Below are 288,358 nucleotides of genomic sequence, written 5' to 3' on the forward strand. Positions count from 1 at the left end.
CCTTATCTGAAAATATATATCTCATTTTGTACCTATAGGCCACCACTTCTCTTTTGAGAGATAGGAGGCATGTTTAACTCTTAGTTTTCTGAAATAGTAATTTATCACTATGTTGATCAGATTTCTGAAGTCTTTTTTTTAAAAAGAATCTTATTTTTATTAATTTCTCTGGTTTTTACATAATTTTCATTTCTGAATATATCTCTCCCCTCCTTTCCTCAGCAAATTATCCCTTTTAACAAATATTTAGAAAGACAAAAAAAGTTCAGCAGAAATGATTAATACATTAATTTCATCTGATAGTATCTGTTATATTTCACCCATGCAGGCCCTTATTTTTGCAAAGAGGAGAAGGAGGTGCATTTCCTCATTTCTTCTGTGGGGCAAGCTTGATCATTGTAATCAACCAGTATTCAGTTTCTTTTTCTGTTCTTCTGACCTACAATTTGTAGTTATTGTATGTATTGTTTTATTGGCTGTGCTTACTTCACCCTGCATCAGTTCATACAAGTCTTGTGTGTTTCTTTGAATTTTTCACAGTGATTGTTTCTTCTCTTTTATTCCATAATTAATCCATTTACTCTTAGACTATATATAAACACATGCACATGGTCTCTATCATTTATGAATATAAAATTTCCAAAGCCACTGTTGGAAGGAGGTGTGCTTGACTGTGAAAAAACTAATCTTCACTCCTTGGTACCCTTTGTTACAATCAAAAGAGTCTGCCTCCTCAAAGTGCTCTCAAGCCTAGAACCCTCAAGGGCTTGTTTTCCTATATTTGGAATCTAGAAGCTATACCTGGTACCATTAATTAAGGAGGCTGGACTACTTTGACAAACATAATGATACTCGCTCATTCCAGTGGGCACTGGCTTTTTCAACATAGCCACCTTGGGGTGGGGGGTGGGCACACCTGGCCACTTTTTCCAATTTATTCTCCCATTGCTCAAAGTCTTTCTGAAACTTGTAAACCACAAAAGGGAATCAGTCTCCATTTTATGGCCAAATTTGCTTTTGGGGGAAAAAAACCTTACATTTTGTTTCTGTTAACATAGAGAGAGAGTGGTCATGTTGCTTACCTCACTTAGCTCAGAATGAGCAAACCCATCTTCAAGAAACAAAGACATCTATAAAGGAAAAAAGAGAGGGGCAAAGTCAGCCAGGGGTCTTGATACAAGACTCACAAGTTAAGTCCCCTCTCCATGCGGTAAGTACTGGCCTGCATCACCATTATGCCAGGCTAGAGAAAGGCCTCTTTTTAAAAATTTTTTTACCTCTGGCCGAAATCACATTTTGCTATAGAAGCCAAGAGGGCCACCAGCCAGAATCCTGATCTTCTTCTACTCTGTGTGGCACCCCACAACATCAACTCTCTTCCAACTTAGCAACCAATCTGGGGGACTTGACACCACAATGAGTCATCCATAACCAGAAAAAGGCAGAGATTATCTGTGCATGCTTCAAAGGAGAGTAGGGAGGAAGAACCTATTATAGAAGCATTGTTGGCACAAGTGTGCATCCTTTTAAGGTGACTCCATTAAAGGTAACAACCTTCATTCAGAAATATTAGTTCTTCTAAGTTTGTTCTTAAAAAAATCAGTCACATAACTTTATAAGCTCCTTTTATATTTGGCACCATTTTTCCACTTCCAAATTTCTAATGAGAGATAAAACATTCACTGTTTCAGAGAGTACAGGACTATACAGTGTGAGGCCATCTATACTCACCCTAAGGTTGCTTTTGTTAAAAAAAATTTTTTAAACAATATTTTTTGTTTATACATTACCTACGTCTCCTATCATATGCTTCTCCCCCACCAACATCCATCTCTTATACTTACAATGCTTAGGATTTTTTTTAAAGGTATTTTTCTGCCTGGTGGAAACTGTTTCATTATTACAGTCTCAGCATTTGTGACTATCTTTATTTTCCTTGTGTCTATTTATATATAGTCTTGCTGGGATTTTCCTTTTCCTCTCCCTACCCATCCCTAATACTAATTCAGGAGAATGCAGCCTGAGTGTAGTGGGAAAAGATGAGTAATAGGAAGAACCTGGTAATTGGTGGAGGCTGCTGGGAGGTATAGAGGAAAAGAAAAAAAGGTAAGGAAGGGGATTATGGAAATAGAGCTGAATGGAACCTGAGAGATCACTTAGCATATAACTCCTAAATTTGCAAATGAGGCCCAGAGAGGGAGTGGTTTGCCATACATTTCCCCCAACATGAAATATGGTTCTCTTGACACTATGATATTTTGCCCTTTGGATACCCTGTATCATTTAGACATTTTTAATTATAGAACCAATTCCCAAACTCTGAGATGAAATTTAAAGGACAACATATACACAGAAAATGGAACAGATTTGGAACAGATATAATTTAAGACAATGGATTCATCATATTTGGATACTTACATTTCAGACTCCAATTTTGCTATGAGAAAAGAAAAATACGTTTAAGAAGATGAAGTTAGGAATGACAACTGGACACCCATATTCTGTTTTTGTGTCCCCAGAGACTAGTGTAGTATTAAGCTTATAATAGGCATTTAATATATTTTTATTGAATGAATGAGTGGATGAGTGAAGCCCATGAGGGTGGTGATGGAATTTTGAGAGCATTGGAGGATTTATTTGAGAAACATCTCGAATCTCCCCACCCCCACCCAAAATACTGTAATGAAGGAATAGTCAATGATGGTCCATTCTCTGAAGCATGTGCTGATGTTCCTTGGCTGGTCTCAGTCCTAGAGACCACGTGGAAAGTTGGTAGGGAGCTAGGTTTTGGCCATGGTGACTGAAAGTTAGTGCCAGTGGTATGCTAGAATTAGTTTATGGGCTCCAGATAGCCAACTGTTAAATTTTCAGCGTGAACATGTATACCTAGGAAATTGGCAAATGCCTATGAATCAAGGCTTAATTTCTTGTTTTGTTGATTGCCTATACTAAAGAAAGTTATATATAAAATAAATGTTAAATTAAACTTAAAAGTGTGTTGTACATACTTTCCCCCCGAGACATTTAGCAGCGTACCTCTGGACTCAGTACTATGTGATAATGAAAAACCTTCTAATCAGCTTCAAAGTGTAAAAAAACTGATATCTCAGGAAAGACTAAGCTAGACTTGAGTGTGCATATAAAAAGTTTGAACAGTTCATCTTTTAATCTCCTTCCTCAAGGCTTTTGAATGAGGAGGATTGTTTGGATTTGCTGACTTGGGGAAGGAAGCAAGATTGAAAAAAGCCCTCTTCTCCATCTTCAAGGAGCAGAGTACTGGATGAGTACAGGACTTACTGGGGAAAGGGTCCAATTTAGGGATCTGGAAAGCTCTTCGGAACGAATGACTACTTATTCAGGGATCGTCTGTTTTGTTTTCCTCCTTCTTAAATAAAGAAAAATTCTTGTAATATTGTCAACCATGTGTTTATAAATGGAAAGTCAGTTTCACTAAATGGGGGATTACTATCAGTCCATCAAGCATTTATTAAGCATTTTACTCTGTTGCAGGAACTTTGCTGAGTACTGGATTACTATGCATTCCTAAGTGCATTCATAGGACTGAGAACTGGAAGGGGCCATGGACAAGTCATCTAGTCTGATCTCTTCACTTTATGAACGAGGAAACCTGAGGAAACACGATGACGAGGCCCAAGGAAATAATTGAACATGGTATGCATCTATTTCTCCAGATTTCCTGAATGGGGACTATACACCAAGGGAAGTGAGAAAATTCCTCAAAGTATATTTTATTCCATAAAAGTCTCTCATATGGGGGTTATATTTTAAGGGCCTGTCCAGAATCATCCATTGAAATGTCTCCCTTTGGCATTGGCAGTGGCTGAGCTCGGACAGTTCCTTTGGCAGACTGTTGCTTCATTGGTCATTGTATTGATTTGCACTGTTGTGTAAGAGTGCGTCGTAATGGTGGTAGTAGTAGTAGTGGTAGTGGTAGTAGTGGTAGTGGTAGTAGTGATAGTAATTGTAGTAGTGGTAATGTTAGTAGTAGTAGTGGTAGTAGTGTTAGTAGTAGTAGTAGTAGTGGTGGTGGTAGTGGTGGTAGTAGTAGTGATAGCTAATATCAATATAGCATTTTAAGCATCATAATGCACTTTACAAATACTCTCTTATTTTATCCTCACAATAACCCTGGGAGGTAGGTGCTACTACCGTCTCCATTTTGCAGATAAAGAACCTCTGGCAGATAGTGTTTAGTGATTTGCCCAGGGTCACAGAGATAGTATGTGAAGCAGAATTTGAACTCAGGTCTTTCTGACTCCAAGTCTAGGACTATACTAATTCACAGCTCCACCAAAAGTTTACTAGTGTGCCTATCTTTCCGCAACCCCTCAGACACTGATCATTCCCATCTTTTGTCATCATTTCCAGTTTTCAGTGTATGAAGTTAAGCCTCAGGGTTGTTTTGATTTGCATTATCATCATTATTATTATTAATGATTGTTTCTCTTATTTATTAGTAATTTGGAGCATACTTTCATATGATTGTTAATTTTTCGCAATTTCTCTTGAGAGCTGTTTGTTCGTATCCTCTGGCCACTTTTCAAGGAATGGCTGTTAATGATAGATAGACAGAGAGAGCTTTAGTTACACATATATATGTTAATTATTTGTATATCTTGGATATCAAACTCTTAGCAGAAAATTTTGATATAAATTTGTTTTCTCGTTTGACTGCCTCCCTTCTAGGTGAATTTATTTCATTTGCACAGAAAATTTTCAGTTTCATATAACCAAAGTAATCTATATCTTTTGTAATGGCCTCTGTCTCATGTTCATTTAAGAATACATCACCTACCCACAGCTGAGAAAGATATGTGAACTGTTTAAAGGAATAAGATTTTTTTTCTCCTTTAATTTTTGTGGTGTGTCTTTAATATTAAAGTCACATATCCATTCGGAATGTATTGTAGACTGTGGAATAAGGTGTTGATTAATGCTAATTTCTGTCAGACAGCTTTCCAATTTTCCCAATAGCTTTCATCAAATGGTGAGTTCTTTCCTAAGTAATTTGTGTTTTCCAGTTTATTAAATATTGGCTTATTGACTTCTCTGTTTTTCTATTCTTTTTTGTCGAGTATATTCCGTTGTTCTACTTCTCTATTTTTTAACCGTTGTAAGATGGTATTGATGACTGCTGCTTTATAAAATAGTTTGAAGTCGGGAAGGACTATTCTTCCTTCACCCCTACTTAATTATTTCCCATAATCTATTAGATATTTTATTTTTCCACATGAATTGGTTATATGATGTTATTGAGTTCTGTAAGCATTCTTTTGATTATTTGGTTAGCATAGCATTAAAAGTAAAAATCATCTTCAGCAGTGTCGTCATTTTTGTTCCATTGGCTAGACCTGTCACGAGCGCTGAACATTCCCTCAGACATTTACATTGTTCTTTATTTCCTTAAGAAGCACTTTATAGGTGAATTCACACAAAGATTTTGTTTGCTTTGATGATTGATTCCCAAATATTTCGTGCATTATATAGTTATTTGGAATAAAAATCCTCATCATATTATTGCCTTGTAGATTTTATTATTATTGTATAGAAATTCTACTGATTTTTGAGGTCTTGTAGCCTTCCACTTTGCTAGTTCTTAATTGTCTCAATTAATATTTTTGCTGATTCCTTAGAGTTTTTAAAAGTAAATCATCATGTCCTCAGCAAATAGGGATAGTGTAATCTTCTCTTTACTTGTATTTGTGTCTTTAATTTCTTTCTTTTGTCTTATTGCCATGGCTAGGTATTCTTGCTTTTCTCATGTATATATGGGGAAAATTTCCATTGTATATGAGGCTTGATTTTGGTTTTAGGTAGATACCTTTTATGGTATTTAAAAGGTCCTTTTGCTTATACTTTTTAGGGATTTTAGTATAAACGAGTGCTGTACTGTGTCAAAGGCTTTTTCTGTGTCTACTGAGATGATATTGTTTTGGCTTTTTTTAAAAGTATGATTGAGTATACTGATAGCTTTCCCATTCTTGGTATAAATCCAACATGGTCATAATGAACAATGTCTTGGATGAATTGCTGTAGTCTGACAGGATTTTATTTTTAAAATTTGAATAGATATTCATTGATGATATTGGTCTTTAGTTCTTCTGTACTTTCTTATTCCCTGTTTTAGGTATTAGGTGCTTTCTTTCTCAGTTTTTCGGTGTAATTTTTGTGGTATTGGCACTAATTATCATTTAAGTATTAATTAAACCTTTTAAAATTCTTCTGTGAATCCCTCAAGAACAGGAGTTTTTTTTTCCCTTTGATTGTTGCAATACTTTAGTTCAATTTTTCCCCCTGAGATAGGATTATTTAAGACTTCTCTTTGGTCTTCTGTTAGTCTGAGTATTTCATATTTTTAAAAATATTCCTCTATTTACTTCTCTTTGGTCTTCTCTTAGTTTGAGTATCTCACATTTTTAAAAAATATTCCTCTATTTCTTTTGTGTTCTCAGTTTTGGTAACATATAACTGTGCATAGTAAGTTCTGATCGTTCTTTTTACTTCCTCTGATTTGTTGTGATATCACCTGGTTCATTTGGTATTTTGTTGATTTGATTTTCTGCATATATAACTTTTCACTCAGCCATCTTGCTACAAAACTCCCTCATTCTAGCCTTTTCAATGAACTCTTCCCTTTACTTTCTCTCTTAATCACCTCTCTAGTACTACACGTTATTTCCTTAGGGCCCCATGACTCAACAAATGAATCTGAAACTAGTTTTTGCTAATGGGAAAAGCCTAAAGATACATTCATTTGCCCTGTATCCTTGGAGACAATGCTCTTGCCTTTCTTATATTAGTGACGCTATTGATGGAATTTTATTCTGCATAGGTACAGGAGATATTTTGGGAGCCATGGACCTTTTGGAGCCTATCAGTTAGGCCTGCACAGATAGCCACATATCTTATTCTGCTCTTAATTTAGGTGTTGGCTTTGGGTGGCAGAAATCTTGTTTCAGCATCCCAACCAAGTCTATGCCAGTGAGGAAAATATGTCTTCTTTTTCTTAGAAATCTCTTTATCTTAGGGAAGGAATTTTATACAAACATGGTCTCCTAGAGAGTTAGGTCATGATGCATAGTGTTAGAAAACTGGAACTGAATTTTTGTGAGGGGGAGTAAATCACATCCTCTCCCTCTCAGCTACGATGACACTGACAGACTGAGGGATGAGTGAGAAAGTCGTGGTTTGAATTGATTGTTATGGCATACCTGGACTGCTTGATGCTGATTGACAGTTGAGTCACCCACTTACAGGGGACACATGAATGCTGGCCATGTACTCCTATCCTCTGATGATTTAATGCAAGAAGAAAGTCCTGGTCAGTAGCCTGAGGATTCAAAATGTTTACTCTTATTCCAGAAACACTGGAGTAAGAGTAGGTCACACCAAATCCTCAGTGCTGTTCGACATCTCTCACACATCTTGTAACTAGAGGATGACTTTTCATTGGGACCCTGGGATCCCCAAATGGAGCAATATCGCCATTTATCTCCAATATCTCCAGTGTGGGTACAAGCCTTTTCAGACACTTTCGGGAGAACACAGGGGAATCTATCTAGCAAATGCCCCTAATGTTGGTTAGATGAAACAATTGCTTTGACTTAAACCTGGCCATCTCAAACTTACCACAAGGTGGCATATCCCTACTATCGTCGATTCTCATCTTCATTGCTCTGGGAGGTTTTTCTTTGCCCACAAACCCATATAGCAGTCACTATGTAACATGGTGAACCTTCTTTAGGGAATCTTTTAAATATATGCCAAGTAAAGAAATGTTACATACAACACATTTTACTTATTTCTGTTTGTTTACTTTCCTCCAAATGAAGTTAACAAGGAGAGAATTCAAACAAAATTCATTTAGTATTTATTATCCTTCATTTTAGAATCATTTAAAACCAAGCAAATGATACAAATAAGAAATGTAAATAAATAATAGTGGTAGTTTAACAGTAATCACCAGATTATGACTTAAATAGTAAAAGTACCCTTCAGGAGGCAATCAATAAAAACTATACTGAATCTCTGCTGACATTTCAGACAAAAATACTACCTTATAGAATAACTTTTAAAAATTCTTTTTTCAGGGCGATATTTTACTTGCAGAAAGGTTGTTTGCTCTGAGATTGTGTGTGCATATTTTCTATAACATGTTTTTTGGTTCCTAGGTGAGACTATAAACTGTAAAAAAAAAAAAGTGCTATTTGTAATTAAATAAATAAATTACCATACAAATATACAAAATGAAGTACATGATCCAAAATTCTTTAAAAGTCTCCCATGACATTGCAATTTTTAAAAAGTTTCCCCTCCCTTTGTACGTATTATCCTAATGGTAATTAGACCCAGACTGTAGCTTGGTTTTATGGGTTTTAGCAGTTCTTTCTTTAGTCGAGATGACAGTAATATTTTTAGCATAAATACACACTCTGAACTATCAACTGATCTTTAGAAATTTGAACCCGTGTTATTGAAAAACCTCATGAAATTACTCATTGGATCACTTCTATTTACCTAAACAAGAATGGATCGAGCATGTAAAAACTTGGATGGAATCGAATACCGTAGCACCTTTGGCAATATTAGGAGAAACAAACAGGCTTATAGAGCCAGATGGGTGGGGCTTGCTGGCAGACCTGGGTAAGCCTGGCATGCAGCTGCTGGATAGTTTTACCAGAGACTGACTCTGTCTAACTTCTCTAATGGGATAATCTGGAGAAGGAAAATGGTCATATTTCCATTACTTAAAATTAGATGACTAAAAGCATTCTTTCGTCTCCTAGTCTAATAGGAACCTCAGACAATTAGGTGGTGCAGCGGATAGAACTCTGGGCCTGGAGTCGAGAAGTCCTGAGTTGAAATCCAGCCTCACACACTTCCTAGCTATGTGACCTTGAGCAAGTCATTTAATCTCTGTCTGCTTCCATTTCCTCAACTGTGAAATAGGCATAATAGTAGCAGCTACTTCCCAGCGCTGTTGTATAAAATAATATTTGTAAAATATTTGGCATAGAGGAGGTGCTTAATATATGCTGGTTTCCTTTTTCCTCCCTAATAATACAGCAATTAAAACCACGACTTTTTTTCTTATTTTACAGATAAAATGCTCAGTGGCTTTAGCATTCTCATGATTTCTTTTCTCTTCCTCTGATTTCCCCATAGGCCAAAGGAAGGCCTAGGATCCCCATGAATGGAGAGCAGTTAGATTACTTCTTGTCCCTGGAAAGCTTTAAAACAACTACTTTTTGACTATGTTTAGCATTATCATTATCAGCAACAACTATGGTTGTTGAGTACTTACTATGCATCAGGCCACTGCACTAAGATTTATCTAAAAAAAAACCATTAAAATTAGTAATCAATGGGTAGAAGTTGCAAAGAGGTGGCAAATTGAGGCCTGATGTCAGGAAAAACTTCCTAACAGTAGAGTTGTCCCAAGGTGGAATGGGTGGACTCAGGAGTTGGCAGGGTCACTTCCTTGGAGGTCTTCAAGCAGAGGCCGAATGACCATGTGTCCTTTAGGTCACAGTGAGGACTCTTCTTTTGTGTATATGGGTTGAAAGACGTGGCTGTCAAGATTCCTGAGAACCCTCAAACTCTGTGATTCTGTAAAATCACTTAAGCCTCAGCTCATTTGCTTCACAAGCCTTGGCATCCCCTAGAAACCAACTGAAACCTATGAAAGAAATATTTTCATTGACTCCTTCTTTGGCAGTACTTCCCTCTGTGGAGCAGCACATTCCATCCTTTATTCTTAGTCCACACAACTGAATGGCATAATAAAAATATATATTATATGCTTGCTGACATTAGAAATTATAAATGAGGAGATAAAAGCAGAGAAAATTAGATGGAACTTAACTCCACAGAAATAAATGAGGCAGGAAAGGTTTTCAGAGCACCTTCTCAAGATGTTCAAAGTCCCCACCCCTTCCAAAGAAGGGATCCTAAGCTTGCTAATCTCCAATGCTGAGAAGTGCATATTCAAGAGACATTTACAGTAACAGCAGTAGTAATAATTAAGACCAACACAGTGCTTTGCAGTGTTCAGGGTACTTTTACACACATTAGATTATTTGACCCTCACAATAATCCCACCATACAGTAAATCAACATTGTGTTATTCCAGTTTTTACAAACAAAGAAAATGAGGTTCAAAGAAATTTAATGACTTGGCATTGATCCAGTGAATAATCAATGATGGAACCAGGATTCTACCTCCTGGTTCAATGTTCTTTGTCATTATAGTTTTTTCTTAAGGTCTTCCATCATTTTGAAGTTATTTCATTTAAAGAATTGATACAACTTCCAGAACTTAAAAATTAATTACATAGTTGGAAAAGGGGAGAACTCACAAATGGAATGAAATCTGAAACCCTTGCCCACAGCCTGAGAGCAGCTCATTTGCATGAACTTTATACAGCCAGATTTGCTCTGTAACTTTCCAAAGCTTAGTGCCATTTAAAAGATTATGGGATTTTTTTTTAATTGGCTGCTTCAGGAGCCTGACCTTTGCTGAATAGATCAGACCTGCCAAAATCCTTGCTGTGGATAGTAATGAGTGCTAATTATTCACGAATCAAGTCCTTACTAACTGCCCTTAAAAAAGTTTTAATTAGCAAAAGTTTGTCTCTGCAAGAATACGTACAATTTAAAACAAAAGAAAGAAGCCTGAACATGCCCCCAGACAGTCTTTGCTATACAAATGCAGCATATTTAGAAAAATACAACTTTATAACTTCATTATAACTCAGTGTCTTGGGAAAGAATAGGAAACATCACATCATGAAGTCTTGGCACAGTTCAACCCAATGAACACTGAGACTGGGAAAATCACTTATGCTCAGAGGGATCATTCTCACCCACGGAGGAATTCACCTCCCCTTGGAAAGTGTCAGTGACATTTGAACATCTAGCTCGGTCCCAAACACTTGGGTGTTTTTTAAGGAAACACCAGCAAGATAAGACTTTCCAGTTCCTATCTCTAGTATTAAGTGACATCTTTTGCTTGACAGGACACAGAAGGAAATCTAGGGCAGAAGAGATAAATTGAAAGAACCCAGGAATATACATACGGACATGTAATTCCCTTCAGCCCTGAAGCTTTTAGTGGGAGTCCTTCTTTGCACAAATCCAAGTCTGTGCTTGCCAAAAGCATTTGGTGCAAACTGATCCCGGACAGCCACCATAGCTAATTAAAGCTCTCTACCTTTCTTTCATGACATGTGTGTTTGGATTTGGGGGTGGGAAAGGGGAGTGGCTGAAGTTGGACAATTTGGAGAAGATAACATGTGCATTCTTATCATTGGTTTCTATTTTTCCTCAAAGCTTCTTGGTTGGCACATTGCTTTGCTCCAGCACTTTGTGACAGACAGATCTGGGCACCTGCCAGTGACCATATTCCCTGGGATACCTGGCAAGGCAACTGGCTGCTTCCATAGTCTAAAGGTGGAGTTACTGAGGTAGTTCTGGAAGGATCTGTGCCTGCAACTTGTTTTGCAAAGGAAAGGGGAAAATGCCCTTAAAAACATAAACTCAGTCTTTAACTCATTCAAAAGGCAAGGAAGCATCTTGTGGTGATAGCTCCCTACCGGTACAGATAAAAATAAGAGGTCACCCTGCTTTACAACAGCAGAGACGGAAATAAAAATTCAACATCTTAATAATGAACATGATAAAAAAAAAGAAAGGAAGGAAGGAAAGAAGGAAGGAAAGAAGGAAGAAAGGAAGGAAAGAAGGAGGAAAGGAAGGAAAAAACAAAGGAAGGAAGGAAAAAAGGAAGGAAGGAAGGAAAAAAGGAAGGAAGAAAGGAAGGAAGGAAGAAAATTCCACCTCTTCCTGGACTGTGAATATTCCCATGGCTGGAAGGAATAAAATATGACTTTTCAGGATATTTCCCTGCCTCTGGGGATCATAGTTCCTAAATGCAAAACAAACATTCATTAAGTCCCTATTAGGTGCCTAAAGCACTTTAAAACTCTCCAGAAAAGGGTTTTTTTTCCCAGCCTCCCTTGATAAAACATTCCAATGTAAAGAGCACTCTCGATCACTAAGTTCTTCCAAGCTTCAATGCTTTCAACATACATTTCATGTAAAACAGAATGGGAAAGAAATACTTCACTAAATCCAACAATCCCATATGTGGAAGTCAGGCTGAGATCTTGCAATAGTTTAGAGGTGGTAAGAAAAAATCTGATAAAACAGTAATGGTGAACTGATACCATGATACACAAAGTGTTCATTTATCTTATTTAGGGAGCTTAAATGTATCATTTGCTCTAACAATCATCGGTTTAAATGATAAATCAAAGGAGGCTTGGTCACTAAAACTTTGAGCTTTGTATTTAGCAAATGATGCCAATCTAGCTTGTTTCTTGGGTTCTTTCGATTTGTCTCTTCTGCCCCAGATTTCCTTCTCTTCCTCAGGATTGCTTTCATACCTCTCTGGGTCACTGGATGACGAGATTTGAGACTCCCCAGAATCAGGGCATGGTGTTTTGCCTTTGACAGGAATAGAGTCAGATTTCTCTAAAAGTTCAGGGGAAGGTACACTGACCTTTTTTGTGATTTGTTGGGTGCCTTTTGACTTTGAGATAGTGTTTTCTTTCTTCCTAACATCACTCGCTGATGGCCTTTGAGATTCCTCCCTGCCTTTGAAAGTTTCTTTTCTATCTGTAGTATGATTCTTTTGAATCATGGGAGTGTTTTCTTTCTTCCTAACGTCACCCAATGATGGCCTTTGACATTTCTCACTGCTGTTGAAAGTATCTTTTTTATCTGTAGTATCACTAACGGTTTTCTCCAAGTCATCTTTTGTTTTCTTGTTCTTGGGTTGTAATTTCGAGACAGTTTTCATTTGTCCTACAGAAGTGCTGCTTAAAGGCTTCTCAGCATTCTTTGGAGGTACTGTCTGGCTCTTCTCTGCTTGGGCACCACCTTTCTGAACCAGACTATTTTCATGCTTTGCCACCTCATTTGGCAAATGTAACTGGCCCTTCTCTAAGTTTCGGCAGACATCCTTCATTCCGCCAGAAAGGTTTTCAGGTCCTACCAAATCATTTGATGATGGCATCTGATGCTTTTCAGCAATGCTGGAGGTAGCCTTTTGGCTTGTGGATTTGACTTCCTTCAGCCCAGAATCATTTGGTGGTGGCACCTGGGATATCCTTGGGTTACTCAAACTATTATTCTTTTGAATTGTGGGATGTCCCTGCCTCCCCACATTTTCCAGGGTTAGTTGGTACTCTTCACAATTGAACTTGGAGTTATCTTTGTCTGGAATCCCAGGTTCATGCTTTGTAAATGTATTGGACAAAGGTAACTGGTGCTTGTCTAGTTTATTTTTCCTTTTTTCAGCACTAACATTTACTTGTTTCACTCCCGCTTTCGATAATGGGGCTTGATAAGCGGCATCAAAGCTCTTCTCTGTGTCAATAGAAAGTCTTGCTGATTCAGTGTTGCTTTTCCCCTTTGCCAATTCATTAGAAGTTAACTGCTCCTTATCTAAACTATGACAAGTATTCTCTCTCGCACTGTTTTCTTGAATCATGGAATAATGGGATTTTGGAATTTGGTTCTTTTCAGTATCACTCAATAAAGTCCTTTCTACTCTTGGCCTGTTTTCCTGGGCTACAGTATAATCTGTTGTCATTTGTTTCTTTTCAGAATCACCCAAGACACGTTCTTTCATCGTTGCACTGTTCTCCTGTATCTTGGAATAACCCAACATTGGCATATGTCTCTTTTCAACATCACCCGAGGTATTCCTTTCCACCGAGGCACTGGTTTTGCTCCTTGCCATTTCATTTGAAGTAGATAATTGGTGTGTGTCAAGCTTATGATGTGTATTATCTTCCATAGAACCACTTTCAGGTATCAAAAGAGACTTTGGTGCTGAAATTTGGCACTTCCCATTGTCACTCAGGAGACTCCTTTCTGTTGTTGTACTATTTTCATGCTTTGCTGGTTCATTTGATGCCAATAGTTGGTGCCTTCCAGGTTTACGAGAGCAATTCTCTTCTACAAGATAATTTCCATGTGCCACAAAATAATTTGTTGATGCTTCTTTTTCCTTGTAGTTACTTAAGCTATTCATCTCTCCTGTAATATTATTTTCTGTGTTTGGGGTGTCACCTAGTGACAGCGCTGCCTGTTTCTTATAGTTCCCTACGGCCTTCTCCGTGGTGGCATCGTTGCTAGGTTGGGGCATGTCAGTTGATGAATTCCATTTGTACTTGCCAACAGCATGATTAATATTTCCTTTAGTTATGTTGAGGGCCTGAGCAGAGTCCTTTAATGAAGGCCCTTCAAATTCTTTTTGGTTACACAAGCTTTCCCTGCCCTTCTGAGCATGGTTCTCAGACTTCATCAAGTCACTGGATGGCACTGGATGCATACTAGTGTCGCATGTACTATTTCTCTCAACTGAGGTGCTATTTCTAAGCTCGGGCTTCTTGTTTGATTCAGGTAATTTGTGTTTCTCAGAGTTAAAATAAGTATTGCTCTTACTTCCAGGACTCACGAAATCATTCTGCAGAGCCATAGGGGATCTTTTAAAGACAGACTCGTTCTCCTCTCTGGCGTCATTTTCTTGAAGTTTCTGGGTCAGAATGGTAGCTGGGGGCTTATGGTTGAAATTAAACGCATCACTCAATGCTGTACCCATCGACTCTGCTTGTAGTTCTTGGATGTTTGGGTCATTTTGCTTGGAGGAAATAGAGAGTTGAATTGGATTTTTAACTAGATTGCTGGATATAACTGTGTCTTGGTCATCATTTTTGTATTCAGTAGGGAATAATTGTTGCTTATCTCTGAGCTTGTCCTTTCCCTCAGGCACACGTGGACGATTGCCTTCAAAACTGGAAGCACTTTGTTGAGTGGTAGAAAGGGGTGGCATTTTGTAAACAACTGGCATTTGAATTGTTACTTGTGGGGGGTCAATTGTAGACTGGATACTACGAGAAGCCTTGACAGCAGAAGAGCAAAATGATGGAATATTTTCTGATGCTTTCTGTTCTGTGAAACATTTTTGGGTTGCAAATAGGTTCTCTCTTTCTGAGTCTGGGGATATTATTTCTGGTTCCTCCTCAGAAGTAGAGATACTCATGGTAATTTCAGGAATTTCTCGTACTCCTACATCCTGGAGGCTATTCTGTGATCTATCCTGTCTAGAGGCACTGGGATGAGCTAAATTGACCCGTGGGCTGGCTTCCCATAAGCTCTCTGCTGTATTCTCTCCCCTCGATGCTAAAATCTTATCAGGTCCAGCTAATCCAGCAACCCTTTGCATGCATGGACTGTGTGGAGATATAATGGGAGGGCAGGCTAGAAGGCCTTTGTTTTCACATAAAGCAGAAGAGGAGCCTGTTATCGGAAGAAAACCAGGTCCAGCACCGTAGCCAGCTATTTTCGACTCCACCAGGTTCCCTTGATTAGCCATGACCTTGGGCATTGAATGTTGCATGTTTTCTAGCTGCCCTTTGTTCTCTCTGTCTAGTGGCATGTTTTCCGATATTTTAGTTTCATCAGGTTTAATAAGCTGGAGGCTGGAAGACTTGCTTGTTTCTCTCCTGGGAGCAGTCTGAGAATAAGACCGACTAATTTTAGTGCTGTGTGACATCCAGCTAAAAGGGTTGCTGATTACAGTGGCGAGGCTGAAAGCAGGCATGGGCTCGGCTGTGCAGGCCAAATGTTGAGCCAGTGGGGTCTTTATATTGGTGCTAGCCAGTGTGGCCAGACGTAGCACCCGGATTTCTGGCTTGTGCATCTTTTTCCTTTGCAAAATCTTTTTCTTCCTGTCCTCTTTACGCAGAAGCAACACATTTGCCTCTGAGCAAAGCGTACCACTTTGTTCGAACTTCTCCTTGAGTTTGGAAAAGACTGGGTTCTTTTTGCCGACAATCTTTGGCAAAACCCCAGTGGGTGCTCTCTGCTTCCTGACTGGAGGGTTCTCTCTCGCTTCTTTCTCTTTTGCTTCCTTCTCCTCGGCTGCCAGGAACATCTTCAGAATATTTTTCACTGTGCTCTTCCCCGTGGGGTTAATCCACCTGGATTTCTCAGCTGGCAATGACTTTTTGTTCTCTCCTGTGTTCTCTTTGGTTTTTTCTAGGAGCTTGTTAATGGTAGTGTTCACAAAGCTCCTGTTGGCTCCTTGTCTGTCCTTAAATATCAGTCTCCCTACCTCCCTTGTCTTTTTGATGTAGGGCTCACGGTTTGGATTCATGAACCTGGATTGTAGAATCTGGAACTTGGTGGGTCGCCTATGGCTGTTGGGATCCTGGGACTCTGGGTTACTATCTCTCTTGTTCTCTTTGCTTTCAGCCAATTTGGCCTTCTTAGGGGGCACCTGGGGAGATTCATCACCACGGTCTGTGATATAGAGCAGTAAGCTGCTAAGGACGGCAAACACTCCGGGATCAGAGGTCATTCGGTTCATCTTCTTTTTCAGCGCCACTGGATCAATTGGCATCTTATCAATGCAAACCTTGATATTTTTATTGCTGAAAAAGAAAAAACAAAAAAAAATTTCTATATGAATCTGTTTCATCTGTACTTTTCTGACCTATATTTCAAAAGAAAATATTGTATTTTATAGACTAATCCCATTTGAAAATGAAATGTTTTAAGAGATAGAATGCCAGGGTTCCTGGTAAAAATGGTATAGATGGCAATTAGGCAGTGACTTAAGATGCTTTAAATATCTCTATCTCATTTGAACCAAAAAAAAGAAAAAAGGCTGTAGGTAGCTGCTTGTAGGTACCATTTCTTCATTTTACAGATGAGGAAGCAGATGGATAGAAGTTAAATGACTTGCCCATAGTCATAAAACTAGTAAATTGGAGTAGAATTTGAGCCCAAATCTTCCTGACTCCCAGCGTGACATAGCACCACTTGTCTATGAACATGGAATTTCCCCATCAGGAGACAGGTACACGGTGAGCTCTAGTGAGTCATGGGTTTTGGAGTCAGAAGACTGGTGCTGGAGTCCCAACTTTGCTACTAGCTCATGACTTTGGGAAAGTGATGTCATTTCTCTGGCCTCAGTTTCCCCATCTGTAAAATGAGAAAAAAATTTGTACTTTCTACCTCATAGGTTTGTTATGAGGAAAGTGTTTGGTAAACCTTAAAAGTGTATATATATGTGTGTGTGTGTGTGTACGTATATAAAAACACATGTATATACATAAAATATACATGTGTTATGTACACATATATGTAAACATACATGTGCACACATACAAATATACACACATAAAATAGCACCTCATATATGCACACATATATCTGTATATATACACATCTATATATGTAAAAATATATATGAATACATATATTTATATATAAACATAGATATATATGTATATGTTACCCATGCTATTATCTGTGTATATTTATAAATATAAGCTATTATTGTTACAGTTAAGACTTGTCACTATGATTTAATCTAACAAGCATTTATTAAGTGTGCACTATGTATATATATATATATGTATATATATATATATATATCATCAAGAAATAAATAAGAAATACATCTTTCCCTCCCTACTCTTGCACTTGCTTCTCCTCCCCTTTTCTTCTCTCCCCTCCTATAAGCAGGGGACATGAGGCACTCACAAATAACTATATTACAAAATGGGCCTTATAAATCCATAAGAGAAGTACAAACATAGGAATAAGGGAAATGGTGGTGATAGAGGAGGTGACATTTGAACTAGTCTCGAAGGATGAGTAGGATTTCACTGGGCAGCGATGGAGGCAGGAAAATGGGGCATACCTGGCACAGGGAATCACATGATTCTCTTGACCAGAGAGAGGCAGGAAAGTCTGCAATTTGTCCAACATCAACAGTCTAGAGCAGAATCGTATAGAGTTGGGAAAAGTTGGGGCACCATTTAGTGGAGAGCCTTCAATGCCTGTCTAAGGAATCAGGGCTTTATTCAGTAGGTAATAGGGAGGCTTTCAAGGATGTTGAGCAAAGGTGTGACATGATCAGCCCTGTGCCTAAGAAGATTAATCTGGTAGCAGAGCAAGGGAAAAACCGAAGAGGGAGGTGAACTAACTCTAAAAGGAGGTGAAAAGACTAATTAAGAGGCAAATGCAGTAATACAGGCCAGTGGAAATGGGGGCTTACTATCAGAGCAGTAGTATTAGGAACAGGAGAGGACTGATGTGATAATAGAAAAAAGGGAATAGAATATGATCAAAAAAAAGTGGTAGTAGGGGAGGGGATAAAGGGAGAGGTATTTTAGTAGTAATTGCCATCAAAACTTGGCAGGTAATTGGATATAGGAGGCAAGAGTTTGTGATTTTAAGCAAGCCTCACAGCCTTTGTGGGCCTTGATTTCTTCATCTATTAAATTGGGATAATAATACCTGTCCAAGCAAGATAAGGTCGTGAAAATTACACAGAAAATCAATGTGAAATTGCTTTATAAAATAAATCAAAAGTGCTATGAGATTATAAGAAAAATGGTAATTACCTGAAAGCTTTGCATTGAAACTCCTTAATTCTGGAGGTGTAAATAAAATTAAATGAAAAAGAATCCTACAATGCTATCCAAATACAACACGAAGGTCATTAAGGGCTTATTGAATGACCACTCCTATATGTTTTCATGGGGATTTCTTTTGTGTATGGGCTGGGCAAGATGGCAGCTGAGATTCCTTCCAACTCTTAAATTCCATGATTTTGTGATTCTGTGATTGTAATATTTCTGGTGCTGGAAAGTGATAATCGCTTTTGGGTGATTAAGTTGTCGGTCAAAACCTAACATATATAAGAAATTTTTTAAAAAAATTAATCAATATAATCCTATCCTAAACTAGGAGTCTCCAAGGTTTTTTGAGGAAGAGCTACCTTTTTTTGGTTTCGAAGTCGCAAGATTTCCCGATACAGGAGGAGAGAGGATGTGACAAGTAAGTACCTGAGAAATTTTTGTGATTATTTAGGGGGTAGAGGAACAGGAAAAGAGTGAGAGAGGTGCGTGTGTGTGTGTGTGCGCGCGTGCGCTCGGAGGAAGAGTAGGAGTGAGTGATAGTGAATCCTTTGAGTGGACAGGGAGTGCTTGCTGCCTGGGAATTTTCAGTAAGCCTTAGAGAATAAGATTAGATTTTTATTGTTGTTCAGTCCTGTCTGACTCTTCATGACCCCTTTTGGGGTTTTCTTGGCAAAGATACTGGAGTGATTTGCCATTTCCTTCTCCAGCTCATTTTACTGATGAGGAAACTGAGGCAAACAAAGTTCAGTGATTTGCCCAGGGTCACACAGCAAATGAGTGTCTTGAGGCCAGCTTTGAACCTGGGAAGATGAGTCTTCTTGACTCCAGACCTGGCATTCTATCCACTGAGTCACCTAGGATTAGACCCCAAATTGGAAATGATAGCTAATTTATAGGCCTACCAGGCCATGCTTCAATACATACCATTATGTCATAGAGCTTCCCCTTGGATCAGTAAATTTTATTTTGCCTTATCCTTTTGGACATCCAGCGTGAGTCAGGGAGTCCCAGAGAACAATCCCTCACCCCAGTGAAATGAATGAATTCTTAATCAGAGAATTGAACATTTATGAAGTGACTCATTTCTAGTGTATTAATGTTCTCTTGGCTCCTTGGGAAATACAATGCAACTCCCCTAGCAGTTAGTTTACTCCCAAAGAGAGGTTTACTCAACCCCCCAGAATCCAGCCCTTTAAAAATCTCCAACAGGTGCAGCTTTAGAGAACTCTTTTAACTGGTATGAATCAGTTACTAAATAAAATGGTGAACTCACTGCAAAAGCCATAAAAGAGGAATGGAATAGCGATGGAGTGAGTGTACTGGGGTCTAAAAGCCGAAGGAAGCAGGCCAACAGGGGTAGCAGTCCAAATCAAGAGAGATCACCTTTCTAGCACGCGGAATATTGGGAAAATTGCTTCATAGTACTCAATACTGATGAAATGAATGGACTCTGGGTCACATGCCTGAGGAGCCTTCATCTTACTCTTTGGTGACCTCAGAGCTGGTAAATTGAGCTTGGTGAAGTCATCTCTACATCAGACAATGTTGGTGTGATTCATCAGCTACAGAGAATTCAATACTTTGGCTACCATACCAGACAGGCAACATGGGCATAATGGCATGACTTAGGAGAGAAAGCAGATTTTTAATTCCCACAGGCAAGCAGAAGATAGGGCATATTAACTGTGGGCACCTAGCTTAGAAGGGGCAGGCAGCCAGCCAGGTGGTGTAGTGGATAGAGTGTTGGACTTAGAATTAGGAGAACTGAACTGAACGAAGCAGGAGGAAAACAAATGAACCAGGCTCTTGAAGGATTTGAAGACTGGGATCGTGTGCCCTTCCCCAGACTTCTCTAACCTAGATTCTTGTTGTTGGGTTGCTTTTCAGTCATGCCTGACTCTTTGTGATCCCATTTAGGGTTTCCTGGCAAAGATACTGGAGTGGTTTGCCATTGCCTTCTCCAGCTCATTTTACACATTCTATAAGTTTCTAGGATAATCTGCCTTTGGTGCAACATAGGTCCCTTTGTCATAAGCTGTATTTTACAAGACCGTGGCACCTGTGCCACCCAGATCACTGGTAAAGCAAGAATAGTATTACATTCTCCCTTTTAATAGGGGCCAAAAAGTAAATGCAATTCAAGTCTAATAGAGACTTATTTTATATTGGATGTCCTATCACAGAGTGAGGTAACATGTTAATCCTGGAATAGAGTACTGCAAGATCCTTTTGGACTAAATAAACCTCACTTTCAGGAGAACTGTGGGCAAAGATAGCTCCTTAATAAGGTAATAAGAAGGATCTGGAAGGGAAGGAGGGAGGAAAGGAAGGGAATAGAGCATCTATTAGAAGCAGTTTGGTAGTGCAGTGGATAGAGCGTTGGGCCTGGAATCAAGAAGATATGAGTTAAAATCCGGCCTCAGACACTTAATAAATGTGTGATCCTGGGCTAGTCACTTAACCCTGCTCGCCTCAGTTTCCTCATCTGTAAAATGAGCTGGAGAAAGAAATGACAAACCACTCCTATATCTTTGCCAAGAAAACCCCAAATAAAGTCAGAAAGAACTGGACACAACGGAACCATAGCACCTACTGTGTTCCAAGCACTGTGATCTTCACAAGCCTGAAAGATAGATGCTGCTATTATCCCTATTTTACAGTTGGGGAAACTGAGGCAAAGAGGTTAAATGACTTGACCAGAGTCACATGACTAGTAACTATTTTGAGGCCGGTATTTGAACTTGGGTCTTTCTGACTCCACACCCAGCACTTTATCACCCAACTGCTAACTGCTTCAAATCAAAAGGGCTGAATCACATTCTGCTTCCTCCTTTCTCTTAACCCCCCACAATTTTTGTATGGGAGACGTCAGGTTAGCATGGCCATCCAAAGCTGTCCTTGGGAAAGAAGTTAAAAAGCCTGAGACTGTGAAAGTCCCTGTGCAACTTCCTGCTTTGCCTTGGTGGTGAAGATGGGGAAAGGAGAGGAGGAGAGATGTACGGTCTGATCAAATGTGTATATAAATGAACCTCCTGTGTTTTTTTATTTTTTTAAACCATCGGCTGGTAGATCCATCTCCTTCTACCCTACTGGTTGAAAAGGGGAGAGGAGGGAAAAATTTGGGTCCCAGGGTGATCAATCACTTTGCTTCCCCCATTCTAGGGAAGATTTTGATTATAAGGACTAATTAACTACCCTGCCTACCCTTGGAACGGCTTACTAAGTGTTGAAATTACTATAAAATTTCATGAATGATATGACAGTAGATAGTTTCATGCAAGAGGTCGAGTTAATCAGGGCTATATAGCGACATTGTGATCACCATAAACTGCCTGACCTTCTTCTAAAAAAAATTTCCCTTGGAAAATCTAATTCCCTATAGAATATTTTTTTCTAGGTCATCCCATATTAACTGCAATCTAACTATGAGCATGCCCAAATGGTGAATAGGCCCAGCTGTTAAGATAGTTGAATTGGCTTCTGAATCAGCCACCATAAAATGAGTGTCAGGCTAATCATAGACCTTATATCATAGAAGTTTAGGGCTAGAAGTTAGTTCTAGTTCAAACCACTCATTTCCTAGGATGAGGAAACTGGAAACCGAGAGAGTTGCTCAAGATCACACAGTTGTCTATGCGTACGCTGTCTATGGGGATGTTTTCCAACTTCCAACCCAATGCACCTGATGGATAAATAAATATATTTGCAAAAAGGCCTAGGCAGGCATTCTGTTATTTTACAGATGGAAAAACTGAGAATAATCTTGCCCTGAGCTGCATATAATAAGGTGGAAAACCATGCTCAATATCCCCTTGGGAGCCTCCCAAGTTGTCACTTTGTCTACATAGTGCATATGCCTCTCTCCTTGTGAAGTGTGAGCCTGCATGCATATGCTGATCCAGTTATTTCAGTCACCTTAAGGAAGGACTTTTCAAGTTGAGTCTTTAAGATGACTGAAAAAACCAGCCTGACAATCTGCAAAACTGATGTATTTTGGTTGTCTTAACACATTGAAAATCAGTGCCCTTTCTTCTCCTCCTTTTGGAGCATTTGGAGTCATTGCTCCAGATGACCACATGGGAAGTTGTAGGACTCTGGGATGGCCATCAGGAATGGAGACTGAGCATACTCCGAAAGGGTTTTTCTTCATATAGTTTCAAGAGTTAAGATAGTGGATAGAGTGCCAGGCCTGGAGTCAGGAAGACCCATCATCCTGAATTCAAATCTGGCCTCAGACACTTACTAGCTGTGTGACCCTGGGTAAGTCACTTAACCCTGTTTGCCTCAGTTTCCTCATCTGTAAAATGAGCTAGAGAAGGAAATGGCAAACCAGTATCTCTGCCAAGAAAACTTCAAACAGGGTTGGACACAATTGAAAATGACTGAACAACAAAAATCTAAATGTATATAACATTGTATTATGTTATAATGGATTTCTATTACATTTAGACTTTTTAAAAGAAAGTTAGAATTGAATCAAGACAACGCTATCATAGAAACAATTTAGTGTTCATCACTCCAAGGGGGTGAAAATGAGTAAATAAATGACATTGTTCATTGGCTTTGAGCTCCATTTTGTTGGGTAAGTATATAATAAATAGTTTTGTTCAATTTAATTCAACAGTACATGGGTCTCATGGTTTTAAATGATTTTGGAATTATTTCAGAATTATATCACCCCAGCCCTTCCCCTCTAACAAAACATTTTTTGCCCACTGAGAAGGTCAGACGCTTTTTAATCAAGATTGACAGGACAGTAATAGGACATGAGGCCAGAGCTATGATGTTCACTCAGGGCAGTTGAAGTCTTGCCAAGGTGATCTCACCCACAAAGTAGCAGCATGATGTATTTGCAAAAAGGTAGGATAAAGTCCCTGGACCAATATGAGGAGTGGAATTCGTCATCTCTTCCAATAGACCATCTGTGTTTAGTGATTCTAACCCTCAGGAAGTTTTTCCTTTATTTTGACCTGGACAACAATCCTACCCAGTCCTCCAAACTTCTGCATCATAAGCTTATTTTTTTTCTTTTTTGCTCCGTCTTCTACTCTGCCTTGCCCTCTACCCTTCTGCTGTCCTTATTATACTATACTGTGCTCAGAACATCATAGATTCTCAATAAATGTTTGTTTACTTACCAGCTTAATGAGGCTGCAAAAAAGCTAGTCACACACATATATAACCTATGTCAAATTGCCTGCTTTCTCAATGGACAGTGGGAGGGGAGGGAGGGAGAGAATTTAGAACTCAAAATTTGAAGAAAGAATGTTAAAAGTGTTTTTTACATGCAATTAGGAAAAATAAAATATTAAGTTTATTTTTTAAAAAGCTTGTCATCGCCTTCTATGCCAAAAGGAATAAAGACTGGTCTTAAGATGCTTGGTCTTCTCCGTGTATCATTTTAGTTCCCTAAAGGATTGATTCTCAGGAGTCTAAAGAGTTCCTTACTTTTCTTTCTTGTTCAGCCCCTTTCTCCGTATTGTAAAAGCCATACTAAAATCACTAACTTGCTGGCTCAGGGCTCGGCAGAGATTTGAAATCTAACTTAAGCCTGTTCATGCTCTTTCTTAGGAACTCGGAAGAGTCGTTGCTCACCTGCATCAGACAATGCTCTCTCTGCTCTCCGGAGAACAGAAATGGAATCTATTTCTTTTAGGTGGCCGAGATAAACAATAGGTGTGCTAAACTTGCCACATTTAGTTGTCTCGGTGTGTTTGACTGGCAGGTAAGGTCAAGACATTGGAAAACATAAGGAGACCACAGAAATGTGCACCATAGACCTTTCTCTGGTCAAAATATAACAATGCCATGAAAAATCAGAGAATCACTAGCATTGATGTGGGATGCCACTTCACTATTTATTTAATCTTGCATATATTCTCTTTGACATCTGTCCTGAAGACCTGGTTTGGAGTTGCAGATCTGATTTGACCTCTCTGAGATTCAATTTTCTCATCAGTGTAATGGGAATAAAAACATGTGCTACCCACCTCGCAGGGTAGTTGTGAGAATGGATTCTTATAAAACTTAAAAGACGGCATAAATATGAGCAATTTTTATTATTCAATTAATTTCCAATAGGAGAGACTTAAACAGTTTGTGGAATATCAAGGTCTCAGCCTCGGTAGCTCCTTTATCCTTTTAACTATTTATAAGTATCTTTTCCAAAGAAGAAATAGTGACGGGATCATAGGCTTACAGCTGGAAGCAGGAGGGTGTGCTGGTAAATGTTTAACAACCAGCTCTGAGAAAAAAAAACGCATGAAGGACACAATTTTCAGTTTAATCTGCATTATTAACATTTTTTCCATCACTTTCTTAAGGTCTTTGGTGGAGGGAAATTATAAAGCAAGAAAAGAATATACTTTTTCTGTTATTGTTTATACTGAAGAGAGGCTATATTGGTTTCTACTGACTTATACACTTTCTGAAATAATTCATTAAAATGCCAGTGTCTACATTTTCTAGTATCTATAAGCTGATATGCAGCTTCCATGAATATCGTGATAAATGCCATGAATTGGTCAGTAATTGGAGACTGGACCTGACTGTCCCACCAAAGGCTGTCTCTGGTCAGCCTTGCCTATGCCAGAAATGTAGAGGCCACTCACCATACCACTATTGAAATGGGGATTGTTACAGAAGCTTTGACCTGCTCCATTTCTGACCTTCACCTGAGTTAATTCTTGCCTCCTTAGGCAACCTGGTGGCACCCCGGCTTCTGGGGACTTGCCATATTGGTGGTGGGCTTGCTGGATGGGTGCTGGACACTGGATGGGCTTTAGACCTACTGTAGCTCAGAATTCTAGAGTTCAAGAGTTCACCTTCACAGGTAACAGGGACTATAAGTATGTTCACTGCTGCCCCACAATTGATAAATAATTTGTATGTTCTGCTAGTTGTATTTCGCCTCTTCCCTTTCCACCTACCCCACAAAAACTAGAGTCTCTTTATCCACAAGAAATACTTAGAGTTCTCATTTTGCTCTGAATCACAAACTATAATAGACCTTAGGGGAGATTTCCTTTTCTTTTTTGTCTGTGGGCTATAATTTCACTTTAAATTTCTAAGTAAGACTTATAAAATTTGTTTTTTAAAAATAATCTTAAAAAGTAATTGAATCCAAAATATGTTAACTCCTATATAAACCACCACCAAAAGTTTAGATCCCCGAAGCCCTACAAGAAGGTGGTGAGGCAGATGGGACCACCACCCTCTCATAGAGCTATAGTCTCATCCCTTCCTAGCTTGGAATCCCTGCTTTTAGGGTCACTAATGAGTTGGAGAACTCACTTAGCATCACGAAAATCTAGATGTGACAGGAACAAATATTTTCTAGGAATTAGCTTATCAGATTGTCTTGAGGATACCAAAATACCATCTCAAGATGCAAGGAGATAGAACACAGACAGGTAAGTTCAAAGGAGGAAGGGAGCTGTATGTGTGGGAAACCCCAGTTGTGGAACTGACTCTAGCTAAATTAAAAGGAAAGGAAAGTCTCTGTCACTGCCCACTCCAACCTTTGCTCTCATCTGCTGCCCTAAAACTTGATGTGTTTTGTTTGCCAAAAGTATTTGTATTTTAATGGAGTAAGGAGGAGAGACCGTCAAAAAGTCTTTGAAGATTAAATAAATGATCAGCTAATGAGGTATTTACCCCACTGTGGCAGACAGAGGAGATAGAGGTTCTTGCCCTGGCCATTTCTTGGAGACAACCTTCTGCTCCATCTTTGTACAAGGCAGAATCTGTCTTATTGTCCCAATGGAACATTTGAGAGGCACTCAAGGCACACTTCTTGGACTTCAGCTAAGATACTGAACTCAATGATTTTTTCTCATTTTTTATTTTTTTGGTGGTGGGTTCATTTGATGATGGGCTAAAATACTCCACACTTAGTTCCAGGCTTAGATTAACTGGGGTGTTTACTCCTTGGAAAATTTCTACTGGCCTTCTAAAGAGTGAAACTTGATACCTTAAATGTTCTTTTAAACAATAACCAAAAAAACCAAAAACAAATCTACCTCAAAGTCCAGGTTTAAAAAACACCTTTTTTTTAGTGGAGGACCTCCAATCCACATCTCCTAAATTACTGTTATAAAAACTTTAGATTTAAATTTTCTGTTTGCTTATTCTTTTTATTCCCCCTGTAACCTTGTACCACACCTTTCCTGTGATGGTTTCAACACTCTATAAAAGTCTTGCCTCTGACACATACTTTCTCCATGACCCTTTCACCAGGAATTCCCTATACTAGTTAAAATCACAGACCTGGACCATAAAAATCTGATAATAGACTTTTCCTCCCTCTTATATATGAAGAAAATTAAGAAAGAAGAAGACAAAATAATTTCCTTAAAGCCAACAGAAGGCTAAGAGCCCCAGTTTCTGGTGTTAAACCATCTACTGTCACATCATCCACAAAATTTTAAAGTTGGAAGGACACCTAAAAATAATCTAGTTCAGTCTCATAATTTTACAGATAAGGAAATTAAGGAGTAGAGAAACATAAAATGAGTTGTGTGAGGTCAAACAGCTTGTGGATGGCAGGAGCAGAACTAGAATCCAGGCCAAGTCTCTTTTCATTCTAGGTAACTAGAATAACTAGGTAACTAGAAAACAGATTTTTTTCAAAACAAAAGAGGAACACTTTTTTTTTTTTGGCCTGAGGAAACCTGGCTAAGAATGTCTTTCCTCATCTTCTCAGTGATCAAAGATCATCATCTTTGTCTTATCTTTGTATCATTGTGCCTGTTACATAGGTGCCTAATTAACTGTATATGCTATGTATGCTAATAACTATGCATACTATTACTACTGTTGTGCACTGTTGTTAAGTATGAGGAGAGGGAGACAAGACAAGGTAGTTTTATGGTAGAAAAAAACAGGATGATTCTTTGACAAGCAGAAAATACTTGAACCTTTCTCTCTTTTTCTCCCCCCTACTCCCTTTCCCTTCTCCCTCTTTATCTCTCTCTCCCTCTCCCTCTCTCTCTCCCTCCTTCTCTCTCTTCCTTTCCCCCCCTCCCTCCCTCCCTCCCCCCCCTCTCTCCCTCTCTCTCTCTCTCTCTCCCTCTCCCTCTCTCTCTCTCTCTCAGAAATATTATAGGACCATGTCTAGAGCTGGAAAGAGATATCTAGTTCAACCACTTCGTTTTAGAAGTTAAGCGACTTGCCCAAGGTCATATGTATATTAAGCATCAGAAGCAAACTTTGAATTCATGTTCTTTTCCTCCAGTGCCTGTGTATGTTCCACTTTGCCACAATCACAAAAGGCAGATATTTAAGGTTGGATGAACCTCTCATGACTTCTCAAAGGAATAAAAAGGGAGGGTGGGAGGTCCATTGAGTGCACAGTCAAACTTTCATAGTTTTTTAAGATGCCTTCCAGCTGCCAGACTTCACAAATTCATTGTGTGACTGTAGCCAAGGATGCAACCAAATTTAAGGTCTCTTTCTGAGACTTTAAATCTGGGGCTGAGACTTTAAGTATTAGGATATTCACCCGAGTAAGAGGCTGTTACTGAATATATAAACTTCCCAGAAAATGGTGGCCTCTAAGAAGATTGCCCAGAGTCCATTAGTGAGCAGAGCACAGCTGTCAGGCAGTCTCACTGGCAGAGATTTTAAATGAGACTCAGGAGATGTGGACTGCTTGCCACACAGAGGTAGTCCTTATTAGTTATGTTTATGGACACTTTTGGGGAGGAGTGGTTATAGACTGTCTTTTCATTTAGAAGACGATAGTTCAAATCCAGCCTCAGATACTGGCTGCATGACCCTGGGCAAGTCACTTAATCCTGCTTGCCTCAGTTTCCTCAGCTGTAAAGTGAGCTGCAGAAGGCAATGGCAAACCACTCCAGTATCTTTGTCAAGAAAACCCCAAATGGGGTTGTGAAGAGTTGGAAATGACTGAAATGACTAAATAGCAACAAAAATTCTTTTAAAAAATACTTAGCACATTCAAAAATGAGAAAAATAAAGACTTGTGTGTTAAATAGGGATGGGGACTGGACCTGTGATTTCAATGATTATAGGGACTTCTTGAATGAGGAAACACCCTCTACCAATGCAGGCAGATGCCTCCTTTGTCATTTTTGGTCTTAGAGAGTGCCTGGTAAGAGGTTAAGGGATTTGCTCGGGGTCACATTGCCAGTATGTGTCTTAGGTCTTCCTTGATTCAATGCTGCTTCTCTGGATCTAAATACTGCTCAGAAGTGGAGAGGATGATCATTAATTAACTAGACCTAGGCTTAACCTGGGATTCATGAACTTTAAAAAAATAACTTTTGGGGATAACTTTTTCAAGATAATTGGTTTCATTTATAACCCTACATATTTTATTTTATGCATTTACAAACTTTCTTCTGAGAAGAAATCCAGAGGCTTTACCAGACTGCCAAACTAGTCCACGTCATCAGAAAGGTTAAGAACCCCAGCTATAAAGACTGTAGAGTGTATAGGGAAAAGAGTTGGAATGGCAGAAATCACTCTGGTAGGGAAATATGTACAGGGGTGGATATCCGTTCTCATCTAATGGACTTGTGTCACACTCAGTAATATCACCTAGATACTGTGAAAACTAATCAGTTAACCATGTTCTCCCAAAAACACTTTACCAGCACCAGTACAAATGACGTTCAGGGTAATTAAAAGGATGGCCTGTGGCTTCCAGATAGGACATACAGTTTAGTATGACACATGAACTGATAAAAGCCCCGTGTGTTTACTTTGAAAAGTGAGCCTCAGAAACCTGATGTTTTATAGCGAACATCGTGTGTTCAGAGGCTGCCTAAGCCCTTTTCCTGTATTAGTGGTGGAGACGTGATCCTTCCTTTATAGATAAGAGCAGAAGTCATCTCAAGAGTAGCTAGATTATTTCAGGAAGATGACTTTAAAAGCTGTAACACTACCTCATTCAGCACTTTTAGGATAATGAGAGAGTAACAGAAGACTTTGTTTTCACGGCTATGCCTGGAAATGGTGTTTTTCTAGCCTCCGTGAATCATTTCGCCACCTCTCTGAAAGAAATCCTTATAAGTGTCCACTTTGACCAACAGAGAAATTGAAGCATGAAAAAAAAATTTCCAGTCAGAGCCATTGACTAGCAATTTCTGCACTCGGGTCACAAAATGTATCATCAAGTTTACTTTTTAAAACAGTCAATTGAGCATTGAGGGGTGTGTGTGTGTGTATGTGTGTGTGTGTGTGTGTGTGTGTGTGTGTGTTGAGGGGTGGGACGAGAAGGAACATTAGAACATGACCTCAATGGGTGGACACAAGCAGAGCCAAGATCAACAGGGGTGGAATTCCTGCTGGGGAAGAAAGGCTGCTGTTTAGTAGGTTCTTATTTTAATTAATTATTCTTAATAACCAGTTACTGTCATGGACAGCCTGTATCAGATTGCTTACCATCTCAAGGGGGGGAGGAGGGGAAGGAGGGAGAGAATTCAGAACTCAAAATTTTAAAAAATATTAAAAATTGTTTTTACATGTAATTGGGGGAAAATAAAATATTATTTAAAAATAACATGGTGCTAAGATCAGGTGTTCCTAGGTTGCTGTAAGGGCTTTCAGTGTCCTCTAAATTTTACTACCTTGAGAAAAAGTGCTGGTTGCATCGCCCTAGTTATGGCACAGTTTCTGGTCGATAAACATCTCTCCACACAATAGCAGAAGTAAAATTAAGAGTTTCTATCTCCCAACTGGCAACTTTGTGTTCTAGCCATCTTTCTACAACCACAAAACAAAACAGTAACACAGTTTTGATAAGAAGGCAGAACAGAGGGATGATCTGGGCAGAAATCTCAAAGGTCCTACATCGTCATGAATAGTCAATACATGAGGCCACATTTGAACTCAGGTCTTCCCTGACTCCAGCCCAGTACTCTAACCACTGCACCACCTAACTGTCCCCAAGGGGCAACTAGCAGGGAGCATTTCTGTACTACAGTGAAAAGCAAATGATGGATCTAAATCCAAAGAGATTAGGGACAGACCCTCATTCAATAGACCTGAGTTCTAGTATTGGCTTTTTCTTTATATGAGCTTATGAAATGATCCCATTTTATAGATAGGATAATAGAGGCACAAGAAGTTATGGATTTATCCAAGACCATTCAGCTAGGATGCATCACAGTTGAGACTTAAATTCAAGTCCTCTGATTAGACAAATGGTGGTATTTCTACTTCACCATATTGCTTCAAACCCTCCTAGATCTCAGTTTTTTCATTTGTGAAGCAGGGGTGATATATACATATATATATATATACACATACATACATATATGCATTATATATGTGTATGTATATATGTATGTATTTCTTTTGGAGGGAGGGGTGGTCCAGATCTGTTAATTCTTGTGTGTAAGAAACTTCCATCATGGGAATTCTCTCCACAGATGCAGATGGGCAACTAATTAATTATTTGTAATCTTAGAGAGCCACCTGTGCCTCTATGAGGTCAAGTGGCTTGTCATTGGTCACCCAGCTAAAATGTATCTGAAGTAAGGGCTAAACTCTGATCTCTCTTACTCCAAGGCCATCAGCCCTCTATCCACTAAACCTAGCTGCTACATCTCAGGGATGAACTAGCCTTTAATACTAATAATTATGTTGTAAATATGAAAACCTGGACTTTCTCTTGTATTCTTTTCACCTGTTAGATTCTTACCCATCCTTTAAAGACTATTTCAAATACTACCCTTTCTAATAAAGACTTCTCTTATCTTTCATCAGGCAGTAATTGTCTTTTTTCCCTCTAGTCTCACATACCATGTTGTTTTGCATTCCTCTAATGCATTTATCATGTATTAGTATGTACTATAATTATTTGTACATACCTTATCAGTCTCCTAAACTGTAAATCTCTATGAGGGGCAGGAACCAATCCTTATCTAAACTGCATTTCTCCCAGCATCTAATGCAATGTTTTGTACACAGAAGGTGCCTAATAACTATTTGCTGGTTGGAACTAAATGGAAAGTATTTAAAAAAAAAGTTGTATCTAATTTAAATTTAAAATTTCCCAAGAGATAGGGAAATTTAAAAAATTTTCAATCCAATGTCCAAATTCTCCAAAGAATATCATAATACAAAAATGATACTATAAAAATACAGACACAGTGCAAATACTATAGAAGTAAATTCGAAATTTTGCCTCCGAGGTAACGTTTGCATGGCGAAATATGGGAGATGGCAAAGATAGCATGGAACCACTGGCCCAGGAGAATTGGAAGCAGCTTTTTTGCACGAGTGACACTGTGTTACTTCTAGAACCTTAATCCTCTCATGGTAGGACCGTGGTAGGGGGTAAAGATCCCCCTACCCTATATCCCCCTATATCCACCTTGCCAATTGTCACAGTTAGTTGTTTCTCAGTCTGCCCTAACATCCAGCTTCAGGATTCACACCCTCATTTCCTGTTCCAGTATGAAATTAAACCCTGAATGCAACATTTCTTGTCATTGAAAGTGGGAGGAGAGGCCAGGTACCTTAAGATGCACTTTCGTTTTTGCAGTGGCAAACCATATAGTCTTCAACCTGTCCCTGAATTTCTCTTATTTCTCAATTGTAAGAAACCACAGCAACATAAGGTGTTCAGGTGTGGTGAGTTCATTCATAAACTAACTTTAGCACTTTGACATTCTTGGTGGAGAGACTTATGTCATTCATTACTATATCATTGAGGGAATTGTCATGGTGGGGGTGGGGGGGGAATAGCTAGAGAAAATAGCACATTAAAGCAAAAACAAGAGTTTTGTGGGTTTTTTTCAAAAAAATGCTCTTGAGACAATTAGGTGGTACACTAGATAGAGCATTGGGCCTGGAGTCAGGAAGACCTGAGTTCAAATCTGGCTTCAGACATTTACTAGCTTGTGTGGCCTTAGGCAAGTCACTTAACCTCTGTCTGCCTCAGTTTCCACAACTGTAAAATGAAGATAATAATAGCACCTCCCTCACAGGGTTGTTGTGAGGATCAAACAAGATATATTTGTAAAGTGCTTCACAGTGACTGGCACATATTAGGCACTTAAAAATATTATATATTCATATTATTATGACGATGATACTCTGGATAACTACTAACACTTTAGAATGTTATAGTGAGGCTGGTCTTCCTTTTTCAAATGTCCTTTCACCCTTCATGCTGTTTGTTCTAATTCTGCATTTCATAGGATCAGGAAATGGAAGGGTCCTTAGAGGGTACCCCTCTAAGTGTACCCCTTTCAGATCGTCTGTGAAGTCAAAACTATTTTCATAATAATACTAAGCAGAATTAATTTCAAATATGATAAATATTGGTAGATATAACCCACATAAGAAAAAGCTCTTTTTTTCAGAGCATAAAGAGATCCTGAGACCAAAAAGTTTGAAAACTGCTGGCCTTACCCAACCCCATGATTTTATAGAGAACATGGAAGTCAAAGGGAGGGAAGTAGCTTGTCCAACCTCACAAAAGCAGCAAGTAGAAGAACTGGGATTTGAGCACCTTGGTCCTTCAACTCCAAATTCAGTGCTCCTCTCACTGCCCAACTCTGTCCGTATTATTATAGGATAATGAGATGGAAGAAACATTTTTCACATTCAGTTTATAATTAGGGAAATTATCTGGCCCACCTGAACTATTAAGTTCAAGATTCAAAGACTTTAGCAAGAGCTAAAGTGTCCAAAATTGAAAGCCAATTGCTAATGGCAATTTTAGTTCAGCTGATTTCCATTTGCTTAAGGCCTATCTTTGCATCACATAATTGCATAAAGAAAAAAATCTATTTAGCTAGCACCAGATGATCAAATATATCATTTTCAAATCCTGAGCAAAAATACATTTTATAAATCTAGAATATGTTTCTCCTTATTTTATTTTTTTTGTCCTGTACTTGTGATTTCATAGACTAAGGAACTCCCAGCAAAGAACTTCCTTTACCAGTGCAGATTGGCACCTTCTCCAAAATTTATAATCAGGATATATGTATGGAACTCCCAGGACAGAAGCTTCTCCCATGGATGCTGATAGGCAACATGCCTAGGTCTTTTAATCTTAGAGAGCTGCTTTGGACACTTACAGGTTAAGAGAACTGCCTAGGGTCACAGAGCCAACATGTGTCAGAACTGAGATCCTCTTGACTCCGAGGTCAGCTCTCTATTCATTATATTATGTTGCTTCTCGGACATTTCTATTTAACCTAACTTAATTACGCTTCTGGTAAAAGGTATTTTTGATGAAGTTTTTACTCAAAGTAAGTACAGTATATTAACCCTAGTTTCTCTTTTGTCATTATCGATAATACTAAAGCTTTTTTCTCCTGAATTCTCTTGACTGTAAAGCCATGCCAGTATTTGGGAACATTATTGCCAATTATTTGAAAGCATAAAATGCAAAACCCCTTTGGTTCAATGGTTTGAAGACTTCAGCAGACATTATCTTTTCCCTGAAAAAGGAAAAGTAGCACAACCCACAAATTCCTGTTCCCACTCCATATACCTCAAGCCATTTTTGGCTTCCCATTTGAAATTAACCTCATGGTTACTCATGCATAATGAAGTAAGAAACTTAGGAGATAAAAGAAAAAGCAGTGAGTTTGAATGATCTCAAGCAGTGACTCATAACCTGGGTCTGCAAAGTTGTTTTAAAAATACTTTTATAACTGTATTTCAAAGTGGTTTTCTTTGGCAGCCCCATATAATTTGTGCTTTTAAAAATATTCTGAAAAGGGGCCCATAGGTGTCACCAGGCTACCAAAAGGGTTCATAATGCAAAATTGCTTAAAAAGAACCCCTGATTTAAAATACAATTGATTGCTTGAACTCAAATGTCAGGACGCTCAGTTAGCTGCAGCTTTTGACTCCCACATTTCTACAGGTGATTTTGACCCCCTCCATGATACAAATGGTGTCTACTGATACAAAACAAAACCCAAAGGGAAAAAATATGAGTAAAGGGCACTTCTTCTCCCAAGAAAACAATCGTATACACAGAGATATTTAGCATCTATGTATGATTAACTTGTGGTGTTAGACTGGAAGCTGTTTGGAAGTAGGAATCATCCCAAGAGTACCTTGGGTGCTCAATGAATGGATTAACCAGCATGTTCTGCTCCTTCCATATGTTAGCGGGAGAGGTACTAGCCTGAGCTGTATACACACATCACAGCTCTAGGTTTCCATTCCATGGAATGTCCTGTGGACCATATTCTGTGGGGCAAGGCCTTTCAAATGCATACACAGAGTACATGAAAAGGAACAAGGAAGTATCTAGCCAAGCTGCAAAGGGAAAGGGGTGCCAAAGCATGTGTAGCGTTAAACACGAAACTGTCTTTTGCTTGTTTTATTCACACCAGATGCTACTTTTTTTTCCTTTTAAGTTGTCCAGAGCGCAGTTATTTTTAACGAGGGAGCAACTGCTTTCTTTTTTGGGTCTCTCAGAAAGAGAAATCTCAGTCACGGGGAAGAGATAACTTCCGGATCAGTGAGCCTGAACAGGGAAAGCTGCAGAAGGCCTAGACTGCAGATTGTCATGCTGACCTCATCACACGTGACAAGCCCAGACCAAGGAAGAAGAGAATGATGTTTGTGAGCAACACGAGAGCCGTTTATTTCTTAGTTTGCTTGGGAAGTTGCTTAAAAAAGAGTTTGTTCTAGAAGATCTAGTGTGATTAAAAACACAGGCTGGAAATGTTAAACACAGTGTCATTTGGCTGCATCCTGAGTGCACAAAATTACGAAATTTTTTCCCCCATCATAGAAACATCTCCAGCAATAACACAGAAGCATCATCACACCAAGAAGGAATTGATATTTTATCAATAAATCTTTGGAGAGCATTCAATTTGCTTGTGTGCAATTCATAAAAAGGCAAATCTAAATGGGCAAAGCCAATGGTGGTGATGGAAGAAATTTACAATCTACAGGAGACATTTCTGAGGATAGCCATTGACGTTAGCTTTGTCAAAATAACAGAGCAGAGAGCATTAGTTTTGCAGTACGAGTAAAATACACAGTTGTCCGGGAGATGATTGGTTTCTTTGGAGGCTGGAGTGGGGGCAAATTATGTATAATTGCCACAATAAAATGGGTTTGGATCAGCTAATTTAAAAGAAGAATATTCTCACAGGACAAAAATGTATTTCACACAGCAATTAGGATGTTGGAAAATCCTTGAAATTGGGCTGTGGGGTCGTGCTTGCCTGTGGCCAATTATGAGTGGACCTCTTTGCTAGTTGAAAACTGCACACATACACTATTATGTAAATAAAAAGCTCATTTAGCCTGCACTGTGAAAACTAAGGGGTTACCCATAGGACTTGGTAAGTCTCTACAGAAGGGGAAAGTGGCAGAAACTGCTTTACTTTTCTTCTGTGGATATGCGGTAAAGTGCTTCGCCCAAATTCTCAAGCTTCTCTCTGTGTTCCAGGTCCTGGTACAAGCCTTTGGGAATATTGTTCAGGCCGTAGAGCAGGCCGTATATACATCCGGCAATAGACCCAGTAGCTGCACTCTCACCTGAAACAGGAAACAAGAGAGTGTTTAGCCGTAGAGAATCCCAGGAAACAGATCTGGCAATCAATTACTCAACAAACATTTGTTAAGCACTTACTATGTGTCGGTTACTGTATTAGGTGGAGAGAATATATAGGCTAAAATGAGAGAGTCTCTGCCTCTTGAGGAAGACCAAATGTGCCCAGATAGGTATAAACAAAATAAATAAATATAAATTTTAAGGGAAGACATTACCCACTGCAGGGCAGCTAGGTAGCTCAGTGGATAGAGCATTAGGCCTCGAGTCAGGAAGGCCTGAGTTCAAATCTGACCTCGGACACTTGGTAGCTGTGTGGCCCTGGGCAAGTCACTTAAGCTCTGTTTGCCTTTATCCATTGAAGAGGGATATGGCAAACCACTCCCATATCTTTGCCAAGAAAACCCCATGGAGAGTATGGTCCTTGGGTTAAAGAAGAGCTGGATACAACAGAATGTCTGAACCACAAATTAGCCACTGGGGGTATCAGGAAAGACTAACTTGCAATGGAAAGGATCTCCCAACTTGAAGCCTTTGATATGGGTTCCTCTCGGCTTGGTAGATTACCAAATAGATTTACACCACAGGGCGGTCCTTTGCCAGGATTGAGAAATAGGCAATGTTTAGCCACCCTTTTTCTAGCCCTACCCTATTCACCTTCAGATGCCCAGTGCCCTCACCTCATCAATACATGCTCCCCATATCGGATCTGCTAACAAATTTTTTTAACCACAATTTTTTTTTTGTGGGGGAGAAAAAGGCAATAGGGTTAAGTGACTTGCCCAGGGTCACACAGCTAGTAAGTGTTGGAGGGCAGATTTGATCTCAGGTCCTTCGGACTTCAGGGTCTGCTAACAATCTTTGACAGTTTAGTGTATCTTGAAGGCGGTGCATTTCTTCTTCAAGGGAAATTTTCATTTATATTTTGATCTTAAACTGTGGAGTGTCTTGTTAAAGGAATCACTGTGAGTGGGTGGGTCCTGTTACAGCAGGTGTGTGATGGCGCACCAACACATTTGCCCTAAGAGTAATATTAGAGGTGTGGGAGCAGGCTGAGTTAAACCAGCGATTGTATTGTGTTTCCTTCTTGAAAATAAAGTCTTCTTTCAGGCTCTCCAAGCTCCTTTGGATGCCATCTGGCAATTTTTGCCATATTTGGGAATGTGCCAAATTTAGCCTCTCATTCCCGTATCTCTTTTCCCTTTCCATCTCCTCTGACTACTGTCAACACCTCCTTCTGATCATCCTCCACTTGAACCACTGCAGGCTCCTTCTGTTCTCCAGCTAAATTTCTCTGCTGGATAACTAGGGAGACATACCTACTGAGATTATCCACTTTTTCTATTCCTATAAAAATACCCTCCAATCTCAAAATCGTTCACCACCTCAGCTTCCTCTCTTTCAATTTTCTTACAAAATAATTCCTCTGTGACTAATTTTTCCTGATCACATTTTCCCCTTGCCCCAGTCTCCTTCCTACACTTCATCCATCTGTCCTCACTCTGCTCGCCATAGCTCCTTTCACCTGCTTATTGATATATGGCAAATGGTCATAGTGGGGAGAGTGTTAGAACTGTGATCAGGAAGACAAGGGGTTAACTCCTGCTCCTGACACTTACTAGTTGTGAGGTCCTGGACAAATAATTTAACCTCTCTGAACCTCATTTTCCTCATCTTTAAAACAGACTAATAATAGTATATAATTCACAGGGATGTTTGCAAATTGTAAAGTGATATATAAAGGTCAGCCCTTTTGATTTACTGACCCCTTCCAACACTTGGGTTGGCCATAACTCTTCATAGAACTCCTCCTTTCCCCTTTCTTCCTCCTTCTCCTTTCTCTTGTCCTCTTTTCTCCTCCCCTCTTTCAAAAAAGTCCTGACAACCCGCCTCTATCAAGCAGCTTAAAAACTCTTAATGATGAAGCATTTTGTAACTTCACCTTATAGCTAGGATTCTAATCCAGGTCTCAGACAGAGATTCTATGCCGTTGCTGTTTGGGTGGTTAGTCATGTCTACCTCATCAGGACCCCATCTGAGGTTTTCTTGGCAAAGATACTGGAGGGGTTTGCCATTTCCTTCTCCAGCTCATTTTATAGATGAGGATCTGAGGCAAACAGGGTTAAGTGACTTGCCCAGGGTCACACAGCTGGTAAGTGTCTGAGGCCAGATTTGCACTCAGGAAGGTGAGTCTTTCTGACTCCAAGCTCAGCATGCTATCCACTGTGGCACCTAGCTGCCCTAGAGATTTTCTGCACTACAATTTTATTCTATTTTTACCTATCATTTTGTGCTACACACTTCTTCATCTGATCCTTCCCTGTTATAGGGCAATAGACCAGATGTCTAAAGCATAATGTTAAAGGGGAGGCCTGCCATAATTTTCCTCTTCCCCTAAGGGAAGCATGATATAATATTGACTGCACCCTGTGTTGGTTAAAACATTAAGTAAAACAAATTTGTCTAACTTCAGAGAATCAGAGCATCTTTGAATTATAGAAGGAAATTCAAAGGTCATAATACAACCTCTTCCCTACATATGCACACCACATGTAGAGACTAAAGTCAAGTAATAGCACAATAGTTGACCCTGCAGAAGCTGAGATAAAGGCCTAGTCAACCCAGCTGAATAAATCCTGCCTTAGTTCTGGGCCAGCACTCATGAAGAATTCCCACCTGCTCCAACACAATACATTTGATTTTTTTCTCCCACTTGAACTGGGGAGAAGAGGTCAGTATGAGGCTGCATAAGAAAACTGGGGTCCACTGGTGTCTCTAAGTGTTTAAAACCAACAATAACAATAATAAAGAATAAGGAGTGGGATGTAATTATTTACTTTATTCCAAACTGTCTGCTTATTTTGGGAAATGTGCGACTTAACACTACAATTAGACACACAATTTGCTCTAGTTATAGTCAGCATGCCCATATTTTTGCATGTAGTGTAAGGTGGGTGTTAGTGTATGTAAGGTGGATTTTGTTATTCTTTTTTAGATAATAGTTCCCAGGATCGTAGATACTAGTTCCCAGGATCCATGGCCGTAGCAATCTCTGGTTCCCAGTCTCATGGCTTGTAAACATCTCCACCACGCTTGTGCATCATATTACAATCTTAAATTACAATCTTAAAATAATGTAAACATTTGAGTTCAGCTGGTAAATACCCACTGCGACTGTGCAGTGAGATATAGCAATGAGATAATGTAAACTTGGGAGGCTATTGCTGGCAAATTGCCTTCTTTGTTTGTTACCCTATATATCATGTGGGCACTGGTCAGTAAGTGGAGACTCTGTATGCTTGCCTCAACCATCCCCCATCGAGACTTAGGGGACCTGTAGGAGTTGTGCTCCCCTTATTAGCAACCCCTTTGAGAAGACTAGAATAAAGTAAGCGTATTTAACCCCTTATTATGACTCCGTTCCTGTCTTCCTGTCTGCCCAGATCAAGAATGAACCTGTTGGAAAAGCTCCTGCTCCCCCTCCTGTGCCCTCTGTCTAACACGCATGTTCTCAGTTTCCCACTTAGCATGATTTCATATCTACACATCTGTGTTTGGATAGCAACCATGCCCTCATTCTCTCAAAGAACTCCTTAGCATCCCGGCGTGTTAAAACACCATGGTTTACTTGGTCATTCCCTCATTTGGGGGGATTTCAGTCGTTCCAGTTGTATCCTTCTGTGAGCTGTGTTCTGTGAGGCTTTTCTAGACAATGGAGGGACCGTCTGTTCCTCTCTAAGCACAAGCACTATTAGTCTTGGATGCTCTCATGCTTGCACATAAGACCATTGGGCAGGCTAATAAAGTTATGAAGAGGACTGGGTTTTAATGGGAGGATATAATATATTCTGGGGGAGCCAAGTGGCGCAGTGGATAGAACACTGGGCCTGGAGTCAGATTCATCTCCTGAGTTCAGATCCAGCCTCAGACACTAGGTGTGACCCTGGGCAAGTCACTTTACCCTGTTTGCCTCAGTTTCCTCATCTGTAAAATGAGCTGGAGAATGAAATGGCAAACCCCTCCAGTATCTCTGCCAAGAACACCCCAGAACAGGATCATAGAGCATTGGAAACAACTGAAATGATTGATCAAAAACCCACATAATATATTCAGCTACTATAATAACATATTATCTTTGTGTAATTTATAACATAACATCAATATTATAAAAATGAACAATCTTGAGGACTTTCATAAGGTGATGAAGAATGAAATGGGCAGAACTAGGAGGGAGAGAGGCATTACAGGTACTTTGTACGCAGGCACTTTGCTGAGAACGTTTACAAATATTCTTACCTGATCCTCACAAAGGCCTTGGGAGGTAGGTGCTATTATGATGACTAGTAAGTGTTTGAGGCTCAATTTGAACTCAGGTTTTCTCAACTCCAGGCCTAGTTCTCTATTCACTATAGCGCCTATCTGCTAATTTATACACTAACAACGGTACAGAACAGCAACGACAGCGACCACAACTTTGAAAGCTGTGAGACCTGTGAGCCACCCAGCGACCATTCAGGGGTCTAGAGGACCAACAGCGAAATACACTGTCCTTTAAACAGAGGTGACGGATTAAGGGCGCCAGATAAGGCTCTCTCTCTTACACACACACACACACACACACACACACACACACACACACACACATTGTTGGTCCTTCATTCTCAAAGAGCACCAATGACATCACAAGGGTAATGTCTTGATGTGTGTGTATGTGTGTGTGTGTGTGTGTGTGTGTGTGTGTGTGTGTGGTGTGGTGTAATGTACAGCCATTCAGGAAACTTGTTTTGCTCAACTATGCATATTTGTTACAAGAAATTTGTTTTACTTTTCTTTTTTTTTTTTAACAAAGTGAGAGATGGGATGGAAATAAAATAGATACCTGTTATATTAAAAAAGAGGGGTATGGATATTACAGCTGTGACACGTCACATGAACTTTCAGATGAGTTCATTGTATTATTAGCTTTAATCAAACTGTTTTATTTTACGACCTCTTAGGAGATGATAGTAATCTGTACATGTCTGTAACATAAAAAAATTACATCAATAAAATTTTTTAAAACTTAAAAAAGAAATAGTTATATATGTATATGCATGTATATGTGTATGTTGAATATATACATGTGTATATGTATGTGTGTATATACGTGTACATGTGTGAATATATGTAGGAGGGTGCATGCATGTGTGTGTATTCCTGCTGGAGGGAGACTTTGGAAAGAGGCACTGGTCATTCTGAAATCACAGAATGTCACGAGACACTAAAACCCCCAAAAGTAAAGAAGGAGAAACTGACCTCCGTGAAACATGGCCCTGTTGCAGAGCTCTGTCCAGTTGTCCCCTGCTCCCAGAAGAGCATCATATGCAATCATTGGTGCATCATGGCCCCTTCTTCCACCTCGACCTTCTGAACTCCATTTTCTGTAAGTCTGATGAAATGACCAAGGTCAGTTATTTGAGATTTAGGAAATCGCTGAAAAGGTTTAACAGTTTTATTCTAGGTTGTTGCTGTTGTTTTAGCTCCAAATGTGAACTTGGGTACATAGAAAGTCTTAGCTAGGTCTATCCATAGTGTTTGGCTCACGATCAGCATTTGAAGAGTTGAGGACAGCTAGACCAGTAAAAAAAAGGTTGATGATGACATCACTTTTTAATAAATAACAAAACTGATTTGATTTCATTGTGGCCTTCATGAAATGCCGTCATAGCAGTGCTATCTTATCTCCTAAACCAAGCTGTGATTTTAATAGGGAAAAGAACTGGACCAGCATTTTCACTGATAATAAGGAATTCCTAGCAAGGAAATTCCCTCTGTCAACAAAATGGAACCTTCTCTGCAATTTAGGGAGCTGCTCAGAGCACTGAAAAGTTAAGTGACTTTCCCAAGGTCACAAAGCCAATAAGTGTCAGAGACAGAACTTAGACCCAGGGCATTCTGGCTTTGAGGCCAATCCTCTATCCTCTATACCACTGCGCCATACTGCCTTTCACATTAATAGCCACTCCTAATTTGATACCTATATTCCAAAGAATTCTTAATTCTCCCCAAATCGGGTATACCATCTTTTTATCCTCATAGTACTTCTTATGTGGTAGATAGAGGTAATATCGCCAACAAACAGATGGAAGCCTCAAGGCCATAGCTGTATTTGAGAATTTTTTCACCTCAGGTAAATACCAATAATTGTGTTTTGGGGAAAGTAGTAGGAAACAAGACCTCAGTCAAGAGATAGTACTGTTGATTAGGGCAGCGTAGGAAGGAGCTCTCCCCAGCCTGTCACCTCGTAGCTTCCTATTTTACCTAATTATCCTTACTAAGTAGGTGCTAAATTCTCTTGTCTCTGCACAGTTGAAGGACCGCAAATATTATCAGCACCGCTAAATTTAGTACCCTGGGGCAAAGCACTCATCCTCCAGGCTGGAGTTATGGCTCTCACCAAAGGGCAGAAAAGGTAAAAGAGGAGGGTGCTGGGAGAAGCCAGGACTAAAATTCAGGCATCTTGACTTAGCAGTGTGGTGCGATGTTCACACCCCGAAATTTATCGTTTTCCTGATGACTAATGGAGCAATCTAAACCTGTAGTCATTGTTCAGATTGAGAGAGAGAGAGAGAGAGAGAGAGAGAGAGAGAGAGAGAGAAGAAAGGAAGGAAGGAAGGAAGGAAGGAAGGAAGGAAGGAAGGAAGGCAGGAAGGAAGGCAGGAAGGAAGGAAGTAGCTAGGATCCCTGAGAATTCTGCCGTATATTCCAAGACCATGGATAGTACAACCACACTTAGAGTTTGTATATCTAGGAATATTCCAGTTTTGTTTTGGAAATAACTCATATTGAATAAAATTATGTGAAAACCATGAGCAGGAAAAAAAAAACACTTAGTCGACTGCAAGTGTGTATTTAAAAAATATGACTTCCTAAAGGGTTTTTTTTAAAAAAAGTACAAATAGCTAGTATTCTCATCCTTGAATCTTTTACCCAGGCTAACAATCTACTCCCTGAAAACTGTAAGGTGAGCCTTCAGGAAACCCCTGTGGAATGCTATGAAGACAGTTAATATTCTGAGGTTTTTCTGAAGGAAAATCATCAAGCTTACCTTGTCTCTCTCCTCTGCATCATAATGATCAGGAAAAGTGGCTTTACTATCTTGGTCTTCAGCAATTTTTCTCTCCTCCAAATAGAACTGCCACTTGGCTTCAAAGTAAAACCAGTGTTCCTGGTATTCTAAATACAAAGGAAATCAACAGTGACATTTAGCCTTGGCAGAGGAATCCTTGAAATACTCATTCTGCTTAAAGGGACCCTAAGAATAGCTTTGTGGTGGTATCTTTGGTTCCTATGTATTACATACCTCTCCCTACAATCATTTGCCAAATCTCATTGATTCATACTTTATAACACCTCTTGTCTCCATCCCTTCCCCTCCATACCCACCATGAACACTCTAGTGTTGACATTCATTACTGTCTAATTGCATTATTAAAATAGCTTCCTAACTGGTCTTCTAGCTTCAAGACTCTGGCTCAGCAATATTAAGAGGGTGAGAAGGAGAGTGAAAGCCCTTATTGATTATTTTTTTTAAAAAATTAATGCCTTTTGGTTTTAATATCATATTCATTTTCAAATACATCCTCTTCCCTCCCCTCCCTAGTGAGCTAAGACTTTGCTTCAAACAAATATTTTAAAAGAAAAAATAAAAGCAATTTAGTAAAACCAATAAATATATACACCAGGGCTGTCCAAAATGTGGCCCACTTGCGGCCTGTGGGCAGTGTGATTTATGCAGCCGGCCTACAAGCATAGAAATTTACACAAATGCTTTAGTAACCGAAGCTGAGCTACCGCAGAGCTCTCACTAAAATGGCAAATCAAAATACATTGTCTATTGTTTCAATAAAAACCTAAGGTTGGACAGCCCTGATATAGACCATATACCATGTGAAATATGAAATTTCACACCCAAAGTCTCCCACCTCTGCAAGATAAGATGTACATCTTCTCAACTATTCTCAATATCTAAGAAAGGTCATAATTATATGCTACCTTCTCACTTTCTCTCTTCATTCCCACCCCGCCCCCCCCCTCCACTGCCCCAGCCCTCAGGCTTCACCAAAAGTCCAGCCCTTCACCAACACTTAGCTGTCTCTGCCATCCCCCTTGCTCATCTTCCTCATTCCCTGCCCCCAAACTTTGTTTCAGTTTTAGTACTTAGTCTCAGTTCTTCAGTCTCTATCTCTCAACCCTTATCTAGCTCTCTGTCCCACTGTCAGCCTTCTTCTCCACCAAATCACTGACTCGGAGAGGGAAGGGGCAGCCCTAATGTGGCGTTTTACACTACTGCTGGATTAACCTTCAATTTTGCACCAGGATGAACTTCCTTACTCTATTCAAAACCTTTAGTAACTTCTTATTGCCTTCGGACTACTCTCCAAATTTCTTCATCTGGCATTCAAGGTCTACTCCCGTAGGTATTACCATTCCCTCTTAGCCTTTACTTATTTATTTATTAATCTTTTTTTGTTGAGGGGGGAAGGCAGGACAACTGGGGTTAAGTGACTTGCCCAAGGTCACACTGCTAGTAAGTGTGACTTGAACTCAGGTCCTCCTGACTCCAGGGCCGGTGCTTTACTAGTCCCTTTAAGCCATAAGTCACCGTTTTCCCTTCACTTACGCTCCAAGACACAGGGTCATCTGTAATACTCTTTGGCAGAAGTCAGCAAACCGCTGCCCAAGGGCCATGTCTAGCCTCCTCCCAATTTTGTACAGCCCCAGCTAAGAATGGCTTTTACCTTTTAAAATATGATAAAATTTTATTTAAAAATGTACAGTGTAAAATGTAAAAACCATTCTTAGCTGGGGCCATATAAAACAGGACTGTGGGAGGGCTATAGTGTGCCAACCTTTCTATACTTCTGTGTCTGCTCATTTTGTTCCCCATTCTTGGACGGCTTCCTTCATCCTCTCTGTTGCCCCCTTCTCTGCCCCATGAAATTCTATCCATCTTTCAAGATCCAGTTCAAAGGCAGCATCCTACAGTTCTTGCCAATTGAAAATGATCTTGTCCTCCTTAGTCCTCATATAACCCTGTTTATGCCTCTCACGCACTCATGTTCCATTTTGTATTAGAGTTACTTATGTATATGTTGTATTTACGAGATTGTAAGATCCATAAGACCAGTGTTGTCCACGGGAACAAACCCTGAAATCTGAAACAGTGTTAGAAAGAAATTTATTAGGTCATTTGGTAGAGGAGAGGGAGCTCCACCTCCTTTTCAGTTCATTCTCCTCTACCAAATGACCTAATAAATTTCGATCTGACCCCTTTCTGGCACCAAATGCATAATGCCCTGCACATAGTAGACACTTAATAGATGTTTGCTGAGAGCAATGTGGTCATAATTTTGCTTTTTTAATACAATTAGGGCAATTCCCAAGAGATATTATGGTGCGATGAGAAAGAAAAAAAACCCATCGGATTTGGAATCAAAATCTGGGTTTGAATCCTGGCTCTGCTACCTGTCCAGGGTATATGACCTTGGGCAAGATCTTTAACCTAAGATTCAGTTCCTCATCTGGATTGGGAAGGACACTGAGATTTGTATTGGCTACCTCATAGCATCTGTTATTGGAAGAACTAAATAAGATCACATATATAAAAGCTCTTTGTTGTATAAAATGCTCTGTATTATTACTATCATTACCACCACCATTAATAATAATGGTAACGACCTTACACTTCTGGTACAGTTGGAACTCTGACTCTGACAGGGTCTCCCAAGCTGGAAGGCACTGAGTGCAGACACAGCAATGATCCGCTGTCCATGGACCAGTCTAGCTGACGGCAGAGGGATTTATAACCATAAGACTGGCCCTGAGGTGATCAATATTTGATGAATCAATATGGCAGAATTGAGAAAATAGTGCTCATGGAATTCAAGGAGACCTGGATTACAATCCTGCCTCTAACATTTGCTGGTTGTATGACCACCACAGATGAGTCACTTCTGCAAACCTCACCTGTGAAATGGGTATAATAGAAGTTGTGGTAGCTCACAGGGCTATCGAGTATAAGTGTGATAATATATATACAGTGCTTGGCAAACATTAAAGGGCGGTGAAAATTTTAAATATTCATAAGAATTTTAATTTTAAATATTTTAAATTTTAAAAATTTTACATATTCATTTTAAAATTAAAAATTAAATTAAAAATTTAAAAATTTAAATATTAATAAGAATTTATTTTTCTTAATATTAATATCATCATTGAAATAACCTTCACTTGGTTTCACTGTTTCCAGTTTTAGTTGCTAGCTCCTCTAGCCCCTCTTTGAATTGTTATTGCTCTCTCTCCCTCTCCAAATTGCTTTTATTTATCAGTGCCCATGTGATAGCCTCTCAAAAGAATGTAAACTCCTCGAGGGCAGTGACTTTTCTTTCATGGCACCTGGCACGGTGCCTCATATGTGCTTAATATATATGTTGACTGAACTGAATGGAGTATTATTTTGACCACAGCAAGTCCTAAAGGCCACATTTTACTGAGGACATGAAGGGGTAGTGACTTACATCAATGGAGAATTACCTACACTGAAGAAATTACAAATCTTATAAATAAGTGATAATAATAATAATAGATGATGGTATGAATGATAATTAGGCTCTCAGGCTAGGCCACAGAAACCTAAATTGCTACACATTGGAAATATATTGCACTAATAGTACTATAGACTTTTTTCTGGGAAAATATATTCTGAGCCCCAAACAGCAGTGATAGTTAATAAACTGCCTACTATGTGCCCAGATACTGCACGAAGCACTGAGGATACAAAGAAAAGCAAGACAGTCCCTGCCCTTGAGGAGTTACCCCATCACCTCCACATTTCTCTATAGGTCAGTAGGAGCTATGATTTGACGGAGGAGAGAGCTAGTGATGGATAGGGATTCAGGAGTTGAGAATGAGGATCTAAGAGTAGGTTAAAAGCTGAAAAATAGCTTGGAGTCGGGGGGTGGGAGTAAGGAGCAGGGACTGAGGAGGGAGTGAGGTGGTCATGGGGCATAGAGCTGGATGGGGATGGATATCTGGGGTGGGGCGGGGTTGGGGAGGGAGGAGCTGCGATGAGGAGCCTGAAAGGGAGGGAGAAGGGATGAAGGCTGAGAAGCTTGTGACGAAGCACAGTAATAAAAGTCCTCCCTTCCTCCCTCCCCCATCCCCACCCCCACCCTGTTGTTACGAGGGAAGGTGGGATGGTAAAGGCATGGACTGCAGAGCACTGTCAATTCCAGATTGTGGTGAGACGGAGTAGACAGTGCCTTCTGACGCCTGGTATAGTGGGAAAGACTAGCTCTAGAGTCTGAGAACTCTGGAATCTGTGGAAAAGCATCGAATCACAGAATGGGAGGATTCAGGTTGAAATTCTGCCTCCATTCCATATTACTTTACCTGCTGAGCCTCAGTTTCTCATCTGTAAAATGGGGAGACTGGACATCCAGAAGTCTCTTCCAGATCTACAGCTATGATAGCTAGAGATCCTTGGGCTCTACTCGGCTGGGATTTAGAGCATTTTTTCATATGACTATAGATAGCTTTAATTTCTTACTCTGAAAACTGCCTGTTTGTATTCTTCGACCATTTATCAAGTGGGGAATGACTTGTATTCTTGTAAATTTGACTCAGTTCTCCATATAGTTTAGAAATAAGGCTTTTATCAAAGACACTAGTTGCAAAAATTCTTTCCCAGTTTTCTGCTTCCCTCCCAATCTTGGTTGCATTGGCTTTGTTTGTGCAAAAACTTTTCAATTTAATGTAATCAAAATTATCAATTTTGCATTTCATAATGTTCTCTGTCTCTTGTTTGGTCATAAGTTCCTCCATTCTCCATAAATCTGACAGATAAACTGTTCCTTGCTCCCCTAATTTGTTTATAGTATCAGCCTGTATACCTAGATCATGTACCCATTTGGACTTTATTCTGGCATATGGTGTCAGATGTTGGTCTATGCCCTGTTTCTGCTGTATCATTTTCCAGTTTTCCCAGCAGTTTTTGTCAAACAGTGAGTTCTTATCCCAGAAGCTGGGGTCTTTGGGTACTCTTTTCAACTGGGGCAGTAATTGTATGCCAGACCTATATAGAAATGCTGGGCTAATAAATTCAGAGCTGTGTGTATATTTCAATATGATTTTATTGTATTTGCAAAATGGGATTATTATCAATCACTATCTACTAAGAAAGAAAAGATGAATAAAGCAGGAAAGGAGGGAGAAAGCATTATTTCAGAACCGCTTGACTGAACTTTGAAAATAGAAGCATTAACATACCTCTGCTTAAGTTTTGCAACATGTTTTCATCAGTGTAATAAAGATATCAAATGTCAGATTAGTTGTGAATCCCACTAAGAGCATGCTTACAAATCAGGGAGATAGGAAGTCTGCTTAGCCTGCTTAACAGACTAAAACACATTCCCAGAAACACTTAAGTATCTATTCTGAGGTCACTCTACCAAGCAGGAGCAGAATTGGAATGTACCTAACCACTACCCGTAGGAGCACGTACTTAACCCCTACAGGTTAGTACATTCCACCTCCTTTGGAAAATAAAACTTGGAGTGTACGTGTGGAGGGGGAGAGAATCCTGCAGTCTGCTAACATCCTTAGCATTTCAAATTTGCAATAAGCTCTCTTAGTGCATCACCACCCTTATCCCTGATTCTGCTGGAAGACTGGATTGCCTCTCTGGCCCCATTTTGCAACTGAAAAGAAGGACAGAGATGTGAAGCCACTTGTCCAAGACCACCCCAAAAATTCATAGGAGACTCAGAATTCAAAGTCACAGCCTCCATTCCCTTATCTGCAAAATGTAGAAAATAATAGTACTGGTACCTATTGCCAAGGGTTGTTGTGAGGATCAAATGAGATGACATATATAAAGAAGCACCTTGTAAATCTTAAGGGATTATATAAATGCTACTTATTATTATTATTATTATCTAACGTCATATAAACAGTAGGGGCAGCTAGGTAGATCAGTGGATAGAGTTCTGGGCCAGGAATCAGGAAAACTCATCTTCTTGAGTTCAAATCTGGCCTTAGACACTTACTAGCTGTGTGACCCTGGGCAAGTTGCTTCACCCTGTTTGCCTCAGTTTCCTCATCTGTAAAATGAACTGGAGAAGGAAATGGAAAACCACTTCGATATCTTTGCCAAGAAAACTCGACTGACACGATTGAAAACAACCAAACAAGGTCATAGAAGTAGCGTTAGAGGCAAGATTTGAACATAAGGTTCATCTAACTCCAGAGCCCATACACTTTCCCGTATCAAATAGCTTCCTCCTAGGTCCCACTCAGTTAGTAGAGTAGCAAGAAAGACAAAGTGGCAGAAGGAGGTACTGGTGCCATAGGTCCTGAGCTGCCTCAATTGAATAGAACAACTTTTGGGCTGCTTATAAGCTCTTGGTGGGAAATAATAACAAAAGGAACTAAACCTAAGGCACCTAAACTGTGTCCTTAGAAGTCGTTGTTTTAACATATTTGATTTAATTGCTTTTGCATCTATGAGCTTGAGTAAAGAACTGAAACAATTAAATTTAGCTTGTGCAATCAACTCCTTCACATTATGCTAATTTGATTAAATGGAAATGTAACATCAAGGTAAAGGAGAAAAGTTTTCTCGGTGGATGGGGGCTGAGCCAAGAGACTAATCCAAAGTCTAATGAGAAAAAAACACTGCCACCCACAAAGGGGGTGCAGCCAAGAGGTAAAAGGAGTTAGTCTCTGAGAAGCAGAGCATCTGAGTGATGCAGCTAGGTGGGATCGTGGACAGAATCCCAACTTTAGAGAAGGGAAGACCTGATTTTGAATCCTGTCTCAAACACTTTGTAGCAAGATGACTATCGGCAAGACATTTAATCTCTCTCGATCTGATCTATAAAATAAGGATAATAATAGCATCTACATCACAGAGTAACGAGATAGCACATGTAAAGTACTTCATATCCCTTAAAGAGCTATATGAATACCTGCTGTAAACCACAGGGGAACTTGGTGTTCTCACTGAAAGCTCTCTGGTGTTGGGCAGAATGAATAACCACTTGAGTGAGGCGGAACTACCCGTCCCTGATCTTTATTAACTTAATAAGGTCAGGTATCTTGGCAGCTGTGCCTTCTGGTGGTTAAAGAGATAAACAGTGGTGAAAGGCATAAGCCACTCCTGGACCAGAGACAGGTTCTTTAGAGCTTCATGGTACATATCAAAAACTCAGGAATGAAAGACTGATTAGATGCTTTTTAAGTAGATGCCACTTAAGGAAGGAGTCCTAGTACAGTAAAATAAGGTTAAAACAGAATTGATTCAGAAGTGACAGAATTTATCATGCCAATGAACCCAGCTATCAGATCTGTCCTCTTTGCATTCAGCCAATAACGTATCTGAGAGCTTGGCAGAAAGTGTCATTTGGATCAGAGAATTACGGCAAGATAGCATTTAGAGCTAAAAAAAATACATTAGAGAGGAAGAGGAGGAACTAAATGAATATTTGTTGAGATACATTAAATTGATTGAAGGGGTACTTCCTTAGCATTAGAGATAAATATAATGTTTTGTTTTTAACTAGCTGTATGATAAGACACCAAAATACAGTGTTATTTAACAAAGGCCAAAATTCAAACAGAACCTCTGACTTACATAGCTTTGAGAATGAAAGTACAAAAATTTGTTAATTGTTCATCATTTTTACAGACATTGACATATGTAAACAGGTATTTACAGAACCTAGAATCCCAAGTTCTCTCTCTCCCTCTCTTCTCTCTCACTCTGTTTTCCTGTCTCTTTCCCTCCATCTCTTCTCCTCTCTCTTCTCCCTTCTCTCCTCTCTGTTTTTCTGTCTCTTTTCCTCCATCTTTTCTTCTCTCTCCTTTCCTCCCTCTCTTTTTCTCTCTGTTTTTCTCTCCATCTTTCCATCTCTCTCACTCTCTTCTCCATCACTCTTATTCCTTCCCTCTTTTTCTCCCTCCCCCCTTTCTCTTTTTCCTCTCTACTTCCCTCCTTCTCTCTCTCTCTCTGTCTCCCTGTCTCTGTATCTCTCTCTTCTCTCTCTCTCTGTGTGTGTATATATATATATATATATGTAAACACGATACACAAACAAATATTCTTTCTGGATATTTAGGCATGTCCCTATATTAATACTATTTAGGACTTCAATACTTAAAAGGTCTTTTGATTTCATCAGAGTGCATACTCACTCCATCAACACATACTGTGACCTTTATATACCTTATAAGCCAGTTTTCATGAGTTGCCATCACTGAAAAAATTATCATTTGGCTAAACTTATGGCAATATGCTTCTCAATACTTAGCTATGGTAGTCCTTGGACAACAGATACCCAATCCATCACTAGTTCTGTACTTGAAGCCGGTCCAGTTTGGGAGGACCAGATCTTGTGGTCTGTTGCCACAGCATTAGAGAACACAGAATCACCTCCATGACATGATGAGGTGTTGAAATTGAACGTTAATGCAGTTTACTCATGACTTTTGCGGGAGGGCAGAAATCACATGCTCACAGTACTGAGAAGGACCTCAGGAAATTATCTATGCCCCTATTTCATGGTAGTATAGAGCCTGAATCATATGAGAAGGACCATCAACAGGGAAAAAAAAAACACTCAGAAAAACAATTTAAAATAAGCATCAATCCTAATACTCCATCTTAAGTATGCTGAAATCAAGTCAATTTATGAAATAAGAGCCAACCCACACACAGCCTATGGCTATATTGTAGCTGTATGAAGATGTAGCAAACCCATTCGAATATGGTTCTTCTTTAAAAGGCACTGAAACCTTGAAAGTTGATTGGATCAGGGAAACTAATGACTCAGGCTATTAACATCACTTCCTGATTTCCCACTTACAAAACAGCCTCAAGGATCTGTCTGATGTTTGGCTGAAGATGGACAACTCAGAGGCAGGGGAGCTTTGCTCATCGGAATCAATTTGGGGTATTCTAAACCTATATTCTCATTGAATGTTCTTTTCCTGCTATTTGCTGAGCAAATCTGCTTTTATTAATAGCCGAATGGCTCATAGGTATCTCATTTCAATCCAATATGGAGCCTGAACCACTAGGAGACTGGTCCAAGTCTGGCCTGGCGTAGAACAATATGAATCAATCTCTCCAAAAACAATGCACCAGAAAAATAAACCTCCTCACCTGCCATATGTCGAATTGTCTTTTTACAGAATTCTTCAGCCATCGGCACCACCTTCATCATATCTCTTCCCCACTGCACAAGCGGCTTTCCTTGGATGGCGTAAGAAACAAAGAGAGCTGTGCATAGGGACCCCAGGAAACCTAGACATTGGAAAGAACAGCAGAACAGAAAGAACAAAATAAAGGGTGACAACTCTGCCATCTAATCAGGAAGTCATTACTAACCGGCACCTTCTTTTGGACATCTCTAAGCTTATGTAACCAAGTCAGCCAACAAACATTTATTAAAATATGTGATAGCAATAGCTAGATGGTGCAGTGGATAGTGTCAGCCCTGGAATCAGGGGGACCTGAGTTCAAATCCTGACTCGGATACTTAATAGCTGTGTGACCCCAGGCAAGTCACTTAACCTTGCTTGACTCAGTTTCCTCATCTGTAAAATGAGCTGGAAAGAAAATGGTGAATCACTTTAGTATCTTTGCAAGAAAATTCCAGAAAGGGTCACAAAGAGTCAGAAATAACTAATTGATTCTCTCTCTGTCTGTCTGTATGTATAGATACAGATATACATATAGATATGGATATAGATATAGACATAGACATCGACATCGACATAGACATAGACATAGACATAGATATAGATATAGATATATACATAGACATAGACAGATATAGACACCGACATAGATATGGATATAGATAGATATAGATACATACATACATGTAATGTACACATGACACATATAGGCACACACAAACATGCAACACATATGTATGCACACGTGTATATGCACACATGCATATACACATTACATACAATACAAAATATAATATATACATAAGTGTGTGTGTGTGATAGGTGGTAGAAATACAAAAGCAGCAGTGAAACAGTCCCTGGCCTCAGGGGGCTTGTATTCTCTTGGGGAAAACAGCACATACATACATAAGTACAAATAAAATATACACAAAGAAGAGACAAGATTGCTCTGGCAGGGAAGGCATCAATACAAGTGGAGGGACCATAAAAGGTTTCCTACAGAAGGCAGTGCTTGAGTTACGTCTTGAAGGAAACAAGAGATTCTAAGTGACAGGTGAGGACAGAGAATATTCTAGTTGTGGAGAATAGCACATAAATGGAGGCTGTCTAAAGAGCCAAGGGGATTTTTCATGTTGTGGAAAGATGTTCCACGTGTCAGCCCTCTTAGATAAATTCAGAACAGACTCCGCCATGGCATCCCTATCATTACGCCCCTCCACATGACTATTCTCCAGGCAGACTGGCCTACTTGCTCTCTTATGAATGTTTTGCCTCTAAGCTTCAGCTGCTCCTTATCCTTGAAATGTTCTAAATGTTGAGGGGATTCTTGGCCAGACACAGATTGGACTGGATGCCCTCTAACATCCCTCCAAAACTTGAGATTCTATGATACTTTGAAATCCTGCCCATCCCTCAGTGCCCATATCAAATGCCGCTGCTATAATGGAACCATCCTTGGTCCTTTTCCCACACCCCACCCATAATAATCCTTCTTCTCTTTGACTTTGTTGTTGCACTTGGTTTGCATCTCTCCCACGTCTCTACGTTTTAGTTATCTGTGCATCGCACATAACCCCTATCAAGCTATGAGCTCTGTAAGGGCAAACATCATGCCTTAGATGGCACAGCGGATAGATCAGTGGACCTGAGTTCAAATCTAGCCTCAGCCACTTACTAGCTGTGTGATCCTGGGCAAGTCACTGAACCTCTCTCCACCTCAGTTTCCTTATGTGTAAAATAGGAATAATACTAGTGCCTCTCTCCCAGGACTGCTGTGAGGGTCAAGTGAAATAATAATTAGTAAGTGCTTAGCACAGTGCCTGGCACATAGTAAGCTCTACATAAATGTTAGCTATTATTAGTATTTGACCTCTCCCCCAGTGCTTGTAAGTCTGCCTTACTGGTGAGACAAGAACCATTACTTTTCACATATGCTGCCTTCTGTGCACTGGTTTAATAAGACAGACCATAATATATAATACTTTTATTCAAATTCTAATAAATAAATATGATGCTGAAAAGCCAGTAACTATAAATACATAGAATGATTTGATTCGCCTACATCTGAATTAATGCGAACCACCATTTGGGTTGGTAAATTAGGCTTTAAGATGTGATGTTATTTTTTTTGTATATTTTGCCCTGTATGAACCCAGTTTGTACTAAGTTTATCATCTTTGATTTGTTCTGTTATATTTTTGGACTGGTTCCTGGCCATAAATCAGGAACTTTCCAAATGTTTCCTTATTAAAATGGGTTTTCTATCCTGGATTCAGTGTTCTTGTATTTTTTTCTTCTAACTTTCTTTGGCTAAATGCTGTGTCACAGTTGGTGGGGTCAATTTTTGTCTTGTATCTGTTGAGATTAAAACGCATGTAAATCTGAGAATGTGTGCTTAAGCGAAGCACATCACATTTATGAAGTATAAATAAGAAATGACAAAAATAAAATTCCCAGCATTCAAGTCATTTGGGCAGAGAAAAGTCTTATTATCCATCAGATCTATTCAAAGAGAACAGAAGAATGATTCTAAATAGCAAAAAGACCAGAATTCATGCAAATGCTCTTTAAAAAGTGTTATTCGTGATGTGCTGTTTTGATTTTCAGGAAAAAAAGGGAAGGTGAATTCTTCAGACTACACGTGGATGAACTTTACTTTGTCTCTTCCAAAATTCTATGGCACATTATTAAAGGGATAAGTTGTGAATGCTTTGAAAGAGAAGCGGTGATCTCTGTAAGGCAGTCTGGGTTTAGAAAGAAATGGCATGCCAGACTAATCTTTTTTCCTTTTTTATTGGGCTGCTTACTAGTTGGGTAGGTCAGGGGAATACCATCGGCACAGTTATCTGGATTTCAGAATGCCAGTTGAAAAAGTTTCTAATGGTATCTTTATGGACAAGATGGGGAGATATGGACTGGAATCTAGAACTAGTTGAATAATTTGATCCAAAAAGAACTGATTAATAAATAGTTCCTTCTCAGCCTTGAAGGAGATCTCTAGTGGAATATCCTATGGTTAACTTCAGTTCTGGATGCCACATTTTAGGAAGAACCTTGATAAGCTGTTCATCCTTTGTTTTCTTAGAGGACCAATGACATCATGCAGTGATGTCTTAACTTGTGTGCGAATTGGATTCGAGTGAGGCAAAGTTGCACAAAGTGGTTGGCCTCATTCTCTTTTCCAGAGTCATCGAAGTCCAGTGGCAAGACAAAAGCTAATGGCCCCAGGAATGGTGGATGACCCCGGCAACTTCTATGTCTGACCAGGCTCTAAGTGTTCCACAATGCCTTCTTTGGCCGCCTTCATGGCCATCGGGACAAACTGTTCTCAGCTGCCTATTCTGAGTGGGGAAGTCTTCACATCTTGGGGTGGACACCTCCCTAACTCACAAATGGGTTTGAGGCCCACAGGTTACCCTCAGCTTGGTTTAGCTGAGACATCTGCTGAGACAGTTTTACCAGGGTGTGGTTACTAGGCATGTTACAGCTTCCCTGGAGCCAGCCACAGGTGAGGGTTGGGTGACAGGTGGACACCAAAGGTGGGTGAACAGCCTTGAAAAGCCCTCATACCAGAGGTGCTAGTCCTCCTTGAATACCCCATACACTCCATCTTAATAAGCTGAAGAACTTCTAAAGGAGGGCGATCAGTTAAAAATCATATCATATGTTAAAAATCATATGTTAAAAAGATTCAGAATAATATCATATGAAAACCTGTTAAAGAAACTAGGAACATTTAGTCTGTTGTGGAGAATACTTTAGGGATGAATGGGTGGAAGGAATGGGCAGTTAGGTGGCACAGTGGATAGAACACTGGGCCTGGAGTCAGGAAGAGCCAAGTTCAAATCCAGCCCCAGACTCTGAGCAAGTCACTTAACCCCGTTTGCCTCAGTTCCCTCATCTGTAAATGAGTTGGAGAAGGGAATGGCAAATCATTCCTATATCTTTGCTAAGAAAACCCCATATGGGGTCATGAACAGCCGGACACAACTGAACAACGTCAAGAAGGCAGAAGGAATATTCACTTCATTTATTTGACAGGGCATCATGTAAAAAAGGCATTTCAGAAATCAGAGAGTAAAAGACCGAATCTTGTCAGAACAAATACAAATAAACTCTTTCTGGCATTGAAAGCCTTTTGTAATGTGGCCTCACCCTGCCTTCCCAGCCTTATTTTACACACACATATATACATATACATACATACATACATATACATACACACAGACACACAGACACGCAGACACACACACACACACACACACACACACACACACACATATATATATATATATATTTGGGCTTCTTACTGTTCCTCCTCCATGATACTTCATTCCTATGTGTTTACACTAGCTCTTTTCTACTTGTGTCTTAAAACTCCTAATTTCCTTCCCGGCTCTGCTTAGGCATCCCCAGTTTTTATTGCCTTCAACTTTTTTTTTTTTTGAGGGAGGAAGGCAGGGCAATTGGGGTTAAGTGACTTGCCCAAGGTCACACAGCTAGTAAGTGTGCCGAGTGTCTGAGACGGGATTTGAACTCAGGTCCTCCTAACTCCAGGCCTCATGCTCTATCCACTATGCCACCTAGCTGCCCTCACTATTGGCCTCATTATTTTAATAAATATGCAAAGCTTAATAGTCAGAAATAGCCTAAATATCCTTTAAATCAAAACCAATTTAAATTATTCATTCTCTGTTAATAACATATTAGGTAAATTCCTAATACTATCAGGGCATTTCCATAGGAAGCACAATTATAATCTAATCCAGTAAGCATTTATTAAGTGCTTTCTATTTGCTATGCACAGGGGATACAAAGACAAAACAAGCTTGCACTCTACTGGAATCTTTCAGAGAGGTTCTTCCCTAATTGGGAAAAGTCATTTAATTGGATGGATTTTTGCCCATCTGCTTGGAAAGATGAAACTTTTAAGTGACAATAACAAGATGGTTAAAAGCCCTAAATTAAGTCCCCAAGCACTTTGGGGAGCTACCCTATGGGTGACTTAGGGAAGAATATGAATGAATGCCACAAGATGAAAAATACAGGACTAGACTATGAGCTGCACTTTTGAAGGGATGAGGGCACAGATCTGTTGAAGTACTGATGTCTATTCATAGGGCCCGTGAAAGGCAAATTGCTAAACCAAGGGCTAGAAATATAGTTTATACCTCAGTTAGTCAATAAGCATTTATTGAGCACCTAGTATGTGCCGGACAGCCGGTGGTGCAATGGATAGAGCACGGGCCTGGAGTCACAAAGACTTGAGTTCAAATCCAGCCTTGGATACTTATTAGCTGTGTGATCCTGGACAAGTCACTTAACCCTGTTTGCCTCAGTTTCCTCATCTGTAAAATGAACTGGAGAAGGAAATGGCAAACCACTCCAGTATCTTTGCCAAGAAAACCCCAAATGGGGTCATGAAGAGTCAGACACAACAGAAACATCTGAACTAGGGCCAAGTACTACTGCTAAGCACTGGGGATACAAAAAAGGGCAAAAAATAGTCCCTGCTCTCAAGGAGCTTAACATCTAGTGAGGGAGATCACATGCAAAGAGCTACATACAGATAAACTAAATAGAAAATAAATAGGAAATAACCAAGAGGAAAAGCATTAGAATTATGACAGATTTGCAAAGGTTTCCTGTAGAAGGTGGTTTCATCTTCTTAAAGCCACTACACACTTGGCTAAGAGCCTTTCTCAAATGTTTTGCCTATCACAAAAGCATTAATTATGGATTTTTTCAAGAGACTGGAGCTGAGTTGATGAAACAAAAATATTCCAATTTGCTTTGTAAATCCACAGTGCCTAATTGTCCTTTTGAATACCATGATATCACTCCACTTACCCTCATGGAATGTTCTAGTCTTGTGAGAACACGTGTCACAACAAAAATAGTGACACTTGTTGCCGAAGTTCATGTTTAAAAATTTAAAGGGGAACGAAGTTTTTAAAAAAATGCATAACTGCTCCAATTTCAAGCCATAACATTTCTTTAGAATGTTGTCATAATACTGATATAAGATATGTAGCTACAGTTAAAGTATATTGAAATGTAAATCCTTTTGAAAAAGAAGATTTTGGAATATATTAGCAAAATGCTATAGGAACCCTACTAAATTATGTTGTCAGTTTCCTTCTTCTTAAAAATAATATTTCAGTTGAATGATATAATTTAAATATATGTATATAATTTAAATATATTATAATTATATGTATATATAATTTTATATATTATTATAATTATATATAATTTAAATATATCATATAATATATTTATATAACAATTTATATTTTATGTAAAATTAGCTATAAAATTTATGTAAAATAATATATAAAAGATTTTTTATGATAAAATAATTTATATAAAATACTAAATTGTATTTTGCATAAAATGAAATAATAATTTATATTTCTATAAAACACTATAATAATTTATATTTCATATAAAATAATATTTAAAACTTTTTTAGCAATTGAACCAACTAAAATATGCTTAACTCCAGAAAAGAAAGAAAAATTTGAATGCCCACCATTTTATTGAAATTAATGCTGCAAAAACTACAGCATACAAATTCAATAGAATATTATCATAAGATAAAAAATGATGAATATGAAAAATTCAGTAACATGTGGAAAGATTTGTGTGAAGTAATATATAGTGAAATGAGCTAAATCAAGAGAATAATATATGCAAAAAGTACAAAATATAAATGAAAAGATCATTTAAAAAAATCTGTACTTTGAGTAATGCAAAAACCAATGAAGGACCTGTGGGAAGATTTAATAAAATATTCCTTTTTTCTCATAGCTGAGAGATGAGGGCCTTTTAGGATAGGATGCTATGTATACTTTCAGACAAGTTTTCTGTATGGGATATTTTTGCTTAATTTTTGAGGGGTTTAATATGATGGCTAGACATGGCAAATGACTGTTATTAAGGCAAAGATCACCAATGATTTTTTTTAAATCAAAGATATAGTACCTGGAATAAAATGTTATTAAAAATGAAAAAAATTGCATTATATACTTTTATACTTTAATTTGGAGAATCTTAGAAACTAGTTCATCAACTTTATTGTTTAGGCTACCATGAATAGCAATGACACATCTAATATTCTGGAATCCATACTTATATGCTCACCAGGGCATTCACCCAATGAATAGAAGTCTGCTCTAGTTTTATTGAATGCCATTTCAAATCTTTCTATTTCAATCTGCTGAGCTGGCGCTTTTTATTCACAACCCTTGACACCATTATTTTATATAATGAAGTTAAAATTAACATCAAGGCAAGCTTGGTCCCAAAAAAGAGGTATAGGAAGACATCTCTCTCCACTGCTTTGCAGAAGTAGTGCAGTTGGGGGAGGGGGAGGAAGCCACAAGTATTGAATAGTGCATATATCATCAGAATTTTTTTAATATATTGATTGGCTTTGCTGATTTTCTCCCCCTTTTTCTTTTTTTTTTTTAAGAAATATTCTTTGTGATAAGGAATGGCTGGGTATAGGAGGAGGGAGATACAGGAGGAAATTTAGATTATGTAGTAATAAAATATATTAATTTTAAAAATTTAGTTAAAAAATGAACATCTTCAAAGGCAATCTTGGAGGGAAAAGAAGTCTGAAAAGAGTATCATGGGGCCTGAAAGGAAGCATGAAGTCCTACACACTTTGCTTTAGTGTAGATAAGCATTTCCCTGAGTGTGTCAGTGTGTGTTTATCATGAGATGGTTTAGCTCCTTCTTTCTCCCCTCCTCAAATGACTTCTTCCTTCCCCAGGCATTTCCTAGCAGCTAAAAGCTGCCCAAAGCACAGGGTGTGAGGAAGTGGTCCTAAATTGTCATATCCTTGGGATGACTGTGTTTCCAGTTATTGGAATCTTTTCTCTGATGATCATAAACTGCGTTAGTATAATGCCTATTCTGAGTGCCCACATATTCACATATATTTTATGCATATGTTTACTTATTTATACATGTATGCTTATACATATGTGTAAATAAAGAAAATATACATTTGTATGTATTTTTTGAAAACAGGAAACTGTACTTAAAATAATTAGATACTCCGATGGATCTGTGATCTCATCAACATGGATGTTCCCTCCATTAATGCAGATTGCTATCCAAACATGTCATTCTTGCTTATAATTAGATCAAACTAAGACACTTATCCTGGTTACTTCTTCTGGGTCTTTGGGATGAGGGAGGTTAAAGGGTCTCCTTACACTCTGTTGCAGGGAGTGTATTCAAATTATAAATTAAAAGGCACCAATATCAGAGACCAACGACAGGTGGGAGAGAAAATGGCAATATAGATAAACCATTCTGCCAGATGAAGTAGCAAGAAATGGATTATATAGATACCAGTTTATTCTTTTCTCTCTTTTACATAGACTCCAAATTAAGTAACGTGTAATGGCACAGGATTTCTGATTTCATTGTGGGGAAGATCTACAGTTTGAGTTCTTGGTTAACCTGGCATTAGAGGGTCTGATACCTTTAAGAATAGCTAGCAACATCATTCTAGTGGCCGGAGGTAGGGAACGGAGTTTGGATTCAGTCAAAGGGTCGCACTTGAGGACCTAGAAGGCCACAGGTTCCCCACCCCCGTTAGCCCACCAGATCATCAATTCATCATAACACAATCGTTACCTGTTGGATGATTGTGGGTCATTCGCCCACACTCGATGCTCACTTCTATGAGTGTCTCCAGCCTCTCAGGCTTCCAATATCTCATACCAATGGACATGGCTTTGGTGGCAGCTCCAAATCCTGAACCTACATAAAAATGTCATTAAAAGGCTTTAAGCATCCGCGTTGTCTTTTATCATCATGTTCTTTGCCTCTACAGCTTTGATGGTTCAAATCCCACCTTTGTTTCAAAGCAGAGGTGAAAGGCTATCTCAGCTCCTTCATGACCCTTCCCAAAAGAAGTATTGTCTCTGCTCTCTGAACTTTGACTTCCCTTCTCTCCGTGTCACTGTGCCCTCACAGTCTGTCTTGATCTATACATGTTTGTTGAATCAGATCTGTGTACATCTTGCTAAATTCTAAGCTCCATGAGGACAGGCACAATGTCATCTGTGTATTTTCCATTGTGCCTAGCAAATACCTTGCCCATTTGCAAGAACTCTGTCAGTAGTATGCTGAAGCAAACTTTAATTTTTGACGTCAGCATTTACACCTTAGAACAAATTAGGGCTTAATTTATTGTTACATTAATTGGTTAAACTTAAGAAAATGTTAATAATGCAGATTAAGCTTAAAAGTGTCTGAATAACATTTTTCCCCGGATCCCAGTTGTTGAGGGCAGCGAGGTGGCATAGTAGACAGAATACTAGGCCTATAGTCAGGAAGAACCATGATCCTGAGTTCAAATCTGGCCTCAAACACTTACTAGCTGTGTGACCCTGGGCAAGTCACTTAACCCTGTTTACCTCAGTTTCCTCATTTGTCAAATGAACTGGAGAAGAAAATGGCAAACCACTCCAGTATCTTTGCCAAGAAAACCCCAAATGGGGTCACAAAGAGTTGGACATGACTGAACAACAACAACCAGGTGTTAAACATTTACCAGCACACCCCTGTAGTGCCTCATAAATATGACTTGAGCTCAGCAGGAGCAAAGAGCAAGGCTCAGGGAATGAAGGCCTGGTGACTGTAGGATGATGATGATGATGATGGGCATTTATAGAGAGTTTTAAGGTCTACAAAATATCTTCACATCCATTCCCTCATTTGAGCCTCATGACGTCCCAGTGCTTAGAAAATACCTGTTAAAGTCAATGGAATGAGAATTCATTGATTTGTCCTCAACTCAGAAAACATAAGAATTTAGGCATCTCATTTCAAACAGCTCTGAAGCTGGGATTCCAATATACATTCCAGTCATATACACCGAAGGGGAGCTCCAGGCCGTTCATCGTGTGTCTGTGATTGTGCGTTTAGCACCACAGGGTCGAGTCACATCTCCCTGTTGTCCTGTTCAGTGTGGCATATTGTTTGCTTTCATGGATTTTCTGTTCCACTCAAATTGGTCTGGTTCCTGGGACCCATTTTCTGTCTCTAGAATGTGTTTCCTCCTTACCTCTAACAGAGAGAATTCCTAGATTCCCTCAATATACAATTCATGGCTTTTTTGCATACCTCCTACATGAAGCCTTTTCCCATGAAGAAAGGACCTGTTTCGCTTTTATCTTTGTATTCTTTGCACAGTGATTGGCATATAGAAAATGCTTAACAAATGCTTCTTTAAAATGAATAAATTTGCTTTAAAAACTATAAAACACTATGTTAGAAGTACTGTTGATTATATTATTAGTAACTAGTCAGTTGATAATGAAGCAGCTAGATGGCTCAGTGGATAGAGCACTGGGCCTGGAATCAGGAATACCTGAGTTTAAATCCAGCCTCAGACACTTAGTGGCTGTGTGACCTTGGGCAAGTCACTTAACCTCTGTTTGCCTTAATCCACCGGAGAAGGAAATGGCAAACCACTCCACCAGCATCTTGGCCAAGAAAACCTCATACAGAGTCACAAATCGGACACAATTAAACAACAGCAAAGTTGATCATAGAAACTGTAGGTGTCCAAAATGGTTTCTTTTCCCATATAATTATTATTAATAGGTTTAGTTAATACTTATTCTTTCTTGACTTCTAAGTAGTTTTTCTGACCTTGCAGTTGGAATCAAGCAGATATAACGGAAAAAAATTTAACCTAAGTGAATTGGATACAGAAATAACACCAGAGGAAACACTTCAATGGCATGTAGGTTACTTATTCTGCACAGTCTAATGGAAAGCACACTGAACTGGAGTAAGAGGAATCTAGACTGTAAGTTTAGCGACATCACCATGACTAATTGATCCAGAGAGACGCCCACTGAATGCTAGACTTGAAGTGTGGGAAGACACGGGGCAGCTAGGTGGTACAGTGGATAAAGGGCTGGCCCTGGAGTCAGGAGGACCTGAGTTCAAATTCGGCCTCAGACACTTACTAGCTATGTGACCCCAGGCAAGACACTTAACCCTGATTTCCACCCCCACCCCCCAAAAAAGGTATGGGAAGAACTGTCTTATCAACTGATTCCTTACCTACTGCCTTCAAACATGCTCAAGCTAAAAAAAATACCCTTCATTAGATCCTACCATGCCCTCAAGCTATCACCCTATATTACTTGTTCACTTCTCAGTCAAACTCCTTTAAAAAATTCATCTTCACTCACCTCCCATCCTCTCGTTCATTCTTTATCCCTTTTCAATATGGCGTCTGAGTTCATTACTCAAAGCTGCTCTCTTCCAAATTACTGGTGACCTTTCAGTTGCCAGATGGCATGGTCTTTTTTCAATCCTAATTGTTTTCATCCTCTGATGAATTTGACACACTTGACTACCTTCTCCTTATGGATATCCTCTCCTCTCTAGGTTTTTGTAACACTATTCTCTCCTGGTTTGTCTCCAACTTGTCTGATCACTCCTTTCCTAGCCCATTCATTATCCACATCCCACACCCCAGCTCCGAGTATAACTTAGTGTTCTTTCTCTCTTTTCCCTTTCTATCAGGAGTTCTTAAATTTTTGTATGTGTGTCATGGACTCTTTGGCAGTCTGGTAAAGCCTATGAACCCCTTCTCAGAATGTTTTTAAATGCATAAAATAAAATGTACATATTATAAATTTTATTAAAATATGATTATTAATTTTTTTAAGTTCATAGACCCCAGGGGTAGGTCAGGGAGTTTGAGTAGGAAAGTAGTGGGGTATAAAGCTAAAGGGTAGGTAAACAGTAAATTGTGGTAGGTCTTGAATATTTGGACAAGGAATTTGGATTTTATCCCATACATAAATAGGAAGCATTCATTTGGCTTTCTCTTTTCTTCATGGAACTGTTTAATTCCGTGTAATCCACAGGCTAACTCTTGGTCTCTTATTTATCCCATATATTTTCTCAAATCTTTGAAGTGACTCTCTTCTTCCTTGATTTAATTTATATTTTTAGTACTATAAGAGTGGGGTGTCTACTGTCACCCTCAATTAATGACTGAAAGCCCAGACATCTTGATCACATTAATGAATAAAAAGTATAAATTAGGTGGGAACAAATCATTAATCTGTTTGAGAAGAATAATTTGCTTGATCATTGAATAAAGAGAGATGGCCCACATGGCAGATAACTTGTGACTGGCTAAAAAAAAAAAAGTCAGACACACCTCTGGAACTATGTATAAAGTAGCAAGCCAATTTGGAATTCTGTCATCTAGCAGTAAGTCAGTAGAATGATATTCAATATAATGATGAAATACTCTTGAGAGTTGTGTTTGGCCGGGGAAGGGGGAGTTACAGAGAAGAGAGAGTTCCTCCCCACCCCCGCCCTGTCTTCTCTGTCCCTGTCTCTCTCTGTGTCTATCTGTCTGTCTCTGTCTCTGTGTCTTTGTCTCTCTCTGTCTCTGTGTCTCTGTCTGTCTGTCTCTCTGTCGCTCTTTGTGTCTGTCTGTCTGTCTCTGTCACACCTCATCAGCTCTCATGGGTTCAGCTGTCATTTCTATTTAGATAATTCCATGATCCACAAATCTAGCTCCAGTCTCTCCTCTGAACTTCAGTTCTACATCACTAATCTCCTACTGGGCATTTCAAACTGCATCTCTAAAAGGAGTCCCTTACCGGTCGGAGGAATTGTGGACATGGGGTTTGAAGATCCCTGTGTTATGCAGTATTGTGAAAACTATAATAAAGTTCCAACATGGGTTTTAGGGAATTTTTAGACTTCCTTCTACAGCTTGGGGTCATGTACTTAGAAGTTGGAATTTCCTTTTACCTGCAAACTTTACCTCCCTCGTGGATTGGAATGTGAAGTTTCTGTATTAATATGTTCATGGTAAACTGAGAATGTAGCTACTGCTAGCTCATCTTTTCACCTATAAGTCATAAAATAATATCCAAATACAATAATAGGGAGGGCCCAACTTGGCAAACTACGGCTTGTCAAGGACATCCACAGCTATAGCTCCATTTTCTGTGTGAAAATTCCCGTGGGACCTTCCAAGGAGCATTACTTCAAAAGCGTTATTTTTTGAACTGAGGGGCGACAAGTCCCAAAATAGAAATTGTCTTATCAATTGATATAGGTGTGGTGCGTAGAGCACTTGGCTTAGCGTAAGGAAGGGCTGAGTATAAATCCAGTTACACACTTACTAGCCGTGGGACCCTAGGCAAGTCACTGAATCTCAGTTTGACTCAGTTTTCTCAACTGTAAAATGCGGATAATAATAGCACCTGCCTCCTAGGGGTGTGATGTACGCCAAATGAGATGATTACTGCAGGTTAACGGGCACCTGAATGTTAGCTGCTATTACCGCTGCTGCTGTTATAACGTTCACGTAATATAGGATTTGACCAGCGTTAGTCTCCTCACTTTAGAAATTGGGAAACTGAGGTTGGTTAAGATATTAAGGATAATTAAGATAAGATTAAGATAATTAAGATATTAATATTAAGATAAGATTAAGATATTAAGGATATTATTTCCCCAAACCAGAGCTAATAACACCAATTTAACAGGCAGTAATAATTGTCTGCCTCATAGGCAATGTCCTCTGGTCCACAAAGAGAAGGGCAGACATAATCCGGGCTCTCAGAGAACAGGCCCTTCATCTGTACTTTGTTGTTGTCATTGTTCAGTCATGTCTGACTCTTCGTGACCCCATTTGGGGTTTTCTTAGCAAAGTTACTGGAGTGGTTTGCCATTTCCTTCTCCAGCTCATTTTACAGATGAGGAAACTGAGGCAAACAGGGTTAAGGGACTTGCCCAGGGTCACACAGCTACCCGAGGTTGGATTTGAACTTAGGTCTTCCTGACTCTAGGCCCAGAGCTTTTGCTCTATCTGCTGCCACCTAGCTGCCCCATTCATCCTGTATGGCACTTTATAATTTTAAAGAACTTTTTTTGGCGGGGGAGCACGGAGCCAAGATGGCACCTGGAAAGCAGGGACTTGCTTAAGCTCTCCTCCGAATCCCTCCAAATCCCTGTAATAAAAGTCTCTGAACAAATTCTAGAGCTGCGGAACCCATGAAATAGCAGAAGGAAGCAGGTGTCCAGCCCAGGACGGCTTGGATTGTCACTGGGAAGGGTCTATCGCACCATGCTGGGAGTGGAGCGCAGCCAGCATGGGCCGTGCTGGGACAGACCAGACCAGGAGTCAGCTCAGAGCAGGCCTTAGGGCCAGGAATCATTGAGCTGTGGCAGCTACCAGACTTCTCAACTCACAAATGCCAAAGACCACGGAGCGGGTTAGTGGGAAAATTGCTAGATTGGGTTAGAAAGTGGTCTGGCCCAGCCCTGGGAGCGGTGAAGATGGTGCGGTGGTGGAGCTCCAGTGTCAGCTGCTTCCGGAGTCCCTGGCTCACACGGTGGGAGGAATCAAGCAGCAGACCAGAGCGGGAGTGCAAGGCTTGCTTTGCCCTGCTTAGATCTGGGTTGTGGTCCTGGTTGGTGGTTCTTGGGGGATGAGCAGAGCTGCTATGGCAGAGCTTGCAGTGACAGTGGAGTAGAAGTAGCTCTGAAAACAGCAGCACAGCCCCTAAAGCTTGGGACAAGCAATTTCTACTTTGTAAGCAGTCATATCCCGACAAAAAGCTCAAAGGTCAAGTAGTCAGCTGAAAACATGGCCAGGCAGTGAAAAAAGATGCAGACCCAGACTCAGACTCTAGAATCTTTTTTTGGTGACAAAGAAGATCAAAACATACAGCTAGAAGAAGTCCCAGAAGAAGTCAACAAAATCAAAGAGCCTACCAAAAGCCTCCAAGAAAAGTATGAATTGGTCTCAGGCCATGGAAGAGCTCAAAAAGGATTTGGAAAAGCAAGTAAGATAAGTAGAAGAAAAATTGGGAAGAGAAATGAGAGAGATGCAAGAAAATCACGAAAAACAAGTCAATGACTTGCTAAAGGAGACCCCCAAAATACTGAAGAAAACAATACCTTAAAAAATAGACTAAGTCAAATGGCAAAAGAGCTCCAAAAAGCCAATGGGGAGAAGAATGCCTTGAAAGACAGAATTACCCAAATGGAAAAGGAGGTCCAAAAGAACACTGAAGAAAATACCACCTTAAAAATTAGATTGGAGGGGCAGCTAGGTGGCACAGTGAGTAGAGTACCGACCCTGGAGTCAGGAAGACCTGAGTTCAAATCTGGCCTCAGACACTTGACACACTTACTACCTCTGTGACCTTGGGCAAGTCACTTAACCCCAATTGCCCTGCCCCCCCAAAAAAAGCACAAATAAAAATTAGATTGGAGCAAGTGGAAGCTAGTGGCTTTATGAGAAATCAAGATATTATAAAACAGAACCAAAGGAATGAAAAAATGGAAGACAATGTGGAATATCTCATTGGAAAAACCACTGACCTGGAAAATGGATCCAGGAGAGACAATTTAAAAATTATTTGACTACCTGAAATCCATGATCAAAAAAAGAGCCTAGACATCATTTTTCAAGAAATTATCACAGAAAACTGCCCTGATATTCTAGAACCAGAGGGTAAAATAGAAATTGAAAGAATCCACCGATCACATCTTGAAAAAGATCCTCAAAAGAAAACTCCTAGGAATATTGTTGCCAAATTCCAGAGTTCCCAGATCAAGGAGAAAATACTGCAAGCAGCCAGAAAGAAACAATTAGAGTACTGTGGAAACACAATCAGGATAATACAAGATCTAGCAGCTTCTACATTAAGGGATCGAAGGGCTTGGAATATGATATTCCAGAGGTCAAAGGAGCTAGGATTAAAACCAAGGATCACCTACCCAGCAAAACTGAGTATCATGCTCCAAGGCAAAATACAGATTTTCAATAAAATAGAGGACTTTCAAGCTTTCTCAGAGAAAAGACCAAAGCTGAATAGAAAATTTGACTTTCAAATACAAGAATCAAGAGGAGCTTGAAAAGGTAAACAAGAAAGAGAAATCATAAGGGACTTACTAAAGTTGAACTGTTTTGTTTACAATCCTACAGGGAAAGATGATGTGTGTAATTCATGAGACCTTCCTCAGTTTTAGGGTAGTTGAAGGGAATATACATATATATAGACAGAGGGGACAGGGTGAGTTGAATATGAAGGGATGATATCTAAAAAAAAATAAAATCAAAGGATGAGAGGACTATATTGAGAGAGGGAGAAAGGGAGAAATAGGATGGGGTAAATTATGTCACATAAAAGTGGCAAGAAAAAGAAGTTCTTTTGGAAGGGAAGAGGGGGCAGGTGAGGAGGAATGAGTGAATCTTGTTCTCATTGGATTTGACTTGAGGAGGGAATAACATACACACTCAATTGGGCATCTTACCTACATGAAAGTAGGGGAAGGGGATAAAAAGGTGGGGGGGGTTGATAGAAGGGAAGGCAGATAGGGGTAGGAGGTAATCAAAAGCAAACAGTTTTGAAAAAGGACAGGGTCAAGGGAGAAAATTGAATAAAGGGGGACAGGATAGAATGGAGGGAAATATAGCTAGTCTTTTGCAACATGAGTATTGTGGAAATGTTTTACATAATGATACATGTGTGACCTATGTTGAATTGCTTGCCTTCTTAGGGAGGGTGGGTAGGGAGGGAAGGGAGAGAATTTGGAACTCAAAGTTTTAAAATCAGATGCTCAAATGAAAAAGTTGTTTTTGCATGCAACTGAGAAATAAGATACATAGGGAAGGGAGCATAGAAATCTATCCTGCCCTTCAAGAAAGTAAGCAGAAAGGGGATGGAGTAGGGGAGTGGGATGACAGAAGGGAAGGCTGACTGCGGGACGGGGCAATCAGAATATATGCCATCTTGGAGTGGAGGGAGGGTAGAAATGGGGAGAAAATTTGTAACTCAAAATCTTGTGGAAATCAATGTTGAAAACTAAAATATTAAATAAATAATAAAATTTTAAAAAAACCATAGAACTTTTTTGGACATATTATCTCATTAGAACTTCACAGTAACCCTCAGAGATAGACAGAGCATGCATACATTATTATATTCTTTTTATAGATAAGGAAACTAAGGTCAAAGAAATTAAATGATTTGCTCATGGTCTCAGAATTTATTAGTGACAAGTGGGACTAGAATCCATCTCCTGGCTTTAAATCCAGTGCTCCTTCTACTGTGCCATCTTGTTTCCTGAGGAGTTAGAATAGGTAGTATTGAGTTTGGTGTTCCTGTCCAGGCCTCCAGGCACAGCACCCATACACAAACTGTTCCTTTTAGAATGCCTAATTCAGTTTTTTTTATAATCTCCCATCTGGAAACCATGTTGGCTAATCTGTGCAAACACTAATCTGCGTCCCTCATATTCTGCTCTGAAGAGCTAGCTGGGGAGGCATAAATAATCTTCGTTAAGTCTATATAGGTTTTCTTTTTTTTTTCTCCTGGGAAAATCTAGTTCAAGTCCTCCAGACTGAGAATTTTTTGGGGAGGGTAGTGGAGAACGGAGGGAAAGAAGGGACAACTGCAGCTGGCTTTAAAAAAAAATCACAGGCATCATAAGAATTGCTGCTGCTATTTAACCTTCTATATAAAACACAGAGGGCAACAGGCCTGTGATCTTTGGAAAGAAGACATAAAGTCCTTAACCACCTGAGCAACAAATGGCATCTGCTTTCTGCCCCATGCTAGGATGAGCTTCCACGGCGGCAAATGCTAAGGGTCAGAGGGAGATTTATGAAGCAGCCGCCTTCTTGATGACACAGAGTGAACCTATAGGAACGTAAATGGAAAGGGGTGGAAAACATTCCTTAAAATAAACCGGAGACCCAATGATAAAAATCTTGTTGGAGACGCCTAGTGCCAAGCAAGAAGACTTTAAATAGATGCCAAAGCGGGTAGGGTTGACTTACAAAAGGACATACTGCCCTACAAAAGGAATTTTTGGCAGGGTCCTCACCACCTTCAGGCAAACCTGGATCTGTTTCATGGGGCAGGGACGAAAGAAGAGATGGGCTGGAGTTTATAGCCTCCTGAAAATAAGAGAAACTACTCTTTACCCATCAAGGCAATCCTGAAGGGAGAAGGGATTATTCCTGCTCACCTTTTTCATTAAAAGGGGTGTGCCAGGCGAGCAAGTAGTTATCTGGCTTCAGCTGTAAGCAACCTTCCACAGTAGCTGGATCTGGCCTCCGCCCAGGAAGTTTCTCTACAATTTCAACATAACGTTTTACCATCTCACGGTACAAGTCATCCAGGCACCAGTAGTCTGTGGAGAGGAAAAGGAAAGAAGAAAGACTGTCAGGAAAAGCATCAAAAAACAGCCAAAGATTCCCAAAAGGCAGCCAGGGATGGGTGTGAATGTGTGCATGTGTGTATGAGTGTGTGGCACAGGACATAGAGTATAAGGCCATTAAGATCATGGATTTAGAGCTGGAAAGACATAGAGGTCATTTAGTCCAACCCTTTCATGTTACACATGAAGAAACTGAATCCCAGGGAAGTTAAAGTGACTTGTCCAAGGCCACACACCAAGTTTTTTGACTCCAGAGTTGGTGCTCTCCCCTCTGTACCCCATCTGTCGGGACCTCATCAACTGAGCAGCACATGCTGCTGGTGCCTAATAAATGACTCACGTTGTTGAGTTGTTTCAGTTGTGTCCGACTCTTAGGACCCCTTTCAGGTTTTTCTCAGCAAAGGTATTGGAGAGGTTTGCTATTTACTTCTCTGACTCATTTTATAGATGAGAAAACTGAGCCAAACTGGGCTAAGCGACTTGCCCAGGGTCACACAGCTAGTAAATGTCCGAAGCCAAATTTGAACTCGGGGAGATGAGGGTCCCTGATTCTAAGCCCAGTGCTCCATCCACTGAGCCACCTGGCTGCCCCAATAAATAAGTTAACACTATACGACAATTAAGAGAGGAACAATAAGAATTGTGATTTAAGTATGAATTTAATTTATAAACAATTTTAAAAGTTTGATGGGCAAAAATTCTGTGAGTCATCCCCAAGCAAACTTAGTTAGTAAATATGTATATATATATATATATATATATATACATATATATATATAAATGAATACAAATAATAGCTAGCATTTTAAGGTTTGCAAAGGCTTTACACAATTATCATCTCCTTTGGTCTTCACAACAACCTTGTAAGATAAGCACTATTTTTATCCCCAGTTTTACATATGAGGAAACAAAAGCAGACAGAAGTGAAGTGACTTACCCAGGGTCACACAGCTAGAAACCGTCTGAGGCAGGATTCATACTGAGGTTTTCCTGACTCCAAGTTCAACACTATACCCACCTAACTGTTTACTGAATTATATTTTTAAAATTTCTGGCATTTCTCACACTGTTACTCTGTTTCAGGAAAATGTAAGCTTCCTGAAGGTAACAGACTGCTTCAGTTTTGTCTTTATCCTCCAGGGCTTAGCGCAGTGCCTGGCACATACAAGACGCTTAAGAAATACGTTCTGAATGGAATTGGGGGAAAAAATGAAAATTCGAAAAAAGTTAATTGCTTCTGTTTTCTATCAATAGTTCTCTTGACTTTGCAGTGTGCCAAAGAGCTTTGGAACATCTCCACTGTGAATCTGTATCTTGGACATGTTATAATGGAGTGTATAGAGTATATGCTGGAGTTCAAATCCAGCATCGTGTGCTTACCACCTATGTGACCTTGGGCAATTTACTTTAATCTGTTTGCCTCAGTTTCCTCATCTGTAACATAGATATTAGAACCTCCCAGGATTGTTGTATGAGTTCATATTTGTAAAATATTTAGCACAGTACCAGGCACGTAATAGTTGCTAGTAATTTTTTTCCTTCCAATGCCAGCTTAGGAGGAAATTGTATGGTGCCTCAGAACCCCGAAAACCTCCTTCTCTTTTCATCCTCAATAGCAACAACCAAATAAAAAGCTATCTTCCCTTTTCAGCGTAGTGCCAGATTTTCACAAGCTATTTTCTGGATACAAAGGGGACACTTCGGGAGCCAGTGGGGTCCTTCTTAAAACCCCAGAGTGACAGTAATTAGAAATTTTTCAGCTGGGAGATGTCTGATGCCAAAGAGTCTAACCCTTGTATCCACAGGAGTTGTGGAACAAGGTATCCCAGGAGGGAGGTGCCATGGTGACCAGGCCTGTGGGATATGGCCTGGTGCTGACTGTGCCACATGATGAACCAGAGGACAATCAAGAGGCAAAGTATAGCATTAAGCACCCAGTTCTGCTAGGTGACCATGCAATAAGTTATAATTTTAATATCTTGTTTGTTGTTGTTCAGTCATTTCAGTCATGTCTGACTCCTCGTGACCCCATTTGGGGTTTTCTTGGCAAAGATACTGGAGTGGCTCACCATTTCCTTCTGTAGCTCGTTTTACAGATGAGGAAACTGAGGCAGACAGGGTTAAGTGACTTGCCCAGGATCACTCTGTCTGAAGCTAGATTTGAACTCAAGAAGAGGAGTCTTCTTTATTCCAAGACCAGCACAATATCTACTGTGCCACCCAGTTGCTCTGACTAGTACTCTAATGGCTTGAATTCATGTAGCCTCTAAAGGTGTCTTACACAGTTTGAATGTCCCCCTGTCATGGATGTTACAGAGGGGAGTTCCCTCTGTATCAAAGAGTTCCATTAAATACCCTTGAAGGTCTTTTCCAGCTTCATGGGACAGGAGTAGGACAAAGAGTGCAACTGTACCAAGCACAGGCCAGTTTGCTAGAGCATCACCACTTCTGACAAGTACAACCTTCAGGCAAAGCCAAGAGAAGCTCTGCCCTGACCACAGGAGTAGCATCTCAGACCACTAGGCTGAGACCAGTGAACGGCTCTTGCCACTCTTCACTTGTGTTTAATGTAAAACTGGTCATCTTACCATCAAAGGGGGATGCAAAAATTTCCAGGTTTCCTGGAAGAGAAGTGGTGTAAAGGGAAAAATTTAAGACTTTGAGTCAGAAAAACCCAAGTTTGAATCCTGCCTCCAATGTGACCCTGGGCAAGTCACTGAGCCTCTTTCTCAGCCTCAGTTTCCTTTTCTGCAAAATGAGTTGTTGAGTTCAAATGTGGCCTCGGATACTTACTAGCTGTGTGACCCTGGGCAAGCCACTTAACTCTGCTTGTCCTCATTTATCCTCTGTAAAATGAACTGGAGAAGGAAATGATAAGCACTCTACTATCTTTGCCAAGAAAACCCCAAATAGAGTCACAACTGAAATGATTCAGCAACATCCACAAAATGAAGACAATAAGAGAATCTACCTGACAGGGTTGTTAAGATTAAACAAGATGGAATATAAACACTTTGCAAACCTTAGAGTGCTATGGATAACATAGTTTCCAGAGGGAACCCTGGCTGCTACTGGGAATACATACAGCACTTCAGGGAAAGGGAGAAGAGAACAAGCATTTCTACGTACCTACTATGCGCCAGGTACTGCGGCTTTTATAAATATTACCTCATTTGATTCTCACGACCACCCTTTGAGGTAGGTTAGTAATAACTTAATACACGTCTTTTCTTTTTTAAAAAACCAATATTTTATTCCCCCCAATTATATGTCAAAAATTTTTATCATACGTTGTTTTCTTTTATGTTTTGAGCTCCAAATTCTATCCCTCCCTTCCTCCCCTTTCTTCTCTTTGAGACAGTAAGCAATCTGATATAGCTTATACATATGCCATCAAATACATGTCCTTTCAATGAAAACCTTAGGGCTCTTTTCTGGGAATGAAAAGGAACCTGGGAAAGAAAGATCATCCCATTTCTAAAATGGAGGGAATGTTAGAAGTTAAAAGGAGACACCAGTTAATGTTTTTTAACTCCCAAATTGGAAAGTATTAGCCCTGTCAGCTGTTGATGTAGGTGGTGTTCTCTCTCTGCTTTTACTCAGTAGCAGCTGCTAGGGATGATTCATTTTCAGAGAAGCAAGCTAATTGGTAAGTAACTGGGATTTGTATCGTTGTATTTTCCCAGCATCCTCATCAGACATCTTTGCAGAGGGTCCTGGGAGGCTTTGGGAAAAGAGAGAGGGAGAGGGGAAGGAAAAGGAAAAGAAAAAGGGAGAGAGGGGGAGAGAGAGAAAGAGAGAGAGAGAGAGAGAGAGAGAGAGAGAGAGAGAGATTCTAGTCTATATGGAGCTTTATCCTGAATTAATTTTCAGTGAATCCACTTTGCATTTTGAGACATCTCTAATGCAGGAGAAAAGAGGCCACAATTAATTCAATGAGACTAATACACACAGGGCTGGAACACAGTTTGTATTGTTCACCCTCCAAGAATAAAATGTGTGTATAAAATTTCTCGTTGGAAGGCTTGGCCTGTTTGTAAACTGAAAATGTCTCTCTCTCACACATCTAAACAGATGTGACCAAAAAAAACACTCTTCTTACCACTCAAATCCCAGTTAAGAAGCTTGAACCTTCCTCGATGTGCCAAAGTGAACTAGAAACATAATGTAGAAAGGCAAGTACAACCTAATGGGCATCACTGAGACTTACTGAGATGTTGTTGCAGGGCCCTGAATAGAGAAAAGTATGCTCAATTTAGAGTCAGTGGGCCTGGTTTCAAATCCTACCTCTGCCATGTACTGGTTGTGTGACCTTGGCCAAGTCATTTAAATTGCTTGAGTCAGTTTCCCCTTCTTTAAAATGAGAAGGAAGGCCTTTAAAATTTCTTCTAACTCTAAATCTATAATCCAAAGTTATCACTTCCATGATTTATTTTATAGCATCTGGTGAGTGGTTTCTATGCCCTTTTTTATCATATGCATAAGAATATGTTTTCTTCTTAGGATTTTCTTACTACAAGTGCCATCCATCACCTGGGCAATGCAAATGAATTCATTTTACTTGCTAGGGAACATATACATGCATATCACCTTTTTATTCCGCTATCTTCATAACTGAAACTTTCCCTTCCGTGTTGTGATCTTGGTGTATAGAATGTTTATTTTCCTTTTCCTAGAGGAGCCAAGTTAGATTCATATGTAGAATCCCAAGGGGACAAAAATGCTATAAGCACTTCTATCAGAGGACCTTCAATCCCCACTTGAGAGAAAAACCCAAGGCCATCTCCCTGGCAGTGCCCTGGAATGCAGAGACAGAACTTCCTGGGAGGACTCATGCTTGTAGTAATCGGTTACTATCCTATACATGTATATATATTTAATTGCTTCTTTACTGTCTTTTGCTTTTGCCCCTAAAATGAGCTGTGAAGACCACCGCTGTCTTCCCTGTTAAATTTTTACGGCTAAGTGTTCAATGGGACAAAAGAGTCCCGTCAGCATTGGGAACAATGATGAAATCCTTCACACAGTCCCCACAAGCTGCCCTCAGGTAGATGGAAAGACATTCCCGTCCCATGCCTCTTACTCCTCTCACACAGTTACAGCTCTCAAAGCAGAGGTACGAGGCACCCTATTTCCCTTCTAATCATCACCTGCAGTTAATCAATCTTTAACAAGCATTTATTTAAAAAAAAACATCTATATGCCAGGCACAGTGCTAGGTGCTGGGGATAGAAGGGCAAAGAATGAAGCAATCCCATTCACAAGAGAGTGTCTCTAATACTCTAATACAATCAGAAATGGGACTTTTTGTATATAAAAGGGGAAAGTTAGGAAGCCATCTTTGTAGCTGCCACCCTCTCCAACCGCCATCTATGTGCAGCTTTAGAAGACTACCATCTTCATTCTGAGGCCTCAGTGGACTATTCAGACCGTCCTTTAGTCAATCTCATTTGAACATGTATGTCTTGTAGCTAGGTTTTCTCTTTTCCCCTTCTCTAGGGTGATTGCTGAATTATCACATAATCATTCATTTGCAACCAAATGTAGGAATTGAGTTGTTAATCATTGTGTCTGATCCTTCATGACCCCATGGACCAAAGCACACCAGTATTGTCCGTGGGGTTTTCCTGGAAAAGGTGCTGCAATGGTTTCCCATTGCCAAACAGAGGTTAAGTGACTTGCCCAGGGTCACACAGTTAAGTAAGTGTCCCAGGCCACATTTGAACTCAGTTCTTCCTGACTCTAGGATGCATGCTCTATCCACTGAGCCACCCAGCTGCTCCCTCTTAAACTTACTAGTCGAGTAAATGGGCCATAGACATAGTAGAAGGGAAGGGAATAAACATTTATATAGCACTTATTCTACGTCAGGCGCTGTGCAAAGTGCTTTACAAATATTATATATAGTACATCTGGATTTTAGCAAGATGTTAGGGAAAGCCTCGTATCAAGAGCCAATGTGGAGGAACAGAAAGAATTCAATAACTCAATTCGATTCAACCAGCAATTCTTAAGTACCTACTATGTGTCAGGTGCTGGATAATAATAATGACATAGGGCACTGAGGTTTGCAAAGTACTTTACAAATATTATCTCATTGATCCTCACAACAACCCTGGGAGGCAGGTGGTGTTACTATTTCCATCTTACAGTTGAGGAAATTGAGGCAGATAGCAGTTAAGTGAGGTTAAGATGCCCAGGGCCACGTACCTAGTAAGTTTTGGAAACAAAGCCAAAAATCAAAGAATGTTGAACTTGGAAGTCAGTAGACGTGGGTTCAAATCCCACACTAGCTACTACGAGCTGCGTGGCCACAGGCCAATTACTTTCTCATATTCTTAGTTTCCTCATCTATAAAATGGGCTTGATATACTCATACTTCCTACCTTTGTTGAAAGGAAAGCATTTCATACAATCAGAGAATTTCAGAGTTGTAAAGGATCTCATTGGCCATTGACTCCAGACCATACTTGAACAAAAATCTCCTCTATAACTTGCCTAAAAATAGGGCTTACAGCTTTAAATAGAAAAAACTGTAGTGAGAAGGAGCCCATTACCTTCTAAAGCAACTCATTTCTCTTTTGAGTATCCCTAATCACAAGACTCTAATTGGAAGGTATTTTCCCCTGCATTAAGGCTCAACTTTGCTACATTTTAACTTTCTACCCCACTACTTGCGTGCAAAATAAATGTCATCCCTCTTCCACAGAGTAACCCTCCAAATATTTGAAGGTAGCTCTAGGCCCCCAAATACTCAGTCCCAAGTCTTCTCTTTTTTCAGGTTAAACATCTCCATTTTTTTTTTGACATCAGGACCCACAGTCCTTCACCATTCCATTTGCCCTTCTCCAAACAGTGTGGTTTATAGATATCCTTCCTCATGTGGTGTCCAGAACCAAACACAATACTTAAGATATGCTCTCATTCGAACAGGGTACATGGTTACTATTACCTCATTAATTAAGATTTTGCAAGCCACAAAGTGACGTAAATAAGAATTATCCCCATTGTCATTATCTCCTTACAGATGAGATTGAGATGTGGACTAGATGATAGTGAGAAGGAGCAGACCCAAAGAAAACTAAAGTGTTGCAATAGTCTATCCTTGGCACTGTTTTAAAAATATTTTTATCCATGATTTTTGTCAGTATCCCTAGGAAAGTTAGTGTGTCGGGACAGAATAGTGCTTTTTCTTGTGGAGAAGAGATAGTGTGGAACATCTGCCCACTACCAGAGCTACCAAAGACAGATGACATGAGTGACGGCTGATGAGGGCAGTTAGATAGTGGAATGTGGACTGATGTACCTTGGAGTGAACCAATCTATGAAAGGAGGTGAGAAAGAAAATGGTATAAGAGAATTAAGCCGTGTTCATGAGAGAGAGAGTCAGAGGAGTACAATTTCACTGCCTGTGGTCTTTGGTCCTGGACATTTTTCTGCTGGTATTGACCTTGTGGTAGGGGGACTAGTATTCACAAACATCTTCATTGGTCTGTGATCATGACCTGGGTCATTTCAGAGCCCACAAGAATTTGAGTCAGTGGTGATGAAAGCCGTGTGGTCAGATCCTGCTCAGAGCTCCCGGTCTGAATTATACCAGATGAGCTTACTCTCAATTTCCTGTCCCTAGAGAAGGGTGTCCAGCAGCAGCCAGCAGACGTACAACAGACTTGGAAGAAGGAATAGATGGCAAGCTTATCTGATTTGCAGATGACACATAGATGAGAGGGGGCAGTTACCACATCAGATGACTTAGGAGCCAAGAAGATCTCAAAAGACTAAGATGAGGGGACAAACCAAAAAGATAAAATTTGAAACATACATGTGCCATGACACTTGAAATAACAAATGTGATCTTAGGCTACGCTACCAGAATTAGAGCATCCGGATGACCTGGTGAGACTACATCTACATGATTGTCTGCAGTTCTGCATACCACATTTTAGGAAGGACATTGACAAATTGGAGAATATACAAAGGAGGGCAACCAACATAGGACAGGAGATAGGGATCTGTGATTTCATTGCTATATGGGGGACTCCCTGGTGAGGACACTCCCTCCACCAATGCAAGAAGGCCCCTTTTCTGCAACTTACAGTCCCAGAGAATGGCCTAGAGGGTTGAGACATTAAGTGACTTGACCATGGTCACAGAGTCAGTACAAGTCAGAGGTGCAGCCTGACCCCAGGTTGCCCTGGCTCCAAGGCTACCTATCCATCCACCATAATGTGCTGGCATTAAGCAATAGAAGCATTCCAGGATGCTCAGTCTGGAAATGGAAAGCTGTACTGGGGGACATGGCCAGTGTCTTCAAGTATTTGAATTGCTGCTTTATGGAAGAAGATTCCAAGTTGCTCTGCTTGGCCCCAGAGGGCAAATCTAGGAGTAGTAAGCTGTGTGTAAGAGCAAAAAGTTTCCTAAGGATTAGAATCAAAAGTGGAATGGACTGCTGGGGAAGTTGTCAGGTCCTCCACACAGCATGTCTTCAAACAGAAGACAGAGGACCCACCTGCCGGACTGTAGTTAAGACAGTTCGTGCCTAGTTAGGAGTTGAACTAGATGACCTCTGGGATTCTACACTCTGTAATTCTATGATTCCATGATCTTCCCCAATCTCTAAACTCACAGGCTTAATTTCATTTTTGAACCTGATGACGAGAATAGGTTCTTTAACCCATTAAATCCTATTTTTATTCAGAAATAGATTATCTGAAGAAAAACTCAGCACTCAAGAGGAACCAGTTCTTTACTAAACCATGATCTAAAGAAGTAACTTTAGACATATTCTAAATGTCTAATGCTCCATCTCTAAGCTACAGGCTTCAGGAGCCAGTCATATCCCCATCCCTTTACTTATAGCGTATCTTTTTTCTTTTCCTTTTCTATATTCCATTTGCCAAGACACCTACAAGGCAGAGAAAAAAAAAAAACTTTGCCAAAGCAAACATCTGACTTTATGTGTCTCTCTACCAATCTCACAGATAGACAAAGTATCAGCCTGGCAATAAAAGTTTAAAAATCTTTCCAAAGTTTTCAGAGAGCAAACAATTCCCCTTTATCACTGACTAGTAGTATTAGTCCCCCAGACAAATAGACGGGGACAAATTACTTCCTATCTCAGCAGGGATCTTCTGCTCATAATTTAATAACCACCTCTAGATTCAGACAGGAAATTTTCTTTGCCTGCGGGCTGTGTTCCCTAGCCTATTTGCACACAGGCTGTTTGTTTTTTTTTAATGGGCTCTTCTCAAATTGGACTGTGCCGTAATTCAGAAAGACCGGTCCCATTCCTCTAGTGTGGTAGCAATCACAGTGGTTAACCTGTTTGGCTGTAGCAGTGAGATCCGCTGACCTAAAAACACCTATAAAGTAATTTAGAAGAGCTTTCAGTGAAGATGAGCTCAAGGGCATTCTACAATCTTTTATAGCAACACCATGCTGATCTCATCTTTGTATTTTCTTCATCGTACATGTTTGATCCTGAGTCTCTCATAGTTATATAACATGTACACCAGAAGAGACTTTAGAGAGCATTTAATCCATGGCATACCTGAATAATAATAATGGTCAACACTATTGCTTTAAGATCTTTGTGTTTATATGAACACATATATGTGTGTATGTATACATACATATGGATACACGTGCATATATACACATGTGTATAAATATATATTACGGATATAAATATATTTATAGATATAAATATATAATTGTATATAAATATGTGTGTATACACACACACATATCTATCTATATATATGTATACACACTCTCATTTGAAACCTTACGAGGCAGGAGCTATTACTGTTCTCATTTACATATAGAGAAACTGGGATTGAAAGAGTTTAAATGACTCGCCACAGCTAGAAAATATTTCTGGCAGCATTCAAACTAGCTCCTACACACTTCCAGTCTGACTGTATCCAGAGGTGTCAAGCACCCTGCAGGCTGACTACACTTCTGAGTTTGGCCTGAACCAGATTAAAATATAATTGGGAAATATTTAACAAAATAAATAAAAATACAATAAAACAGACATTGCTGTTCGGCCATGTCCCCGTAGACCACAGCACACCAATATTGTCCATGGAGTTTTCTTGGGAATGATGCTGGACTGGTTTGCCATTTCCTTCTTCAGCTTATTGTATAGATGAGGAAACGGAGGCAAACAGAAGTTGAGTGACTTGCCCAGGGTAACCCAGCTAGTTAGTGCCTGAGGCTAGATTTGAATTTGGGTCTTCCTGACTCCAGGCCCAGTGCTCTATCCAGTGGAGCCACTTAGCTGCCTCCAAAAACCAGAGATAACGTGACATTTTTCAACTAAGTCAATATGCAACCTGCAGGGATTCTTATGTATGGTTTAGTGGCCCCTCACTTCTACTTGAGTTTGGTACCACTATATTACTCCACTTGCCTCTAATAACAAACTCTGCTATAACTATGTCCCCAAAGTTACCAAACTGTGAATACTTTTTGACCCAGCAATATCACTACCGGGCCTATATCCTAAAGAGATCGAAGAAAGAGGGAAATGTTCCATATGCACACACACACACACAAATATAGTTAGATAGATAGATAGATAGATAGATAGATAGATAGATAGATAGATAGATAGACAAAATCTTTTTGTGGTGGCAAAGAAACTAAGGAGATGCCTGTCATTTGGGTAATGGTTGAACAAAATACAGTATATGAATGTAATAATAGAATACTATGGTGATGTAATGGGCAACTAGGTGATGCAGCAGATAGAGAGGAAATGGCAAACCACTCCAGTATCTTTGCCAAGAAAATCCTAAATGGATTAATGAAGAGTCGGACACAACTGAAATGACTGAACGACAAAATGTGGTGATATAAGAAATGAAGAGAGACAGTTTTAGAGAAAGCTGGGAAGATGTGTATGAAATGATGCAGAGCGTAGAGAGGAGAAGCAGAACAATTTGAGAATATTGACATTACATATTACATATATGTATTATTGACATTATAGAAATGAACTATTTTGAAAGATTTAAGAACTCTGATCAATGGAATAATTAACCATTATTTTAGAGTACTGATGATGAAGAATGCTACCAACTTCCTACAGAAAGATGATAGACTAAAAAGCAGAATGAAATGCGTATTTTTTGAACATGAGCAACATGAGAATTTGTTTTGGTTGGCCACGCTTATTTATTACGACAATTTTGTTTTTATTCTTTCTTTTTTCCCAGTGGGGGGTGGGGTGAGAGGGAGAAAAATAAATGCTTGATAATTGAAAATAAATTTAATGTAAACAAAAAAATCAGATGCAGGAAAAAGAAATTCCTTCTACAATATACCAAAGACTCAGCAAGTTGTTATTTGAAGACCCTCCCTGAAGAGAAAGTAATTCTGGATGAGCTCTATGGTCTTTTCTAGCTCAAAGTATGGGGTCCGATGTCTAAATGACTAATGATTAAAAAGAAATCTACCATCTTTCCATTCCACTTTCGGGCAGTTCCAATTATTGAGAAGTTTTCCCTTTACATCAAGCCTAGATTTGCCTCTTTGTGGTGTGAATTGTGGATAAAATACTGGACTCAAAGTCATTTTATGAATTAAAATCCTGCCTCAGATACTTGTCAGTTGTGTGACCTTAAGCAAAGTCAACTAATCTCTCCCAGCCTCAGTTTCCTCATCTGTAAAATACACATAATGGCACCTATTTCATAGGGTTGTTGTGAGGATCCAATGATATAACACAGCTCAAGGGCAAACCTTAAATTGCTGTATAAATATTACCACTACTACTATTACTTAACTACCACTGTTAGTACTACTACTTCTACCACTACTATCATTACTGTTACTACTTTATTACTACCACTTCTATTACTACCACCACCACCACCACCACCACCACCACCACCACCACCACCACCACTACCACTACTACCACTACCACTACTACTTCTATTACTTCCCATTCTGGTCTCTGGGCACACCCAGAATAAGTTCAGCGTCTCTCAATCTTCTCCAGGCTAAACATTCTCAGTTTTTTCTACTAATCCACCTCCGGCATGCCCTCAGGGCCTTGTACACACCGATTTTCTATATGTGTGTAATCTAATTGTATTGTAACCCTTTTAAGGACAGGGTCTTCTATTTTTGTATTCTCCACAGTGCTAGCCCTCTAAACATACATTTAATAAATGCTTTTTGAATGACTAAATGAGCCAGCGCCACAGACAAATTTCATCCAAGATACGGCGGTTCCCTTCCTATTATCTACTCCCTCTAAATGTCCTGGCAGGAGCTTGGGAGCAATCAGCCGCCACTCACTTAAACGACCCTTGGCAGCCCCAGTATATCTGGAGAGCTCTTCTCTCCTCGGCCCCAAGCTCCCTTTCAAGCGTCAGCCTGCTCTCTTCTGCTACCACACCCCATAACATGCACCCACCACGGGAGGGGCCAAAGTTACTGTCATTCCATTTTAGGGGATATAAACCCAAAGGGCTTGATTCCCTTCCTGACTTTACACACTTTCTTGACAAAGGGCACATCTCGAAGCTGAGTATCACAAACACCATGTTAGTCCTATGGGAACTTCCATCGACCTCAAATCAAAAACGCGCTAGACAGACATTTAGCTGCTAAGAATAGCTTGCCTTCTAGATGGCTACTACGAACATGATTCAACCAGTAACGACAACAATCACGGTTATTAAATAACAATAAGTGACTTTATGCAGCCCTTCACAATTTGCAAAGTGCTCTACACACGGTATTTCATTTGGTCCTTGCATCAACTCTGTGAGGTTTATCAATTATCACTAACTGAAACTCCAGTAAGTCTAATGGTAGCCATCTCTAGGGAGGGGTGGGGTGAAGGGAGAAAAAAAAGAAAAAAGAAATGTACATGACAAGTTTATTATATATTTTAAAAGAATAGCAAGCTGTACTTAGTAAATCTGCAGTTTCATGTGCAATCATTTTTTAATTATACTCTATTATGGAAATGCTTGTTTTATTCCATAAGTTAAAGACTAAATAAATAAAAAAATTTAAAAGGCAGGTAACACAGGAAGTAGGTGTCTGATGGGAATTTGTAGCCAGATGTTCTTGACTCTGGGTCTAGCAGTTCTATTCACTCTGCCTTGTGCATCATAGCCTTTTAGCGGGGTCTGATTAACTGACTGATTAAACCAGGATGAAAGTCTCAGGATGGGGCACTCGGCAGTAGGACGAGACTGGGAAAATGGCTTACTGTAAGGCAAGATAGGATTTCTCCAGTCTCTATGACCTTTTTGCATAAGGGAATACAATACCCCTCATAATGCTAGAGTGAGTACCTGTCATGGAATATTTGCCAACCCCAACTCATCCCCTTAGACACCTTAAGGAGGAGCTGGAGGGCATCAGCAAGGCAGATAATAGGGAAGGAAGAATTTTTGGCACCTAAAAGAAATGAACTGGTGAATGAAGACAAAGGGCAAGCAAGACATCTTGCATCTCAGGTCTTCCCATGCTTTTTCCACAACTGCTTCTCACTCTGCTTTCTGCTACTCCTGAGAGATCTTTTCACGGGCTGGTTGACTTGTTACTAGGTTAAGGTCCTAGAACTTCTTGCCCCTGGGCCTAATGTCCAAATAGATGTCTGGAAAGGCATAATCCACCATTTCAACAGCGTTTTTTATGTAAGCATTTTGTGAACAAACCCAATTTAATATTGATTCAGCACTTCTCATATGGAGGGAAATCTTGCAAGGCATTGGAAATATAAAGATACATATGACAGAGGTCCTGTTCTCAAGGAACTTATAATCTGCAGGTGGAAATAATATATACACAAATAAGGAGATAAAATGGAGTTTTTAATAAGTACAAAAGTAGAGGGCCAGAAGGCGAAATCTGAGGAAGATGCTATTATGTTCTTCTGGGGCAAATGGGTATCAAGGAAGGCTTCAAAGAGGAGGTATCACCTGAGCTGGCTCTCATAGGGAGGTAGGCAGATACTTGGAGACAGCTATGGGGTATGAAATGAGCAAAGGAATAGAGATAAGAGAGGGCATCTGGATGGTGCAGTGGTTTGAGAGCTGGACTTGGAGTCAGGAAGGTTCATCTTCCTGAGTTCATATCCTGCCTCAAACACGCACTAGTTATGTGACCCTAGGCAAGTCACTTAACCCTGTTTGCCTCAGTTTCCTCCTCTGTAAAATGAACTGGAGAAGGAAAGGACAAACCACTCCTCTATCTTTGCCAAGAAAACCCCAAATGGAGTCACGAAGAGTTGGACACGACTGAAACGACTGAACGACCACAAGAATGAGAATGAAAGGCAGAAAAATACTCCAGTTTGAAGGGAAACAGTGTAAAGTTAGACTGCAAAGGTAGGTTAAAGCCAGACTGTGGGTGGCGTCAAAGGCCAGGATATGGAATTTATACTTTATTCACTAGATAACAGAGAGCCACTGAAAATTTTTAATATAATCAGAGCAAGGACTTAAAGAATGTATTTGAGGACAGAGACCAGGAGGCAAGACCGGTTAGAAAGTCTAAGTGTGACGAGATGAAAGCCTTGAGTGGCCAACATTAGAAGAGAAATGAGAAGATTAATGAGAGACGCTGCCAAATCAGAACTGACCGTTGCTATCTACTAATTGGCTATATGGGGTGAGAGTAAGGAAAAAGCCAGAGATGGCGACGAGATCACGAGACTAGATGAATAACAGAATGGTAGCATCGTTACAACAGTGAGAACTTTCAGGGTAGCGGGGTCAAGTGATGGATTTTTTTAAAGGCTTGGAGGGACTTGACCCTGTTTGTAGACTGAGGAGAAGATGCCAATAGAGAAGGAGAAACTGACGGTTCTTAAGAGAGAAGGATGATTGATGGAGCAAGGTCACAATGATGATAGGATGGGCTGGAATCAAGGGTAGAGGGATTAGTCTTGGGGAAAGGTGTGCTTTTCCTCTGAGGCCGTAAGGAAAGAGGACAGAATAGATGAGAGCGCTATGGTTCAGAATAGTGAAGGAGAGTTAGTGGAAGTCAAGTAGTGGGCGAAGTCATCTGTCCAGAGAGAGAGTGTGGGTATAGGGACAGCTAGGGACGTGAGAAGTTACGGAACAGTCATTGTGGGGGATGGGATAGAGGTACATAATAACACATTCACATAGCATTTTAAATGTTGTTATTGTTCAGTCCTGTCTGACTGTGACCCAATTTGGGGTTTTCTTGGCAAAGATACTGGAGTGGTTTGCCATTTCCGTCTCCAGCTCATTTTACAGATGAAACTGAGGCAAACAGGGTTAAGTGACTTGCCCAGGGTCACACACAGCTACTATATGTCTGAGGCCAGACATATAGTTAAAATAAGTTAAATATAAGTTAAATAAGTAAAACGTCTTCCTGACTCCAGGCACTGGTACCACCTAGATGCCTTACTTTATAATTTACAGTGTTTTATTCAAAAGAATCCTGAGATGGAGGTGGTGGAGGTCTTATTATCATTTCTCTTTTACATCTGAGGAAAATGAGCTTTGGAGAGGGCAAGCAACTAGTCTAAAATCAATCAGTAAGTGGCAGAGGGATCCAATTTTAGGGTTCCTGATTCTAAAGCCAATTCTTTTTCTTTAATGTGCAGCAATGAGGACCCACTGCGGGCTATAACTCTGTCAGGGACCCACTCAGCGTGGTTTCATGATTTTTTCCATCCACATTTGACCATTTAGGAGTAGGATTGGATGAGGCAGGTAGAATGGAAGTAGTAACATAAGTTTAATGGAGGGAGGGAAGGAGGGATGGAAGGGTGAAGGAGTATTATTGCAATGGCTCACCTTAAGGGTCAATTAAGTAAGGAGGGAGCCAATGGCTGAGAAGTTAGGAGAATAAGGAACAATCAAAAGACTGAAGGTCACAGAGAGGGTAAAGAACAAGTTTTTAAGGGGTAAGGCTGTGCAAGAGGTAGAGTTTTGGAGGTGAGGCAGTTATGTTATGACTGCGGGAAGGATTTTGTATTACAGTAGAAATTCCCCATGTAATTATGTTAGTGGTTTATTTGGTTTTGAGCTAAATTTTTCTCTAATTAATAAATGATAGGCAGCAGTATCATAGAATGCATTGATCTCTTGTTTTCATATCACTTTTATTTCCAAATATTTCACCTCCCCAAAAAAGCAAGACATTCCCTTATAACAAATAAAATAAAGGAAAAAAATTCATCAAAACCATTCTACATCTTAATAGAATCTGCTAATAAATGTAATTTTCCATACCCATAGTCTACCTTGCCCCCAACCTCTTCAACAGAGGAAGGGAATATATTTTCTGAAATTAAAGAATTCAAATTGAAGGTCACCCTCTCTAGTGAGGGGGTGGGGAAGGAGGGAAGACAATTTGAAACTTAAAATGTAACAAAAAAAATAAAGAAAATTTTAGAAAATAAAATAGAAGGTCACTCAAAGTAGTGCATGGTGGGAGTGAGCAGGCTGAAACATATTACCATTGAAGCACTGAGAAATACCATCAGTATAAAGGATGTCATCAGAGAGATATGTAACTGGAGGAAAAGAAGATGGCCTGGTCGTGTATCTAGAACGAGAGATAACTAGAAGACATTGGGATTCACCATTCAATGTCAAAGGCTAGAATAGAACATATTACATAGACTCCAATGAAGACTATGGGCATGAATCAAATGGGAGAGGCAGGCCTATGGATGGACTGTGATCTGTATCACTGAAAAGAGGGTTCATACCAATGAGCTCACATAGACTTATCAAAGTATTGAAGAAGTGAATGTTTGTTTTTGTCCCGTATATCCAAGGAGTATCAAGGGAAAATGTTATTTCCTCAGTACGATCAGCTATGATACACCCTTGCCAGTATTTGAAAGCTCATAGCGTTTAAGCACAAGCCTAGTTCTGTTGGAACTTTGGAGCTGGCCTCATCAACACTAGGGCCATCAACATAACACAACTCAAGCTCCCTGGTAGAATGTGAATTTGGAAGAATGAGAATTTGGGCAGCTGTGTGGTATAGTAGATAGAGCACCTTACTAGCTTACGGGTGACTCTGGGAAAGTCACTTCATCCTCTTTGCCTCGGTTTCCTCATCTGTAAAATGAGCTGGAGAAGGAAATGGCAAACTCTAGTATCTTTGCCAAGAAAACCCCAAATGAAGTCACAGTCAGATATGACTGAAAAACAGCTGGACATCAAGGACATATAGTTATATCATCCGTAAGAATCAGAGAGATTGGAAGGAAACCCATTTTCCCCCAATAAGCAATCAGGAAAAGGAACTGCAAGGAAATGGAACAACATGTTGAGAAAGCTACCGAGGAGTATGTCTTGCTAAACTTTATTTCACCCATCACAGTGTTCTACATTGGGCACCCTTCAGTCATTTCAGCTCTTCAGAGGGTTAGAGAGAAGAGAGTACAGAAAATAGTGTTGCTCTTCAGCTATTTTCTGGGTTAAACAGATGCTTTGGGTGTCAATCCAGAAATGAAGGAGCTGCCATTTGAAACATTGCTTGATATATTAAGGAAGTTGCTGCTTTGAAATCGCTGACAATGGATAAAAATTCAAAGTTCCCAACTTCAGATTATAAAGCAGTATTTTTTTTTAGTTAATTTACTTATTTTTAGTTTTCAACATTCGCTTCCATAAGTTTTAAATTTTCTCCCCCTCTCTCTCCACTCCCTCCCTTAAAGGTTCTGCAATCTGATATAAGCTCTACATATAAATTCCTATTAAACGTTAGTCATGTTGTATAGAAGAATTATAACAAGTGGGAGAAACCATGAGAAAGAAAAACAAAACAAAACAAAAAAAGAAAATAGTCTGTAAAGCAGTATTTTTTTTCAAAGGCAAAAAAATAAAATTCTCTGAAGTTTCCAGCTGTTTTATTTTCTGAATATAACTCAAAATGTCTTATAAAGAACGGTGATTCCCCATGAAAACCCAATAATTTTGTTCTTATATTTGGCATGAGATTGTGGCTTACTTAGGGAAGAAAGAATTCTATTTCAAGATACCATGTTATCTTATCACTTTGTAAGTGACTGACGATAAGAGTCCTAATCCTACTTTTATTTTTCATCAGAGAATTAGGTTACAAAAATCACAGTTTGTTTATAACAGATGAAACTAATCATTTGGTTGGACTAAGGTAACAAGAGTAAAAATTCTTTTCAACAATTATAGCATATTTCTTAAAAGATGACTGGTAATTTGGAAACCAACTTCTCCATGGGAAATCACAAGAGAGTGAATTTTTGGTTTTAAAAATGTTCTCTTTAAACATCAGTAGAAAGAAGATAATTTGCCAGGATCACTTTCAACTTTTTTTTTACCCATAGAGCAAGCAGAACCAAAAGAACATTATATACAGTACCAGCAATATTAAAAATGATTCTGAACAAATAAGTTATTTGACTATTATAAATACCCAAATTAACTATAAAGGCCATATGAAGAAAGATGTTATTTGCATTCAGAGAAAGAACTGATAAATAGATGTATGTATAGAATAATTATATACATACACATACATATATTTTACATATATACACACATTTACACATATACACACATATGTGCGTGTTATATATATCATATATATATTTATGTCTAATGGTGGCTATCTCTGGGGTGAGGGGTCAGAGAAGGAAGATAAAAGGAAAAAAAAGAAATTTATGTTATAATTTTGTTGTATATTTAAAAGGAATAGCAAGTTGTGCATACTTAATTTGCAGTCTCATGTACAATCATCTTTTTTATTATACTGTTATGAAAATGCTTGTTTTATTCCATAAATTAAAAATAAAATAAATTTAAAAAATAAAACAAGTATGAAGTGACACTGTGTCAGAGAACTGGGCTAGTTTCTAGGGAGAGAAGAAGATATAAAGTACAAATAAGACAAAGTTTCTTTCCTCAAGAAGCTTCCACAGTCAACAGAAGAAAAAAGATCTCAACTCACAGACCTGTAATACTCAAAGCCATAGGACCAGTGAATCAAGAGAGCTATAAAATGAAATACTATGTGAGTCTTAAAGGGGAAGGTATAATCACAAGCAATTCAGCTTTTAATATCAGAAGGCAATATCATATTTAGGAAAACACATTCTTCACCCTTAAAAAATAGCTAAGAAATTTTCTGAAATTTTGCAGTTCTCTACTGTCTCAAGTAAGCATATTGTTACAAAGAGGAGTTTAGCTTATCCAGCTTCAGGTGGAATGTTATCACCAACAAAAAGCACCCAGAGGCATCTAGGTGTATCCCAGTCACCAGAAAAAGAAGCTAAAATAGCCATGCTTTCTATACCCTAAGAGAACTTAAAAAAATGAAAGCATTAGTATTAGTAATGATAAATATGTACGAGGACACTGACACATATGCAACTCTATGGTGAACGGTGCAAATGAAATACAAAATTACAGTGTGTACAAATATATAGGCTTAAAGTAATATGATTTCTTTCCATGTTTTGGCACATTTCCTCAGGTACTCCCCAGGAATTTGTTTGGTCATTATTTTAAAAGTTCTATTAATAGTGCCACCATAGTGTTTCATTATGCAGAGTTTACAGACAAGCGGAATATAGGTGAATATTCAAGAACCAGGCATCATGTTCATTTCATCACTGAATAAGCTCAGAACTATGTGTCAGCATTCCCATACAATGACCATTGGGACTAAATTTAGCATGTCAGCAGTAGCTAAAACCATGAAGTAAATTGCTTAATTGAGATTTCATTGACTTAGTACTTGCTCAAAAATTTTAATTTGTAAAGGTGTTCTAATTTCAATTGTTAATGTCCTAATTTTAATTATTTAATTAAATTTGATTGTTCATAAAAAAACAAATGCCTTTTGAGAAATGCACTTCACATTTACACATATTTCTCTAAATATTTGTGTAAACAGTCTGTGATTCTAGAATCTTTGGTGCAGCCTACTATATGTTCATGGTCAAAAGGCACTTTGAAAATTCAGCCCAAGAGGGCAACTAAATAAAAAAAAAAAAGCCCCTGACATGTAAAGGCATTTTTGTGCTGAGTAATAAGCAATTACCAAAATTGGTATCTCTTTTAGTAGATGTTTCTGATATGATTAATTATACCCCTACTCCACTGGGAATTTTGTAATGCTACATCCCTTTGGATGGAGAAATAACCTGTTTTAAACAGGTTACTTGTTTTAAACAGACCTACTCTTTGAATTTCTTCATTTTTTTCTTGTTTTACAACAAATTCATATCCAGAAAGCTTACTTTCTACAGAGGAAAATGAAGGCAAAAAACCCCCTAAAAGTCTTTGTGGGAGCCCTGACAATTTTCTGCCTTGTATACGAATATATACCCTATAAAACGGAAAAAAGGCAAGAAAGATACTGTTACACTTTGATTTTATGGCTAGTAAAAAAAAATACACTATTCAAGGAGACATTGCATGAGAAATATGATATACCACATACATAATTTGTCGTGGGGCACTGGTGTATATTAAACTGCCACTTTTAGCAGTGGCATCAGGTAACACCACCAGATGAAAAGCAATTTAGGCTTTTAACTGCACTCTGTTCTCAAAGTTTATTTCAAGAAATCCAATATCAACGTGGCTATTTTTTCTCCCTTTTCCCCTTAACGGCCTGTGTTGTTTAATTCCAACTTTACCTGTGGTGAGAGCTTCTGCTGTTGCCACGTGCATGAAGGTGTTGTCACTCACTGGCCATTTTTCTGCTGAAAGCACGAGTTTGTCCAGTCCTCCAAGTTCTTTCAATTCTTCCTGGATCTTTGGGCCTAAAACACTGTTTTCCCGGCTGATGTTCCTGTAACCGAGAGCATCTCCCACACCTCCCAGGAGCAGAGCAGCCTTAAATTTGTCCATCTTGAGGTCTGTGTCCTGGCTAACTTTCTTTTTTGCTTTTACAGCTGCTGAATCTTCCTAAGCCTTTGTTGCTTCCTTCGCTTTCTGTCTGCTCTTCTGACATTTATATTGGTCATTGTATCACTGTCAGGGGCTTACTCTATATGGCAAGGCACTCCTTTTCTGGCCCTGCAGGTGCCACCTCTTACACATCAGCCAATGAGAAAATGTTTCTAAATTCTAGCATCTTTTCACTTTAGTTTTTAATAGTAAGAATACTGAAGTGCCATGTTCTTTAATACAAAATTCCTCCAGGATTCCTGGCTCAACCACATTAAGAAAGAACAGTGCTAAGGAGTCCTCAGTTATTCAACACCCCGAAAGATCCCAGAGTGGCTTTTTTAAAATGTCTTTTTTTTGTAGTTCTGATTTGCTTTAACTACAAACATTTAGAATAGTTTCCCTCTTTGGAAACTGCTACTACAGTGAAGACAATGAGTGATCTATACTTTCATAGGGTTATAATTAATTAGAAGGGAACTACACTGAATTTCTTGAAGTCATACTGAACATTCATGAACCCATGAAGTTTTCAAATCAATAATTGAAAGTATAATCACTTGCTAGAGCACCTAAGTCAAAAGTAAAACCTTATCAGTATTAAAGGTTTTTTTGTCTGCAAATGTTCACTGACTGCATTCACCTCAAAGCAAGATCAGCAACATTTTTTATTTGCTTGTTTGTTTGTTTACTTATTTCTCTTAGCTAAGACCAGACCTCAAGATTTATTATCAGGTCTTTTAAGAAAATTAGGAGTTGTAGAAATATTTGTTGCTCATGGGTAGACTAAGCCAATATGAAAAAATGACAATTCTACCTAGATTAATTTACTTATTCAGTGCCGTACCAATTAAACTACCAAAAATTATTTTATAGAGCTAGAAGCAATAATAACAAAATTCAATTGGAGGAACAAAAGGTCAAGAATATAAAAGGAATCAATAAAAAAATGTGAAGGAAAGTAACCTAGCAGTACCACTATATTACACAGTGGTAAGCATCAAAAAAATCTGATACTGCTTAAGAAATAAGGTGTTAGATCAGTGGAATAGATTAGGGACACAATACACAGCAGTAAATTACTACAGTAGTCCATTGTTTGATAAATCCAAAGATGCAAGCTTTGGGGGATACATTTACCATTTGACAAAAATTTCTGGGAAAATTCAAGAGCAGTTTTTGGCAGAAACTAAGTATAGACCAACATCTCACATGGTATGCCGAATAAGGTAAAAATGGGTTACATAATTTAGACACACAGGGTGATATCATAAGCAAATTAGGGGAGCACCGAAAATTTTACCTGCCAGATATATGTGTAAGGGAAGAGCTTATGACCAAACAAGAGACAGAGAGGATCATGTAAAATAAAACGGACAGTTTCAATTGCGTGAAATTTAAAAGGCTTTGCACAAACAAAACCAATGCAGCCAAAATTAGAAGGAAAGCAGGAAACTGGGGAAATTTTTTTTACAGCAACCTTCTCTGATAAAGGCCTCATTTCTCAAACATATCAGGAACTGAGCCAAATTTATAAAAATAAGAGCCATTCCCCAATTGATAAATCGTCAGGGGATATGCATAGGCAGTTTTCAGAAGAAGAAATCAAAGCTATCAATAGTCATATGAAAAAAAATGCTCTAAATCACTATTAGAGAAAGGCAAATTAAAACAACTCTAAGGTACTACCTCATACCTATCAGATTGGCTAATGTGACAGAAAAGGGAAATTATAAATACTAGAGAGGATCTGGGAAAATAGGGACACTAAAGCACCATTGGTGGAGTTGTGAACTGACCCAACCATTCTGGAGAACAATTCGGAACTATGCCCAAAGGGCTATAAAACTATGAATACTCTTTGACCCTGCCTAGTCATATCTTCTGACCTACTACTCCCAAAGAGATCAAAGAAAAGGGAAAAGAACCCAAAAGTACAAAAGTATTTATAGCAGTTCTTTTCATGGTGGCAAAGAATTGGAAATTGAGAGGATATCTATCAACTGGGGAGTGGCTGAACAAGTTGTAGTACATAACTGTGCTACAAGAAATTGTGCTGTAAGAAATGATGAGCAGGATACTTTCAGAAAGACCTGGGAAGACTTATATGAACTGATGCAATGTGAAGTGAGCCGAACCAAGAACTTTGTACACAGTAACAGCAATATTATAATGAACTGCAAAACTGTGGAAGACTTAGCTACTCTGATCAAGACAACTATCCACAACAATTCTGAAGGACCCATGATAAAAAAAAATGCTATCCACCTCCAGAGAGAAAACTAATGAGCTCCAGGTGCAGATTAAAACATATTTGTTTTATTTTCTCTGTATTTTCCTGCTTTTTATTTTATTTTGTGCAAAGAAATACATTTTGCATGACTTCACACCTATAATTGCACGTATCATATTTCCTGTCTTCTCAATGGGGAAGGGAGGGGCAGGAAGGAGGGGGATAATTTGAAACTAAAAAAATTTTTAAATGAATGTTAAAATTTTTTAAAAACCTGAAACATTATTTTAAAAAAGAAAGTTAATTGAAGAGAAAGCTAGTTGCTTCAGAATTTGTTTGCTTCAGTATTATAATTTCAACTGCTGTAAATAAAAGACCTCCTACTACCATTTCCTCTGTCTTTATCTTCCATTAGGACTCTTACTACCCCAGGACCCAGAGAAGTGGTACGTATGAGAAGTGGTACATATTCTTTCCCCTCCATTCCCGAACTTCGAGCTTTGATTGGAATACATTTGTTATGTATACCTAACCCCTCAAAACTCCCAGTTACTGTTTAAAGAGTTATTGTTAAAGGCACTGTTTCTACCAGTTTGCTGCTCCAGAAGGAAATTCACTATAAACATAGCCTAGGTTGGGAGAAAGGAAGGAATCGAGCATCTCTTAAGTGCTTACTATGTGCTGGACACGGTGCTAAGCACTTTATGATGATCTCATTCTATCTTCACAACAACCCTGGGAAGTAGGTGCTATCGTTCGCCCCATTTTACAGTTGAGGAAGTTGAGGCAAACAAATTAGTTGACTTGTCCAGGGGATCACACAGCTAGTAAGTGTCTGAAGTTGAATTTAAACTCTGGTCTTCCTGATTCCAGGACTCAATGCTTGATTCCCTTGGCTACTGAGCTCCTTCAGACAGAAAGGTCTAACAGCAAAAGAACCCAGGAGCCAGTAGCTGACTCAATCCTATCTACAGATACTAGTTTGCTTTTGGGGATGTCTTTTTTGTACAGCCCTACTATAACTCCCTCCAACACCCCAGTTTGAGAAGTACTGTTATATTTTTATAACACTTTTCAGTGAACAGACATGCTCCTTTGCATCCAGAGCTTTAAGCTTGCTTGATTTCTTCTTCTGAATATGCTTTCAGATTTACAGAATTTATGAGTCAGAAGAGCCCAGTTCAATTCAGCATCCAATTCAGCCTGTACCTCCAAAAGAATTCCTCTAAAACAGAGGCTCTGGATGCAAAGGAACACTGAGGCCTGGAGTCAGAAAGACCAAAGCCTTGAGGTGCTGGCCAAATCAGATTAAAATATAATTGGGAAATGTTTTGCAAAATAAATAAAAATTTTATAAACATATATATGCACACACATATACAAATACATATACATACACACATACATATAAAATTTGTGGTTTTCTAAGTTAGCATGCCACAAAGACATGTTTCTATTTAAGTCTGACACCACTATCCCATGACAAGATCATCAAATAACCATCCAAGCTTCTGGGAAAACCTCCACTGAAGGTGAAACCACCACCTACCAAAGCAGACAATTTTACTTAACATGCTTTAATTTTGAAGGCAGGAAAATATTAATACTTGCTTTTAGCAATATATGGGGGTCCAATGTACATTCCCCTTTCCCTCTCTCCAAATGCTCCCAAAAGCAGCCTTAGGATCAACTGGCCAATTTAATGGTTATAGTCATTAAAGTATTTCAAATCAAGCTTAAAGTAGGGTCTGGGCAGGGAGCGGTGTTGGAATGCGGGGAGAACCCACCATATGCAATCCTATTCCTTTGAATTCTAGGTGGTGGGGCGGGATCAGAAAGAGGAAGAAAGGATTGCTCTAAGGCAGTTGGTACTTAAATCCTGGGGACCAGAATTAAAACTTGCCAAAAAAAGCTCCATGAAGAAACTGTTTTTTTGTTTCTTTTGTATAAAAGGCAAAAGTTTATGAAAAAAATTTTAAAAGTTTTTAATAGGAACACTGGCTCTACTCAAGTACTGACCCAAACTCATTCTCATCCTTGAGATATTTCACTCAAAAGAGAGGAATTGTATTCTTGCCATCTGGGTTTATAAACATACCTAGCTCCCATGGGAAGGCCCATTAAACCTTCTTGACATCATCTGAGAAATGGGTTTAAAGCAAAAGAGTGGTTTGGTAGTTGGCAAAAACAAACACAAAACAAAATCTTACAGCCAAATATTTTTATTATCATTAAATGTTTTTCTTTCAAAAATACATTTATTGATATCTTTTGTTTTTACAACACCAACATTTTCCCTTGTTATTCCTTCCCCACCCTCTGAGAGTCATCTGTTATTTAAAATAAAAAGTTTGGCAAAACCAATATATTGAAAAGTTTGACCTATGAAATGTTTTTCAAATAATTTTCTTGATATTAGTCCATGGAATTGGAAGGGGAAAAAATGTGAAACAAGTAACCCAGAGATAATGAAGACTTGTAGCTCAAACTAGTGACAATTTGGAATGCATCAAAATACTGAATGCATCTAATTTAAGGATGGCTATAAATCTCAAACATCAGCAACCATTTTTTAATACAGATTACTCATAATAGTTTTGCTATATCTGTGAAAAAGAAATCCTCAAACTGTATTTTTACATGATTTAAAGAGGTCCATTACGTTAGAAACATTAGAATGTTTTTAAGGAAATTTGTTGGTTCTTACAAATGTATTGTTTTCCTAGTTCCTCCTCATGCCTGTTATGAAAGACAGAGATACTGACATCTAGTGGTAAATATCTAAGCAATTAATATATAAAGAATAACCAAAAACAAAGAATGCCTGAGCTAGAAGATATCTGAGAGGTCATCCAGTCTAAACCACACTAGAAGTATAAATCTCCTCTATGTGGTATTTTGAAAACAAAACAACTCGCAAAAACAAATACACACAATGATTTATTTAGATGTTTCTTGAGGACTTAGCACAGGAAATCTGTACAAATGATATAAATAAATACAAGCTTTTCCCTCTTTCCCCTCCCCCAAGTCACCACTTTAATAGCATGCATGATTTAAACTCATACAGTGGAAGAGTACAAATAATGGGCATAATTCTTTCAATATTGTCCAATGTCACTGAGACTCTGATAATCATTTTAGGGGAAAATGCTACAATTGAAAGAGTATTTCTTTGAAGGGTGGTTTTACAGAATTGTAAAACAGAACAAACCCAAAGGGACTAGAATGCCAGGGCTGGAAGTCATTTTACTAGTCATCTACTCAGAATCCTCAACTCAGGAATGAGAGGACAGGAGGTCGGAGGAGTTAAGTGATTTGCCTAGGGGTCACAAAGCTCTTAAATAGCAAAGCTAGGACTACAACTATGGTGCTGGGAGTCCTGCTCTAGTCAGTGTTCTTTCCCGGTGGAACCAAGTTGCCTTCCATAGAAGAATTTTAATCCAAAGCAGTCCCAGTTCACACTTTAGCAACATAAAGTTGTACCTTGCTTTATACATCAGACTGATGATAAAAAAATTTTCCATGAACGATCTAATTTTTATAAGTTAATTTGTATCTATGTGTAGAAGAGAGGCTGGCTAACTAAAGATAACCCAAGCTAAATCCTTTTTAAAAAGGATCATCTTTTAAAAGTTCAATCCCTAGCATCTGTTTAAGTTCAGATTTGTAGCTAGCCAAACAAGGTGAGAACTGCGCTGTGAAGATCATGTATGGATGGTATTGCAAAGCTGAGGTAGGACTGTCACACAGGAATTCCACAAAATTACACACCAGCTCTTTGCCAACAGGAAAGCAGGAGAAATTCTCAAGCATTATTTATGCTTTGGGGAAATACCTAATTTATCTTGGTGCCACACTACAGTGGTGACTGGGACAAAGTGAAAAACAGAAATGGTAACAGTGCAAAGAAAAATTTGTCCACTTAAATCAGAGGGATTTCTCCCACCCCTCCAGACTATTATGCTCCATATTATTATAATATTTTAGTTTTCAAATATGTACAATTTATAAAAATGAATGCAGTCGAGATATATCATACATATTATGGATGGTTGCAGGAAATCAGCTTACTTTATCTTGGAATCCAAAATTCACAACTAATAAAGTATTTTTAAAATGGAAAAATACCATTTTAAATGTAATGTAAAGAAAAATAATTTGTGAACAAAACAGACTATAAGCACTTTTCTGGAAGTTCAAGAAATAAAAAATATTTTCAAAAAATAAAGGCTGTCCACTGATTTTGTAAACAATCTAAAAAAATTTTTCCTTAAGTCACAGCCTGAGGTGTGGCCATCACTGTGCAAATTGAAATGGGGATATTAAAACCATTAAATGATTTTCAGGTGAACATTAAGAAAATCAAAACAAAAAAATAGATCTGGCAAATTGACATAAAAAAATATAATCTAGTGTACTGGCACCAAGTATAAAAGTGTCAGTAAGAGTTTATTACAAGATCATGATCATTAGGGTAAATACTTTTAATAATATTGACTTGTATAAAAATATAACCTACTACTTAAATTTTATATGGGGACTTAATTCATACCACAAATACTGCTTTTCAATATGTAAGTACTCTATAATCTCTAATTACAGTAGTAACTGCTGGTGTTTGTTCACCTTAGATCATGAGCTGAATGACAGGCTGTGCAGTGTTAATTAAAATGGGCTCTAGTTAATTCTCCTAAGTATAAATCATGCAATTATCTCTCACCAAATGACAGAACCAATACAATAATCAATCCCCAATGTATCTCAATGCATCCTGAGCTATCTTCTGAGCATCATTTTCTTGAAGGAGAGTAGAAGTGGTGATTACAGTTGGGTCAGTGGCATACCATGACTACTGAAATCAGTAACCGTGGACAGTTATTGGCCAAAATGTCTTCATTACCTGATGTAATTCAGATTGTAATTTCAGTCCAGTTTTATACTTAGGGTTAGAAAGTACTGCGCTTTCCTTTTGTGACAACTGGTCGTGCATATTCTACAAAATCATCTATAAGAACAGGCCATGCTCCTAAAAGAAAACCAAATAGTTTTTAAGGAATACTTTTGTACAAGATGTTTCATATTCCTACAGTTTAAATGTCAAGAACTGAAGGGATCATGCAGTAATGAATCTTGTGATTCATATAATCAACTAGCATAGAAAGGTGATCTTGAAGGGAGCAAGACCCAAGTTCAAGTCCTGCCTCTGACACATGCTGACTGTGTCACTCTGGAAAAGTCACTTAACCTTTCAGTGATGTAGGCAACTCTCTGAAACTAAGCTACAGAGAAGGTGCTTGGTGGAGGGAGTTTCCTCATCCAGGAGTCCCATATACAAATAAAATCTGAGTACCAGGAGGCCCTCACCCCTTATATTTTTCTGAAAGACACTGGGCACAGAGAGAGGCACAAATAAAAATAGCATAGCATCACACAATATAAATCCGAATATTGTAGCATAAAGCAATGTAAAAACAGACTTGTTCTCGTAGTTGCCTACAAGATAAATCTGAATTCCTTAGTGTGGCATTCAATGCCGTTTACACTAGGTCTCTAGCCTACTTTCCCACCTTCCTCTTCCATTACACTCCCTATCCCAAACTGCACTCGGGCTGGAGCTCCACCACAAGGAGAATCTAAGCTTGTTCTGCCTCCACACCAAAGGACACATAAATTTATGGTGGAATGCTTTCCTCACTCTCCTCTACTGCTCCAGGTCCAATTCATCTTGATTATATCTAATCTCATAAACTATTTTTCCTAAATACAATACAATTTAGAATAAGCATTTATTGCAGAGTCACACTGCACATCACTTGATAAAAGCTTGTGGACGTCCTATCTCTTCTGTGAAGCGTTTCTAGAACACTCTGGTCCAAGGTAAATTCCACTAAACCCTCTGAGCTGTTAAAGCACTTTCTGTCTTTTTAACACCCCTTGCTGCAATATACTGTCTGACAGCTCTTTAGAGTATCTTTTTCTCCTTGAGGAGACTGCAAGCTCTTGGAAAATGGGAACTGTGCCTTATGTTTTATGTATTTTCTATAGAGCCCAGACCATAGCAGGAAGACTCAAATTTTGTTTGCTTTATTTACAATACTATGAGGTGAATCAGAAAACAAAATCTCAAACATAAGTAGAGTATGAGAAAATATTCAAGTGTCCTGTTAGAGTATAGTACAATAAACATCCTAAGAAGGAATCATGTTAAAATATTCAAATTTAGGCATACTGGAGGCAGGGATTGCAAAGCTTTAAAGTGGAAGAAAAAAGTTGATTTCACAGTGGATTTATGAATTGTTAGAAGTACATCTCTGAAATCTCAATTTCTTTACCTTCTTCATCATAGTTAGACATATCATCTGCAATCATATTTCCAAAATCTAGTAGAAGGTTCCAAGTGTCCTTTGGGATTGATCTTTTGTGATGTTCCTAATATATAAAAATAAATGGTTCTATTTAAGATGAATTATATAATTATCCCTATAAAGATAGTATAATAGGCTGTGTCATAATCATTTGCCATAGAAAAAAGTTTTAAAATAATTTCTAGAACTTGATAGAATGTATTTGATTAAAAATTTTTAATTAAGATGGCAAAATTTGCAGCGATCGAATCCGAATTATTGTTGAAGTATGGATACTACTACCCACCTGCCAAACCAGAAGAGGATGATTTTTTACTTCATCCTCTTCAGGTTCACCCCAAGTCTAATCTAAGCCCCTGGGAAAAAGATGGCTGATTTATGTTCTGCCATTTTATGTGGTTATTCTAAAGGGTCTTAACATAACAATAATAACAGACTTTATTTTCGAAAAGGCAGCTGGGTAAAGTGATTTATACAGCGGCTTCAGTGTACCTTTTTAAAAGGTAAACCAAAGTAAGAGTAAGAATTTTATAGCCATTTTTCTAGGTTTTTGTTTAAACAGCTAGCCCTATAGAGACTTGTCATCTGTTCTGGAGACTGTTGGCAAATTTAGGTTAATTCTACCAGATGAGCTAGTGTCTTGGGTTTACTGCTGCATGGTTGGTTTGGCTTTTCTAGGTGGGCAAAGTAAAGCACATGATCCGGCAAATACATCATGCTTGTTCTTACATAAGAAATCAATACAATTATAGCTTAAAATACAAATGAATCTCCAATTACTAACTTTGGCATTTATTTTTGTAAGTAAAGATTAAAAAAAAAGAGATCAAGAAATGCAAAGATCCATGGGCCAATTAAGTACCTTCTATACAAATTTCAAGTGTTACCTATAATGGCTTAATCTAACCCTGACTTTTCTTTTTCTGTATTAAGAAAGTAAACCAACTTTTTAATCATTTGTCTCATTTTCAAAGAGATAAAATTTGTGTCAGAAGCCCATAGGTAAACTGCAAAAACTCCTAAGATTTGTCTGCTTCAATTCAACATTTATTAAACACCTACTGTATGCTGGTCATATTTTCTTGCACAGTCCTTCCTTCCAATTCACTCCCAATTCTCCTCTTCTCCTCAGGAGCTATTCTTTTCCCAAGGCCCATTTGGGGGCCACCTCTTTTAAGGATCCCTTCCCAATCTCTCTCTCCTTCTATTTTTTTAGGTGATTCTGGATATCCTCTTGGTTTGTATTATTTGTTACTGTACATATAGTGTCCTCTCCATGACACTATGACATTCTTTAAGGGAGAGCCCACTGTGGCTTTTATACCTGTATCCTCATCATTAAGTACACTTCATTGCACACATAATGTACTTAATGTTTGTGGAATGGAACCAAGGCTAGCAAGGTTATTGAGTTTTTACAACTTGGCACAGGCTTTTGGCAGAAACTGTATCTCTTTTCCACTTTTTTGGAGGGAGGGGAGAAGCCAGGGCAATTGGTGTTAAGTGACTTGCCCAAGGTCACACAGCTAGTAAGTGTGTCAAGTGTCTGAGGCCACATTTGAACTCAGGTCCTCCTGACTCCAGGGCCGGTGCACTACTCACTGTGCCACCTAGCTGCCCCTACTGTATTCTCTTTTAAAAGAAGAAAAATTCTTTTGCCTCCCCTGATTATTTTAAAATACATTTGAATAAAACAACTTAAAAACAGGAATATACACTTGTTTTCTTACAAAGAAAGAGTAAGAGAAGAGAGCTGCTGTTGTTCAATTTTTAGTGAAAGAATGCTATGAAACTATTAATTTTTACAAAGACTGCATGGTAATGGTACAGAGAGCTTTAGCTTTACAAACAAATGATGGAAAGAATTCTTTTAATGGTTCTGACAGAAAACAACAGTCTTTGAATATATAACTATAGCTGGCATTTATATAGCCCTTGAATATTCACAAAGCACTTTACAAACATTCTCATCTTTATCTTCATAAGAGCCCTTCAAGGTAGGGGCTATTATTATCATCCCAATTTTACAGATGAGGAAGCTCAGACAGAGGTTAAGTGACTTGCCCAGGGTCACACTAGTTAAGAGTCTGAGGTGGAATTTGAATTCAGGTCTTCCTGACTCTGGGCCCAGTGTTCTATCACTGGCAGATGAGAATAAAAACTTCAACATACAAGAACTAAGAAAAAGTATAGCCAAAAAAGATAAAAAATATCTAAATACTAAAAAATATGTGAGAAGAATCAAGACCATAGAGGCTACTTAGAGCAAATCCTAACTTAAATGAAGGATCAGATCAAGATGGAGGCTCTACTAGGCCAACTTTGCATCATAACATTCCTATTTATCTGTCCCATGTCCTCCCCTTATAACCAGCTTAAACTCAGATGTCTAGTAAGGTGTATGATTTTTTTCCTAGACAATAGATTCTCCAACGTGCAGTGGAACATTCTGGTGTTTCTAGTGCCCCAGGTGCAATTGCCAAAAAGGTTAGACAACTGTTTTTAGAGGAAAACACCATCCTTATAGTCCACAGATTTGACTTCAGTATTGGGCGTTTGCAGTAATAAATGGGGTGGGGGGAATACTTACCAATAAAAACTTATTCCAAAGATCTAAAAATTTAAACCTTCCAGATAAGACTAAATTCCAGTAAGCAACAGCCATTTCTAAATCTGAAAAAGACAAAAAATACCAGTTAATACAAACTTCCTGAATTCAAAATTCATTGTGCAGTACTAAAATTACCTTATTACAACAACTATAATAATTTTTTTATAAACGCTTCACATTTATTTATCTGGCCTACAAATGTATGCAGTTTGCCTGTGACTGAAAATTGTGCATAACTGATTTCTGCAAAACTTGTATTTTAATGTCAGGAAACTCTATTGAAAGGATGTGAATTCTTTTATGAAATGTGTACAATCATATCCAAAATCAAAGCGTTTTTAGTCTCATTTTCACGTTGCAAACTTTTCTTTGTGCTGGGTATACTTACATTGATATTTAATAATATTCATATACATATAATTTATAAAAGTCAGAGTTTTTTCTAAAGTAAATATTGAATAATGTCTGCAAAGTATTCACATGCTTTTTTCTAGACAAACCCACCATAATATATTAGGAACCCTGCGCAGTATTTAGTAATGAATGTTGTCATAATAAATAATACAAGGTAGAAAGAAGTTTCTATTTCACATCATAAAGGTGAAAGCATAAGAGCTAGGCTGTGAAATGAATAGTCCTCATTGTTAAGAGGAATATTCTAAAAACTCTGGAATATTCAAAGCCACACAGACCCTAAATTTTCCCTCTAGATGGAAATACACAATTACTTCATAACTTATAAATTGTAAGACTGAATTCTTTTTCATTTGAAACTAAGTTTTCCTATCTGACTCAGGCTAGAAGGGCAACAGTGACTCAAGAAGCTTTGTCCTACTTCATTTCTGACCTAGGCTGGTTCACCCCTTCTTAGGCAGCCTGGTGACCTCCACTTCCCAAGAGCTCGTTATACTGCTGCCAGACTAGAGCAGACACTAGCCCTAACACAGTTCAGAACTCCTGGATACTCAAGCCATTCGACGGTGTCAGCCTCCCCAATAGCAGAGATTATAGGTGTATCCTAGCACACTTGGCCGCTGGACTGAGATCTTAAGAAAATGTAACTTTACATGGGAGATAAATGCTGAATTTTTTGACTGCCTTACATTATTCCCAAATCATGATATTCATAAATAATTTACCTCAACTAGCTAATATATTCAATTACTGATCTTTTTTTCTCATGGTGTGACTGAGAAAGGAGATAGAAAACTTTTTATCTTTGTCACAATAACAATCCTTAACCATGTGGACGGCTGCTCACCATTTGAGAAATAAAAACTTTGTTAAAGGGCATTTTCCTACTTGTAGATCTACAAATGTGTATTAAACAATAATACAAAATACAGAAGAATAAAGGCAGACTTAATAGCACAAAATACCTCACCACAAGGCAATAAACTGCATTAACTTTCAAAAGATTTTCATCTTGGTTTTTAGTCTCACTACAGAAGTATTATTAATTAATATTGACTAATAAATTTGAAGTTTTAATTAATATTATTAAAGACTTCCAGCATCAGTCCTTATAAAGAGCTGTTGAACTAAAAAACTATGATTGGCTACAACCTTCAAATTCTGATGCTTCAACTCTCTAGCCACTAAAAGGAAGAAGGGTCCATAATATTATCCCCTTGATCTTACATTCCCAGGCCTTGGAGTTTTCATCTGGAAGAGATAATTAAAATCAATGTTATAACCAACTGAGGAGGACAGAACTGCTCTCTCAACCTTACCTATAGGACCCGTGGTACAATGCTAAGTAGATGCTTAGTCTTGAACTGCTCCTAAGTCTACATTGCTTATCACTTGGGAAGAGCATTAATTGAAATCTACATTCAACTCTCCCAGCTGGAATGATCATAATGATATAAAGCACACATAGAGAGAAATGGAGGTTTACCTAGGGGGAAAAAGAAAAAAATAGTTTCATGAAAAATGATGCTTAATCTGGTCAATTTCTGGTCATTTTAACCCTTGACTGGATTTAAAGACCCTTAGAATGAACTTAGCTTCTATGTCTGTATCACCAGTCGTTTGTAAAAGCAAATTTATCTTCCATATTAATTAATATACAACAGCCAAGAGTATGTAAGAATAATTTATGTGAAATCCATTATTATGTTTGTAGGATAAGGCAGCTTCCAGGGGGCAATAAATAAGTTAAAGTTGTCTTAAAGCAAAATGAAAGAAGATGAGATAGGAAAGTGAAAAGGAACAATAAACTATATCATTATTCAGTAAACCATGGGATTCATAGGATAAAATGGATGTGTGGAGCAGCTATATCTAAAGATTACAGAGAGTCTTAAACCAACAGAAGATAGGAAAAGAACCTTTAAAATACTCTGCTGGTTTATTAGCTTATGTAAATTATGTTTTATATTTCAGGCAAAGAAGAGACAAAGTGCTCATCTTCAAAATGTTATCTTAGCGTAGCGGCAACAGCAGTTGTTATGATCACAATTCCATCATATCCCCTCCCCCCCCACCCGGTTTCTCAAAATGTATTAATTTCAGGCTAAGATTCCTAAAAATTAAACAGGAACTAAACTTGTTTAAATCATTTTATTCAGTTCACACACAATCATGTACAGATAAAAGAATATAAAATATTGTACCACAGGTAAACTTAAGAAGAAAATAAGGAAGCAGGTGATAAATGCACAAAGTACCATGGTGGTCATTTTTGTCTATTGTTGTCCACACTTTTTCACATTTTTAGGAAGAGATATTAGGTCCTTTTAACATCAATTATTATGATAGACGTTTTTTGAATTTTTTGTGTGTCATGGACCACTTTGGCAACTTGGTAAAGCCCAGAAATCTTTCTCAAAGCTAAAACTTTTAAGTGCATAAAAAAATACACGAAATTACAAAGGAAAACATAATATCAAAATACAGTTACAAAAAATGTAAAACAAGTTCACAGACCCTAGGTTAAGAACTTTCACATTACAATACTTTTACATCCATGATTGTATTCTTCTACTTAATTTTTCAAAAGATGGTATTCTAAATAATGTTACTGGGCAGTTATACATATCATAAGTCCTCATCTGTTTTTGTTTTTGTTGTTGCGATCATGTGTTGATCACTCTTTTAATGTTTTAGGGAAAAACTTTCCATATAGACATGCTGGTGAAAGCATGGAGAATAATTCAGAAAAAGTGAAACTAGATTCAAATTCTAGTTCTGGTACTTTTGAGTTGTGTGACCTCAGGCACTTCCTTCAGCCTCAGTTTCCTCATTTACAAAATAAGAAAACTGGACTCAATGATTTCTAAGGTCATGTTCAGTTTTAAGTCTATGATCCTGGCTATTGTTTAAAAAAAACCCACCTTAAAAATATTGAAGGACAATTGTTTTAACAGGGCATTGCATTTTACTAGTTATTTTCCTTTTCATTCTTCATTCAAATGACAATTAATAATTGTTTCATCTTGGTGTCCCCAACAATTAGTTCAGTGCCAGGCATACAGTAGGTACTTAATAAATGTCTGTTGAATTGAACTGAATCCTCTTTAGCAAGGTATTAGGCATTCTGACTGAAAGATTTTTTTTTTAATCAAACATATCTAAGGAACATATTTGAACATACTGAATATATCCTCAAATGTATTCAAGGAAATTTAATTCTTTTATTAACTGCCAGAAAATGTGTCAACTTTTTTTTTCTGAAAAATGCCTTCCTTGAAGCAGACCTCAAAATTTCCTTCTCCTTTCCACTTAAGTCACAATGTGATAGATAATGGAGAGTTAACTGCATAAAATCCTTATGTAGGAAGAGAAACAACTGATTAGCTGTGATCTAATTAACAGTCATAAATACTTACTGCCTAATACGATAGAATGAATTGAAAGTTTCTTGTAGGCTACAAATAGGATTTTGAAGGCTAGAATATAGTAATAAAAAGGATGACTCATAACAACCAAATAATAAATAGTTTAATTACAGGATAAAAGAAAGGATTCCAAAGTCATTTTCATAGTCTGTAAGCTATTTTCTTACCTAGAACGAAAGTTTAACTGGCAGAAGCTTTATCACTAATAAACTGATTTCAATGGTAGGCTAATATCAGTGGAGCTCATTTAATTTCCTGGTTTGTATCACTGTTTCATCTTATGGCAATGGAATGAAATAATTTTTTAGGAAAAAAAAAAGGTAGCAGATCCACATACCTATTTGAAGAAATTCAAGAGAATTCTAGGTTTTGTACTCATTTATCAGTTCATCATGTAGTTTAAAACCGGCATTAATATTAAGGCTCCAAATGATTTTTCCATCTAACACCTTCATTAAGAAAATCGTTAACTCTCACAGGACTGGAATGCATGATTCAGGCCTTTGTAAATATTTAAGATTATCAAGGAATAAAATAGAGAATACTAATCAAATTTATTACGCTCCTCTATTTCAAGTAATGTTAGGCACTGAATCAATGAAAACTGTCACAAAAATTACTTGAAAGAAATGAAAACATTTACATTAGAACTCTAAGGCATATAAATAAGCTTTTTCATAAGGAAAGCTATTTCCAGACCAAACTTTACTTTGTGGTCATTTTGTAATTAAATGATGTTCCACATGAAATTACAGTAAACTAAAGATTTTAAAAATCATTTTATTATACTATGTTATATATTTTCTTTTAAATGAAATCTTCAATACTGTTCTAAAAACAATGCACTAGTTTTTCCTTTGAACTCATGTAATTTTTGTGTTTGCTAGTACTATAAAATGGCTTAAAGGGCACTTGTAAAATGAAGATTTAATACAATATCCCTTAACTAAAAAAAAAATCCCAATTTCACTTAATCATCACTATATTTGTCAACTTACAGATAACTTTTAAGACAGAAATTTCTTAAGAATGTTCAGGGGGCAGCTAGGTGGCACAGTGAGTACAGCACCAGCCCTGAATTCAGGAGGACCTGAGTTCAAATCTGGCCTCAGACACTTGACACACATACTAGCTGCGTGACCTTGGGCAAGTCACTTAACCCCAATTGTCCTGCCAACCCTCCCCCCCCAAAAAGAATGTTCATGAAGAAGAAAAGACAAAATTTTGTAATTTAAAATAAAGTATGCTATTAATATCTCAACATCCTAGGCATCAATTACTAAACATTTATCTTTGTATGAAATTCAGAAATTTGCTAAATATGAAACACATAAAATCAAACTAGCAAAATCATAATGAGATATTGCTAAAAGTCTGACAAAACAATAAAAATAAGTTCAAGGGTAAAAGATAGCCTTTTAATTCACACACTCTGTATCTTGGTGCCTGCATAAAAATGTTTCCTTCCCCCCAATATTACTGCCCTTCTCTCCACCTAATTCACAAGGACTGATTTCAACCAAGTTGAACCAAGCTACATGCAGCACGTTCTAATTTTCCCTTCTACATCCTCTTTCATTTTTCTACTCCCATTCTTCCTTCCTTGCCTTTATAAACTTTAGGTTTACTAAGGACATCCAAGGGTTTGGGTTAAAGAAGTTGCAGACCCACTGATCTTGTATTTCCTTTCCCCACAACCAAGTTGGAACCAAAACAGACAAAACGTATATATTATAATCCACATCTGACCCATTTGTGTAATCAGCAAATTCTAAAGTAGAGTCCATCTTTGGGATGAAATTTTTATTACAAAGAGTACGGTGCTTTGTATACAATAAGATTACTGACAATGCCAGAAGATCATAAAATAATAGTTATTTATCAAGATTGCACTGATTTTTTTCCACTTCCTCCCAAGCACCTAACATCCATGTTGTGCATATATCTACACTTAAATGACGCACTGAATTAGAATGTTTCACATCATTCTTAAATTTCTATAAGTTTACCAGAACATGAAATTGATCTTTTACTAGAGTTTTAGTTATTAAATGCATACAATTTATGCCATCCAAGAGGCTCTGATAAAATATGCTATGGCATTTCCCCTACAGAAGTAACTTTCGGACTCGATGGTCTGCAGTTCTATGACACTTAAGGTCCCTTCCAGCTCTAAATCTATGCTTCCTGCTATTGGTAAAAAGAACCCAACAGAATGAAGGAATGGAAAAGGAATAGGACCCAAGCCCTACTTTGTGCCCCACAACTGCCGGCCACAGCTGCCTTAGCTCAACTTTCTGAGGGCAGCCCTAACTAGAACTAGCAGGTAGGTGGCAAAGGTGAGACCTCAACTTCAATCAAGAGCATATTTTTGGAATACGACTGATAAGTTTCCATTAAAGTCCTATTCTGTTGCCTCATCACAGTGTGGTGATAATCTTGAGTTCTTAAGGATTATGCCAATGGATCAAAAGCTCTGAAGACTCTACCCAAGAAGGACAAAATAGATCTCACAACAAACTGCATACCTGTCACCAGCAACCTAGCTAAAATCGGAGAGATTCCTCACCAAAAGGCTGACCACATGAAAATGATTTTTTTTTCCCACCCATATAAAACACAGTTATCATAGATTTAGGTCTAGAAAGACCCTCGGGAGTCATAAAGTTCAAGCACTTTACTTCGCAGAGAAAGAAACAGACAATATACTAAGCTGTGTGATCTATACTGGCTGAGGAAGTACCCTCAACGAAATAAAGAATCTTTGTAAAGTTACAGTACAGCTGACAAGAGGCAGTGAGGCCGTATAAGGAACAGTGGTCAACTCTAAGCCTATGGGAACCAGGGTTCCAATGTCCAGTTCAGTACTAACTAGTTATACTGTCCAATTACCACCTCTCTGGGCCTGTTCTCTCAGCTATAAAAATGAGGGCTATCACGCTGGACCTTTTTTTCTATTCTGCTATTATGCACTTGCTTGAGTTTTTAAATTATTTAATCATAACTCTGGACTGAACTATTGTCTAGAAGGAATAAGTGAGGGAAGGGTATGAGACACAAGCAGTAACTTAAGATAGGACAGTGAACACAGCCAGCAACTGAAAGCAGGGTTGCAGTGTAGTATATATATACTGACCCAAAGGAGTTCAGCCAATAAGAGCTATCCTTAGGAAACGCCATCCAGTAGTAGAGGGTCAGAACCTGAGCAGGAAGAGACCTTGTACTGAGGAGGAGTTTGGGAGAAGCCAGGCTTAGGCAAAAGGTGACAGAAATCAATCCTTATAGTTAAGGGCTACAGGGTGAAATGTAAGTCGAAATCATGAAATGGAAGAGTCAATTTCACCCATACACGCCCACTGCCCAAGGACAGAGGACAGAAAGGATGAATGTAAGGTGAGGAGGGAGGGTGAGAGGGATAGAGAGGAAAAAGGAGAACTAGAGTTTCCAGGCTAGAGCATAAAAATCTATAGAGAAGGATGAGGGAGAAAGTAAGGTCTGAAGCCCAGAAGCAGCTAACTCTGGGGCCACATGGGGAAGAATCTCTCTTATTTAAAGATGCCAGTGAATAGGAACATCGCTTCCCCAAGGCTATGGCCAGCAAGTCTTGGTACGACAAGCAACTGTCAAGTGAGATACAGTAAACCAGGAAGGTCATAAGACATGGAAAGATGAGGGGAAGAAGGGAAGCAAGAGAATAGAAAAGTATCTGACAGAACACTTGCTCCCTAAGACCTAGAAATAAAAGTTTAGAAAGCAGATTTCAACAGACTAAGTTAACAGAACAGCCTTGCCAAACAAATCTACCATCCAGAGACTTAGAAATAAAATCTTTTGGCAGATAAGTGTCAAGCCAGAAGAAAATGGAGCAAGGAATACTACAAGTCTAAAAAGACTAAGGCTAACCCGTCAAACCCTCAAAGAGCCCCTTCCCACCTAAGGTGAGCAACTGTGGAGTTTCAGGGAAGCATCATCTATGAAAGGGGTGTCAGATGCCAGTAAAACTCTGGAGTGACCTGAACCAGGTTAAAGTGTCAACAATAAATGAAAATACAATATAATGTTAATTTGTGGTTTTCTAAGTTTATAATATATTCCCCTTAGGAATTCACTTCCATTGGAGTGTGATACCACTGATCTATGGCACTGAGAGTTGTTCATAAGTACAGATTTAAAATTGGAACATTAAAAAATGAGTTACTATAACTACTTCATTTTTAAAATGAGGAAACTGAGACACAGGGAGGTTAAGTGACCCGCCCAAGGTTGTAGAGATAGTAAGTGGTGGAACTGGAATTTGAACCCAGGTTCTCTGATTTGAGACTCAATCTAGCACTCTTTCTACTGCACAAATATAATCACAGGCCCACATTTTTCATAGAGACAACTAATCTATAGGGAGATTCTTAAAAATACAAATACATATTATCCTATCAGGCCTAAAATATCTTCATTTTCTAATGTATTCATATATATATATATATAAACACACACACACACATGTGTGTGTGTGTGTGTGTGTGTGTGTGTGTGTGTATGTGTGTTTCCCTTTCAAAGAGATCTTATTTTAGGGATGCAGCTTAAAATTTGGGGTGGATCAAAAGCATACTTAATAATTCAATAGGGAAATAGGATAACATTATATGCTACATCTGGGTCGAGTATAAAAAGGACCTCTGGGCTAAGTACACATAAAAAAGTGCATATTATAGTGTCAAAAAAGAACATTAAAGGGAGAGAAAGGAAGACAGGGGAAGGGGAGGACAGTTCCCTGAAAAAAGAACTGGATGACATTTCCAAGGTAGGGACAGAGCTATAAGAAAACAGCTACCAGGATACTGGGGTAGGTTAATTTAATGCTTCTGTTCTTCCATAAAGATATGTGTTATTACAAGAAATATTTTAAAACAAATATATTATTCAATGTTTCAAAGCATCTCCATAGGAATGAAAAACTCCTGTAAGCCAAATTATTCCTCATGTACAGACATTACAAGAACTCAATCCAACAAGGGTCCAGTTGTCAGTTTTTGCAATCCTCTTCTTTACAGTCACCTTTATCGCCTCCTCTAACAGTTTCTGGAATGTGAACTTATTGTAGTCTTTCTATCCCTTTCTGGGTGAGATGCTGACGTTCCTTATATGTGTTATCTGGCTGGAAGGCTATGGAGACACCTGCAGATATCCACAGTCAGGAAAGCTAGCATTCAAATCCTTTCTTCACCTAAGGTATAATTTAGCTGACATAGACACCAAAGGGGGAGGGGAACCCAGTTTGACTCCAGTTTTTCTTCTCATTTCCAAAGAAAAGCAGTCTTTCCAGTACTGACAGCAAGCCGTTACTCCCTCTTGTTTCTGTAGATTCTCGTTAAAATAATTAAGTCATCCTTTGAAGTCAAGCCAAGTAAGAAATGATCATTTTCTTCATAAAGAAAATATGCTATAACCTTCTTTCCTTAGGGGTCCCTGAATTTATGTGATTTCCACTGGACTCAAGAGCTCTAACGAAGAAGAATACTGTGCTGTTAAAACTTTAATAAATATGAAATCTGCCAAACCCCTTGCTTTTAGAGCTAGCTGCTGTACTTTAACATAATTCACATGACTCTCAGCTTTGCTCACCCGCTTTCCCTGGTTAGGGAAAAAGACATCCATACTTTCCCAATTGTTCTCCCACAGGAGCCAACGATACTTCCAGCTTTTCATGTTTTAAGTGATCGACTCAAGCGGTTTCCTTTAAAGGACCCTCTTGCTGAGGCCTGGCTGTGCTGCTGGGGTGTCAGGCACGAGATCTGCAAGGCAGTGGCATGCAGGGTAAACAAAGCTCTTTGGGATGTGGCAAGCAGCCTAAAGGAAGCGGGCACGCTGATGACAGACTCACTGCAGTTCAGAACATGAACAATTAAAAACCGAAAGAGCAATTCTAAAATATATGGTGAGAAACAAGAAGGAGAAAGGGAAGAGAACTGAAAATCCCTCTGAAGTAGTTACGTAACAGGAAATTCTATACTTCTTTAATTGTGAGGCATTAAAAACACCCTTACATATTTATAGCTCTCTACCTGATTCCAATGCAAAAGCAGAACATCTGTAGTATTTACATGAAAACTGTAGCTGGGCTATATTCTCTTCATTTTTCAAACCACTGTCTTATTTCCTCAAGTTTTATCAGCATCTTAGAAGTTTAGAAATATTTATGAATTCAAAACACTTATTCTAACCTTTCTTCTTATACTCTCTAACAAACTATAAAATGCTTTCAAGATTGTAGGTAAGACCTTGTTGAGACAAACAAAAAAAAAGTCGCTGTAATTTTAGCTTAAGTTGTGAGTCAACATGGATTGCTAGACATTTATCAATACGATAAATTGTCTTATTGTTTAGAAAAGGAAAAAAAAAAACCCTTAAAATGTCAATTCTTCAATAAATGTCATTCATATTCTTTTTTCTTAATTCTTTTTTTTTTGAGGGAGGAAGGTAGGGCAATTGGGGTTAAGTAACTTGCCCAAGGTCATACAGCTAGTAAGAGTGTCAAGTGTCTGAGGCCACATTTGAACTCAGGTCCTCCTGACTCCAGGGCCAGCACCCTACTCATTGCACCACCTAGCTGCCCCTGTCATTCATATTCTTAAAGCTATCTGGACTTCTAAGGCAATTCCACAGAAACAAATGTAGCTTGATTTCGATTTAGGCTGATGCATTGCATTCACATTGGAGAAGATTTTAATATATTGCTGTTACTGTCAATATTAAAGTTATAGAGTTAAGCTAATCTCAATACTAGCTAAAAGTAGCTAAGGAATGACCTTACAGAAAGGAGTAAAATCCGTTTCAAACGCTAGATAGATGTTAAACATTAACTGCTGACCTCCTTGACACACTGGATATAGTTAGTATCAATGTACTATGGTGCTGTCATGCAAGGATATAGAGGCGCCCTAAGTTTATACATATCACCAAGTATTTTACACAATTAAAACCTCTGAGAATACCTGAAAAGTCAAAGTACATACTATCCCAGCCTAGTCTATCGCATAAAATCTTAAAGAAAAAAATAAAAACTCAATGAAGTTTCCAGTATTACTATCAGCAATACTGAAGGCACACTGATCGTGCCCACCATGAGACCACAGGAAGTCTGACATAGCATTATATACTTGGCATTTATTATACTCACCTAAACCTTTTTGTCCAGGGTTCTTAGCAAAGTTAAAGGTAAATTGATAAAAATCTTTGAATTTTATTGCATCCTTTAGCTCTTGTTCTATTCTTGGTAAAAGAGCTTTTAATTTTTCTGTCGTATCACACCTATTGTAAAAAAGTTAATCAGTGAATACTATTTTTAATAAAAAAAGTTTTATAAAACATTTATTAATAGTATTGTATTAGTACTCGGTTTGGCTCCAAAAGTTACATTCAATAACATTATTGATAAAACATTATTTATCTTTTTCCCCATTGGATAAATAAGGACCTTTAAGCAGAAATCATAGTGAAGTACAATGAAACTTGAGTTTTTTTAAGTGTATAACAAAGAAAAGAGAATTGTCACATCTCACATTTTTTTTTTCAGCAACCTCAAATAACTGGAAAATAGTTTTTAAAAATGAGCAAGATGTTTTAAGAAGACTTTGAGGAATGGCACTACTGTTACAAAATCCACAAATGAAAAAAAAAAGCATTTTATTAAGCACTGCTCATGTATGTACCAAGCATATACTAAAAATCTATTCAGAGCCTCATGACTTCCCTTAGTGTCTACTTATTTTATAAACAATCCAAAAAACCTTGATCAGTTCCTTTTTCAAACAGAAACAGCATATTAAAAGGGGGGCAAACAACACCTACACAACGTTGTCATTAGGGTCACAAGGGCATCAGCACCTGATAGTATAACATAGTAATTGAAGTGCTTAATGACTGAACTAAGCTATCAAGAAAAAGGTTAAATTCTGTTCAGCATTTAATCCCCAAAGGCTGGGAAACATGTCAGGCAATTTAGTGAGATTTTCACCCAAAATGGACAGAAAAAGTACGGATGCTTAGAATGGTTAAAGGTCTATTATCTGAAAAATTACCTTATATGAAACACTTCATTCTTGAACAACTTTTCTAGTAGTAGCTTCAGGGAGAGCTTTCCACAATAGCAAACTAAAAATAATACTAAAAATTCTTTCTAAAAAGTATCATTATGATTACAAATCACTGTTGGGATGGACAGATCAGAAACTAATAATAAGATAGCTCTCTAATAGGTCTCTTTTGCTCAGTACCTAAATATTCATATTTTCATATATATATTATTGAGATTTAAAAACCTGAAAAAGTATAGTAAGCGTCCCATTCTAATAATCAATTTTTCTTAAGCATCCACCAAGAACATGGCACGTTACAGAATTCAAGATTCCAAATATTCATGCTTTTTTATGCTTTCCCTCTCTGTTTCAAGAGAATTCTTTCATTTCAAAAGTTATAAAGCTTCCTTCTGTTGCCTAGTTCAAGGATTTCAATCCAGTTCTCCCAAAATAATATTTTTTCCTGTAAGAGGGCCAAAACTTATAATCAAATAGGTTAGCATTTCCATTACCAAATGAAATACAAGACAGTTATATAATTTCACATATTTTCATCAGTATCAAAATCTGTACAATAACATAGCAAAATCTTAAATCTTAAATGAAAACAATCCCTGCTTCCATCTTTGTAACTCTGAAGTATTAAGGGATGCTTAAAGGACTCTAATTAAAAGTGATACAAAGTACCATTCTAGTTAACAGATTAGTGAAATTTATTTTTGTAAATTTTATGGTAATGTAAAATAATGTAATTTTAATTAAGTAAAATAATAGTGAATAGCAGAAAAAGAAAGTATTCTATAATGTTGGTTGTAAGGATTCAAAATTAGGAGGAGAAAAAAGTAGATGCAAATAAGTGATTTAAGGAGTGAAGAAGAAGGGCTAATCTCAACAAAAAGCTGCACTGGTCTGGTGAAAAGAATTCAGGAAAGAACTGGGTTTGAACCTCTTTTCTAACACTTACAAGCTATGTGACCATAAGAAAATCCCTTCAAAAAAATGCAGAAAATCCCTTCTCTGAATTTAGATTTCCTCATATATAAATGGAAACGTACAGGTATTCACAGTATCTATCTCTCATGGTTATAATAAGATTCTCATTTCAATTTCTTTTCTTTCTGGAAGCAATTGGGGTTAAGTGTCTTGCCCAGGGTCACACAGCCACTAAGTGTCTGAGACTGCATTTCAACTCAGATTCTCTTGACTCCAGGGCCAGTACTCTATCTACTATGTCATCTAGATGTCCCTCATTTGAATTTTACTCTGTAAACTTTAGAAAACAATGCATAAATCTCAATGATTATAAATGAGAAAAAGCATAGCCTAATAGTTAGAAAGCTGGTCTGAGTCTGTAAGACCTAGCTAGCATCAGTCTAGCCTCTGCCACTGTACACTGTCGTGACCTTGGAAGTCACTTAACCTCTCCCCAGGTAACTCTAAAACCAAAGAAGTCCTGATGTTCATTGCAAGAGGAAATTTCTCTTTACCAGGAGTTCCCTATACCAAAGAAGTCACAAGTTCAGACCAAAAAAAAAATCGACATGTAAAAATCATTAAGGTAGAAATGAAAGGGAAACCAATTAAATCACTTAAAAGAGATCAATAGCTAGAGGGAGACACCAAGAGATGATACAAGATGATGATAAGGGATGATATAAGAACTTGATGTCTGTAGGCATCATCCAAAAAAAAAAAAAGGAAAGGAATGGTGACGGTATCTCATGAAAAGGCATAAGCAAAAAAGACAGCAATTCTACATTGCAGAGGTCATCTGTTTACTCACCCCAGCTCGGTCATGCCATCCATAAATTCCTTTTTACTGAATTCACATTGAGTGGCTGCCCTGAATTTCCATGCTATGACAAGAACACTGATATGGGCAGGATCTAGGCCTAAATCATCACAAAACTGCTGAATTCCATCAATGCCAATTTTATTCTCATCTTGTGGGTCTGTATTTAAAATTACAAAACAGAAGAACTGTATCATCATAAACTCTGTTACCATAAAAGAAAAAAAAATCTAACGGTGCTTTGAACCCCATGGCTACAGCCAGTTTGTCATATACAGGGAACAATGGTAAGTCAAAAACAACTTTTACTTAATAAAATAGTAGCTACTGGTCTAGATGAGGGGAATCTTTTTATAAAGTATTAAACTTGCTTTGAAGAACAAAAGAGGGAAATAAAACAAATTAACTTCTATAGAATAAGACAAAAATAGCAAAGGTGACAAAAAAGCTACGCTGCCAATAGGAAATAACCATTAGTAGCAATAAAGCATAATTAAGGCACATAATAAATTATTATTTCTATAACAGAGTAAGACTAAGAAAACTTCATTCAAATGCCACTGTACAAAATACAGTATTCTCTTTATTTTTTATAGGTCTGAACCTAATAGTTCAGATTTTTTTTATTTCCAATTTGGAAATAAAATTAAAGATTAGTTAACTTATTTTGTTGTATGAAAACTAAAAATGAGTTTGGTTTTGTTGGCTTAAATTAGAAATAATATTATGTAGTGACTATTACACAATACGAGTAAGAGCAGTTTGGCATGACTAAACCAAATTAGATTTAATATCTTCATGAAATATATTATTTATAACATAATCTGATATTATAATACAAGTTTATATTTTCACTAGTACTGGTAACTAAAACTGGGAGAAAAAATGATAGAAATTCACTATCAACTGTTCTGGGTTCATATACAATCTATACCATCAAACACAAAGCATAAACTCTCACACACTCTCTCTCTCTACACGTATGTATGTACGTATGTATGTATGTATATATATTTGCTGTATCTAATGACAATTCAGCAATTGCTAAGAAAATAGCTTTCCAAAACTTTTTTAAGGGGGGTGGTTGTTTCTTTTAAAGGCACAATTTTACTTTGGTCATTTAATTATATTCTGGTTTACTTAGTTATTACACCTGTGTTATTGCTAATGGCATAAATTTAATTATTGTGTTACAATTTCCTACAACCTTAGTCTTCCATATGTAAAAGGGCATGTAAATACAACTATCCAAGATAAGCCAAACGCACATGTTCACATGCTGTATACACCTATAAACATATGTGAAGTCACTATAAACAGATTTACGATGTCCTGACCTCACAAAACACCTTATCTGACTTTGCGTATCATCAGAGTAATGGAAAAACTGGGCCAACCCAAGCAATGAAATAATTTTAGAAAAACGGTAACTAACAATATTTCATGAAACTTTAAGGTGGCTTAATTGCAGTGACATTTCTATCTAATTATATTTTTGAATTTTTTTTAGTATAAGACCCGATATTTGTGAACATATGTATTTGTATATGTATAAATACATTAACTTTATAAAAACATAACAATACTGAACAGCAATTTGAAATTAGTAAGATATATTATTTGTTGGATTTATAGTGTCTTCTGGTTTAAGGTATTTAAAGAGTTTAAATTAAAATGCTATTAAAATATAAAGATTTGTTACTTGTACCTACTGAAAAATATTTGAAAGGTACAGCAATTAGCTTTTTAGAAGTCAGTTCAACAATTATGTAAAAGTAGTTGAAAAAGCATTTAAATTTTTTATTTTTTAGCACTTCTTTAAGTATAAACCTGTGATTCTATCCCAGAACATTTTTAAACTAAGTATTTTTTTAAAAAGGCTATATACATTCAATACTCAGTATTTTTAATCATATGCAAAGGGGCTAAGTAAAACTAATAGTCAATAAGAAAAGTAACTGCTCTGGTCTAAAACCTAGTTCTAATAATCTAAATCAAAGTTGTTTTAGTTTGGGAAATAAAAGATTAAACAAGAGAACAATTTACATTCACAATGTGAAGGAAAACAAATTTGAAAGATTTCAGAACTGATTCAATAACCAGTCATGACTTCAGAAGCCTGATGATGAGGGATGCTTTCTTCTTCTTGGCAGAAATGGAGGACAGGTGTGACTTGAGAAATACTTGAGAAATGTTCAGGTTACATCAATGTGTTGATTTGTTTTGCACTTGACAATATTAATCTATTACAAAAGAGTGCTTCTATGCGGGGGGGTGGGAGGATGTCTGTGGAGTTAGTGGACAGTGACTCATACACACAAAAGAAACATACATAAAACATTCTTCTGAAAGCAAAAAAAGTTCAAAATGGGACACAAACAGGGCAATTTTTGTACTGCCATGTTTAAGAAGCACTTTAAAAACTATGTAACACTTTACAATTTCATATACAATTCTCTCTCATTCTTTGTATACTGAACTGTTCATGTTAGATGATTTTTGTTAGAATTTAAAATAAAATATTAAGAAGGAACCCCCCCCCCCATGAAATCCTTGGCAATAAAAACAAACAGGAATTTTACTTACCAATATTTTGGTCTTGGATGCCACCAATAAACTTTAGGATAGATAGGGCAATTTATATGGATTTTGGAAATCACGGAGTTATTTTTGTGAAAATATAACAAAATCTTTCAAGCTATTAAAAGCTACCTCCAAGGACAGGCATGGATATTGACTGTTACATTCATAACCATATTTGGGTTAGGGAAAACTTTGTTCTAACCATCGATTGACTGATTTTTAAACTATTTTTTTTTAAAAAGCAAGCAAAAAAAAATCAACCACAAATTGATTACAAGTCAAATCACTTCTTTTCAAAGTGGCTTTGTTCAAAGATTCAAACAATAGCTAGTATGAATGTTGAGACCTCTTCTAACAGGTAGGTTGGAAACAATGTTCCATCCTTAATTCTGAATTAATTTTAGGACTTGGTCTTAGAATTCCAAAAAAAAGCATCTCTAACAGGAAATGAAGGAAAAAAGACCAGATGATAAAAGTTTATCAAAGTCATGATGAGAACAAAATTTACTTCAAATTCCATCATAATGGCTGCTTCCTTCCAACTAAGCAAACAGATCAATTCAAAGTTGGGAAGCTCAAATCAGACAGAATATGAAAAAGCTCTTTGCAAACCTTAAAAGGGCTATGTAACTTCTTGATGACGATGATGATGATGATGATGATGATATGCCTTATCTATCCTCCCATTGCATTTGCCTTGAGCATAAGAGGCAGGAAAAAAACAAACCCTCTACTTTGAATGAACTGTTTTAGTAGTTGTCTGATTAACTAAATTGGGTTTTGTGAACTGAATGTCAGGAGATAATGGGAATGGTACCTTGAAGAATTATTTTACATAGTATCATACACTGTATTCTAAAAACATTATGTCCTTTTAATGAGATGTTTAAAGTTTTAGCAATGTTTATACAAATGTTTTAAAAGCCATCCTTACCTTTATACCTGTTATACAATTGTTCTAACTTCTTTTTGTCTACTGAATTTTTCATGGATTCTTTGTAGTACAAGTCTGGGTTCTGGAAGTAGTTGTCAGTTGCCACTTCTAGTTTCCACTCATTCTGCATTAAACAGTATATAGCAGTCTTTTCACCAGCCTGGGTAAATGTCATAAACTGGCGGATCTTGTCCTTCTGAGATGATTTAAACTTATGCTTTGGGATGCAAAAGAAGCAGGAAAGCCAATGAAGCTAATCCAGAAGTTTGTTTCAGCATTCTATTACTAATGCCTATATTTTAAGTGGATTTATTTTTCTTGTATGGTGACTCAACTTTCACTTCAGAATTACAGGAAGACAAAGCCTTGTTCTTCATCAGTTAAAAAGACTGCACAGTCTTCTGAAAATTGAAATGACAGCATCTATATAGTAACAAATATGTAAACTCTACCTCTTAAAATTACTTTTATCAAAAATTTTATCAAAAATTATTTTTATCAGTAATCAATTTTTCACATAACGTATTTTGATCTTTATACATTTCATTTTCAATTAAGCAGTTACTTTAAAAAATCTGTAAAATAAGCCTATTAGAAAGCTGACATTCTTAAGTTATTGCAGGTATGTACAAATTTTTCCTAAAGAATAATATCAAACTCCCCAGTTTAAGAATATTACTGTACTTTCTTGGTCTAATAAATTCACTGTTGCAGCTATCTTGAATAGAAATTAATGAAAAAGAAAATGGAAAGCACAAAGGTATCTTTCTAAATAGGTTTTTAAAACACAAATGCCTATTGAAAGTGGGCTCAGAAGGAACTTATGCTATGGATAGTTTTAAAAAAAATACTAATCAAACAACAATAGAGGCAAGACCAGGGTCTTTAAGCCAGAGTAAACAAAAATGTTAAGTTCTTCAACTCCGTAGAATTACATTAAAACAATATATAAGTACTCCTAGATTTTTTTTTTATAGTTAAGTTTAAAACCACTTAAAATCAAGCTGATACAGTATATTTAGGAGTAAAGAGGGGGAAAAAATAGCTCACTGACCCCTTAAGTTCATTCAGGAATGGCTAGTTTGCTCAAGAGCATGGAATGATATCACTAAATCTGTTCACTGCACTAGTGTAACGAATAAGCATGAAGCTGCTCCTTTCATACATCTCCTCTGGACCTTGAAAATATTGAGAAATTTAAAGTTATATATGTCAACTAATATAATTATGGCCTAGAAAGCAGACATTTAGAAACATTTTTAAAAAATTATAAGCAGCCCATTTGCCACAGTAATGTTTTGTCACTCTACTGAATTTAAGACAGACTCAAGGGCCCTGCTACCTACCACCTACATGACCTTAATGAAGTCATTTCACTTCTAAGCCTTAGTGCTCCTCATCTCTAAAATACGGAATGTTGTGTAGATGACTGACCTTTAAGGTTTCCCTTCCATCTCTAAAGCTGTGAGGCTAAGATAGGAAACTCAGCACAAAATTCTTGAAATTGTCAAGAGATTTGATCCTGAAAACAGAATTACATAACCTTGTCCAGGCCACTTAACTTCTCGGTATATCAAAACTTTCATTGAAAAAAATGCAAGAGATTGCCTTTAGTTAAGCACTTAAAATAGCCTAAAACACTTAAGTAAAATAAGAAATCACTGAAAATTCTCTCAAGCTTAATTACACAGTTCAGCAAATTGAACAAATCCAACAACCTGTTGGATAATTTTCATTGAAGTGATTATTCTTTTAGTCAAATGCACTGGCTCAAGAAACATAATATGTGACCTAAAAGGAGTGTATCATCATTTATTTCTTTAACTATTACAGGCATAAATCACTTCAAGCATTTGCTGTAAATGAAAAATCCTGATTTATGGAAAAGATAAATGGAGAAAGATTACACGCTTTACAAAAGTTTCACAAGATTTTTAAATAGCAAACTTGTGTATTACAATGACCTGACTTAAAATGATCCATTTCACATACAACTTTTCATAATAATATCCATTTATAATAAAACGAGGTACACACTAAGAAGAATCCCAGTGTGCAATCTTTGGAAATGGAAGGTTTAACGCCATTTAATCACTTTACTTCCCTCTGGCACTTTATCTAGGCTTTTGAGTTGTGATATTGCCCAGAAAACTGATCAAAATGACTATTTGTACACGAGCTTCTTTTCTTTTTAATCAAACAGGAGTCAGACTTTCCCCATTCCTCCAGGACACTGATTTAACAAATTTGGAGCGTGGAGGCAAGGATTAGCCAAGGGAGCAAAAGATTTTTTCTTTCTTTTTGGATGGTACTTAAAAGGACTAAAGTCCATTATATATTCTAGAAGGTTCCAACTGCAAAAAATAAAAAGTATGTAAATGAACTAACAAGAAGTCAAGTTATGCCCTACCTTACAGTATATGGGGGGGGGGGTGGGTGGGTAGAATTAAATAGATGCAATACAATTTACAACTGGGGAGGGGGGAGAGCCACAGATACTTTCGCAAATACATATATATATATACACATAAGCACACATATATTATATGTACACATGTACATGCATATACACATATATAGTATTATATACACATATACTATATATTCCACAATTTAAACTGATGTGTCTAAAGTACACACACACACACCGTACAAGGAAGCAGCCTCCCCAGTCCGCTCACCTTCTCTCCAAGTACAACCCTCTAACAGGACAAATAGGAGAATTAGCAAACCTGCAGCCCCGGCCACTTCCAATTCCTCCGAAAGGCTCTGATCCTCGCCCCCCTCCAACCCCGGGAGAAAGGAGACCCCGTGGGGGAGGGGCGGGGGAGCTGTCCAACCAGCCCGGGGGGGAAAGCGAAGGCCAAAAAAGGCGAAGGCAGCAGCCGGTGTCAGGTCTCACCTCTCTCGCCCGCAGGGGCCCCCTCCCTCCTCGCCCCTCCCCGCCGCCCGCCGGAGCGCACCCCCCGCCCCGGGCCCCCCCCGCCATGACCTTCCCTCCTCTCCTCCGCTTTCCTCACCGCTCCCGGCGGCAACCCCAGCTCCACCCTCGCTGCGATCTACCGGAGGAAGGGGAAGCAAGGAGATAACAGATAAGGAGGAAGAAGATCCGCGGCAGGGGGCGACGCAGGGTCCACCTACCATTTTAACATCAGCGCCCAGCCCCAACATCCCCGCCCAACGACTCGCCGCTAGCGCCTTTCGCGCAGGCGTAGCCTCCCCTCCACCCCGCCCCTCCCCCTCCCTCCGGCGGAGGCTCGGAGGCCGAGACTCCTCCGCCCGCAGGAGCCTGTCTGCAGTCCTCAGAACGGGCAGGGTTATTTGGGGGGACGGTGCTAGTAAGAGGTGAAAACGGGGCTCGAGCTTAGCGCCCCGAGATGGAGGCGGCCTTATTGGGCTTTGTGGGCAACTCTCGCTCTCCCCGAGATTGTAAGGGCACCGCGTTCGTGGAGCAAGAAGCGGAACTTGTGGGAATGTGGAGACCCTGGGGCGAGTAGAGTGTGGGAGGAGGAGAGAGGAGGCTAGGACTACAATTCCCGACATGCTCCGCCCCTGCTGTGACTGAGCTAGACTGAGATACTTCTGGAGGCTGCAGGGCCCGAGATGCTGGACGCGCTTTCCTCAAGCACCAGCCAACGACTTTTTTTTTTTTAACCTTATGAAGCACTTTACAATAAAGCAGTAACTTCAGAAAGGAAGGAAACTTTATCCTAACTCCTAAAATATGGGGAAAGTACCCAGGGCACTTTCTTTACAAATACTCAAGTGTACACAACAAAACAAAAGTATCACTTGTATTTATACTCAAAATGTAGCTGGAGAAGTGTCTATTTTCCCTAAACCTCATAGATGTAAGGGACCTCAAAGATGACCTCTAAACCATCCTATAAGTGAACAGGACTACTTTTTAAAATTCAATTTCATTTTCAGTTCCAAATTCTCTCGTCCTCCCCCACTGAGAAGGCAAGAAAATCAAAGCCATTACAACATCTATGATCTTGCAAACTGATTCCCTCAGTAGCCAACTACAAAAAAAAGGGAAGTAAAGAAAATACATTTTGTTCTGCACACTTGAGCTCATCACTTCTATATTTGGAGGTGGATAGAATGTTTCATCATAAGTTCTTTGGAACTGTGGTGGATCACTGTGTTAATTACTAAGTTTTTCAGAGTTGATCATTTGTAGAATATTATTGTACAAATTGTTCTGGTTCTGCTCGCTTCACCCTGCCTCAATTCACACACATTTTCCCAGGTTATTCTAAAAACGTCCATCCCTTTCATCAGGTGTGACAGCCCAATAGCTTTCCCATCATATTCATAAACTATAACTTGGTCAGCCATTCCCCAATTGATGGGCATCCACTCAGTTTCCAGTTCTTTGTCATATAACAGGAAGGGCTACTATAAATATTTTTGTACATATAGGTCCTTTCCCTGTCTCTGGTGTTGATGGGTCAAAGAGTATGTACAATCTAATGCCCTTTTGGGCATAATTCCAAATTACCTTCCAGAACAGCTAGACCAGGTCCCAACAGTGCATTAAAGTACTGTTATCCCATAGGCTCCTTCAGTGCATCATTTTGTGTCAGTTTTGCCAATCTAATGGAGATGCGGTGGCTCCTAAGAGTTGTGTTAATTTGCGCTTATCTAATTATTAGTTTTTATTATCTAATTCATATAACTGTTGACAGTTTGGATTTTATCCTTTGAAAACTGCCTTTTTCATAACCTAACATCAATTGGGGAATGGCTCTTAGTCTTATAAATTTGCATCAGTTTCCTATATATTTCATTAATGAGAAACTTGCTGCAAAATTTTTTTTCTTAGTTTCCTGCCTCTTATAATTTTAGCTTTACTGGATTTCTTTATACAAAATCTTTTTAATTTTACATAATCGAAATTATCCATTTTACATCCTGAAGACCTCCCTATCTCTTGTTTGGTCCTGAACTCTTCCCTGATCCATAGATCTGATAGGTAACTTCTTCTATGGGTCCCCATTTCTAGGCCCCTTTAACTTTTCATTTTTCTTTCATTCATTCCCTTGATATTTTTGACCTGTTACTTCAGATGAATTTGATTTTTTCTGGGTCTATAGTCTTTTGATAGTCTGATTGATATGGCACTGAATAAGTAAATTAATTTGAGAAGTGCTATTTTTATTATATTGGCTAGTCCTACCCATGATCAATCACTATTTTTCCATTTATTTGCATCTACCTTATGTGTTTTATAATTCTTTTTATATGGCTGCTGTGTGTCTTGGCAGGTATTTTATACTGTTTAGTTATTTTAAATGGAATTTCTCTCTCTTCCTACTGGATTTTGATAGTAATATGCAGAAATGCAAATTATTTCTGTGAGTATATTTTATATCCTGCAGCTTTGCTGATGTTATTGTTTCAGTTGCTTTTTTATTTACTTTCTAGAGTTCTAAGTAAACTATCGTATCACCTGCAAAAAGTGAGTTTTGTTTCCTCCTTGCCTATGCTTATCACTTTTCTTGTCTTATTGTTATAGTTAGCATTTCTAGTACAACACTGAAGAGTAATGGTGATAACGGATATATTTGTTTTACTCCTGATCTTATTATTATTCTAGCTTGTCCCCATTACAGATAATGCTACCTCTTGATTTTAGATAGATATTATCATTTTAAAGAAAGCTCTCTTTATTCCTAAACTTTCTAGTGTTTTTTAATACAAATTGGTACTCTATTTTATTAAAAGTTTTTTCTCTCATTTAATTTTATTGTTTTTAGGACCCTTCTTTACCTGTTTTTAAAAACAGCTCATATAATATTGGAATTAATTTTTCTTTAAATGTTTTGCTCATAAATCCATCTGGTCCAGTTTTGTTTTGTTTTTTCCCTTCTGGGAGTTCATTTATCACTTGCTCAACTTTTTTTTTCTAAAGTAGGCCTACTTAAGGATGCTTTCTTTTGTTCTGTTAATCCGGACAGCTTATATTTTTGTAAATATTGTTCCATTTCATTTAGATTGTCAGTTTAGATTGTCAGATTATCTCATAATAAGTGTTTTAATTTCTTCTTCATTGGTTGTGAATTTACCTTTTTCATTTTTGATACTGGTAATTTGGTTTTTTTTAAAAAAATCAAAGTAACTAATGGCTCATCTGTTTTATTGTTTTGTTCTCTCAAAACCAAGCTCCTACTTTTTTAATGTAATTTTTTTCTCCTTATGATTTTGTTAATCTTTCCTTTAATTTTCTGGATTTCTATTTTGATTTTTAATTTGTTGGTTTTCTAATTTTTAGTTGTATTACCAATTTGCTGATCTGCTCTTTCTCTCCATTTTTGATATGTGCTTGGAAATATAAAATTTTCCACAAGTACTGCTTTAGCTACATTGCACAAATTTTGGTATGCTGCCTCATTGTAGTCATTATCTTTAACAAAATTGTTTCTATGATTTGTTCTTTGATCCACCCATTCTTTCAGACTATTTAGTTTACAATTAATTTTTAACCTTTTCTTTCAAAGGTTGTTTATCGTAATTTTTGCATTGTGGTCAGTAAAAGATGAATTTACTTTTTCTGCATATACTTGTGAGGTTTTTATGTCCTAATGGTCAATTTATGTGAAGGTGCCGTACACAGCTACGAATAGGTATACTCCTTTCTATTCCCATTCGATATTCTCCAGAGGTCTATATCGAACTTTCCTAAAATTCTATTAAAATTCTAACTTCTTTCATTTTATGGTTAGATTTATCCAGGTCTGAGAAGGATAAATCAAGTGCCTCACTCTTAAAAGTTTTACTGTCATATAACTCATTTAATTTTTCCTTCAAGAATTTAAATGCTATGCCATTTGGTGCATACATGTTTCATATTGCTGTTGATTCATTGTCTCTAGTGCTTTTTGTAGTTTCTCTGTTTATCTTTAATTAGATATGTTTTTTTTCTTTTTCTTTGTCTAGGATTATGATTGCTACCTTCTGCCTTTTTTACTTCGGCTAAAGTGTAATAAATTCTGTTCCATCCCCTATTCTGTGTGTATCCTTCTTTTTTCAAATGTGTTTCTTGATATAAACAACACACTATTAGATTCTTGTTTCTTTCTTTCTTTTTGTAGATTCTTGTTTCTAATCCATTCTGCTATCCTCATCTCTTTTTACAATGAGTTCATCTGTAACAACAGTGTTATTAGCAGCTGTTGTGGGGGTGAAAGACCAACAACAAAAGCACACAGGAAGGCTGCTGGCACGGGTTCTTTGATCTGCTTTTCTAAGGAAAGCAATTTAAAGGGGTTAACAATCTCACTTTAATTAAACATACATATATCATTCACTTAATTCAGGGGGAAAAGCCAGCATCCTGAACTTCAGAGAGTATACAAACAGAAATTACAAGCATACAGTATATAAACAGAGCAAACACACATAGAAAACCACAGACAGGCCTCTAGCTGTCTGACCAGGGAACACCATAGTCACCAGAGAGGCACCAACATCTGGGTTTTCAAAGCATGAGAGGGGTGGAGGGCTCCAACGGCTACCCAGAGTCTCTTCTGGCCAAATCACCAACACTCTTCCAATGAGTGTGCCCCCAAAAGCAAAACACCAACCTTAGAGCTCCTATACCCTGTTCAGGGCCCTGAGGGCTCAGAGCCTACTTAGCAAAAAGGCATGGAACCTGGGGCTTTCTTGTTTCTTAAGAAGGTTATCAAAGACTCTTGATTCAATCAAAGATTCCCAGTTGAAACAAAGGCACTTGGTTACCTCAGTGCTGAGAAGCACTCAAACAAAAAATAGCAAAAACTCCTACTTTGCTTGCCATTACATTTGAAAGACAAGACTCATTAAAGTTACTTGATTACCTCAGCATTCCAAAAGAGAAAACAGTAAAAAAAAAAAAAAGTCTCACTCTGATTACCATTACATCATCCCATTCCTATTCCCAGTTACGATTGTTAACTTTGTATTTCCCTCTATCCTATTCTCTTATATTTTTCCTTCTCTTTTTTTAATCTTTCCCCTTCTAAAGAGTCTATTTTGCTTCTGACTACTGCCTCCCCCTTATTCCTCCTCTTTCCATTACACCTTTCCTTCCTAATTTCCCTGTTGGGCAAGAAGTATTTCTATACTCAAATGCGTGTTTGTGTGTGTGTGTGTGTGTGTGTGTGTGTGTGTGTGTATTCTTAGCTCCTTTAACCATTTCAGATGAGAGTGTGGTTCTATTATCTTCCACTCCCCTATAACTGTCTCCCTTGGTTGTGCATTCCATTTATGTGAAATAATTTTCCCCATTCTTCCTCTCCCTCCTCCCACTCCCAATGCATTTTTCTTCCTTACCCTTGAATTCTTTTTTTAAGATTACAGAAACATAATAGAATTATGTATACTCAGGCCCACTGTCTAATTGGACTCCCACTAAGATACCTGGTAATGACAAAGTTTTGAGGGATTACATATATTATGTTCTCATATAACGTAAGCATTTTAACCTAGTTTAATCTCTTATCATTTCTTGCTTATTTGCTTTTAATGCTTCTTTTGACTCTTGTTTTTGTATATCAATTTTTTTTTTTTTACTCAGCTCTGGTCTTTTAATCAGGAATGCTTAGAATTCTATTAAAGATCCATTTTTCCCTTTGTAGGATTATGCTCATTCTTGATTGTAAACCTAGATCCTTTGCCTTCTGGAATATCATATTCTAGTTCCTCTGCTTCCTTATAGCAGTGGCTGCTACATCTTATGTGTTCTTGACTGTTGCTCCTTGGTGAATTCTTTCTTTATGGCTGCTTGTGGCATTTTTTTTTCCTTTACCTGGGAGCTCTGGATCTTATAATATTTCTGGGAGTTTTTGTTTTGGAGTTTCTTTCAGGAGATTACTGGTAGATTTGTTCAATTTCTGCTTTGCTTTTTGGTTCTAGGTATCTGGGCAGTTTTCTTTTATGATTTATTGAACTATGTCTAGGCTCCTTTTTTGCTCCTTTCAAGTAGCCTGATGTTTCTTAAATTGTTTCCTCAACTTGTTTTCCAAGTCAGTTGTTTTTCCTATGAAATATTTCACATTTTCTTCTTTTTTTTCAGACTTTTGACTTTGTTTTATTATTTCTTGATGTCTCAAGGAGTCATTAGGTTCCATTTGTCCAATTCTAATTTTCAAGCAGTCATTTCTTTAAACAAGGTTTTGTACCTCATTTTCTAAGTTTATAATTATCTTTTCATCTCTTATTTGGATAGTTCTCATTTCTTTTCCTATCTTTCCCGTCACTCTGGCTCTGTGTCCAATCCACATTTTTTTTTTTGAGGCGCTTCTTAGAGATGTTTTCTTCCTGAACTTTACAGTCACCACTGTAGCTCTTTATGGTGGGGTTCTTTTTTTGTTCGCTCGCTTGTTAATTCTCCTACACTGCTTCCTGAGTTTGGACTTTAAGTGAATGCTGCGCTGGGGGAGGGCAGGTGGCCGAAGATGTCTAGCCTAAGTTTCAGCCCTTTTACCTACTGCTGCTTCCCCAGCTGGGTCTTCAAGTTTTCTGCGTTGCCAAAAAGGAGTAAAGTAGGGAGAGAGGTCTGTTCACTGCCCTCCTCCCCCGAGCTCCGCAAGTCCCAGACCCAGCTCTGGGGATATTGGCTTGTGGCCGACCGAAACTTTGTGTAGACTGCGGCCGGTTTTGTTAAGTCCAGAGCCACAGAACTGCTCCCTTCCCCACCCCACCCCTTAGGTCCGGCATTCCTCTCATCTTATTTCCCTACAGGCACAAGGGCTAAAGACTAGACCTCAGTCACTGCTCTGCTTCTGGGCTGCAGCTCTGTTTTGGAGCACGTTCCTCGCTCACTACATAACTGGGGAGTGGCTGGTGGTGTTCCTTTTCTACACCCGGCCCTCAGGGGTTCAGGAAGCCGTAGGCCTCTTTTTCCACCTGATACCCTGTATCTTTCCATCCCTGGCTCTGGAACACCCCCAACACTGCCCCAGTGTCTGCGGGTCCCCCCGACCTCCACGTTACCCACGCTGGAACCTTTCCCCGGCTTCCTTCCCCTCTTCACCCCCCCCCCCAATGGTCACGGGTTCGCGACCCCAATGGTTGCGCTGAAGGTAGTAGTCAGCCGGAATCCCAAGGTCCCTTACTCCCGCCATCTTGACTCCGCCTCCTCAGCGTCCACTTCTAAAGGGGCGGAGTCAGCGGGAGCGACTCCTCCCCTCCTTCCTCGGCCCTCGCCCCACCAGGCTAGCGCCGGGCTTCTGTTTCCGTTGGGGAAGAGGGCGGGGAGCCACGGCGGCGGCCACGGCCACTTCCCGCCCTCGCCGACCCGCCTCACCTGGGAGAGAGATGCTGGAGGAGGCGGCCGCTTGTCCTCGGGCTCCGGCGGCTCCCTCCTCACTCCGCCCCGCCCCTCCTGCCCGGGCCGGCCGGGAGCCCAGACTGCCGGTCCCGACTCCGCCGGGGCGCCGCGAGTGAGAGAGCAGGCCCCACCCGAGGAGGTGAGGACGATCCTCCGCACGGCCCGGCGGGGCTGCCGGCCGCCCCTCCTCCTTCAGCCCCGGGACTCGGGGCTCCGCGGCTCCTTCCCGCCCGGGCCGGAGGAGGCCCCGGGGCATGGGAGGTGGGTGGGTGTGTGCGTGGGAGGGGGGGCGGGGGTCGCCGTCTAGCCACCTCGGGCTTCTTGACCTGGGTCCAAGGACTCGGAGGGAACCGAGTCTTTTTGTCATCCCGGGTGTTTTATTTTGTGTATTTACAAACCTTCCCCCGAAGGACTTCTCCCGGGGCCGCCGGGCGCCCGGACCCCGACAAGACTAAGACCCCCGGTTTAAGCGGCTTTTATTTCACAGCTTCGCCGCGGCGCCCCGCAAGTCCTTCCTCCTGGCTGGACCGGGATGCTTTTGGCCGTGTGGAGGTGCCGCTTTGGGGCTGGGGGTGGGGAGTGGGGGTGACCCGTAACGTCCCCCAGACTTGCCCGGGCGGATGCTTCAGCCCGCGTGGAGCCTGGAGGCAGCCTCCCCCACCGCCCGCAGCCCTTGTTACTTATCTACCCCCGGAGCCTTGGGGAAAGTGGAAGAGGACGGGACCAGCCGTGGGATTGCTCGTCCGCTTTTATGTGTCATGCCCGGAGGCTTGGGTTAAATGGAGACACGAACACGGCTCCTTAGAGCTTCGTAGATCTGAACTTTAGGAGGGACCTCCTAAAGATGATTGAGGGGACGCACCGGAGAAGGTAACCGATTTCCTTCGGATCTCAAAAGGAGCTCAGTCCCGGGTCTCCTGCAGGCCGGCCAGCTCGGTGCTCGTCAGTCTTACCCATTGATACTTGTCTTTTTATCAGTCCACATTTTGACTCTCCCTGCCAAAAAACCTAATTTTTTTTTTAGAAAAAGCTTGATTATTAGTGATTAACTTAACTTTTATTTAGTACTGTACTGAATTTTTCATTAAAGAAAAGTTTGAGTTGATCTGATATCTGCTAAACTGATTCTCAAAAACCATTCATTCGATTTCTTTTTTAAAAATACATTTTTATTGATATCTTTTAAATCACCGAAATTTCCCCTTGTATGCCTACCCCTCCTTTTCTGGAGAGCCATCCCATATAACAAAGAATTGTTTTGGGAAAAAAAAATTTGGAAAAAAAAAATAAGGAAACTAGGAAGGGTACCTGACTTCTATAAAGGAGTGGGAAGAGGTGCTTTCTCATATCCCTTACCCATTTGATTTCTTAAGATTTTTATTTTTTTGTTGTTGTTGAACTGACTTGTGGTATGCAAGGAGAAAAATCCCTGAAATTGTTCTCCAGCCTTATTCCAGCAGATAAGAAATTTGAATGGTAATCCTAATCGCTATTATAAATGTACAAATTTCAGCTATAATTAGATTCTAAAAATTAGATTTTCTTAAGTTTTTAATATGCATGTAGATATATATGCTTTTTCACTGTTCTCTGTATGTTGCCAATTCCTGTTTTATAGAATGATTTTGGTTACCTCTTTTGTAAAAATGAGACTTTTCTGTATGATCAATTTGATTATCCACAACAAAAATTTAATCCAAATTAAAATTCTCTTATTTACAAGCTTGTTCAGGTAATTCCCCTCCTTCAGAATCTTCAGTGATGCCCTATTACTTACCATATAGAATACAAACTCTTTACTCCAGCTTTCAGAGCTGTCTCTATCCCACCTTTCCAGTTGCTGAGTAGATGGGCAGCTAGTTGGCACAGTGGATAGAGTGCACATCTTCAATCAGTTAAATGGAATGTTCCATTATTTCCTCATCTTATTTTGTCCTTTTCTGACCTCCGTATATTTGTACGTGCCATGCTTCTTGGCTAGCCTGGAATTTTTCCATACATCAGCTCCTTGAAATCCCTGCTGATGCCCCTTTCACTGTGAAGCCTCTTGAGCCCCCAGGCAAATGATTATTTTCTCTTCCATCTTTCATGCTTTTCTGTTTGACCTTTCTAGAACACTGACCCTGGATTCAGAAGACCTGAGTTCTGATGATGGTGACTTTTGTGACCTTGAACAAGTCACTTAACCTCTGCCTATATGTAAAATGTGGATGATTAGTTTCTACCTCATAGGATTGTTAAGTTCCAATGACATAGTGTGTACAAAATGCTTTGCAAATCTTAAGGCACTATGAAAATGTTAGTTATTAGTTTTTTTGACCTTCTTGGGCCTCAGTTTCCTTGTCTATAAAATGAGAAAGGTGGGGGTGGAGTTGGACTAGATGGACTCTGAGGTCCCTTTCACCTCTCACTTTATATGTAGATGGAGGTATTCATTGTTTTAAAATAATGCTTCCTTTCACTCTTGCCTGCTGAATGGGCCTTACCAACTTCTTCCCAATCCAATGAATATTAAGCATCTGCTGAATACAGTGACATTGTGTTACGGTGAAAAAATATGTCAGTGGCCAAAAAGCCAGGAAGACCTGTGTTTGCTGGCTGGCGTTGGTCAAAGGAGTTTGCTCATCCTTGAGTTCCCTATAACCTATGAAATCCTAGGTCGTTTCTTCATGCTTATTGTATACTGGGTGCCCTGCTACGTGCTGGAACTTTGTTTTCCTTTTGAACTGGACTGGGCACTGCCTCAGTCAGACATCTTCCTGAATTCAAATCTGACCTCAGACTAACTGTATGACCCTGGGCAAGTCACTTAACCCTATGTGCCTCACCTGTAAAATGAGCTGGAGAAGGAAATGGCAAACCACTCCAGTATTTTTGCCAGAAAGTCCCAAATGAGGTCACAAAGAGTTGGACTGATGTGACTGCATAACAACAACAAAGTGCTAGGGATACAACAGCAAACCAATGAAAAAAGAGGCCCTACCCTAAGAAGGTGACAATGTACAAGTATACATGATTATTTAAAAATAGGCGAGAGTACTACCAATTGGGGACGTCAGGAAAGGTTTCCATAGGAACTGGCATGGGAGCAGAGCCTTGACTTTTCAGAGAGGTTCTGGCTCCTTTCTGAAGGATTAACCTAACTTTAGCCCCAGTGATTAACATTAAGATAAACTATATTAAATTACAATATTGATGAGGCTTTCCTTGGAATATTGAATCCATTTAAAATTAACCTTTTTGTTTTCTAATCAGTATAGAATCAGTATTGGAAGAATTTTTATGAATTTAGCAAGCTTTGTTGTTTTTTTTAAACATTTAGTACAATTGATAAAAATCTCACTGCAACCATTTCATAAGAATTTTTCACATAATCTGCCAATGTTTATATGCAGTATTGAAGTCTAAACTGATTGCTTTTAATCATTTCAAACCTTCATTTTTCTATAGGACTATTTTTTGTAGTTTAATAATTTTTTCCTGATTGTTTTTATTAGAAGAACCTTTGTTATACTTAAGTGCACAAAAGTTGAAAATAGACTTGTTAGTGATCTCCATAAGATTTGCTGATAGTTCAGATTAAAAGAGTACTTTTCAAATTTTTTCTTTCTGTAATTCTGCAGACAGACAAGAGTTACATCTATTAGCCTAAATTACAAAGATGCATTAGAGCTAGCACTGCAATTTGTATAATACTTTTAGTTTCAAGGATATACTGAAAATGCTGTTTTTTATTAACAAGAAGAGGCAATCTTATTTTATCGTAGCATAGCTTTTCTCAAGTTAACAAATCACCAACTCTCTTTCTAGGGTGTGCCCTAGGGTGTGTGGAAAAAATTTGTGGGTTTGGCCTCCTAGTATGTTTTCTACATTAAGTTAGTTGAATTTGGACCATATCAATGAAAAAGATTCCATACACTATAGCAAAGATTGTAGATATTATAGCAAGGATTTAGTAAGCATTTACATAGCAGATTTTATTATTTATGATAAGCCTATGAGAGAGTCCAGTATTGTCCTCATTTTGCTAATAAAGCAACTGAAGCCAATGTTGAGTAATTTTTTCATGGAGATTGATGCAGCTAGTTTACATGACAAAATGAAATAATCACATTTGTCTATTTGGAAGTAAAAGGGCCTTTTATAATCTTAAGAGATTATTGAGAGAAATTTTAAATTTCATACTTATGTAATAAAAATCTTCAACCTAGGCCTTACTCTTTTGTCTCATTATGACTTGGAGGTATTCTGGGTTCTTAAAGTCTAGGCTAGCTCCACACAAGTAACTAGTAGGCATACAAGGTTTTTGAGAGATTTTAAAGCAAAGGTTGTAGAGGGGATTGGCAGATCTATAAGAGGTTGGACTAAGAAAACTGCTGAGATCCATTCCAACTCCAATATTTTGTGGTTCTGAGCATCAGCAAGGTGATTGGATTATATTTAAATAACTGCTTAGCTAGTTTCTGATGGGTTCATCATCAGAAGTAATGCTAGCTGGTGACGATGGGTTTGGCAGGGTGGAGGGACCATGGCAAATCATGAAGACTGTCTACTAAAGCATGGAGGGGTTGCAATTTGTGTTGGCGGAAGGAGTATACCCACACATACAAAATTTAATATTTGTAATAGTTTTGGAAATATTCCTTTATATTCCCACCACCAGTGGAGACTGATAACCCGACTATGTCTTCTCATCCTCCAAAGAAAATGTTCTCAACATGCTAGAACTCTTCCTTTGGGTATTTTCAATATGTCTTGGATACCTGGGCAACACTGAGGCTGTCCATTTGTCATTTCTCTGTCTTGCATTATGACTGGCTCAGTTCCTTTTCTAGTCATTTCTGTCCTAGAAGTATTATGAAAATAAAATTGATCTAGAGTTAAACTAAGTGGAATTTAAATTCCTGTGAATTTCTATAATAATTTGTATCAACCTAGCACCCATTCATGGTACAAAGGATTAATACAAATGTTTCTTAAATCCATTAGGCTATGTATGCCATAGGAATAGCCAGATAATTCAAGAGACCATTTATAGAAAGCATAAAAACTGATCATAGAAAGGAATTGATCATAAACACACAGTTCAGAATAATTTTTCTGGAACAGGAAATTCTAATCTTTTTAGGTTAGCGTAGAATAGGGGCTAGAGTAGTGAAACTGGAGTCAGGAGAACCTGGGTTCAGATTCAACCTCTGACATTTAGCTTTGTGGCAAGTCTTTCCTTATCTGTAAAATGAAGGAGATGCACTAAATGATTTTTAAGATTCCAGGTCCAAATCAGTAACGCTGTGTTTAGTATTTGAGGAGGAGGGGAGGAGAATTGAATGAGTCATCTAAGTAATAAATCAACTATATTGCTAAATCCGGGTGACTGACTTGTGTTTACTTTTAAGGTGATGACATTTAGAGTTAAAGCTTTTGTGAAACTTGATCTTGGAGCTAAGTGACTTAGATAATGTAAATAATACTTCATTTAACCACATCAATGAGGAAATGAAACTTTTACACGTAGATGAATTCTCTAGATAATTGAAATTTATCTTGTAAACACTAAACTTTTTTTAAAAAATCACTTTGGGTAGAAATATTTCCAAAATGTATTAAAGATTTCCCTACTATTTAAGCCATAAACTGAAAAAGAATTTTACTTTTTTCTCAATGATTATATTTCATTTCTATGAACCTCAGTTATTTCAATATACTATAATACAGAGATGGCTTTGGGGTTTTTTTTTTTGAAGTAGGTAAGGTTCTTTGCTTCCTGGAGAAATAAACTCCAAACTGCTTTGAGTTCTGGGACTGCGTTTAATAGGTTTTCTCTCTGTCTCCTTTCAGTTGTTGCTTCTTGCTGCCCTCAGTATGCCAGAATTGGCATTAATAGCTCCTGCACCTTACAGTTTGTTGCTTTTATTTGCTTGACTAGCTGAGGGCCTATGGCAAGGGACTAGAGATTCATAGCTGCGTGGGACCTCAGAAGTTATCTGGTACAAACCCTCCTCCCTGTCCCATTGTACAGACGAGGAAAATGAAGACCAGAGAAGTTAAGAGATCTACCCACGATCACACAGCATTAAATGGCAGAACTAGGATTCAAGCCCAGGTCCTCTCACTCCACATATGAGACCTTAGTTTCTTCATCTGCATTGGATTTGAACTGACTTCTTCAAGTCACATAGTAAGTGGAAGAGAAAGGGTTTGAAACTTGGGTTTTGAGATTCCAAATCCAAATTTTTAAAAAACTCTTAAACTGCTAAAAGTAGGGGTTTTGGTTATGTTTTGGTTTTGTTTTGTTTTTTTGGTGGGGGGTGGCTTTTCTTTATTCTGAACTTAACAAATATCAAACAAAATGAGAATTTATTTCCATATACATAAGATAAAAGATGTTTGAATATATAATGGTGAATCACTATTATGTAGAACTTATGGTTCTTTTAAAATAAGTTGAACATGTAAGATTCAAAGCTCTCCTGTTTTTCTGTGATTGTTCTCTAATGTGCATTTAAAAGAAATGTTTCAATAACTTTTCTTTCTCTGTCAGTCCTATCCCTATCCCCCCTTTCTCATGCCTCTCCCCCCACATTGAAAAGAGAAACAAAAACAAAATCCTTATAATAAATATGCATTGTCAGGCAGACCAAATTCCCATATTGGTCATATCCAAAAAATCTGTATCTCATTCTTAATTTTGAGTCTGTCACCGCTTTGTCACTGGCACTCTGGAATAGTGAAATAGGAGAATTCTTAAGCCCTTCTTTGATTTCATTGGCATTTGTGTCTAGTAGTGTTATCCCTGGATCCTTCTTGCTTGACACTGGGTATCTCCCAAGATTCTGTCCTAAGATATCTTACCTTCTTCCTAAACTTCCTTACCTTCTGACCTTCTGCTCTAGGCTTTCTCACTTGGTGACCTAATCGTCTCACATGGATTCAGTTTTCATTTTCATGCAGATGTTTCTCAGATCTGGTTATTAACCGCTCTTCTCACATCTAGACTCCCACCTTCCCCTGTGTATTGGACAATTCAAACTAGATATCCCATACACGTCTTAAAACATGTCCAAAATTGAACCTATTATTTTATCCCTCTCCCCCACCCCCAACACTTCGTTTTTGTAAACTTCCATATTGCTCTCCAGGGTACCACCAACCTCATGCAGTCACTTAGCCTTGAAACTGGGGTATTGTACTCGACTCCTCACTGTCTCACCTCAAATAACCTCTTCTGTCCTTTGACACCACTTCTGCCCTTTGATACCACTTCTGCCACCAGGTGCAAGCCCTAGTCACTTCATACCTGGACTGTTGCAGTATGGCCTGATAGTTGGTCCCCCTGCCTCACAGTCTCTCTCCACTCCAGTCCGTCACTCAGCTGTCAGATCTTCCTAAAGCACAGGTCTGACCATGTCAACCTTCCTCTTCCCCGCCCCCCATTCAGTAAACTCCAGCGACTCCCTGTCACCTCCAAGACGAAACATAAAATCCTCTGTTTGGTATTTAGCTTGATCCTAGCTTGGCCCCTCCTACCTTTGCCCACCAGTGACACTGGCCCCCTTGCCGTTCCTTGTACAAAGCACTTCATCCTCTGACTAGAGGTAACTAGGTGGGGCAGTGGGTCAAGGCCTGGGTCTGGAGTCAGGAAGATTGAGTTCAGATCCAGCCTCAAACACTTTCTAGCTGCATGACCCTGGGAAGTCACTTAAACCTCTGCTTGCCTCAGTTTCCTCAACTGTAAAATGAGGATAATAACAGCACCTGTCTTTTGAACTTACTGTGAACATCAAATGAAATAAGTATTGTAAAGCATTTAGTGCAATGTTCAGCACATAGTATGGACCATAGAAGTGCTTTCTCCTTCCCTTTATAGGCATTTCCTCTGGTTCTGCCCTGTACCTGGAATGTTCTCCTTTCCTATATCTGTCTCCTGGCTTCCCTGACTTTCTTCAAGTCCCAACTAAACTTCCAACAAAATTCTGTAAGATGCCTTTCCTTCTCCCCCTTAATGCAGGGCCTTCTCTCAGTTATCTCCAATTTGTCTTGTATATATCTTATTTATACATAGTTATTATACATAGATTTATGCAAGATATGTGCAGAGTAGCTGGAAAGGAGTCCTGATGAGGGAACAACAATACCAAGGAAGGCTGCTTGCAAAAGGGAGGATTTGATTGGGTCTTGAAGGAAGCCAAGGAAACTAGGAAGTAGAGGTGAGAAGGGAAAGCATTCAAGCGTGGGTGGGGCACAGCCAATGCAAAGGCACTGGGGAAGGAAATAGCCATGGGTCAGTATGGTTGTACCATTGAGTATGTGGAGAGGAGTTAAGGTTAAGAAGATTGGAAAGGTAGAAAGTGGCCAGGTCGTAAAGCTAAACATAGGATTTTATATTAAATTTTGGAGTTAGCAGGGAACTACTGAAAAAATTTGGGCGGGGAGCGGGGAGGCATGGTAAGACACATGCTTTAGGAAAGTCACTCAACTTTGGCAGCTTGAGTGGAGGACGCATTATAGTAGGGAGGAATTTGAGGCAAGGAGGCCAATTACAAGAGACATAACAGGGGTAGAAACTTTTCAAATTTGGCATCAGACTGGATGTGTAATAGGAGTGAGTGTTAGGGGTAGACATTGACAACCAAAATTATGAGCCTGAGTTACTGGAAGGATAGTGACACCTTTGACAGTAATGAGGATGTTTGGAAAAAGGGAAAGTTCGGAGAGGAAAAATATAATGAGTTCTGATTTGGACATGTTATATTTGAAATGCCATAAGGACATCTGGTTCAAGGTTTCTAAGAGGTAATTGGTGATGTGAAACTGGGTTTTAGGAGACAGGCTAGGACTAGATACATAGATTTGGAAACCATTTGCTCAGAGATAATAATTGAGCCCATGGGACCTTATGAGATCACCAAGTGAGATAATCTAGAGCAGCAGTTTTTATCCTTTTTTGTATCATGGTCCTTTTTAGCAATCTGTTGAAGCCTATGACCCATTCTCAGAATAAGGTTTGTAAAAAATTAAAATTAAAAAAACCAAAGGACTACAAAGGAAGCCAATTATTTTGAAATATACTTATCAGAATCTTTGAGGAAAACAAGTACATGGCCTTAGGTTAAGAACCCTTTGTCAACCTTCCTGGCAGGATGGCAGCTGGACAACAGGGACTCGCCTAAGCTTTCCCCCAAATCCCTCCAAACACCTGTAAAAAATGACTCTGAACAAATTCTAGAGCTACAGAAACCACGAAATAACAGAGGGAAACAAGTCTCTAGCTCAAGGCAGCCTGGGTGGTCACCAGGAGGGGTCTATCACACCATGCTGGGAGTGGAGTGCAGCCCAGTGTGAACCACGCCAGGACAGACCAGACCAGGAGTCAGGCGGAGCAGGCCTTAGGGTCATGAATCACTGAGCTGTAGCAGTTACCAGACTTCTCAACCACAAACTCCAAAGACAATGGAACAGGTTAGTGAGAAAACTGCTGGATCTGGGCGAGAGAAGTGTATGGTGCAGCCCCAGCCTCAGGGGCAGCAGCAGGAAGCTCCTGCAGCTGCTTGCAGAGTGCCAGGGGTGGCTGCTTCTGGCCCTAGGCCCACCCAGTGGGAGGAATCAAGCAGCAGATCAGAGTGGGACTGCAGGGATTACTTTGCTGGCACAGAGGCAGGGTTCTCTTGCTTTACCCTGCTTGGATCTGGGTTGCAGTCCTGGTTAGCAGTTCTCGGGGGAGGAGGAGTGCTGGTGTGGCAGAGCTTGCAGTGATGGTGGAGTAGAAGTATCTCTGAAAACAGCAGTGCAAACCCCCTGAAGCTTGGAACAAAGCATTCTCCACCCTGGAAGCAGTCATACCCTGACAAAAAGCTCAAGGGCCAAGTAATTGGCTGGGAACATGAGCAGGCAGCGTAAAAGGACTCAGACTCTAGAATCTTTTTTTGGTGACAAAGAAGATCAAAACATACAGCCAGAAGAAGTCAACAAAGTCAAAGAGCCTACATCAAAAGTCTCCAAGAAAAATATGAATTGGTCTCAGGCCATGCAAGAGCTCAAAAAGGATTTGGAAAAGGAAGTAAGAGAAGTAGAGGAAAAGCTGGGAAGAGAATTGAGAGTGATGCAAGAAAATTATGAGAAACGAGTCAACAACTTGCTGAAAGAGACTCAAAAAAAAATACTGAAGAAAATAACACCTTAAAAAATAGACTAACTCAAATGGCAAAAGAGCTCCAAAAAGCCAATGAGGGGAAGAATGCCTCAAAAGGGAGAATTAACCTAATGGAAAAGGAGGTCCAAAAGACCACTGAAGAAAATACCACCTTAAAAATTAGAGTGGAGCAAGTAGAAGCTAGTGACTTTATGAGAAATCAAGAAATTATAAAACAGAACCGAAAGAATAAAAAATGGAAGGCAGTGTGAAATATCTCATTGGAAAAACCGCTGACCTAGAGAATAGATCCAGGAGAAATAATTTAAAAATTATTGGACTACCTGAGAAAGCCATGATCAAAAAAAGAGCATAGACATCCTCTTTCAGGAAACTATTAAGGAAAACTACCCTGATATTCTAGAACAGAGGGTAAAATAGAAATTGAAAGAATCCACCTATTGCCTCTTGAAAAAGATCCCAAAAAGAAAACTAGGAATATTGTGGCCAAATTCCAGAGTTCCCAGATCAAGGAGAAAATACTGCAAGCAGCCAGAAAGAAACAATTTAAGTGTTGTGGAAACACAATCAGGATAACACAAGATCTAGCAGCTTCTACATTAAGGGATTGAAGGACTTGGAATATGATATTCCGGAGGTCAATGGAGCTAGGATTAAAACCAAGAATCACCTACCCAGCAAAACTGAGTATAATGCTCCAAGGCAAAATATAGACTTTCAATAAAATAGAGGACTTTCAAGCTTTCTCAGTGAGAAGACCAGAGCTGAATAGAAAATTTGACTTTCAAACACAAGAATCAAGAGAAGCATGAAAAGGTAATCAAGAAAGAGAAATCATAAGGGACTTACTAAAGTGGAACTATTTTGCTTACATTCCTACGTGGAAAGATGATGTGTGTAATTCATGAGACCTTTCTTAGTATTAGGGTAGTTGAAGGGAATATATATATATATATATATATATATATAGGCAGAGGGCACAGGGTGAGTTGAATATGAAGGGATGATATCTTAAAAAAATAAAGGGGTGAGAGAGAGGAATATATTGGAAGAAAGAGAAAGGGAGAGATAGGATGGGGTAAATTATGTCACATAAAAGTGGCAAGAAAAAGCGGTTCTATTGGAAGGGAAGAGGGGGCATGTGAGGGGGAGTGAGTGAATCTTGCTCTCATTGGATTTGACTTGAGGGAATAACATACACACTCAGTTGGGTATCTCACCCTCCAGGAAAGTAGGGGGAAAGGGGATAAGAGAGGGGGGATGATGGAAGGGATAGGGGGAGGAGGTAAAAAAAGCAAACACTTGAAAAGGGACAGGGTCAAGGGAGAAAATTGAATAAAGGGGGACAGGATAGGATGGAGGGAAATATAGTTAGTCTTTTATGATATGACTATTATGGAAATGTTTTGCATAACAACACATGTGTGGCCTATGTTGAATTGCTTGCCTTCTCAAGGAGGGTGGGTAGGGAGGGAAGAAGGGAGAGAATTTGGAACTCAAAGTTCTAAAAACAAATGCTCAAAAAAAGTTGTTTTTACATGTAATTGGGAAATAAGATATACAGGCAATGGGGTATAGAAATCTTGCTTTCCCTACAAGAAGGTAACGGGAAAGGGGATAAGAGGTGGGGGGAGTGGGGTGACAGAAGGGAGGGCAGATTGGGGAAAGGGGCAATCAGAATATAGAATATATGCCATCTTGGAGTGGGGGGAAGGGTAGAAATGGGGAGAAAATTTGTAACTCAAAATCTTGTGGAAATCAATGTTGAAAACTAAAAATATGATAAAGTAATTCTGAAAAAAAAAAACCTTCCTGGTCATCAAAGGGCATAAGAAGTCCCATCTACAATTAATTGGGGTCCTTGTTTTGGGGAAGTCTGAAGACCACAACCTGCCCTGCTGACTAGACCCATAGTCATATAGGAGATGTCTACCAAAGGAAATTGGAATTGTATTCTTGTTGCATATCCTTGTTCAGTTAGGATAGATAAACCTCCTTCTCTTAAAAAACAACCCCTTGACTATAGGAAAAAGAGTAGAGGGTCCAGGAGTACCCAAAGTTTGTGGATTTGACCTAGATGAAGATCTAGTAAAGGACACTGTCAGACAGGTAGCAGGAGAACCAAGAGAGACTAGTGTAACATAAGCTTAGAGAGGAGGATAAGGTGAAGAGTAGTGTCAGATGTTGCAGAGAGGTCAAAAAATATTGGGAGACAATTAAGAGATCTTTGGGACATGACCAAAAAAATGGAGGAATAAGCGTATTCTCTGATCCTTAAGACCTCTTAATAATAGTAATGATAATTACAATTGTAATAATAACCAACATTTAGTGCTTACTGTGTGCCAGGCACTGTACTAAGCACTTTACAAATATTATTTCATTTAACCCTCACAGCAACCCTGGGAGTCAGGTGCTAATTATTATCCTCATTTTACAGACAAGGAAACTGAGGCAAAAAGAGGTTAAGTGACTTGCCCAGGACAATACATCTATTAAGTGTCTGAAGAAGAAGAATTTGAACTCAGGTCCTCCTGTCTCCAGACTAGTGCTCTATCCACTGCTCTACTTGCTGCTGCAAAACTCCCTTAAATAAGAAATATACACAAGAGGTAAAATAATTGTAGCTGTCTTCAATTATTGCAGAGTCTTGCTGCCAAGACACCAGGAAGTCTAATGAGGTAACAGCGTTATGTATTCACAGCAGACAAAGCTAATCCACAGTCTTTAACCTGATTGCTAGGTAGCCTCTCTGGACTGCACAGAGGCTTGTGCTCTGGAATATCCTGACCAGTTGTCTCCTTGCTGTCATTACAGTCTCTGTCAGTACCCCCGCTTTTGGTCCTCACACTATCATTCTGTGGCAACAAGTAGCAGAACTCAATTCTGCTCCACCGTCCTTATGAGAAAATGTTGTGCTTCCAGAGATAACATCCTGTATTTGGAGAGGGGGAATCAGAGCTTCTAGGAGCAATCCACATCCAGAACCATGGGAGGGCATGGACCAGAAAAGAGATTTTTATGGCAACTAGGAAAGAAAATGAACATGGAAAAAGCAGGGGTAGAAGTGGACCACATGATCCACCCAAGAAAATTTCTGCCCTGGGACAAATACTTCTATCTTTTCTATCTCTTGCAGTAATTGATACTTCTGAGAGTGAGCACAACAGGAAAAAGGAGAAAGTGACAAGTTCTCCAACTCTCTAACATAAAAATTATTTAGAAGGAACTCAAATTTGATAGTTTAGAAGCCTTAGTTCTGTGAGGAACACAGAATAAAGAAATAAAAAGGATCACAAATCAAAGAATAAAAGTCTAGAACAGAAAGTAAAGAGAATGAGGAAAGGAAATCCTTTTTAGAAAGAAGTAAAGAAAATGAAAAAACAAACAGTTGAAAGGGTAGAAAGAAGGGAGATTTTACTGAGAAAAAAGAGTGAAGAATAAGAAAAGTAGAAAAAGCAAGAAAGGAAAAGGAACTAACAGGTAAAGTAAAATTAGGGAAAGGAGGGAAAAGGGGGGGGTACAGATTTAGGGGGAAGGAGAAGAGAGCTTGTAGGAAGACTTGCCTTAAATTAAGCCAAAATAACTGAAGAGACAAAGTATTGTCTTCAAAGAGGAATAGGAACAAAATAATTCCTAATTCAGAAAAATAATTTATATATGCACATATATATATACACACACATAAAAACATATAACACATATGAGACAAATGAAAGAAAATATAAACTGAACTCATCATTTTAGAGCTAATTGCATTAAACAGTTTCGCAAAATGAAATGAAACACCATAGTATTGTTTTATAAGAAACACTACCCCCCAAAAAAGATATATACAATAATTACTATATATCAGATGAATCAAAAAAAGGAGTTGCAGTTATCCTTGCAAACAAACCAAAAGCAGAATTTATAATATTGAGATAAAGAAATTGCATTATACTGAAAGGAACCACAGGCAGCAAAACCAATGTTAATATTAAACATATTCTCCAAATGCCTTCATGAAGGAAAAATTAACCTGACCCCAATAATAGAAGGAAACTGTAATGTCTCAGCTTTAGACCACTCTAACAACAACATCAAAGTTGGGAGAGCTGGTTCAAATGTGAAAGAATTCACTTAGACCTTCTCTCTAGCCATTGGGAGCTTTACTGATGCAAAAGCAGTGGGCTAGCCCTGGAAGAAGGTCTAGCAATTTACAGAGGGATAGGGGCTTGTTTTTATAAGGACTGAATAAGGGAAACGGAAATTTTATGACCCACGATGGGGGGTGGGGTGGGGAGACAAGGAATTTTATAGTCCATGATAAGGAGGAAGTTTTGTGGTAACTCAAGATAACGGGAAGAGATTCCAGGATGAGAATAAACTAGGGAGTTCACAAAGTCGACTCAATATTAATTTTAACTCTTAGGGCAATATTTGTATCCACATCATAACAAAGATAAACAAGAGGGAAAATATAGATTTGAACAAATTACTAGAGAAGCCAAGAGCTAAAAGACTTATTGTATCTTCTTAATTGGACTACTGAAGAACATATATATTTCTCAACACACATGGAACTTTTACAAAAATTGACTAAGGCTTGGGGTACAGAGATACTGCAGAGAAATGTAAAAAAGGCAGAGTAACTAACCACATCATTAACAGGGCATAATACAATAAAAAACAAACCAGTTAAGAGAGTACAAACAAAAGATTGGTGATTTAATAATGAATTCTAAATGACAAGTGAGTCAAAAAAGAAATCATGCAAATAATTGATAATCGTGAAAAAAATGATGAAGCAATATAATAAAGTTTCTGGGATTCAGCTAAAACAGTCTTAAGAGGAAAATTATATCCCTAAAACCTGTTAACAAAATAGAGCATTATTTTCAAAAAGTTAGCTAAAATCCTAAATAAGTAGAAGAGGTAATGTTAAAAGTTAAAGGAGAAATAAATGAATTGGAAATTAAAAAGATAATAAAAATGATAAAAACTAAAAGTTGGTTCTTTGAGACAAAATTAACCTTTAGCCAACTTAGAAGTCTTCCCAGGGTGCTCTGAATTTGTTACATTCATAAATTCTCTTGGCACAGTAATATTCCATTATATTCATGTACCACCATTTTTATTTAGCCATTCCTCAATTGATAAGCATCGGAGTACTTTACCTTATACCTGTGGAATTGAGAGTGAAAGAAGGTAAGACTTGCCTGATGTCAAACATGTAGGAAAGATCAGAACTGGGTGTTCAAATCAAGGTCATCTGACTCAAACCTGACATACTTTAAACTTTGCAGTGGCTCCCCCGACTTCAAGGAATATTTGTTCTGCTAGTAGATGTAGTACTTAAATAGGTATGAGAGCTGAACCTCGAAGGAAGTAAAGAATTTTAAGAGGTAGAGTTAAGGAAGAAACATTCCAGGAGTGAAAGAAAAGGAAAGAGAAAGGACTCTCAGATTTGGGGAATATCAGGTAGAGAGCAATTTGACTGGAATATAGAGTACATAAAAAGGCAAGGCAGGGAGGCCTTGTAATGTGAAGTAACTGGCTGAGCGTGGTGGTGGTGGTACCACCACGGTGGTGAGTGTGGGTGTTCATCCTTTATCCTCGAAGAGGACCAATGGCATCTGGAGGGTGACATCTTGACTTACAAGTGAATTGGGTTTAAGTGAGGCAGGGCTGTGATATAATCAACCTCATTCTCTCCTCCTGTGGCAAATCGTAGGTCAGGATGACTGACAATAGTCCAGGTTGCAGTGGGAGACCTTGGCCTTTTTAAGCTGAGGTCTTTTCCAGGTCTCACTTTGTCCAACACAACACCTGTTTGGTGATTAAAGGCTACTTAAGAATTGAGGCAAAAGGTGGCCTAGTTTGACTTCCCAAAAAATCAATCTGGGATGGGGGAAGACCCTCAAAGTTTCAGATCAGAACAGAAACAATTGCCATTTATACTCAGTCTGAGCTATTAAAACCCAATGAACCATGTGAGGCTTGGGCTGGGAGTTATTGGGGAATCAGTGACAGCCAGGATGATTTTGGTTTAAAGGCATAGTTTGGTAGCTCCATGTGAATCCCAATGGGTTTTTTATCAAAACCTGGTTTACCAGAGCTAAGCATGGTAGCGCGCACTTAAAATCCCGGCTATTAGGCTAAGGCTGGCTGATCTTTTGAGCACAAAAATTCTGAGCAACAGTTGGCCAAACTGATCAGGTGTCCGCACTTATCCTGGCATCAGTATGGTGACCTGGGGGGGTTGGGAGTGAGGGTAGGTGAGGCAGTACTGTGGTACTTAAAGAGTGGTAAACTGACTCAGTTTGGAAATGAAGCTGGTCAAAATTCTCATGCTGATTAGTGCTGGGATCAGGTCTGTGGAAATTGAGTGAACCCCTCTGACTGCATCTTGTGATTCCATTTTGGATCTAGTTCTAGATTCAGCTCCCTCTCTGTTCAACTATGGGTCTAGTCCAGAGGTTCCCAAACTTATTTGGCATACCACCCCCTTTTTAAAAAAATTACTCTGTGCCCCCCGGAAATCTTTCTTTAGTTTTTTTTTTTAATTGCATCATTTTTAAAAAATATATATTTTAAATGAGGCATCTTAAGTTTAATAATTTATTGTAAATTTGTATCGAAATGTTGATGATGTAATATTGTGTAATATAACCGTATAGTATTGTATTATAAACAAGTCATCATACTCAGATATTCCTGCCAATGCATGCTGGACTTCCTGACAGTGCACAACACACTCACTTGCCAGCACCTCTTGGCATACTTGACCACTGATCAGTTATAACCGTTATAACTTGCATTTTGTATATTTATTTTGAAAATAATGTAATCACTATGACTTTAACTCTTAGCAAGAGAGGAAACGTATATGAATCGTTTTTCAAAAATTTTTCTCTTCTTTCCTTATGTTTCCATGGCCCCCTTATTTTTATTCAATGCCCCCCAATTGCACCTGAGGCTATTACCACCTCCTCATTGGTCCAGCACCCCCCAGGGGCTGGTATCACCTGCTGTGGGAACCTATACCTCTAGTCCAGTTTCTGTCTTGTGACAAAGCTTTATTGCATTGCCTCAACCTAGCCCTGCATGGCTGGGAAGCTGGACCACTTCTACCTGCTGCTTAATCAATGACCTAGGGTATGCTGCAGAAGACTAATGACATCTAAGGAGGGACTCAGGGAGTTTTCTCACAGTTACACATCTCAAGCAACCCACACGTCTTACTTGAAAACTGGCCCTGTACCGCTTTTGTTACTGTTTCCATATTCCTTTGATTGAACAGAGACACTCAAGAGGAGTAAAACACCTCTTTTTTCTGATTTCAGGGAAATGGAAATTTGGAAAGTCCCTAATCTTTCCTCCAATTAGAAATCATATTACCTAATTTAATTGTTTTCTTTTACTTGATGATCATTTAAGATCATTTGAACCCCAATAAGGGCCAAAGCCTGAGTTAATCAACCAGAAGAAGAACCTTGGCCTGCCTGCCCTTTTTTGTTCTCTGAGTAAACCCAGAGAATGCCTCTTCCTGTGTCAACAACTACAAGGCCAGATGAAGCTAAGAGCATTCCTCTGATTATGGCCATTAAGGATGAGGCACCTTAACCCAAGACACTATCTTGAATAATGAGATTTATCTTAATATTTTATGAACATATGCTATGTTATGTCCTGTTAATGGTAAAGGAAACATAGATATCCTGGGTTGTCATTTCAATTGACACTTTGTCAAGTCTTTATCTTATTGTATTTGCAACATATTCAGTTAAGAAAATTCCTTTCTCATACTATGGTGAAACATATATGGAGATCATAAATTTGAGTGACATAGACATCTTGAATTGGGATTGTTCTAAAACGTATTTAAGGCGTATCATTCTTTTTATCAGTCAGAATTAGAATCTGGCTCCACATGTTCGCTACCTTTGCTAGCTTTAAGGGCATAAACAATATGAATTTATATACCACCTAGCCTGTTTACCTTTTTTAACCAAACTTTCAGGTTGACATAGATAATTGGTTTAATTAGACTAATTGTTTTTAATACATAATTACCTCACTCTGTATTCATGTTTTTTGGACTGACTGGGGAGTCCATTGACCCATTTATTTATTATACCTGTCTTGCTAATAAATCATATAGCACAGATGATATCCTCAGTTATTATCCACCGCAGGTCCATAAGTAAAAGTATTTTATCCTATATAAGAAGCCACTGAAGATTTTTGAAGAGGGGAGTTCAGTGGGCATGTCTGTGCTTTGGGGAAACTAGACAGCCTAGAGAATAAGTGAGCAGGAGTCCAATTTCAGTAAGGCAGTATCAATATGTAAGAATAGGAGGGGACAGATCTGAGAAATATGGAGGTAGATTGTATGGGTCTTAACAACTGGTAAATTGAGGAGAGGGGAAAAGGGCCATGGATGACTGAAGTTTCAAATCTGGGTGACTGGGAAGATAATGGTGCTGTCAGAGACAATCAGGTGGGAAAGTTGAAGAGTTCTGCTAAATCCTGATCTACCCCTGATGCTGTTCTTTGCAGTCAGTTTCCTTGAGACCAAGGCCCCATGTACAATGCTAAGATTCTTGGAGAACTCCAAGCCACAAATTACAATTGTTCCTTGCATTCGGGAACAGTAGAATAAGCTGAGACTAATAACACACTACACTTTTGATTCTTGTAGAGCCTTCTTGACAAGGGACCAAGGAGATAAGCTCAATATCTTCCCCTATGTATCACTAAAGTGGATGTGATTGTGGAAATAACAGACTTGTCTTGATATTAGAAACTGAAGAAAACAAGTATTGGGATTTTTAATGAAAAACCATGTGGTAGATAAATGATAGTACCCCCCACTATTGTTTTTAACAGTAGTTGTTGCTTTGTTAACTTTTCTGTTGTAAATGAATAATGGGGTGATCCTTGGAATTTGAGACATGTGGCCTGGAGGCCGCAGGTTTCCCACTCTCACCTAGACATTTATATTTAAATACAAGTAATCATTTTAAAAATCATTTTTACTAAGCACCTAACTGAAGGCACCCTCACCTAATGTCATTAATTGGTTCTACAAGCATACAACATTATAAAGTGACACACCAGGATCAGTTAGTTTCATGGGAGCAGGGTTATAAGTCACAAGATGAATAATGGTAAAGCAACACAGCGTGAGGTAATTTGGATTCAAAATATGGAGAAATGAAAGGCACAGAATTAATGTATGAGAGTTGATGAATATTTTTCATCTTGGGCTTTAGAATAATAGTCTGCACCTGGTAATGGGTTTTCTTCCTGGCTGGTCCACAGATAACTGATTATTACAGATTTCTTTGATTTCTTTTTTTTTTCCATGTAACTTTTTATTCAGTTTTCAGCATTGATTTTCACAAGAGTTTGAATTACAAATTTTCTCCCCATTTCTACCCTTCCCCCCACTCCAAGATGGCATATATTCTGGTGCCCCTGTTCCCCAGTCAGCCCTCCCTTCTGTCACCCCACTCTCCTCCCAGCCCCTTTACCCTTCCTTTCTTGTAGGGCAAGATAAATTTCTACACCCCATTGCCTGTGTATCTCATTTTCTAGTTGCATGCAAAAACTTTTTTTTTTCTTTTTGAATATCTGTTTAAAACTTTGAGTTCCAAATTCTCTCCCCTCTTCCCTTCCCACCCACCCTCCCTAAGAAGTCAAGCAATTCAACGTAGGGCACATGCATATCATTATGTATAACGCTTCCACAATACTCATGTTGTGAAAGACTAGCTATATTTTGCTCCTTCCTAACCTATCCCCCTTTATTGAATTTTCTCTCTTGGCCCTATTCCCTTTCAAAAGTGTTTGTTTTTGATTACCTCCACCCCCATCTGCCCTCCCTTCTATCATCCCCCCCTTTTTTTTATCTTCTTCCTCCTTTTTTCCTGTGGGATAAGATACCCAAATGAGTATGTATGGTATTCCCTCCTCAGGTCAAATTTGATGAGAGCAAGATTCACTCATTCCCCCTCACCTGCCTTCTCTTCTCTTCCTACAGAACTGCTTTTTCTTGCCACTTTTATGCAAGATAATTTACCCCATTCTATCTCTCCCTATCTCCCTCTCTCAATATATTCCTCTCTCATCGCTTAATTTGATTTTATTTCTTTTAGATATCTTCCCTTCATCTTCAACTCACCCTGTGCCCGCTCTCTCTCTCTCTCTCTCTTTATATATATATATATATGTATATATATATATATGTGTGTGTATATATATACACACACACACATACACACATACATATATACATACATACACACTCGCATATACGTATATATACATAAAGATATATATAATATGCATATTCCCTTCAGCTACCCTAATACTGAGGTCTCGTGAATCATACACATCATCTTTCCATGTAGGAATGTAAACAAAACAGTTCAACTTTAGTAAGTCCCTTGAAATTTCTTTTTCTTGTTCTTTTTCTTGATTACCTTTTCATGCTTCTCTTGATTCTTGTGTTTGAAAGTCAAAATTTCTATTCAGCTCTGGTCTTTTCACTGAGAAAGTTTGAAAGTCCTCTATTTTATTAAAAATCCATATTTTGCCTTGGAGCATGGTACTCAGTTTTGCTGGGTAGGTGATTCTTGGTTTTAATCCTAGCTCCATTGACCTCCGGAATATCATATTCCAAGCCCTTCGATCTCTTAATGTAGAAGCTGCTAGATCTTGTGTTATTCTGATTGTGTTTCCACAATACTCAAATTGTTTCTTTTTGGCTGCTTGCAGTATTTTCTCCTTGACCTGGGAGCTCTGGAATTTGGCAACAATATTCCTGGGAGATTTCTTTTTGGGATCTATTTGAGGAGGTGATCTGTGGATTCTTTCAATTTCTATTTTGCCCTGTGGCTCTAGAATGTCAGGGCAGTTCTCCTTGATAATTTCTTGAAAGATGATATCTAGACTCTTTTTTTGATCATGGCTTTCAGGTAGTCCAATAATTTTTAAATTCTCTCCTGGATCTATTTTCCAGGTCAGTGGTTTTTCCAAGGAGATATTTCACATTGTCTTCCATTTTTTCATTCCTTTGGTTCTGTTTTATAATATCTTGATTTCTCATCAAGTCAGTAGTTTCCACTTGCTGCAATCTAGTTTTGAAGGTAGCATTTTGTTCATGGTCTTTTGGACCTCCTTTTCCATTTGGCTAATTCTGCTTTTCAAGGCATTCGTCTCCTCATTGGCTTTTTGGAACTCTTTTGCCATTTGAGTTAGTCTATTTTTTAAGGTATTGTTTTCTTCAGTATATTTTTCAGTATTTTTTTGGGTCTCCTTTAGCAAGTCATTGACTTGTTTTTCATGGTTTTCTCACATCCTTCTAATTTCTCTTCCCATTTTTTCCTCTACTTCTCTAACTTGCTTTTCCAAATCCTTTTTGAGCTCTTCCATGGCCTGAGACTAGTTCATGTTTTTCTTGGAGGCTTTTGTTGTAGGCTCTTTGACTTTGTTGACTTCTTTTGGCTGTATGTTTTGGTCTTCTTTGTCACCAAAGAAAGATTCCAGAGTCTGAGACTGAATCTGCATGCATTTTCACTGCCTGGCCATGTTCCCAGCCAACTAACTTGACCCTTGAGTTTTTCAGCGGGGTATGACTGCTTGTAGAGTTAAGAGAACTATGTTCCACACCTGGGGGGATGCGCCAGCTCTGCCACACCAGCACTTCTTCTTCCCCAAGAACCCCCAACCCAGAGTGGACTTAGATCTTCATCAGGCTCTTCACGCCTGCTCTGATCCGCCACTTAATTCATCCCACCAGGTGGGCCTGGGGCCGGAAGCAACTGCAGCTGTAGTTCTGTACCTGCACCTCCCCCGCTGCCCCTGGGGCAGTAGCCAAACTGCGAACTCCTTCCACTCCCGCAGCTTTTCCCACTAACCTTCTCTGTTGTCTTTGGTGTTTGTGGGTTGAGAAGTCTGGTAACTGCTGCAGCTCACTGATTCAGGGCGCCAGGGCACGCTCCGCCCGGCTCCTGGTCTGGTTGGTCTGCGCCACCCATGCTGGGCTCTGCTCTGCTCCACTCCTCTCCACTCCCAGCTCTGTGCAGGATAGATCTCACCCACAGACTATCCAGGCTGTCCTGGGTTGGAGCCCTGCTTCTCTCTGCTGTTTTGTGGGTTCTGCAGTTCTAGAATTGGTTCAGAGACATTTTTTATGGATTTTTGGAGGGGCTCGGCAGGGAGCTCATGCTAGTCCCTGCTTTCCAGCCGCCATCTTGGCTCCCTACAGATTTCTTTTGAAAAGTATGAACATTTAAAAAATAAAAACTTCTTGTAGGTATATCCATTCTTAAAATAATTTGCAGCCAAACCACTGGGTTAGGCTTAGGGATCACTAGACTGGCTTTTAACAGATATGGCAGAGATTGTGATCTTTCTAAGCAAATAACCTTATACAGTTAATTTGTTAGTATTTTTCTGGGTGTAGCTTACCTAATTTTGGTATTCTATTGTCTTCATTCCATGAGTCATTTTAAATTATACGTGTATTTACTCTCTTTTTCAGCCCAGCATGTGTTAAAATGCACATTTTAAATAACGTCTATCTTTGGACTACTCTGCTCTGCAAACTTGGGTCATGAAGGTGATGGGAAGAATTTATCTTTGGATCTTGATTTCACTATTTCATTTGATAGTGTTTGCTGCAGAACATGAAGATGTAGCAAAACATGCTATAAAGTTGCATCGGGGGAAAGGAGCAGCTATTACTCAGAGAAAACAATGGGTTCTAGACAACTGTAGAAAACTATCTGGGCTTCTTCGACAAAAGAATGTGGTTCTTAACAAACTAAAAAATGCAATAAGAGCAGTGGAAAAGAATTCTGGACTGTCAGATGAAGAAAAACTCTTTCAGGTGCACACATTTGAAATTTTCCAAAAGGAATTGAATGAAAGTGAGAATTCAGTCTTTCAAGCTATCCATGGACTCCAAAGAGCCCTGCAAGGAGATTACAAAGATGTTGTGAACATGAAAGAAAGTAGTAGACAGAGACTGGAGGCTTTGAGGGAAGCTGCAATAAAGGTTAGTTCTTTCAGATTTTATTAAGTATTCTCAAAGAAGATACTGCGGTTCATTTTGAACTAGGAAGAAACATAGAGAACAAAAAGGAAAATGTTCAAGTTGATAATATTTCATTAGAGATAAGCCACCAAAAGTGTCTGCTTGCAATAAAATATATACTCTCGTGTCTCACATATGAGAAGATTTTCCCTTAAGTATCTTAGTATTTTCACATATAACATTGCTACCAGAATAATGAAATATGCGGTGCACTCCATGTTACCAAAAACTAGTACTAGTTACGTTACCTATATTCTGCTAATAAAAATTAAAGTGAAAATATATGGGAGAACAAACTTTCATTTTCATAGACATTTTATACATGCTGTGTATGTTACCATACCTTAATATGTGTTAATCATAGTTTTTATAGTATAATTATAATTGACAATGTTTTTGTTCATATTTCTGAAAATATGCTTAAATTTTCCTTAGTTGTTGACTCATCCTTAAAAGAACATTTTTACCACAATCAATTATGTTTTTAGGACACCTTTCTACAATAGTGACTTAACTATCTAGTGCGGATAGTGATTACAATTTAAAATTAAAATGGATTAAATGTTAATTCTTTAATGTTTCAATCCAATATTAAAATTTTAAATTAAATACTCAGATTTTATGAGGGAAACCTATATATAAGCTTGGATATTTATTTGACTATGATAGAAGGCAAGGAGTAAGGGTTGGGGATTTTAGGGTCCCCTACCATGTGAGTCTTCACAGATAAGGGTCTGGCTTCTCTATGGCAGAGGAAATCCTATCATAGACCAGGAACTGCCCACAGAGAAAGGACATTTCAAGTTGTGGACTCTCTAAGAAAGGAGGTTGCAATGCTCCAAGATGAAGCAGGACTTGTGGGAACTCTAACAAGAGGACCTAGGCTTTTCTGGGAGGGAAGGACTTTTCTGTAGAACAGGGTTGCTGCCCAAAGTGATAGACCACCAGGTGTATCAGAGAGATAAGTGACAGCTGAGAATGTGGCATCCTATAACTAAGCAGCATCTGGCCTGTTGAAGCTTTCATTCCTGGCCCAACCAGTGCCTCATCCCTTAGAGTTGGGAAAAGCTTCAATTGATTGGTGCTGTCAAGATAGAGTGTGGCTCCCTGGGACACCACCCTCTCAGCTGTCACTTGTCTCCACAGTATACTTGTGCTGGGAAAGGTGAAGTCTCATTTCTATCACTGCCCCACAGACAACCTGCAGCTTGTGACCCTACTCTGACTTATCCTCCCTTGCTCTTTCTAGGGCCTGACTACCTTCAGCCCTCCCCTCCCAACTCCTTACTTCCTACCTGTATGGAGACTCTACTAGCAAAGGACTCTGATCTATGGATGACAAAAAAGAGAAAGCATGTCTCCTCCTCCAGAAATGCTTAATATTGTGTTCTTCTCTCTTCCATCCCCCAGATGCAGGTTACCTGGGGAAAGCCCCAGTCACTGTCCCCTAGTTATAATGACCGCTGGTTGGAACAGTGCCTCTTAATCCTTCATTCTCTCTTCTGTCACTACTTGTGTGGTTTTGAGCAAATTACTTAACCTCCCTGGACCTCAGTTTCCTCATCTGTAAAATAAGGAATTTATTTTAGATGGCCTGTAAGTTCCCTTCCAGTTCTATAAATCAAGCATTTATTAAACGGCTGCTATGTGCCAAGCACTGTTAGATGCTGGGAATATAAAACCAAAATAAAATAATCCCTGCTCTTGTAATTACATTCTGTTGGGAGAAAACAACACATGTACATATGTAAGTATATGCAGAATAAATACATGGTAGTTAAATACAAAGTAGCTATGGAGGGAACCCACTAAGGAATCAGGAAAGCCTTCATGTAGAAGGTGGTGCTTGAGTTGAGTCCTGAAGGAAGTGAGTCATGGCCTGGATAGTAAACAATTATTTTAGCCTAAGTGTTCTCCAGGAGAACTCAACCATCTTGGGTAACCTTTTTCTAGACTAGAGAATAACTGCCCTGGTGGCTCTCTGGTTATTCTTTATTTTCCTCTTATCCTCTTGAATCTGGTGCCATGTAAGGATCTGTTCTGGGTACATAGCTAGAAGACAGTAATGCTTTGTTAATCTGCTTTAGTCTCCCACTGAAGAAGTGAGGACTGAAAACAGTTTAAATTATAAAAACCACAGCATTAGCCTAAAACACCAAATCACCTGATTGCCGTTGATAATTTTGTTACCTAATATACCATATGTAAAACTCTGATACAGTGGAAACAGAATGTTTTTACATACAAACCATTTGATTTGATTATAAATTCTTAATCATTGCTGTCATTTCCATTCATTAAAATAAGCTTATTATTGCAACCCCATGTGAGAATGTCCCCTTTGCACATTTACATCTGCATGCACCCCAACATCTAAGCTAAGAAAGTAGCTTTTATAAATGTACTACATTGGCTGGATATGATGGTACATGCCTTTAATACCAACTACTAAGGAGGCTAAGGCTGGAGGATCTCTTAAACTCAGGAGTTTTAAACTTCAGTGGCCAGCTTATCCACATTAAGTTCAGTGTGGTAGACCCTGAGGTGGGGCAGAGATGAGCACCAGGAGGCAAACAGGCCCTGCTAATAAGTAGTGGACTTGGCTGTGGGTGGCCCCGAACTTCCAGCCTGGGCAAGATGACAGGGAAAAGGGATGCTATTCATAGATGGATGGGTGGATGACTAGCTTTGTAGCTTTAATACTGACATCCACATAGTAACTTGTCAGATAGTTAGCGTGGTAAGTTAGCATAGGATTCATGCTGAGTATCATTGCTTCATTCATTTGCCCTGTCTCTCAGACCGCTTGTATGTCCACATCCACGTCATATATATAAAATTTACCTTTTCACATTAGCCAATCCATAACAAAACCATCCTGAAAAGAGAATAGAGGACTTAGAGAAAGGAGGGACCTTAAGTAGAAGTGGAGTAAGAAGTCATTTGAAGTACAAAGTGTTGGGCAGTGGAAAGCTCACTAAGTTTGGAATCGAGAGGCCTGGCTTCAGATCCTGGCTCTGCCATTTATTACCTGTGTTATGTTCAAGTCACTTTTTCTGAACCTCAGTTTCCTCACCTATAAGGCTGGAGGATCTCTTAAACTCAGGAGTTTTAAACTTCAGTGGCCAGCTTATCCACATTAAGTTCAGTGTGGTAGACCCTGAGGTGGGGCAGAGATGAGCACCAGGAGGCAAACAGGCCCTGCTAATAAGTAGTGGACTTGGCTGTGGCTGACTTCCAAAGTCCCTTCTGTGAGCTACTCATCTTCCTTTTATAGATGAGGGAATTGATATTTAGAGAAGCTAACGATACCTATACTGCCAGGGTGATTGTGAGGATTAAATGAAGTGATACCTGTATCTGTCTATCTGTTTTTCTGTCTACACACACACACATAGATACCCACACATATAGTGCTTTACAAATCACTTTTTTGATGTAAATGAATAAATGAAATAAACATGTATTATGTACTTACTATGTGTCAAGTATGTGACTGGTATTTGGGGCTGAGAAGTCACAGGAATGTTGAGTGAATAAACTGATAATAGTGTTAGTTACTACAAGATACACTTATAAAGCATCAGAAGTTGACAAATTACTTTCAAGACTATTATTTGAACCTCCTGACAGATCAATGAGATATATGTATATCTAGGTGAGGAGGATTGCCAAGGAGCCATCCCTACTGTGGATGGGAAAACAGGCTCAAAGAGATTGTAACTCGCCCAAGATTATTTAGGCATTATTAAGTCCTTTTTTTCCTCTGTGATATTTCGCAAATCTGTTCCCACCTTCCTACTTGATCTCCCATCTCTTTGGCTTTGCACTATCCCCCACACCTACAATGTTCCTTCTTCACCACCTCACAGAATCCCTCTTTTCCTTTAAGAAGCAGTTGAAGCACTGCCACAACTGCTAGTGCCCTCCCTTTCAAATACAATGATTACTTTGTATTTATTTTCTTTATCATGTATATACTTACATTAGTTCTTGTCAACTCCCCTGTTAGAAATTAGAAACTTAAGTCTTTGAGATTAGAGACTGTTTTATTTGTTGCTCCTAGCACAGTACTTGACTCATTGTAGGCACTTAAAAAATGTTTGCTGGGTGACCGATTTTTCTTCTGTTAAAGTCCTTCATTATCTCTCACATGTACTGTTTTAATAACTTCCTTTCTAGTCTTCTCTTACCTGATCTATCCATTACATTTATATTTTGTGTCTTCCTAATTAGCATCACTACTTTACTTAGAAAAATCCAGTGGCATTCAGAAATGCCAGTGGCTGGCATTTGCCTACCAAATGAAATGCAAACTTTTTTTCCCCTGGTATTCAAGGCCCTAGCAACTTTTTTAGTCTTTTCATACTACTTTTGCAAATGCCTTACATGCCAGCAAAGTCTTCTACTCCCATCCTTCTTCTAGTTTTGTGCCTTTTATTCCCATTGCTCTTCATACTTAGAATGGCCTCTCCTGACTTTTTCCATCTCTACCTATTAAAACCCCTGTCTTCAAAGCTCTATTTAGGTCCTCCTTCTTCCATGAAGCCTTTACTTATCACCTTCCCCGGGACTCCAAACTAGAAGTGACTCTTCCTTCCTCAGACTTTTTCTAATACTTTGTTTTGAACCAGATATCCTACAGGCTTTTCGAACTCAACATGTCCAAAACAAAACTCCCTATCTTTCCCCCCAGACCCACCCTTCTTCTCAACTCCCATATTGTCAAGGACGTTTCTTTCTTTCCAGCAGCCCAGGTTCTCTACCTACATGTATCTTTTATTCTAAAATCTCACTTGCCCCAGGTATCCAATCAATTATCAGATCTTATCATTTTTATGTCCATAGGAGCTCTTGTATGTATCTCCTTCTCTCCATGTACCTCATCACCTCTTCATGTACCTCAGCCACTGTGAGAAATAATCATACCAAAAAACTCCACATGGCTGTCACTGAATTAAGGAAAGATTTTATTTTTCATTCTCTTGCTAGAGACAGCAAGAGCCCAGGTGACCCATAAGGAGACATGCCCTTTCAGACAATTACAAAGCTTTTTATGTCATATCCTGATTTGCATTTCCCTCCCCTGTATCCCGTTGGCCGGGTATTTCTGGATCTACAGCCTATCTAAAAACATGTAAAAGCCACCCTGCTTACAGCTCTTATTTCCACATTTCAGTTTCCTCCCCCCTTTTATCCTCATTGTCTTTATACTTTATTTAGTAAAGAAATGACAAGCCATAAATACTTTTTATCTCATCCCAAGATAGCTGCATCACTCAGGTAGTTGAAGATTCAACCCAGGATATCCATAAGAAAAGTCCCATTATCTAAGACTGCGTCTGGGTCAAGGGACCTCATCCTTAGTGAGCTTCACCTGGCCTGGCAGTTTTTGATACAGGAAAAAGGCATCCCCAGAGAACAAGGAAAGGGAGTAGCACTGCTCTTAGATATGCTGTTGAGTGAAATGTTTAATTAACATCTCCCACTGCTTTCTTCTGCAATCAAGTTATCTTTTGCATTGGCCCTAAGTATGACTCCTTAGGTTGTTCAAATTATGTTTGTATGGTTTCTGTGGAAACAAAATTCTGTCATCCCTTACACCACTCATCATCTCTCCCTGCCTCACCACTTCCTACTCCAAACTAGCCCAAGTGCAGCTCTAACCATGTCACCCTCTATACAGTCAGCTTCTGTGGCTCCCTATTGCCTCTAGGATAGTATTCTCTGGCTTTTAAAGCCCCTCTCAATCTGGTCTTTTCCTACCTTTATGAGCATCTTATTCTTTACTTCCATGTCCTGCCTCTGGGCCTGGAATGCTCTTCTTCCTCTCCTCAGCCTCCCTGACTTCCTTCAGCAATTAGCTCAAATACTACCTTCTGAGGAGGCTTTTCTAGCCCCTCTAGTTGATAGTACAACTCTAAAGTTAAGTGCAATATATTCCATATGTATCCTATATGTGCTTATTTATATACATGTTATTTCACCCCATTAAATGGTAAGTTCCTAGGGGGCAGTGATTGGTTTTGTTTTTGCTTTGTATCCACACTGGGTAAGGCACAGTGCCTGGCATATACATAGTAAGTGCTTAAAAAATACTTACTCACTGATTGATTTTGTTGTGTAATTCTATGTTTACATGTTTATCATTCCTGTGAGATTGTAAGCAGAGACAGTGTCTTCAATCTCTGTATCTCTAGGGACTGGAACAGTAGCTTTAATCCATCACTAAATTAAGTGGTTTATTGATTCCTTTCTTTATGTCAGGTATTGTTCCAGGCACTGGAAGTAAAAAGAATTAAATCCCAACTTGCAGTGAGCTTACACTCTTACGCAGGATAGATTATTGACAGTTGCCTGTCAAGAAGGCAGTTGTTTGAATGTCTAAAGAGGAAGTTTGGCCTCAGTAAAGCTATTTCAAAGGAATAATTCCTTTTTCAATCCTGGGAAGGTGGTTTAAACTGTTATTGCCTTGGGTTTTGTTGTTGTTCTTTTAAATTTCATTCTTAATTTTCTAAAAACTGATCAGGAAGAAACGGAGTATGTTGAGCTTTTGGCAGCAGAAAAGCATCAAGTTGAAGCCCTTAAAAATATGCAACATCAGAACAAAAGTCTTTCCATGCTTGATGAAATTCTTGAAGATGTAAAAAAGGCAGCAGATCGTTTAGAGGAAGAAATAGAGGAACATGCTTTTGATGACAATAAGTCAGTAAGTAATATGATAAGAAAGATTTCTGGATTTTTTTTTACATATCTGAGCTTCACACTGAAGCAAATGAGATACTGTTTAGGTGGTTTTATACATTCAAATTTAGACTAGTTTGACTTACTGTAACGACAATTACACCAGCACACAGGAGGGCTGCTAGCACAAGTTCTTTGATCTGCTTATACAAATTAGCAGACAGGGCTTCTAACTGTCTGTCCATAGCAATACATACATAGTTACCAGAGAGAGAGGCACCAACATCTGGGTTTTCAAAGGGGGTGGGGGAGGCTCTTTAACAGCTACCCAGAGTCTCATCTGGCCAAATCACACAAACACTCTTCTAATGGGTGAGCCCCAAAGCAAAATTCTAACCTCAGAGTATATATACACTTCTTCAGGGTCAGAGGGCATCACAGCCATGTGACTAGAATTCTTGTGACTTAAGCAGGTCATCAGAGACTCTTGATTCAATCAAAGACTCTTGATTCAAACAAAGGCAAGGCCCAATCAAAGGCACTTGATTGCCTTAGTGCTGAGAAGCACTCCAAAAGAAAAAACAGCAAAAAGTCCTACTTTACTTGCCATTATACTTATTATATTGAAATTTTAAATATCCTCTATTGAAAGAAGTTCCCGGAGAGTAGCATATTTGTCAACTTTAGAGACAGGTGAAGACACAATGGATGGAGTGCTTGGTCTGGAGTCAGAAAGACCTGAGTTCAAATCTAGCCTCAGACACTTACTAGCTCTGGGATCCTGGTGAAGTCACAACCTCATTTTGCCTCAGTTTCCTCAACTGTAAAATGGGCATAATAATAAAAGTAGCTACCTTGCTGGATTGTTATTAGGATCAAAAGCACTTAGAGTGCTTGTCATGTAGTAGGTGGGCTCTATATAAATATTTATTTCCTTATCTTTCCCTTCCTGTTTGCTGCTTTTTCAACAAATATAGTTAGCCCCACTTATCATGAAATACATGTTAAAAGACCATTTCCTGTTTCCCAGTCTTCTTACATGGCCTTATTAGACTTATGACCCCATTCCTTATATATAATATGGGAAGCATACTGTGGAGAATGGGTGGAGTAGGGGAGGAGGAAGAGTACTGACACAAAAGGGAGAAAGATCATGGGATGTAGCTTCATTAAATGCCTTCAGCAGGAATCCATGCTTTGGAGTTGCATCAGTGCCCCTAAGATACCAATGAAAAGCTAGAACCACTACTGAAAATTGGCTTTGGACCTTGAAATGTATGTGTGATATAGGAAATCTGGCAGTTGGAAGGTGGTGATCATTGGCAGGCATAGTAAGGAAAAACACACATCAGAGGAGAAAAGATGAAAAGCAACAAAAATATTTTTGAAATTGAGTAATTTCACTTGAGAAGAAAACTTGACAAACATTTTAAAAGCCTTTAATCTTGTTGGACGTGTCATCGGGGCCCACCAAAGTAGGTGACTGAAGAAGAAGAAAATATCTGGAGTGTCTGTAAGTTTTTTAAGCTTATTTTTTAAATTTAAAGTTATAGCTATTATTCATGCTGCTACGATTTTCAACTGATAGGTCGATAATTGTTTTCCTACACCATAATTAAACTTATACTTAATAGATATATTGAAATTAATCTTTCATTGCCATTTTGTCCATTTTCTACCTGAAAAAAAATGTTTGTTTTTCCAAAAAATGAATGTTCCTCATTGAATTCTAAAGATTTTTAAATGCAAATTATTGTTCATTGTTTTATTTACTCCTACAGGTAAGAGGGGTCAATTTCGAGGCAGTTTTGAGAGTAGAAGAGGAGGAGGCCAATTCTAAGAGAAATGTTTCAAAACATGAAGTAGAAGATAACTTGGGTCTTAGTATGCTCATTGACTCCCAAAACAATCAGTATATATTGACTAAGCCCAGAGATTCAACAATCCCTCGAGCAGATCATCACTTTATAAAGGTAAGATTTCAAAGATATGTATTTTTAACAATTGTGTACTAGTACTTGTAATTTTTATTAGTTTGACTATACCAGTTTGGTAGGCTATCTAGAACAGACCTGCACAACCTTTGGCCTTGTAAGGCCCTCGGGCTGCTTGCAGCATGCCCAAGTTTCAGGTGGCATGTGGAAAAATGTAGAGGAAAATATCCTTTGTATGTAGAAGAAATCTTTTGAAGTGGCTAAAGGACCTACCCAGTTAGCAGGCCTGATCTAAATAATAACATAAAAAAATTAGGAGCTTTTCTATTATGGAGGATTCTGACAGAGCAGTAATTCCCAACTTTTTTGAAGGTACTAAATACATTATACTTATTTATTTTTCTGACAACTACCCTTCCTCCTAAAAAAGTGATGAGTAATTTATTTTGTAAATTGAAATTTCATCTTTTGAAAATTTTGGTACATCTACTTGAAGGCATCCTAGAATCACCAAGTTGAGGTGCAAAGTATTTGTGTTATGCAAGGACTATAACAAATTTTGTATTCTTTGTAAGAATAATATGCAGCATAATGTAGTGGATAGACCCTTGGACTTGAAGTCCCGAGAATTGGATTTATGTTTAAATGTTTACTGGCTGTATGAGTTCATAAAATAGAGTTGATAGTACTTGTACTCAGTAGAATATAAGCTCCTTGATGGTATAAGCTATATTTATTTTTGGCATTTAGCATTGTGCCTAGAGTGAGTTAAAGAGTGATTATGTAATATAATTGTAGCACACAGCAAATTAATGTTACGTCATCTCAAATTGTTACATCGTCTCTTTAATCAGTTCACTCTCTCAGTCTTCATAGTGATTGTTCCGTATATTCTCACATCTCATCAAGTTGCCCGTTTTGTCCCTTCCTCCTGAGAACCTCAGTTGACATTTCAGTGAAAATATTAAGGCCATTCACAGAAGGCTTCCTCTTTTCCCTCCTTCTTTATCTCACCTCACTTAAGCATTGTTCCCTACAGTCTCCTTCTTCACCCTTTTCTCACATGAAGAGGTATCCCTTACCCTGTTTCGTAGTCTGTTGAGTATGAGATGTCTGTGATGCATCCACTTTAAGATGTCCAAGAGAGTGTTGGTAAGGCAAGACTGGAGCTCAGGAAAGTGTGGAGCTGGACAAATCGATGGCAAATAACAAATGGCAAATCTCTGAGGATATTTGGGAGCAATGGCCGGGCATATGATCAGTGGCCATGAGGATAGGGGATCCACGAATGAGAGTGGAATGGGGCTTGGAATACCTCCAACAGAGGCACGGATGGTAGAGACAAGCATCCATCAGAGATGAGGTGTCCCGTGTCCGGTGAGGGTTGGGGAAAGAAAAGGTCTCTGATTTCCCTCAGTTGCCACACATATGGTGCTGGTCTGTTTTCTGGTGGCTTGTTAGTAGGCAGAGGCATTTGACTAGAAGGTGTGAGAAACAATAAAACTATGATTTTGGTTGAAACACAGCTTGTATAAGACAGTTTTTTCTTGAAATCCTTAACTCTTGTACCAGAAAAGATAAAGTTTAAATATAAGCATACCTCATTATATTTGTATAGTCATTTCAGGGAAACAAATAACAGGGCAAGTGTTAGGAAGGGTCATGTTATTGGCTAATAGAGGACCTATTTTCTGTTTTAGTATGTTTCTCTTTTTTTTTTTTTACTTGCTTCAGAAATAAAATACAAAGAAAACAAACCTAACACCTTCTGGTGAGGTTGCACAGGTGAAAAAGAAAGTTAATAATGTTCCTCATTTGACATCGTAATCTCCCTAAAGAGAGAATCTTTGTTCATTCAACAGTTATTTTTAATTTTTTTAAATTTGTTCTTTTTTAGGATATTGTTACCATAGGAATGTTATCTTTGCCATGTGGTTGGCTGTGCACAACGATAGGATTGCCAACAATGTTTGGTTACATTATTTGTGGCGTATTACTGGGGCCTTCAGGACTAAACAGTATTAAGGTAAGAATAGGGTTTACATCTGTTTCAATAGTTAATTGATTTGAAAGGCTATATCGGAGATGGTTAAATACCAAAAAGAAATTTGCACCCAAACTCATAAAGAAAATAGTTTCCCTTAAACTAAATCACTGATAAAGTAGTCTTTTATTTCATGTTTTATTCAGAAGAAATCATCCCAATGTTCCTATTGGTCAAATCACCAATTCTGTAAAGTTGTTCTTTTTTTAAATTATATCTGATTTAGAGATATCAATACAGAATTATTTTTAAGCATGCATGTATTTAAGTAAATGCTAGATTATTATTGCATTGAGTATTAGCCTCAGTGGAGAGAAAGAAAAGAACCAGGCCCTCTAAAGATTGTTTAATAGGTGCTAAAAAGGCTTTTGTTGCCCATGCTGAATGCCTCTGAACTATATTTATTTTCTTATATACTATTGACAGTCTAATCCAGGGGTGGGGAACCTGCAGCCTTGAGGCCACATGTGGCCCTCTAGGTCCCCACGTGTGGCCCCTTTACTGATTCCAAACTTCACAGAACAATTCTGAGCACCTGCTATGTGCCAGGCACCACACGAGGAAAGACACAAAAATGAAATAATCTTTCCTTTCCAGATGCTTATTTTTACATTCTCTTGGGGTAGACAACATGTTCATATTTTAGGACTGTATTTTATGTTTTAGGCACAAGACTACTAGAAATAATTTTATCTTATTTAATATTAATCTAATATGCAAGCCATTTCCATCAAGGGGAGAAGTGTCTAAACTGGCATAATTCTTATATCCTCTCCCAACAAGTCTCTCTTCCCCAAGACAATTTTATAGGAATATCAAAGAAGAAAATCGCAACATGTAAAAATACCATTTGGGATTAACATTCCAGAGTAGTTGAGAACAAGGTCACCATTTCATTCCTTCCTGGACCACTCCCTTCTAGGAATCCCTGGGTCTCCTCCTAGAGATTAGTATCAAGAATCTCTTTGGAATTATAGAAGAATTCCCCTGGAATGGAATGGAAGGTACTTCCTTTAGGTGGATCATAGGCTAATCCTACAAGGGATAAAGAAGTCTAGAAATTCTCTTTGGTCAGTTTTTCATTTCCATCCTTAATCCTTTTCCTCAATCTGTCATCTTCAAACAAGAAAGTCAAGGAAAGGATTTTTTTTTTAAAGATCAGATTTAGATTTTTTAAAAGATTTTTTAGATTTAAATAGTATTTCTTAATATCACTTTTAATAAAAAGGAGGCTCTTAACACTAGAAGGACAAGGCACACCAGTTGACACAAAAATTTTCTTGGTCCTTTAAAATATTCTTAAAATCCTACTTCTTAAATATATTTTCACAATTCTCCCTTTTATGCTATTTGCAGTTTTTCTAAGCACAATCTTTGTTTATTTTAAAATCTTGATTTTTGTGCCAGCTAGTCAGTAGCAAGATACGTTATTTTAGTTGATCCAAAATGTGGAGTTCTCTTTTGCCTTCATATAATGAATGCAGCAAAACGATGAAATAACAAGGCTATAATAGTATGCTAAGTGACATAACAGAATGTGATCATTTCCTCGAATTGAGGTATAGAAAGCAATTCAGTGGAAGAAGATAAGTCCCAGTTTTTAATCATAATTGAATCTCTAGCCAACCTTGTACTTACATCAAATCCCCAGAGACAATGCCGATTAACAAAAAAAGCTGTCTGGGATCAAAGCAGCCAAATTTTAAGGTAACTGGAACTTTATTCTGTTGGACTTCTAACAAACATGCAGTCTGATCCCCTTAGCTATAGCTGTTGCACATATTTTGAATCCATATCCCAGTTCTTCTAATATTGCTATGATTCATTTCAAGAGTATACTTACTGTTATTTGTTGAATCCAACAAATCTTGTGAAATACTGCAGCTACTACATCATAATCTTAAAGGTAATCTTTTTTGACATTTGGGCTTTTTTTTTTAAGTTTTGAGTTCCAAATTCTATCCCTCCTTCTCTCTCCCTTCCCCACCCCCCAAGACAGTAAACAGTCAGATATAGGTTATACTGTGCAATCACGTAAAACATTTCCACATTAGTGATTGTGTACAAGAAGACTCGAAAAAGAAAAAGAAAGTGAAAATAGCATTCTTCAGTCTATATTTAGATAATATCAGTTCTTTCTCTAAAGGTGGATACTGTGCTTCTTCTTTGGACCTTTGGGATTGTCTTGGATCATTGTATTGCTGAGAATAGCTAAGTCATTCATAGTTCTTCATTATACAGTATTGCTGTCACTGTGTACAACATTCTCCTGGTTCAGCTGACTTCACTTTGTTCATGTAAATCTTTCCCGGCTTTTCTGACATCAAGCTGCTGTCATTTCTTATAGCACAATAATATTGCATCACAATCATATACCACAGCTTGTTTAGGCATTCCCCAATTGATGGGCATCCCTTTGATTTCCAATTCTTAGCCACCACAAAAAGAGCTGCTATAAATATTTTTGTATAAATAGGTTCTTTTCCTTTTTTTTTGAATTATGTATATTCCACCCCCCCAACTTAATAGGTATTTTATATTTTTCCAGTTACATGTAAAGAAAGTTTTCAACATTCACTTATTTTGAGCTCTCCTTCCCTCTTCCCCAAGAAGGGAAGCAATCTGATATAGGTTATACATATGTCATCATATTATACATATTTCCACGTTATTTCATGTTGTGAAAGAAGAATCAGAACAAAACGGAAAAACCATGAGAAAGAAAAAAACAAACCAAAAAGGTGAAAATATTATGCTTTGATATGCATTCAGACTCCATAGTTCTTCCTCTCGATGTGGATAGTATTTTCCATCATGAGTCTTTTGGAATTATCTTAGATCATTGTATTGCTGAGAAGAGCCAAGTTGATCATCAAACAATGTTGCTATTACTGTGTATAATGTTCCTCTGGTTCTGCTCATTTCACTCAGCAACAGTTCGTATAAGTCTTTCCAGGTTTTTCTGCAGTCTGCCTGCTCATCATTTCTTATAGCACAGTAGTATTCTATTACATTCATATACCACAATTGAAACACATACATTCTTAAAGAATACATTTGTGGTCACTGATTAAGGATGCAAAGGTTAACATTAGTAAATGTAGCTGATTATTTCACACAGTACTTCTCACATTCACAATTAAACTTTCACAATTCCTTCCAGAAGGGTATTCACCAGGAATAAATGTAGAGTAGTCACTGTTGTTTTGTCCTAGAGGTGGTGGATGCACTATTATAAAGTCACTGTCTCTTTGCCCTGTAGTGGTACATCCTCCTCTTTGTTCAGGCAGAAGTTACTAGCACCGTTACTCTGTCTTTGCTTAAAACTCTATAAAAGCAAAAGTTCATTTATAATGGAATTTATGAACTCCTTACTGAAGGTCCTGGTTTTCAGCAGCCGTTTTTGTGGTTATCAGTAATCTGGTTATAAAAGTATTTAACAGTTTCTCTTGTGACTGCTTAATTGTTTGAGGCAATTTCAACAACCCCCTTTATTTTCCAAGTTTAATTGAAGAGTTAAAAGGAATGTACCAGCTTCTTAACTGGTTTTTAAACCTAGATAAAGTTTAGCTGAGGAGACTTCAAACTGCAGATCCACTTTTTCTCTTTTTCCATTGTTGGAGTCATTGAAGACTATGTTTTTAAACTGCTTTCAGTTCTATTAAGAAATGAACACTTTCTTACTGAACAGATATCCATGCTGACTCACGGAAAACACGTACAAACATTTCCATTGCTAGCAACATTCATCCACAACCAAAAATCAAAGAATCGTTTGAGAAACACACACACACACGCGCGCACACACACACACACACACACACACACACACGGAAATGTTGGCTTTTATTGGGACAGAGACATTTTTTATGTTAGTTTTTCCAATGTGAGGATCTTCCAACTTTTCCCAAGTTGGATACTCAGACCTTACCAGCATGTTTGATGATTTGTTCTCAAAGCTCACTGACCTTGGTTCTAGCTCTACTCTGATAATAAGAAACCTGCCCTTTTTTTTTCAGAGCACAGTTATCTCTACCCTTGTTTCTTTTTTTCCCTAAATCTTATTTGCAGATCTAAATTCTCTCCGTCTCTTGCCTCACTTTGAGAAAGCAAAAAAGACAAAATCCATTGCAAATCTGTATTATTGTGCAAAACAAATTTCTTTATTAGCTAGGTTCCCACCGCCTCCCCAAAAAGAAAAGAAAATATGCTTCAGCCTGCAATCTTAAGTCTATCAGCTCTTTATCTGGAGGTGGACAGTGTTTTATCGTGAGTCCTTTGGGATTGTGATTGGTCATTGTGTTGATCAGAATTACTAAATCTTTACAATATTGTTACTAGATAAATTGTTCTCCTGGCTCTGCTCACTGTCGCTTTGCATCTGTTTGTACAAGTCTTCCCAGGTTTTTCTGAAACCATCTCCTACATTGTTTCTTATAGCACAATAGAATTGCATTACATTCATGTACCATAGCTTGTTTAGCATTCCCCAATTAATGAACATCCCCTCTATTTCCAATTATTTGATCTGCTACAAATATTCTTGTACACATGGGTCCTAGCCCTCTTTCTTTGGTCTCTTTGGGTTATAAACCTAGTAGTAATATCTGGGCCAGTGGGTATGCAGTTTAATAGCTTTTTGGGAATAGTTCAAAATCATCCTCTGGAATGGTTGGGCTGGTTTACAGGTCTGTCGGCTGTGCATTAGTGTATCTATTTTCCCACATCCCCTTCAGCGCTTATTTTCTTTTTTTGTCACATTAGTCACTCTGATGGGTGTGAGGTGGTACCTCAGAGTTGTTTTAATTTGCTTTTCTCTAATTATTAGTGATTTAGATAATTTTTTCATATGGCTAGTGATAGTTTCAGTTACTTCCTCTGAAAACTGCCTGTTTGTATCCTTTGACCATTTGTGAATTGGGGACTTCTTTCCGTGTTTCCTGTTGCTAAGGATCCACTGATATTGAGGTCAGCCCCTGTCAGAGAGGAGGAAGATTTAATGACTAATTTTGGTCAAGCACTCCAAAAGACCAAAAGTTTTTCTTGAGCAAAAGGGCAAGCACTTGGGGAGGTGGGATAGGGGAAGAATCTTGTGATAATATACTTCTTTACTGTGGAGGAACAACTAATTTTAAAATCAGACCTTAGTCTTTTTAAAAAATCTAAACACAAAATAAAATAAAATTTAAAAAAATCTAAACACAGAACAGATTGATTGACACCAGAACAATCCACCAATGAAGAAAATATCAAACTAGTCAATTTTAGCAGGTTGAAAGTTCCTGGACAGCGAGCCATGGGACTGTAGAATTCCCAGAGGCTGGGAACAATTAACTTCCTGCTTACAAACTGGGCCAGCAGTCCCAGACAGTTTGCTACTTGACGCTAAGGGGAGGGAAAGCATCCTTGTTACCAGGATTATAGGGTTAGGGACAGTCTCCTTTGCTATCAGAGATATTGGGTCCTTTTCCTTATTGATCTAGTGGATCTGAAATCTGGCCAAGTTTCGGACCTGGTAGGTGACTTTAGCCGTTAAAGGACTAAGGTTTAAGGCTTACCACATATACTGGCCAAAGTTGCTACCAACGCAGACAGGAACAGACATGCACAAATACTTCTCTCACTGATAGACTTGGACTTTCAGGCAGTCAGATTTTGTGAGCTTTGCAGAAATCATCAATACTGAGGCATTTCTTCTCTGAGTAAGTTCTCATAAGGAGAAGTAGTCCTAGGCCCATGCTGGCTTTCTATCAGATCTAGGAACATTTAACTATCAGAAGAAAAATATTAATACTACATTCTTATTTTAGAAACAGGTCTGCCAGGAAATGTGTCAGGAAGCCTGAGTTTGAATCCTATCTTAGACACTTAATCTGTATGTTTAAAACTTAGTAGCTGTGTTAGCCTGGGCAAGTCACTTCAGATGCTCTTAGCCTCAGTTTCCTTAACTGTAAAAGGGGCATAATGATAGCATAGTCCTCCTAGGGTTGTGGAGATCAAATGAGATAATGCATGTAAAGTTTTTGCAATCCTTGAAACACTATGTAAATGCTAGCTACTTTAACTTAATTAAACATTATTTAAATATCTGGACCATATGTCTAAACTGTAGTAGCTCACCCATGCCTTCCAACATGCATCTGTCCTAAGGCCGTTTTGGTTAACATAGTAATCTTGAGCAAAGAAATGATCATTGTAAGATATAACCCAACTTAGAGTTAACATTCCAGTGTAGTCTCTGCTCAGCTCTTTCCAGAATGCGTGCCATATAACAGTAGTGGTACTCATGATAACAAAAAGTGGAAAGCAAAGTTAGCGTCCAGTGATTCCAGAATGGATGGACAAACCGATGTAAGAATGCAGTGTAATGTTACTGCTACATAAGAGTATGGAAATGAAGAATTAAGCAAATAATAAGACATCCGAAGTTGTTTAGAGTGAAGGCAACTGATCAACAGAATGTATACGATGATTATAACTACGTGAATAAAAGTGATGTTAAGAGGCAAAAAACCTGAGACCAAGAACAGTGAATGATGTTAGTATCAAATCATTAAAGTACGTATCCTTCCTTTCTATTAAATATTAATTATAAAAGTGAAAAGTATTGTGTATTATCAATCACAATTAATCTATTAGATGGTTTTTCTTAACTCTTTTCAGGGAAAGTTCTTCCTGAGTGAGGGAGTTTAGTTCTTAATTGAGACCTGTTTTAATAGCAATTAAGAACAGTATGAGTATTTCAAAGGGGGAAGGGAACTGGTAGCTACCTTTAAGTTTTTGAAGGATGTAGAAGAGGGATTAATCTTGATAATTCCTTCTTTACATGACCGCTCAAAAGCACACCTCATGTTCTAGTTATATTTTGGTGTCACTTGGTTGAGAGAAAACAGGGAAAATTAATCAGTTCCTTGTGCAGTAATACTTACATCTTCTATAGGATTCCTTTAGAAAAATACTCATGATGTCATTATGTTAGATTGATTTGGATTACATTCATGAATTTATAAGAAAAATGGAAATAAAACATAACTTTTATGTTTCTAAGCAGTTTCAAAAGTGCTTTTGAATTTAACAATTTTTAGAAATGATGAGCCTTTTTAAAATATATTTTATGTTCTTTGTGTTTACAAATGTTTAGCTCATTTCTAATGTTTGATAAAATACATTTGGAAATAAAATACTTGGCTATTGGAATTAAAATATAATTTATGTTACTGATACTGTAGTTCCTGAAAAGAATTAATAGAGACTTTTGCTTTTAATGGGAATTTATCCCATTTATATTTTTTGGGACATGCCCATTAAATCAACCAGTAACAAACTTTTAAACATAGGCTTATTATATTAACATAGTTATAATTTATACTTAATTTATTATGTGAATATAATTATACGCAATTAATACAATTAGTGGATTAGACTTAGATTTAAACCTATACATACATTTATATTAATATATTTGTTGTATTTTAATTTATGTCATTTTTATGTCTTTGTCTTTTATAGTCTATTGTGCAAGTGGAGACATTAGGAGAATTTGGTGTGTTCTTTACTCTGTTCCTTGTTGGCTTGGAGTTTTCTCCAGAAAAGTTGAGAAAGGTATGTGAGAATTTGTTCTCCAAATCATATTGTGTACCTGAAATTCCTTAGTACAGTGTTTTGGGACTATTCGTCCTCTTGACTATTTGAAACTTGTTCACTTTAGAACTATGATATGCTTTGAACTACATAATCAAGTGGTCTGAGTTACTTTAAACAGAAGATCATATTAAGTAGTAATAGCAGCTCTTAACATTGAGATGAAAAGTCCAGTGGAAGAATCTGTATATAAATGAGATCTAGAAATTTAAATGGATCAGACTTCAGATAGTGACTGAGCAGTAGCATAGTTGATATTGAAAATTTGAACTTTAGAAAGTTGAGAAACTACGTGACAAATAGAAATAAAATTCTAAATTGCATATGCACTTGTAAGTAATTTTAAAATATAGTATATGATCAAAGAGTATTGGAGAAGTGAGTACTGGTTAAGACTGTGTCTGAAGAGTTGTTAAAATTTTAAAAGGAAGTGGTTTGTTTTTTTTTTCTAAACTATTCTACCCCAGGAAATATTCCTTTCAGTACTGTGTTCTTTAGCAATGGAAATGAAATTAAGATGGCAGTAAATTAAAAACTGCTACTTCAAAGACTTTATTTTTGCCTTTAAAATGCTTCCATTCTGATTCTGCTGTTATCTAATGATGAGGTACTCCTCTGTTTGTTTTCTTCCACTCTGCCACATTTTATTAGTATCACTATACATAGAAACACATATATATGCCATTTGCCAGTAGCTCTCTCTTCTTCCATCCTCCTCATCTCACATAACCTAGAGATCTCCCCAATCATCTTCTTCTTTTTCATTCTTGACTCAGATGAAGAGATGGCCCTTCTTAGCAATGCAAAAGTGACTACATGCATAAGTGATTTCTATCCCATCCTATGCTGTCTTCTCCAGCAAATTGCCCCATAATCCACCTTTTCCTCCTCCCAACCACACTGCCCAGTAGAGAAAAAAAAATCCCTGTTACAACATGTATAGTCAAGCAAAACAAATTTCCACATTATCTCCAAAAGAAAATAAATCACTTTCTGCACTCACTTTTCATCTGCCTATAAAGAGGTGGATAGGTAGCATATTTCATCATTAGTCCTCTGGAATCATGGTTGGTCATTATGCTTATCATAGTTCTTAGTCTTTCAAAGTTTCGTCTTTACAATGTTACTGTCATTGTATAAATTGTTCTCTAGCTTTTGCTCATTTCACTCTTTCATTTTGTATAAGTCTTCTCGGTCATCTCTGAGAACTTAACCCTTCATCATTTGTTATCGCACAAAATAATATTCCATCACATTAATAGATCATAACTTGTTCAGCTATTCCCCAAATGATAGGTACTTCCTTAGTCTCCAATTCTTTGCCACTGCAAAAGAGCTATAAATATTTTTGTACATTTTTAATTAGAATTTGTTTAGTTTGGGATCAATCCCTCCACAAATCTACTTTTCCTAATTCCACCTTCTCTTCTCTCTCTATTTCCCTGTTGAGTGACATGCATTTTTGTGTCCAACTCTATGTGTGTCTCTGTATTCTTCCATTTTTTGACCATTTCAGATGAAAGTGTGGTTCAAGTGTCAGCTGTTTCCCCTACCCCTTCTTCCTTGTTTATATAGACTTCTGTTTGCATGATAAATAAGATAATTCTCTCTAACTTTCCTCTTCCTTTCATACCTTAATGTATTCTTCTTCCTTTCCCTAATGGAATCATCTTTTAAGATCATTAAGACATAACAGAACTGCCCCCAGGCCCTTACTCCTATGGCCCCTGATGGTGATAGAGTTCAAGAAAGACACATTTGTCATCTCCTCTTATCAGAATTAAGGAGTTTATCCTTGTTAAATCCTTTATGATTTCTTGCTCATATTTAACTTTTCACATTTCTCTTCTTTGTATTTCACAATTTCTGTGTAGTTCTATGATGTCTTTTCATCAGTAATACTTTATAAGTCCTATATTTCATTACAGGTCCATCTTTTGCTCTCTAGGATTATGCTTATTTTTGCTGAGTAAATTATTCTTGACTGTAAGCCTATATCCTGCTTTCTGGAATATCAGTCTCTAGGCTCTCTACTTCATAGTAGTGGTTGCTGTCTCTTGTGTGATCCTGACTGTGGCTCCCTGGTTCTCAAACTCTTTCTGACTGTTTACAGTCGACTCTTAATTTTGGAGATCATGTTCCTGGGAGTTTTCATTTTGGAGTTTCTTTCAGGAGGTAATGACCAGTAAATTCTTTTTATTTTCATTTTGTTCTCTGGTTCTAAAAAAACTGGGCAGTTTTCTTTTAAGGTTTCTTGAAACAGGAAGCTTAGTCTCTTTTCATGGCAGGTAGTCCAATTCTTAATTTTTTTCTCCTTGAACTCATCTCCAAGTCAGTTGTTTTTCCTGTAAGATACTGTATGTTTTCTTTTATTTTTTGTTTTTAAAAACTTTGTTTTAATACTTCTTGTTTTCCTGTGGAGTCATTGGCTTCTATTTGGTCCATTCTAATTTTTTAGCATTTTGTGGCTCAGGCAGGGTTTTATATCTCTCATGTTCCATTTGAGTTCTTAGCTCTCATTTTTTTTCCAGTTTTTCCATCTCATATTTTTATTTCATTTATAAGAATATATTTAACTCTTAAAAAAATTCTTGCTTTGTCTCTTCCAAGAATTCTAGTTGAATTTTTGCCCAAGCTATGTTTTTCTTTGAGGCCTTGTTTGTAAACATTTTGGAATCATTCTCTTTTGAGGGATTTGTGTCTTGAGTATCCCTGTCACCATAATAACTTTTTATGTTTGGATTCTTTTTTTTGTTTCTTTGCTCATTTATTTTCTTCTTCCTTCTTCCTGACTTCAGATTTTGTTAGAATTCAGTCTCTGCCTACTTGTAGCAGAAATGTCTGGGCTAGTCCTATTGTTGCTTTCTTGGGGACATTGAGTGTTATGTTATTTCAAGATTATTTCAAGGAGAGCTCCAGCTGGGGACCTGTAAACAATCAGCACTCCTAAAGTAGATTGCTTAGGGCAAAGCCTCATTTCTGTCTCCTTGGTTCAAGCACTGCAAGTTTCTGACACGGGTTTTGGACTGAGCAACAGGCCTATTTAGTGTTTGAGTGCCACTTTGACTGCCACTATAGTCAGCCATTATTAGCCACTTTGGAGGGACGGAACTGTAAGTTCACCCTTTGGTCTGAGATTCCTAGCCTGGTTTTTTAGCTGCAGACTTTAGACTGGGCTAGAAGTTGGAACTGAGACCCCCGTTATGTTCCTAGGGCACAAGTCACACAGCTTCTGCTTGCTTCTTGCTCAGTAAACTAAGGCTTGCCATTTTGGAATACCACCCCTACACACAGGCATCCTCCTCAGTCTACCATGGATCTGTGGCTCAGAACTGCCAGCTGGCTCCTGCTGTGCAGGCTCCTGTGCACAAGCCCCTCTGTGGTGGATCTGGGACCTCCTCCTCTGCCCTAGTGAACAACCTCTCTCTGTGCAAGAGTGTTCTATGAAGTGCCCTTCTGGCTAGACTTTGTTGTTCCATGTGTCCGCAGACCTCTCTCTTAGTCTCTCTTTGCCAGCCTGGTCTGGAAAAATGAGTCACTGTGATTTTCTTGGATGTCCTGATATGGATTTAGTCTGGTACATTTTCTAGATCTTTTTTCCGGAGTCATTTGAGAAAGCATGGGATTCATTGTACTTCTCCCTGCTGCTCTGTTGTCTTGGCTCCACTTCCTATATAAAGCCCATCTTGAATCACTTTAAATTGTTGATTCTCAAAATGAGTTCTACAGAAGTCCTCTGAGTGCTTTGGTAATATCAAGTCTTTATAATGTGACCATACCCTTTTATTTGTTTCTGAAATTCGTTATAAGAATAAAAATTAAAAAGTAACCCAAAATAATTTACCAAGGATATGTAAAACTTGAAAAAGAAGTAGGGTTTATCTCGTAGCTAGATTTATCCTTGATACTTTGAAACAGAGTTTTTCAGCTTTTTGGATGTCTCCTCTATGGAGGATTAACAGAAAAATGTGGATATGAATTATACTGAGGAGTTTTGAGGTGATATGATCGCTTAGCTAAGTATTTAACTGTCTCTTTTGTGAGTACCTTGTGATAAGGAAAAGGGTCATTAAGAAAATGCTTGTATGCCTAGTGCACAACACATCATTATTCACATAATAGGAACTTTATGAATACTTGTGGAATTAAATTAGCCCCCTATATTTATGCCATTTCATTTCACCTAAGCAAAAATAGGACCATCCTACTTATATTATTCAGGGAAGCAATTTTAACTAGATGGTCTTAGGGATCTTCAGTTTCATTGAAGTGACCTGAACTTTAAAGAATTGAAAGCTACTGCTTTCAAGTCTTAAAAGTACCTAGAATCAGTAGTGCATATTCAGCTTTTCCACATGTTCTCTTCATCTATACTTTTCCATGTTTATTTGTTTTTCATTTTGAGTAATCTCACAGCCATATCTACTTAACGAAAGATACCACATCTGCTTACTCTTGGTTAGTGAAAAACAGTGGGCAAAAAGTCAGGATACCCAATTGTGGCAAACATAAGAGCCCTTAATATGTGTTTGTTGTGCCTCCTTAACCTCTCTCCTGGGCTACAGACATAAAGTAAGAGATTAGACTAAATAAATTTTGCCCCTTCCAACCTTAAAAGTTTCTGATTCAGTTCATATCATTTCGCATTTTGTTTTATACATTAAACCAGTTTCCATATTGCCACAAAAGTACTTACTGCCATCTTGTGGCCATTCACTGTTCTGAGAATCTTAGTCTTTTAGTGAAATGTAATATTTAATAATTAGACAAGGCATCTTCTTACAGTCTGTTTTTAAATTGGAAAAGAGAAGAAAAGAAAATTTTTTAATAATTTTAAATCATTTAAAATTTTTCTTTTTTTAAAAATTCCCCTATTCTGAAATAATCTTTTCTTTGAGCTCCTCTAACAATTAGGATCATAGATTTAGAGCTTGAAGGGACTACAGAGGCAAAATGATCCAAACCTCTTATATTATATATAAGGAAGCTGAGACCCAGGGAAGTTAAATAATTTGCCTGAAATCACAGAGTGTGGTATAAGTGTTAGAGGCAGGATTTGAACCCAAGTCTCACTGTACCATACCACCTCCCTATGATCAAAATTACCCAGAAGCAGCATGAAGAGTATATACCTGGGAAATAACAGTGGACCACAGCCTGTGTGCTCCATCCACGTGATGTCGGGAGAACCAAAAGAAAGCCTCCAACCCTGAGGGATTTGATGGTTGCACGGGACTCTCACAGGCTGGGTGGCCATGAATGAGTTGCCGTCTGCATTATCGCAGCGAGTATCCACATTGAGGAGATCACAGTTTCATCAAAACATTTCTGTGAATGTAATTGGAAGGGAGAGTGTCTATACTTTTGTCTTCCAACTGAACTAGTGCTCCTTGAGGACAGAAACTGTATTCTTATCTACGTCTAATAGACTGTGTATTTAAAGGCAGGGACAGTGACGTTGTTTATCTTTGTATCTCCAAGAGCTTAGGTCACTGTTTTGCAGGAGGCCCCTAGTAAATGTTTGTTGAAGTCTTTTATATTTCTTAGAGTGTCGAGGACTGTGCTGATACCACTTTATTTCTGTTTAACGCTTTAAACTTTGCAAAGCACTGTAACACTCATTGTTTCATTTGATATACAAAACAACCCTACAAGGGTCTTCATGTTACAGATGAGAAACCTGAGGCTAAGAGTTTAAATGACTTGTGAAGGCTGACCCAACCACCATGTGGCAAAACCAGGGCTTGAACTCAGGTCTCCTGATTTCCAAAGTCACTGCTTTTTTTAACATTACCATACTGCCTCTCATCATAGTAGGCACTCGTTCGGTTGTTCATTGTTAACTGGGGAATTTTGCTGATGTGTTTACTATATAGTTTAAATGTGCAATCCGGTTCTGTTTGTGTGTGTAGCATCTCCGGCTTTGGAAAGGAGATATCCTATTAAGTTATTAAAATATTTAAATAAATTTGTTCTCTTTAAGGTATGGAAGATCTCCTTGCAAGGCTCATGCTATATGACATTCCTAATGATTTCATTTGGCTTATTGTGGGGACACTTTTTACAAATCAGACCAACACAAAGTGTTTTTATTTCTACTTGTTTGTCCTTATCAAGCACACCCTTGGTGTCCAGGTTCCTTGTTGGTAGTGCCCGAGGTGATAAAGAAGGTAGGTGACATACAGTTACATGAATTTCTTCAGTTACGTATTGAGTGAATTTATTTTATAAATTAATGATTAAGTCAGGTGAGGAAAGCATTCATGCTGTTGTTTGCTCCTTAGGACTTGACTATCAAACTTTTTGGTAGTATTACAAATAGAATTAAGCTCCTATAAATTCATCTAATTCTAATCTACTACTGTCTTTGAAAAATACAGCCCCACAGGACAATTTGTAGTCCTGAAAGTTTTAAAAAATGAGTATGCAATACAGATGTGATTTATGATGCTGGTACTACTACTGTTGATGCTTAATACTCTTAAGTGATATAAGAATTGATAAAAATGCTGTTTGGCCTAAAGCATTTCCACACACTATTTACAGGACTCGGTTGGTGAATTTTTGTAGTTATGATAAGTTTTAAGAGCATATACTAAGGAGATAGAAAACTATGACAGAATCAAACATGTAAAATGTATCCAAATTTTAACTAAGGTGTTTCAGGCCCCTGCGTTTTAATTTTGCACTCTAAATCCTGTAAAATCTCTTAAAAGGATTACCAGACTTAGCATGGAATAACCTTGCTGTGGTGGATCACTTGTTCAAAGGCTTGGTTAGATGAGTTAGGCTGGGTGGATGTTGCTGCTGATTTGCCTCCGTTTTATCTGGTGAGGTGTGTGCAGAGTTCTGTCTTTGCTTACAGCCAAATTCGCTTACAGCCCTGGCCCTCCCACCACCACAATCCATGAAAGCCAGTAACAAAGCAGGAGAGAAACAGTACAACTGAGGGTGGGGAGGTGCTGAATTTGGTGTCAGAAACCTGGGTCTGAATAGGAGTTTTGCCACTTGACAACTTCTATGCCCTACCTTTCTATTCTTTGGCTTTCTCTTCTATAAAATGGGTGGACTAGATGACTCTTAAGTCTCCTTCCACCTCTGAAACTGTTTTCTTTTAATCAAGGTCAGTGTGAAGAACTAAATGTAAAGTGAGATTCTTTAGTTGATAGTATACTAAATGTAAAAAAATAGTGGTTGAATTTTGGTTCAGATGGCAGGAATTGTTTTAGGAATGTAGTCCTCATATACACATAATCTCTGGTAAAATGTGCATTAAATTATTCCTCAAAAAACGTTTTTCCAGAAAAATATCACTACTATTCAAATATATTTTTGGAAGTATATTTAGATGATGTGCTTGATTAACTAATGGTTTCAAGTAAGGCTGTCAGATTCCTTGGTTGAATATTGAGTACTACTGCCAATATTTTGCAAATTATTAAATTCATGAAACTTAAGTGTGTGAAATAGAACCTATGTCTTATGAATTCGGGGCCCCTGATTTAGGTGCTCCAAAAGTGACTCGGAGCAGAATCATTGCTCATATTTGTAAAGCAAGATAATTCTGGTTATACAGTATAATAAAAAATAGGTATCAAAACCAGAATGGTCCTTTTCAGAATCCAGCCAGCTCATGATTCTTTTTTAAAAGTACTTAGCAAATATAAAATGCCTAGTTTAAAAAAAATTCCTCTCTTCTTTTTCTTAGTTATGTACTTTTACCAGCATTTCACTGTTATTTCTGAACCACTCACTTTCAAATATACTTTCTCTTCCACACACTTTCTTTTTCCTTTATGGTTAACTGTGCAAGCAGTGACAGCTTTGTAATGGAGAAACTGCTGTTGTTGGCAAGAAGACTTAGAGCTTGGTCAGAAGTTTAGACTGAGTTGGGAGTAGAGATATAGGTCAGGCCATTTTGACTAGCTTGAAGAACACAATATGGATTAAGAAAGAAAGCTGCTTATCTGCCTTTCTGGCACCCAATGAAATTTGTCATTGATTCAAATGCAAAACATATCCTCCGCAATGTTAGTTAACTTGTGAAAAGGTAATGTAGGCTTGTAAATAATGTAAGCAGCTTTATTCTGAGCACCCTTATTAAAATCTTGCCTGAAATATATTTACTATTTTACCTTGGAAAAATAAATTTTAAAATCTGCATTGTTTTTATATGGCCAAAAAAAAAACCTTTTAGTGACTAGTCTAAAGTGTCAGACAAAGTCAGCATGACAGTATTTATATGTGTAAGATATTTTATACTGCTTTAAACCTGTATTTTTAAAACCATTCTTTATTCTCAAACAGGTGACATTGACTACAGCAGCGTGCTTCTTGGCATGCTAGTAACGCAAGATGTACAGCTTGGATTATTCATAGCTATTATGCCAACTCTTATACAAGCAGGAGCTAATACATATTCCAGGTTAAATTTTATTATGCTTCCTCTTATAATTTATTATTTTCAGATTGGTTATTCATAAAATATTTCTGAAAATGGAAATCTTTTCAGGGTATAGCTGTCTGTATCTCCTCTTGTGTTTTAGCTTATTATTTTTACGAATCCATCATTCTCCATCTCACTAAAAATAAATCGTCAAACTTTAAGCTAGGGTTTCTTTTTCTTTGGGGGTTGGTTAGAATTCACGTAGGAGAAGAAAAAAGAGTTCATGTAGAAGGTGTGGAAAATGAAAAGCCAGATGACAAAAGGAAGTTCCCTCAGCAGATTTTGCTACAGTGGTCCCTTTAAAAAAGGAAGCATGACATTTGGTACAGCGATGAGCTTGAACATCTAGTCTTAATGGCTTTGGCAACCCTGGGCTAGTGACTTTGGGCCCCAGGCAGGTCCCTAGCATTTATCTAATCTGAGAGTTCTCTGCAACAGACTACTGATTAAATCACAGATATTCTTTTTTTTTTTTTTTTTTTTTTTTTTTTTTGGAGAGAGGAAAGCAGGACAGTTGGGGTTAAGTGACTTCCCCAAGGTCACACAGCCAAGAAGTGTGTCAAGTGTCTGAGGCCGCATTTGAACTCAGGTCCTCCTGACTCCAGGGCCTGTGCTCTACTCACTGCGCCACCTAGCTGCCCCAATCATTCTTACTACCTTTTAAAGAGTCTCACTGTTCTACAACTTATGGATATTACATGTAACAACAATATAAGTGATTAAAAGACAAATTTAATGATTCAGGCAGCACTGTCAGTTTAAAAGATTAGTATATGTGGTGTGACTTCTTTGGTTGGTGTGGGAGGAGAGGAAGGGACAGGATTCAAGCCTTTAATTTCATTAATGTGGGAAACTGTAGGTTGGTAACTTATCTGTAATCTATAGTCTTAGAGATCTGTCTGGGGCCCTGGAAGTTTAAATAACATACCTATGATCATACAGCCAGTACATGCCAGGATAGTACTTTAATGCCAAGGGTGGGCAACCAGCCCCCCTTATCCGTGATGCCTCACTGCCACTGGAAGTGTGACTATGACATAATAGAAAGTGATTTACTAAAAATAAACATACAAGAAATTTACATTCTAAAAGGGGTTGTTCTTCACAATAGTCAAATGAGGAATCCTTTGTTAAATGCTTACCTGGCACACTGTAAATATGTCAGGCACTGTGCTAAGTGGTGGGAATTAAGACAGACAGACCTGCCCTCAAGAGGTTCACAGTCTAAGAGGCTAGACAACATGCAAACAGCTATGTACAAACAAGATAAAGTGGAGATAAACTCAGCAGAGAAGCCCTAAGATTAAGGGGGACCAGGAAAGGCTTCTTGCAGAAGATAAGACTTTAGCTGAAACTTGAAGGAAGCCAGGGGAGTCAGAAGATAGAGATGAGGAGGGAGAGAATTCCAGGCATGGATGATGGCTAGTGAAAGGTCTCAGAATCAAGAGATGAGGTGTCTTGTTTGGGGAACAATGAGGAGACTAGGGTCACTGGATGTCAGAGTACCTGGAGGGGAGGAATGTACTAGAAGACTCGAAAGGTGGAGAGAGCCAGTTTATCAAGGGCTTTAAAGCCCAATAGATGATTTTCTGTTTGATCTTGGAGGTGGTAAGGAGCCACTAGAGCAAGGGTGGGGAACCTGCAGCCTTGAGGCCACATTTGGTTCCTCACCCCTACTCTAGAGTTTTTGGAGAAGGGTAATGTGGCCAGACCTGTTCTTTAGAAAGATCATTTTTCTAGCTGAATGGAAGACAGAGTGGAGTGGGGAGAGACTTGAGCCAGGGAGACTAACCAGCAGATTATTTCAGTAATCCAGGCATGACATGAAGGTCTGTACCTAGGTGGTGGCAATGTCAAGAGAGAAAAGGGTATATACAAAAGGTGTTGTATTGGTAAAATCAGCAGGACTTGACAGTAGATTGGTATATGAAGGGTGAGAGACAACATGGAGTCAGGCTGTGAAACTGAGTGGGGATGCCCTCTACAATCCTAGAGAAGTTAGGAAGTTGGAAGGCTTGAGGGACAGGTTAAGGGGGAGAAAGTGATCAGCTCAGTATTGGTCATGTTGAGTTTAAGATGTCTACTGGGCATCCAGTTTGATTTGTCTAGTAGGCAGTAAGACTAGAGGTCAGGAGCTGGACAAAGATCTGAGAACCATCTAGATGAAAGGTGAAAAAATTGAAAATGGAGATGGAAATTGAATCCATAGGAGCTCGTGAGATCATTAACTGTGATAAAACCGAGGGAGAAGAGAATAGGGTCTATGGCAGCCTTGGGGAACACCCAGCAACATCTAGCCTTTAATCTTGGCTCCAGGTTCACCATAGCTTGAATTTCCCAGGTCCAGGCTCTCTGCTGCCTGTGCCTTGATCTGAAAAGGACAACTGAAACAGATCAAAGCCTCAAGTCCATTCTCAGAGCCACACAGGTGGTCCTATCCCCACATCCAGCTTAGTACGTGGTGCCCATATTAGGGGAGCAAGACCTTCCTTCATCCCTGGGTGCCATTGAACACAGATCAGGACTGTTCAAGCCTGCTAGGTTTAAAGATGCCACCCATTCCAGCTCCCACTGTGTCTTTTACCAGAAGCAGGTCCCTTCCACCTCCTAGACAGGTGCCTCCATTTTTTAGGTGATGCTGCAAAGACAAATTAGGTATGTAATATACATTTATAGTTTACTGAGTCAGCAGAAGCTGATGCTTAAAATCTTTTTGGTGCTTTGGAATTACTTTCAGTTATTTTTTTAAGAATCAGTTTTGTTACTTGATAGCTTCCTGCTCTGACCATCAAATGATATTACCACTGACTGATCATCCAGTTTATTCACTAGACTTGTTTCTAAATAATGTTTGGCTATTTCTAAAAAGTAAAGACTCTCAAAAGATAAATATCTTCTACAAAGAGACTTCTCCTTTCAGAACTACCTTCACCCACCCTGTTACATATCTTGTATGCATGTATGTATGTATATGTGTGTGTATTTGTTTTGTATGTATTCTCCTTTGAGGATAGGGATTGTTTTTTGCTTTTCTTTGTATTCCCAGCACTTAGCATAGGGCTTGGCACATACTAAGTGTGACTGCTTGTTGACTAACTTATATTCAAAAGATAATAACAAGCCCTTAATATAAATAAGGAGTTCCCAAAAAGTTTTCAATAGTGGTAATAACATTCAAATGAGTCTGATATAATTGTTTTGAAAGGCTCATTACTAATTTGTTTAAATTCTACAACAGTATAGGAAGTAACTTAAGCTTGATTAATAACCAGGGAATATAAAATGGTTCTCCAAACCTGACTGAAAAAAAACTGACATTTGAGCCCTACATAATAGAAGTCAAAATTCCTCTACTTTTTTGAATTTTCCTGCTTAAAAATGATACTTACACTGTAGGAAGTTAGTAGCATCCTTTGCATATATCCCTCTTTAGAATATATTGACTAGCAGATTTTGTTTTGTGAAAATAACGGGCTTATTCTCAGCCAGGCTTTTTATTTTTTGTATACCTACATTAAAGTCCTACTCCAATAGTTCTTCATGGCCAGTAGGTGACCTGAGATTCCCAAGGGCTTTGCTAGTAGAACACAAGCTCTGGCAGATTCTGTCAAGCTAGTAAGCCTTCAACTATGGGCCTAGAGAGTGCTTGTTTCTCTGTTGTCTGAGGACCAGGCAAGCTAAATTCTGAGAGGTTCTTTATCAGCTTGGCCACTGGGCATGATTCATTTTTTTCTTTGAAAGCTGTGGGATACTAAGTTAACAATGGATCACAATCTTTTGTCAGTGGAGGCATGACATTAATACATTGATGAAATTACATATTCTTGATGTATTGACATATTTTTGTACAGTTTAATTTTACATGGAAAGGGAGAATATATGTTTTGTTTAAATTTTCTTTAATTTTAATCAGGAGAATTAAGAGGGAAGGATTTATTTTAATAATATTTTAAGTACCTAGTATATGCCAGGCACATGCTCTCGCTCTCTCCTGCCCGACTGCTCTCTGTGTCTATGTGTGTGTGTATACATATATAATCAATCTACAAGCATGTGTTCATTGATATGTGTATGTGTATATACACATTTAGAATATAAATTGGCTAATGAAAATTTGGCTAAAATGTATGTTTTCATTTCTAAAAATGTAGAATCATCTGCGTATGTACTCCACTTTTGGAAGTATCCTGAATTTGCTCCGATTAGTCACTTGACTTGCAAGACCACACTTGAGATCATAGATTTAGACCTGGAAGTTACCTTAGATGTCATTTAGTCCAACCCCCCTAATTTTAAATTAAGGTTTAAGTTAGTTAAGTGACTTGTCCAAAAGTCACAGGAGTAGGCTGTAGAGATGGTCCTTTCTTTATGAGCTAGGAGGTAGCTCACCTTCCATTAAGATTTGTGGAACACAGATATTCTTCTAGTTATAATTTTCTTTTCATAATCCTTAATCCAAAAAAAGCTTTTGTTATCTGGCATTTTATCAGCCACTTGGAGGAACTGGTATTTCTGATTCTCCCAGTACAAAATTTTAATGTAATGCTGGGTACTTAGGCCATTAAAATTCAACTTCATTGTCAGTACACTTTGAAAGAGATGTAACAATTCATGAATGTTAAAGATGTCTGACTTTAAACAGAATAAATTTGTAGGGAAAAACTTTCATAAATTTTATGAGTAGATAGCAGAGAATTTTAGAAATACATGAGACATGACAGGAATTCCAGAAGTAAAGTTTGATTAGGAGTTACAAATCTTAATCTTTTAGAGATGAAAGGGAGTGAGAAATCCAACCCCTGATTTTACAGATTGAAAATCTGAGTTCTACAAAAGCACCGAGTAACATCGCTGTGGCTAGACCCTGGGCCTCCCAGACTTTTAGTCCTGTGCTTTACCTATTATAGCATGGAACTCTTAACTTAAGGGGCAGTTCTGAAAAAGAGTGGAGCAGCCAAAAAGTGGATTAACTCTTCAGTCATCTGATATGCTTGAGGACTTGTAGTATGGGTAACTAAAGTTTTTCACCCGTAGGATGAAATGAAACTGCCTTTTTCAGCTTTGAATAGTTATATTCATTGACTTCTGAGTTTTGCTTTTTTTGTTTCTTAGAAATTCAGCACAGATCTTCAGTCTATTAACCAGACTTATCAGTAGTAAAGTCAGTATGCTGAAGGAGACCATATAATGATACAAACTAATGGTTGTTTCTGTTGATTTCAAGTAATTGGATTAAAGCTACAGAATAAAATAAATCTTTCCCCAAAGTTTCGTAAGCAGAAAACAGATAAAGTTGGCAAGAAATAAATTGGTTTTTAAAAAATAGTCCAAAGTGTAATTTAGAAACTTATGGAGTAAATGCATTTAAGTTTCAACTTTTACCATAGATCTTTGGATTTACATAATTCTGGATTTTCCACCTTGGAGTGTAGGGTTTACTGGGGTTCAGGTAGTTTTGAAGGTGAAGATTAAATAAGGTATAACTTTACTAGTAAGAAGAATCATGACTATAGACATAAAGACAGAAATTCCAACTGAATATCTGTATCACTTTTGCTAGTATAAAGAACCTAGAGGCTGAATCACATTTAAACTCTGCTATAGGTAAGAAGCTAACAGCATTTAGAAGTTCCTGGGAGATGTCAGGTAAATAGATTAAAATTTCTAATATTTGCTCATTTGCTTTCCTCCCCTTGACTTCTCTCTGTTATCCGTACTGGGCTCCATTCTTGCCTTCTGTGTTGTATGGTCTCTACCTCAGGGTGGACTCTGATCTTCTGTACTACTGCCCCTAGCTATTTGCATTTCCAGCACTGCTGCTTTAAGCCTTATTATACAAATAATCACTATCCTCTTATCCCATGGTGAACTATGATGTGGTACATTTAGTCCATTGATCATTAGAATTCTTTAGCCAGAACTGGAGGCTAAGTGCCCCTTCACTCAACATATGCAAGATAACAAAAGCTTTTTAATTATAGTTACAAACAATAAAGTGTACCTTTTTTAGGTTCTTGGTATAGTAATAAAAACTGCTTAGAAACTTTTGTATCGCATACCCTTTTGGAGATTAGACAAAGTAAAACAGTATTCTCAATGTGTTTGGATTAATAATTATGTTAAATTTGCTAGAAAATAAAAGAATTCTGACTTAAAAAGAGGATAAAAGAATAGGCTCTTAGAAGTTTAATTAGCTGCTTTGTTGCTATGATCCCTTTAAATTGTGTAACTCTGGGATGTAAGTCAAACCTTGTTATGTGTACAAGGACTTGGAAAGTATATTAATTCTTTTGTTGAATAGGAATCTTGCTACATCAAATATTGCTCCAAAAAAACCAAGTAATAGTTTTGTATTTGATCTTTTCAACACAGGCTTTTGGTACTAACAGTGTATAGTTTGTTATGAATTCGATATCCTGTATCTGATTCAAACAACAATATAAATGTAAAGTTAAGACTTTGGGACACAAGCTCCTATATGATTTTGTGGATTTCATTTTAGAATTTCAAAGTACATAAGTTAATCTGGTAATTAATTTGGAACAACATATTAAAAGGAAAAAATTAGAAGCTAATGTCAGTCAGTAGAAATGGGGAGAAACAGGGTTTAAAGGTAGAATAACATTTTTTTCTTTTTTGTTTCCCTCCAGCATTTTCCTGGAAATACTGAGAATACTGATACTGATTGGTCAAATCCTCGTTTCTCTGGTTACTGTTTTTCTTATATGTCTTGTTATAAAGACTTATCTTATAGGCCCATATTATCGAAAGCTGCATGTGGAGAGCAAAGGAAATAAAGAAATCCTTGTTTTAGGAGTATCAGCCTTCATCTTTCTAATGTTAACGGTAATTTTCACAAGATAAAATATTTTTCATACATTTGAGAAGATTTATGTTCTGCTTAAAGAAAAATGCTACATTATGGTCAGTTATTAAAGGATCTTAAGCACTCTATAACTCTTAAATATTACCATCTTGGTCCAGATTTATGCCATTCCCTGAGAAGGACAGCTCCTTGAAAGTTTTAAAAAAATGGGTGGTGGGTAGGGTACATATAATGAAAAATAATACTTCAGTCAGGGTTCCTACAAACCATATTCTAGGAAGAGGATGGGAGCAGTATGTTCTGTATTTGGACCAATGTGGTTATTGTTACTGAATTATTTTCGTTAAATTACTTCATGAATAGAGATTATGTGTAGTATCCATTGTTGATCTGTAGAATAAAATAACTCAGTTGACAAACCTCTAAAAATCCTGTGATTTTACTTTTAAATGCTTTACTAAAACTTTGTTTTTTAAACCTACATTCTAAAAGCTCTACTGAGAAATTAGAGTCACGTTAGCTCTAATTTTAAATCTGTCTTTTCCTCATATTAACTTTCAGACAGTTTCACATTGAAATCAAAGTTCAGTAGTACAAAAGGAGTTTTATGATGCCAACTTTTGGATAAAGTACAGTCATTTGAGGGTAGATTTGAATTTTTAAAAGTAATAAATATGCAATTTCTCTAGGCAATAAAAAGTCCTTTTTTATGTTAATATAGAACCACAATGGCATTTTTATTGGGATAAGAGAGCAATGTAGTAAAAGAAGTGGTACTCTAGGAAATTCCGCTTCAGACAGCTCCTTTCTAACAAAAACAATTTCCACCTATTGACTGATTTGACTGGGTTAATGGAATCGGACCTTTCATTACCTTTAATATAAAAACAGTGTATAATCAGAAATATAGAGCTCACTGTTAAAACACAAAATATTCAGAGATAAATGGGGTTTTTAATGTTTTGTTAAAGGACATAGATTTTATAAGAGTTTAAGGACATAATTTTCATGAAGGAAAAAGAAGGCAATTTAGTTTTTTTTTCTTATCTTTGACAAGGTGACCTAATTTAGCAGTTTCCTTATTATTAAAAAAGAGAGAGACCAAATTAATGAATAATTAAAAACAAAACTCTCATATCGTCATGTCAGGATAATTTTGTACTAAAAGGCAAAAGTGTAGATCGTTGTTAAATTGCTAAAAGTGGGCTCCTTCAACTTCCTTATTAAGATTCTTTCTGATAAGCTCAGTAATCAGCTTTATTAAATGATGAAAGCCTCACTTCTTTATAAAAAAGCATCTATTTCTGTATAAATTATTTGGGCTTCTATGAATCTTTCATTAAATTAAATAATTAAATTAAATTAAACAAACAAGTTTTCAGTCTTCAAAAGAATCTCACAATAACTTTTTACTATCTGAGACTTTGTATAGATGTTGACATTTAAAGATATAACTTTTGTAATCACTGCAGTTTTTGAGTCTATTCCTGAGCTATCTAACTTGAAAATATAAAATCCAAAAATAGAAAAACATATCCTTTTAAAGAAAATTCTATATGCTGATATTTTTAACAGGCTTTATTTTAAATGCACTGAAATCTGTATGTCATAGCCTCACTTTAGTTAAACACTGAGGCAGCTAGGTGGCACAGTGGATTAGAGCACCGAGCCTGGAGTCAAGAGGACCTAAGTTCAAAATCTGACCTCAGATACTTACTAGCTGTGTGACTCTGGGTAAGTCACTTTAGCCTGTTTGCCTCAGTTTCCTCATCTGTAAAATAAACTGGAAAAGGAAATGGCAAACCACTCCAGTCTCTTTGCCAAGTTGGACATGATTGAACAGCAAGAAGTTAAAAACTAACCAACAGAAAAGGAAATTTTAGTCCTGGAATATATTCCTACTTTTCTCTGTAAATTATGAGAGGATAGTTCTCTGAATAGAATTCTGTAATATAGTTTAGGTAGGAATAAATCAGTGCAGATCTCACATACTTTAACTCTCCAAGGAATTTATGCACTCATATTTTTTGCCTATGGTGTTGCCTTCTCTCAAATGGAGGTGATTCCATGTCTTTTCTACTTGTTATATAAATTCAAATGATCATCTTTAACTTATCGCCCAAAATTTTAACCTACTACCTCCAGATTTAATGAATGGAAACATTAAAGCCATTTATATACATGAAAAAAAGCGCTAATGTTCAGGAATTAAAATGTCAGTGGCAATTTACAGGTAGTGTGTCATCAATTCAGTAAATATCCAACACCTAATCTGTCTAGTATGTGTAAAACCTTGGAGATAAGACGTGCACGGGACAGAAGACTATATATGTCAGGTGTCACTGTATATAGCGAGATCAGCGTGAACCAAAGTAACTGAGAAATACTTTATTGAAAGGTAAAGGCCTGAATAAAGAGCCTTGAAGAATGGACAGCATTTTCCTAGTCAAGAATGGAAAAAGAAGTCACTAACAGGAATGTGCTGCAGCTACTTCATGCTAGTTTGTGAGAGCCAGTTATTAATTTTCACTGTGAGCATTTACATCTTGGAAATTAGCAAGTGACAAATCAGGACTTGATTTATTGCTTTGCTGATTGTCAGGGGTGGGGGTGGCAGCTTCCCCCTCCCCCCCGGTAGACTTAGGAAAGTCTGGGTTGAGAAAATATTAATAACACATGTTGAACTTTCTTCCCCCTCAGAGAGATACTTGTTCAACATTTATCAGCATGGCCGTGGTGCTACAGTAGGGACAATGGGGTGGGAATGAGCAAATTTGTGATGGCAGGAGTGAATGTGCCGCGTGGGTGGAATCATTGTAAGAGCAGCTTGATTGGAGGGAAAGAGACCTGTTGGGAAGTAAAGTTATGTAGATAATGTGGAGCTCTGAGTGCCAGGACGCAGAATTTAGATTTGATCTAAAAAGCATTGGGAGCCCATGGGGGGGGGGAATATTAATCTGATAGTAATTGTGGAATATACAGTCAGAGATAAGTTAATAGGGTATAAGAGTGATCAAGGTTTGAGGTAACAAGGACTAGAAAGGCAGCAGTGTGACTGAAGTGAAAGGAAGAAGCCAGACCCAAGGAATAGACAGGGTATTGTAACTGGCTGAATACAGGGGAGAGAAGAGCTAAAAAGAAATTAGGTTAAGACGTTAGAAGAACGATTCCATTGACGGAAATAAGGAAATCAGTTTTTTAGGGAAATGATGAGAGGATTGAGTTTTGTCTAGTTTTGTTGTAATGTTCCAAGGAAACATGGGATAATCCTGACCAACATTTATATAGTTACTTTAACATTTGCAAAACTCTAAGTGATATTGTATCTGATTCATAACAATGCTAGTCTTTGATTACTTTGACTTTTTAAAACAAAATCTTACTGAAAGTGTCACTGCTGACCTTGTAGATAATTTTTTTAATCATTCACAACATTAGACAATAAAAGAATATTTTTGTTAATATGTATGTTTCCTTTGCTTTTATTAATTCTCAGTCACCTTAGTTTTTAAATTGTTAATGCCAAAAATAACTTTTAATAGTAACTTTAAAGATTTTCTAAGTATTTTCCACATTTGATCCTCACAATAACCCTGCGTGGTAGTAGGGACTGAGAGATGTTATCATCCTCATTTTATAGTTGAAGAAATTGAAGATAAGATAGACCGACTTGTCCGCGGCAATATCGTCAGCAAGCACAGTGCCTGGCACATAGGAGATGCTTAACAAGTGGTTCTTGACCTGACTAGTAAATGTTGGGTAGGATTTATACCGAGGTTTCCACAGGACTATTTTGTGTGTTCCGGTACTTGTAAACGTTTCTTGCTTTGTGTCTGGTGCTTATTTTTGTTTCTGTTCTTCAGAAGCCTTCCTAAATTAGCTATCGCTTTTATTCCAATCCATCTTTCAAGTAGCATTTATTAAAAGTCTGTTCTCTGGCAGTTACTGTATGTACTAAGTATTGGGGATACAAGGAAAGGCAGTCCCTGTTCTCTAGGAACCCACAGACCAATGGGGCAGCAAAATGCAAAAACTACATATGTATTAGATACAGAATAAATACGAGATAAGCAGCAGAGGAAAGCCATTAGTATCAAGGGGGATCATGAAGGCATCTTGGAGAAGGTGGTACTTTAGGTGAGACTTGAAGGAAGTAGGGAACCAGGAGGTGGCAGATGAGGAGGGAGAGAACTTCAGGCATGGATGATGGCTAGTGAAAAGGCCCAGAATCAGGAGATGAAGCGTCTCGTTTGGAGGAGCAGCCAGGGTCTCTGGCTTTCAGAGGACTTGGAGGGGAGTAAGGTGTAAGAAGACTGGAATGGTAGGAAGGGGCCAAATTATAGAGGGTTTTATAAATAATAGGATTTCTGTTTTATCCTGAAGGCAATAGGGAAGCACTGGAGTTTATTGGACGGAGGGGGTTGGGAGCGGAGAAAGACAGTTGTATGTGACTTGGTCACTGCTGTCCTTGAGGAAGATTGACTTGACAGCTGAGTGGAGGATGGACTAAAGTAGGGAGATACTTAAAGCAAGGAAACCAACCAAAAGGCTGTTGCTGTAGTCCAGGCATGAGGTGATGTGGGCCTGTGTGAGGCTGGTAACCCTGTTGGAGGAGAGAAGGGGGTATCTACAAGAAAGTGGATATAGAAAATGAGAGTTGAGGATGACACCTAGGCTGTGAGCCTCAGTGACTGGGAGGATTGTGGTACCCTCCAACAGTGATAGAGAAGTTAAGAAGTGGATAGGGATTGGAACCTAAGGGGATGAATTTAGCTTTGGATATATGGAGCTTAAGGTGTCTCTGAGATGTCCATTTGGAGATGTTCTACTGTTAGGCTGTTCAAAATGGAAGACTGGAGGTTTAGTTTGAAAACCTCCTTTGAGCTAAGTATTTTTGCTCTCCAGTATTCTGCCTCACATTTCATTTTTCTGGATTTGCCATGTTGTAAAAACATCTTCTTAAGTATTTTTTTTTATTTTTTTTTTTTAATGCAATTTATTTATTTAACATATTTGGTTTTCAGCATTGATTTTCACAACAGTTTGAATTACAAATTTTCTCCCCATTTCTGCCCTCCCCCCCCACTCCAAGATGGCGTATATTCTGGTTGCCCTGTTCCCCAGTCAGCCCTCCCCTCTATCACCCCCCTCCCCTCTCATCCCCTTTTCCCTTCCTTTCTTGTAGGGCAAGATAAATTTCTACGCCCCATTGCCTGTGTATCTTATTTTTTAGTTGCATACAAAAAGTTTTTTTTTGTTTTTGAACATCTGATTTTAAAACTTTGAGTTCCAAATTCCCTTCCCTCTTCCCTTCCCACCCACCCTCCCTAAGAAGTTGAGCAATTCAACCTAGGCCACACATGTATTGTGAAAGGCTAACTACATTTTGCTCCTTCCCAACCCATCCCGCTTTATTGAATTTTCTTCCTTGACCCTGTCCCCTTTCCAAAGTGTTTGTTTTGATTATCTCCACCCCCATCTGCCCTCCACTCCATCATCCCCTTGCCTTTTATTTTTTTTTTATCTTCCTCCCTCTTCTTTCCTGTGGGGTAAGATACCCAACTGAGTATGTATGGTATTCCCCCTCAGGCCAAATCTGATGAGAGCAAGGTTCACTCATTCCCCCCTCACCTGCCCACTCCCCTCCTCTCCTAGAACTGCTTCCTCTTGCCACCTTTATGCGAGATAATCCACCCCATTCTATCTCTCCCTATCTCCCTCTCTCAGTAAGTTACTCTCTCATCCCTTAATTTCATTTTATTTCTTTTAGCTATCTTCCCTTCATCCTCAACTCACCCTGTGTCTGCTCTCTTTCTTTTACATATATATATATATACACATACATACACATACATACATATACACATAGATACATGCATACATACACATTCACTTATATATATACATAAACATATATATATGCATATATATATATGCATATTCCCTTCAACTACCCTAATACTGAGGTCTCATGAATCATACTCATCATCTTTCCATGTAGGAATGTAAACAAAACAGTTCAACTTTAGTAAGTCCCTTGCAATTTCCATTTCTTGATTACCTTTTCATGCTTCTCTTGATTCTTGTGTTTGAAAGTCAAATTTTCTATTCAGTTCTGGTCTTTTCACTGAGAAAGCTTGAAAGTCCTCCATTTTATTGAAAGTCCATATTTTGCCTTGGAACATGATACTCAGTTTTGCTGGGTAGGTGATTCTAGGTTTTAATCCTAGCTCCATTGACCTCCGGAATATCGCATTCCAAGCCCTTCGATCTCTTAATGTAGAAGCTGCCAGGTCTTGGGTTATTCTGATTGGGTTTCCACAATATTCAAATTGTTTCTTTCTGGCTGCTTGCAGTATTTTCTCCTTGATCTGGGAGCTCTGGAATTTGGCAACAATATTCCTAGGAGATTTCTTTTTAGGATCTATTTGCGGAGGCGATCGATGGATTCTTTCAAGTTCTATTTTGCCCTGTGGCTCTAGAATATCAGGGCAGTTCTCCTTGATAATTTCCTGAAAGATGGTATCTAGGCTCTTTTTTTGCTCATGGCTTTCAGGTAGTCCAATAATTTTTAAATTATCTCTCCTGGATCTATTTTCCAGGTCAGTGGTTTTTCCAAGGAGATATTTCACATTGTCTTCCATTTTTTCATTCCTCTGGTTCTGTTTTATAATATCCTGATTTCTCATAAAGTCACTAGCTTCCACTTGCTCCAATCTAATTTTTAAAGTAGTATTTTCTTCAGTGGTCTTTTGGACCTCCTTTTCCATTTGGCTAATTCTGCCTTTCAAGGAATTCTTCTCCTCATTGGCTTTTTGGAGCTCTTTTGCCATTTGAGTTAGTCTATTTTGTAAGGTGTTGTTTTCTTCAGTGTATTTTTCAGTATTTTTTTGGGTCTCCTTTAGCAAGTCATTGACTTGTTTTTCATGGTTTTCTCGCATCCTTCTTATTTCTCTTCCCAATTTTTCCTCTACTTCTCTAACTTGCTTTTCCAAATCCTTTTTGAGTTCTTCTATGGCCTGGGGCCAGTTCATGTTTTTCTTGGAGGCTTTGGTTGTAGGCTCTATGACTTTGCTGTCTTCTTTAGGCTGTATGTTTTGGTCTTCTTTGTCCCCAAAGAAAGAATCCAAAGTCTGAGACTGAATCTGGGCGCGTTTTCGCGTCCTGGCCATATTCCCAACCAACTAACTTGACCCTTGAGTTTTTCAGTGGGGTATGACTGCTTGTAGATTACAGAGTTCTATGTTCTACGTTTGGGGGGGAGGTGCCAGCTCTGTCAGAGCCGCACTCCTCCTTCCCCAAGGACCCCCAGTCCAGACTGGGCTCAGATCTTCGGCAGGCTGTGCACCCCTGCTGTGATCCGCCACTTAATTCCCCCCACCAGGTGGGCCTGGAGCCGGAAGTAACAACAGCTGTAGCTGCCCCACCTCCGCTGCCCCCGGGGCTGGAAGCCGAACCGCGAACTCCTTCCACTCCCGCAGCTTTTCCCACTAACCTTCTCTGCAGTCTTTGGTGTTTGTGGGTCGAGGGGTCTGGTAACTGCTCACGTATTCAGGGCGCTAGGGCCCCCTCCGCCCGGCTTCCGGTCTGGATCGTCCACGCCGCTCAGGCTGGGCTCTGCTCCACTCCGTTCCCAGCTCCCAGCTCCCAGCTCCGTGTGGAATAGAGCTCACCCAGAGACCATCCGGGCTGTCCTGGGCTGGAGCCCTGCTTCCCTCTGCTGTTCTGTGGGTTCTGCCGTTCTAGAATTGGTTCAGAGCCATTTTTATAGGTTTTTGGAGGGACTCGGGTACGGAGCTCACTCTAGTCCGTGCTTACCAGCCGCCATCTTGGCTCCGCCCCCTTCTTAAGTATTTTGTTAACCTTTAAAATACAGTTTTTATTTTATAAATTTAGAATAAATAGATAATAAAAAGTGGGGAAGTTTCTTCACTAGATCCTCACACCAATGAAATCACAGATCTGAACAAAAAAAAGCCACCGTTGTATGTTTTTCAAACCCCAAATTTTCAGAATTCTGTTTTGTAATTCCTTCCTAGTAGAATGTAAGCCCCCTAGAAGGCAGTGACTGTTTTTTGTATTTGTGTCCCTATTATCTAGTACAGTATCAGGCACAGAGTAGGTGACTAATACATGCTTATTATCTGACTCCTTCCTGTCCTGTTTAGGTTCTTTGTCAAATTCTGTTGATACCCCATCATTTTAACTTCAGCAATCCCTATACGTGTCAAAATATGGGTCTTGCTATTTTCATTTTTCATCAGGGTAATTGAATGATTGTCTATTCCTGAATATTTTTCTCTTTGAAGTACATTTAATAAAACTGTCTTTTCTCTACTCCTTTCTCCTTTTCATAATCTTTTTTGAATAGACCAAAAACATTTCATTTTTGACTCTGTAGGTGATACATGAAAGTAAAGAATGCTTTTCACTTCACTGACTTATTTTCTTCTATGTCTGTGTTTTTTATTTGACCCTGTATCTGACCTGCTATCCCTTAGTTGCCTAGTCCTTTGCTGATCTACATGATCCATCTAGATTAAGTGTGCTTTTTTTGGTTTGGAGTTTAAAACTAGTCTGCCTCAAACTGCAAGTATTATCAAAATAACCCATCTTTTTACGATACCTGCTACTTTCTATTGACTTTTATAATGCCTTATGTCTTATCAAGACTGTGTTATGTTTTACTGTATATATTCAAGCTATTTAGAACACGTTTATTTTTTTCTTTTGGGTTCTTGATTCAGTAAAAAGTACCAGGCTTCTTTTTAGTACTATATAAAAATTTAGATAAACTAAAGATAATTGTCATTGATCCTTGATAGTTTGGGAGTATTGGGGAATGGTGTGGGGATGGGGAGATCCAACTTGCCCGGAGTCATTCAGAATGTAAAGTCTGATATTTGAATGCAGGCCTTGTGAGTCCATTGCCCTTTATCCACTATATCGTGCTATCTGTATGAGAATTAAAATAGTCTTAAATGCAATTTGAAATTTTTCTAAGTAGTTCTTAATCTATTTTGCATTTAATTTTTCACTAATGATCAAGCAACATTAGAGCTACAAGGGACCTTAGAAGTCACCTTTTCCAAACCTCTCATTTTTACAGATAAGAAAATTTCCAGCCCACAGAGTTAGTGACTTGATATGATTAATTAGTGGCAGAAGCAATCCTTGAAATCAGATCTTCCAGGGCAGCTAGGTGGTGCAGTGGATACAGTGTACCAGCCCTGGAGTCAGAAGGACCTGAGTTCCAATGTGGCCTCAGACACTTGACACTAGCTGTGTGACCCTGGGCAAGTCATTTAACCCCATTGCCTTGTGAGAAAAAAGAAATCCAATCCATTATACAACATAACTCCTCTTCTGTCAAACTATTTGAAGTGTTTTTTAAAGTTAAATTTTAAAATTGTATTTTTAATATCTTATATATTTAAATAATAAGTTCTAAACAGACATTTGCTTTAATAGATATTTTTAATGTAAGTATAACATTCTTAGAAGGAAGGAATTATCGAAGAAGTTAACTTCACTTTAAAAAATCATTGTGCTTGGCTTTGCATTCATGATACCGTATCAGGAAGCTTAACTTTATACCGGCCCCTTCTGACAATTCAGCAGTGAAACTACTCACCATATAGTGACCCATTTTTCTGACATCCAGAGCTAGTAGATTTTATATGTGATCAAAAGGGAAAGGGACAAGAACTGGACTTGTCCTCTCATTGGTACAGAGAACTCTGAGAATGAAGTAGTTACCTCTCTCAGTACAGGTTAATGCTTTGTGCACCTTGTAGTCTTTGAGCTGCCTACAGCATTGAGAGGTTGAGTCCCCTGCCCAGGGTCACCCAGTGAGTGTGTGGTAAAGGGTGGATTAGAATTCAGGTTTTCTGGGTGATAAGTGAAACCAGTGATCCGCTATACCATGCTATATATGAGATAGAGATAGATATGTAGATGTATATTATTTTACTCTCTTCATAGAATCTTAGTCATTTGTATAGTCATTTTTTTTTGTTTTTAACTCATTCAAAAGTAGACACTTCCAGAAGATAATTTCTCGTTGTCTCTTGCTGTTGACTATCCCAAACATGTTTAGCATTATGTAAAAATATTGTTGGTCATATCTGCTTTCTTAATAAAAAGAGGTTATGGGAAAAAAATCAGTCATTTTGCATTATGCATTTTCTTGATTCCAAAGCTTTTGACTTGTGAGGTGAGAAAAAAGGGCCAAAAACATTTCAAATGTATTTAGGAAAGTATTTCTCAGTATTACATATGAATAATGAATGACTGTGAATAATGTTTTAGTTATCTTAAGAGCACTTACAGTTTTCTTTTTAATCAAGTTTTGTTTCATTATCCTCCTAGATTTTCATTACTTAAGTGAAAAATACTTCCATTTGAAAAAAGTAATTTATTGGAGGGAAAAACGTCAGTACATGTGTGCCTTAAATTTAGTTTTCTTAGCTCTGGGTGATAATAAAGCCTGCATTCAAGCAGCATAATTTTCACTTATGCGTAGTTTGCATGAAGGATTACTGAGAATGAGCAGTGACTTAACCATGTTTAAATTAAAACATGTACTCTGTAACCTCTAAGAAAACCATTTGGTAGTTGAAGTTTTATAGCTTACTCACTACAAGTCACCAGGAAACAATCACGTAGTGCAATAATACAATCAAAGCCTTATTTTAGAAGGGAAAATAATGTTGCTTTGGGCTTGACAAGTAGATGTGGAACAATCAAAAGACCACATGGATTGTGCTGGCCTACCTTCCTATGTAAATTTGACCTGTGGAGTTAGAGGTGGGTTGTTTTTACAACTAGTACAATATGGACTCAGAAAGTTATCTAGGTAACTGTGAAAAAAGCCCATTTTGGTGTGGGGTGATGGTACTCACTGTACGTTAGCCAGTGGACACCTAATATACAGTTTATCTTTTCCTTTTTTTTTAATTCACAGGAAGTTGGCAGTTAAATAGGGAGGGTGTTTTTTTTACATGAAACACTTTAAAATCTAGACATTCTTTAAGGAAATCATAGTTATTAAGTGATACATCTTTCATTCTTAAAGAAAACTATTTTGTTCTATGTAAGGTTATTAATACTATTAACCCTAACATTTTGTTAGTATTTCAGTATTGAAATTTTTTTGTGTAAAACATTTATATTCAGTCCAAAAAGAATATTTCTATCTGTAATTATAATTTGGAATAAAAACTCAGAATAAAGGACTTCCATATTGTGCACTTCCAGAGTAAACTTTAAGCTTCCACTCTTCCTTGACAGATTACAGAGCTTCTTGATGTTTCAATGGAATTGGGGTGCTTTTTGGCTGGAGCATTGATTTCTTCTCAAGGTCATATGGTTACTGAAGAAATTATGTCCTATGTTGAACCTATACGGGACTTTTTGGCCATCGTTTTCTTTGCATCTATAGGTAACTTATATTGTCATCATAACAATCTAATTTCATTTATTAAGCATTATCTTTATTTTTCTGGCACTTATAACCTATGTGTTTTTGGGGCCCCAGTCCTTTACACCAAAGACCTGAATATAAATTTGGGGGTGAAAGGGGAGGGATCTCTCAAAAATTGAGTTGGCTCGTGCCTCGACACATGGAAACCCAGGAAATATCAAGTATCAGACTTGTTTTGCTTTCCAAAAAGAAAGAATGCTCTGTTCTCCTACGAGCACTCAGACGAACAAGACATTTGGGAAAGATTTTTATTTAGCCTAACAGAAAAGCAAAATAGGATCATATCTGACACCCGCAACAGTCAAAGAAAACATTCTTGCCTTTCTGAAGAACATAAGCAGCCCTTTTCCTTCTTGTGGCTCCCGCCTTCCCACAGAGTTGTATAGTCCACATGGACTCATATGGTAGTAAAGTGCCTGGTTACTTCTCTCTACCAGTTCTCTACTGTGTGTGTCTCACTAGCCCAAGTAAAACCTGAAGTTTTGTGGCTCTGTTGCAGGCTTGCCCTTGCTTCTTTGTGCTCACGCTTCCCTCTAGAGAGTATGGGGGTGCACAAGCCTTTTTCCATGTCCTGAGTGCAGCTGGTTGGTGTCTCTGTCTCATTGTATTCCTTTGGGAACAGATCCCTTCTTACACATATACCCAAAACTTTCCTCTGCTGGATGAATCAGTAGAGAAGGATTTACCTATGTCTGCTTTATGTTCTTCCTTCAGTTCAAAATTTGTAGACCCTCTAATTGTAGACATGGATGAGATACCTTCCCCTAACCATAGTAGACTCTTCAACATACATGTCATAGCTACGTTCTCCAGATATATTTTATTTAAATTTTTAGTATATATATACCTTTATTTTCTATAGTTAGGGTGAAAAGTCTCATAAAAATGAGATTTAATCAGAGAAACTTAGTTTTGGTTGCTGTATATCAAAAATGTTTCTCTAACACTTCCATTTAAAACATTTTTTAAAGCTCCAGAAAAGTCTAAGTTAAGAAAAATTACACTTTTCATTTGCTTGTCATCTCTTGATCTCAACATCAGTAATAATAAGTAAATTGTAAGCACCACATAGTTACAAAGAACCCTAGTCTCTAGCAACTTTTTTCTGGAGACAGATTATTATAGATTCATGCTTGATGATCTTTAATGATGTGAAGCACTTAAAAGGGTTGCCTATATATTTCGTGGAGGACTTTGTGCATCCAAATAAGGTTTTAAATATCTTTACCTGCTATTCAGAACTAATTTTATAGCTAGTAGTGGAGACACTGCCTACTTTTGTGGGGGGAAATGAATGGTAAGGGTTTGATACATTAACAATAAAAGAAGTTTAACATCTGAAGGAAAGTTATGGATCAAGTATAAATTATAGTGTTGTAAATAAGAGGCTTTACCCTGTATATTTTAAGTGTTTACTATTTAAAGAGCTAACTATCCACCAATATTCTACATTTTGAAATCTAGATATTTAAATTTTTTTATCTGTGAATTGGGTTTTTAAATGTGAATGCTAATATACTGCTCTCTAATAAAATAATAACAATTTTATATATTTTTGCTTGGGTTATTTAGCTCTCATTATACAAAAGGTAGTTTGTATTAATTATCTCTATCTGATCAGTTGATCAAATTTATCTAAAAATAGCTTATGAAGTCATTTTAGGGACTTATCTGGGTTAATCTACTAATGAAGTGAAGTTATTCAGATGTCAGGCAAGTAGATGTTAATTAAATAGGAAAGTACCTTAACTTTATTCATTAAATCCAAAAGCCAATGTTTTTTGGGGCTAAATGATTCAAATACCCTCTTAATGATTATTTCTTAATAAATGAAGTTTATTCTAGAACATTTTCAGTTTAAGGACAGAAGAAAAAGACTTTTAGTATATAACCTAAAAAACACTATAGGAGAAATAGCTAATTGAAATGAAACCTTTGGAAGTACAGTGATAGATTTAAATAAAGCTCTGTTTTAGAGTTATGAAAAGGAGACTGGCTTTAATATCTTAAGTACCTTGTCAGTGGGACATAAGTGCTTGCTTATTGTTTGTTGTTGTTGTTGTTTTTTGGAGGGGGGTGGTAGGGCAATTGGGGTTAAGTGACTTGCCCAAGGTCCCACAGCCAGTAAGTGTGTCATGTGTCTGAGGCCGGATTTGAACTCAGGTCCTCCTGACTCCGGGGCCAGTACTCTACTCACTGCGCCACCTAGCTGCCCCCACTTGCTTATTGTTATGACTAATTTCTAATAACTTTTAATTCTTTGGATTTTTTTTTAAGAGGAATGATTATTCACTTTCCCCAAGCCCAAGAACTGCTTCTGTATTCCTGTGCAATTGAGACACTTCCCCCTTTGTCCAAACCTCCTTTATCCTTATTTTTTCCTTCCTCTTTTCCTGCTGGAGGTATTTTCATTCTAACGTAGGAGTGGTGTGGGCATGAGTTATTTAAGCATCCCTGTTCTTTTGGCCACTATGCTTGGCGACTATCAGTAATCTTTGAGATTGTTAGTTCTTTTTATTAATTAAAAAATGACCGAGCTAATCTGTGACGATCTAGATCTTCTGAAACTTCTCTCTTGTTTATTCAGTTAAATATTGAGCGCTTTCTCTACTGTATTGTGTACCAGGGAGGATGCAGAAAAGAGCAAGACACGCTCCCTCTTCTAAGGAGTCTGTATTGTAGTAGAGATAAGGTTTAATGAAGTCCAGGATTTTGGGGTCATATGTTTCTGGAAGAGAGCTGTGTAGAAGAAGATGCTTTGTGAATAATTGAAAAGGCTTCCCCTTCAGCTTTCAAGTTTAGGGCTTATATAACACTAATTCCAAGGAAAAAACAAACTAGTTTCTCCCACAAATCTTCCGTTTCTGGTTTTTTAACCTCTCCAACGGATCTCCATCCACATGCCCTCTGTCTTAGTTGAGCCCCTCATCTTACCAAGGCTGGTGGAGTAGCCTACACTTGGTCTCTCTGCTGCCAGATTTTTCCCTCTCCCGTACATCCTTCTGCATAGCTCAGTCACCCAGCCCTCCTAAAAATCTTCCATAGCTCCACATTGCATCTGGGATGAAAATACATCTCTTCAGCTTGGCATCTACAGCCCTCTGCAGTGTACCTACCTCTTTAGTCCTAGATCACAGTAATTCACATAGTCTTCTCCCTTCCGGTCAAACCGGGCCCCTGTCTGTTCCCCGCATTAACATTCCCTCTCCATTCACAAGTGCTCCCTATGTGTCTGAAATGAATTTTTCCTCACTTCCACTTGATAGAATTCCAAGCACGGCTCAGTTTCACCTCCCACACTAGTCTTTTTCTGATCTCTCTAGGTTGTTAGCACTTGCTCTTTTGAAATCGCTTTTTATTTACTTGTTTAAATGGTATATCTCTAGGAGAATGCAAGTTCCTCGAGGTCAAAGACTACTTGTTTTTGTCCTTGTATTCTAAGAACCTAATGTATCGCCTTACACATAGCAAATACTTAATAAATATTTGTTGAATTGAAGAAAATTGACAGGAGAGGAGGTACTTGAAGCATGGGCAGCCCTGTGTTCCCATTCTAAGAAAAGCAGGAAGATGCACCTGATAAGGAGGGATAAGAACAAAGAATCAGCTGGACAGGAATAGAGGAGTGAGCACTGAGTAGCTGTCTTTTACCAGTCAGCTAGCGTCAAGCCACTGAATGCTCATTCATTTGTTTATAGAGGTGCTCTACTTAAAGAAACCTCTGTTGGCAGTGTAGTGCTGTGTAAAACCAAGGCTGGGAGTGTGGAATTATGGTACTATAGTTGTGTGGAGGGAGTTGTGCAAGGCAAATATTTTTCTTACCCTTTCAGAATCTGTGTTTAAATACTGAATACAGAGAGTATGTCAGTAGATACAGTATAATTTTCTCTAATAGGTTTCACATGAGGTAACAAAGCATTGATGGGTAGTAGTATTGACCCTATATTGCATTTTTTCACATTTAAATTTCCTTGTGGATTATTCTTTTTTTGCAGACAGATATTAATAAATATATCTTGATTACAAGAAACTGATGAAAGAGAATTAGAATAAGAACTTGTTTCTCATGCTTGGATCCATTTTTTCTTTCAGAAGATGAGGAAACACACTTTCCTAGTTAAATTAACCAAAAAAATTTTTTAGTTAGAATGGGGAAGCACAGGGAATGGAACTGGTAATCACATATTTAATGATGGCTTAGTCATTCAGGTAGGAGGGAATAGGAAGAAAATCCCCAAGCCCCCAATTTATCTTCTAGCAATTAGTGGTTAAAAAAAAGTTTGGGGTATTCTTTTATAGACAGTGTAGATAAGTACAATTGTTTTAGTTGTTAAGAAATTTAGAAGTACTTATCAAAGTGAATGTTGAAAACTAAAAATAAATAAATTTTTAAAAATTTAGAAGTAAAGCTTTTTTGTAGCCTATTCAGGTATATAAAAAATAAAAGAAATTAATTTGCTCTTTCCTTTTTCTCCCAGGTCTCCATGTTTTTCCCACTTTTGTAATATATGAACTCACCGTTTTGATGTTCCTTACCTTGTCAGTGGTAATAATGAAGGTACCACTTTTATTTAGTAGCTTTATTTGTTATTTCCAGTAAAATGGATACTGTGCTTTTATTTTGTTATAGAGTTCTATCTTGTGTAGTACTGAAATTCTTCCTGGTAACAGTAATCATGTACATTCACATAGTGCTTATAGTTTATCAGTCACTTTTCTTACAACACCTATTTGAGATGGTTGGAGCAAGTATCATTATTCCCGTTTTACAGATGAAGAGAAATGACATCTAGGAAGTGCAGTAAGTGAGACTCCAATCCAGGTGTTGAGAAAAAGAAAAGCAGAGTAGAGATGGGTCATTGGATCGCAGCCTTGTAGCCAATCCTGACTGTCACCTAACCTAACACTTCTACAGACGAGCAAACTGAGGTGCCATGAGGTTAAGTTTTTGCTGAATTTGATGTAGTACCAGAGCCAAGATTCAAACTCAGGTTCTCTGATTCCAGATCTGGTTCTTGTTCCAGCATATCACATTGCCTTCTAATTAGTGGCAGAGGTGGGACTAGAATTGAAGTCTCTCTGTAGTGATTATTTGCATTTGGGGTTATCTTCTGGCACATATCCAGGTGTCCAGAGTTACTGACCAGCGTATATTTGATTTACTGACTGTTTTGACATCTCAGTTCTCACATTCCATGTTCTTCATTTGTACGTAACCCATATGTCAACAGAGAAGGCTTTGCCTCTCAGCTTCCAAGAGAAGAGAAAGAACTCCATGTCAAGCTGTTGTTTTACATTAGTCTGATATTCCCAGCATGGATGGGGGGGTTATAATAAGGATAATCACAGGATCATAGCTCTAGAACTAGAAGGGATGTCAAAGACCCTGTGTTGTAACTCCCCCGCCTTTCAAATGAGGGCAATGCAGTCCAGGGAGGTCACACTCTGAAGTAGTCCGTTTTAGAGAGAGGATATGAACCCAGGTACTCTGCATTCACAGGCCAGAGGTTGGGATGAGGAAAGTAAACTAACACCCCAGTTTTTCATAGTAAAATGTTTATGTTGCCTTAAAAAGTATAGGCAGTAGTTGCCGTCACCAGCCAACATTTGGGTGCTTTAGCTGTGTTTTGTCACAGAAGCTCGTTGTTGGTTAAAAAAAAAGCTGTGATTGACTCTGTTGGGCTAGTAATTGATATTATTTGGATTTGGATTATGCCATCATCAAAACCGTATGCCAGATTGGACTGGGCCCTGACAATAGGGTGATGGTCGAAGGGCATCTGTAGTGACATTTTGTCATTCTGAACTACTGTCTTTATTTTAGACTCGATAAGCCTACTAGCTGGGTAGTTTTCAGGATTATAAAATTGTTCTGAAATAATTTCATCATACATAATGTATAATAAAAAATTTTTAAGATAAAAAGCTCAATTAGCATCAGCTGATGATGGGCAGTTGCCGGGTGGCTTAGCAACTCCCAGTTTGTCTTTTTGTTCTTCACAATTTCATTGCACTAATTCTTCATGCTTTTATTAATCATAATAATAGTTCGTACTACTTTGAGAAAATAAAGTGCATTCACATATGAAATCTCAGTTTAATATATTGTTGGACTATATATCTCATTTGACTTTCTGTATTTTCTGTTTCGTTTCTGTATATTAATTGCAAGTTTCTTGTTCGAACATTTCAAAAATAATAATATGAATGTTACTCTCAAAGTTTGTTTTGGCAGTGCTTGTCTTATCCCTCATTCTGCCAAAGAGCAGTCAGTACATCAAATGGATTGTCTCAGCTGGCCTGGCACAAGTCAGTGAGTTTTCTTTTGTTTTGGGAAGTAGAGCACGAAGAGCAGGAATCATCTCGCGAGAGGTAAACTTTTATTAGGTCTTCTAATACTAGATCTGGACTCTACCATCATTTAACTTTTTGTAGTATTTGGTGTTTTAAAAATGCTTCATAATAAATTTAATTGTTCTTAGGATAACACTATGACTTCATATTCTGACTTAAAATATAATATGAGAACCAGGAGATCAAAATTGTTTTTAATTGAAGAGATGTAAGAAATTTTAAAAAAAATAGCAGTCCTGGGTATTCCCTACTTTCCAAAGTGGGTTAGGGCCTTTCTACTTTTAAAATAAAATATTTAGGAACACTGAAGCTTATATATTTTCAGTAGAAGAGAATTAAAACACTGCTGGTGGTACTTATTTTTTAATCTAGATATTATAAAGCCTTTATGCTTTTAAAAATTCCCTTCTCTTCTCATCAGAATTGCTATAGTTTTAACTGAGTGTAGGATCTTTGCTTCTAAGAGCTTTGGTAAATATCCACTTTGCATTTTAGCTACTGTAGTAGGCATATTAATTTGTATTTATTCCCTTGGTCACCTGTTATATTTGCATGTAGCTAATGAGACCCTTTGTCTCCCCCTTTCCCTTTCTCTGGGCCCTTGGTAAGTGTCTTTCTAGAAGTCTCTCTGTTAATTGTAGGTAGATATCTATGTTTCTGTCCCTTAGGCTGTATTTTCTCTCCCTCCTATGTTTTCTCTCCCCTACTATTCCAATTAATCGCATCTTTTCTTTCTTTTTTCCATAACTAACTATGATATAGAAGTGAAGTAGTTTCGTTTTGTTAGATTTACTGAATAAAATTGTGTATTCCCTATTATTTAAAAAGTTGATTGGAAAATGCCTTTAAGGATATTTCTCTAAATTTAATATTTTTCAAGTTAACTTTTTTTTTTGCTTATGTGACCTTTTTTTTTTTCTGAAGTGAATTTTCAGAAACAAAAGCTTCCCCCTCCCTGCTATAAAAGCAAAATAATTAATGATTTACTTAAGATTAAAATATTTAACATCAAATAACCTGAATTTTACTGTTTTTTACTAAAACTGTTATTTACTAAATACCAGATAGATTGTCATTTTATTTGTTTAAAACCTTTTAGAAGTTAAAAAAGACAAAACTAGTAATATTATTTATTCGCAGAAATTTTTTCAATAATAAGCAAAAGTGAAAACCAGATGCATTTTAAACTTTTAAGCTACTACTGGGATTGGATAGCCATCTAAACATAAATTATTTTATTTGCTTATAAAAAGCCTCTATTATTGACTCTTTGGCTTACTTTTAAATTGCATACCTGCTCCCGAGGGCCAGGAAACGCTAAACTGTTTTCATCAGTTTTGAATACATATACAAAATACAGTGAACAAGCAGCCCCAGACTACATAAAGGAATAGGAAAACTGTATTAGTAAGGTTTCTAGCATGTAGAAAGATCACTTGACCAATAACTTGGATTAAGATCGATATATAATCCAGTACATGAAGCCTGGGAATGCAAGCATGCCATTCTGTGCCCTTAGAGAACTCACAGTCTTGTAGGGACTTGGAAAGGAGGGAGAATGAAGAGCACATCTACATGGTTTAGAAATAGTAGCAGGGAAGTTATGTGGAGGCCATGCTCCCAGGCCCTCATCAGAGTCTGGGCTGGTTCCATGGATCCAAGGTTCTGGTGAGGTGGGAGGGAATGAGGATGATGGATTTAATTTCTCTCTCAACCATTTACTTATTTTTGTTTTACTTTGGGCAAATGATTTAGCCCCCCGGAGCATTAGCGTCTTCTTCTGCAAAATGGAAATTTTATAGAATCATAGTATCTCAAAGCTGTGGCTTAGTAGTACAGCCCACTCATGCACCAACAGGGAGCACCTCTGATAAAAAGAATTATGTCCTTCATTCTGTCCAGCCCATCCATACTTGAACAGGAATTTCTTGAAGTTGTAATGATAGTTACAAAACCTACATTTATGTAGACCTTTAAGTGTTACCAACTATTTTCCTTCTGCTTACACTTTGGCTTCATGGGCCCAGAGAAGGACAGTGGGTAGAAAGCAGCTGAGGCACCATGTCTGACTCCTCCCGGTGGGGACGCCAGATGGACTGTGACCTCTCCATGCAAGAGAAGGAAGATGTGGCTGCCCCACACCAGGAGAGACCTTTTGCTCTGCTTGGTAGTACAATCTGTCACTATCCTCCTCTCTGCTGACCAAGCCTGAGGAGAAATGAACAAGCTTGGAGAGGTTCCACGTAAGCCTTATCTCACCTCCATAGCCTCTCCTCTCAAGCAAAAGCTCAGAAACCTCCAGGGAGGGAAAAAAATATCTCCAGACATCCATTGTATTTTCCTGTACCTCTTTTGATTAGGATATTTGCCCTTAGATGCACTTTGGCTTAGTAAAAAAATTATTATTATACTTGGAGTGAGGAGACCTAACTATGTGATCGTGTTAAGTCCTCTGACCTCTCTGAGCATGTTTCCTCTTCTGTAGAATGAAAGTTATAACAGCCTGTGATACCCACCTCATGGGAGCTCAAAGGTCACTCAGAAGTCATTTGGTCCAGTCAGTTACCAGAGATATGTAAAGCATTTGCCAGGTGCAAGGCCCTGGAAGTACAAGACTGAAACAGTCCACACTCACAAAGGGCTGACATCGCGATGGGAGAGATACTAAGTACACCTGTAAATACATACAACATAAACGTAAAGTGAATAACACAAAGATACGCAAAACAGCTGAGCCAGAGAAAGGAAAGACAGGATGTGAACCCAGATCCTTTGTTTCTGACTCCATGACATCTGTGAAGTGTCAGAAGGTGCCTTTCTTCCGATTTGGCCTTAGTTTTTCCCTCTTCTGCTATGCAAAATCACATCTGCCCTGATAGCTCTTTTCGAGATCTTAACTAAGAAAGTTCTTCATAGTGCATAAGACGCTGTGATTCATTTTATTCCTAATGATTAGCGTTTTTACAACTCCTTTCTAGACATTCATTCCTCAGAGTAAAATTATTAAACCAACTTAAATTGCCTAGCTTTTTGGTCTTGTGGAATATTCTTACCTTTAGTTGAAATACATTGAGCTTGCAGTTATCTTCAGGTTTGAAAGAAATATATTAATAATAGCAATAACCCACTGAGGGTAGGTGCTGTTTATTATCCCCTTTTTACAGATGAGGAAACAGAGGCAAACAGGTTAAGTGATGTGTCCAGAGTCACACAGTAAGTGACTGAGACTGGCTTTGAACTCTGGTCTTCCTGGAGCACCTATGCACTGTTCCATTGAGCAGTATTAAGGTTGAAGAGAGAGTTGATTTTTTCTTCAACTCATTCCAGTTTGTGACCCAGGAATAATCAATAAGAGGGTGGCAGTTTGGCATAGTGGATAGAACACTGGATTTGGGTTCAAATTCTCCTTCAGATACCTAACTGTATAACCCTGGAAAGTCATTTACCTCCACTGGTCCTCATTTTTCTCACTTGTAAAATCAGGGGGTTGGCCTTGGTGACCTTCAGGTTCTTCACTCCCAGCCCTAAATCTGCAATCTCTGGTAAAATTACCATATTTTTATTCTTCCAAACTCAGCCCATCAGTCTACTGTTGCATTTTGGTCATGCCCTCTTGGTAGCCTCTGAGCCCAGGAGAGCAGCCCCAAGGTTATACGGTAGGAATGATCACTCCCAGGAAGCCATCTTAGCACCTTAGCTTGGTCCCTAAAGAGGTTAGATTCCTCCTGAAGCATACAGTTAGGTCATACCAATAACTCAAGATAAAAATGAAATAAAATGTCTCCTTGTACTTCAGTCATTCACATTGAAGGATGCTCACTTCCTTGATTCAGATTGTAATCCATCCACACCATCTCATCCTGCACAGTTTTTGTCCATATTCTACCATAAATCCTCTAAAAAAAAAACCAGACACTTACAATGTGTTAGAAGCCTTCTTCCTCTTAGTCTTCATATGGTTTGTGTGCACTAGTGGAACACATGAGCTATCCACCTATTATGATATCCCTCACAAAGGAATTCCAAATATGGGTTCAAGTTCAAGAAAATAAAAATACTTTTCCTTAAACACCTGCTTCCAGATGTCAATCTTAAAGGGGCCCTCTAGTCCAGATTCTTATTTTACAGGGTAAGGAAAGGGAGAGGGTAAACTGAGGCCTATTTCTGCTCTCATTACAACATTCTACCACTTCTTCCAAGTATACATTTCCTCATTGTATTTAGTGATATCTCCTGTTTCTAAAGTATAGGTCACCACTGGAAACAAGTAGCAACTTTATTTTATGCATCATCTGTTCTGTTTTTATTTCCATCGCCTTTTGGCAGTGTAACTCTTGACTTTGACTCTGTGGAGATTGTATGGTTGTCTTCTTATATACAAAAACATGTCCTTTATATATAAAACATATATGTAGGTCTATTTTTATATTAATATACACTGAAATGTAATCTTTTAGAATGGAATTTTGTTTAAAGGAAGCTTCATCCTCAACCCCATCTAAGAGAACCAAGAAATACTAAAAGGACTACTTCATGAGGCATTTGATTTAAAAAGGAGACCAAGAGGAAGAGGCGTAGTGAGGTTCTAGTCTATTAAATTACTTGTTATTTATTAAATGAATAATATATGCACTTTGTAATTGTTAAATTATAAATCCATCCTATTTTAGCCCAAGAGTCTGTTTACCTTTGTGCTGTGCTTTAATTTACTGTATGAATCATAAAGAAGTCATGGTTTTGCATTTCTCATTTTCAGGTCTACCTTCTTATATTGAGCGTGACTACTCTAAGTCTTTTACTTGCCCCAGCATTGTGGAAAGCTGCAATTATGAAGTGTTTGCCAAGACCAGAAAGACGATTAAGCACCTGAAAACAAAAGTATTCATCTCAGAATAATACATTACTTTGCAAAAATAACATATCCCAAATATCTTTGCAGGAATTTGTGATGTACCTTCTTCTGCGCCTTACATATATTTTAAAGCAGTAGAGAACTATATTAAATTATTAGTGTTTTGATGTTTGCACAGCTTACTAAATATGTTTTGTCATGTTTTAGACTCTTCCAAAATAATTCCTTTAGATTCAATTATGCACAGTAGAATTGCTTTGAAAGTAATGCATCATGCAAATCGCCTTGACTCTTTTGCCTGGATGTGCCTTTTCCCCAAGTTTATTCCCATCTTCTCTTATTAACTGATCTATTTATTTACCTTTTTTGGTAGAAACAAAACTTAAAAATATTTCTTATTTAATGGTGCCTGTGGTACCCTGTTAAAATAACTAAATTTACCTGTGTAATTTCTAGATTTGTCATCTGTAGGTCAAGTATTTGTCATTAACACAAGTGCTGTGAAAAATGTCTTATCTCATGCAGATTTTGGCAGCTTGATTTTAATGTTTAAAATGCTTAAAACTTGTGTTCTAAGATGAGGTGTTATCTCATAGTGCCTATTTGCTTTTTATTATACCTCCTTTAAATACTCATTTTAATGTTATTGCATTCTTTTAAAAAAATGTGTTCGAGCTTTCAGTTGTGTATTGACTATACGGTAAAAATGATCTTTGATCAGGGTACAATGTTCTTGAACCTCTGTTTTTTGAAATCTTGATTTATAAATTAAATTTTGTTGCTGAACAAATACCTGCACACTCTTTTATTAATTTAAGTAATTTATTTACATGTTCACATATTATTCCCTAAGAGCAAAAAAAAAAACTTGCTTTTTAGAATGTCCAAGTTCTAGCTATGGCACAAGAAAACTTTCTTCTTTATGTTCTATTTTAAGAAATCACACATAAGAAAATCTGAACCTACAGATTGATTGGTGATACTCTTTATTACAAGAAAATAATTTGCTTTACAAAACAGTTTATCTCTTTTAAATGGGAGCTGTCATACTTAAAAGCCATTAACATCTTGGCAAAGCTAATTGCAAATTAGAGTGTCAATTGTACAGCAGAAAAAAAATTATAAATTTTGTTAGTAGCCAATGCCAATTCAAAATTAATCAGCAATAGAAATGAAAACATCTTGTGTTATCTTTCAACAAGATACATTAAATATATAAGAATTTTAAAATTCATTGGAATATATAATTGAAAAGTGTGTACTTCAGAAAGTGAACTGCATCTACATTTGTTTACAATAAACTTGACAAACATTCCAAATATTACTCCATTGTTTGGTACCATTTTACCCCATTCATGTTTCTAGTGTTATTAAAGCAACATGTGAGTAATGCAAATTGGAAACCTGGTGAGTGTCATGCCAGTTTGAAAAGAATACTTAAATGAGAAATTCTGTAAAGAATGTCATGTTAACACATGTTTAAATACAGTATGTTAGTTACCTCCTGAAATTTTCATATGCAAAAATATTTTAAAGGGAAGTTGAATGAATGAATGAGTAATATGAGCCATCGTGATATTTGGGAAACCTAAGATTTTAGAAGCCTTGCAGATAGCTAGAACTAGTAGTAATTTATGGCTCACCAACTTTTAAAAATAATACTTATGATTACAGCTCTGCTTTATTTTATGCAATACCTGCAGTAGTAAAAAGTTGTATACGTTTTTTATTTTGGGAAAGTAAAGTATTTTAAATGTATTAGGGACTCTTGCCCTTAAAAAAGGAATTGTATTCCTTTTGAAGAATTATTTTTAAAAGTGAATAGCTAGTTCTAATGTTTTTCGTAAATCCAGATTTGTATATATTAAGTTTGCTTGTAGTTGGCCACCCTTTCCATTTCCTCCCAGTAAAAATAGTCTAACTCACACAGTTTTTGCAAAAGTGACATGATTGTTCCTTTTTTTTTTTTGGAGTTTTAGCTACAAAATGGGATTACAATATAGAAATATTGAAATACTTTAATGATTTTACAGTATTAATTTTGTACAAATCTGAATCTGCTTTCACAACCTGTGAAAGCCATTTTAACATAAATGAAAATGTGATGTCAGAATCTTCATTTTTTTAACATTTCTTTGTGCTATTTTAGTGCTAATTTATTTAAAAGTCAAAGCTTTGCAGTGACCTCTTTTTTAATTTATTCTAGAATGAGTATACTAGTAGAATTTAGGTTTTGCTTAGACTGACAAACTTAGATGACTCCTTTTTAGACAGCAAATTCAATTTTGTTTATTAAAGCAATTTATTAAAATTTTAGAGGCATTGTTATTTTGTCATTAAATATCTTTGTGCAGAAGGGTATATAGAAATATAAGTTCATGTGTACTGTAGGATTTCTTGTTAAAGAAGTCTAAAATATGAATACTGAGGCAAGGATTGTTCATAAAATAAATTTGTTTAAAGAAAAATCTTGAAAATATCTTTGTGCATTTAAAAACTTGTGGCATTTGTTTGTGCAGAATAATTCAATCATAATCTACCTCATTACTACAAAGGTTTAGATATATCATGGGAACAAATCTTCCTTCCCTCTAGGAAATCTTTATTATACACTTTTAAGAACCTGATAAAACTTACAATGTGTATATGAATGTTACAGTTTTGAAGAGACAAAATCTTGTATATGATTTTGGTCCTGTTATTAATCACTTGCATAACTTGTCAGGTAAAACTTGAAAATGGTATCTTTTTTGGATCTTCTCACTTTAATCAGTCAATAAATATTTGTTAACCACCTATTACATGCCAGGCACTAGGGATTAAAAGACAAGAAAAAAAAAGAAACAATCCCTACTCTCAAATAGTGTAGCTCTTGGGGACCATTATAATAGCCAAAATGGATAAAACAAAGTTATCAGTACTAAGTATTAGTGTATTATATTTTTTTCAAACACTCCCACACATGTGAACAGAAATCATCATTGATAATGCCATCATTTATATTTGGTGTATTTTGTTATATATGGTTGGAGCAGCATTTTGTTTTATGTAGGCTGGGTTGCTTCCCCTCTAAAGGAGTAGGAGGGCTTTTTTCATGCCTAGGGCATTGATTAGGAGTTGAACCAGTGGTGTGGCTTGTTGGCCTCATGAAGTATTGAAAATCATGGCCTATTAGAAGTTGGTCTTCATCAAGTTTGACAGAATTCCCAGTACTCTCAGAATCAACATAGAGCTCTGGATGTTGCCTTTAACATGACAGATGGGAAAGCAGAAGGGAGCTCCCGTCCTCTTCAATCAATGTATCCTTATTGATCCTTTTTATGGTTGAGTAAACTTCTCGTCAAATATTTTATGGCCCACAAGTGCCTGATTGCATTCCTGTCCTAATTCTGAACCATTGGGCTAGCCTGACCTAAATTAGACTTGGCTCAGAACAGTATCCTGCATGAGATAGACATTATCACATGATTTAAGGATAAGGGATCTTCAGTGAGGATCAGTATTATCTTGCCCAAAACTAGGCCATGTGACTTCTAGTCATTTCCAAGCTATGCTGCCTACACTCTGGCCTTCCTCCTCCCATGAGAACTCAATTTATGCCCTTAGGACTCTGAGCTTTCACCTTTCCTTCTTAGCCATTTCCAAACAATTCTGCATTCTTCCAGCACTTTTATTTCTACCCACCATTGCCAAACGGTGCCACAGCACAACATAACCTATCCTTTCCCCTTTGCTTGTCATTCCAACTCTCATTCCCCTTTATGTGTTGTCTTTCCTATTAAAAGCTTCTTTGGGATAGACTGTTTTGCTTCCTTGTTTTTCATTCATTTGTGAAGTACAACGTATATATAATATTCATATAGAGCCTTACATGCCCAAGGTAATTTATAAACAGTCCATGTTTTAACCAAACTGATAATTGAATATAGAAGTGAGAATTTCTCATCTTTAGGGGCAGCCACATATTTAGTAGCTCAGTCTCCATGATCAGTTAAGAGATCAAGCAAGGAGTATAAAATGGGAGAAGTAGGCTTAGGTAATAGTGTGAAAAAGACCTGGATTTGCTAGCTCAGTATGACTGAACTGTAGCATGGCAACCCAAAAGGTTAGAATGATTTTGGCACTAATACCCAACAGAGTTGCAAAGATGACAAAAGACAAATGGAAAATATTTTAGGAGCTGTGGCAAGACCAACATACTAATGCACTGTTATGAATTGAACCAACTTCTGTAAAATAATTTGGAATTATAATTTTAAAAAGTTACTTTGGCCCATAAACACCACTACCAGGTATATATCTCCAAGGAGATCAAAGACAGAAGGAGAGGTATACAAACAAAACTATATCCAGCACTTTTTGTAGTAGCCAGAACTGAAAGGAAAATGGTATTAATTGATTGGGAGAAGTGTCAAGCAAATTGTAGTATATGAATGTAACAAAATACTATGCTGTGAGATGAATATGAAGAAGTCAAAGAAACTTGAGAAGATTGGTATGAACTGATGAGTGAAATAAGCAGAACCAAGTGAACAGTTTGCATAATGACCACAATAACATAGAGGAGAAACAACTTTAAAGAACACTTGCATATATTAAAAATATTAAGTTTATAAGTATAAAAATCCTTGTAAGTATTTTTTCTTTTTGAGTCAAATATTTATTTAGAACAAATATGCACCAGTGGCTGTATTAGCCATACAAAAACAAAATTGTGAGAGGACTAGACATTTTCTCCAATCCTTACAGCCTCTCTAAAATAGGAATTCAATTTCAGAGATAAAGCAATTTCTCTTGCCTCCACAGACAAGATAACAAGAACCCAAAGTAAAAAGTTGATGGAAAACAGCAAACTAATCCCTCCCCCCTAATATGCTCATTCTATGCCCTTTCTGCTGCCACCCACAAAAGTCCTAGCAGCAAGACTGCCAACCCATAGCACTCGCAACAGAACTTACCTCAACCAGTGCTAAAGAGATACAAAGGCAGAAATTTGTTAGGATTGTAATAGCAGTTTCGCAAGACTCTGTGCTGCAACAGAGATCAACTAGAGAAAGGAACAGAGGGAAAAGGGGACAGGATGTATATGGCACTCCACAAAGCCAGACGGAATAAATTCAGTATCCAGTCAGGGTCAGTATTGTCCCTCTAAATGTCACTTGGGGTGTTATGTAGGCTGGTGAACTTTGAATTGCTTGGCACAAGAGGAGGCTGAGATCTTTTGAGATCCAGCCCCTAGGGAAATTGCCTTCAAAGGGGAGGGAGTCAGAAAGTGATCAATAGAGGAAAAAGACAGGAATTACCAAAGATCTTGGAAGAAAGAAAATTAAAGACTGAAGATAAGCAAACTGGCAGGGAAGATAAAAAAGCAGGAGGGAAAATGACCTCCAGATCTGCTAAGAGAGTTCAGGCCATCTATGAGTAAATATAAAACAAAGGAATATGAATCAACACCTGATGAGAAAGGACCTTGTGGATTCTTAAGAGATCATGAAACCTGCAGGAGGATGGTCCTGAATGATTTAAAAGAGAGCTAGGAACTGTGAAAACAATTTATGGCCTACCCAGCAAAAATAATTGGCAAACTAAGAGAAAGTTGAATCCACAGTGACAAGTCTCACCAAAGAAACAAAAGAGAATGACTGGGAATCCAAATATATGGAAGTGCAGGACAATCTGGAAGAAGAGAAAAAAGCAATAACATGAAAAGAAAACAATCTCCAAACAAGTAAAAAATACTATGTAGAGAGAAAAATCTAAGGTTTATAGGGTTCCCGTGACAAGGCATGAGAACATAACTACTCAAAAAACCTGAACACCATAATGCAAGAAAATAGTACCAAAAAAACTGCCCAGAATAGAAGTACATAGTATCCTTTGAAAGAATTCACAAATCACCTGCAGAGGAAAAAAAAATCCAACTTTTTGTTGCAGACTCCAAAACACATAGTTAAATTTATCAATGCCACTGACAATAAATTCTGCAAGTGACCAGAAGACCTGCTAATATAAAGGAAAAGATACAGATGACAAGATATTCTGTACCCACCAGAAACTATAGGAAGGAATGGAGTAATGTTCCAAAGCACATTTTTTTTTAATGAAAAGGAGAGGTGTTGAAAACATTCCTAGAAAGGCAACAAATGCATTCCTAGAAAAGCAATAAATTCCTTCTAACAGGGAAATTACATTCTAACATTAAAGGTTTAGTCAATGCTCTTTTCCCTTGTTTACCTCATTGTCATCTCCCAATGACTAACCTCACCCAACAGAACCCTTTCTTGCAATAAAAAGTAAAGCTAAATCAACCCAATTCACTGCAGCAAAAAAAAAAAAAAATACACTTCATTCTGTACCTATAATCCACTACCTCTCTGCCAAGAGATAGGACACATGCTTCACCATCATTTGTCTAAAATCAGAATTAGATACTTCATTAATCAATGTTCTGTGGTCTTTAGGCTAAATTTGGTTATTATAATTTGGTAGAATTCAATGTCAGTTATTTTGTTCTTTTACATTGTTTGCTTCATGTGTATTGTCTTCCTAATCCTTTACATCAGTTAGGTGTTGCAGACGGCTGGCCCTGGGGAAAGGGAGACATGATTTCATGTCCTACCTCAGACATTTACTAGTTCTCTGACCATGGGTAAATCACATGACCTCTGTTTGCCTCAGTTTCCTCAACTTTAAAAATGGGGATAACAATAGCACTTAACATCCCAGTGTTATTGTGAAGATCAAATGAGAAAATATTTGTAAAGCAATTAACACAATGCCTGGCACATAGTAAGTGCCATATAAATATTATAGTATATTATTTTATCAATTCATATAAATCTTTCTATCCTTCTTTGTATCTGTCATGTTCATAATTTCTTGCAGTACAGTAATACCCCATCATATTCATGTCCCACAATTTAGCCGTTCTCCAATTGATGAACATCTACTTTGTTTAAAATTCTTTGTTACCATAAAAAGTGTGTCAATGAATATTTTGGGAAGTATGGGACCTTTCTTTGTAACTGACCTTGACATGTACACCTAACAATGGAATCTCTGGGTCAAAGGATATGGATATTTTAAGTCACTTTCTTTTTGTTTTAATTTATTTTTAGTTTTAAACTTTCATTTCCACAAGATTTTGAGTTACAAATTTTCTCCCCATCTCTACCCGCCCCCACACTCCAAGATGGCATATATTCTGATTGCCCCTTTCCCCAGTCTGTCCTCCCTTCTATCACGTCCCCCCCCCCAATCCCCTTTCCCCTTACTTTCTTGTAGGGCAAGATAGATTTCTATACCCCATTGCCTATATATCTTATTTCCCAATTGCATTTAAAAAAACAATTTTTTTTAACATTTGTTTTTAGAACTTCCAAATTCTCTCCCTTCTTCCCTCTCCACCCACCCTCCTTGAGAAGGCAAGCAATTCAGCATAGGTTATACATATATTATTATGCAAAACACTTCCATAATAATCATGTTGCAAAAGACTAACTATATTTCCCTCCATCCTATCCTGTCCCCCTTTATTCAGTTTTGCCCGTTGAACCTGTCCCTTTTCAAAAGTGTTTGCTTTTGACTATCTCCTCCCCTAATCTTCCCTCCCTTCCATCATCCACCCTGCTACTTTCCTGTAGGGTGAGATACCCAATTGAGTGGGTATGTTATTCCTTCCTTAAGCCATATCCTATGAGAGCAAGATTCACTGATTACTCCTCTCCAGCCCCCTCTTCCCTTCCAGCAGAACTGCTTTTTCTTGCCACTTTTATGTGAGATAATTTACCCCATTCTATATCTCCCTTTCTCCCTCTCTCAATATATTCCTCTCTCACCCCTTAATTTTATTTTTTCGATATCATCCCTTCATAGTCAACTCACCCTGTGCCTTCTGTCTATACGTGTGCATATCCCCTTCAACTACCCTAATAAAGAGAAATGTCTCATGAGTTACAAATATCATCTTTCCATGTAGGAATGTAAACAAAACAGTTCAACTTAATAAGTTCCTTATGATTTCTCTTCCCTATTTACCTTTTCATCTTTTTCTTGATTCTTGTATTTGAAAGTCAAATTTTCTATTCAGCTCTTTTTTTTCCATCAAGAATGCTTGAAAGTCCTCTATTTCATTGAAAATCCATATTTTGCCCTGAAGTATTATACTCAGTTTTGCTGGGTAGGTGATTTTTGGTTTTAATCTTAGCTCCTTTGACCTCTGGAATATCATATTCCAAGCCCTTCAATCCCTTAATGTAGAAGCTGCTAGACCTTGTGTTATCCTGATTGTGTTTCCACAATACTCAAATTGTTTCTTTCTGGCTGCTTGCAATATTTTCTCCTTGACCTGTGAACTCTGGAATTTGGCTAAAATATTCCTAGGAGTTTTCCTTTTGGGATCTTTTTCAAGTGGTGATCATTTCTATTTTACCCTCTGGTTCTAGAACATCAGAGCAGTTTTTCTTGATAATTTCTTGAAAGATGATGCCTATGCTTTTTTTTTTGATCATGGCTTTCTCAGGTAGTCCAATAATTTTAAAATTATCTCTCCTGCATCTATTCTCCAGGTCAATGGTTTTTCCAATGAGATATTTCACATTGTCTTCCATTTTTTCATTGTTTTGGTTGTTTAATAATTTCTTGATTTCTCATAAAGTCACTAGCTTCCACTTGCTCCATTCTAATTTTTAAGGCAGTATTTTCTTCATTGGTCTTTTGGACCTCCTTTTCCATTTGGCTAATTCTTCCTTTTAAGGCATTCTTCTCCTCAGTGGCTTTTTGGACCTCTTTTGCATTCATCTATTTTTTAATTTGTTATTTTCTTCAGTATTTTTTTTTGATCTCCTTTAGCAAGTTGTTGACTTGTTTTTCATGATTTTCTTGCATCACTCTCATTTCTTTTCCCAGTTTTTCCTCTGCTTCTCTTACTTGCTTTTCCAAATCCTTTTTGAGCTCTTGCTTGGCCTGGGACCAATTCATATTTTTCTTGGAGGCTTTTGATGTAGGCTCTTTGACTTTGTCGACTTCTTCTGGCTGTATGTTTTGATCTCCATTGTCACCAAAGAAAGATTCTGTGATCTAAGTCCTTTTATGCTGCTTTCTCATGTTCCCAGCCAGTTACTTGACTTTTGAGCTCTTTGTCGGGGTATGACTGCTTCCAGAGTGGAGAGCACTTTGTCCCAAGCTTCAGGGGTTTTGTTCTGCTATTTTCAGAGCTACTTCTATTCTGAGGTGGTATGATGCTCCTCTCCTGGCCTGTGCTCTGGTCTGTGAGTGCAAACCCTCCTTTCTGCCATGTAACTACCAGAAAGACTCCTTCCACATCCACCACAAGCTCTGCCACACCAGGGCTCCTCCTCCCCCAAGGATCGCCAACCAGAACTGTGACCCTGATCCAAGCAGGGCAAAGCAAGAGAACACTGCCTCAGCACCAGCAAAGAGATCTCTATACTCCGGCTCTGATCAGCCACTTGATTCCCCCCACTGGCTGTCAGCCTGGAGCTCCAGAAGCAGCCACTGCAGCTGCAGCCACCTCTGCCACCCCTGGGCTGGGGCCAGACCCCACACTTCTCTCCCCCTGGTCCCACAGTTTTCCCTCCGACCTGCTAAATTGTCTTTGGTATTTGGTGGTTGAGAAGTCTGTAAACTGCCACAACTGCCAGTGATTCAGTGCCCTAAGGCCTGCTCCTCCTGATGTACTCTGGCCTGGTCTGTACTGGCATGGCCCATGGGCCGCGCTCTGCTCCCAGCATGGTGCGATAGCCCCTTCACAGCAACCATCCAGGCTGTCTTGGGCTAGCAACTTGTTTCACTCTGTCATTTTGTGGGTTCTGTAGCTCTAGAATTTGTTTAGAGTCATTTTTTACAAGTGTTTGGAGAGATTTGGGGGAGAGCTCAAGTGAGGCTCCGTTTTCATGCTACTATCTTGACTCCGCCTCCTTAAGTCACTTTCTTTAGCAGTACTTTTTGTCACAGCATTTCCAGACTGATTAACAGAACAATTGTGCTAATTCACAGTGATGCCAACAACACATTTTGACAAATCTTCCACCATCGGTTATACTTATATTTTGTCATCACCAATGATCTGCTGAATGTGAAGTGAAACCCCAGAGTTTATTTGATTTGTATTTCTAATATTGATTTGGGATGTTCTTTCATAGGGTTGCTAATACTTTGCAAATTTTCTTTTGAGAAAGGTTTGCTTACATCATTTGACTATTTGGTGATTGTTCCAAATTGATTTGCAGAATGATTGGGGCAATTTACAACTCCAATTACAGCGTTAGTGTCACATTGAGTTTTTAAAGGAAACTAGGGATGTTCCAAGAGTGTTATCAGTGAGCTTTTTAGATGGGTGCCATGAGGGACAATTATGCCCTTTCACAAGATTACTTGTAACACTGTCTGAGACAAGATCCAAAGATAGGTTAGTTTGACAATGGGTCTGACACAGTATGAAAATAATTCTTATGTTAGCAAGTCTCTTTTCCTATCATGCATTGTTATTCTCGGGAACTAAATGTTCATCCGAATGGCCCAGAAAATAGGAGGGCAGGTCCAAATTGTGGAGAAGGTAGCCTTCTGTTACAAGGAATCCAAAGCTAGCGCTCTCTCTCTCTCTCTGTCTCTCTCTCTTTCTCTGTCTCTCTCTCTATATTTATCTATATCTATCTATCTATCTATGTCTATATCTATATAAAGTGAAAAGATAATGGAACCTTAATAGCACCAATGTAGTCCTAATGCCACAGATTAAGTTAAGCAAGCAAGCAATAGCTTGTTGGGAGGAAATCTGTTTAGCTCATTTTAGTTTGTTCCATAGCTTCCAAATATTCAGGAGGACTAAAAGAAGGGATTGGACTCACTAGATCATCTCTAAGCTCCCTTCCAGCTCTCTCTAAGCCTGTGACCAGAGTCTGGTCCATTAAGAAGTCAAGTGTTAATAAGGGGAGAAGGCCCAGAATGAAGAGTTAATTGCAAATGGGTTGCAATAATAAATGCCTCATTGAAAAAAAAATTCAGAGTAATTCTGTAAAAAGGAGAGAAGATACAAAAAAATAATCATTCCAAGCAATTGCATTTAAAAAAAAAAAAAGAATGAGTTATTTCTTCCTTGGGATAACCCTGAGACTGGGGTTTCTAGCACCATTCATGAGTCCCCATAGATGTGTTACTCATTCATTATCAGCCGGAATTAATTAGCTTTTAGAAAGGGTGTTTACCAAGCCAACATAGCAAGGGCAGTCGTTACAGAAACATCCCTCCACTTGCTTCCTGCACAAATAAGATCCCTGGGGAAAATGGGCTAAAGCTAGGAAAGCATATGTGGCCAAAGAGTAAACTCACAATTGCTGGTCACCAAAGGCCTTTTTCTCTTCATGAGGTCTCTACGAAGTTCCCCATAGTACAGCTGTCTGCTGGGCTCCATGGGTCACTGCCCCTGTAGAGTCTTGAAGCTACCTTTCCTTAGTGTCTTAGTTTGTCCTCGGCTTCCAAACCAGATGTTCCTATCACACTATTGCTAGGATCATTGCTACCAGTTCCAGTAGACACTGCCAACTGACACTAATAGGAACTCTGGCTCTTTGGGTCCTTCAAAGTTAAGAAGTCATCACCTGGTCATGGGGGAAGGGGGCAATAGAAAAAGAAAGCCCATTCACCAATGTTTTGTCACTCTTGCAGAGAGCAATTCCCTCTCAGGAGTCCTTCACTGTTGGATTTGACTACCACTCAACTGACTTGCTGCCTGGAATATTGATTCCAAACTGGTTTGCTGTATTACACATGGGAGGGAGGGATAGAGGGAGAAAAAAATGTATATAATCCCTGCTCTATGCCGGGCACTGTGCTAAGCCTTTTACAAATATTATCTCATTTGATATCCAAAGCATGGATACAACAGTATGTTTAATTCTTTCAGCCAATCACAAAATATTTCCTTCTGGTGCCATCTACTTTCATCCAATAACCCAAAGTCACTATAATTCTTTCCAATCGATTAAGAATGTATTCATTCCTAGTTTACTTTTGATTAATTCAGTTGAGACATCTGGGTCTTCTAATTACATTCATTGGGGTGGGGGTGAAAACCTTGTACCCTTAAATAAACAATAATCTTAAAAATAAAAAGTAGTTGAGCACTGAGTGGCCCAAGTACTGAGTGGTATAGCCTTTCATTTCCCATGACAGAAGTAAGTCTTAACTATTATGCCCAGGTTCCCCAAAGCAGGTACCACTAATAACCTGGACAAGAGTCAGACAAGAATAACTAAATTTATAATAATCATTAGCTGGGAGATACTCAAGGAATCCCCCAAGTACCTGTAATAACCTTGTTCTTCCTCTAGTAGATTCTAAGAGATCCTGGTGGGGCTGTCGCCAGCCAGTTGTTTTGACTTTTGTCTTGGGACTCTGATGACTCTGGAGGACAGAGTGAGGCTGATGACTTTGCACAGTTCTGCCTCACTTAAATCCAATTCATTCACAAGTCAAGACATCACTCTCGTGATATCATTGGTCCTCTTCAAGAACAAAGGATGAACAACAAAAATAACAAGATCCTAGCCGCTAGGAGCCACAGTCAGAAGAGGCTGGCTCCAAAGGGGTCTCATGTCCTCAGGCCTCAGCCTCTAATTCTCTAAGACAGCAGAATTCTTGCTCTTAAGGGTATTCTAAGCCATCCTAGGTTCTAAATCACAACATACCTAAGGTGTCATGGGAGCCTTTGCTCCTGAGAAATCAGGAGTGTGCCTATATAAGACGTAAATAGGTGTTTCCTGTTTGTGCCTCATTACCTGAAATTTTGGGATAAGATTCCAAAAATTGATTTGGAGTGTAGGCATCCTAGCCCCCCAGGACATAATTACTACCTTTAAAAATATATTTTTATTTTATAAATTAAAAAAATGATTGCACATGAAACTGTAAATCTATGTACAACTTGCTGTTCCTTTTAAATGTGCAAAAACTTATTTAAATTTCTTTTTTTTTCCTTTATTTTCCTTCCTTTTTCTTTCCTTTCCCCCTTCTCCCTAGAGATGGCCCCAATTAGACACAAATAGGTATCTATATATAAAATTCTATGTATTGGTTCTTTCTCTGGATGCAGGTAGCATCTTTCTTCATATGTCCTTTACAGTTAATCTGGGTATTTATAATAGTCAGAATAACTTATTTGCTCAAAGTCATTTTTAAAACAATATTGCTGTCAGAAAAAGCAGTTATAATTTAGGAAGGGAAGAGAGGGCAGGTGAAAGGGAATGAGTGTATCTTGCTCTCATCGGATTTGACTTAAGAAGGGAATAACATACACACTCAGTTGGGTATCTTACCCTACAAGAAAGTAGAGGGGAAAGGGATAAGATGGGGGGATGATAGAAGGGAGGGCAGATGGGGGAGGAGGTAGTCAAAAGCAAACACTTTTGAAAAGGGACAGGTCAAGGGAGAAAAATAAAGGGACAGGATAGAATGGAGGGAAATATGGTTAGTCTTTCACAACATGATTATGGAAGTGTTTTGCATAATGATACGTGTGGCCTATGGAATTGCTTGCCTTCTCAAGGAGGGTGGGTGGGGAGAGAAGAAGGGAGAGAATTTGGAACTCAAAGTTCTAAAAACAAATGCGTTTTGTTTTTTTTTTTAAAGTTGTTTTTACATGCTACTGGGAAATAAGATATGCAGGCAATGGGGTATAGAAATCTATCTCGCCCTACAAGAAAGTAAGGGGAAAGGGGATAAAGGAGAGGAGGGTGGGGTGATAGAAGGGAGGGCAGACTGGAGAAAGAGGTAATCAGAATATATGCCATTTTAGGGTGAGGGGGAGGGTAGAAATGGGGAGAAAATTTGTAACTCAAAATCTTGTGGAAATCAATTTGAAAACTAAAAATGTTAAATAAAATAAAAGTGGAATTAAAAAAAACTATTGCTGTTACTGTATACAATGTTCTTTTGTTCTGCTCATTTTGTTCTCCATTATTTCATGCAGGTCTTCCCATGCTTTTTCTAAGATCATCGAGCTCAGCATTTCTTATAGCACAGTAGTATTCCATCACAATTATCTACCACAACTTGTTCAGCTTTCCCTCAAATGATAAGCATCCCAGCAATTTCCAGTTTTTTGATACCATAAAGAGAGATGTTATAAACATTTTAGAACATGTAGGTTCTTCTCCTTTCTCCCTGATCATCTTTAGAAATAGACCTAGTAGTGGCATTGCATAATTACCACCTTACATTTTTTATCTACCAGCTAAAATCTTAGAGCTTGGCCCATGGGGAATCAGAGGTAGTAAGAGCCCCCATGGACTCTACACGTGCTCTATTATGACAGGACCATTGAGAGCAAGGATGCCTTATCAAATGATCATTCCCCACCCTATGGCACACAAATCTCCAACTCCTTTCCTAAGCTTCAATCTACTTGAGGAAAAATCTCTCCACCCCCCTCTGAGTATGATCCCTTCACAGTCCACATCTTGCTCTTCACTCCCATTCTAATTCTATTTCAGGAATCCTTGAACCATTGTTAACACCTTTTCATACCCTGGCCAACCTCTCATAACATCAGTATGCATAAAATGAGGGCCAAGTCTGCTCAGGTGTCCATACCTGGCCCACCTAGACATTCTAGAGCGTATGCTCTCCACTACTCAGTGTTCCTTCCCTCAAGTCTCACAAAGCATTAAGTCAACCAGAGAGGTAGGAATGCTTTTTTTCTTTTTTAAAAGTTTATTATTTTGGAAGTTTTTATTTATTCCTCAACCCATTGCTATCTGCCTTTCAACCTCATCACACAACTCAAATTGCTCTCTCCATAGTTACAAATGATCTCTTCATTGGTCTTATGGTCTTTTCTCAGTCTTCATCTTTCCCAATCTCGAAATTGGATTTGACATTGTTAGCTACTTTCTTCCTAGTTTCTCCTCTGAGCTTCAGTGCTGAATCACCAATTGCCCATTAGACATTTAAAACTGGATTTCTTAGAGACATCTTAAACTTTTTTTCGTGATAATACTAAATGACATATTTTAAATTTGATCCTGGAGGAGGGGCAGCTCAGGCATAGGGTACATAAGGTAATTGATCTGACTAGGCCTGACGGAAGACATCAAGTAGGAGATTGTATAGGGAATACAGGAGGTACCTAAAAATAAGGAAAACACTGGAGTCTACTTGGACGTTCCATGCACCATGCAAAGTTGGAGTCCTGATTTTTGGTCTCTGAGACGCTCCTTCTACCAGGATTCATGCCTGAATTGATAATCTTCGTACTATTAGCTGCCTCGAGCTCATTATTCCTCATGTTGCTGGCACCGTCACTGTTGTCATCACCATGGTTGTGGTGATGATGGTGCTTACTGTCGATTGTCTTTGGTCATTGCTGAGGTCTGTACTCTTCACTCTGTTCATGGCCCAACTGTGATGAGGGAAGGTCCAGTTGATTATTTGCAGGTTTTGTTGCTGCCCTGCAATGTACCCTCAACATCATAAACTCTTAAAAATATCTAAATTTAAGCTCTCAACATGATTCAAATATGTCTAAAACTGAACTCATTGTCTTTCCCACTAAATCTTCCTCTCTTCCAAGCTTCTCTATTTCTGTCAAAGGCATCACCATCCTTCCTGTGTCTTAGGTTTTAATTAGCATTGTGATAAATAAAAAGGTTCAAGAGGCATAGTTTCTGAGTAACTCAGTCATTTCACTAATAAGTCCTGCATGTTACTAATAAAAGGACAGTCACTTGGCTGTCTCTCATAGACCAAGGATAATCATGGTGGGGTGGGCTCAGAGCTTATGTGTTCTTTTGGAAGACTAATGGTGATCAACTCTGACTGGTTGACACAATAGCTGAGCTATATTAAAATGAGAGGCTGGGAGTGACATCATGTCACCTTTAGACAGAGAAACTATCTCTATACTCAGACCACCCTCCAGCTTAGGGCTATCTATTCAAAGAACACGTGCCCCACCCAAACTGGGGTGGGGTCCTGAACAAGAAAGTTAGTCCAATCTCATGATCAGCAGTACCCCTCAAGAGACTCAACTCTTAAAAATCCAGACTTTAGAAGAAAGAGAGAACTCTAGATCTCCCCAAATTATTGGTTATTAATAATCATTTCTCTCAGCATTATTCTAGATTCCTCACTCTCCTTCAACCCACATATCCAATCAGTTGCCAAATCTTACTGTTTCAACCTTCATATCTCTAGCATCTGACTCCTTCCCTCTCACAGAGGTATCACCTTAGTTCAGGCTCCCACCCCCTCTCATCTAGATCATTGCAACAGCCCCCTAATTATTTTCCCCCTTCAGCCCACCCTTCACACTGCTGCCAAAGTGATTTTCCTCAAGTTCTCATCTGATCATATTATTCCACTACTCAGTCAATTCCAATGGCTCCTTGTTGCCTCTAGGATAAAATATAAACACTGGTGAGCTTTTAAAGACGCTCACAACCTCATCCAATCCCTTTCCAGTTTCATTGGACATTATTCCCTCTACACCCTCAAACTCGGTAATACAGTCAAAATGATCTTTCTTCCATCTCGCCTGGCTACCATGTCTGATATGTACTCCCTCTTCTCCTCTGCCTCATAGAATCTTTCTTTTCAAGATGTAGCTCAAGCATGATTTGCTTAAATATACTTGCTGATACCCCAACTACTAGAGGTCTCTCTCCCCTATTACTTCGTATTTATATTTATTTTCTATATGCCTATATATATCTTTGTCTCCTCCATTAGAATGTGAACTCCTTGCAATAGGGGATTATTTCGTTCATTGTATTTATATTCCCAGTACCAAACACAGTGCTTGTCACATAATAGATGCTTAATAAACACTTGTTGGTTGGTTTACAATTACCCACAACCGTCCTGCTTGCATGATCTAGAACTGTGAAATTTCTCTCTGATCATAGCCTCCAAACTCCTAGAATATCTCATTCTACTTTACCCTTCCTAAATTTATTCTTTGTTTTTATACTGATGTATAATTCCTCAACTCCTTGCTGTTCTCATAGTCCACCCCTCCTTTGGGACTCCCTTCTATCACTCCAATTGACCCGATAGTTGAACAGTTCAATCATACTCTTATCATCTACCCTTTCAATCACATACATTCTTTCCTCTTTTGCTCCCACTTCAGAGAAAGAGGTGAAGCTTCTCTTAGTCAAGGCTCACTTGAACATGTACATAATCTTCATTCCATCACCTCCCATTTCCTCCAGGAGCTTCCCATGCTCTCCACCTTGACTGTCCCTTTTTTTTCCCCCACTCACCTTCCATCTTTTCCTATCTACTAGCTTTTCTCCCACCACCTACAAACATGCCCTGGGCTTCCTCATCCTTAAAGTTTTGGCCCTGACATGTCCACAAGCTATTGTCCTATTTTCTTCTATAGAAGTTCTATATTTCTTCTCATTTCACGGTCATATTGCCAGAAAGAATGGCTTAAACTTGTTGCCTCCTTTCCTTAACTCACACTCCATTCTTATTCCCTTGCAACCAAGCTTCCAGTCTTACTGGTTGACTAAAACTGCTTCTCTAAGATTACCGATGATCTTCTGACTCTTAAATCCAACAACTTCTTCTTAACTCTTCTACAGCATTTGACCCTGTTGATAACTATTTCCGTTGGATATTCTGTTGTCCTCAACAGCTTGAGATTCACAGTGTTGCTACAAAAATAATTTAGTTAACCAATTCCTCTTGCAAGCCTTGTGTATTAGTTATCTCCCTATCACTTGACTGAAACTGCTCTCTCCAAGCTTACAAAATGTTCTGTCTCCAACATATCTCTTAATTGCCAAATCAAATGGCCTTTTCTCAGTCCTTCTCTTTGGATTTTTCTCTTCTTGAGTTTTAGCGACACGTGTTTTCTTCAGGTTCTCCTCCTGTCTGACTGCTCCTTCTCAACCTCCTTTTTCTAGATCATCCTCCATGTCCATAGATGTTGTCCTAGGCACTTGGGTTCTTCTCTCTTCATACTTTTTTGATAATCTTATCAGCTTCCATGGATTCAGCCATCTTCTGTATGCACAAGACTCCTAAGTCATCATATCCGGCCCTCTTTTCTTTCAGTCCTATATCACTAGCTTCATACTGAACATCCACATCTTCATGTTCCAAAGGCATCTCAAACTCGACAGGTCCAAACGAAACTCATTCTCTCCTCCACTTTCTGTTGAATGTCTTACCTTTTTCCCCTACCAATGAATGCCACAATCCTTCCAGTCACCCAGGTTCACAGTCTTGAAGTCATCCTCAACTTTTCACTCTCCCTCCTGCACCATCCTTAGCACCTCCAATCGCTTGCTAAGACTAGCAGATTTAACCTCCACGAAAATCTCTCCTATCTAGCTTCTCTCTATGGACACAGCCTCTACCCTAGTTCAGGCTTTCATCATCTCTGACATTACCTGTTTTTCTAAATCAACCAGCTCACCATTTCCTACACCACAACAGTATTCTAACCCAATCACCTCTTATCTAAGAGATTGTCTATGAAAGCTTTTTCCCAATTTTCTGCATTCTTTCTCTTCTTGGCTACATAGGTTTTATTTATACAAAAAATTTTAATTTGAAATAATCAAAATTATCCTTTTTACACTTCAACAATACTCTACCTTATAGTATAGTTTAAGGTTGGATACTGCTGAATCTACCTTCTTTACATCTTTTTTCCTGGTGTCTTTGAAGCTCCTGACCTTTTGCTCTTCCAAATGAACTTTGTTAATATTTTTTCTAACACAGCAAATTTTTTTTTTTAGTAATTCAATTGGGATGACATTGAATAAATTGATCATTTAGGTAAAACTGTCATTTAAAAAATTATTTCGGCTTTATCTACCCATGAACAACAAATATTACTTCGATTATTTGTTTAAAAAGTTTTTATTGGGGTGTAGAAATTTATCTTGCCCTACAAGAAAGGAAGGGAAAAGGGGATGAGAGGGGAGGGGGGTGATAGAGGGGAGGGCTGACTGGGGAACAGGGCAACCAGAATATAAGCCATCTTGGAGTGGGGGGGAGGGTAGAAATGGGGAGAAAATTTGTAATTCAAAATGTTATGAAAATCAATGCTGAAAACCAAATATGTTAAATAAATAAATTGCATTAAAAAAAAGTTTTTTATGTTTATGCTATATAGTTCCTGTGTCTGTTTTGGCTGGTATACACTCAGGTATTTTATACTTTCTAGGTATTTTATTTTGAATATTGAATATGGAATAATATTGCTGGCACATAGTGTAGTTTCTCTATTTTTCACTTTTGATTAAATCTATTTTAACTTTAACTTTGAGATCATGATTACTATTCTCACTTTTTTTTTACATAATAAATTCTTCTCCTGCCCTTTATTTTATTTTTGTGTGTATCCCTCATTCTTACAAGGTTTCCTGAAAGCAACATATTGTTGAATTCGAATTTTTAATGTGCTATCCGTTTCCATTTCATAGGTAAATTTGTCCCAATCACATTCTAAGCTACAATTACTTGTGTATTTTTCTCCTTCCTATTTTTCCTCACTATCCTTCTCACCCTATCTCTCCTCACTCCTCTGTTTTACTTGTACCCACTACCTTGCCCTCCTATTCCTTAATCTACCTATCCCTCTAAAAGTTCCTTCCTTATCCTCTCTCCCCACCCTATCCCTTTGACCTCTTATTTCTTCCTGAATTTAGAAGTTTATACATATATATATGTATGTATATGTATATATAAATACATACATATATGTATGCATGTATATGTGTGTTTGATATTGATATATATATATATATAATTTCACTCTTTAGTCCATTCCTGATGAGAGTAAGGTTCCAGCACTATCCACCCTCCCCTCCACTAGCTTCTTCTGCATCAGTTTTTCCTTTTATGCCTCATTTGTAAGTGATAATTACTCCTTTTTATGTCTCCTTATATAGCTCTATTTTTTTAGGATCACCCCATCATACTTAGCTCAGCTCAAGGCTTTCTTTCAGACTACCCAAATAATGATGGCAATCATAAGAGTACTGTTAATATTTTCACATATACAAAGTAAACAATTTGTCATTATTGAGTCTCTTATAATTGGACTTTCACGTTTACTTTATATTTCTCTTGGATGTTATATGTTGGATTTTCCCTTGAGTTCTGGGATTTTTGTCACAAAAACCTGAAAGCCTTTCAGTTCATTAAATATCCTTTTATTTTCATTCAGGATTATACTGAATTTGCTGGATAAGTTACCCTTGGTTGTAACTCCAGCTCTTTTACTCTATGAAATATAGTATTCCAAGACTCTATGGTCCTTCAGTATAGTAGCTGCTAGGTCTTGTGTAATCTTTATTGTAGCTCCATCATATTTAAATTTTTTTTTTCCTTTTTGCTTCCAATATTTTCTCCTTAACCTAGGAGCTTTGAAACTTGGCTATGATATTTCTATAAGTTTTCCTCCTGGGATCTTTTTCAGGTGATAATCAGTGGATTTTTTTTTTCTATTTCTGTTTTGCTTTCTTGTTCTATAAGTTCAGGGCAATTTTCCTTGATAATTTTTTATAACATTATATCAAGATTCTTTTTTTTAATCATAATTTTCAGGTAATCCAAGTATTCTTGTATAATTTCCCCTCGATCTGTTCTCCACATCAGTTGTTTTTCTGATGAGATATTTCACTTTCTTTTCTAGTTTTTCATTCATTTGATTTTGTTTTATGATTTCTTGGTGTCTCCAAACATCATTAGCTTTCCCTTGCCTGATTCTAGTTTTCAAGGAATTATTTTCTTCCTTAAGCCTTTGATTTTTTCGTTCAGGTTGGTTGACTTTCTTTTCATAATTTTCTTGATTTTCTTGGGTTGCTTTTTTTCCCCTAATTTTTCCTTGGTCTCTCTTATTTGATTTTTAAAGTCCTTTTTAAGTTCTTCCAAAATTATTTTTGTGCTTGGGACCATTTGACATTTCTCATTGAAAAAGGTGTGGCTTTTATACCTATATTATCTTCCTCTGAATATGAACTCATATCTTCTCTATCCCCATAGTAACTATCTATGGTTGGGTTCTTTCCTCCTTTGCTTACTCATTTTTATTTATTTTTTTTTGTTTTATTTTGTTTTTAGCAGCTATTAGTGTAATCAAGTTGTAGTCCCGAGGTATGGGGAGTGATGCTCCAAGTCCTTCTTATTGTTATTTTCTGAGGTCTGTCACAGGGCTTAACCTTGGGTCTCCTCTCCACAACTAAACCACTGTTAGGGACCCCAGCTACACCATCCCAGGAATGATCCTGCTCCTTACAGTCTGGTGGCTGCAAACTACAGCTTTCCTCTCTGGGGACTCTGCCCTCCTATAAGTGCCCACAGCAAACAGGGTCCCTTCCCCTCACCAGGTGTGTGCTAGCTCCTTCTCCCCCCAGCCAGAGCCCAGGAGGCGTCTGGTCAGCCCAGCTGTGCTCGGCGTCCCTCTTCCCTTGACAGTGGAGCGTCCTTCAGTCTCCTACTCAGCCACCAGACTCCTACACTGTCTGTGAAATGAAAGTTTCTAAGGCTGAGGCTGCCTCTCAACCCAATTCCCCCAGGACCTGTTGTTTATTGATTCTACAGAGTTGGCCTTTAGGTATTTGCACCTCACTTAGGCCAAATCTCTGTCCCTGAAGGATTCCTCTCGCCTGGGATCTTTTCAAATTGTTTAAGGAGGACAATCGCTTTACCCTGAATTTATTCCTGCTGCTCTGGGGCAATGTTCTATCTTTTTTTTTTTCGTGCGGGGGAGGAATTTGGAGAGCTGAACGTTTTCTGACCCACTCCTCCATCTTCCCAGAATCCTCTCCTACATTAACTGTTTCCATACAGAGCCTTTTCATCCTTTTCCTTGCCTTTGTCTCCACCCTTTCCGATCCATCCTCCAGCTGGCTGCCAATTGATATCCCCAGAGCGCTGGTCTGGCAATTCCTGTTCTCTTGCTTCCTAATGCCTCTCGGATAAAGTACAAGTTCCTCTCTTTGGCCTTTAATCTGTTCTCAAACTGATGCCAACCCATCATTACCTCATCCTCTCCTGCTTTTTCAAACCGGAATACTTGATTTTCGCCATATATGACATCCCATCACCTGAGTCTTTGCCCTTACAAGGGCTTGCCCCCATGCCTGGAATGTTCTTCTGCCTTGCATTGATCTTTCGCAGTCTCTACTTCCGTCCAAGAGACTTCAAGAGACAGGGTTTAGCTCCAGTGACACCTCTCTAATGAGGCGCTTCCTAGTCCACTCCCCCCCTTGCTCTTAGTGTTCTCCCTTCCCATTAGACATACTTTGTATTTCCTTTGTTAATAGTTTATATTAACTTATTGTAAGTAAGGTGGATTTCAGTGTGCGTAAGGTGGATTTTTGCTATTCTTTCTCATAGTTTAGTTCCCAGGATCCATAGTCCTAACAATCTCTTGTTCCCAGGTGTTAGATATGAATTCTCATGATCATGGTTCAAAACATCTCCACCATGCTTGCGTAGCATTATGAAATGATAACTAATATAAACATTTGTGCTTAAATTGTAAATATCCACGGAGACTGTGCAGTGAGATATAATGGAGCGATAATGTAAATTTGTGAGGCTATTGCTGGCTATATACCTTCTTTGTTAGTTGTCCTATAAAGCAGGTGGGCACTGGTTAGTGAGAGGGGAACCCTTAGGGTTGAATGCACAAGCTGGAATGCTGTGTGTGCCTGGATTGTCCCCCATCAAGGCTTGGGGGGGAATCTGTGATTGCCTGTACCGGCCTCCATTGAGGCCTGAGGGGACTTAGGGGAGCACACAAGCTGTGTCTGTCTCAATTGACCCCATTGAGATGTAGAGGTAGTTGCTCCCACTTCACACCAGCCCCTTTGAGAAGGGTGATTAGGGAATGCCATAGGATCTGGTCCTCCCATTATCAGCAACCCTTTTGAGAAGACTAGATTAGAATAAAGTAAGATTATTAGCTGTCTTCCTGTCCTTCCTGTCAAGAGTGAACCTGTTTTAGCAGCCCTCCTGTGTGTTTACCTGTCTTACATTTATCTATGTGATATTTTGTTTCTCCCAATAGTGTGTAAGCTCCTTGAAGGGAGGAACTGTTTAGTTCTTGTCTTTGTATCCTCAGGGCCCAGCAGAGTGTCTAGTTCTTAATAGTTGTTTAACGACGTTATAACCCTGTGTGGGGAGGCATGGCAATCCCATGATGCACAGCACTAGGTGTTTTGGAGAGAAAGTCTGAGAAGGCATGTGACAGGATTGGTTTAGTGAGTGTTCTGGGAAGAAAGAGGAGGAACAGGCATGGAGATGAAAAGGAACAGACTTGCTCTCCATCTTGAAGAATAGAAATATCTGGGAGAACTTGTTTCCTTCCCTGGGCTTGCATTAAAAAGACCATGAGAGCTGTCAGCTGGCTATAGGGAGTTGGCCCCATATGATGCCATGGAAGGTGGCCCTCTATGCTGCAGACTGTATCTATTCTGGTGAAGCAGCCCCTCAGAGGCATTTCCTCTATCCTCTGGATTCTATGTTAAGGCCGGTGATGTGTAATCTATAATGTTTATTACCTCCCTCCATTTCCAGTGCTCCTTAAATGACCACATATCCAAAGCTAGCATGCTTTTAAAAAAATGTTTCTATGTCAATAACAAGGGAAACAAACTATACTCTTAATGGGGGTAGGAGCACAGATGGAACGATGAGGACCGTGAGTGATGCTCTGACTCTAAGGAGCTGGAAGAGACTGCCTGCTTAAATGCCATAGAGGAACACCATCTATGCCTTCCTCTCCCCTCAGAGCCTCTGAGCCTTGGGGGAGAGAATTTCTGCCCCTAACAAACTCAGAGACTCTTAATCATCTACCATCTTGTTCTTTCAGCAATCAATCCGAGTATCTGCTCATAGCCTCCCACAGTTTCTCTCCAAAACATCTGGTTCTGCGCATCCTGCCTCAAAAAGCAGAGTTCCAAGTCCCTTTTGGAATTTTATTAAAAATCAAGAAAAAAGGTTTTTGTAAAACCCACCCTGCAACCTTAAATCTTTTTTGGTAATTGAAATGTCACACTCGTGGGTTTTTTTTAGGAATAAATTATACCATTCTATTCAATTATGGAACAAGCTTATCGTCCATCTCAACTGTTTATATAAGATTTATGAGCTGATGGAGTAATCCAATACATGTAATATCTTTGCTGCATGTCAAAGTCCATTAATAACTATGTAAAAGAAAGTGATAGTGATGAAACAACATACCAAAATTTCTGGATGCAGCTAAAGCAGTCCTCAGGGGGGAAATCACATCCTTACAATCATACATTAATAAAATTGAAAAAAAGAAGATTAATGAGCTAAATGTACACTTTTTAAAATTAGAAAATCAGCAAATAAACCTAAAATAAATACAAAAGATATTAAAAACTAGAGGGGAGATAAATTGAAAACCAAAAAACCCCATGGCAATAATAACTAAAAGCTGGTTTTTTGAACAAACTAATAAAATTGATAAACAGTTAGCTTGTCTGATTAAAAAGAAGAAAATGGAAAGCCAAATCAATAAAATAGCAAATGAGCAAGATGAAATCACAGCAAAATCAGAAGAAACAAAAATAATAATCAGAACATATTATGCAAAGTTATTTGCTAACAAAACTGCAAACGCTAGAGGAATATCTTCAGAAATATAAAATATCCATACTATCAGAAGACCAAATAGATCTTAACTAATCTGATATCAGAAAAAGAAATAGACCTAGCTGTAAAGGAAAAAAAAACTCCTGGACCTGATATTATATTCACAGGAGAATTCTATCAAACTTTTAAAGAACAGTTAATACCCATATTTTACAAGTTATTCTCAAAAATAGATGATGTAAGACTCCTACCAGAGTCCTTTTATGATATAAATATAGTCTTAATTCTTAAACTATGGAACACAAAAACAAAACTATAGGTCAATATCATTAATAAATATTGACTTGAAAATTTTAACTAGAACCCCATCAAATGGATTATAGAGATTTATCCAAGAAATCATTTATTGCAACCAAATAGGTTTAATACCAGGGATACAAGGATGGTTCAACATTAGGAAAGCAATCAACATAATCATATTAAAAACCAAAACATTCAAAACCACATCAATAAATGCGGAAAAAGCCTTTGACAAAATATAACACTCTTTTATGCTAAAATTTCTATAGTTATAAGCAGAGAGGGACCTTATTTTAATATCATGTAAAGCATCTATATAAAAGCAAAAGAAAGCATCATATGCAATAGAAACAGACTAGAACAGGGATGGGGAACCTGCACCCTTGAGGTCACATGTGGCCCTCTAGGTCTTCAAGTGCAGCCCTTTGACTGAATCCAAACTTTACAGAACAAATCCCCTTAATAAAATGATTTGTTTTGTAAAACTTGGACTCAAAAGGATGTATTTGAGGACCTAGAAGGCTACATGTGGCCTTGAGGCCACAGGTTCCCCACCCCTGGACTGGAACCTTTTCCAGTAGATACAGGAGTGAAGCAAGGATGCCCCCTCTTCCCACTATCATTTGATATGGTTCTGGAAATGCTTGAAATAGCAATAAGACAAGAGAATGGAAATAAAGGAATAAAGATAGGTAAAGAGGGGACGAAACTATCCTTGTCTGCTGATGATATGATGTATTACTTGGAAAACCCCAGAGAATCAGCAAAGATACTGAGGCAATACCTTCAGCAAAGTTACTGAATAATAAACCTTCAAAATAAATAAAATAAACCCTCAAAAATCAACAGTATTTTTATATAATAATAATAAGACACAAAAATCCATAATAGAAAGAGAAATCCCATTCCAAATAACTACAAAATGTATAAAATATCTGGGGTTCAACCTCTCAAACCACACAAACACTTGTATAGATTCAATTAGAATGTGATCCTTAAAGAAATAAAGAACAGCCTAAATAACTGGAGGAATATTCAGTATTAGTTGTTAGGCCATGCCAATATGATAAAAATGACAATACTGCCAAAATTAACTTACAGTTTTAATCATATTACAATCAAATCACCAAGAGAATACTTTCCAAAGCTTGACAAAATAATAACAAATTTCATTTGGGAAAAAAAGCAACAAAAGATCTGAAATATCAAGATAAATGATGAAAAGAAATAAGGACAGACCTAAAGCAGCAGTCATCAAAAGCATCTGATACTGGCGAAAGAATAGGGAGAAAGGGGCAGCTAGGTGGCACAGTGAGTAGAGCACTGGCCCTGGAGTCAGGAGGATCTGAGTTCAAATCCGACCTCAGACACTTGACACACTTACTAGCTGTGTGACCTTGGGCAAGTCACTTAACCCCAACTGCCCTGCCCTCTCCCTGCAAAAAAAAAAAAAGTACAAACAAGAATAGGGAGAAAGATCAATGAAACAGACTAGATTCTGGAACAATAGAACTCAATTCCCCATTGTTTGATAAAGTGAAAACCATACATTATCTAGGAGAAACCTTCCTATGTGATAAAAACTGCTAGGAAAGCTAGAAAATTAGATTATCACTTACACCACACTCCACAATATCTTCTAAATGGATATATGCCCTTAATATAAACAACAAGTGACACTGAGGGTCTTCCCCTCCCAGTTTGCTTTTTTCTTTCTCTTTTTCTAATTAAAGGGGCCGTCCCTTGACTTACTTCTTATCAAAGAGGCCTATTCACTGAATGGGCTTTACCTCACTCAAAGTGAGAACCTGAAAAAGCCTTAGCCTAAAACGGCCAGAGTCTCCCATTGCATCCTGGGTCATCTCCAGTCATCCTGAGGAATATCAGGCCATTGGACCCAGATGGCTCAGGAGGAAAAGTGAGGCTGGTGACCTTGCACAGCCCTCCCTCACTCAAATCAAAGTCAACTGCAAGTCATGTCATCATTTTCCTGATGTCATGGTCCTCTTCAAAAACGAAGGACAAACACAACAATAATGCAGATGACACCTCCTAATCTGTAATAGGGAATGAAATGATTTGCTGTGGCCAAAAACAAAACAAAACAAAAACAGTGTGACAAGCGCTCTGATGATGAACTTCTTGGAATTTATCTACGCTGGTCTTTAGATGGTCCATCTCTGAGCCCATATATGAAGCCTTTCTAACATGGTAGAAACTTCCATAACTTGATCTCTCATGGCATATTGCTTCTGAGAACCCAGGGTTATTTCCAGCCATATAAAGATGTAGGGCAGACCTTCAGCAGAAACTACATTTATAGAATATAACACTTACGAATTATTTTAAACTATTATATGATCCTTGAGGGTAGGCACTGTGTCTTTCTTCCTATCTTCCCATCATCTCTCCAGCTTCAGTACTCAACAAAAAACTTCATAAGAATTTTGTAACTACATCTAATTAATTTGCTCTTTTAACATTTTTCTTAAGAGTTTTCATTTGTTTGGTCATTGTATGAACATTCCCACATGATTATTATTCATTTTAGATTGTTAAGCACCTAAAGCTGAACTTTAAGCTTGGTTTGTTTTTTTTTTAAAGTCCTCATTGACACGCTTGGAATGTTCATGAGGGCCCAAGAATATCTATTGGCAAAGTAGCTACATAGCCTATCACGTTCAATGTTAAAATTTGTCATTCCTTCCCTTGAAACTTTCAGTCTTTGTTTTTTCTCGTGAGAATCAATGTCTCAAAGCTATACCCTTGAGGGTATATACACCCATAAGAAAGTGGAGAACCAGAGAAGGGTGGGACCACATGACAATAACCATCCAAACTCTTTCCCAGACAACAGGACAATGTCTACAATACTTTAATGCTTTGCTAGATTCAATTCTGTGAAGTAGGGTAGGTATTTTTACCCCTAACTGACAGAAAATGAGGCACAGAGAGATTGTGGTTTGTCAAAAGTCATACAGCTATTTGGTGCAAGAGCCAGGACAAGAATCCCAGCCTCATCGATTTTTATTCACTAAATTTTCTTACTATTCTATGATTCTTCCTGTGCTTGAGAATCAGGGCCATGTGTATTTAACTTGTTGGGCACAGCACTCACATTTAAGACCTTTAATAAATACTACCTGTATGTGATGACAACTTAAAAGAAATGCTTGAATTTAACAGCTCAAGTGGATGCCTGAAGTCCTATGTAATACTACTTGCCCTTTGCAGAAATTCCAAGACAGAAAGCATACAGTCTCTTGTCCAGAAAAAGTCTATACTTATAAGTGAAAAAGGAATGTTCTCAAACCATCAGCGTCCAAGAATAAGACAGTTAAAAGGATGAGAGAGAGGAAAGTAGGCAAAGGGGAAAGAAGTTAGCAAGTCAGTGCAGCTGCATGCTTATAATCAACAGCCAGACAATGGGTGTATAAGACAAAAGAGGAAAAAAAAGATCCGCATGTTATTTCTTGCCAAGATCTGAAAGTCACTGGGACAAATGGAACTCTTGGGGTGGGAATTTCTTTCTCATAAACTCTGAGAAGGGAATTTTGTGCCTGGACTTTGCTTAAGCTCTGAATGGAAGAAGTTTGTTGAACTGAATTGAAGATTCCTATTGACAAAGAGCTTGAGTTCCCTTTGTTATAATGAAAATCTAGGTGGGTGTGGGGGTGTGGAGAACCATGATTATACACAGCAAGACACACCTTAATTTTAGTGAATTCTTGATTCAGCCTGTGGTTTCCTGTGGTTTCCTGTGGTTTCATTGGTTAATGCAGCTTCCAAGTGAGGAAACTTCATTAACCAATGCTGATCAATCGATCAATCTCTATTCAGCAGTTTTTAGTCTTAGGGGTAGTGAGAGGTTAAGTGACTTGCCTCTGGCCACTCACTCTGTATGGACCACTGGTAGGTGTTGCACTGACATAATCTTGACTACAAGGCTATGCTGATGCTGTTTGAGGCGCTGGGAACCCCAAAATGTCAGGGTACAGGGTGGTGTCCACCTGGAATGAATACTCAAACCATCTTCCAGTCAAGGAGCAATACGTTGTAACTCCAATAGAACTGGGCAGAGTCCCTAGTGAATCTGCAACTTAATGGGGTGAGGCTGATGCTTATATACAGAAAGAACAGTGAAAGGATCTGGATGTTATTAAGAAGTGGCAAGTAGTCTGGTGTGAGCCAGGGCAATAGTACAAGGACTATCGAGTAGGCTAATTGGGTGATCTAGATGGAAAGAGGGGTTGGCATATGCAAGTAGTCTGGGGTGGGCCAAGATCCACAGTGAAAAGAACATCAAGTAAGTGAATTAAGGGATCTACAGGGGTTAGGGTGGGCCAGACGCCAGTGATCTGCACTACTGAAATGTATGGGAAAATTCAGCGTCCAGGTCTCATCACCCCATCAATGCCACTTGGAAGTATACCTGAGCACAGTGAGTAGAGCACCGGCCCTGGAGTCAGGAGGACCTGAGTACAAATTTGACCTCAGACACTTGACACATGTACTAGCTGTGTGACCTTGGGCAAGTCACTTAACCCCAATTGCCCTGCCAAACTCCCCCCCCCCCAAAAAGAAAAAAGGAAATATACCTGCAAGAACAATATTATAGTCCTTATTTAGGGAAGGAAGGAGAAAGGAATAAGCATTTATATAGCTCCTACTATGTGCCAGGTAATGGGCTAAGTAGTTTTTTGCAAATAAGATTTTATCTGATCCTCCCGACAATCACTCTACAAGGTAGGTGCTGTTAATATTCCTATTTCTGTTGTTCAGTCATTGCAGTCATGTCTAACTCTGTGACCCCATTTGGGGTTTTCTTGGCAAAGATACTGGAGTGGTTTGCCGTTTCCTTCTCTGGCTCATTTTACAGATGAGGAAACTGAGGCAAACAGGGTTGAGTGAGAGAAAATTGAGTCAGGTTAAGTGACTTGCCCAGAGTCACACAACTAGTAAGTCTGAAGTTACACTTGATCTCAGGTCTTTCTGACTCCATGCCCTGTACTCTATCCACTGAGTGAACAGCTGCTTCTGGTATTGTAAAATTTACCAAATTTTATGATAATCAATGAGGACTGGGTTCTATGTTCATTGGTCAAGAATTTTTTATCAGATATTTAAATTGTTGAAAAATAGATATTTGAATGAGTTTTCAATTGCTGCAAATAAACTGCAAACTTACCCTGTGTAAAGTTTTCATTAAAAAAAAAAACATTTTTCCTTGACTTTTAAAAGTTTAGAAGTTCTATTTCCAGAGTTTTCACTGAAATTTCACAGAACTTAAATGATTTTAGGCAGCCACAACAACAAAAAGACAGTAACTTTCATCAGAAGGCTTTCTGACATGCATGAGTGAGGCTGATTTTTCCTTGGGGAAGCCGCATGCCTAATGGAAAGAACACTGGACTTATAGTGAAAAGACCTGGGTTTGAATTCCATCACCACCCCTCACTAGTCATGTAACCTGGGAAAAATTACTTTACCTTGCTGAGACTCAGTTTCCTCATCTCTCAAGTGGTGATAATAACTGTACCACTTTACAATGCTCTTGTGGAAAAAGTGCTTCATAAGCTATAAAGTGCTATGAAAAATTCAGCTCTTTCACATGGCAGGCCCATTCCCTGTACCCTCCTTACCATCGAGCTACTCTCTGACCAACTCCCCCCTCCCCCCAGAAACTTGGAATTCACCTCCGACAATCCTCTATGTGAGGTATTTGTCTTATCTCGCTGGAAACCGGATACACTCATTACTTCCTACAGTTTCCTCACCATGGTCCCTCTTCTAGTACTTCTTTATATGTATTCCTCCCTTATTAGAATATAAGCTACTTGTGGGCAAAGATTGTCTTGTTTACTTTTACTTTGCACAATTCCTGGAACATAGTAAATGTTTAATAAATGCCCTATCTATGTATCCATCTATCCATTTAGCTAGCTCTCTATCTACTCATCTATTCATCTACCTATCTATTCATCCATCTGTTTATTATCCATCTATCATCTGTCATTCACCCCTCCATTTATTTATCTATTCATATATCATCTAGCCACCTATGTATTCATCCACACAGCTGCCTATCATCCATCCATCCATCTATTCATCCATCCATCTACCTACCTACCTATCTTATGTGTCATCTATCTATTCGTACATTCATCTATCTATTCATCCATCCATCTACCTTCCTACCTATCTTATGTGTCATCTATCTATTCATATATTCATCTATCTATTCATCCATCCATCTACCTACCTATCTTATGTGTCATCTATTTATTCACACATTCATATATCTATTCATTCATCCATCTACCTGCCTCTCTTATCCATCATCCATCCATCCATCTACCTATCTTATCTGTCCTCTATCTGTTCATACATTCATCTATCTATTCACCCATCCATCTACCTATCTCATCTATTCATCCATCCATCTACCTTCCTACCTATCTTATGTGTCATCTATCCATATATTCATCCATCTATTCATCCATCCATCTACCTACCTATCTTATCTGTCATCTATCTATTCATACATTCATCTATCTATTCACCCATCCATCTATCTACCTATTGCATCTATCATCCATCCATCCATCTATTCATCCATCCATCTACCTATCTCATCTATCATCTATCCATCTATCTATCTATTTATCCATCCATCTACCTACCTATCTTATCTGTCATCCATCCACTCATCTCAAGTAAGTTAACACTGTATAGCAACGTGCAAACCTTAAAGTCAGCGTGAAGGGGTTTTTTTAAATGCCAAGTAAAGAAGTTCATATTTGATCTTAGGAGAAACAGGAAGCCAGCAGAGTTTGCTAAACAGCAGAGGGATGTAGTCGGACCTATGCTTTAGGAATGTCCTTTGGCAGCTGCTTGCAGGTTGGAGAGAGAGCAAGGAAAGGCTATTGTAACAAGCAAAGGATGAAATAGAGTGGACGAGACCTGGAAAATGATTGGCTGAGTGGGGTGAGGGAGAATAAGGAGTCAAAAATAATTGTGAGATTGGGAATCCTGTAGGACTGGAAGGAGCAAGGCATGCTCCACAGGAACAGCGAAGTAAAGAAAGAGGTTTAGGGGGAAAGATAACGAAACAAGCCTTGTTTTGGACAAGTTGAGTCTGAAATGCCTGTGGGACATGAAAGTGGAGACTTCAAGCAGACAGCTGCCGACTGGAGCTCAGGGGAGAGATGAGGGCTAAATATATAGACCTGGGAGTCATCAGCATCAAGATGATAATTGAACTCGAGGGAGTTGATGAGATCACCAAGAAAGTGTTATTAAGCAATTCAATCCAAATTAAGCCTTCCTTAGAAAAGTAGGTTTCACAGAAGCCTAAATTAAATCACAAAATGATTTCTGAAATTGAAACAAAAAATAATTTTCGGTGACTAAGAACACTAGAGTAATGAGTTAGGTAAATATGACATCCATAGTGTTTTCTAGGGGGAAATGAAATATATGTATATACATATATATTTCAAATATATATATTTCAAATTCCTCTTGATATATATACATATATACACACACACATATATCTACATACATATGTATACATACTGAGAGGAATATATGTATATATAGAGAGAGGATTTTGAAATACACACATACATATATAAAACATATATAATATATGTATATATATACTGAGAGGAATTTGAAACTCAAAATTTTTAAAAATAAATGTTAAAACTTTTCAAAAAGAACTGAGAGGCAGTTTGGTGTAGTATCAAGAGTAGTAAATATAGGATTGAAAATCCAAGTCTGAGCGTGTATGACCTTGGACAAGACACTTCTTTCTGTGCCTCAGTTTCCTCACCAGTAAAATAAGAAGTTTGGATTAAGCGATCTCTAAGTTGCCTTGAGCAAGTAAACCTCTCAGAGTCTGTCTCCTCCTTTGAGTTTAAATTCCCAGGCTGAAGCAAATCTTCTCCAAGGCACTCTTTCTCTGATGCCAGCCAAAAACGCCACTATCCTCCTAAAAACCTGGAAGTCAAGAGTCCTTCTTTCATTTGTTCCCAAGGGGACTGCTTGGGTGACTCTCATACCTATGGACCAATGGTGGATTGGAAGCTTCACATTCTGCCTTACTACATCTACTTAAAAACAGTAACAAGTATTCATTAAGTGCTTACTATATGCCAGGCACTGTGCTAAGTACATTAGGGATACAAATACAAGCAAAAACAAAGCCTTTCTCTGCCGTCAAGGAGCTGGTACCCACGTGGGGGACATGGTGAAGTCTGGAGAATGTAGGATGGCTGGGTCTGAGCCCTTCCTTAGAATGGAGGCTCCAGGAAGAAATGACCAATGGGAGAAGGGAGCAAATAAGATAATGACGAATGAGAATATATATTTGTGAAGCATTTTTCAAACCTTAAAATGCTTTGTAAATAGAAACTATTATTGGCAACCAAGAATTAAATGACATACCTATTTATTAATGTCACTTAATGCAACCAGAATAATAGATTTCACAACTCTGTTGTCTATAGTGCTTTCCCCCCAAATCCCCTGTGAGGTAGATAGTATAAGTACCATAATAATCATGATGTTGTTTTTCAGTCGTGTTCAACTCTTCATGACCCCATTTGGGATTTTCTTGGCAGAGATACTGGAACGGTTTGCCATTTCCTTCTCCAGCTCATTTTACAAATGAGGAAACTGAGGCAAACAGGGTTAAGCGACATGCCCAGGGTCACACAGCTAGTAAATGTCTGAGATCAGATTTGAACTCAGGTCTTCCTGAATCCAGGCTTGGTGTTCTATCTGCTGTGTAATCTAGCTGCCCCAATAATCGTGTTACAGATGGCCAAACTGAGGGGTTAGGTGACACGCTGAAAGGGGTCTTAGAAATTCCTCAGTTCAAGCCCCTCGTTTGCCAGATAAGCATACTGAGGAGTAAGAAGAAAAGTACCTTACCCAAAGTCACAGCTGGGATTAGAACTTCCAACCACCACCTCTGGAAATGGCAGTCTTATTACTATTGCACCTTATCTCTTAGCTCTACTGTTTCTCTTCTTTCTCTCAAAGAAAATACTGTGAATCTCAAACTGACTCACCTCACTGCTCTTGCATTCTTAGTGATTTAAAATCAATTTTTATTTCCATTTGGAAAAACTTTTGTGGTTCGATTTAGAGTTATAGGAAACGAACTGAATGTTAAACACTTCTCCTTTCAATTTATTTATAAATGTAGTGATGAAGAAGGATACCGGAAAATCAACATATCTGGAAAAACCTCTGTGGATTTCTTGCATTTTGTTTGTGGAAGTTTTTCTAAATAACTTGGACCTCAGAAATTCATTTCATAAAGCTTGTTCTTAGTGACCTGTTTTTTCTTGGTGTCATTCCATTATTTCTTCTTGTGAAATTCTAAATAATGTACTTTTGCTTTGATGATGGAGTCTTTCAAACACTACATGCAGAGAGACTCTATTGTTCAAGCCAGACTCTAAAGAGTTAGCCTTTTCAACTTTCTCGCATAGATTCATTTTTTTTTCCATCTCCTTAATCACTTATGTTTCAATTCTTCGGATTCCATCCCCTCTAGGTGCCTGGAAATGAATGCAGTATTTCATTTTTGTTCTCCTTCAAACAGAGAAGGAGTATTGCCAACCCTTTGAATGACATTGAATCTTTGAATGCTTTTTAATATGCAGTCCCTAAGAGCACCGAGGAGAACAATTGCTGAGACATGCTTCATTTTCTGTCCCCTAGTTTTTCCCTTGTCCAGATTTCTGTAAGTAGTATGGAAAATTCACTTTGACTGTGAGTGGTAGCCATGCAGAGCTGCTTGGAAATCACCAATGCAGGAATTAGGTTAAGTAGGCCTTTGCATATGAGAATGTGGGATTGGTAGATAGGAGCGTTACTGAGAGAGCATGGTAGGGATTAGAGCAGCATTCTAAAAATCACGATTCTGAGGGGGCTGCATTATGCTCCAGACATGAATCATACGTCCCGAAGGAATACACTGCACTTTCTTTCTGTCATTCTTTATTGATATCAGAAGTGATCCTGTACGCGTCTCAGAAATAATATCATGATCTCTGAAGAAAGAACAGAAGGAAATAAACCTAAACTGAAACAGAAGAGATTTTGGCATTACTTTGATCTTACTAATGAGAAGATACTGGAACGGACTTCAGGGGTAAATTCTAACATCTGTACTCTGGATAGTTTCAAGAAAAGAATAAATAATTACCTCCACTGAGTAGTTTCAGACTTTTGACTTATAAAGTCAGGCATTTGAACCAAATATTCCTTCCAGCTCTGTGCAGGGGAGGCTATAGAGCGATGGACTTGGAGTCAGAAAGAGCTGAGTTCAAATTCAGCCTCAGACACTTTCTTGCTGTGTTAACCTCTCTCAGGCTCAGTTTTTCACAATTGTACTATGAGGACGCTAGATAGAATAGTGAATAGAGCGCTTAGCCTGGAGTCAGGAAGACCTGAGTTCAAATCCAGTCTCAGACACTTACTAGCTGGCTGACCCTGGGCAAAGTTACTTAACCCATGTTTGCCCCTAGAGAAGGAAATGGCAAACCACTCCAGTATCCTTGCCAAGAAAACCCCATGGCCAGTGTTGGCATGATGGCATGATGTGGTCCATGAAGTCACAAAGAATCAGACATGACTAACCAACAACGATTTTGGGTAGCTAGGTGGCACAGTGGATAGAGCACTGGGTCTGGAGTCAGAATTCAAATTCAGCCTTAGACAATTACAAGCTGTGTGACCCTGGGCAAGTCACATACTTCATCTGTGATTTTTTTTTCTCAAGTCCTACATTTGAGTTCAAAGAATCACTTGCATAAATATAGACAGCAGTTTGTGTGGAAAAAGACTTAAGGGATCTAATGAACCACTAACAGTGAGATGTAATAACTAAAAAAAAAAATTAAGAGAGACATAGTACCTCCTCAAGTCAGGCAACATCTGCTAGTAAGCCATTAAGTACAACTTGAATTGGGGTGGGGAGGGAAGTGAAGGGAAAGGCCTCCTAAAGTATCTTTTCTAAAATTATGGAATTCCTCTGATTTGTGTTTGTTTTTTACTCCTTCAGACACTACAGTTGAACCTTACCTCAACCTCTTATTTAGCTCTGTGACTGGGCAAGTTATTTAGGCTCTCTAGGCCTCAGTTTCTTTTCTCCTACTATCTGCCTGCCTCTTAAGGGTATTGTAAAGAAGGGGCTTTTTAACTGCATGTTATATGTAATATATTATATATGGATGTATTATATTTGTATGGTGCTTTATTAACTGTAAAGACATATATAAATATGAGCTATTATGATTATGAGCTGACCTCTTCCAGAATGGGTACCAGTTCTAAAGTCAGAAGACATTTTTAAAAATTACCTCTGAAACTTTACTGTGTGACCTTGGTTACCTCACATATTCTATCCAACCGTCATTTTCCTTATCTATATAAGATATATAGGATCATATAAGAACAATATGTACACGTGGATTGTCTCAAACCTATAGATGTGGTTTATTGGTGACATGGATAGCTATTGTGAATTTAACTCTCCTCTGCAGAGAAGAGGAGAGCCATGGACTGCGCTGGTAACACCAGCAAAGTTGGGGGTGGGGGTAGGGTGTATGAGAGTGTGTGTGTGTGTGTGTGTGTGTGTGTGTGTGTGTGTGTGTGTTGGGGAGGTGCCCCAGGAATACTGCAGACTAAATAATCTTTTTACCCATCTCCAAAAGAGGTATTGGGTCAGAATTTTGTCTATCTCTTACCTATGCCCCTAAATATCAACCATCTAGGACTATAACACGTTCAGAACAAAAGCCTTTGTCCTGGTCACTCTTAAGCGGGGAGGCTCACCCTTAACTTCCTCTAAACAGCTTAGCTCATCTCTGCCAAATGCTGGCTATACAAAAGAACATCACAAAAAGTGAATAGCAAGTAGTTTATTTATCTAAGCAAATAGTAAACAGAAATTAGAGAATTTATACTTATCAGAATATATGAGAAAATATACAAAAATGAATGAGCTCTTCAGATGAGCACTAGATAATATCTCAGCTCAGAGAAAGAGAAAGAGAGGGAGGGAGGGAGGGGGGAGAGAGAGAGAGAGAGAGAGAGAGAGAGAGAGAGAGAGAGAGAGAGAGAGAGAATGAGAGAGAGAGAGAGGAGGGGGGGAGCAACAGAGACAGAGACAGAGAGAGAAAGAGAGAGCCTGATCTGACTCAAAGAGAAATTATCTCTCTGAAGTCTCGGGAGTCAAGCTGGAAATCAGACTTTGTTTCCTCTACATGTCTGTATATAGAGAGGCAGATAGATGGCTCAGTGGATTAAGCACTGGGCCTGGAGTCAAGAAGACCTGAGTTCAGATCCAGCCTCAGACACTAGCTATGTGACCCTGAGCGAGTCACTTAACCTCTGCTTGCCTTAATCCACTAGAGGAGATGGCAAATTACTTGAGTATCTTTGCCAAGAAAATCCCTTGGACAGTAGTGGTGTGCTGTGGTCCTCAGGGTCTCAAAGAGCTGGTCGTGGCTGAACAAAGAGAGCAACAACGTGTGTCTACAGCTTTACAAAGAACTTTTTCTCCCTGTTCTCCGGAGTATCTCCAGCCCACAAGTCTCTCTTCCCGAGGGTCCCAGGAACCACACATCTGTCTCTCCCAAGAAGCTTCGGCACCAATGCTGTCCTTTGTAACAGTCCATAATGTTGCCTCAGCATTCTCTCCACCAATCTAGAGTCATATCTTCTGTCGTATCAAATGCTTTAGACTCAGTTGGCAGCTTGGGTTACATATGTCAAATGGGGATGATGATGCTTGCATTACCTGACAAGACTGTCATAAGGAAAGTGCTTTGTTAAATAATGTAAAGAGATATATAGCAGGGTTGTGCCCTACTTAGCGTGTGTGAGGATGGCCCTGAGGGAATGCCAGAGCTCTGCCAGCCCCCATATAAGGCCCAAAGCTGAAAGAGGTTGGCCATTTGAGATAAAAAAACAATCCCCTTATTGGCCACTGAGCAGGACTCGATGGACCTTGAAAAGTGAGTCCGACTGTCCTCTATTTCTCTTTCCCAATCTGCCTAGTGAGTCAGAACTATTCCTACTTCTCTCTGGAGGGGCCTAGAGGAGGCGATTCTTTCCCACCTTGGAAGGACAGCAGCTATGAACACAAGGCTATTCAAGTGCATGTCCTGCCTAGGGAAGCCTGAGCCTGGGTTTTGGTCCACCTCTTCTATTTTGTTTCTTTTCCAAGTATAGGTGATGAAGCAGTGATCCTGAGATGTAGGTTCCTAGCACTGGGGGCAACATAGTCAGTCAGTCAACAAACTTACTAAGTGCTTCCCATGTGCTAGGCTCTGTATTATGCTCTGGGGATTCAAAGAGAGACAAAGCCAGTCCTTACTCACTCAAGGAGTTCACATTCGAACGCCTGAGACAACACATAAATAAGTAGATATAGTATAAGGTACAGGGTAGATGGAGGATATAACAAGGAATGTACCAGCAATTGAAGGGATATGGAAAAGTTTTCTGCAGAAGGTGGCATTCGAACCGAGTCTTATAGATAAAGAAGGAATCTAAGAGGCCTAGATGAGGAGAGAGAAGATTCCAGGAATGGTGGACAGCCAGCATGAAGCTGGGAGATGGATCATTATGAGTAAATAGGCTAGTGTAGCTGCATCATATAGTATATGGAAGGGAGGAAAGTGAAAGAAGGCAGAAAAGTAGGCAAGGACCAGCTTCTGAAGAGCCTTAAATACCATACAGAGGACTTTATATTTAATCATGGAGGTAACAGGGAACAACTGAAGTTTATTGAGTGTGGGGGGTAGGGGCTAATATCGACACACCTGCACCTGCAGCTGAGTGGAAGATGGATTGGAGTAGGGAGAGAGTCAAAGCAGGGCAATGATGTAATAGTCCAGGTGCGTGGTGCTGGAGAAGGAAATGGCAAACCACTTTGGTATCTCTGCCAAGAAAAGTCCAAAAGGGGTCACGGAGACTCAGATAGGACTGAAAAAACTCACCAGCAACAACAGCAAGGTGAATGCTACTGAGAGTTTAAGCTACAATTGCAGTGTGAGGGGAAAGAAGAGGGTAAGATAAAATCATGGAGGTAAACACAAGATTTTGCAATGGATTAAAGATGGGCAGGCAGGGTCTGAGTGAAGAGTTGAGGATGACATTGAGGTTCTAAGCCTAGATGACCGGAAGGATAGTGGTACCCTTTACTGCAATAGGGAAGTCAGTAAGAGGTGAAGGTTTGGGGGTAAAGATAATGAGACAACATATTAAATTTGATATGTCTACAGGACCTCCTAGGAAGTCTAGATGTCCAAAAGGACTATGGCTCAAGGGTGAGCCTAAGGCTGATTAAATATAGGGTGTTCCTAAAGTCTGGACACATAGGCAAAAATGCATATTTTCAAGAAATGAATGAAATTTTCAGCAACATTTTATTTAATTGGAATATTAACAAATAACGTCTTCAATATGATTTCCATCATTTGTGATGCAAAGGTTGATGAACTTTGCAAGATTCACGTGAACTCGATGCAATAACTCCACATTGCCGTCAATTTTAGCACATTCACTCTTTATGCATTCAATCAAGTGTGCTGCATCTGTGATTTTCATTGAGTATACCTTCTCCTTTAGCATACCCCAGAAAAAGAAGTCAAGGGAGCTAAGGTCTGTTAATATTCCAAATATTTCAAAATATGCATTTTTGCCTACGTTAGTGTGTCCAATCCAGGTGAACCTAGGAGCTGATGAGATCACAAATTAAGACCGTTTAAAGGAACAAGAGAAGACCCAGGACATATCCTTGAGGGACATCCATGATTAGTGGCTATGTCATGGATAAAGAACTAGCAAAGGAGACTGAGTGTGATCAGACAGGTAAGAGAACCAGGAGAGAAGAGAGAAAGAAACGAAGGAAGGAAGGAAGGAAGAAAGGGAGGGAGGGAGGAAGAAACACGGAAAGAGGCAAAAACCCTGGAGACTAGAAAGCATCCAGAAAGAGAAAGTGACCAAAAAAAAAAAAACCCAACAACAACAACAGTGCCAAATGTTACATAGAAGTCGAGAAGTATGAGGATTGAAAAAGGCTATTAGAATTCTCAATTAAGAGCTCATTGGTGACTTTGGAGGGAGCATTTTATAGTGCTTAGAAGAGTTTAGAAGACAGTGAAAGGAGAGGAAGTGGAGGCATCTAGTTTATCTGGCTTTCTCAAAGAGTTTAGCAAAAAAGGTTCAGAAGAGAGATATAGCATCATATCACGGATGGCAGAATCAAATGAAGGTTTTATTCGAGGATGAGAGACATGGAAATGTTTATAGGCAGCCGGGAAGGAACCAATAATTATAGAGAGCTTGAAGATAAGAAAGTGGTGATGATAGTGGGGACAATCCACTAGAAAGGTGAAGGGATTGGCTCAAAACTGCATACGGAATGAAGGGTTGGCCATGGTAAATAGAGAGGCTACCTCAGTTATTGCTGACTGCACTTCTAGAGGAGACCTTGGTAGCTACTCCAGTGTTTCTTGGAGAGATGACCACCAGTAGGAGGACGAGGCCAGCGCCTGAATGGCTTGTCTAAAGATATGGTCCTCAAAGGAATTGGTTAGACAGTGCACAGCCATGGTGAAATGCAAAATGCCTATTGAGTAGTCTGACAAATGGTTTCATATTCTTATGTTTAAGTCTCAATCATCAAGGAGAGTATAGATTGTAGATATTATGATCTTAAAATCCCTGGCTTTCACTTTCTCTATTTGTAAACTGATGGGATTGGGGTAGATGACTTCTAAGGTTCCTTATAGCTTGAGATATGTGATCTTATTCTCATGGGGCAGATAAGGAGCAAATACATGGGGGGATATCCTGGACCATATAAATCTAAGGCCAGTCTTGCCCCATTTCATACTGTAATACTGCAATGGATTAGTCATATTGTCATTATAGGTACTCACTCTCTTTCTGAACGAATGAAAAGGATTTTATTAAATGTTTGTTCAGTCGTTTTAGTCACGTCCAATTCTTCATGTCCCTAATTGGGATTTTCTTGGCAAAGTTACTGCCATTTTCTTCTCCAGCTCCTCTTACAGATGTGGAAACTGAATTAAGTGACTGACTTGGCCAAGGTCATACAGCTAATAAGTGTCTGAGGCTAGATTTGAACTCAGAAAGATGAGTCTCCCTGACTCTAGCACTGCACCACTATCCTAAGCTCTGGGAATATAAATTGAAAAGTAAGACAATCCTTGCTCTCAAAGAACTCACATTCTAATAGGGAGAGACAACACACATAGCGGAGGTCAGCTGCAGAGCAGGTGGAAAGGCCCATTGGTCCTTAGAGTATAGTGGCAAGGCAAATGATAATGCATCCATTTTAGTGTATTATTGTTAAACCATATCCGTTTCTGATGCTAAACCATCTGCCTGTACCAAGGACTTTAGCTGCAGGAATATACCCCAGGAGCAGCTAGGTGGCACAGTGAGTAGAGCATCAGCCCTGGAATCAGGAGGACCTGAGTTCAAGTCTGACCTCAGACACTTGACACACTTACTAGCTGTGTGACCTTGGGCAAGTCGCTTAACCCCAACTGCCCTGCCTTCCCCATTCCAAAAAATAAAACAAGACAAAAAGAATATACCCCAAACTGAACTAATTTTCTTCCCTCCTAAATCCTGCCCTCTTGTAAACTTTCCTACTTCTGTAGAAGACACCAACATTCTTCCGTTCTCCCATTCTTCTATTATAGCTTTGAAATTGTCTTGGATTCTTTGTTGTCGTTCACTTCACATATCCAATCCATTGCCAAATGTCACCATTTCTACTTTTACACAATCTCTGATATGTGACACCTTCTCTCTACTTACACAGCTACAAGATTAGTTCAGGACTTTATTCCCTCTAGCCTAGATTGTGGCAGGGGCAGCTAGGTGGCACAGTGGATACAGGGTTGGGCAAAGACTCATCTTCCCAAGTTCAAATCTGGCCTCAGACACTTACTTTGTGTGACCTTGAACAAGTCACTTAATCCTGTTTGCCTCAGTTTCCTCATCTGTAAAATGAGCCAGAGAAGGAAAGGGCAAAGCACTCCCTTATCTTTTCCAAGAAAACTCCACATGGGGCTATGGAGAGTCAGATACAAATGAACAACAAATATTGTTGCAACAGCCTTCTAAATGGTCTCCTTGTTTCAAATCTCTTCTCACTTTATTCATTTTCCACACTGCTGCCAAAGCACTTTTGTTTTTTTGGTTTTTTTGCAAGGAATGGGGTTAAGTGACTTGTCCAGGGTCACACGACTAGTACGTGTCAAGTGTCTGAGATCGGATTTGAACTCAGGTCCCCCTGATTCCAGGTCTGGTGCTTTATCCAATGAGCCACCTAGTTGTCCCCCAAAGAACTTTTCTTTAAAGAAATGTAAAAATAGATCTGACCATGTTCCTACATTGTCTACAATGGATTCCCTATCGCCTCTTGAATTAAATGGAAACTCCTTTGTTAACCTTTTAAGGCCTGGACACAGCCTATCTTTCCATCTTGATTAGACTTCACTCCCTTTCTTGGCCTTCTGATGCTCCAGCTCTCATCTCTCTATGATTGACTATTGCTATACCTGGAACACACTCCTTTTCCCCTCGAGGTTGTAGAAGCTCAAGCACCACTTTCCACATGAAGACTTTCCTGATCTAGTGGCCTCCCTCTCCAAATTTCTGGCATTTAGCTACTTGTATTCATATTGACCATGTACAGGCATACCTAGGAGATATTGCATATTTAGTTCTAGATCACTGCAATAAAGCAAATATTTCAATCAAGGAAGTCACACAATTTTTTGGTTTCCCAGTGCATATAAAAGTTATATTTACACTATACCGTAGTCTATTGAATGTGCAATAGGATTATGTCTAAAAAAAAACCTTAATTTTAAAAATGACTTTATTGCTAAAAATGCTAACCAATATCTAAGCCTTCAGTGAGTTGTAATCTTTTTGCTGGTGGACTGTGTAATCGTCATTAAGGTGGGACTTATTTTTTACCGTATTCTCTTTTGGAGAACTGAGGTAATCAAGTGACTTTGATGAGTCTGGCCTTTGAACCAAGAGCCTTTGACCCGTTTAAGAAACAAGAAAGCCTAGTTCACCAAGGTTTGAGTAGCATGGTTGTAATGTGATGCCTGAAGAAGCGCCACGTGGTTTTGAGTTGCATGGTTGTGACACCCTTTGACCCTGGATCGCTGTTTGCCTCAGTTTCCTTATCTGCAAAATGGGGATAATAATAGCACTTACCTCCAAGGCTTGTTGTGAAGATAGAATGGGATAATAATTGTAAAGCTCTTAGCGCAGTGCCCGACACATACTGAGTGCTCTATAAATGTTATCATCGTCATCATCGTCATCATCATCGTCATCATCATCATCATCATCATCATCCACGTCTATTTGTATTCCCCATTATAATTTAAGTTCCTTCCAATTAGAGATTGTTTCCTTCTCTGTGTCCCTGGTAGCCAGAACATATGTATTTAACAAATAAATGCTTGTTGATCAATCGGTCAATGGATTCAGTAGTCGTCATTTCTGAGGAAGGAGAGGCAGAATTTCATGTCTGAAAAGTTCCTCTGGACAATGGCTACGAGGTTTGGGGAAACTGGAATTCCTGGGGCTCCTGGGTTTCCCTGACTTTCAGAGGCAATTGGTTGGAGTTCACCATTGGCGATTGTACAGAGATTCGTGACGGATGTTGCTCCTCTAGACAGCGGCAGGGAGGACTAGCCTCAACATAGGGCTGGTGGTCACAGAGCACAGAGAGCACCTCGTCTGGATCTTCTCATCCTGTGTGCTTCTCATTGGTGCATTTCTCTAAATTCTCCCCTGAAGATGTACTCACTGTATCTTTTGAGATTTCTGAGAGATCAGAACATCCAGATTCTTTTGATATTTCTTGCATATCAGTGCATCACTCTTTTTCCATCCATTATCCCTCACTTCCAATATCAAATCAGACCACATCCTACTTTGATCACATAGATCCATGAAAATGCTTTTCAGGCTCATTTTTATTCTTGGCCATTTCCAAACCATGCTGTCTACACTCAACATATTCTCACCCCACTCTTACCAGCTCCCTGGAGCCCTAGACTGTGATAAGCGAAATTTAGCCTCAGTAATACTTCCTGGCCATTTCCAAACCATGCCTCTGCCCTTGTACTGTGCCCTCCCCCACCTTTTTAAGGTCCCCTTTACATGTTCCCTTCTCTTATTAGAAAATGTGCTCCCTGAAGCTCATTTTCAAGATAGAGACTGTCTTGCTTGTATGTATTTATATCCCCAGAATTTAGCACAGTGAAGGGTATCTAATCAGCACTTACTAAATGCTTTATCATTCATTCATTCCCATAATTTTATCCCAATTGTGCCCAGCACAAAGAAGGCATTTAATAAATATTTCTTGACCTCTTAATGGATAGATTAATAACATTCTGCAACCTACTTATGCCTACCATGCTTCTTTCCATTGCTTTTGGGTGAACAGAAATTGCAAACCTTCTGAGACTCTAAGATTCACAGCCAGATAATATTGCTGGGGAAATGTTATATTAAAAAGATAATTTTTTTTTACAGGAGCAAGAAGCTCAGGACTACTGAAAATTCTACACAATGTTCCAGATGTGATCAAGTCCTTGGAGGAGACTGACCCTAAAATGAAGGGACTCAGGATTTTTCTCATGTACTGTGGTTTAATATACCCCAGCTAGAGTTAGCCCAGGAAAATATCTTTTGAGTAAACCTAAGCTTTGGTTAATCTCCCCAAGAGGGATCCACAGAGTCCATTCTAGAAATGTCTTTCAAAGTCATAGATATCAAGTACAAGACAGCTAGTTATTTCCTCCGCCATTAAAAAAAGGCTTAAAACACAAAAGATTTATAAATATACATCGAAAATACTTAAAATGTGATAGCATAATTCATCACAGAGGACTCACAAGAGTCCATAGAAAGGTACAAAAAATACTAAATAGATATTAAAAGAGCTTAGAAAAGTCCATTACCTCAATGATACTCTCCAGAGGTAAAAATTATTAGAAAACTTGTAGGAATGCTGAATAAATTACATATTCATCTCAGTCTATACTGTTCAAACAGCTCAAGGTTCTGGTCTTTTGGTCAGCTGAATATACATGGCTCATTCTCCTACTATTAGTCATGTTCTCCAAGAAAGAAAAACTTCCTAATTGTCATCCAGCACCCATACTTCTCAATGACTTTGGACCTCTTGGGCACAGAAGGTAAGCACTAAGGCTGAAAACATCTATTTATCTGGATCACTATTTTGGTTACCTATGCTTTGAGAAAGAGACATTAAATAATAGAGGTGGCCAAAGCCTTGAGATTCAGCCTCAGCCTCACCTAAGCAAAGAGATGTACTTGTTATCATGTATGTGCAACCACCATAGTTCTTTCTGGGGAGTGGTGAGTGGAGAGTGAAGAGAGATTCTTTCCCACCTTCACAGGAAGCAAGGGAGAGCTGGTGTAGTTTGTGTCCTAACCAAGAGGCTGCCTTGAAAGAGAAAGGCAGAGAATTTGGCCTTTCCAATGAGTGGTTACTGAAGGGATGATTCTTCCTAGCTCAGTGACCAATCCTCTGTGATGAGGACCACAGCTACTAACAAGGGATTGCTGCATCTCCCTGAAGTACAAATACTTTAAGACTAAAGACATTCTCCCTGGAGCCAGATCATGCATGCTCAACACTATGGTAGGTACAGCATTCCAGCAGATCAAGGAAGCTCCCCTAATTACTATCATACTTTTACAACCTAATGATCAATGTAGGAGTCATAAACAAGTTTACAGAAAGAGCAAGAGACTCCCCCAAAGCTAGGTCATCATAAAGTCATTTAAGAATGAAATGGGAAGGATAACAAGGATGACAATGGAAAAAATTTAGGAAGATTTCTATAATAAACTCTTTTCTTCTTTGATGACAGTTGTTTTACTCAGTTGTTTTCAGTCATGTCCAACTTTTTGTTATATCCTATTTGGGGTTTTCTGGGCAAAGTTACTGGAGTGGCTTGACATTTCCTTCTCCAGCTCATTTTACAGATGAGGAAACTGAGGCAAATAGGATTATACGGCTCACCTAGGGTCACACAGCTAGTAAGTGTCTGAGGCAGGATTTGAACTTGGGTCTTGCTGACTCTAGGCCCAACACCCTATCCACTGTGCCATCTAGCTGCCCTAATGGTAGAGTCACCATATTTGAATTCTAACATCACATTCCCTAATGTACTACATGAGGAAGTAAAAATGACATGAAGGAAACAAAAATGGGAAGAGCAGGATGATTATACACAGATATATATAAATATATATCCATATATATATGCTGAAAGCAACACACTTTTTTGACTTGTTGGAGCAAATATAAAAATCAATACCAAATTAGGAGAATAAAGATCAGAAAAAGATAAGATACATTATTGTGGTAACTCCAACCTGATCCATTGAAACAAACTAGTGACAGAAAAATGGGAAACAGATCAAAGAACAGATATAAACACAGACTGTCATCATTTCCTAAGGAAGTTCAAAATAAAATCAATAAATCAATAACCACATGAAGTCCAAAGAGTCCTAAACTATGTTAAGAATTAGTCAGCAAATATTTGATCTCCCTGCCAAGAAAAGTGTTACAGCAGTCAAGGAAAACACCGTTTTAGAATATAAACTTCTGTAAATTCATGAGAAGCACAATATAACAATGGGAAGCAGTAGAGGGGAAAAAAAAAACAAATTTACAAAAAGAACAAGAGACTCCCGCTAAGCCAGATTATCATGAAGCCATTTAAGAATGAAAAGGACAACACAAAGAAAATGGAAAAAGATTAGGAAGATCTCTATAACAAACTACTTTCTTCTTCAATGACAATAGAACCACCATATTTGGATTCTAACATCACATTCCCCAATGTATTATAAGTAAAAATGGTATAAAGGAAATGAAAATGGAAAAAGCAGATTGACTACATATAGATGAAGTCCATTCTGGAAGCAACATAATCTTGAGAACATTGAGGGATTAATTCTTGAGATAACTGAAAGAAAGGAGTATTCCAAGTGCTCAGAAAAAAATTATAACCTTAATATTATCCAAAAATGAAGCTTAGAAAGTATAAACAACTACTTGTTTGAGGAAGGCATAAATAGGCTTTCACAAATGAAATTCTTTAAGAGAATACATCTTCACAGTCATACAATTGACTGAAAAATATAGAGAATATAAGATTCCATTGAGTTTATTATTTGTTGATATTTGATTCAAATAGCAAAATAGTACCTTAAAGACAGTCCTCCTGTAAGGTTTCTGCCCTGAACATGTGAAAATCACACAAGATTCATTAAAAGACCTAACGATAGAATGAATTTAGATCAATAACTTTCTGATAACTACTATCATGTGAAATACAAAATGGGGAGATGTGTGTTTAGCAAAATTGTTTGCCACTTTCATAGAGGGTGTCCACTATAGAATGCAAATGGAAGAGGGAATGCCAAAAGACAATGAATTGACTGGATGCTTCTGTTGGTTCTTACATTGTATTAATTGTGCCATGCCCAGCAATAATGCAGAGCCACCAAAATGAGACCCATGATCCATCAAAAGAGCTTAGCTAATTATCTATCTAAAAAAACCAAGTAGATAAAAAATGTCTATTGTCCATTATATGATAAATAGCATGATAAGTATGGACAACCCACAGCATTGGCCTTAGGTCTGAGGATAGAGGAGGCCCGGAACTGAAAAGGAGGAGTAGAACAAACTAGATTGCATTTTGGCAAATTTTTGTACTAGTTTAGCCATTTTAGCTGTGTCTAACTCTTTGCATCCCCATTTGGGGTTTTCTTAGCAAAGATATTGGACTGCTTTGCCATTTCCTTCTCCAGCTCATTTTATAGATGAGGAAACTAAGGCCGACAAGGTTAAGTGACTTGCTAAGGATCACACAGCTAGCAATTGTCTGAGATGGGCTTTGAACTCAGGCAGATGAGTCTTCCTAACTTCAGGCCCATCACTCTAGCCACACTGCGCCACCTAGCTGCCCATTGTCAAATTAGAGTATGCTTTTAACGACCCTAAGCCTTTCCCAGAAACAAGGGCCATTTTTTGGAGTATTTATTTAGTATTTAATTTTTCTCCAGTTACATGTAAACAACAATTTTAAACATTCGTTTTTTAAAACTTTGAGTTCCAAATTCTCTCCTTCCCTTGAGAAGGCAAGCAATTCCATATAGGTTATACATGTACAGTCATGCAAAACATATCCATAGTCATGTTGTGAAAAAAATCATAGATAAAAAACCTCAAGAAAAATAAGGAAAGTGAAAAAACAGTTGCTTCAATCTGTATTCAGATACCATCAGTTCTTTCTCTGGGGATGAATAGCATTTTGCATCCTAAGTCCTTCAGAGTTGTCCTGGATCGTTGCATTAAGGGCCATTATTTTTTGTTTTTATTTTTGGAGGGGGAAAGGCAGGGCAATTGGAGTTAAGTGACTTACCCAAGGTCACACAGCTAGTAAGTTTGTTAAGTGTCTGAGGCCGGATTTGAACTCAGGTCCTCCTGACTCCAGGGTGGGTGTTCTACTCACTGTGCCACCTAGCTGCCCCAGGGCCATTATTTTTAATATAACATTCTGCATGTACAGTAACAGATGGTGCAGCAGATAGATTGCAAGGTCTGCAGTCAGGAAGACTTGAATTCAAATCTGGCCTCAGACACTTACTAGCTATGTGACCCTGGGCAAGACACTTAAACCTCTGCTTTCCCATCTGTAAAACAGGAATGATAATAGTAAGGCTCAAATGACATAATAATTATAAAAGCACTTAATATGGTGCCTGGCACATTGCAAGCACTACATAAATGTTAGCTATTATTAATTATTATTATTATTACATACTATTGGACAACGATAATGCTTTGTTTTTGGTAACCTGGTTTTTTCCCACTTTTTTTATTCTTTATTATGAAGGATGGTTGGCTAGATAAAGGAGGGAAAAGGGATACATTTAGAAATAGAAATGGTATGAAAACAAAAGATATCAGCAGAAAAATTAATTTAAATAATGACAGAAAGAAAGGATGAAAATAAATTTTCATATGGTATCTCCGGGTTTATTCCTAGGAACAATATAACCCCAGTCTTCTACTTCCTCCAACTGCCATCCCCTCCTCATTCTCAGCCCCAGAGTCTCTTTGCCTTTAAAAAAAAAGTCATAAACGGCTAGTTTATTTTTCTTAGGGCAATGTCTTACTTTGATCCCACCTTCTGACTCAGAGACTCTTCCTTCCACACCCTATGCCCAATCTTATTCTCATTGTATGGTTCTTTTACTTCTATCATTTTTTTTAACCTTCCCTTGAGTTTATGAGCTCCATTCTTCCCCCATCCACCTCCCCACCTCTGTTCTGAATGCCCTTTGACTGTGCTGCTCTAACTTCAAGAAATACTAAGCCCCTTCCTTGATTAGCATATAAATCTTTGGCAGACACTACAAGCAGACAATGGATTGGGCCCAGGAATGAAGAAATGTCGAGAGTGGGCTGTATTACCTTTGGGAATTTGCAAAGTTCTATGAATGACCTTAGGCTTCTCCCTGAAACAATGGTGCATATTTTTAGGACCAATATTCCTCCCATGTTATTATATGGCTATGAGTCATGGAATAGTACAGTCTCCAAAGAATTGGAATGAAAAATTATCCAAAAAGCAATGGAAAGGCTCAGGACATTGTAAGCAGGCTATTGCACATTACACATAAGGACTTAAGAGGGAGAAGTGAAATAAAGGTTATCATTAGAGCAGTGTATGAGCACAAGAGAAGGTCTGTTCACTTAATAAGAGTGAGGGGTAACAAGGGGACGGCCCAAGTTCTCCACTGGCTTCCTTAAGGTGCCAAGAGAAATTAATGGAGGTCTCCAGCACCTTAAGTGAACCCCTATGGCAAACATGGAGTGGCTTTCTGGGAGGAAAAGGGGGATAAATACTGGAGCAAACAATAATAATGTAGATAATAAAAATATCAATAAACACCTATTTTTAAACTTATTTTTTATTTTTAGTTTTGTTTATTATTTTTTAGTTTTCAACATTCACTTCTATAAGTTTTAAATTTTCTCCACCTCGCTTCCCTCCCCCCTCCCCAAGACAGTGTGCAATCTGACATAAGCTCTACATATACATTCATATTAAACATATTTTCACATTAGTCATGTTGTAAAGAAGAATTAGAATGAATGGGAGGAACCATGAGAAAGAAAAAAACAAAACAAAACAAAACAAAAAAAGAGCAAATAGTATGCTTTGATCTCCATTCAGACTTCATATTTCTTCCTCTGGATATGAATGGCATTTTCCATCATGAGTCTTTTGAAGTTGTTTTAGGTTCTTGCATTGCTGAGAAGAGCTGAGTCTATCAAAGTCAGTCGCTGCGTGATGTAGCTGTTACTGTGCACAATGTTCTCTTGGTTCTGCTCACTTCACTCAGCATCAGTTCATATAAGTCTTTCTAGGTTTTTCTGAAGTCTGCCTGCTCATCCTTTCTTATAGCACAATAGTGTTCCATTACATTCATATACCACAACTTGTTCAGCCACGCGCTCAATTTCCAGTTCTTGGCCACCACAAAAAGAGCTGCTATAAATATTTTGTACATGTGGGTCCTTTTCCCATTTTTATGCTGGGTCAAATGGAACACCTATTTTTTTAAAAAAATTATATTGACTGCTTGAGGTAAAACAGTTAGTTCTAAGTAAAATCTTTGTTGGAAAAACCTGGTTGGAGCCAAGGATTAGGGCTAGGTAAATTATGAGGGTCATTTTGAGTCTTAATTCCTTGAAAACTAATAATTACAGTGATTTGTAAATTAAATTGAGAGAAAGTAAAAAAATTAAATGCATCAACATGATAAACCTTAACAACCTTTTCCATCTTTAAAAGATATCTTACGCATATGTCCTCCTTTGCAATCACTTGTTTTACCTCATTTGTCAGTTAATTTATCATGTGTCCACTATGTGTCAGGCACAGTGCTAAGTATTGGGGATACAAAGAAAGGCAAAAGACAATCCTTGTACAAGGAGGCCAGTATCACTAATTCATAGATTATGTGGGAGTTGCTGTTGTTTGTCCTTCATTCTCAAAGAGGACCATGACATGAGGAAGGTGATGCCATGACTTGCAAGTGAATTGGATTTAAGTGAAGGAGGATTGTGCAATGTCACCAGCCTCACTTTCTCCTCCAGAGCCACATCGGTCCCGTGTGAGATATAGATCAGGACAACTGGAGATGACCCCACATGTTGGGGGTAAGAAATGAGTAGACTGGAATTGTAAGAGGAGGCCAGGTTATGAAGAGCTTCAAATGCAAAATAGGATTTTACACTTGATCCTAGACATCATAGGGAGCCACCGGAGTCTATTGACAAGGTCAAATCTGTGCTTTTAGAAGATCACTTTGGTGGCTGAGTAGAAGATAGATTGGATGTAGGGAGACCAACCAGGAGTTTACTGCAGTAGTGCAAGTGTGAGGTAATGAGAGCCTATGACAACATGGTGGCAGTCAGAAAAGAGAAGGCAGCATATGCAACAGATTACAGACATAAAATGGACGAGCCTTGACAGTGGGCTGGATATAGGATGTGAAAGAGAATGAGGAGTTGAGGATGATTTCTAAGGTTGGAGCCTGTGTGACTGGGAGGATGAGTGATACCCTCGACATTAATAAAGAAGTTGGGAAGGGGTGATTGTGATTTAGGGGAAAGATAATGAGTTTAGTTTTGAATTTGATGTTGAATTTACAAGATTTTGACATATATTCTTTAATTCTTCATTATATATTTTGATCATATACTTTGCCTGGATAATAAGTGTACCTTGGGTAAGCAGCCCATTTTTCCAAGTCTAGCTTTGAGTGTAGACCACAGGTTTTTGATGGAATTTAAAACAGATAAGTTCCCAGGTCATTGGAATATATTCATCGCCATCACTTAGATAAATTTCCTAACCATTTATGACATTTAGCATAGTGTAAGATCATGTTGCAGTAATCCATCTCCCTTTGGGAATTTCTGTAATGCTAGAATAATTCTGCTTCTTTGGATTTTCAATATATTTATCAGAGTTCATGGTTCCTTCATTAGAGAAAAGACTTCAGGATCACTAGAAATAAAAATCTCCAAAACATGTTTTGAGGTGGATGTTTTACTGTCTGATGAAGATGTCCCAATCTTACAGGCTCACCAGGATTTCTAACAACAGTTTGGTTACGGCCTTGAATGAAAAAGTGAGTTTCATCAGAAAAAAAAAAAATGTCTTTTTTCTACTCTCCAGTACTCCAGGCTTTGTATTATCTTGCCCAGAACAAGTACTTTTCTTCACAGCAAAGGTTAGTAGCCATTTTAAAACTGGTCTCACTGTTCTTCCAATTTCAAGAAGCCTCTATCAAACTCCAGAAGAATCAGTAACAATCCTTCCACCTCACACTGAAGATCTTGCCTGTTTTCTGAGGATTCAAAGTTTATTTTCCCATTTAATCATTTCCCACTGCTACTTACCTGGATTTCAGGGTCTCCATAAAATCACCATTCTGTAAGATGAAATCAGCTCTGAAACACACCTCCTTAGGCCTCCCTTCCCCTCTCCCCTCTGATTGGAGAGGCTGGAGGGTGGACGTAAGACAGTTTCACCCAAATCCTCACCATTTAAGGAGGGCACCCAGAGAATTTACCTCATTGTCTCCCACTGGGCTACTTTCCTGGCCTTCATGATCTTCAGAAACTCATTCTGCAAGATGAAATAAACTCTGAAAATCTCATTTCCTCAGATCATTTCCTAACCTGCCTGAGAACTGGGAAGGACTTCAGCTTAAAAAGGCCGTTATCTCCCACTGCACCCAGGGCCATCTCCAGTTGTCCTGATCTCTATCTTGCCGCTGGAATCCCATGACTCTGGAGGATAGAGTGAGGCTGGTGACAGCACAGCCCTGCTTCACTTAAATTCAATTCTCTTCACCCCCCCCCCTCCAGAGAGATAGAGGGAGAGAGAGAGGGGGGGGGGGCGGGGGAGAACAGTTTTGGAGAACTGAAGAAACTTTGAAGAGTGTAAATATCTCTTACTGTCCAAAAAAGGGCCATATGCTCCCTTGACCTTTAGCCTGCCATAGCTGATAATCCCGTTTTTGGACCAGCAAAGTCAAACAGGATGAATGGTATGCTTGTCGATGCTTGGAATTGCATATCATTGAAAAACTGTCCATGAGAACACCTTAGGGAGTAAATGTGGATAATAATGGTTTATGTGTGGTTACAAAACAATAATGAACCTGTCTAATCAATTGTTCGGAATAGCAATAGATCACAGTGGAAGGAGAGACACACATCATTCCTGAAGCCTTGTGCATTCCGTTACATTTCATTCATGTGACTTCTGAATGCTTTTATTTTACACTTAATCTCACAGTGATAGATTAACCCTTTTTGGTTTTTTTTCAACAAGAAAATAATGACCAGCTTATAACTTCTTATAAGAGTAGGATTTAATACAAAGAAATATAACTTCACAAAAGGAAAACAACAACAAAGAAACCAGAAACCCAAAGTCTTTGTCTTTTCAAGAATATCATAAAACTATGGTACCATAGTGTACCACGTGATATTAAATAAATATACCTTTTTACTTTTTTGATGAAAAAAAAAATTCAATTCTCTTGCGAGTCAAAACATCACCCCCCTAATTGGTCCTCTTGGAGAATGAAGGATGAACAACAACCTTGGCTGTGAGACTTCGTCATGCCTCCTTGCTGGGTAACTTTCTCCCACCCTTTTATAGTTTCCTGTTATGTTTTGACTCCCCTCATTAGATTGTGAGCTCCTTGAGGGCAGTGACTGTCTTATGCCTTTCTTTGTATCCCTAGAGCTTAGCACAGTGCCCAGCACATGAGAGGTTCTTAATAAAAGCTTACTGACTCTAATTCTGACTCTGATTTTCCGTCAGTGGTTGGCATTGTATTTTATTTTCAACCACACCTTACTTTGCATTTCAGTGCAACTGGTCCTGGTTCACTGGAGTTTGAATGATCCTAGAAATCTCGATTTCTTCCGTCTAGACTACTGGGCTGGCACTAAAGAAATTTACTACCCCAGAAGAACAGGACAGATTGTACTAGCATCTCTAGTCCTTCAGCACGTAAGAAAGCTATGAAATCAGACCTCTCCTAGCCGAGGAGAATAAGCATATGATAATACTGTCAGACTATCTATCTTTATTTCACTTCCTAAAAAGAGATTGGATATGACTTAAGCTTTGTTTTGAACTAGCTAAAGTCATTGGGCTTTACTTAGTACTTCCTGACATAGATCCTTCCCAAATAATTGAACCCTGAACTACTTCTAGGTAACCTCTATGTGAAAATGGGTCCCCGTATTTGCAAAATGACTGTTAGAGAAGTGCTTTTGTAAATTTCTTAGTTGGGAGTTGGAACACATTGTCCAATTCAATCCAACAAACATTTATTGAGTGCTTATTATTTTAAGTGCAGGAGTGGCTAACTGGCTCAGTGGATAGAACATGGGGTCTGGAGTCAGAAAGACCTGAGTTCAAATCCAGCCTCAATAACTTACTAGCTATGTGACCCCTGGGCAAGTCACTTGACCCTGTTTGCCTCAGTTTCCTTTTCTGTAAAATGAGCTGGAGAAGGAAATGGCAAATCACTCCCAGTATTTTTGCCAAGAAAACTCCATGGCATGGACAGTACGGTCCACGGGGCCACAAAGAGCCCAACACAACTGAATGATTGAACAACAATATGGAAGAATTGTAGAGCTATCTCTGGCTACTGGGAAAACAAGGGTAAAATCAGAACAATCATTGTTACAAAGGATCTTCAATTCAACTAAGGGATACGAGATTTATGCTCCACGTTCCCAGCCTTTTTCAATCCTTTGTTTAGGAAGCTATTGAAACAATCCAGGAGAAAAGCGATGAAGGCCTGAACTGTGGTTGTGGCTATGTGGGTAGGGAGAAAGATGTCAACGGAATGGATCTCACGAGACTTGATTGAATATGAGGATTTAGGAAAAAGGAAGTATTGAGGAAGACTTCAAGGTTGTGAAAGTGGGTGATGGGAAGGATGGTCGTATCCTCTACAGAAATAGTTGTGTAATGATGCCATATGGGATCAATGGTTGTGTTCCCAGGCCCAACCTGCAAAAACCTGTTAAGTCATGAAGAATTTAAGAAGGAGTAGGAATTTTAGGACTGGAAGGGACCTTAAAGAAAATATAGTTCAACCCTTCCGTTTTGCAGACAAGGAGACCGAAACTCAGAGGAGTGATTTATCCAAGGTCACACAATAAGTGACAGAGTAAAATGGCTAAGAGGTTTTCCCTGGTCCAGTAAAAGGCAGAGGACTCTGCTTTTCTTAGCCAAAAAAAAAAAAATAAGCTGCAGTTCAAGCATTTGGGCTTTAAGTTAAATGATAATGGAGCCCACTATTATGAGGAAGAAGTAGTTGAGGACTCCAGCTGAAGGCAGAAGCTGGAAGTAGAAAGAAACTCCATAACAACAACTAGCAGTGACCAGCAAGGACATGAGACTAGCAGAAGCGCCATAAGGCTGTATGGGAGGAATATCTGGCAAAGACTACCCAACATACAGGCCTGGCAACAACAGCATGATGACCTCACCAGAAAACATCAGCCACCGTGCAACATTAGACATGAATTATTCTTTCAAGGATGTAGTGAACATGTCTGGCCAGGACTCATGTGGGCAAGGACACACACATTTAGATAACATGTGGCCAGGGCAAGCCGGTGAAGGGGGAATTCACACACACAATCATTGGATTAGGCTAAAACTTCTTGGTAGTTTAGCTTTTTTTCCCCCTCTCCCCATAAGTAGAGGCAGGTCTTTGAGCCTTGGCTATTTAAAGGTGTTTCTTCTCAGAAGCAGATTCCTTGCTTTGGAAGCCAGTTTCTCAGACCATACAACAACCAACCAACTGAACAAAACCCTCGAGATTTATCTCTTTTTTAACCTCATCCCTCCTTCCCTTCCCCCTCCTTTAAAGGTAAACAGTTCTTTTTACTCCTCTTTATCTAATTTAGGATTAGAAAGTCCTTGTAAAACACAGAACTGTGTCCAGTCAGCATTTAGTGAGAGGCTGCCCTTCCAAACAAACTGCCAAGGGCACTCTGGGTCTAAGGCTTCTCTAAGTTTTTCTCAGTCTCAAAGAGATTTTATTTTTTGTCTCCTTGGCAAATAAAAATGAGGGGGCAAAAAAGACTCTGGGTCTAAGGCTTCTCTAAGTTTTTCTCAGTCTCAAAGAGATTTTATTTTTTGTCTCCTTGGCAAATAAAAATGAGGGGGCAAAGGAAGCCACTTTGCCTTCCACCTCATTGACCTCAGTTCTATCTTTCAAATTCTTGTCTTTATTATGCATATGTGGTTGACCTTCAACCTTTTAGTCTTTGAGCATCATCTTAAATTGATCTTAGTCCTAGGGGACATTTCTCCTGCCTAGCAAACTTCTGGGAGATTCCTGGAATACCCCCTTTCTTTTTACTTAAGGACAGATCCTTAACAGTATGTTCTAAGGGACAGAGCACTGGATTCGCATTAGGAGAATTGAGGTTTCCATCTTAGTTCCACCCTTTACGTACCACTCGTGTGATGTTGAGGATGTGGGTCTCAGTTTCTTCATCTATAAAATGAAGAATTGGGAGTGGGGGAGGGGGGCTGAATGGCCTCTCAGTTCTCTTCTAGTTCAAAATCATATGAACGCCCCTCCTTCTCTTTCCACTGACATCACTTATTGGTTCTATTCAGACAAAGCACTATAAAATATAATCATTTACAGCGTAAATTTTACACCAAACCCTTTTAAGGACTTTTTTCCTGTTTACAAATCAGAAGGGAATAAAAAGATTCTGCCTCATGCCTCTGCCCCCAGCCCCAACCCCTTCCTCATTTTTCATTTATTTAGACCCTGCAGGGCAGGAAAAAGTAATACAAAGGTGATAAATGATGGGGTTTTGTACTCAAAAGACAGAAGTTCATTTCAGCTTAGGTCTCAGAGAAAAACCATACCCCGGCTACACTGGCCTTTCTGTGGGAGGTGGCAGCTGGGCTCTCTCTTACCTCTAAGTGAGGAGGGAGGGGTGAGGAGATGGGGGATAAAAAGCTGGGAAACTGCTCAAGACACTGTTATTTCAAGGATTCCCAGTTGAAGCCACAGTGACATTTAGTTACAGGAGCCTTGTTTTTCCTGAGGTCTGAACCATTTGCTCAAAGGAGACAAGCTTCATTTATCAACTGAAAAATACACTCTCCTAAGCCTGCTTAAAAAAAAAAAAAAGAATGACTATAATAATGAGCAAGCTAGTGGTCATGGGTGCTGTGGAGAGGGGGGTGGAGTTGGCGTGTAAGGGAAGAGCAGACAAAGTTGACTGTGCTCTCACTCTTTCCCCTCAGCAGGTCTGATCCTGCCACTACTGGACATGCGGTCATAGACACAGACCAGGCCATAGACCCCACTCTGAAATGAACCTGTAATAAGGTGATTAGTGGGAATTGTAGTCTGAGGCAAAAAGAGAGAGAGAGAGAGGGAGAGAGGGAGAGACAGAGAGAGAGAGAGAGAGAGAGACAGAGAGAGAGAGAGAGAGACAGAGAGAGAGAGAGAGAGAGAGAAGGAGGAGGAGGAAGAGGAGGAAGAGAAGAAGGAGGAGAAGAAGAAGGAGAAGGAGAAGAAGAAGGAGGAGGAGGAGGAGAAGAAGGAGGAGGAGGAGAAGAAGGAGGAGGAGGAGGAGGAGAAGGAGAAGGAGAAGAAGAAGAAGAAGAAGAAGAAGAAGAAGAAGAAGAAGAAGAAGAAGAAGAAGAAGAAGAAGAAGAAGAAGGAGAGGAGGAGGAGGAGGAGGAGGAGGAGGAAGAGGAGGAGGAGGAGAAGGAGAAGAAGAAGAAAGAGGAGGAAGAGGAGAAGAAGAAGGAGGAGGAGAAGAAGAAGGAGAAGGAGAAGAAGAAGAAGGAGGAGGAAGAGGAGGAGGAGGAGGAGGAGGGAAGGAAGGAAGGAAGGAAAGAAGAAAGGAAGGAAAGAAGAAATGTAGGAAGAAAGGAGAATTCCAGATGGTGGCAATGGGGAAGGAAAGAGAGCTTTTACAACCACTGGCTTTTTCTGGGTGGAAGGGGAATTTATAAGCTGAATGTATTTAAACTGGGAATTGTCTCTTATCTCAAACTCAATATACTCAACACAAAATTATCTTTTCCACCCCAAATCTACCCTTTTCCCATCTTTTCTACTTCTGTTGAATGCATCACTATCTTCCAAGTCCAAGCAAGGACAGATAAAGACAGGCTGAAGCAATTTGTAGCCATCCATAGTTGTAGCCATTCAGTCATGTCTGACTCTTTTGGGGTGTTTTGTTGTTGTTGTTTTTGGCAAAGATACTGGAGTGGTTTGCCATTTTTTTCTCTGTCTCATTTTACAAATGAGGAAACTGAGGCAAACAGGGTTAAGTAACTTGTCCAGAGTCACACAGTTAATAAGTGTCTTAATAATAAGTTAATAAGTCAGATTTGAACTCTGGAAGATGAGTCTTCCTGACTCCCAGCCCAGCGCTCTATCCACTGTGCCACATTACAGCCTACGAATCTACAATCCTAAAAGTTTTAGTCCGTTCCAGCATCTCACTCTGTGGATGCCCTCCTTGGCAAATAGCTTCTCTCTTAAGAAGGATAAAGGGACAGAAAAAGAACAACCCCAGGCTTGTATTGCTAAAGTATCTTGTCACTTCTCTTTTTACTATCCTGGGTTTCCTACCCATGGTGAATCTGCATATTCTGCCCCCATAGCAAGGGGGAAATGTTGATCATCAGAAATTCCTGGTGAGAGTTGGGAAGAGTAATCATTAAAAACCACATTACTATTCACGCTCTTTGGATCATCACCATAATCATCATCATTATCATCATCATCGGCCCAGGCATTAAATGGTAATTAAAATAGATAAGAGGGCATGACATGGGCATAGATTATATACATGGATAAATTATTTAAAGGAACGAGATCTGGAGTTGAAGGACATGAGTTCAAATCTCAGCTCTGCCATTACTCTGAGACCTTGGACAGAAAACTCAACCAGTCTGGGCCTTAGCTTCCTCCTTTAGTGACCTTTTGCATTAATTACCTTTTACTTAACTACCTTTGACTTCTTTTGCATTTATTCCATATATATTTAGTCAATATATAACTATTCCTCTCTAATACATATACATTGAAAAAAATGAGAGGTTTGGACTATATGACTCTAACCTATAACATGTAATCAAACCACTTGTTGAGCTGTTTTTTCAACCAGAATATGCTATAGTGAAACTCTTAGTTAAAGGTAGATGGAATTGATCCAGGAGGGAGGTGATATACAGACAGCTCTGTGAGCTCCTTGTTCATGGAACTTGAGAAGAGAGTAGTTTAGATACAACCAGAAAGAAGTATAAAAGGAAGGAGTAAGGCTAGATCATCTCTGAGGTCCCACTCTACGTATAGGATCCTGGATGACATTGGAGAGGTTTAAGGTTTAAAAAAGAAAACAGTGATAAAACTTTAGGAAATGATAAAAAGACTTCAAGACAATGGAATTATTGAGACTATAATGATAGGAGAGGGAGCAAGCAGAGATAAGGTAAACAGTGAAGAAGGAAGGAATCTATTAGATTTAATCAGATTTTTTTTTTAAGTAAAAGGTAAAAGGTCAGAAAGTGTTTATGTAGCAGTGGTGATTGTTTTTTGATGTGTTGGGAGGAACTGAATCCTGGGTCAAAGGTGGAGAAGAGAACAAAATAATTTAAAAGGGAATGACCTTTGGAAATGAGGGAGAAGTAAGAATTAGGTTTTGGAATTAACTTTCTAACAAAGCATCAAATCAGATTAGAATTAAGTAAAAAGCAGCATTTTTTCATATGCATGCATTGCAAAATGGCTTTTGGATGCATAAACAAAAGAAAAATCTGACATAAAAACTGAAGTTGGAATTAAAATTAAAATTAAATTAAATTAAAATTAAAAACAAAAGCTGGAGAATGATCCTTTTTTTCTTCTTCTTAGAAAGAGAATCTTGAAGGACATTATGGCCTGAAGGTCAAGAAAAAAAAAAGGAAGCTCTGGTCAAAGAAGAGAGAGTTCCATGTTCGTCTAGGGAATATGGTCATGCTCTATACAAAGGGTTCTGCCTTACTTTGCTGATTATGTGATGCTACCAGATTGTGGATTCTGAAGATGCTAATACAATTGTGGTAACTTCATCCATGGAGAAATACTGTTGATGCTGAAAAACAGTGCCATATAGAGAGTTACATAAATGAACACTGATAACTGTGGTTTCACTGAAATAGAAGTCAAGTCATTACTACAGTGAAAACTGCAAGACAGGTTCCAAACACCTGCAACCCCTGTTGCAAAGCCAAATGGTTTGGAAACTCTCTCCTTACTGACGGATTTTAAAACTCTGTCCTACATGAGGGACATGGCAGAGTTGATGAGAAGCAAGACAGCTCCAGCCTTTGCCAGTCCCCCTTTGGTACTCTTGAAGCCATAACCCTCCCACCTTTGGATTCCTCAAGCTCAAGTCTTCAAGCATTGAATAACTTTGAGCACTTCTGAATTCCAGATTCAAGAGAGAAGATGGAAGATGCTAATGCCAGTACAGGTTGTTGAAGGAAAAAACTCTTGGAAGACACGAGAGGAGCTGGCAGTCTCCATCAAGACCTTATACCAAGCTTGATACTCTAGAGATTTTGGGGAGTTTCCCTTTTGGGTGAGATCCAAGATTCTCTCTTAGTTGAGTTGAGTCATCTAGCTCCCAATAGGAAAGCTTCTTCACTCTATATTGTCTGGTATATATTCTCCTGTGTAGACCTTCTCTGATTTCTGTTTTGCTATGATTTGGATAAATGAGTTCCTTTGCTATTTGCTATGTGTGTTCTTGTGCAACTGGTATTTGGAAGAAAAGGAGCAAATCTTGAATACAGAGCTTGGGGTCCCCCTCTCCCTCCTAACAACAAAGCCATCAGAAGTTAGATGAAACACGATCATTCCCTAGATGAACAATATTTAAACAAGCAAACAGATCTATCTCTAGCCTGGTACCCTCTCTCTGAGGAGAGGAGAGTGGCCTCTGGCCACAACGTCCTACTTCCCCTCCTGGAAGGAATGACAATCTCCCTTGGAGAAGGGTGCGAAGGGAAGAGGTTAAAGATGTCTATTCTGCCTCCTTTTGAGCCACACACAAACAGAGACCTTGCCACATGTTGGCCTCTCTACATGTGGGGCTCACCACTACCACTCCTGTTTTATATGACAAAGTCAATCAAGCTACATCATGGACTCACAGAACTGGAAGAAACCATAGAGGTTATTAAACTCAGCCCTTTCATTTTGCAAATGAAGAAATTGAGGCCCAGAGATGTTAAGTGATATATCTGAAGTCACACAGATAATCAGTGGCAGAGTTGAGCTCCAGTCTTCTGGCTTCCCAGTCAATATTCTTGCCACACCACTACTTCTATGGTGTTCAAGTCAATAATCATTTATTGATCACCTACTGTGTACTAGCCTCAATGCTAAGTACCAGAAATAGAATGAATGCCAAAAATATTTGCCTTCAAGGAGCTCACAATCTAATGGGGGCTGGGGGAGATACATTATGCAAACAACTACGTTCAAACAAGGGGTGTGTGCGTGTGGGGGGGGTATACGTACCCACACACACACAGAGTGGAGTATACACTGGGGATAATCTCAGCAGGAAGTCACTAAATGAAACTTTCATATAATTTTTTAAGGTGACATCAATGTAACTATTATTGCACTGGTAAAAATACAAATATGGGGTAATTAGGTTGGTACAGTAGATAGAGCATTAGGTCCGGAGTCAGGAAGGCCAGAGTTCAAATTTGGTCTCTGACACATACTAGCTATATGATCCTGGGCAAGTCACTTAACTTCTATTTGCCTCAGTTTCCCTATCTATAAAATGGGGATAATAGTAACACTTACCTCCCAGGGTTGTTGTGAAGATCAAATGAGATAATTGTAAAATGCTTAGCACAGTACTTGGTGCACAGTAACAGCTAAAAAAATTCTATTATTATAGTGCATATCATGATATTATTACAATAATATTCTATTATTTTTAGAAAGGGAAGTATTGATTAAAATGAGCTATAATGGGCTCATTAAGAATTAATTATAGCTCAATAAATTATTTCTGTTTCTAGCAATTAGCTTGCCATTATTATTTTGTTTTAAGAGTCATAGCCAGCTTTATTGGGGGATCAGAAACACACAGAAATAAATGAGTATTGGGGTCCTTTTTTCTGTAGGTGACAATGTATAGATTATACTGCAATCTCAACATGCCTAGTTATTCTCAGTTTCTTTCTTTCTTGTTCTTCATCCTCTTGGGTGTATTAATAGACCCCCACAGAGCAGGCAGTGGGGGAACTCTGCTACAAGAAGCAGCTTAGGTCCTAGCATCAACAGGCAGTGGTATAGGCCTGGGAAAAAAGTGGAGAGTGGGTAACATCTGACTTAGATGTAAAGGGTGGTATCATAAACAAATCAAAAGAGCAAGGAAGAAATTATCTATCAGATCTTTGGATATGGGAAGAGTTCATGACCAAATCAAGAGAGGGTCACAGAAGTTAAAATCAAATTTGGTTATATACAATTTTAAAAGTTTTGCACAAACAAAACCAATGAAGCTAAAATTAGAAGTATGAGTGGGGAAAGTATTTCTAGAGGGGACATTACATTAGTATTCCTAAAGCATAGATCTAATTCTGTTACTTCCCTGCTTAAACAAACTCCATTGGCTCCCTACTGATTTTGGATCAAAATCAAACTCTTTTGTTTGGCAATTCCAGGTGCCTCTCAATTTGACTCTGGTCTACATTTCCAGACTAATTTCACATTGCTCCCTCTTACTCTATATTACAGCCAAACAGGCCTATTTACTATGCCCTGTACATAATATTATATTTCTTGTCTTTCCGCTTTGGAGACCCACACCTCTTCCAAATTTCCCCATTTCTGTCTAAGGCACCACTATGCTTCCAGTATTACAGGTTTAATACCTTGGGGCTATCCTTAACTCTACATTATCCCTCACCACATGTAGCCAATCACTTGAGAAATCTGTTCATTTCTTCCTCTGCAACATCTCTCCCATCACATTAGTTCAGGCCCTCAGCACCTCTTACCTAGACAACAAATAACCTAATTCATCTTTCTGCCTCAAGCCTCTTCCTGTTCCAATGACCCCCTGCACAGCTTCCAAAGTGATTTTCCTTAAGCTCAGGTAGAACATTCTTCCTGAAGCCTTTTCTGATCCCTCCAAACATAAATGCCTTCTCTCCCAAACTACCTTATACTTAACTACTCTGTCTTGTATTTATGCTCTTTATATTTATTATATAATATATAATATTATATAACTATGCTATAATATTACATGATATATAATGTCGTATTCTGTATATGCTTGTATATATACTTTTTTATTTCCCAGTAGAGTGTATGTTTTGTGAGAATAAGCGTTGTTTCATTTACTTCATTTGTATCTCTGCCATTTTGAAGAGGTCCCGGAACAGAGTAGGTGCTTAAAAAATGCTTGTTGATTGTATGCTTGCTCCAGCATTCTCTCATGCTTGTAATGCTCTCCCTCCTTATTGCTATCTTTTGAGATTCCCAAAGTCCTTCAAGACTTAGCCCAGGTGCCACCTCCAACAGAAAGTCTTTCCTTATATTCCAAGTTGTAGTTGTTCTCCTCTCCAAAAAATTACTTTATATTTACTTATCTGCATACAAGTCACATCATCAAGTAGAATGTATGCTCCCTGAGAGCAGGGACAGTTTGGTTTTTTCTTTGCATCTCTTGTACCTACCTTAAGGTTTGTACTTGACAGACTCAATAAATCCTCATCATTCTACAAGGTGAAATCAACCCTTTGGGCAGCTAGGTGGCGCGGTGGATAGAGTACCGGCACTTGACCTCCAACACCAACTATGTAACTGTGGGCAAGTCACTTAACCGCAATTGCTTCCAAAAATAAAGAAAAGGAAAAAAAAGAAGAAATTGACACTGAAACTCACACTTCCTCAGTGCTCCTTACCTCTAAGGTCCTTCCTGTCCTCTGGTTGGGCGGTGGGAATGGGCATCTGGGAGCTTCTCCCAGATCCTCTACCACTTAAAAAGTGTGCCCAGGACATTTGCCAATTATTGTCCTACCCCATTGCTCTCTTGAATTTTGCGATCTCCAGAAATTCATCGTTTTGAAAGATTAAATCAATCGGTGTGTCCTGTGCTCTGTCCTATATGGTCACATGATTTTGGAGAGAACTTTCCCATTAATGAATTAAAAAAAAATAATAACAACTTGAAAATTTTTTTTTGTTTTAAGAGAAGCTAATAGTAAGGAAAGAAAGAAGATGAAGAAAGAAAGAAAAGGAAATGAAGGAAGGAAGAAAGAAAAGAAAGAAAGAGAGAGAGAGAAAGAAAGAAAGAAAAAAGAAAGAAAAAGAAAAGAAGGAAGAGAAGGAAGGAAAAGAGGGAGGAAGGGAAGAATGGAAGGAGGAAGGAAGAAAGAAAGAAAAAGAGAGAGAGAGGAAGAAAGAAAGAAAAAAGAAAAAAAAGAGAAAAGAAAGAAAGCAGCCAGTTTCTCAACATGTCCCTGAGTTCCATTTTACCTTCCTAGAGACTTCAGGGAATTTCCCCTTGTGTGAGAGTAGGACTTTCCTCTTGGTGGAACTGAGATAGCTTGCTGCCAGTAGGAGAGGTTATTCACTCTCTGTATTTTCTTCTATATTCTAATTTTTATAAATTCTCTGGTTTCTTTTTTGCTGTCTATTTGTATAAATGTTTACTTGCTATTTACTATTTGTGATGGTCTTGTGTAATTAGCATTCATCATGAAGGAGTGAAATCTATGGGTATAAGCTTTTGTTTACCCCTTAACTTTTTTTATTTTAAATTCCATACTTCATTATTTAATTTTTTTTTAGTTTTCAGCATTGATTTCCACAAGATTTTGAGTTACAAATTTTCTCCCCATTTCTACCCTCCCCCCCACTCCAAGATGGCACACATTCTGATTGCCCTGTTCCCCAGTCAGCCCTCCCTTCTGTCACCCAACTCCCTCCCACCCCTTTTCCCCTTACTTTCTTGTAGGGTAAGATAGATTTCTATGCCCCATTGCCTGTATGTCTTATTTCCCAGTTGCATGCATAAACAACTTTTTTTTTTGAGCATCTGCTTTTAAAATTTGGAGTTCCAAATTCTCTCCCCTCTTCCCTCCCCACCCACTCTCCCTAAGAAGGCAAGCAATTCAACATAGGCCACACATGTATCATTATGCAAAACACTCCCATAAATAGTCATGTTGTGAAAGACTAAATATATTTTCCTCCATCCTATCATGTCCCCCTTTATTCCATTTCCTCCCTTGACCTTGTCCCTTTTCAAAAATGTTTCCTTTTGATTACCTCCTCCCCTATCTGCCCTCCCTTCTATCGTCCTTCCTTTTTATCGCCTTCCCCCTACTTTCATGTGGGGTAAGATACCCAAATGAGTGTGTATGTTATTCCCTCCTCAAGTCAAATCCAATGAGAGCAAGATTCACTCATTCACCCTCACCTGCCCCCTCTTCCCTTCCAATGAACTGCTTTTACTTGCCACTTTTATGTGAGATAATTTACCCCATTCTATCTCTCCCTTTCTCCCTCTCTCAATATATTCCTCTCTCATCCCTTAATTTTATTTTATTTTTTAGATATCATCTCTTCATATTCAACTCACCCTGTGACCTCTGTCTATATATATATATATATATTTCCTTCAACTACCCTAATACTGAGAAAGGTCTCATGAATTACACACATCATCTTTCCATGTAGGAATGTAAGCAAAACAGTTCCACTTTAGTAAGTTCCTTATGATTTCTCTTTCTTGTTTACCTTTTCATGCTTCTCTTGATTCTTGTGTTTGAAAGTCACATTTTCTATTCAGCTCTGGTCTTTTCACTGAGAAAGCTTGGAAGTCCTCTATTTTATTGAAACTCAATATTTTGCCTTGGAGCATGATACTCATTTTGGCTGGGTAGGTGATTCTTTCCATTGACTTCCAGAATATCATCTTCCAAGCCCTTTGATCCCTTAATGTAGAAGCTGCTAGATCTTGTGTTATCCTGATTGTGTTTCCACAATACTCAAATTGTTTCTTTCTGGCTGCTTGCAGTATTTTCTCCTTGATCTGGGAGCTCTGGAATTAGGCGACAATATTCCTAGGAGTTTTCCTTTTGGTATCTTTTTCAAGAGGTGATCTGTAGATTCTTTCAATTCCATTTTACCCTCTGGCTCTGGAATATCAGGGTAGTTCTCCTTGATAGTTTCTTGAAAGATGATGTCTATGCTCTTTTTTTGATCATGGCTTTCAGGTAGTCCAATAATTTTTAAATTATCTCTCCTGGATCTATTCTCCAGGTCAGTGGTTTTTCCAATGAGATATTTGACATCATCTTCCATTTTTTCATTCCTTTGGTTCTGTTTTATAATATCTTGATTTCTCATAAAGTCACTAGCTTCCACTTTCTCCAATCTAATTTTTAAGGTGGTATTTTCTTCAGTGATCTTTTGGACTACCCTTTCCATTTGACTAATTCTGCCTTTCAAGGCATTCTTCTCCTCATTGGCTTTTTGGAGCTCTTTTGCCATTCGAGTTAGTCTATTTTTTAAGGTATTATTTTCTTCAGTATTTTTTTGGGTCTCCTTTAGCCAGTCATTGACTTGTTTTTCATGATTTTCTTGCATCACTCTCATTTCTCTTCCCAATTTTTCCTCTACTTCTCTTACTTGCTTTTTGAGCTCTTCCATGGCCTGAGACCAATTCATATTTTTCTTGGATGCTTTTGATGTAGGCTCTTTGACTTTGTTGACTTCTTCTGGCTGTATATTTTGATCTTCTTTGTCACCAAAAAAAGATTTTAAAGTCTGAGTCTGAATATGAGTCTGTTTTCGCTGCCTGTTCATGTTCCTAGCCAACTACTTGACCCTTGAGCTTTTTGTCAGTGTATGACTGCTTGTAGAGTAGAGGGTACTTTGTCCCAAGCTTTAGCGTCCAAGCATTGCTGTTTTCTGAGCTACTTCTTTACAGCAAGCTCTGCCACATCAGCACTCCTCCTCCCCCAAGAACCACCAACCCAGACCTGAAACAGATCCATGCAGGCTCTGCACACCCACTCTGATCCGTCACTTAATTCCTCCCACTGGGTGGGCCTGGGGCCAGAAGCAACCATAGCTGGAGCTCTGGAAGCAGCCCCAGAGCTGCACCAATTCCATGCCCCTGGGGGCTGGGGCTGACCGTGAACTCCTTTCACTCTGATCCAGCAGTTTTTCCCACTAACCCGCTCTGTTGTTGTGGGTTGAGAAGTCTGGTAACTGCTACAACTCAATGATTCAGAGCCCTACGGCCTGTTACACCTGGCTCCCAGTCTGGTTGGTCCTGGCGTGGCCCACGCTGGGCTGTGCTCAGTTCTGCTCCCAGCTCTGTGCGATAGACCCTTCCCAGTGACCATCCAGGCTTTCCTGTGCTGGAGCCCAGCTTCCCTCTGCTATTTTTTGGGTTCTGCAGCTCTAGAATTTGTTCAGAGCCATTTTTTACAGGTGTTTGGAGAGACCTGGGGGAGAGCTTAAGCAAGTCCCTGCTTCCTGGCCGCCATCTTGGCTCCACCCCTACCCCTTAACTTTTAAGGGATAATGACCAAGAAAGTGGTTTGACTCTAAAAAACAATTGTTCCTCTAGAATATCTATATTTAGATGAGCAGATAGATATAATTCTAGTACTGTATACCTCTCTGTGTCAGAGAAAATCAGAGCAGCCAGTCTTGTGGCCCCTTCTCCTGCTTTCCTCCAGGTAGAAATCAACATCTCCCTTGAAGATGAGAAGGCAAGTTAACAAAAATATCTATCACTGCCTCACTATGAGATACCTTTAGACAACTCACATGGACAAATCTAACCTACATGGGCAGAAACCACACCTTACCCATTGATGTGGGGAACTCTTAATGAGTTAACTACCTTCACAGAAGTAGATTGAAAATTTGTAACTTACAGTCTTGGTTGCCTGGGGCATTGAGTGGCTTCTTGACTGGCCCATGCAATTATTAGTATGTGTTAGAGGCAGGACTTACAATTTAGTAGATTCTCTCTAATAAATCATATAGTGTGGTACAATGGAAACAGCATTGGCTCTGGAGCTTTTGGAGAAAATTGGAGTTTCTGGAGAAATTGAGTTCAAATCCTATCTCTAATGTTTTCTACCTCTGACTTTGGGTATAACCCCCTTAACCCCTGAAAGGTTAGTCCTCAGCTTTTCAGATTAAGTTATTCTTGATTGTAATATACATGAAATCATAACATATTATATTATATTATATCATGTATTTCTTCTTCTCTTTTATAGTAGGAGTTGCCAGATTTTGTGTGATCTTGATTGAGATTCCTTAGTACTTGAATTCTTTCGTTTTTGGATGCTTGCACAATTTTTCCTTGGATATATTGGTCTCTTTCTTTTAGGGTTTCTTTAAAGAGATGATCATTGAATTCATTCTATTTTCATTTGACCCGTAGGTTCTAATAGAACTGGACAGTTTTAATATCATTTATGATTTCTCAACATAAGGAGATCTCATCGAATCTCGTAGATACTCATGGAATCTAAGGATCCTTAGAGTCTGTTTCTTTGTCCTTTTTTCCAGGAGTGTTGTTTTGGATAGCAGATACCTTTGATTTTCTTCTACTTATCAATCCTCTATTTTTTCCCTAATTTTTCTTGCTTTTTTACAGATTCAATGATTTCTTTTTGTCTATTCTAATTATCAGGAAGTCTGTTACTTGGGAAAGGCTTGCCATGGAAAATCCTTTTTTTTCTTTTGAGTCCCTGCTTGTGGTTGTTAAAGAGCTAGTTTCTCCTTCTAGGCTGTAGTTTTGGGGCATCTTTACATCGGCAATAATTTTCTTAGACTGGTTGATTTCTTCTTTCATTTACTCTCTCCCAGATTTAGTTTTTATGTGGGACTTGGTACCGTGGCTAGACTACAACCCCTGCTGCATTTTTAGGGAATGATCTACCCTGCTTAGTCTCACCCTGAGTCACCTGGATTCCTGAGCTAACCTCCTGGATCAGTAAGGCGATAATAACAATGTAGATGATAATTGTCAAAATGCCCATGAGGTTGTCTATCACAGAGTATATGAGACTCTCCACATAGAAGGTAGAAGGAGTAAACCATGTACTCAGACACCAGAGAACCATCTCCCACAAGCCATTTACCCAATCTATCAGAGCAGTAAAACATTCAATACATAATGTCACAACATGGAGCCTCGCCGTCCCAAAACCTTCCTGCAAAACAAACAAACTCACAGTACAGCTAAGTCACAGTCTGTTCAGCTTTACCTATCACGACGGCCATTAGCAGCCATAACTGCTCTCTCTCTCTCTCTCTCTCTCTCTCTCTCTCTCTCTCTCTCTCTCTCAGCATTTCCTGTGACATAACTTCCTTTTCCTGTTAGGAAGCTCCTCCCACCCCATGTGACTTAGGCTTTCTGTGACTTAGGCCGGTCACATGACCTATTGATGGATGGGAAAGATCTTTAAATCTAAATTGCTACTACATCTCCACATTCAGTGGTTAGGTGCTGCTGGATCTCTGAGGGTCAGAGCTCTGAATTTTCAGGTGTCTGTGGAGTCTCAGGTCAGAGTTCTAGGGACCCCAGAGTCCTTAGGTGCCTGAGCTGTTGCTTTTTGAACCCTGTTACACCACTGGTCATTGCTGCTCCCCCAGGGGCTCCCAACTTTCTTGCAACCTCCCCAGGGATTTCTAAACCATTCTGGGGCATTCTTGGGAGACAGGGGAGAGAGGTTTTTGTACTTGCTGCTTTAGAACACAGAGTTTGCCTTTTTCATATCTCTGGTCACATGAGGAGTCTGTGGACTTGTTTGTCTGTACTGTCAGCCCCCCTTCTGAAGCCCATGGGCTTCTGACATTTTGTACAGTTTTAGCGTGGAAGAATTTATTTACTATAGTTTCTCATTGGATTTTTCAGGTTTTTCTGGAGTAGGTATTTGAGGGCTGTGCAGTCTGCCTCTGACAGCTTGGCTAGAAGTCTCCAGCTTTAAGAAATCACCATGTTGCTTCTCTTAGAATCCTGGCTTCTTTCTGGCTCATCTTCCTCCATAAACAGTCTTTTAAAAATAGCCTTTACTAGCTATTATTTATCCTATGTATCTACGTGAAGGCAGGTTAATCAAGGGATTCACTGGTCAATTGAATGTGTCCCTCATTTCTGATCAAGCTTGTTCTCCTGGACCTTAGGATCTCCAGAAACTCATCATCCTGCAAGATGACATCAACTTTGAAATTCCCATCTTCTTAATATCGCCTGTCCCTGGGGCCCCTTCCTCCTTCCGATTGGAGAGAGTGGAGGATGGACATCTAGGGGCTCTTCCCATATTGTCCCTCATTTAAGGAGGGCACCCAGGGAATTCACCTCATCATTTCCTACGTAGCTGCTTTCCTGGACTTCATGATCTCCAGAAAGTCATCATTCTAAAAGATGATCCTATAACTCACACCACCTCAAATCATTTCCCACTCAGCTGCAAGACTTCATTCTGCCCTTTTGGTATACCTCCCTTCCTCTTCCTCCAGCTTCTTTGTATATGTTATCTTCCCCCATTAGACTGTGAACTCCTTGACGACAGGAACTGTCATACCTTTCTTTATATCCTACAAGCTTAGTGCAGTGCCTGGCACTTAGTAGGTGCTAAATAACTGTTTATTGACTCTGTTTATTGACAATCAACTTGCTGAAATTAAAGAGTATGGACCTTTTGTCTGAAGGGTAGACATTCAACTTGGTCACTTTCTGAGAGAATACAGGAAATTCTCTGTCGGATTTCCAGAAAATGGATCTGCCTACAAGGTGATTGGTGATCAAGAGTCAGGGGGGATAGTCTCTTGTTTGAATAGTTACCTCTTCCTCATGGTCTATGAAAGGGACCATTTTCATTTATTTTCTCTTCCTTGGACTTTCAGATGAAAGTGCAGCAAGGTGGATAAGGAGATTTCCCCATTTCCTTTCTTTCTCTCAATACCAAGATTGCTTAGGGAAATTTGCAAGAAAAATATATGATGAGGCAGAATGAGGTGCTGCTGGATTTCCAGTTCCCAGCAACATTCTTCTGCTTATCTTTCTCCTTTTCTGAGCATAGATCAGAGACTAGAGATCCCAAAGTAGAAGAATCCCAAGTTTGAGCACCCTGGAATTTGAGTGTTTGCCACTGGCCTCTGAGGGAAAAGATTCATCAAGAGCATGTTTCTTGGAGAAGAAAGAGAACTGCTAAAAGGGAATTACTCTGTATCTGAACGACTGAAGCCTTGCCATAGAGGGATAAGAGAGCTGTATCTTGTCAAACCTGCTATTGCCAAGAGTTGCTTAGACAATGAAATTTGATGTGAAGGGGACTGATTTGTTCAGTAACCCTCTATACTCCAAAGTGAATTTACCTTCTGAGGGAGTAATGAGTCTAACAAACTATTTGAATGTTGTATGACTTTGATATTTGTTTATGGGCTCATTCATGTAAGTTCTATGCATCTTGTGTATTTTTTGTGGCTATTCCATGCCCAAATACTTTTATTGTGCGTTGAGTGCCTATGTGGTAGTCAACGACCCTGACACACATATTTCGGAAAAACTTTGTCAAGGTATACCCAAGCTTTATTTTGGAGATTTTCCTATATTAACCCCCAGTGGGGACAGTGAGAAAAAGAAAGAATGTGACCCTTTGGGGTCAAACCTCCAGGATTATGACCTAGTTCATATGAGCCCCTATACCTTTGGGGAACCCTGGGACATGAGTTACATCTGTCGTGTTGTATCTGCCCAACATAAGGCAATTTCCCAGAAGGCAGGAACTATTTCATTTTTATCTTTGCATTTTCAGTGTCTAATAGAGTGCCTTGCACATAGTAGGTGTTTCATAGATGTGGAAATGAACTGCCATCTAAGGCCATGGGTTTACTCTTGACTCCTTTCTTGGCTTTTTGTCTTCTATAAATCTCTTCTACTTTTATTCTTCCTGCTTTGTGGCTACTTTCTTAGTGCACTTAGCTACACTTAGCTTGGCGCACATAAGCAGTCAGTTTTCTCTGTCCCCTACCCCACTCTTTCTTTTTAATTTAAAGTCCTTTTGATTTGATTTATAAGGCTGGGAGCTGTGGCTAAAAGGCTCAACAATATATTGTTTAGTGGTTTTAGTCGTGTTGAACTCTTTGTGACTCCATTTGGGGTTTTCTTGACAAAGATACTAGAGTGGTTTGCCATTTCCTTGTCTAACTCATTTTACAGATGAGGAAGCTGAGACAAACAGGGTGAAATGACTTGCCCAGGGTCACACAGCTAGAATCTGAGGCCAGGTTTGAACTCAGGTCTTCCTGACTCCAGGTTTGGCACTCTATCCACTGTGCCACCTAGCTGCCCTCAACAATGTATAACCACATCTCATGAGGGCCAAATCTCATGAGAGGAAGCTTAAGAGGGATAAATGTGAACTCTTACATTCATATTTAAAAAAATAGATTACAAAAGTGCAAGATGGAGTAGAAGCTGGCTAGGCAACAATTTATTTAAAGAAGACCTAAGGAATTTAGTAGACTGAAAACTCAACATCAGCCAGCAGTGTGAGATGGCCAGCAGAAAGGTTAATGTGATTTGAGGTTGCATTAACAAAAGCATAGTTTCCAGAATACAAGAGATGAAAGTCCTTCTGAACTCAAACCTGGTTAGACCCAATGTACAGTGTTGTGTTCAATCTGAGTTGCCACGTCTTAGGAAGGACATTGGTTGGGTAGGCTGATAGGAGGACTTAAAACCATTACCTATAAGGACTGTTTGAGGGAATAGGTGTTTGGCCTAGAAAAAAAAAGACAAGACAAACAATAGCTGTATTAGAAAGTAGTTCATATTTGTACAGGGCTTTACTTTGGGAAGAGTTAGATTGATTTTGCTTGGTTTCAGAAGTAGGGGAACTTAGAGGGAGTTGAATTTCGGTTTTATACGAAGTAAAACTTCCTAACAATTTAAGTTGTATAGAAATAGAATGGACCACCTGAGTTGGTAATTTGCTCTTCAGTGGAGGTCTTCAAGTGGAGTCTAGACAATTGTCAGGCGTGTTGTGGAAGGTAACCCTGCCTGGAGGTCAGCGAGGTGGCACAATGCATAGAGTGTCAGGCCTGGAATTAGGAAAACATCTTCTGGAGTTCAAATCTGGCCTCAGGCACTTACTAGCTATGTGACCCCAGGCAAGTCACTTAACCCTGTTTGCCTCAGTTTCCTCATCTGTAAAAAGAACTGGAGAAGGAAATGGAAAATCACTCCAATATCTTTGCCAAGAAAACCCCAAATGGAGTCACAAAGAGTCAGACACGATTGTACAACAAAAACAACATTCCTACTTAGATACAAGCAGAGCCTGGGGTCAGGAAAACCCGTGTTCAAATATGGCCTCAGACAGTATCTGGGTGATCCTGGGCAAGTCATTTAACTTCTGTTTGCCTCCCATTTCTCATCTGTAAAATGAGGATAATCAGAGCATCTACCTCCCAGAATGGTTGTGAATTGTAAAGTGCTCAGGACAATGCCTGGCACATATTAAGCATCACATAAATTTTAGCTATTATCATTTTTATTATTATTAGTCAGTTTAAGTGACTTCTGAAGTATCTTCCAACTCTGAGATTCTGTAATTCCATAAGGGAAATGTTGAAAAATGCAAAGTAAAGAAGACAAATGAAACTAGGATATGATATAATACTATATAATATATAAATATTGAGTATGACTATATGAAAATTTGCCAGAAAAACGCTTTCAAGTATATAGATTAAAAAGAGATTGGAAAAGAATATAGACTGTCAGAAGCTTCCAAATTTTATACAGTGACCTTCCACTTTGGAAATATTTATTGCTATGCCCACTATAACTCTATTTACCTGTAGCTAAAATATGGCAAGATTGTCATTTTCAAATGTTTTATTGTACAATCATAAGGCAAATCTATTAATCATTCTTATTCAAATAGTGTAAGACCAAATGTATCATATTTGTTCATGGCAAATAAATTCCTTATCCATTTATATGTATGGGTCTTAAAATAAAATGAAAATTATTTCTATAGACCACTCAAGTGATTAACAAAAAGTCTTTACTGTTTTCTATTTCATTTGTAGAACAGGTATTTTTAAAATTGGAAAACATGTTGAATTTTTTTTTTGTAAATTTTTATCCATATACCTATTTTTTATAAGTGCAGTCACTTTATATTTCTGGATCAGAGGGTGAATTTGAGGACATTGCACTGATTTATTTACATGCTTGACCTTTTCAAAAGTATCCACTGAAGCAGAAAACTGGGAATTTTTTTACAAGTTTCTCTGATAAAGGCCTCATTTCTCAATTATATAGAGAACTGAGACAAATTTGTAAGAATATGAGTCATTCTCCATTCATAAATGATCAAAGGACCAAATGCAGTATTCAGATGAAGAAATCAAAGCTATCTATAATCATATGAAAAATGCTCTAAATCACTATTGATTAGAGAAATGCAAATTAAAACAACTCTGAGCTACCACCTCACACCTATCAGATTGGCTAATAGGACAGAAAAGGAAAATGACAAATGTTTGAGGAGATTTGGGAAAATTGGGAAACCAATGTATTGTTGGTAGAATTGTGAACTGATCCAACTATTCTGGAGAACTGTGCTCAAATGGCTATAAAACTGTACATACCTTTTATTTAATTTATTTAAAATATTTAGTTTTCAGCATTGATTTTCACAAGAGTTTGAATTACACATTTTCTCCCCATTTCTACCCTTCCCCCCACTCCAAGATGACATATTCTGGTTGCCCCATTCCCCAGTCAGCCCTCCCTTCTGTCATCCCACTACCTTCCCATCCCCTTTTCCCTTACTTTCTTGTAGGGCAAGATAAATTTCTATGCGCCATTGCCTGTATGTCTTATTTCCTAGTTGCATGCAAAAACTTTTATTATTTTGTTTTTGAACATCTGTTTTTAAAACCTTGAGTTCCAAATTCTCTCCCCTCTTCCCTCCCCACCCACCTTCCCTAAGAAGGCAAGCAATTCAACATAGGCCACATGCATATCATTATGTAAAACCCTTCCACAATACTCATGTTGTGAAAGACTAACTATATTTTGCTCCTTCCTAACTTATCCCCCTTTATTGAATTTTCTCCCTTGATCCTATCCCTTTTTGAAAGTGTTTGTTATTGATTAACTCCTCCCCCTATCTGCCTTCCCTTGTATTGTCCCCCCTTTTTTATCTTCTTCTTCCTTCTTTCCTGTCAGGTAAGATACCCAATTGAGTGTGTATGGTATTCCCTCCTCAGGTCAAATCCGATGAGAGCAAGATTCACTCATTCCCCCTCACCTGTCCCCTCTTCCCTTCCTACAGAACTGCTTTTCCTTGCCACTTTTATGCGAGATAATTTATCCCATTCTGTCTCTCCCTTTCTCCCTGTCTCAATATAATCCTCTCTCATTCCTTCATTTGATTTTATTTTTTTTAGATATCATCCCTTCATATTCAACTCACCTCTCTATATATACACATACATATATACATACATACACACATATATATAATATACACATACACATATTTATATATATATGCATATTCCCTTCAGCTACCCTAATACTGAGGTCTCATGAATCATACACATCATCTTTCCATATAGGAATGTAAACAAAACAATTCAACTTTACTAAGTCCCTTATGATTTCTCTTTCTTGTTTACCTTTTCATGCTTCTCTTGATTCTTGTGTTTGAAAGTCAAATTTTCTATTCAGCTCTGGTCTTTTCACTGAGAAAAGCTTGAAAGTCCTCTATTTTATTGAAAATCCACATTTTGCTTTGGAGCATGATACTGTTTTGCTGGTTAGGTGATTCTTGGTTCTAATCCTAGCTCTTTTGATCTCCAGAATATCATATTCCAAGCCCTTCGATCCCTTAATGTAGAAGCTGCTAGATCTTGTGTTATCCTGATTATGTTTCCACAATATTAAAATTGTTTCTTTTTGGCTGCTTGCAGCATTTTCTCCTTGATCTAGGAGCTCTGGAATTTGGCAACAATATTCCTAGAAGTTTTCTTTTTGGGATCTTTTTGAGGAGGTGATCTGTGGATTCTTTCAATTTCCATTTTACCCTCTGACTCTAGAATATCAGGGCAGTTCTCCTTGATAATTTCTTGAAAGATGATATCTAGGCTCTTTTTTTGATCATAGCTTTCAGGTAGTCCAATAATTTTTAAATTATCTCTCCTGGATCTATTCTCCAGGTCAATGGTTTTTCCAATGAGATATTTCACATTGTCTCCCATTTTTTCATTCCTTTGGTTCTGTTTTAGAATATCTTGATTTCTCATAAAGTCACTAGCTTCCACTTGCTCCAATCTAATTTTTAAGGTAGTATTTTCTTCATTGGTCTTTTGGACCTCCTTTTCCATTTGGCTAATTCTGCCTTTCAAGGCATTCTTCTCCTCATTGGCTTTTTGGAGCTCTTTTGCCATTTGACTTAGTCTACAAGGTGTTGTTTTCTTCAGTATTTTTTTCAGTATTTTTTTGGTTCTCCTTTAGCAAGTCATTGACTTGTTTTTCATGGTTTTCTCGCATCCTTCTCATTTCTCTTCCCAATTTTTCCTCTACTTCTCTAACTTGCTTTTCCAAATCCTTTTTGAGCTCTTCCATGGACTGAGACCAGTTCATGTTTTTCTTGGAGGCTTTTGATGTAGGCTCTTTGACTTTGTTGACTTCTTCTGGCTGTATGTTTTGGTCTTCTTTGTCACCAAAGAAAGATTCCAAAGTCTGAGACTGAATCTGGGTGCATTTTCGCTTTGGCCGTGTTCCCAACCAACTTACTTGACCCTTGAGTTTTTTTGGGGGGTATGACTGCTTGTAGAGTAAAGAGTACTTTGTTCCAAGCTTGAGGGGATGTGCTGTTGTTTTCAGAGCTATTTCTATACAGCTAGCTCTGCCACACCAGCACTCCTCCTCCCCCAAGAACCACCAGCCTGGACCTGACTCAGATCTTCAGCAGGCTCTGTGCTCCTGCTCTGATCTGCCACTTAATTCCTCCCACCAGGTGGGCCTGGGGCCAGAAGCAACTGCAGCTGTAGTTCTATAGCTGCACCTCCCCTGCTGCCCCCAGGGCGGTGGCCAAACCCAAACTTTCACTCTGTCCCCGCAACTTTTCCCACTAACCTTCTCTGTTATCATTGGTGTTTGTGGGTTGAGAAGTCTGGTAACTGCCACAGCTCACTGATTCAGGGTGCTAGGGCCTGTTCCACCTGGCTCCCGGTCTAGTTGGTCCTGCCGCCACCCACTCTGGGCTCCACTCCACTCCCAGCTCTGTGTGCGATAGACCTCACCCAGTGACCATCCAGGCTGTCCTGGGCTGGATCCCTGCTTCCCTCTGCTATTTTGTGGGTTCTGCAGTTCTAGAATTTATTCAGAGCCATTTTTATAGGTTTTTGGAGGGACTCGGTGGGGAGCTCACACAAGTCCCTGCTGTCCAGCCGCCATCTTGGTTCTGCCCCCCATATCTTTTAATCTAGTAGAAAGAGCACTGCTAGGTATGTATACCAAGGATTTTTTTTAAATGGAAAGGGGACTATTTGTACAAAAATATTTATAGGAGTTCTATTTGTGGTGGCAAAGAATTGAAAATTGCAAGAATGCCCATCAATTGGGGAATGGCTGAACAATTTGTGGTATATGACTGTGAAGGAATATTATTGTGTTATAAGAAATGATGAGCAGGGTGCTTTCAGAAAAACCTGTGAAGACTTACGTGAACTGATGCAAAATGAAGTGAGCTGAACCAGTAGAATGTTGTACACAGTAACAGTAGTGTTATACAATGATCAACAGTGAGCTAGCCATTCTCAGCAATATAGAGATCCAAAATGACTCCAAAGGACTTAGGACGAAAAATGCTATCCATCTCCAGGGAAAGAACTGATGGAGTCTGAATGGAGAGCAAAGCATACTATTTCTGATTTTGTGTGTATGTGTGTGTTTTCTTTCACAACATGATTAATATGGAAATGTGTTTTGTATGACTGCACATGTATAACCTATATCAAATTACTTGCTTTCCTAGGGAGGGAGAAAGGGGGAAGGAAGGAGAGAATTTGGAACCCCCAAAATTGTAATTGTCAAAAATAAAATACTAAAACCAAGTATCCACTAAGTATTTGCTTTTCAGGATGAAATCTTTGTTATAAAATGAATTTGCTTCATCTCTATTATGAGAAAAGGTAATTTCTTCTTTTAGCTCAGAAATCTCTTAAAGTTCTTTGGCATGATAAAGACAGGGTGCTTCACAATGACATGTGCTCTGTCCCCACATAATCACACAGTTTTGCAAAAAGCTTTCCTTTTAATGGACTGGGTTTGTTTGTTTTATATAAGTATGATTACTTTTAAAACAACTTGGAAAAACTTTGTAT

At 38.5% G+C, this 288,358-nt stretch overlaps 4 protein-coding genes across 10 annotated transcripts; 1 reads left to right on the forward strand and 3 right to left on the reverse strand.

Annotated features, from left to right (window-relative positions):
- Positions 1–11,772: 11,772 nt before the first annotated feature.
- Positions 11,773–16,517, reverse strand: LOC118847812. The gene has a single exon (XM_036756441.1). The coding sequence runs from the start codon at positions 16,490–16,492 to the stop codon at positions 12,272–12,274; it is 4,221 nt and encodes a 1,406-aa protein (XP_036612336.1). The 5' UTR covers positions 16,493–16,517; the 3' UTR covers positions 11,773–12,271.
- Positions 16,518–35,088: 18,571 nt separating this feature from the next.
- On the reverse strand, positions 35,089–91,501 carry ADPRHL1 (ADP-ribosylhydrolase like 1). Its single transcript, XM_036756442.1, has 7 exons — positions 91,190–91,501; positions 70,342–70,506; positions 60,937–61,062; positions 52,241–52,381; positions 43,124–43,251; positions 41,332–41,464; positions 35,089–36,023 (listed from the first exon to the last, which is right to left on the reverse strand). Exons 1-7 carry the CDS (start codon positions 91,401–91,403, stop codon positions 35,866–35,868), a joined length of 1,065 nt encoding a protein of 354 aa, XP_036612337.1. The 5' UTR covers positions 91,404–91,501; the 3' UTR covers positions 35,089–35,865.
- A 5,096-nt stretch (positions 91,502–96,597) lies between these two features.
- DCUN1D2 (defective in cullin neddylation 1 domain containing 2) lies at positions 96,598–123,030 on the reverse strand. Of its 6 annotated transcripts, none has more exons than XR_005010174.1 (8): positions 122,559–122,665; positions 119,878–120,094; positions 116,352–116,520; positions 113,671–113,801; positions 112,116–112,285; positions 102,634–102,716; positions 100,011–100,107; positions 96,598–98,704 (listed from the first exon to the last, which is right to left on the reverse strand). XR_005010174.1 is itself a non-coding variant. In XM_036754533.1 (7 exons), exons 2-7 carry the CDS (start codon positions 120,050–120,052, stop codon positions 98,625–98,627), a joined length of 735 nt encoding a protein of 244 aa, XP_036610428.1. In that variant the 5' UTR covers positions 120,053–120,094; positions 122,898–123,030; the 3' UTR covers positions 96,598–98,624. The 6 variants fall into 6 exon arrangements, 4 of the variants coding, with proteins under 4 accessions (XP_036610428.1, XP_036610427.1, XP_036610425.1 ...); XR_005010175.1 differs by having other exon boundaries at positions 119,878–120,278; positions 122,559–122,657; XM_036754533.1 differs by lacking the exons at positions 112,116–112,285; positions 122,559–122,665 and adding an exon at positions 122,898–123,030.
- A 6,982-nt stretch (positions 123,031–130,012) lies between these two features.
- Positions 130,013–212,160, forward strand: TMCO3 (transmembrane and coiled-coil domains 3). 2 transcript variants are annotated; one of them, XM_036757140.1, is made up of 13 exons: positions 130,013–130,334; positions 152,881–153,396; positions 159,965–160,144; positions 161,901–162,092; positions 163,951–164,079; positions 171,607–171,699; positions 177,722–177,908; positions 180,046–180,163; positions 186,835–187,030; positions 198,303–198,453; positions 202,974–203,053; positions 204,718–204,867; positions 209,606–212,160. In XM_036757140.1, exons 2-13 carry the CDS (start codon positions 152,953–152,955, stop codon positions 209,717–209,719), a joined length of 2,034 nt encoding a protein of 677 aa, XP_036613035.1. In that variant the 5' UTR covers positions 130,013–130,334; positions 152,881–152,952; the 3' UTR covers positions 209,720–212,160. The 2 variants fall into 2 exon arrangements, with proteins under 2 accessions (XP_036613035.1, XP_036613036.1); XM_036757141.1 differs by lacking the exon at positions 130,013–130,334 and adding an exon at positions 136,034–136,373 and having other exon boundaries at positions 209,606–210,666.
- The last annotated feature ends 76,198 nt before the right edge of the window (positions 212,161–288,358 follow it).

Source organism: Trichosurus vulpecula, chromosome 4 (assembly GCF_011100635.1).
Source record: "Trichosurus vulpecula isolate mTriVul1 chromosome 4, mTriVul1.pri, whole genome shotgun sequence".
NCBI classification, from domain to species: Eukaryota; Metazoa; Chordata; class Mammalia; order Diprotodontia; family Phalangeridae; genus Trichosurus; species Trichosurus vulpecula.

Bases quoted from the DNA above. Each gene is read 5' to 3' on its own strand.
- LOC118847812 (XM_036756441.1), bottom strand. From the start codon at position 16,492: ATGCCAATTGATCCAGTGGCGCTGAAAAAGAAGATGAACCGAATGACC.
- ADPRHL1 (XM_036756442.1), bottom strand. From the start codon at position 91,403: ATGGACAAATTTAAGGCTGCTCTGCTCCTGGGAGGTGTGGGAGATGCT. The intron at 61,063-70,341 runs GTGAGCAGGAAT...ATTTTTATGTAG, and splicing joins CACCCCTTTTAATGAAAAAG to GTTCAGGATTTGGAGCTGCC. The intron at 43,252-52,240 runs GTGAGGAGGTTT...CTTTGTATTTAG, and splicing joins GACAATTCGACATATGGCAG to AATACCAGGAACACTGGTTT.
- DCUN1D2 (XM_036754533.1), bottom strand. From the start codon at position 120,052: ATGACATTTACCCAGGCTGGTGAAAAGACTGCTATATACTGTTTAATG. The intron at 116,521-119,877 runs GTAAGGATGGCT...TTTTAAATACAG, and splicing joins ATTGTATAACAGGTATAAAG to ACCCACAAGATGAGAATAAA. The intron at 98,705-100,010 runs GTAAAGAAATTG...GTTTTCTTTTAG, and splicing joins GTCTAACTATGATGAAGAAG to GAGCATGGCCTGTTCTTATA.
- TMCO3 (XM_036757140.1), top strand. From the start codon at position 152,953: ATGAAGGTGATGGGAAGAATTTATCTTTGGATCTTGATTTCACTATTT. The intron at 162,093-163,950 runs GTAAGATTTCAA...GTTCTTTTTTAG, and splicing joins CAGATCATCACTTTATAAAG to GATATTGTTACCATAGGAAT. The intron at 203,054-204,717 runs GTACCACTTTTA...TTACTCTCAAAG, and splicing joins TGTCAGTGGTAATAATGAAG to TTTGTTTTGGCAGTGCTTGT.